This window comes from Acanthochromis polyacanthus, chromosome 17 (genome assembly GCF_021347895.1).
Source record: "Acanthochromis polyacanthus isolate Apoly-LR-REF ecotype Palm Island chromosome 17, KAUST_Apoly_ChrSc, whole genome shotgun sequence".
Taxonomy (NCBI): domain Eukaryota; kingdom Metazoa; phylum Chordata; class Actinopteri; family Pomacentridae; genus Acanthochromis; species Acanthochromis polyacanthus.
This window is the reverse complement of record NC_067129.1, coordinates 21,860,989-22,149,346: the sequence shown is the minus strand read 5'-3', so window position 1 is coordinate 22,149,346 and position 288,358 is coordinate 21,860,989. Positions and strand designations below refer to the sequence as shown.

Sequence of the window (288,358 nt, the reverse complement as noted above, 5' to 3'; positions counted from 1 at the left end):
TGCGCCTCACAATGAACAGTTCAGTACACAATGCTTTATTTATGTGTGCCATTAGAGGAATGAACTCGAGGTAGTTCACTTACTTGTGGGTCGGCCTCGCTGTGGAAACCTGGAAGTAACTCAGCAATGGGTGTGTTTTTATCCTTCTAAAAAAATGCTTTTGAACTAAACCGCACCACCTTTATACTTCCTTATATCTGACTGTATTATTCCTGTATCACGCAAGTAAAAGTCTGCTTTTTTCTTTTGAGTGCAGTGATTTTTAGATGACAAGCCAACTAAGAAATAAATCTGTTAACTGTAAGAAAATAATCTTCAAGCATGGTACTACTTGGTAACAGTTAATTTTTCTGTAGACACATTGCATGAGTAAGAGATGCACAGTTTCCTTCCATTGTTAAAAAACCCGCAGAGACTCCAAATTCCTGCCTCATAGCAGTGGTGACAGAGCTGCAACCATAAAAACAAACTAAAACAGCTAAGATTGGACGGCAACTTGTGTTCAGACAGCAGAAATTAATACAGCCGCCTCAGCCATTTGTATTTACTTTGATTACACTAAGCACAGAATTATTTTGAACCACACCCAGACTGTCAGATTTCATTGTGGGAAATTCTTCTTGTTGATTCATAGCAGAGATCCACGCAACAGAAAAGGGTTAGGATTTCTTTTTATAGATATATATTTTCCTGCATTGACTTATTATTTCAGTAAATATGTAAAAAATCTAAAGAGCTCTGATGGTTGCATTCTTTATAATTAATGAGGTAAATCACATTTTGTTGAAGTGAGGTCCTTCCCATAGTGTCTTCAGACAATCTCTCAGAAGGAATATGGCCTCCTATGAGTTAATGTCTTTAAACTGTCCTTTATCTTGCTCCATGCATGGCTCACATACTCTGTAAGCATCGTAATGACATTTAGTCCAATTAGCTCATGTTTTCTAGTTTCCTCACTGTAAATATATGAATTTTGCTTATCTCTAGTTAATTGAACTTAGAATATTTTGACAAAGAAAGTTCTTGAGCCATTTTGGCTTGAAGTGACTTAAAATTTTGCAAAAAAAAAAAAAATAGACATGGTGTAAGTTGCCTTTGTGTCTAAACTGAAACTAAACTCAGTCCCTGCATCTGTTAAACTTGCAGTTTATCTCCAGAGCAGCCTTATAGATGGTCTTTGTACTGACAAACTGGTCAAATTGGCTTCAACATTTGAGTTTGTAATTGTTCATTGTTCAATAAAGACAGAACTGTTTACATGTTAAAAAAAAAAGTACAATGAAAGCAAGTCTTTCTGCAATCCTGCTATATTTAACTAGTTTATACAACTTATTATCTCAGTTTATTGAGCTTGTTTTCTCAAGTTCAGTTAATTTAACTTAGCAAGTTTTACACTCATATAATGACTTTTGACCAATTAATCAACAAAGCGCAGGTAACTCACATTTATAATCTAGCAGGGAAAGCTGACTGAACTTAAAATGATTTCACATTCTGCATCATTTCATGTTTCTGGTATGTTTGGACAATTCCACAAGACTTCCAGCTGAGAGTTTCACACAGTAAACAGGGGAAAGATGCTCACCTTAATTTTTTTAATGTATGTATTTTGAATATCAGTATATTATGTACACAAGGAGTATGCTTAAATGAACAAATTTAGTGGGCGATTTAATCATAACAGACTACAACTTTGTTATAATGGAACTTAACGTAAACTCATATTTCAAAATGATTACTCCGCCAAGGAATGTGGCCAGAGTTATGTCATGATCGACATGCATTTGTGTGTCTGTCTGTCTGTTCAAAACATTATTCAAAAACAGTCGAAAGGATTTGGATGAAATTTTCAGCGAATGTCAGAAATGACACAAGGACCAAGTGTTTAGATTTTTGGCAGCGATGCGGCTTATAGTCTGGATCCATGGATTTGTTCAAGATTTCTGTATCATTGCCAGATAGCGGCATGGTGTCGCTAATTATGACAAGTGAACTGACAGCTGCTTGCTGATGATCACATGATTGCGATCCTACTACAAATCCAACACTGTCAACTTATTAGGACTCATTTGTTGGAAATCATATAAGAAACAATTGATTAAATTGTGGGGGTGTTTCCCAGTCCCATCAATTTGCGCTGCCCGCTACATATTTAGGTGATGCGATTCAGTATCCATACATAACGTACACATGCATGACACACACCTGTGCTCAGTGCAAAGTCATTCTGTTTGTGGGTACGTCTATATTAAATGGCCACATTCTATGTTGCCGTGATTTCCAATTATCAAAACTAATAACAAAACAAATGCTTCATTTCTAAAGAAAAAAAAATGCTGCATTTCTGACAATGCCATATGGGGAAAGAACAGCCTTGATGGAGAACTGCGCTCTCCGAGTGCTTTTCTAGTCTTCAAAATGTAGTGTGAATCGTACTTCAGCTGCAACATAAATGTTGGAAAACACATGAATAAATAATTTTAGATTTTTTTATGTGGTTAAATGGTTTCTTCTAATTTAATTAGCTAATCAACAGGAACGCTTAGCAAAGTATAGTGAAGAATTCAAGTTAACTGGCAGGATAGCAAGCTATTATCATAATGGTGTTAGCTTGACACAAGGTCAGGTAGTTAGTCTTCGAGGCGTATTTATTTATTTGTTATTTATTTATTTTGTACAGTCAAAAAATTGCGTACAGGGATCTGCTCTACTAATGCAAATAGGCGTACCTTTTAACAGTAGGTGCTGTCTCTCCCTTTTAGTCACTGCGTCTGTCCAGTTAGTTATAAAAACACCAAAAATACCGGTGGCCAGCCATGCTGCCTCCAAATTAAAACCATTATACTGTGAGGAAAAAATAAATAAATAAAATAAATGAATAAAAATTGACACCTGTTGGAAGTGGGATGTATTATTTCAAAACTATATATGTAAAATACTAAGTTTAATGAAATGTTTGAGTTCATATTGTAATTGTATTGTAACTGTAGAGTGCATTGAGTTCCTCTAGATGCTTTTGTTTTGAAAAGTCGTCCAGCAGCAGCTAAACGTCGCTGCTTGTCATTAGTTTGGCGTCAGACGCTGATCATTACGGACGGAGCGGCAGTTTTCAAGTAAAGGTTAGCTCCTAAATGAAAGAAAAATGCCTGGGTAGCTGAAAGCAGACATTTTTTTTAAATCAGCGTTTAGCTACGAAGTCAGTGAGCTTAATGAAAATATTTCTCGGAGCTCGTCTGGAAAGTTTCTCTGACTGTTCCCTTCACTAATGATGAAAGCTGCTGTCATGAGGATGTTTCTGTCGCTGTTCGCACTTATTCTATCAGGTAAGAACGCCCTGAACCATTCATGTGTTCAGTTTTGACTTACAAACAAACCATGATAGCATTAGGATTTAGTTTTTGAATTGAAATTTGCCACAAGACAACACAATTGCTATTGACTGCTTCTGTGATGTGCCTTAAAAGATATATTACTTATTATAGGACTTCCTCATTAAGTCTGATCTTTATGTATTCTTGATATCAATGCACCCACATTAAGAAATTTACTGCTCATTCCTTTTTTTTGTTTGTTTCTTTAAATTTAGCACAAATATGCATTAAATACATCAAAATAACTGCCTAAGATATGTATCTAATATATATATATAAGAAATACTGAAACTGGCAATGTCTGTTATGACTTTGAACATTAGATTTTTAAAGCTTTTAGATATCAAGGAGAGTTACTGGTGATATTAGGAACTGATGCTCATTTGCAGTACAAGGGAAAATCGTGGCGTCAAAGTTTAACTTTTGAACAGTTGTCCTTTATCATTGATGGGATACTATTCATGACATGCAGCCAGTCAGATATTGTTGTGAATGACACATTGCTCAAGAAATCAGAGCCAATGGTAAAATAATTTCTGAATTCATTGTTTTGTTTCTGGAATCAGTTAAAAATATGCCAACAATAATAGTAATAATAATAAAAGCAGAATATCGGCCTATTTCATATTTCCTGCCTTGTCTGACCAACAGTATAAAATCTGAAGATATTTACTTTTATAGACTGCATTATTTTACATCTGAGAGTCAGAAACTGGCAACTAATGGGGCATTTTACTCGAAAGGTGACAGAAACAGTTATCACATCTGCTGTTTATTCATTTTCTGTCCGTCACCTAATCAAACTGAACATTTCACACACCGACACCAAACCACACAAATCTCTTGGTTAAACACACCCGGGGTGCTCATCAGCATGTGGTTTGATCGTAAGATGTGTTATTTGTTTGGGGCTCACATTTTTGAACACACATTGTTGCGTAAACTTTATTGTGACAAATTGAAGATTCCGTGTGGATGGTGAGTTGCGTCATCGCCATGACCTTTCTCCTGAGAAAAAGCCTAAATGCTGAGGATTTTTCTTCTATGACTCACTGATGTTTGGGCTGCGCCCTCTCTTGGCTCTGAATTTGAAAGGACGCAATGACAATGGGTTAAACGGGCTATTGTTAGCTGTAATTTGAAGGCATTTCCGGCTACAGTGAATGAATGAACAGTTCAAAAAGTGCAACCATATTTGTTGATAGTACCTATCCATAAATACAGCCAGAGATATTTGGTTAGACATGATAATATTCAGTTCAGATGAAATAATACATTTCCCAGATCATCCTTAATGTTTGCAACTTGTACACATTTTCACTCTTTGTACTCTTTGTAAGGATACATCTATGCCAGTTTCTGGAGTCATGGAGTATTTGTTATTGATAATATGAATGAAACTGGAAGCATCATCTGTGATAAAAGCAGTTGCACAAAGTCTAATTACCCTGTAAGATACCTCGTTGACACAGTGTGATTGCTGCTTGACTTTCTTCCCTCTTCAAAAACAATCGCCAGCCTTTTGCAGTGGAGTAAATTGAGTGTCCTTTGTTCTGTTGCGGATATGCCGCTGATGGGGGACTTCCAGTCTACTTTTGTTGGAGCTGATGTCCCTGAGACCCTCTAGCTTCCTCTCCTGTCAGGAAACTGATCAATCTCCCCGTTTCCTTCAGTGTGGTCATCCAACTCCATGGGAAGTTCAAACAATGGCTTTCCACCGCAGCTGGACAGGAGCAAATAGACACTGTTTGTTGGTATCAAGGCTTAAATTTGTTTGCTTTGGGTGTTCTCTTGCTAGTCAAATAAACCCAGAGGTGGTGATGCATGGTGCTAACGGTTGCTGTTTTTGTTGTTGCTCTTCTATACAGACAAAAAAGAAATTTGTCATTGGATGTTCTTGTCCTATGCTGACATGGCTGAAATTCCTACAGTTCTTCACTTAAATTGTCTTCTTGTCAAACCTGTGCAGTTGTGTAACCCCGACACACAGACATGATGTCAGGAAACAAAATCTAAACAGAGGGACACTTTTTTTCATTTGTTCTTTTGAGTAGATGTTATTTCCACTGTATGTGCTTATGAAGAACATTTCTTGTGCTCCCAAATGTCCCCAGGATTCAGAGTCCGAGCGGAGGAGAAGCCGCCCCTCATCGTCCACCACCCCACTGATGTGGTGGTGAAAACTGGAAATCCTGCCGCCCTCTCCTGCCGGGCGGACGGCAACCCAAAGCCGGTAATTGAGTGGCTGTACAACGGTCAACCCCTACAGACAGACCAGTTCCAGCCCGTGGTTTTGGTCGATGGGAGCCTCTTCTTCCTGAGTGCGGGAGAAGGTAGGCGAAGTCAGTTCCATGAGGGCATCTACACGTGTGTGGCCACAAACAGCGCTGGCAAGGCCGTCAGCCGGAACGCATCGCTGTATATTGCAGGTGAGTCTGGGGCATGTGTGGCTTTACTACTGGAGGATGTTTCAGCAAACACCATATGAGACTTTAAAAATGAACTGGTGATATGAACATTCTGTCAAGCTGTCCCTGATTAGCCCCATCTTACTATCACTTGCAGGCTCCATATAAACATGATGTGTATGAAGTTAAGTATGTTTGATTTACCTTAATTATTGTCATGCCCACCTTACATAGATGATTATAGTCCCTTTAGGATTTGCAAACCTACAGCTGCAGACGCATAATTAGGGTCCGAGCACTGACGGTGCTGAGCACCGACGGTGCCGAAGGACCCTGTTGAAACCCTAGGGTTTCTTTTTCTTCTTCTTCACTCTTTTTCCGTCTTTTCAAACTCCACTTTGGCGGCCTAAACATTCCCCAAAATGTGTGAAACTTTGCATGCACATCAGGACTGGCGAACAATTTGATATTTTATGGGAGTTGTGCACATGTGTAGCAAAATGGCTTTAATATACAGCACATCAGGACACATGAAAAAGTCAATCACGGCTACACCCTAAAGCCAACAGGAAGTCGGCCATCTTGAATTTGCTCCAGATATTTCTAATTAATAACTCATCGGGGGTAAGTCCGAGAGATCTCAAAGTTGACCGGTATATGCAACAGACCTTCCTGATGAAAAATGATCAAAAAGCTCCGCAAAAATCTTAGGGAGTGGCCATGGCGACTCCGCAAAATATTGATCCTTCACCATGAAACAGGAAGTGTTGTCTAACTCACCTGAACATGCTTCAATCTGCCTGAAATTTTACATGTATGATCAGAGTCCCGCCCTGACGACATCCATGTAGTTATATACATTCACAGTCATAGCGCCACCTTGTGGTATCAGGAAATACACACTTTTTTACAGTTTGATGTACTATTCTTAGCAGGTTCATCAGATTTATCTCAAATTTGGTGACACAAGGTTGAACACATTGATGATGATTCCAGAGAAAATGGTGACTCGGAGTAAAAGGGCGTGTCTGTGGTGGTGCGGCGAATTGGTTGGCTGGAGTCTATCCCAGCTGATTTAGGGTGAAGGCAGGGGATAGCCTGGACAGGTCACCAGTCCGTCGCAGGGCTACATATACAGACAAACAATCACACTCACATTCACATCTATAGACAATTTAGAGTTACCAGTTAGCCTCAGGAAGCCACAGTTCGACCAATCAGGCAAGATCTAGGAGACAAATCAGAGCAGTCAATTAAAACAAACAGTAAAAACACTAGTAAGTTAAATGAATAATTAGCTATATTATCACCCATTTCAAACTAGAGAACTATGCAATTTGAAAATTAAAGAATACGATTGAGGGTTAAATTTAAAAATAAAAAATTTAGAATGAAAGAATTAGAGAGACGACATCACACCAAAGAACCAGGCAGCTAAAAGTAAAATAAAACAGGAGAGAACATCTCAAATAAACAGGACATAACACAGAACAGAACACTAAAATGAAATAAAGCTAAATGTAAACTTCACGTAAAAGCAAGTCTGTATGGAGGTAGTACACCAAGAACATGTTTATGCTCACATATATCACACATATTATTTGTATTTAATTGTGGTGATTGCTCTCATCTTCTGCAGAAAAAAGAAATAGATGTTTGTTTATTCTTTATGGTTTACTGCCTGTCTTTATTGCTGGTAATGAGTACCAGCAATAGTGGCAGGCCTAAAAAATCATACTGAAGTGTTATTGTTGACATTTTGTGAGGTCAGACAAAACAACTGACCTCACAAAATGTTTCCAACAGATTCATGAACTTGTTGCACATGTTTTCCTTACACGTGAATAATATTAATTGAAGACAGAGGGGTTCTGTGGCTGAATGTGAGTTCATGTGAGGTCTGCACAGTGTATTCATGGTTTCTTATCAGACAGGACTTTGAAATTCTGATCCTGCTTCACCCTTACTCTGTGTTGTTGCAGTGTTAAAGGAGGAATTCAATGTGGAGCCCAGTGATGTGAATGTGGCAGAGGGGGAGGTAGCTGTTTTAGGCTGCGAACCTCCAATCGGACGCCCGGAACCTAATGTTTACTGGAAGCTGGATGGCTTGCGCATCAACACCAGTGACCCCCACTACACTGTAAGCCCTCTGAATGCACCTCGCTGAGCAAATGTCATTTGCAAATCATCACATGAGTTTCCTTTAATTAAACTCAGGCTGTTGGTCCTTTAGGCCATGGAATGTAATGAAATGTTTCTTTGTCACTTCTAACATGAAAAAAGGAAGTTCCAATAAGAGGGATTTTATTTAGGCAGAAATGGATAGAAACCCTTTACAAAATATTCAACAAAATTACTGGGCACATAAAAGAGCACACTCAAGCCTGCCACAGTGTACATGATCCTATTCCCTCCGTCCCATCCCCTGTGAAGCTATGGTGCTAACAACCGATCCACTGCCTTTAACGACACTTCGCAGTGCAAATGGAAAATGACCCAAAATATACAATGAAAGTGATCAAAGAGTCTTATATGTCCTTATGTGTTCTCAAAGCTCTCACCAAGTCTTTTGCCTGACCTCCACGTGGGCATAGCTTTCACTTACTAAAGACAAAGCTGAGGGCAGAAAGGCCCATAAGCTAGCAGCAGCTTTAGGCACTGCAGCAAAGCCCTGGCAAACCATCTCAAAAGGAACTTTTTTTTTTGTTCTTACCAGGGGTTCCCAAATTCAGCCTTTAGTCAGACAGTCTTTCATTAAAAAGGATTTGCATCAGCTTGATAAAAGTAATCCTTGTATATACAGTTGAATTAATTTGGCCCGTTATTTTTGAGCCTGTAAAAATGTAAGAACTGTGTAAAAAATGACTACCTAATAAGCTTACTAAATGCAATATATTTGTTCAGCGCCTTGAATTGAAACTACCAAAACTGTGTCACAGTCAAGACATTCATGGACCCAAATGTGTATGATTTTGAATATGCTTCTAATTGAACTGTGGGTCCTGTGTGGTTCCTCGCTCTTGTCTGAATTGTACTCTTCTGCAGGAGCTGAGTGGGAAGCTTATCATCGCTTCTGCAGAGAAGAAGCACTCTGGTGTTTATGTGTGCGTGGCCAGCAACACTATGGGAGTGAGACAGAGCAGAGCGGCTCGGCTCTCTGTACTGGGTGAGGTAACATCCCGAAAACAACTTATCACTGTTTCAACAACACTAGCTTCCAATGCAGTGCTTTGTTATGAGCTTTATAAGACTAGGGGAGGGCTATCATTCTAGAAAATGCTGGTAAGGAGTTCAAATTAATCGTATATCCATAAAAACTTGATATTCACTGTTATTTTGTATTTAGAGTCAGCTTCTCTTGGCTACTGACATATATGTAAAAACTGCAGATATGTGCATTTAAATAACACACTTGGAGTTTATCATCAAAATCATATAGGCCATTATATGGCCAAACTGAATGCACGCAATCAGTTACTCATTTGACTGGTGAATATCTGTAAGATTTTAAGAAAAAGTCACCACTTGATAGACCCTAAACAATAATCTGTTACCATATGACCACTCACAAAACCCTTAATTCTCCATGTATTGTATTATTTGCATTGTTCTAAATCACAACCATTCATCCATCCATTATCTATACACCACTTAATCTTTATTAGCGGACTAAAGGCGAAGGCAGGGGATACCCTGGACAGGTCGCCAGTCCTTAGCAGGGCCGTATAGAGAGACAATCACTCTCAGATTCAAACCTACAGAAAATTTCAAGTTGCCAATTAACTTCAGCGTGTTTTTGGACTGCGGGAGGAAGCCAGAGAACCTGGAGAGCATGCAAACTCCATGCAGAAAGATCCCGGGAAGGCCAGGGTGTGAACCAGGGATCCTCAAGCTGCAAGGTGAAAGTGCTAACCACCAAGTCACTGTGCAGTCCCTATGTTTAACCAGCATTTTCCAAAGACTTTCGTTTGTTGGATTATGTTGATTTTGTCATTTTTTACGATAGAATAACATTACTTTTAAACTGACAACTGAATAAGAAAAATATGGTTTTATCTTGCTGACATGTTTTGACTGCATCTGCAGTCTTCTTCAAACCATCATCCGATGTGTGATGATGTGTCACCTGATAAAAAAGGACACGTCAGTATCTCTCAGTGTCACTGTAGACCTGTTCTTGGTCCTGCCTAACCTTAAGGTTGTCACCAAACTGTTCAGGAGTAAGCATCTTCCACTTTCATCTTTCAGTGTTGAACATCCTGAAGACATGGCTTGTTCTGAGTAGTGATACTGAGGTATCTCTGGCATATGTCACTTCATCTCCCATTCTTTTGGTCTTTGTCTTTACATTATCTCCACTTTGGGCCTTCAGTCTATCTAAAATACTGAGCTTTCTGTTCTCAACATGCAGCAGATTAACCTCCTTCTAATTAATTCTTTTTGTCTTTCAATGTCGATGTCAGTCACACCGCAAAGCTAGTATGATGATGTGCGATCTGCCTGGATACAAGAATATAGAGGTTTGTTTATGGTTTTGAGAAAATGGCCATGGAGTAACTGACCTTCCATTAGGTCTTGGCAGAATGAACTTAGCCGTTTGTGTGCCACACTTATAAGGATGCATATTGAACATTCTCTTGAAAAATAATTATTTTGAGCATAATTGTGGTATTTCATAAAATGTCAGTAGCTTTACCAGGTGTTTTTCCTCCCACAAGGCATTTATAGCCTCCCCCTAATAAGACATGATTCCTCTCTACAAGCAAAACAACTCCCAGGTATCATACAGCAGAGCAGCAAAGAGCACTGAGTTTCTCTTCTCCTCAACTGCAGCCAAGCCTACATTGGTGCTGAAGCCAGAAAATGTGTCCGTAAGATTGGGGGAGTCTGCTGAGTTCTACTGCCAAGCCGAAGGTGACCCTCCACCTGCTGTGGTCTGGAGCAGAGAGCAGGGGCCACTGCCCAACGGCAGGTACTTTATTTTGGCAAGATGTAGAAATAATCTTTTTTTTCTGTTCATAGAGTTGTCTCAATACCTGATCTTTGTTGATTAGTGGATTATGTATTTACTTTGTTATTGCTGTAACATGCATATTATGTTTGTATCACAGTGTGGGGGAGGAACTTTTTTAAAGTTTTTACTTTAGAATTCTCTGATTTGACATACCGTTCATGTGCAAAGAAGACTACATTATTCTCCAACTTTGGCTTTACAAAGCTTGTAGCACAACAGGAGTTTACTACAGATTCCATTGTGTGACATTTTTACAGATATTTTTCTCTCTAATCTCAGATGAGCACAGACAAGGTTGGAAAATAATGGCGCATTATAGGATATTATTAAGTTTATGGTGCCAGAGGGAGCAATCAGGCATCGGTATACAACTTCGCATCATCTCATGTGGAAACAGATGGAAACAAAATAGAGACTGTGGTAGAGTAAAGTTCTTGTATTGTTAGTTATATTTGCAATGACAAAAAAAGGCAATCAATTGAGTCTGTGTGAGAAAATTGTTGGGAAAATGTGGACACCATAGTTTGTCTATTTTTCAGCAATAGTTGGAGATGACATTTTAACACTCAGTTTTAATATCTGTAGGTAGCCTTATCCTCAAGGTGTGGAATGTTTGCTTTTGTTTAGCAGCAGCGCCCACTGCTACAAGTACTAACAAGCTAACGGTAGCCATCCAAATAAATGTCAAACATGTTTGATATTATGCGTAAAGCCATATTGAGTCAGCGGGCCGTTCAGGAGTTTTCAAACTAGATCTGTAAACTCCATACATTACCAAACTAGACGAGCCCTCAGTAGAGAGCAGAGCCACGCCCATGCATGATACTCTGTATCAATTTTGATCATCCTACGTATATCCCTTCCTACTTGATCTGCTGACCTCTAGCTCCACAACTGAGCAGGGGACCTTAGACTGATCTTCAGTGCCAAGTTTGATTATCCTGACTTCAGCACTTGCAGAGATATCTGACCGGACATACCCACCCCCCACATACATACATACATACATACATACTTACCCAGCCAGCCAGATACCGAAGCGAATGCTGACGTACGTCAGGCGTGGGTAATAATCTAGCCCAAGCATCAGTTCAGGCAAAGATGAAAGAACAGATTTCTGAGAAAGATAGGAACAATGGGGATACCGGTAAATGGGCTTGTAAGTGTGAGACCAGCCTAAGCGGGAAATATGTTTCTTTAGCACTTACTACTTTTTTAATATTTAGGGTTGTAACTTAAACCAGTTAAAATGCGAAATCGAATATTTTTTTAAATGAGAGATCAGAGGAATAATACATTTGAAATTAACAGTTTCATATATATGTGTGCACAGATATCTTGTCAACCCAGACCAGACTCTCCAGATCCACTATGTGACAGCCCAGGATGCTGGGAGGTACACCTGCACTGCCGTCAATGACATTGGGGTGATCACGTCCAGTGCACAGCTGGTAGTTGAAGGTGAGATTATGTCACAATACATTTTTACACATTGCAACAAATACATACACATACTACTTTTTTTTTTTTACTTTTTTTTTCCCCCAAAACTGCTCAAGTGACTATTTAATGTGTACTGTGCGTGCATCTTTTACAAGAAATGTTATGCATAAAGGACTAAAACATTCGTATTTCCAGATGCTGCCAGCGCTAAACAGAAAGACCTCCACAAAGAGCTGTCAGCCCTGCGAGTCATTTTGGAGAACATCACCATCGTGGCCCCTGGGTCTAACACATCCCTGGTACAATGGAAGGTATGGGACAGCTGTTTCAGAGCAGCTGGCGGAGTGCAGGAGTGGAGGTGTATGATCCATGTTGTGTATTGTCTCTGACCAGCTCCAGTCCCTCGCAGCCCAACCCCACTACCTCGATGGCTTTGAGGTTCTGTACCGTTCTCTACTACCGGCTACCTCAGACTGGACAGCACAGAAGGTGACACCAGCCCGCTTCCAAGCGCAGGTGGGCCCCTTAAAGAGAGGCTACAAGTACGAGTTTAAAGTTCGGCCCTATGGCGGCAGCTTGTATGGGAGGGAGAGCAACACTCAACACCTCAGAGTACCTGAAACAGGTTGGAAATAATCTTTAAATAATCTTTCTTTTTGATACAGAACTTACCTTGAATTACCTTGAATAATCAGTTCAACTATGTTAAAGATGTGATAATAGTCATCTCTGTTTGTACAGTGCCCAGTGCCTATCCGCTGGATGTGTCCGTAACAGTGAGCCATGGACAGAACAACACCGTCCATTTGAGCTGGAAGCCTCCTCCTCATGAAACCCACAATGGCATCATACAGGGGTACCAGGTAAATACAGTGGAATAACACGACAGACCCTGACACTCAGAAGTGAAGTATCACCTCTGGAGCAGAGTGGAAAAAACTGTAGGTTCTTCGAAGATGTTTGACCCTTCAGAGTAAACATTTTCCAGTTCTTTACAGTGTGTGATCAAAACGGACAAACTAAACGTTCTATGGGAGGTATGTTCTTAGCCCTCTCGCCATGCATTACAATCAAGGGATGTACAAACTGGAGGTTGTTATCCTACTGAATGAACGGGAAACGTACGCAGGCTATTTGCAGAGCAGATGCATCGCGGATGGCATCTTTTTATTGACTGCACCTACAGCACAGCTACAGTGTGAGGTTATGGCAAAACTAAACAGTAGGTTTTTGTTTTGAGAGTGTTGCGAGTATTGCTGAGTAAAACATTGTTGAGGAAACTCTGTAAGAAAAAGTTCCTGAGCAACTGACCACTAGTACTGCCAAATAATGCTGACATGGTGATCAAGGCTCTGAAGTCAAAGTCTTGTTTGTTACATATTAGTAGTTTCCTGTATACCAGTAGTTTAATTGTCTCAATTGGTCTGAGAAGTCGGAGAGTCCCAGTAGGTGGCCTGGCTAACGAGACTAGAGGCTGTATGACAAAATGGGGCAGAAACAGACAAACTGAAAACAGACCAGAGCCATCCACGTCAAACTGGAACAACCATCTCTAAACAGAGGAGGGGGTCTACGACACCAGTTCTCAAGCACCTGTAATGCAGTGATTAGGTCTCTCCCCAGAAAGTTTCACCATTGTGAAACATCTATGTCACTCCTGACACGGCTAATTCACATCCTTTGTTGTGTAAACTGGCACCTCCATCACCACAATTGCTGTCATTGGTGGACCTCCTGTTTTCAATCCATGCCTTGAGGTGAGTGAGTCCTGGTGGTTAATGGACCATTAGCCATGTGAGCTGGAGTGATTATAAATTCTGTAATTCCTTATTAATCAGTTGACTTGAATGACAGGTGAAACATCTTCAAGAACCTACAGGAGAAGTTTATTAATATTTATTCAGGGATCCGTGTCCTTATCTATCTTAAAGATGCAAACTGTTTCTCCAGGTGTGGTGTGTGGAGTCTGAGGAGCAGCAGTTCCAAAACTGGACCGTGGATAGCGGCCACCACAACCTTAATATCTCTACCCTCAAACCAGGGAAACGATATTGGATCACCATAGCAGCAGTCAATGGAGCTGGAGTAGGCATGCTGAGTGACCCTCATGGATTTGTCATCAGTGAGAAAAACAAGTATTTATTTCTGTGTTGGGATAGAGCGTGGATAAAATACAGTGTGGTCTAAGTGTGTGATAGAACACAAAAAAGCTGATTTATCTTTTTGTTAAACTTGAAATTTTTTTATTAAAATTTATCACAGCCTTCTAACTAAATTAATCTGCCTCTGGTTTGCTACTCAGAGTCACAGTTAGATGGGTTTCCTGAGTCAGACAGCCAAAGGCGGGAGCTGTCTTATGTCCTGGCCCTGTTTCAGAACCCAGTGTTGATCGGCAGCATTGGTGCTCTTCTGTGGTGTATTCTGATGGTTGCAGCTGTCTACCTCTTCAGACGCCACAGCAGGACAGGCCACCTGATACCAGGACATGGAAAGGCTAAAGGTGTGTATCATGACGGCTGTTCAAAAGGTGCTCTGTATTAAAATGTTAAAGTTGAATCTCAGTTACGTCTGCTGGACTTCAAGACAGTGTTTACGTTGTTTGGTTCAGTTCAATACAATTCATTTTTATCTACACTACCATTCAAAAGTTTGGGGTCATCCAAATAATTTCATGTTTTCCATGAAAACTCAAACTTTTATTCATGTTATAACATTAATAAAAGCACAAGGGTTTTCTAATATTTAATTAGCCCTTCAACATGATTAGTTATCACAATGTAGCATTAGAACACAGGAGTGATGGTTGCTGGAAATGTTCCTCTGTACCCCTATGGAGATATTCCATCAGCTGTTTCCAGCTAGAATAGTCAATTACCACATCCACAATGTCTAGAATGTATTTCTGATTAATTTAATGTTATCTTCTCTGCAAAAACTGATTTTCTTTTAAAAATAAGGGCATTTCCAAGTGACCCCAAACTTTTGAACTGTAGTGTATATAGCGTCAATTCACAACACATGTCACCTAAAGGTGCTCTTTATTGTAAGATAACCTTACAAAACCTACACTGAGACACCTGAAATTTGTGTTGGGTTCCCTTTGAGCAAGGACTTGGTAAAAATGGGAAGCTAAAACAACTCCTTTTGGAGTGGTGAGGCTAGTAACTGCATATCAGAGACATTTAGCTGCACATCCAGGGATACCTGCAGAGAGAACAAGACCCAAACGTTGGGAGAGAAAAGTCACGTAGTTGGTGGTATGGTTATGGCAATAGAACTAAAAGGTTGATTATATTACACAGATGTTTTTTTTCCCCTGTAGGTTTGCGCAGACTGGCCAGTGAAGATCTCATTATAAAACACAGGTAAAGTGGAAATAATATCTTTCCTTACATTAAACAGTTAAAATTTGCTGCCGTGTAGACTGAATTTCAAACAGGACATCCCTCACCAAACAAACTGCTCAAGGATTTCAGAGATTTGAAATGCCCTGACTTCAATAAATAGATTAAATAATTATTCTGCATGTGTTCATTTAGATTCTGAATCTAAGGATGGTCAGTTCCTCAAAGCTTTTCTGTTTTTAGGACCCACATGGACAAATCTAGTTCTAGTGACCAACAGCACAAGACTGGGCCTGACAGTCAGTTTATGAATGTTCTTTGTTGCATCACAGAAATCACCAAGCTATAGCTGGTAATGAACATTTGAAACTACTGGGCTTTGTGTCCTAAAACCAGTGATAAACCGATATTGGACAATAAAGATGCATTTCAAAGCATAATATAATGAAAGGATTGTTTTTATGTGACTGTACATTTCTCCCATTTCTGAATGAGTAACCACCAAACTTAAAGCTCGTGTCCGGAGTTTCCGTTTGTTTTCAATTTATGTATCATTGTTTAACAAAGCTTAAATGTGTTAGTCTAGTTCGATACTATAATATGTTAGTATGACGCGATATGAAAATTTATTCCTGAGCTCCGCCTTCCTCTCATAGACCCCCATGTTATTCCAAAAAGCGCCGGTCGCTGCCGACCAATCAAGTTCGAGCTTCAGCTTTGTCATGCTGTCAATCAACGGTTACGCGCACAGCAAGCAAGCCCATGCAGAGGTGGGCGAGCTCCGCACTACGCAACCGCACGCACATTTGTTTTGCTTGTGGAGGAGAGAGCATCAGGGCTCAGCAACTTCCAGAAAAGTTACCAATCCCACGGCTTGTCAGGCCAAGAGACTGCAGGACGTTTTTTGGCTCGGGGTGCTCGCGTCGCTCCCCGACCACGGCCTCCATAGCCCGCCTGACGGCTTTGTTTAGATGCCCGACCTCTGGAGGAAGATGTTGGGGCGTCTGGGACATACTCTTCATCAGAGGAGTCATGCAATTCTGAACTCTAGATATAAATAAACAATGTAACACATATACATGCGTAAATGCACTAAGTTTGATAAACGTCATCGAGAGGGATACACGAGTGTAATCACATATTGAAACTTTACTCGTTCGTCCTAGCAGATTCATGTTATTTTGGTATTAGGACAAGTTAGACTCAATACAGAATTCTAACGTAATTCCTTTATTATTTACTGAATGTAGAGGAGTGGAAACAGCAAAACAGGCGAGATGCTGCAGCACTCCGGGCACTTCTCTCAGGTACTGCGCGCGTGCACAAATAAAGGGGTGAAATCAGAGGGAGGGTGGGACCAACAGTGTTTTGGGACACGAGCTTTAAGGGGTCACAACGTCAACACTTCCCATACACACATGCTGATATGCATGCATGTTGCCATGATCACCAAATACTCTTACACAGCAAGTTCCAGAAATATTTTGACATTGTCACAATTTTCAACATTTGGGCTCTGCATACCACCACAATGGATATGAAATGAAACAATCAAGATGTGCATGAAGTGCAGACTTTCAGCTTTAATTTGAGGGTATTTACATCCAAATCACATGAACGGTGTACGAATTACAACACATTTTATGTGTACAGTCCACATTTTAAGGGACCAAACCACCACCACAAGATGTAAACCATTGTAAAACAAGATCAGATGAGAGTTTGCCAAAAAAAAAAAAAAAAAAAACATCTAATAGAGCCCGTGCAGTTGTGGAACAACATCCTATGGACAGATGAGACAAAGATCAACTTGTACCAGAATGATGGGAAGGGAAGAGTCTAAAGGGAAGGAATTGCTCAAGATCCTACACAAACCAGCTCATCAGTAAAGCATGGGGTTGGTAGTACACTCAAAAATATAAACGCAACACTTTTTGTTTTTGCTCCCATTTTTTTATGAGATGAACTCAAAGATCTAATACTTTTTCCACATACACAATATCATCATTTCTCTCAAATATTGTTCACAAATCTGTGATAGTGTGCACTTCTCCTTTGCTGAGATAATCCATCCCACCTCACAGGTGTGCCATAGACTGCCCACAATAAAAGGCCACTCTGAAAGGTGCAGTTTTATTACACAGCAAAATGCCACAGATGTGGCAAGATTTGAGGGAGCGTGCAATTAGCATGCTGACAGCAGGAATGTCAACCAGAGCTGTTGCTTGTGTATTGAATGTTCATGTCTCTACCATAAGCCGTCTCCAAAGGAGTTTCAGAGAATTTGGCAGTACATCCAACCAGCCTCACAACCACAGACCACGTGTAACCACACCAGCCCAGGACCTCCACATCCAGCATGTTCACAAACTGTCAGAAACCGTCTCAGGGAAGCTCATCTGCATGCTCATCGTCCTCATCGGGGTCTCGACCCGACTCCAGTTCGTCGTCGTAACCGACTTGAGTGGGTAAATGCTCACATTGGATGGCGTCTGGCACGTTGGCGAGGTGTTGTCTTCATGGATGAATTCCGGTTTACACTGTTCAGGGCAGATGGCAGACAGCGTGTGTGGCGTCCTGTGCAAATATCACCTCGTGTTGCAGCAGGATAATGCACGGCCCCATGTTGCAAGGATCTGTGCACAATTCTTGGAAGCTGAAAACGTCCCAGTTCTTGCATGGCCAGCATACTCACCGGACATGTCACCCATTGAGCATGTTTGGGATGCTCTGGATCGGCGTATACGACAGCGTGTACCAGTTCCTGGCAATATCCAGCAACTTCACACAGCCAATAAAACAAAACTGCACCTTTCAGAGTAGTCTTTTATTGTGGGCAGTCTAAGGCACACCTGTGCACTAATCATGGTGTCTAATCAGCATCTTGATATGGCACACCTGTGGGGTGGGATGGATTATCTCAGCACAGGAGAAGTGCTCACTATCACAGATTTAGACAGATTTGTGAATTACATTTGAGAGAAATGGTGATATTGTGTATGTGGAAAAAGTTTTAGATCTTTGAGTTCATCTCATAAAAAATGGGAGCAAAAACAAAAGTGTTGCGTTTATATTTTTGTTGAGGGTATGATGTCGTGGACGTGTATGGCTGCCAATGGAACTGGTTCTCTTATATTTATTGATGATGTGACTGCTGACAAAAGCAGCAGGATAAATTCTGAAGTGCTTACGGCAATATTATGTGCTCATATTCACCCAAATGGTGCAGAACTCATCGATGGTCCATCTGCTTTATGGTGCAGATAGACAATGCCCAGAAGCATACTGAGAAGACAACCAAAGAGTTATTTTTAAGGCAAAGAACTTGTTCATTGTGGTGGTGCACTGAGCTGAAATGCTAAAAATTGTGTCAGTGTCCAAATATTTATGGACATGACTGTATGAATACAGCACAATGTGGAGAGATGACAAAGATTGAGAGATTGCTTTCTTAATATTTGATGATCAGCAGATGGATTTAATACCAGTTAAATTTTTGTATCCATACAAAATCAGTCATTTAACGACACAAAATTTGACATGACAAACAAACAAGCAAGCCCTTACCTGCAGCTTTAACATCAGCACAAACAAACCAAGATAAACAGTTAATGTGAGCAGAGCTGATATGAATCACACTAAACAGGTTAGGTGTTAGAGCACCTTCAAACCTACTAACAGTATGTGAAACTGCACAATGATGGTAAGAAACTATAGCCACAGAGACAGATGTATCACCCCCACAGCACTGAGCCCCTCCTCTCTTCTTTGTAGTGGTTCGATGAGCATAATCGCTCATTGGAGGAGAAATAAATGTTCGTCATGTTCAACACTGCCTATAACAGCAAAACACAAATTATTGTTCACAAAATTCACATCTCAGATCACACTGATGAAGAAGAATGGATTGCATTTGAATCCAATCAACAGCATAGCCGGTGCAGAGTTTATAGGAGTGATATCAAGACACGACTGATCTACTTTTAGCTTAAGATATTTTGCAAATATCAAGCTTGAAGTTACTATGAATCTTCACATCAACGCAAACATGAGTATGTAAATCCCGGCCCCTATTCAATAGCATGCAAGGTTGTTAGTACTGATTACTTTTTGATAAAACCCATTCAACTATTTTTTTTTCACAGAAATTGATACAAAGGCATCATAAACATCTTAGTTTTGTTTACAAGTTTGAAATCATTTTGGATGCATCTCTTATAAATGCCATGTCCTGCCATCTTCTACAGAATGGCAGCTCCAGATTCACCGTGGATCTCTGGAACCTGGAGACCTGCTTTTAACCAGAAATACCAGGACTTATGGGCCCAGGGTCAGAGACACCCAGGGATCAGGAGCACCAGTGAGTATTGATTGCAAAATGACAGAGAAGAAGAGTAATGAAAGCAAAATTCCACCAAGTTCGTGGTGACGTCTATTTCACTTTGGATAAAATGGTCATCAAGTTGCCTTTAAATGTCTTGTTTTGTCCGCTATCCAAAAAATATTCAACTTACTCCATACAGAGGGAAAGAAGCTAGAAAATACTGTTAGTCAGATGCGTGGATAAATATGGTTTATTAGTTGTTGTTTTTTTTTTTTACAAACAAGCAGCTCATGGGCTGCTGTGTTTGAAACAAAAGGCAGGCCATCAAATAGTGAGAGATTCTGAAATTTACATACAAGGACTCAAAGTCAAGTTTTTTTTATATTTTCATTTGTTTATAAACATTCTTACTAAATTTAAACCAAATGAAAAATAGAAATACATTTAGTAAATGTCTCACACCTTTGAACCCCACTGTCTTTAATCAGTGCTCAGTGACATTCATGAACCCTGTCAAGCGAAAAACAGTAATTACCTTTCGCCAGTGAGCTCTGCTGCAGCTGCAGAGGATAAAGTTAAATCATCATCGTGAAAACGATAATAATACTACTTTATGACTACCCATCTTTAAATATTGCATGTTGCAGCTGTTTCATTGACTTTGCAATGTAATTTACAGCAGTGTTACGTCCCTGAGACCTTGGGGGATGAGGAGAGTAACAAATATGAGGAAAAAACAGGTAAAGAGGCAGGAAAATTGATTGTGTAACAAAAAAATTGTTTGTTTACAAAAAACAACAAAAGCAAAATTCAGCACAAAGCGAGCTTATTAAACACAAAGCCGCTCCAACATCAAAGCACCACACTCTTGGCTTTTAGTAGAACGCTACGACAGCAACTCAGCACGCTAGCAGCTGATTTGGTAACTCAGCTTTTAACATTCCTCGCCGATTGTTAAGGAGCCACAGGTGCACCTGGCCACTCCTACCTCCACAATAACACACCAAGAAATGTAACAAACAGTATTGCTGAGTTTACAACTGTTTGACAGTTTACCCCCAGTATAATACCTCAGAATTTTTGATAAATCCACTTGTACTACGAGTACTTATCGATACCAAATTCCTTTACCAAAGATTGTCAGAATTGTGCCCCTAGAATTTCTGTTTGTTATTCTCTTTGTTTCATTAGGCCTCCCAGTGTCATCCAAAAAGGACAGCACCTGCATGGAGTCAGCTGTCCCCATTGTGACTGACAGCTGTGGTGTTTATGGAACTTTTTATGTGGACCTCATGGGCAGCGGCCTCAAGACATTCAACAGTCCTGGACGTTGCCCTAAAAGGCCTCATGGTTTGCCCAGTCAGCAAGGAGCCGAGACTATCCAGATATTCACTCAGCCTGTTGCCAAGTCCTCACCTCACAGTGGCCGGGAAGCTCTGCCATGGAAACAGGCCATACGACCCCAGCCCAAGATGGGTGTGCTGAGGGAGTCATGGGAAAAGAACTGCAGCAAGCAAGGTGAATAGAGGTGGATAACTGGGAATGTGATGTGACTGTCTTTTCCTTCTTCATCATCACGTTTTTTCATCAACACTAGACCAATTCATTTGTTTTCCCCCTAGAGTTGCACGCAGTGAACAGTGTCCCCGTCCTGTCCACCAGGAACCAGGCTTATCCATCCAGTGTCTACAAACAGAGACTCAGTCACATACCGCCAGGCCGGCACGGTACTCAATTATCTCATTTCAGTCATTATTATCTTCACACCAACCCCTATCCCTCGCCCTCACTCGCCTCATACTTTGTAATAATCCCTGTATTTTAAATGCTGCTTATTTCTCAATGTATACACCAATCAGGCATAACATTACAATCACCTGCCTGATATTGTGTTGGTCCCCTTTATTCAGTTCAGTTCAGTTTAATTTTATTTGTACAACACCAGTTACAATTCAGATTGTCTCAAGATGTAGACTTTTCAGAGAACTATTGGGACATCCTGATAGTAAGGAATTGCAGTTGTCAAGCATGGAAGTAACAAATACATGGACTAGTTTTCTGCATCACTCTGAGACAGGATGTTGCTGATTTTTACAGTATTTCTCAGGTGAAAGAAGGAAGCCCAACATGCTTGTTTTATGTGTTAGTTACAGGGCATGTCCTGGTCATATATAACTCAGAGATTCAGATTCAGATACAGAATATTTACTGTCATTGTCACAGAACAACGAAATTGTGTTCGGAGCATCCATACAGCAGAGTTGATAAGGTGCAAAAACCTCACAGTAATAAATATCATTAATAGCCCAGTACAAAAGCCCCACAAAAATAATAAATACCATAAATAACCCAGTGCAACAAAAACATAGCCGTTGGGGAAGAAGGGTCATGGAGAAGGGGTGTGAATAGTGACATTCTGCAATTATGCAAACCAGTTCAGATTTATAATTGGTGGATATGGTTATTGCCGTAAGAGTGGGGGAGCAGAGAGGGGAGAGGGGCAGAGTTGAGTAGCCTCACAGCCTGTGGATACAGACTGTTGGCCAGTCTTGCAGTTCTGGCCTGTATAGACCTGTACCTTCTCCCTGAGGGCAGCAGATGGAAAAGATGGTGAGCGGGATGGTGCTGGTCCCTCATGATGTTACGCACCCTCCTCAAGCAGCGGGTGGAGTAGATGGTGCTGATCTCAGGGAGAGTAGTTCCAATGATTCTCCCAGCAGTATTCACCACCCGCTGGAGAGCCTGTTGGTCAGCCTTAGTGCAGCTGGAGAACCACACTAGGAACCCATACGTCAGTACGCTATTGATGGCACAGTTGTAAAAGTTCACCATCAGAGGTCTGGGGATGCAAGTGCTCCTCAGCTTCCTCAGGTAATAGAGGCATTGTTGTGCCTTGCCCACCACCAATAATCCAATCATATATATTTTGCTTGACCTTGTCTATCCAGGTGGGCATCCAGACTGTGGTAAAGCTGCTGGTTGTCCTCGTCTACTCCATTACTCTGCATCGCTGCACCTAGTAGACATGCTGCCTCCCCCACCACCGATGCCCACAGAGGACACCACAGACACACACAGCTACACCTCAGATGAAGGGTAAGACAAAGATGAAGAGCTCAGACATGGTGTCAGATCATAGAATCACTTTTATTTGTGCTGAACTGATTAACATAGTTACTCCCATGCATTTTGCATACAGAAAGCTGTAAACTATGTACAATTCTCAGCCCCTTTTGAGGTTGAAAATATTTTGCGGCCCTCCACCAGTGATTTTTGAATTGACCCACCAATATAACTGCTCAGGTAACACAATGAAATAAGCTTTATACTTTTTAACTCACTGTAGATTGAGGATTGTGTGGATTGGCTGAGTATGCATGAAGGTGGCTCAAACTAAACCCTGAGACGGGTTTAATCTGTATTTTTTTATTTTTATTTATTTATTTATTTTTTTTTGGGGGGGGGGGGGGGGGGGGGGTGAATGAATTACAGCATGGCTGAGTGCTGTGTTCTTGTTTTATTTGTGTAGCCTACTGAAATAAAGACCTTTTACTTGTCAAAGCCACTTTTTTTAAAATTCAGGAGACTTAGAAGTGCTGTTAGGTAGACTTTATCACCTTTGGACTGAGACATTTCATACAATAGTTTTACATTTTGAGAAATATACCTATTTTCAATACAACTCCTATGTTTGCACATTAAATTATTTTTTTACACACTTTTACATCTTGACAAAGGTAAGAGACTAAGAGATTAAGAACAACATGTATTGTTATAATTTATAAGATTTACAGTAGAGCTTTAACAATCAATGAATCTGTTACTTGTCAGTGATTCACATTTTTGAATAATATTTGAAGAAAAAAGTCTCAATTTTGCCATTAAAGCTTCTTAAAGCAAATATTTGCTAATTTTGTTAGTTCTGACAGTGAACTGATCACTTTTGGCTTGTGGACAAAACAAGACTATGTTTTTTGATGACATGATGTGTTTTGGAATAGGGATGGACATTTTATAGTATTTTTGGACATTTTATCAATTAATCAATTAATCTGGAAAAGAATCTACTGATTAGTCCACAGTTAAACTAACTTTTAACTGAACCCTTAGCTGACAGGGAAGATGATGCTTCTTCTTTGTGTGTCTTACGTATTTCCCTCAGCTCCAGTCGCTCCACAAAGCTAACAATGGACATGGGCTCTCTCCAGTCAATATGTCCTACATCAGGTCACAATAGGCAACCAGGAACAACCACCAACAGCTGCCCCTCCTACAGCCACCTGTCCACTGCATCGTACTCCATGTCAGTGGATAATAATGAACAGGGTGGCACACTGACGGCACAGGAGGCCACTGAGTACCTGGAGCTCAGTCCTAAACCAGAGAGATGCAGGTACAGACTGGTGTTGAATGGAGCTGACTTTTACAGTTTATTCCGTACGGATTACAGTTACACACGGATATGACTGATATTTAATTTATACTGTGCGCAGACTACATTATCACAGTCTGTAGTTAGCTGCCGTTCCTGTCTGTCCACAGTGTTCTTCCTGAGCAGCGTCCCTCCTTGCCCCACCACTTTACCCCCACCATGGGCTACCTCTGCGGTCCAGTCCGCTCCACTCAGTTGGAGGATGACACCGCCACCGACGAGCCTGAGCTCCCGCCGATTGGCTTGCGTCATGCCCGCCTCCAGAGCACACCTTCCTCCTGCTACAGCGATTGGGACAGCTCACTTTGGAACACCTGGAGCTCAGTCATGGACGGCAACCTAGCCAGCGCCCGCACCAGTCTCATCAGCTCCGTGGACAGCTGCTACACTAACGACAGCGCCAACTTTGCCCGTCTACTGGCTGTGGCAGCAGAGACCATGAGTGGAGCCTCTTTGTCAGGTAAGCAGAGGAGGAAATAATAATCAGATCTGATTATTTGGGATGGCAGCAAAATCTCTCAAACATATACTAGCAGTCAAAAGTTAGGACACACCATCTCGTTTAATGTTTTTTTACATTGTAGATTTTCAATGAAGGCATCAAAACTATTAATGAACAACACATGGATAAAATCAATCACTTTCATCTTGGACTAACCTGAAATGAGAACACTTTATCTCACTCTTTTCAAAGTAAATTTTGCTCTCATACCTGTCTGACCATGCAGCCACTGAGCAGCATCAGCCGCAGTCCTCGCTGTGAGGCATTCAGGGAATATCAGTAAATGCCCCTCAAAAAGCAAATGTTCAGCTTGTGAGGTGTTTCACCTTTAACCAGGTAGGACCAGGTGGGTGCGACGAACTGACAATGTCTGTCACACTTTATCATCAAAAAGACAATAACCAGGGGGAATTTAAAGATCATATTCAACATTACAAAAGTAACTGTACAAAAAAATTATCTTAAAAATCTACTACTGCCAAAGTTAGTCTGGAGTATCTGTATCGGTATCGATATCGGCCATACTGTCCCTGTATTTACTTGGTATCAGATCGATACCAAATCTTGCAGTATCGCACACCACTAAGTGTTAATCCGACTCAGCTGCCAGACCGTCAAGCTGAAAGCTCAGTCACGTGACAATGTTGTGGCCCACTAGTGACCCCCCACCGTCCGTGTGATTTTCAGATGCGTGCATTGCCATGTGGGACATCGGATGTAGTGGACACGCTACTTGTTTTTTGTTTTGTGAAGCATGAAATGTTCCCACACTTTTGAGGACTTCGGTCAAACTGTTATCTCAGTGCCGGTCGTGTTTCATTTGTTGAATTAACTCTTCCTTTGAAAATATTACCTCCACTCTGCCTCCAACTCGCTCTGCAGGTGGAGTTTTTTTTTTTTTACTTTATTTCAGTCAACTAGCATTGACAAAGCCCTGCAGGTGAAGTAGACGGCTCGGCGACATGACGTGTGATGCATGAATCGCGTGACACAACGAATCAATAATGAAATTCGTTGCCAATGCTTTTAATAATCGATTTAATCGATTCGTTGTTGCAGCCGTACTGGCAACTGTGTACCAAACTGACTTCTGCACAGCACAATTGATGGTCCCAACCCCATTAAGAAGGCAAGAAATTTCACAAATGAACCTTGACAAGGCAGACCTGTGAAGTGAAAACCATTTCAGGTGACTATCTCATGAAGCTTACTGAGAGAAGGCCAAAGGTTTGCATAGCTGTCATCAAAGCAAAGAGTGGCCATTTTGAATGATCTAAACTATATAACAGGTTTTGACTTATTTCATGCTTTTTTTTACTAAATAATTCCATATATGTTCATTCATAGTTTTAGCAAGAAGTGGTGAGAGAACAGCTTATCATGGAAGCTGCAAACAAGAGAGAGGCGTTTAAATCTTAGAATGTTTTGGTAAGAATGTGAGAGTTTAGGAGGCAGAGAAGGAATGATTTGATGAATTCACAACAGATACAGAGTATCTAATCATACAGTCATATATTGACCTTAGAAACACACAGTTCCATAAACAGCTGTAAATGTCATCTGAATTAGTGTATCTACATAGTACTTTTAAAAAAATAATACTGCATTATTTCATGTATCAATTGTTGCTGTTTACAACAGTTACAAATCTTTGGAACTTTGGCAACATATTTATTTATTTCTGAGTAGTACGTCAACCAACTAGCCACTAGGGGGCAGAAATGTTGTCCATCTTGACATACAGTCTGCGGTGTTGCTTGGAAGGAGCAGAACCATTAAAAATTCTAAGAGGCTAAGAGAGGATGACATAGTTACTTTTGTGGCACGTCTAAGAGCAGCTATAGACCAAGAAGGAGCAAAATATGATAAATAACCAGTTTACGGGACTTAACAGCAATCAATTTTTAGCAACAATTATATTTTCTAAGGATCAGAAACAACACCAAAGGGTGGCCGACTCTGGTCACACTGCCAACAGTACCCTAGCACCCTAAACCAACCGTAAAGCCCCTTATAGGCTACACACATTTCCATGTAACAAGAGTTACATCCAGTAACTATTATTTGTCTGGTAGATTTTTTTTTTTTTTTTTTTTTTTTTGCAGAACCATTTCTCTGTGGCAGTAGTTCCCATACAGATGTATAAAAATAAAACATTGAATCACATATGATCAACCAGTAAATGTTCACACTGATGTTGTGGAAATTGAGTGATTTTGTAATTTTCTCATTGAAAAGTGTATGGACTAGAGATGACCTGATCAAGTTTGTTTGTCCACAATCCGATCCGTGTCATTTCATATTTCTTATCTGCCAATACTGAGTCCCAGACCAGTACCATTTTCCTAGATATTACAGTTACACACTTCATGAATGAAGTATATTCAGGTTAAAAAGAGTAATCCATAGTATATGCTTGATGACTGAATGGCCCTAAAAAGCATTAAGAGAAGAAGACCTCCATGCTAGTAATTGTATTTTTTGTTAACTTCACAAAATGATAAAGTAACCAAATTTATCACAGTTCCACTTTTAGTAAATAAACTGAAATGTATCTTTATAATAGCTCCTATGACAATTTCATTTTGTGCTGCATGATAGAAGTAAAACGAGAACATTTGAAGTGAGTAACATTAAGCAGTAACACATATGGAGTATCACCAGATATATGCTTTAAGACAACTGTTTCCAGCCTTTTTGACTCATGAGCCCTAATTGTTGGTTTTATGTGTCTGCAAATAATGACAAGTTCAAATAATGTCTGTTTTTTCTCTTTCAATTACAATGATTTTGGTGGTAAAATTCTGTAGTAAATCACTGTCAACCATGTTCTGCTCCACTAGATTTGTCCTGCAGAGTTTGGGAACATACTGCTTTTACGTCTTGTGCTGTTTATTGAAACAACTAAAAGAAAGATGGTCATGCAGAGCCTCCTGTCCCATGTATTCCTGCCTGCCTCCATTAGATGGGGCCCTTCATCTGCTAATGATCCCAGCTGGTAACATGCAGCAGCTTTGTAGGCACACTGACACTACATGAGCTAGTTTTCAGAGTTCTTTCGATTCTGATGCCGAATCTCTGCAACAAAGACAACTGTTCTGTGCAGTTACCGCTCCTAGGTAGCTTGTGTGTGTGCATGTCTGCTCACTGAAGGGTGTGTGCACATTCATGTGTGAGTGGGTTTTCTGTTTGTGTCCACAGATGGTTGTGCATGTGTCTGTTGTTTCAAGAGACAAAGACATTCAGTCTAATACCTGGTGGCACCAGGCAATTACTTAGGACCTTTCAGCAAATTGAACCTCCAGATGAGTCATCCTGTCCCCCTTTGTCACCTCATCAGTCACTCTGTCTCCCCTCTTGCAGCACCATCCAGCTTTTTTCCATTTGCCAAACGGACACTGTTGGCTGTTTTCTGCCTGGGTTGTTTTTCACACATAAAGCAGTGCAAACAGTGCAAAAACCCCTAAGTGTTTTCTCTGCAGCTGATAATGTACTCCCACAATGGCTGACATTAAAATTTAATACTGTGAGTCCTAAGCCTTGGATGACTAACCTTCTTACCTGCAAATGGCAACCGGCTGACCCAGAGCCATGACCACTTTTTCTCTATAAGATCTGGACAGTTATGGAATCAGATCATGTGTTTATGTTAAGTGATGTGTTTTTCCCTCAGTACATGTACAAAACATTGTCCATTCATCCATCCATCCGTCATCTATACATCACTTAATCCTTTGTAGGGTCGCGAGGGGCTGGAGTCTATCCCAGAGACCAGCAGCTCTGCCCCTGATCCTGAGAAAATATAGTTGTTGCTAAAAATGCATTGCTTTTAAAGTCCAGTAAGCTGGTTATTTATCATATTTTGCTCCTTCTTGGTTTATAGCTGCTCATAGATGTGCCACAAAAGTATCTACGTCGTCCTCTCTTCGCATCTCAGAATTTTTTGTGGTCCAACTCCATCCAAGCAATACTAGACTGAAGATGGACAACATCTCTGCCCCCTAGTGGCTAGTTGGTTGAAATCCATCCATCCATTATCAATACACCACTTAATCTTCATTAGGGTCACGAGGTGGGGGGTTGGAGTCTATCCCAGCTGACTAAGGGTGACGGCAGGGGACACTCTAGACAGGTCACCAGTCTATCACAGGGTTACATGTACGAACAATCAAACTCACTTTCACACCTACGAACAATTTAGAATCACCATCTAACCTCAGGGAGAACATGCAAACTCCATGCAGAAAGATCCCAGGAAGGCGGGGTGGGAACCGGGGCTCTTTTAGCTGCAAGGTGGAAATGTTAACCACCAAGCCACTGTGCAGCCAAAAGCATGCTGAGGTTAACTGGTGATTCTAAATTGTCAGTAGGTGTGAATGTGAGTTTGATTGTTTATCTCTATGTATAGCCCTGTGATAGACTGGTGTCCTGTCCAGGGTGTTTCCTGCCCTCACCCTAAGTCAGCTGGGATAGACTCCAGCACCCCCGACCCTAATGAGGATTAAGCAGTCTATAGATAATGGATGGATAGAAGCCTTTTCAGCAGGAGAAAATTTAGCAAACTATTCAGCTTTACGTTTACAAGTACAGAAGCTCTGCCCACACTGAGGCTGAGCGTGTCTATCTGGAGACTGGAGGTTTGAAGGGTAGAAATGCTTTATAGTAATCCTGTTATAGCAGCAGGAAAAGGTTTGTTACAGACTGGTGCAAAATCCATTTTTACAACCGACGTTAACCGGCGCCTCTATCGTATCAACATGTCAGTCAGGCTTCGAATAAGTTTTAATAGCTCCGGACAGCTACATTTGCCGAGGCCTTTGAAATGTGCTGCTATCCTCGAATCCAGAAAGTGGCGAATGTTAAATGTGATTTGACACTGTTTGTTTTTATGCCGCAAACACATTAGAATAGTTTTATTTTCAGTGACAGCTGCTTCAAAGAAGCTTGTGAATTTGCTTTTACACCCCAGAGAATCAGAGTGAGAGGTGCTCCTCAGAAGTCTAGAAATGTTTGCTAATGCTTCTCCAAAGGCAACAAAGGTTTCTGTTTTAAACCACCATCCCCCAAAAAACCAACAAAGAAATAACTTGATATTGAAATGCTTCCCAACATGTCGTCCTCCGTCTCTGTGTTCAGACTTCTCTCCGCCGGCCTCCCCCCTCAGCGCCTTGTACCCGTCGTTCCGTGCAGAAGGCGACTCGTTCGGGGACCTGGAGCCCGTTCCTGCCTGGGACTGGAGCACGGCCTGGATGGAGGAGATGGAGGCCCAGTACAGAACGCACTACCCCGGCAGAAGCACCAAACCCTTTGACACTTAAGGGCTCTGCTAGGACAGTGTCTGAAACAATACAGCAGAGAGCTTCAAAAACACCGCCAGCAGAGAGGACAGACACAGTGATGAAACCGTTTCAATTTCTCTAAAGTGTGGGAAACATTTCTGACGTCTGAACAATTCAGGGTTTGAAGATTTTCCCATTATGACTAGATAAATATCTGGCTTTGTAATAGGATTAGAGCCAACTCCTTGATGTTTGGCACACCTCTGCAAGTAGACGCACGTCTGATGTTATTTGTAATAGTTTTCCCATTTTACCTCAGGGAAGTCTGGCTACTATTTTGCATCCTTGAAATGACTTCCATAGAGTTGCAAAAGTTTTTTTTTTTTCCTTCCGCATATCTATTCCTCTCATTAGAGAAGAGGATAATGAGATACTTCCCTCGGGATGTTCTCTCCGAGTGTGTTTTGAAAAGGCCAGAAAGACACAAAGACGAGATGTGAGACAGTGAAAAAGCAGTCATTAGAAGAAAACCAGAGCTCGAGATTTCCTCACAACACACGTCTGTTTTCTGTTTTCACGTATTTGTTGCTGGGTTTTTTTTCTTTCTTTTTAGGGCTGAAGTCCTTCCAAACAGTGCATCGTAATGTGGTTTTGTATCCATCAAATGTATATGTATGTATAACAAATGTTATTTAAAGAGTTGTAAACACATTCCAGATTATTTTCTGTCCTGTTTAGTGATTCATTTTACATGCTGAGAGTTCTTTTATATTATAAGAGTATTGATATCTTCATACACCATGTCCACTTTTTAAATGTCACACAAATTTGCAGTATATTGTAGTTGGCAATAGCAGAAGTAGAAAAGAAATTTGAAAGTGCTTAATTGTACTTCCTGAAGGTTTTATCTTCAATAACTGGAATTTTAGTTTGTGAAAGTCTGATGCTCTATGCGTAGCTTAGTCTTTGTATGCTTTTTTACTAATGACATAGAATTTAACATTTTGAAAGAATTTGAATTGTATTTTATACACTTTACATTACAGAGAGTTTTTATAGTTTGGAATAAAATCATTGTATCGATTGGAATCAAGTTTGACATTTTGTAAGGACTAGAGCTGTGAAATAAAAATCTCTGTTGTGTTACATTTGTAAACCTTTCAGCTACATTTGACTGCAGCTGAATTATTTCTCTTTATGACACAGAGAGTGAAAGAAACACAATCGCATGCCCTTAGGTAGTTCATTATAGTTCGAAATGTACGCCATACAAAGGCTGTGTTTGCTGTTTCTTAAAGAGATTTTGAATGTAAAGGAGTTGAAGTGCCAAGAATATGTCTATTCAGTACAGCTTTTCACCTACTGAAGACAAAACTGAGTGGAGGAAGCTGGAGAACCCAGAAAAAAAATCAACATATGCACAGGGAGAACATGCAAACTCCATGCAGAAAGATCCCAGGCTGAGGCCGGGACGCTGCAAGGCAAAAGTGCTAACCACCAATTCACTGAGCGGAGCAAGAATATACTACTGTTCAAAGTTTGGGGTCACTTAGAAATGTCATTTTTTTCCCAATGAAGATAACATTAAATGCATCAGAAATACAATCAAGACATTGTTAATGTGGAACATGACTATTCTATCTGGAAGCGGCTGATTTTTAGTGGAATATCTACACAGGAGTACAGAGATCCAGCAACCATCACTCCTGTGTTCTAATGCTACATTGTGTTGGCTAATGGTGGTGAAAGGCTAACTGATGATGAGAAAACCCTTGTGCAGTTATGTTAGCACATGAATTAAAGTGTGAACTTTCATGGAAAACATGAATTTGCATGAGTGACCCCAAACTCTTGAACAGTAATGTACATCTATTGATTGTATTTTTGGAACTCAGTTGAACACAGTTGCGGGACCAGGGTTGCCTTTTTGTCTCCTATCCTGTCTGTGATATTCATGGACAGGATCATTAAGCACAGAAAAGAGGAGGATGCCCAGTTTGGGTTGAGTCGCGTCAGAGTTTTTACAAATGATGCAGTTTACAGCTTCAGCCATATCAAGCAGCTGGGGTGACAGTCGGCACCTCCAAGTCTAACGCCATGATTCTCTACCAGAAACAGGTGGACTGCACCCTCTGGGTTGAGAGTGAGTTGCTGCCCCAAGAGATGGCTTGTAGAGATCTCAGAATCTTCATGAGTGATGGGAAAAGGGAGATTGACGGATGGATTGATGCAGCGTGAGCAGTACAAGTTGGTGTTCAGTTCATCGTGGGAGCCTCCGTTAAGTAACATCCACCTGAAGGAAGTACCTCGACATTGCAGACTGCCCCTTTGTGGCCTGTGGTTTTTAATTGACCCCTGCTATACTTAATGTCTGTGCAGAGCAGGAAGGTGATGTTTAGAACTCATCTGTTTGGCTTGATTAACCAAGGCAAACAATGCTGCATTACCTGATAATGGCTTCTAATTACAAACCTGCTGGAGAGAATAATTAAACCTTAATCTATGTTTGTGTTCAGACTGAAACAGGCCAAGTGTGATGTTTAAGTCTTTTGCACTCGCGTGTTGTTTGCCCTTGTTTGAAGCAGATTATGTGCCCACACTTCAGACTCGATGTTTCAGCCCGAGTTGTAAGGGTATTAAGGAGGAGAAGCTGTGATGTCAGGCACTGACTCCTCCACTAAATCTAATATGATTTCCTCAACCACTTTGTGTTCAGGGTGAGAGTTTGTCTTTTTTTTTTTTAAAGTAATCCGTGTCTTGTATCTGTGTTGCTCGGGTCAAATGTGACCGGGAATGATGTACAGAGCTAAGACGTGCTTTGCTGTCTGTCTCTTTTATGAGCTGCACAGGAGCGGCTGAACCAGGATCACTGTTTACGTGTGCGGTATTTAAAAGCAAAAATCAATCCGTGATAACTGGAGTTGACAAAAAAAGCAGACAAACAAACATGGGGAGGTGTAGAGGTCATTTGCGTTTTTCGTTTTGTAGAAGAGGAGACGATATAGACTCTTGGTGAAACTGTTTTACACGTTGCAACATAAATGCTTTTGATTTGCAGTTCTCATCACATAAAATGTAAACATGTAGCAGAACTGCAGGCCAAAGCAGGTTAAAAAAAAGTAGGCTTTCTAGCACAAAAATCAGGCTTTAAACTGTTAGATTGTGCCTATATACACTCATGGAAGCACTGGATTATTTGTGTGTGTGTGTGTGTGTGTGTGTGTGTGTGTGTGTGTGTGTGTGTGTGTGTGTGTGTGTGTACTGGACTGCCAAAGGGATTATCCTTCATCTGGCTCCTTCACTAAAGGCCATATGTTTTCTACATGAAGCCCCCAGCTCCACTGAGCAGCACAAGCACACACACACACACACACACACACACACACACACACACACACACACACACACACACACACACACACACACACACACACACACACACACACGGTAAGAATTCAAACACTGCTGTAAGTCTGCTTGTCTTACTGGTTCACACACACACAGAAACAGGCATGCTGCCGTTGGGATTTGTGCATCACAGATTTTGGTCCAAAATGCCAGCTTTCAATAGCATGTCAGCAAAGCAACGACCCATATTAGACACGGCCCGAAACCACACACACACGCACACACACATAGACACATACATATGTAGATTTACAACATGCCTCTCCAGTAGTCTGTTATTTAACTAAATGGGTGATCACTAATGATCACAAACATTGGCACAGTGTTATTAGCTGGACCTCTAGCTTTACTATACCTGCCTCCCCATCATTACGGGATATGAGCCTGATCATCAGACTAGACTGGTCTACGTTAAATCATTTAGCAGTTTTATGGGATTATGTTTAAATCCTCAGGACTGTCATAGTTCGAACTCCTGGCCATTCATTGTGATCCAATTATTGCACTGGTGCCTGTTTATGCAACACGATGGAGTTTTATTGATCTGTTGGGAAACGAGCTACAAAAGTAATAGGATGCCACAGGGATTCAAGGCAAATATAATATAAGAACACAAATAGTATCTAACATGAGGGGGAAATAGATACAGCGACAATATTAGCAAAGAAGTCAGCCGAATAAATGTTTTCTAAACCAGTGCAGAACTGTCTGCGCAGCCCATTCACAACGTATTGATTTGATAACTTGTTTGAAACAGTACATGCTTACACAGACAGCACCGCTCAGTGTTTGTGTGTCCAAAGTGAGGCCCGTGTTCAACAGTGTTTGCACGTCCGTGGTATAAACCTGCTCCGAGTGTCACACAGGCAGCAGCTCAGGTGGCAGCGGCGCTCGCTCTGATTGACAGCGGCGGTTAGCCGTGGTGTTGCATGCTAAATTGGTAATCATTCAATTAACAGGAAATCAATGGCAGCCATATGGGTGATGTGTTTCAGTATTGCCCTGTCACTCACACAGCCAGAGTCCCACACACACGCCCGTCTGTCTGATTTTGTGAGGACACTCATTGGCAAAACACATTCCCCAGCCTCACAGCTATAGGTCTCACTCCAACCCTGACCCTTACCCGGCATAAGGCTCAGTCCAGCATTGGAGGGCATTTGGGCTTCAAAATTTTTGAAAAATAAACCTTCTCTTTTAAATTTTATGCTAGATATTCATCAATAATAGGTAATAAACTGTCAAAGACTTGATTGGCTCAGTGTACACATCAATGGTTTAATTTTTACTCCATGTTTTTGTTGTTTGATAACCCTACTCTACACAGTAACAGGGTTGCTAATCCATGCTAACGTTAGCTTTTTCTCAGGAGTAGAAGCTAGATATTTAGCTAGTTGTTACGGCTGACCTAGAGGACAACCTTACTGATGGAAAACAAGCAAAAGAAAAAGTAAAAAGAATTAGTCTTATCCTGAGAATATGCTTTACAGGGTTGCATGAGGTTAAGTGAGGCATTCAATGAAGGCTGACAATGTTGAGAGGACATAGCTTTGCTCTTACCATTCTTTTGGAAAACTGTTGTCCAAAATTCCAGTGTATCATGCGATTCACTTTTTTGTTCTTCTTCTGCCAGCTAAAAGGGTTATGCTAACATGTTGTGGGACACACGTTCTATATGCATAATAATTATTATTTCAAATATTACGTTGATTAAAACATGTTCTCACAATTACAAGAGACATCAATAAAACAAATAATACCAAAAAAGGAGGTTTAGATTTCATTTTAACAGTTTTATTTGAGATGCAATTTGATCATCAGGGAGTGGGATGAGAAAAAATATCATTTTAGGGGGAACTCCAGACTTATCTGGCATTTAAAAAATATTTTTCAAACAGTCTTTTCTTCTAGATATATTTTTGTGCATGGATTTGAAGTTTGATGGGTGGGACATAAAATATCCTCCTATTCTGGAATGAGCCATAAACCTGTCTCTAACCTGAACCCCAAAACGAAGACTTTATGCTCAGAGAGCCTTCTGAAGATCTCATCTAAAGCTGACAAAATGCCCTTTCTGTCCAGAGAATGTTCTCCATTATCACACTACACACACGTCTCACATATTCATACATGTACAAACCAAAGTGCTGCTCAGAATTTACCACAGCACATTTGTTCATTATTTTCTTTCTCTCAGCTTATTCTTGTGCCATTTCTGACACGGTCTCTAAAACCAGTGTTCCAGTATTTCTTTATACAGTCCTTTATCTTTCTTCCTGCCTTTCTTTTTTCTTTTGATGTCTAAGTCTTCTTTTGATTTCTTGTTTACATTTTTTCCTTTTCTTTCTTTCTGTCTGTTTTTCGTGTTTCTTTCTTTCTTGCATTGTCACTCCGCCAAGGAACGCAGCAGAGACGATTGGCTTACGTTTGTCCATCTGTTCGCAACATTACCCAAAAACAGACTGACAGATTTGGATGAAAGTTTCAGGGACGGTCAGAAATGACACAAGGGCGAAGTGATTAGATTATGGCAGTGATGCAGCTTGTAGTCTGAATCCACGGATTTGTTAAAGATTTCTGTATGCGAGATAGCGGCACAGCATCACTGTAACTATGACTACAAGTGAACATTACATGATTGTGATGCTACTACAAATCCTCCGCTGCGGACTTTTCGAGACTTAACCGATGGAAATGATACAAGGAACAACTGATTAAACTATGGGGGTGTTTCTGAGCCCCATCAATTCTTCTAATATCAATGCTTCATTTTTAGGTTACGCAATTTGGTATCCATACCAAATTGTACACATGCATAACACAGCACAAGGTCATTTTTATTAAAGATTTCATCCTGCAGAAATCTGTTGGGAATGATACAACAACTGAGCAGCCTTGGCAGAGAACTGCATTCTCTTGAATGCTTTAGTTGTTTTTCTTTCTTTCTTTCTTTCTTTCTTTCTTTCTTTCTTTCTTTCTTTCTTTCTTTCTTTCTTTCTTTCTTTCTTTCTTTCTGTCTGTCTTTCTTTCTTTCTTTCTTTCTCCTTATTTAGTAGACGTGATATTACTCCTCTGTTATCTCAGTCGTATTGGGAGACACTGATGTAATATTTGTACTAGAAAGATCTGTCTGGTGTCTTTGGATTCTGCCTTTTCCCGACAGCTGCTGTATTAGTTTCGACTGACAGAGACTATTTTACTGCCCGATGAACAATTATATCATTAAATATACATGGGGTGAAATATTGATCATTTTGTAACATCACCTAAATGTTGACTTCTTTGTTACCCCACAAACCACACAGCCATTTACCTCCTACACTGAATGACCTCCATAATGGCTTCATTTGAGCTCTTCTATGCATGCATCCCATAAGCCAAAAAGTCACAAACATCCATCTCTTCTGTCACAAGGCAAATTAACATGGAAATTGGTGTGTTGCATTTTGAAATGAGGGAACGGGGCTTTAAACAACGCCATCCCCTTTCTTCTCGTCTCTCCTCTCTCCTCTCAGGCCGACAGCTCCTTTTCCTCCAGGCCCGGTGGGCGTTTCGGCCCTGACACCGGCCTAATGAATGAGCGAGGTGATTTATGGCTCAGGGAGAGAGGAGAGAAGGAAGGGATGGGAGGATGGAGGGAGGACAAGGGGGGCATGGAAAGGGTAAGGGGTGTTGGGTCATGCTGTAGAAGGTCACTAACGTAAATCTTCCCATCGTCTTATCTGCTGTCCCCTGCTCGTTTGTTTTGTCATTCCACAGGCTTATTGGTGGGAACAACCTGCAAACATGACATGCATTATAATCTGTGGAAGGACACATGAGGACATGTGACTTCATTAACAAGGCAGCAACTTCTAATGGGGAAAAAGGAATTTTTAAAACTTTGAGCTGCATAAACAGAGTAAGAAGAAAAGTTTTGACTTAGTGGAACATCTAATCTGTCTGAATCTTTATCTGATCATAACAGAAATCTTAATGATGTCCCAAACAACATGTTGTCTCTGACCCCTGAGATTACTGCTGTAACTGTCTCAGTCCATTCAGTGGTGCCTGATAAGTCATTTTAAATCATTTGAGAGAGTGAATTAGTACTTTTAAAAACAACATTCCATTTCTATTTTGCCCTAAAAATGTATTTAATGAACAGATAAGTCGTTGAATAGTAGTCATTTATTGCCGTGAATGCTTGGCTCATGCAGTTAATGAATGAACTGAAGACTTGTCAGGGGTTCCTGGATGATTTATGGGATGTTATATGAATACATGAAAATATATGAAACATAACACATGAAAGAAGAAAGAAGTATTACATGTGTAGATGTACGCATACAACAGTGTAAAAAGCATCATCTTACATCAAGAAGCAAAATATTTCTTTGTCAGAAAAAGCATGTCTTGTCGTACGGATCATTGGGAAAGTTTTCTCACGATTTCAAGTTTTTCACATTTTGCAGTTGCAGACCCATAGATTTATTTTCCTGCACTGAAGTCTGCACACAATGACAAAGCAATTGTGTGCTGCCCAGCAAACTGAGTAATCAGGGATGAAGGGCTGCAGTCAGACAGGTAATCAAGAACCCAGTGGTCACGGTGAATGAGATCCTTTGTGGAGATGGGACAACCCTGGAGAAAGACCACCATCGGTCCAGCAGCCGTTCTGGTAGAGTGACCAGACGGAAGCCTAACAGATACATGACGGCCCACTGGGAGTTTTCCAGAAGGCACCTGAATGACTCTAAGACTACAAGAAGCAAAAACTTCCGATCCGACAAAACCAAGATTGAACAGCTTCCCAACAGCTCCCTACGGCCTGTGTGGAGGAAACCAGGCACTGAGCATTACCTCATTACCACCATCCCTTAAGTCTCCCAGCATCCCATCGGCTCACTGCTGATTCTCAGCCGGTGCCTCATCCCTTCCAGGAAACCACTGCATTCTTTCTGAACAAAACCTGCCAGTGAAACTGACAAACATCTGTCAAACATGTATGACCTCACATTGACAACTTACACTGCAGTTACACAGTGGCTGAAACAGGAATGTCAAACATGTGGAATGCTTTGTAAAGCGTAAAAATTACAGAGAAGACATTTTTTAATTCTTATTTTTAATAATTTCTAGACCATGGCAAGTTGTTTTGATCATAAGGTAAAATACTATTTTGCTCACTGTTCTTTTGACATTTTGTGTCTCATTTTTGGAATATTTTGTCTTGTCTTTGTTGCTTTTGTCGTTTTTTTTGTCTTGCTTTTGTTGTTTGTCTCACGTTTTTGTCATTTTGTGTTTTGCTTGATTTGCTGTTTTTTGTTTCGTTTTCGTGGTTTTGTGGTGTTTGTCCATTTTTTATGGCTTTGTGTCTAGCTTTTGTAATTTGCTGTCTTGTTTGTGTCATTTGTGTATTTTTTGTCTTGTTTTTGTCCAATGTTTTGTCGCTTTGTTAGTTTTTTTTAAATCAAATCTTTTGTCTGTTCTTTGTTTTGTTTCATGTTGTTTGTGTCATTTATTGTCATTTTGTTTCTTGTTTTTGTCATTGTGTCTCATTTTTGTTATATTGCGTCTCATTTTTGTCATTTTGTGCATCATTTTTGTAATATTTTGCTTTGTTTTTCCTGTTTTTTGTCTTTTTTTGTCCGACTTCTGTTGTTTTGATCATAAAGCAAAATACTATATCATTTAATTCCAGATAACTGTGACTAAACATTTTGCGCCTTTTTGTAGATACACTGTGATCTGTAAGTTGTAATGTGTAAATGATCAACTGAGGCATAATGTTGTTGAAATTTCACAGATTTTTCTTAAAAAATTTCAAGTTGTTGACAGTGTTTTGTTAAAAGGTAGTTCATTAAATATGAGCATTTTCAGAATGCACTTTTTGACACTAAACAAAGGAAAAATTGGGCGTTGTGGTTATTTATAGATTGTTATGGTGTGATTTTACTGGTCTGGCCCACTTCAGATCAAATTCGGCTGAATGTAGCCCTTGAACTAAAATAAGTTTGACACCTCTACCCTAAAATGTTAAGGCGAAGCAGTCATGTCCTTTAGTTTTTTTTCTGGACTTTGAAAAGTAATTTGTTTGAATTTTGTCAGGTCTGCCTCTGCAGGCTCTGGCTAGGGCCCCTCCTTCCCCTTGTGTCTGTGTGTGTTTTCCTTTTTAGGAAGGTGTGACGTTGAGACGGAGCGGCAGGTGTGGGAAATTTTCCAGACAATCAGCAGAAGTGGGAGCACATGTCTCAGAGCTTATCAGTTTGCGTCTCCTGCACAATATAATCTGACTACTCCTCACTTCGATACCTGATCGTAAAGAAGCAACCAGTTAGTGCCAATGCAGACTTGCTTGCCTAAACTAGTTTTTGTGAATTCCAGTAACCTGTTCTCTTGGCCTAGACTGCTCCCTGTTATGTTCATCTGCTCCCCAATTCAGACCCATCAACATACCAGCCTCCCCTCATCCTCCGGAGAAGACGTCTGGCCCACATCAAACCTTTCCCTCCACCGTTCCTCCTCTGAGCCCCTTCTGTCCATGTCCCAGTTGCCAACAGGTAACCAGTCCGAGCAGGTTCAGTTTAGTGCTTTCTTGTAAATAGTTCTGATAGTAAGTTGTAGTTCTTGTTCTTCTGGTTTGTGGGATGGGTATTGTAGCCTTTCTTTCAGGAGCACTGGTTAGTAGGAAACAGCTATTATAGTACTTGTGTTTAGGGTTTTGCATGTTAGTTTCTTCTCTTGAAATCTCTTAATTATTGGCTAGCTGTTCTTCCCCCTCAGCTCCTAAACCCAGTATCTAGTTTTGAGTGAGCAATCTGCTCTATTGGCCTAAGTCCTTTAAACCTTATTGTAGATCTTCTCAGCTCTGAGTTTTTCTCTAGTTCTCCTGCCCAGGTATTACCTGCTGTGGGTCAGCAAAGTGAAAATCCTGTGTTGTTCAATCTTCCCGCCTCTAAAGGCATCACAGAGTCCAAATCTAAAGTTTGTCTAGTTGTTCCGGTTATTTCCGGGTTTTTGAGCCCCGTAGGAAACTGTAGTTCTGTAAGCTTGCTTATTGTAAATAAATGTTTTTCTGCTGTGTTCAGCCTGACTCCATCTCTTTCCTGCACCTGAGCCTTTGAGGAAAAACCTAACATTTATTGTTGAGCACATTTTCTTGCACGATGTTAATACTACTGTATCAATAAATGTAGACATTAAAGTACACATTTACAACAGCACTTGTCCTATTAACACAGAATTTGTTGCCAGTGGGCTGATGTGTAGTAGTGATGTGACAATCTGATCACCAGCCAAGGAGAGTCCACCAATGTCAAGCACCTTCTGCCATCAGGAAGCAGTATGTGGTGATAAAACACAAGTGACATACAATCCAAGAGAGTGGTCAAGCGCTGATTGTGTGCCCCTGGCTTTCGACTGACACAAACCACTTTCAAAATGAAGGTGTAGAGGAGAACTTGTTTTGTGACGGCTGCAGAATTTGCCAGACCTTTTCCAATCACTTTTGGGTCAGCATGCACCATAATAAAGACTATATGGAGGTGAGTCACCATAAATACTGTTACAATGTTTATGAAAAAAACCCTGATTGCTGCTCACTAACCACGTAGCTGATTTATGATCATTCTTTCAGTCAAACATGCCACAGGATGTAAATTCAAAAGTAGATTAGAAAACTGTAAAGCATCAGCTTGTGTCACCACATTTGTCCTACAACAAACCCAAATTAAATGCTTGACTCCAAACTGGGCAAGAATATTCTCAACTGGCAGTTTTTTTTTTTTGTTTGTTTTTTTGTGTGTGTGTGTGTGTCTTTCATGTTGTATGACAAAGTAAAAGGAAGTACAATGAGTTTGGAAACAATATCTGCACATTTGCAGCTGATAACAATTGGTAGCTGACGAAGCAGATTGTCATTAAGATACCACAGTATCTTACACGCAGCTGATAAACAAACACATTACCCTATCCAACACTCACGCAGCACTCCACTTTTATCTAACCCACTCATCAACAGCACGCACACAGTCACAGCTCGACTCAGCCTCCTTTCTGAGAGACATACAATGACACAGTGTCAACCAGGATGAACAGGGGACGTAGGGATGTTCCTTGACTGATGACTCCATATTCATGAGTGGAACCTAAATTTTTCTATTTGCTCAGGCTAAAATATTAGTATTTAAAATGCCTTAAAACACAGGTTCTACAGAACCAGGGTCTGGAAGGGTCGCCTTCTCTTTCGACTGGTTGGACTGAGATTAAAGGGGTGAGAAAAAAAGAGGGAGAAAGTAATGCAGAAGAGAATAATAAACGCTGGATAGGTTTGTCAAGACTAATGTAAAATATATATTTGCAAAAAATGTGTTGAAAGTATGCTGACAGGCAGTAAATTATCACAATCACTTTTATAAAGCATGCTTGTTATTATTACTCTGCAAAAGAACGTGGTAGAGTTATGTGACGATTGGTGTACGTTTGTCTGCTAGCAGCATTACTCCAAAACAGATTTGGATTAAATTTTCAGGGAAGGTCAGAAATGACACAAGGACCAAGTGATTAGATTTTAGTAGTGATGCAGCTTATAGTTTGGGTCCACACATTTGTTAAAGATTTCTGTATCACCACTGTAACTAAAACAAGTAAACACATCACCTGCCTGTTGGCGATCACATATCCGTGATCCTACAATTAATCGTTCGGTGTGGAACTTTTCCGTCAGAAATGATACAAGGAGCAGTTGATTAAATGGTGGGGGTGTTTCCGAGTCCCATCAATTCCTGCCGCCCACTACATATTTAGGTCTTGCAATTCAGTATCTATACATGACGTACACATACATAACACATGCCTGTGCTCAATGCAAGGTCATTTTGTTTGTGGGTACATCTATATTAAATGGATACATTCTATGGTGCCGTGATTTCTGCCACGAATTTTTTTTCAAGATTTCAGTCATCAGAAATGATACGATTAAGCAGCCCTGGTGGAATACTGCACTCTCTAAGTGCTTTTCAGTTATTCTGCTTGTTGTTGTTGTTATTTAAGAATGATATATCAATCTAAATTTTTTAAAACTTTAACCCAATCTAGGAGCTGATTCCAAAACAGAGGAGCCTGAGTCTACCTCATATTCTTCTTTTGCAAATTCCAAGAACCTCAAGTAAGTCTGAACTCTGAAATTGAAGCGCTCTATTGGGGTTTTCTGGTACTGTAAGATCCTGAAGATAGGATGGAGCTTAGGCATAAAAGGCTTTGCATATAAGGAGAAGGCATTAAAATTCCATTCTGGACTTTACAGGGAGCCAATGAAGAGAAGCTAATATGGGGAAATTATGACCTTTCATGCTGCAGCAATTTGGATCAACAGAAGGTTTTTCTTTGAGCCACTGGGGCACCCTGACAGAAAAGAATTACAATACATTACAGTGTAGATGTGGAAATATAAGTGTTCTGTTATTCTGGCTCGGAGAGTTTGACAGAGAAAGATCAAAAACAAGGACAAAGCTGTCAAATGAGAGACAGCAAAGGACTGAACTAATTATAATGTGGTTGTTGGTTGGTTATAGTTGCTTTAATTTATAGCTTTAATTTGCTTTTAAACGTTACTGTGGATCCCTGCGGCCGTCCCCTTCACACTGTCCCTCTGCTTCTTTACAGCTCAGAGACCGCAAGATGGATCCCATTGTGGAAGAGGCTGATAACAGAGGTGGTGAGTCACCGTAATCACGGAATCACAAGAGAGTGAGAGTGGTGAGAGGGGGAAAAAAATGCCATTATGGCAGGCAAGAAGATTTTTTATTCACTCATTTTTTATTTTTATCCACTGATGGATTGTCAAACTTATTTTGCGGTGACCATCATGAGTGACCAAGAGACCATAATAAGCGTAATTTTGTGTTGTCAGGCAGTAAATAAGCCCATTAGCGTAGAATACCAGCAGATTTATTTTACCTCATTTCATTTTTCATCACTCACCTGCTGCGTTTTGCCAGATATTCTTTTATTTCAGCATACAGTTGGTATGAATTACACTGAACATATAAAATAAATGCGCTAGTCTGATTACTATTCTTATTGTATACTACTCTAGTTCACTTATTCATTGTTCATTCAAACCATACCCTCATATGCAATAAATACAGTCAGTGTTCTAAATTGTTATGACCATGACCCTGAATGATGCACAAGGGCTCATGTAGTGTGTGCTCAGTTTGTGACATCTTTAGGTTATATATATATTTAGTGCTACTCCTTAAATGAAAAAGTTACTGTTTTTGCATTTGTTACAGTGTATCAATGAGTTTTGTAAGATAATGACATTCAGAATAAACTGATTCATATTTCAAATTTAATTCATACCAGGTATTCTATCCTTAAACACCTGCTTTTTTTCTACTGAGACTAATAACTCGTTTATCAAATACAATTTCAGTTGATAGTAAGGTGTGTGAGAAGACTTGTGTTGTGGTAAAATTCAGTAAACCTTTTAAAGTATGCATTAATATACCGTGAGAGAGATCCATCCATCCATTCTCTATACACCGCTTTACCCTCACTAGGGTCGCGGGGGGTGCTGGAGCCTATCCCAGCTGACTCGGGTGAGACACCCTGGACAGGTCACCAGTCTGTCGCAGGGCTACATATACAGACAAACAATCACACTCACACCTATGGACAATTTAGAGTGATCAATCAACCTCATCATATTTTTGGAGTGTGGGAGGAAGCCGGAGTGCCCTGAGAAAACCCACACATGCACAGGGAGAATATGGAAACTCCATGCACAAAGATCCCAGGCCCAGGCCAGGATTTGAACCGGGGATGTTCTTGCTGCAAGGCGAAAGTGCTAACCAGTACCCCACTGTGCAGCCATTGACTGCAGCCATAAAGCAGGAAGACACTGAGCTGCTCAGGTGTTCCTGATAACACCAAGCGCCACCTGGACAGCCAATAGGAACACAGCTTACTGAAAGTCCAGAGGGCTGGCTTAGTGAAGTAAATTAAGTTTAAAGTTGAAGCAGAAAGTTAACAAAGAAAGTTGAAAACCACCTTCTGATACCTGAAATCTCTGAGTTTTCACACATAGAACACCTGAACATGTAAAACTGGTTTCATAGTAGAACCTTCACTGTAAAAACATCATAGTATGGTGTGTTGCTCAAAAAACATTACAACCCAGCTGTCGATCGTCGCTGAAGAGCAACACAAAAACAGGACAAGCACTGGTTTCCAGGGGGTTAGAAGGCTATTTATTTGAAAGAGTAAGTTTACAATAACACGACATGTGAACAGAAAAATCACAAAGTCTGTTTTTAGTTCAGCTGAAAATATTAGTTTTTGTCTTTTTATTGACCAAACTTTTAGAATAATTAAAGCTCTCATGGACAGTTGTGCTCATGAGTTTACATACCCTGGCAGAATTTGTAAAATGTGCTCCATTCTTTAATGAAAACATGAATGATCAGAGCAAATACAACTGCATGACAATAAATAGCTTTGTCTGAACACCAGCCCTAAATGAAAGAAAAAAGTTTCCATTAAGAAACATATTTGCTAAAAAATAAAGGAAAATATTTCACAAATTTGGCCAGGGTATGTAAACTTATGAGCACAACTGTAGAAGTCCAACTTATACTGGATCCTTGTGGAGAGTTTAATCTTAGAGTTTGTAAAGCTGTTGAGTTTTTAGAGTCACGTGGATTGTTGACATTTAATAACCGAGTCCTGAAATAAAATTACAGTTGTGGATTTCTGTCATTTAGTCTGGACTAAACAAATAACAGCAGCAGAAATTTCAAACGCCATTATGAGGAGTCTGGATTGAGGTTTCTCACTTGATAATGATCAAAACATGAAATTTAGGTTGGTTTAACTGTGGGTTCAGTGCATCTGGCATCAAAACATTCTCCAGCTTTTCTGCAGACAAACACAACAAGTTTGGGGGGGGGGGGGGGGGGGGGGCGAGGGCACCAAAAAGTTGTAATTAAAAATGAAAGCTGCTCCAGACCTCTCACTTTTACAAAGTATTTTTCTTTTATTCTTTTTTTTTTTTTTTTTGCTCTTTAACCCAATAGGAAAGCTGTATATGACCTTTTCATTTTGGATTGCTGACATTCAAATTATGATGGACTTGTTTCCTTGTTTATGTGAATTACAGCATCATCAGCTGCAGCATCTGCCTGTTATGTAAGACTGGTAAGCTCAACGACAGAATCTTGAGGGCAGTTAAAGTCATTAGAGGAGATTTAATTTCCTACGACTTTGAACGTAGCATACGCATGCACACATACAACCTTTCCCTCACCCCCCTCTAACCTCCCCTCTCTTAACATTTACGAAGAAACGCCCCCCTCCAGAAGCTTGCGTAGCACTCGTGAAGTTGTCTTTTACGGCTGGGTCCCCCTGGATCTTTATCTGCCATTATGTAAAAAAAGATGAGCAAAACAAGTCGCCAGCTAACTACGAAGCTACCAAAGCAACACATACAGAAAACACGTAAGTCCAAGGCGTACGTAATCTATGTAACTAGGCCTGAGCCAGAAGATTTTTGATTGACAGGAAAGGGAGCAAACCAAACGCCTCGGTCCGAGCGCGTTGATTGGCTGATGTTTTTCAGGTCCTGCCATGTCCACAGTTTTTTTTTTTTTTTTTTTATTCTTTTAGAGACCATACATACAAGTCCACTAAAGGTCAGTATATTCATTTTATGTGAATCAGACAAATTAAACATACAAAAAAACCATCCTCCGTAATGCCTTTAAGTGACAAATATTCTGCAAGAACAGCACTGTATACAACCCTGTCAATTTCCACTTCTTAGAATGTTTATTGACAATTATCACACCTAAAATAAGAAATAATATTCTGTACTTTCAGCAACTAGTTCTCAGCTGTAAACCAGAAACCTCATCGGGTTCTGTATACTAATCAGTCTCAATCAAAATGAGTGCTACCCAATATACAGTAAACAACAACAATCTGTACCCCTGATCTGTGGTAAAATAATCTGAAATGTTCTGTGCAGTAATGTAAATTTTAAAATACAGTAAGTAGCACTCTATACATAGTAAACCTGAGAACAATTAACCAACCTGTTAGGTCAACATTCAAAGATTTAAGGTGTAATATTCCTTTAAACATGGTGGAGATTCCATTACGGTATGGGGTTCCATTTGTGGAAATGGCATGGACAAATTTGGCCAAACCTATGATATCATGAACAAGAAGGTCTACCTCAACATCTTGGTGCATCATGGAGTCCCTTCTGGATTGAACCTGATTGGTGGAGGGTTTATATACCAAGAAGACAATGACTTCAAGCATACTTCAAATCTGTGCAGAGACTACTGAAACAAGAGAAAGGAATCTGGAATCCTAGAACTGATGGAATGGCTGAGTTAAAATCCAGACTTAAATCCTGCTGAATAGAGCTGGGATTTATTGAATTCAAAAACAGATGGCAGATTCATCCAAAGCAAGCTACTGGGAACATCCAGAAACTATTTCGAACTCAATAGAATAGAATAGAATGCTTTTAGTTGTCATTATACACACACCAAGTACAAAAGTACAACAAACGAAATTGTGTGTGTACAATTCACGCAAAAACAATGAGACAACAAAGTTCATAAAAACAATGGCAGCAAGAAAGCAAGCTGTTATCAGGGCCAAAGGAGGTTATACGGAATATTAAGAATTTTGGTTAATTTATGAGAACAAGGACTATTTAGTTGTTCCAGTTTGTTTGCCTCATAAATAACAATAGTTTGAAACAAGTTTTTTTTTTTTTTTAACAATGCTGTTCAAAAGTTTGCAGTCACTTAGAAATGTCCTTATCTTTGAAAGCACATGAATTAAAGTGTGAGTTTTTGTGGAAAACATGAAATTGTCTGAGTGACCCCCAAACCTTTGAACGCTAGTGTAACATCCCATAAATCATCCAGGAACCCCTGACAAGTGTTCAGTTCATCCATTGACTGCATGAGCCAAGCATTCAGGGTAATAAATGACTACTCCTGAATGACTTATCTGTTCAGGCAAAATAGAAATGGAACGGTTTTTTAAAAGCACTAATTCACCCTCTCAAATGAGCTTTCTTATTTTTTCTGACATGAGGTCTAATCAATTTGTTGAGCACTGTATATTATGACTAATTCAGAAAGAGCTGCTTTGAGTCATATCAGAGAGACAAACCACTTTCACAGTCATTCTGACTGAAGGATTTATTTCCTGTACTATAAATGTAGAAGCAACAAGTTTCCACATCAGTAGCAACACCACAGAATACCACAGCCTTATCCATTCATTTATCCATTTGTATACCCTCATATCCTGAGCAGGCTGGTGGGCGCTCAGTCTGCAGCTCATATTGTGCAAGAAGCAGAGGTTTGGAGAAAAAGTGAATTGGTCGTGCCTGATTTTTCCAAAAAAAAATGTTTTTGTATTATTTATCAGACCCATCTGAAAAATGTAGGAGAGCTTTTTATGGGGGGTTTGAAATCCATTTACAAGCTATCTCACTGGATCCAGTGCTTTTAATATGTTGTGGTTTTGTCGTGCCGTTCTGTGAAATCAGGTCTGAACCTGATATATGCGAGTCCACCCATACGGTGACATTTATCTAAAATGAAAGCTCTCGCACCTTCTGGGGCTTGCTGGATTAAGTGTAACAGAGAACATTATTCAGTGTAACCTGTTCAGAAACCTATCTGAACAACCTCAAAAACCCTGAAAAAACATCCAGTTAGCACCAAGTTGCCCCTGAGGTTGTGTGTATTATTAGCGTATTTAGTGAATAATGTACTGCAAGTGTGTGTTTACTAATGTCAGACCACAGAAGATATGCCAGTCAAAGGCCAACACATTCAGTTCAGTTCATCCTGCTGCCACCTCCACCATCTCTGCCTGTGGACTGCTTCAGAGCCGTGCAGCTGCTTCTCGTCCCGCTCCTCTCAGTTGATCACAAGCACCGAAAAAAGAAACACACCCCCGGCCACGCATGTATAGCTGAGTGAGTGTGAGCCTGTGAGTTAGAGAGTTTGTGCATGCCGAGACACGGGCAGCATCTGCAGAGCACCGGAGGGTAATGCATGCCTTGTCTCAGGTGGACAGCAGGAGGGAGTGTGTGTTGCACTCTCAGAGCAGAGAGCTCGGCCAATTTCATGCTCCTTGGTGCGTACAGAAGTCACCCAGGTGCAATGCACTGTGAAGTTGGAGGAAGAATAAGGCATTAGGAGAAAGAGAAGCAAACAGAACTTCAGAAATAAGCCCCATTTTTTTTTATTTATATGTAGGTCCAGCTGGAAAGTGTGGTGAGGAAGTTGAAGGCTGCGAGAAGTTTGGATGCTATATGTTCTACAGCGGCTTTTAGAAGTTTGCACTCATGCACCAGAGTACATCATTTTCAGCCTTCGTCTTATAGATGAAAAATCCTGCCCAAGAAAATCTCTGGCCAGAACGCACTGCATAGGTTCAGCCAAGTCCCGTAAGAACGACAAGAGGAGGGATAAAAATGTAAAAGCATTACAGTTTCATGATTTTACCTTCTCATATCCCTGTAAGGCCTTCTCAGAATTTCAGTCATTCACATCCCAGGTCTGTCCATCATTTTTAGTAGGAACATTTTTGGTGCAGCATGCAATAGCTGCAGCTTTTTAAAAATCAATTTGGTTGTATTTTCATTTTGTAAATGCTGTACCTGTGTGTGCCGTCACCCCAAGTCAGCTGGGAAAGGCTGCAGCCCGCCGCGACTCTAATGAGGATTAAGCAGTGTATAGATAATGGATGGATGGATCTTTGTTACTGGCTGCACAGTGGAATGGTGGTTAGCACTCTTGCCTTGCACAGAGAAGATCCCCGGTTTGCATCCCGGCCTTCCTGGGATCTTTCTGCACAGACTTTGCATGTTCTCCCTGTGCACGCATGGATTTTGTCCAGGATTTTGTTCTGTGGGCTTCCTCCCACAGTCTGAAAACATCCATAGGCAGAAAGATCCCACAAAGACTGGGACACGAACTGAGGGTTTTCTAGCTGCAAGGCGAAAGCGCTACCCACTAAACCACACAGCCCTGTTTCAGAAGATGCCAAACCACAAAAAAAAAACAAAAAAAACAAAATGATCAGTGTTGAAGGCCTATTCTGCAGGTGGTCTAATAATTATTATCATAGCTGAAAGTAAATCAAGTATTCCTCTAGATTTTTTAAAACGTCAGCTAGTACGTTATTCTTTTAAAAAAATGCTAAGTTGTATGACTTCAGTGTAAGGTCAATGCGAGTGGGGCTAATGGGGACCATTAGCCTAGCCGCGCTAGACAACCCACGGCAGCGAATTTAATTCTCTGCCAGGGTGGGTCTAGTTACCCTCCATAAGGCTCGAGGTTGGATTCTCCTAAAACTTGCCGGATGAATCACCATGAAGTGTAGAGTCAGAAGGCGGGCGTAACTAAGTGACGACAGAGGCGCGACGATTCTGACAGAAACAACCGGAAACAACTAGCATAGCCGTGCTAGACAACCCACGGCAACGAATTTAATTCTCTGCCAGGGTCGACAACAAAAACAACAACAGTCGTTGAGCTCCATTAGCACCGACTCTGAATAATCTTTCTGTTAACATGTCTGTAATATACTTAAGCTTCACCCATTGACTGCATAAATAAGGCTTCACCGAACTACCGCATCCTCTGATTTCCGGCGCTCTAGGAGCCTATTTGTTGCGCTGATTGGTTGTATACCTACCCAATTGCTGCAGAGTGATTTGATAGACAACCTTTTAGGCCGCCTCCCTCCCTGTCGAGCATGCCTAGACCCTTGTGCCTTCAGAACATGGGTCTAGCAGGGCTAGGCTAGGGGACCATGGCAGATAATGAAGGTCTGCTGCTCCTAAAGAACGAGCCCAGGCATAGCTCAGCAAATGTCTTTTTATTGTACATTTACAAAACAACAAGAGTACAAAAAAGTCAGTCCACAGACATTTTTTTTGTTTGTTTTGGGAGTATATGCAAATTTTATCTCACATCTGCAGCAAACAGTCGCTCACACGGACAACGGGAGGGAGCAGAGTGGAACAGGAGGGGTTACAATCAAACTTTCATAAAGCCTGTCTGTCTGTCTGTCTGTCTGTCTGTCTGTCTGCTGGCACACAGGAACACTTTGCTGCAGAGAAGCCAGAGGAAACATAGAAAAGTATGACATTCTTAGCGGACTACATGTGTGCAGGGATCCCTGCGGGGGAAGCGCTCGGGACGGAGGCGTCTTCCGGGTGGGGGGAGGGGTACCCATTCGTTTTGGCTTTTCCAACCTTCCCTCTCAACCAGCAAACACACTTTGTGCTTCATATTTCTGTTGTTTTGCCATCACAACAAGAGTGCAACAGTAGTTAATGCTTTTCCAAAAAGTATACATTTCGACAAAAAGTTGGCACATTCAAGAAGACATGGTTTGTATAATAACAGACTTGGTTTTTTTTTTTCAACATTTGTGATTTTTTTTTTCTTCATTTTTATCCTTATAAATACAATATACGTCTCTTTCCCTGTATCCAGAGCCCACAAAAGAACAGTACAGACACAGGTATTTACAAATCAAGGGAGAGGAGTGAACTCGACAGCTCATAAATAATCAGTAAATCAGTAATACTAAAAAACAAAACAAAAAAAAAAACAGGATGTAAAGTCCGTTGTTCGTTCTTTCACAGCAATGACACTGCAATGAGTGTGGATTCCTGAAACACTTGTCCTTTTGTTCAGCTCATTGTGTCCACGGCGGAAGATGGGTGGGGGGGGTGATGGAGGCGTCGAAGCACTGACAGAATCACTGTTGTTCTTATCTCATTTCCTGAAGAAAGAGAAACGTCACATCAGTACTGCAAACAGATCTATCACAGACCGCTGCTTCATTGGGGTGCATTTAAAGGCCAAAGTCTGAGAGGCGGTTTTAAACTAGCTTAAAGGGGCTTTAGAGGAGCTGCGAAAGATTCATATTGGCTGCGGTTTGCTATCAGAACTGGTCAAATCTATCAATTTTTAAAAAAAAAAAAACAGCAATTGCATCCACATCATGATGATTGAGTCAGTTTTGTCAAGACTGCTACGCTGTCAGTGGGAAGATTTTCAGACTATTTCCTCTCAATTTGGGCCTCAATTTCCCAGTAATGACGGATCTTATAAAGTTTTATAGCTGCACTTTAGAGGAAGTGGACACAGGAAAACTCTTCGTGGCATTGGCTTTCCTTAATGTTCCACAGAACGCTCAAACAATGTCGAGCTGCATCTCTGTGAGTTGCGTATATCAAAAATACATGATTTACAAATTGTGAAAAACTTTACTTTAGATAGTTCTAGGATTTTTTGGGGAAGATTTTTACTCATTTTTTAAAAATATTTACAAGAATTTTCTTCCCAAATTTGTTGGATTTTTTTAAAATAAAATTTAAAAAAAAAATTATTTTCCGCATTGTAGATTGATACTGAAGACATCAAAGCTACAAAGGAATATATATAGAATTATGTTGCAAACAAAAAACTGTTAATCTTCAGTATTAATCTCCAATGTAGAAAATAATGAAAAGCATTGAATGAGAAGGTGTGTCCAAACCTTTAACTGGTAGTATACATGACAATAAAGTTCTTGAATTTTTAATTCTTGAATCTTGGAGCAATGTCTGTTTGTGCTAACCAATGTGCTCGTCATCAGGTTTGAATTTCATCCCTTCTGTGTTTGATCATACTGTATATTCAGTATAGATTAATGCCTAGTTTCACAAACAAAACCACAAACAGCTCATATTCATCGATTTATGAAATGAAAACAAAAAACAAATGAACCAATGCTTGGTGTGACTGCATGTCTCAGTGCTCTTTCACACAGTTTTTAAAGGTACTCAGCTGCTGTAAGAGATCCTGTCTGAACTCCTCTATGGAGTCAGCCTGTCTCAGTGTCTTACGCGAGTACATGATGTGTCTAAAGCTTTCTAGCTGAGTACCAGAAGCACAAAGAATAGAGGAGACAGCGGCATTTCAGTCATTATTACAGCCATCTATGAAAAGCTCATTGAAACAGCTTTTCTGTAGGCCGAGTAACAGAAGGCACATCTTTTCTGAGTGTCGCCTTCCAGGTTGAAGAAAGTCCAAAAAACCGGATTTCACACATATATATGATTTGTCACAGGCCATATTAACTGTATGTCTGTGTACTTTTAATAGACATGCTGCAATATACATGACTGTTCAAAAGTTTGGGGTCATTTCGAAATGTCCTTATTTTTGGAAGAAAAAGAAGTAAAAAATGAAGATAACAGGAAATGAATCAGAAATATATTCTAGATTTTGTCAATGTGGTAAATGACTATTCAATCTGGAAACAGCTGATTTTTAATGGAATATTGACATAGGGTACAGAGGAACATTTGCAGCAACCATCACTCCTGTGTTCTAATGCTACATTGTGTTCGCTAATGGTGCCAAAAGGATAATTGATGATTAGAAACCCCTTGAGCAATTATGTTAGCACATGGATAAAAATGAGATTTTCAGTGGAAAACATGAAAATGTCTGGGTGACCCCAAACTTTTGAGTGGTAGTGTACAATCTTGGAAGCTAAATGACTGAGGAGACTGATGCTCACATGGGTCAGCTCCATTGTGTAACTCGTGAACAGATGTTTAACATTTGACGTGTCAAAGGAAGCTTTATTAAGGATGTTTTATTAGCTCTCTGTACGTCAATGTGCTTGGTAAGAGACATTCTTCCACCTAAAGTTTTAAATTATAAGTTGCACCGAAAACAAGGATTTTATGATGTTTGAATGTAAAAGTCTGAATGGCTTCGAGGCAGAAAAAATATTTTTTCACCAAACTGGCAAGGACAGCATGTTCTGTGAAATCTGAAAAGGCTTCGGTGTTCTTGATTGCACAAGAGTCTTGTGTTTCACTGGTTATTATGTCAAGGAACACAGTGGAGTAATGTGATGGTCAGCGTCTGTCTGTCTGTCTGTCTGTACGTACGTACACAACATCACTCAAAAACGGACTAATGGATTTGGACGACATTTTCAGGGAGCGTCAGAAATCCCACAAGGACCGACTGATTATATTTTGGCAGTGATGTGACTGGATCGAGAGATTTGTTGAAGATTTCTGTATACTTGCAAGATAGCGGCACACCGTCACTGTAGCTATGACTACGAGTGAACACTACATCTGCTGCCTGCTGACGATCACATGATTGCGATTCGATTTCTGATCATCAACAACTAATAAAAAAATGCTGCATTTCTAAAAAAAAATGCTGCATTTCTGACAATGCCACATGGAGGAATGAACAGCCTTGGTGGAGTACTGCCCTGATTGAGTGCTTTTCTTGTTTTGAGTATGACACTAAGTTTAAAACACGCCTGTCCAGTATCAGTAATACAGCTGTCTGTTTAGTTCCAGCCTCAGAGCTGATAACCGGCGTGAGGACAGCCCCCTGCTTGGCTCAAAGGCGAGACAAACAGGCAGGAACACCACATGAGGAAGAGGTAACCTAATCCAGGCTTCCTGTGGAAACACCCCAAACTTTATTGCAAAGGAGGTTCACGCTTTCATGTCCCCAGGAAGGTGTGAAAAGGCCAGTGAAGGTCAGTTTAGGGCACTCGGGTGAGGCATTTCTTACCGCTCCACAGGGGGGTGACCTGAGGTAGCTTCAAATACAAGGCAGCTGAGTGTGTGCGTGTGTTTTGCGTGCGCCGAGCCAGTGAAAAGAGCAATTGTGTGTGTCACTTTTACAAGCTGCTTTGCTACATTCCCATGTCAGATGTGTGTTGAGAAGTGACCCGTGACAGGGCCATCCTTTCTCTGTGTCCTCACACAGGCAGCTTTATGGTGACGCCTCAGGTTACAGCCATGCACTGAACAACTACAGCACAAAGAGAATGAAAGCTGCTACAGCACCCATTTCTCATAAACCCATGCCAACTTTAGATGATAAGACACCAAAGACTTAGTCACATTCGCGTGAAAAGCACGTGACAAACTAGTAAAAATGTTGTCAGTGAAGGACTAACTCGCAACTGCGTATTTTTTGTTGACTTGAGTAAATCCTAAACAAATTATAAATATATAAATAATAATATATAATATATAAATATATTGTGAAATAAAAAAAAAATCAACACTTGAAATTCACAATGGGATTAAAAATAAAATGCTACTACTTTTTATTTTCTTTAATAATGAACTGATTGTCCGTAGAAGTGAATAAAAATGTAACGGCATTCACAATTTTGTGTCAACCCTGGGTAAAGTTACTCTATAAGAAAGCACACTCTTGGATGGAGCTTTGCACTGAGGCACATTTAGCCACTGATTCAAACACATGGCGGGAATTCAAATGGAAAGTAATCACTAGATTCTTGAGAACACCAGTAATAACAGCTAAAATGAACACAGAAAGTCTTAGCTCATGCTGGAGAGGCTGTGGGACACACAACCCAAATCACACCCACGTGTTCTGGTTAGGTCCCAAATTGTCCATTTTTTGGAAAGGTGTTCTTGACGCTCTCAGGCAGGTTTTTCAACAAGATATGCTACAAGACCTGGCAGCTGCTGTACTCGGGGTAATACCTATGCCAGGATGAGAGGGCCAAGAAATACGTTCGCAACACTTTACTCACAGCAGCTCTGATGTGTTTAACTATTAGATGGATGAAACCTGATCCCACTACATGTAACATCTGGATCCAAACGGTGTGGGACATAAATTATCTACACTCAGACTCCAAAAATCTATGTTCACTGAAAGATGGAGTCCTGCCTTGTTCGTATTGATTCAATGACACTCTTATCTCATACCCGAGAGCGGACAATCTGGAGTGGAATGTCTTTATTTCTGTGTTGTTCCTTCTTTTTCTTTCCCTGCTCCTCTGTACCATTTTGTCTTGTATAATTTGATGCTGTTCTGTCTGGCAAGTGGAAAAAAAAAAGAAGAAAAAAGCAGAAACTTGTACTATACATACTACCATTCAAAGGTTTGGACACCTTCTGATTCAATTTTATTCTCTACATTGTATATTCATACTGAAGACATCAAAACTATAAAAGAATACATATGCAATTATGTTGTGAACAAATAAGTGTTAACATTCAGTATTAATGTACAATGTTCAAAAAATAATACAAGCATTGAATGAGAAGGTGTGTCCAAACTTTTGACTGGTAGCATATACTGTATGAATTTCAAGAAATGTGAATAAAGAAAAAAAAAGAAAAAGAAAGCACACTGTCTCCACCAAGGTTTTCTGCTTTTCTCCTCTACACTGATTACAAATTGGATTTAGTTATGATTCGGACTTGGCTTCCATTATTTTGGACTAAGCTCTTGTTGGCTACTGCCTACCTACCTTAATGTCAAACATAGTTTGAAAGTGTTGCCTCGCGAGCACAAACTCCCTGCAGAGCTTTCCATTCAGCTGGCACAGCTTGCTCTGCCATAAAAGACAGCGGCTCGTCACGAGGGAGCCTGCAGGGGGTGCATTTAAAGGAGCGCTCCCACAGTGAAGTGTGCCCTCAGAAGTGCACTCCAGAGAAAGGAGGTGGGCGTGTGCGCTTAACATTGTTCCTTACTGTAAAGCTTTTAAGCAGACGGTAACGCTCGATCTGTATGTATGAGCCTGAGAGCATGAGGGTCTGTATGTGGGGAAAACGTAAAAGCTCTTCATGTGCCAACACGTATAAGAAAATGTGTTTTATGGTGCAGAAGTAATGCTGTGTGGATAAAGCCAAGCCATGTGAACCTCTTCAATTTCAAGAACTAGCTTTATTCCCATACTTATGAATATCTAAAAGCATTAATTATTAATACCATTTGAGGTAAAAGGAACATTCTTTTTCTCAAACAAAGCTGCACTAAAAGGAGAGAAGCGTTCGCTGTGCTGTGTTCTACCTCGTTGTGTTTCCTGGCTGAGTTGAGCCCCCGGGAGCCTGTGGAGCCTCTGGATGAGGAGCTTCCTGTGGTCGAGCAGTTACTGGACATCTGACTCCTGGAAAGGTAACCGGCCTTACTGCTGTACGGCATCATGTCCTCATCTGGTGAGGAAAGGACGAAGGAGAGGAGACAGAGTTAACAGTGAAGGCCTTTAAAACTTGTTGTTTAAAAGGCAGCACAGTGTCTTGGTGGGAAAAAAGGCGTTCTTTTTAAAGCTGTTTGAGGGAACTGCTTTAAAATGTCTAAATGAACAAGTATTTGTTAGGTCTGACGTCCCATATTGTTATGACTGCACTGCTACACTGTTCTAAAGGTAAACTGCCTTTGCCTCCCACTTTCAGTAGTAGGACAACTGCGTCAAAGTAAAAAAAAAAATCAAAGCTGTTACTCAAGACATCTACATCATTTTGACAAGACATTCTTGTATTATTGACATCCTTCCCTGAACTACAAATATGATCAGAAATAATACTACTAACATGAATGGTGCAATTCATGTATTTTTTCGGCGGAACAATGAAACTTGGGAAGTCTGAAATGTTCTTTCTACATCACTATTAGTTATAATCAACTCAAATCACACAAAATGAGTGGTATGGATGAAGGGTCGTGTGAGTTCAACTGACAGCTTTCAGGTGCTTTTCATGAAATCAAAAAGGATCAGGTTATTGATGATATCAATATAGTATGTCACAAAAACTGGTCAGATAGTTGCTAAAGGATGGATGCAAACTAGAAGGCAATGCAACACATTTCCAACTCACAACAGAAAGACAAAATAATGCTCTTGGCCCTGTGACATGTTCAGTAAATTCATATTTCTATTCTGGAGTCAGGTCTGGTCACTAGCTGTCACTGCTTTCTAGGACAAAATCCATGATTTTGCCCCACAGGGAGGAAGCGTGTTCCAGGATTTCAGGATTTCAGATCCATGCTTTGTGTGGCTAACAAGTTGTGATGTGTGTGCTTTCTATAGAATCCAGTTACAAAGTCACTCATGAGGAATGGCATGTTCTATCCAGTCCCATTTTACTCCACTGTGTAACACTGGAAGAGAAAATACTGCAGTGCAGTAGCACGGCATTTTTCTGCACTATGCGGGAAAGGCGTCAACTGACTGGTTACAGCAGCATCCATGTTTTACTCCATTTCAGCAAAATCCATCCATCCATTATCTATACACCGCTCAATCCTCAATAGGGTCACAGGTGGGGTGGAGCCTATCCCAGCTGACTTAGTGTGAAAGTAGGCGACACTCTAGACAGGTCACCAGTCTAAACTGCAGACACAAATAGACATACACACGTGGACAAAATTGTTGGTACCCCTCAGTTAAAGAAGGAAAAACCCACAATTCTCACTGAAATCACTTGAAACTCACAAAAGTAACAATAAATAAAAATTTATTGAAAATTAAATAATCAAAATCAGCCATCACTTTTGAATTGTTGATTAACATAATTATTTAAAAAAACAAACTAATGAAATAGGGCTGGACAAAAATGATGGTACCCATAACTTAATATTTTGTTGCACAACCTTTTGAGGCAATCACTGCAATTAAACGATTTCTGTATTTGTCAATGAGCGTTCTGCAGCTGTCAACAGGTATTTTGGCCCACTCCTCATGAGCAAACAGCTCCAGTTGTCTCAGGTTTGATGGGTGTCTTCTCCAAATGGCATGTTTCAGCTCCTTCCACATATGTTCAATGGGATTCCGATCTGGGCTCATAGAAGGCCACTTTAGAATAGTCCAACGCTTTTCTCTCAGCCATTCTTGGGTGTTTTTGGCTGTGTGTTTTGGATGGTTGTCCTGTTGGAAGACCCATGACCTGCGACTGAGACCAAGCTTTCTGACACTAGGCAGCACATTTCTCTCCAGAATGCCTTGATAGTCTTCAGATTTCATCGTACCTTGCACACTTTCAAGACACCCTGTGCCAGATGCAGCAAAGCAGCCCCAAAACATTACTGAGCCTCCTCCATGTTTCACCGTAGGGACAGTGTTCTTTTCTTCGTATGCTTGCTTTTTGAGTCTATGAACATAGAGTTGATGTGCCTTACCAAAAAGCTCCAGTTTGGTCTCATCTGTCCAAAGGACATTCTCCCAGAAGCTTTGTGGCTTGTCAACATGCATTTTTGCAAATTCCAGTCTGGCTTTTATATGAGTTTTTTTCAGCAGTGGTGTCCTCCTTGGTCGTCTCCCATGAAGTCCACTTTGGCTCAAACAACGACGAATGGTGCGATCTGACACTGATGTACCTTGGCCTTGGAGTTCACCTTTAATTTCTTTGGAGGTTGCTCTGGGCTCTTTGGATACAATTCCAATGATCCGTCTCTTCAATTTGTCATCAATTTTCCTCTTGCGGCCACGTCCAGGGAGGTTGGCTACTGTCCCGTGGGTCTTGAACTTCTGAATAATATGAGCCACTGTTGTCACAGGAACTTCAAGCTGTTTAGAGATGGTCTTATAGCCTTTACCTTTAAGATGTTTGTCTATAATTTTTTTCGGATGTCCTGGGACAATTCTCTCCTTCGCTTTCTGTTGTCCATGTTCAGTGTGGTACACACCTTTTCACCAAACAGCAGGGTGACTACTTGTCTCCCTTTAAATAGGCAGACTGACTGATTATGAGTTTGGAAACACCTGTGATGTCAATTAAATGACACACCTGAGTTAATCATGTCACTCTGGTCAAATAGTTTTCAATCTTTCATAGAGGTACCATCATTTTTGTCCAGGCCTGTTTCATTAGTTTGTTTTTTTAAATAATTATGTTAATCAACAATTCAAAAGTAATGGCTGATTTTGATTATTTAATTTTCAATAAATTTTTATTTATTGTTACTTTTGTGAGTTTCAAGTGATTTTAGTGAGAATTGTGGGTTTTTCCTTCTTTAACTGAGGGGTACCAACAATTTTGTCCACGTGTGTATAAACATAACAGAGTCATAGTCTATCACAGGGCTACATATACAGACAAACAATCACACTCACATTCACACCTACGGACAACTTAGAATCACCAGTTAACCTCAGCATGTTTTTGGACTGTGGGAGGAAGCTGGCGAACCCGAGAAAACCCACTCACGGACAGAGAGAACATGCAAACTCCTTGCAGAAAGATCCTGGGAAGGCCGGGACGCAAGGCGAAAGTGCTAACCAATCCACTGTGCAGCCCATTTCAGCAAAATACACAAATGTTATCTGTTCATCCTGATTTCTTAAAGCATACACAGTCTCTATCCTAAATTTGATTCTTCTTTCTTAAACTACATTATGACTGAAACCCAACTCTCTGCAGAGAAGCTGTGTCTTACTGTCAGCATGTCTCTGTCCCGAGCCTTTCCGCTGGTGGCTATTACTGCTGTATTCGCTCCTCTCCAAGGAGGACACGCCGCCGTTCGCCACACTGCTGGCCTCAGTGCACCCCTGGGGGCCCTGCAGTCTGTCCTCATCTGGGGGCGGTTCCGGAGGTGGGGGCAGATCTGAACCGACAGAGGTGAAGGAAAAAAACATGCACTGAGAACGCTGGGAATGCAAAGACGGAAATTTTGAATTTCATTTTCAGCAGATGCCTTAAACCTCATTCTGTCAGCTTTTTGTGAAACAATAGCTTTAGTCTCTTTCTGGCCGAGCATAGTGCCTGAGAGACAAATTAAAGTGCTGCTTTTCTTTACAGAAAGTGTATTTCAATAAACACTGGCATTGTAATTGTTAAAATTAGTGTTCTGATTGTGTGACTCACATGCTGCCAATGGTCTCAAGATTATGGATTTACAGTGTACTGCCGTTTTAGATTATCATCATCTCCAATCTGTGAGATGCTTATCTGGTAAACATATGGTGTGTACAGAGTCTGTAAGCTAAGATTACAACTCAAATCCATAATGAGGAACACCAGCCTTTGTACCAGGGCTGCATTTAATCACAGATGGTGTTGCATCTATCTGTGTGCAAACGCTGGATTCCTGTCATGTGTCTTCATTCACTAACTGACAGAGAACAGGAGCTGAATATTCAGCGACTGGGAACACATGAAACATAATTGCCACCTGACAGTGTCGTTGTCGTGAGCATGCAAATGGATACCATTATTTCTAAGAATAAACTGTTCCCTGTTAGTTCAAGAACACTCGCTGAATTTCAGGAAATGCCTGTTGTGGAAAGCACATATTTGAGTGAACACATCTGAATCCACTCACCTCCTTGTATATCTCTTCTGTACGCTGAGCTCTTGGAAACCTTTTTTTTCACTCTTGACTTTTGGTTGGGAGGAGTGCATGTATCTGCAGGTGATGAGCGACTGTGCACTGTGTTAGAAAAAGGGAAAACAATCAGAGAGTGTATTATGGAATATTTCAGTTCCAAACAGTGAATCAGCCCAGTTGTGGGGCAGATGCATTTCTGTCTGTTCAGCTTTCATGAGCTTGTTTGCTATTCTGCATTTCTGTGTGTGTGTGTGTGTGTGTGTGTGTGTGTGTGTGTGTGTGTGTGTGTGTGTGTGTGTGTGTGTGTGTTAGGCTTGCATGCATGAGCACACCAGTCATTTTACCGGGTGTAGTCGCGCTGACGTTGTCTTCATTCAGAGCTGGCCCCTGGCTGTGGAGGCAGCGATGGGCAGGACTTTGGCACTGCAGCGTGCCAACCTCTGATGAGCCGTGATGCTGTTGGCCAGAGAGGTTGGGGTTGGACTGGGTGAGCGACGGGCTCGGCGCCTGGGGAACTGGCACTGGACCGCAGGGTAACCTTCTGCTATGGGAAGTAAGGGCAACATGTTACCGGAGAGAACAAATGGAGCCAGAAGCTAAATCTCTGGTTCAGAGTGAGGCCCATTGTACAGGAAAATGCCGAGATTGCATGAATTATTTAAATCTTCTGACTGTTGGCTTTTCCTGTAATGATATGAATTCTAACTGCATCTTTTATTGTTATTTAAATGGATCATTAAGATGGGTGTCAAAATTAATTACTTGTTAAACATTGGCACTAGTGGATCAGTATAAACACAGAATCACTAAATGTCATAAGTTTGCCTGAACAAAAAGACGTCATTGTGAGGAAAGTGGAAGTTTTTGACAGACGGCAGAAACAATAATAATAAATAAATCCTATTACCTCCTGCACTGCCTGTAGACACCAAAGTCCTATCACACTTGAACCTGTTTTATAGCACTTAAAGCACTCCAGGTTGTTTTATCCTGACTAGATCCTTGCTTGTGTTCTACTCTCAGATCACTTTGGATAAAAGCGTCGGCTAAATAAAATTGTGCAATTGTAGAATTTTGCAGCTGCAGTGCCAACATTATTGAGGTTAGATGTCTTTAAAGTATGTGCTCACAGCAGACAACAGCAGCCCCCATAAGGTCGTGGTGCTGTGTCGCCAGATCAAGTAGTTTAATGGCAAGCTACTTTTCTGTGGGTTGTTAAAAACAGGGCTGTTGCACCACTGTGGCGTTTTCACACAGAATACAACAACAGCACTGCTGTGCTCTTACACTCATTCCAGCGGCTTGTGCTGAAAAGGGCTTGTAGGGCTGCACTTCAAAAGTTTTTAAGCTGTAAGAAAGGTGTGCTAAATTTCAACATCAATCCATCCATTATCTTTACAGCACATAATCCTCATCAGGGTCGCGGTGGGGCCGGAGCCTATCCTAGCTGACCAAAGCTGGGTTAGGCTTTCCGCACGAATGTAACGCAAGGAATCTGCACAAGAGAATGCCTCTGGCTTTTATACTCCGCACGGCGTTGGCTCCCAAACTGCAGGGGGCAGCGTATACTACCGCAGTACTAAACTAGAGTAGAAAAAATTTGCCATCGTTTACACCACTTACAACGTGGCATTTTACTGAACAGCTGCATTTCAGCAGTTACTTTTAATTTCATACTATGAACTGTTCATAACCTGATCATCACGGTGATCTCTTGGTGATGAATCGTATAAATGTCTGTATTTCTGAACTTCTGTTGCTAAGAGCTCCTGTTCTTCTGTCATGTTTTCTGCAAGTCTCCATCTGCATTGTTAGAAAAATTTGGAGGTATGCGATGCAAACTTTTTCTGCTTGATAAGGACTGCACGAGGGGGTGTGGCTGCTAAAATGACATAATTCGCGCTGATCCCGTGGATGCATCAAGCATAAAAACAAGCTTTAGGGCGAAGGCAGGGTTAACCTGGACAGGTAATCAGTCTATCACAGGGCTACACAGAGATACAAAGAACCACACTCACATTAACATCTACAGACAATTTAGAATTACCAATTTACCTCAGAATGTTTTTGGACTGGAGAACCCAAGAAAACTCATGCATGCACAAGGAAAACATGCAAACTCCATGCCGAAAGATTCCAGGAAGGCTGGGACATGAACCAGGGATCTTCTAGCTGTAAGGCCAAAGTGCTAACCACCAAGCCACAGTTCAGTCCCTTATTGTAACAATTTGTGTCAAAATTCAGAGTCAGAACTCTCAGTTTAAGATTCACTGTGTCCGAGCTTCAGAACCTGAGCTTGGAATTTTCTTTCGTATCAAAATAATTCAGTGATAGTTATCAGCACAGCCTATTTAAACAAATCATTCTACTGAAATTTAGGCTGTAGTTGTACCAGATAGACCAAAAACTAATGATGTTGCTGTAAGAGCACTAAAGGAAAAAAAATGTGTAATGTGAAATGAACAGTAAAGCAATGGCTGGTAAAACTGCCTAGACAGACACAGGGATCATAAATGAAATGTAATGTGCCATTATGTGACCATATATGAACACATCCATTCTGTACCAAACCCGTTCACATACCGCGACAGCTGCTGGCTGTCTAGCTGGTTGAGGCGGGGGAGGTCGTGTGGTGCTCTGGGCTCCTCATGGGGCGATGGGGTGAGGGTGGCTGTAGACTGGTGGCTGTAGGAGGTGGCTGGAGAAGAGGCATTGTTCCTTTGAGGGGGAGAGGGTCCGTCTTCACAGCCCTCCATCAGGTAGGTCCTCTCTGGGAGTGGTGGACACCACTCCTCATCCGAACTACAGGGACAGTGAAGAGTATTGTAGTGTATATGACAGTAGCTGGATCTTATCTTCAGGTGGTCTTTAAAGATATTGTCTTGGAGCTGCCTGTTTATTTACTGGTGCCTTCAAATCCGTCTAGCTATGAGACTAGTTAAAGATTAATGGTGCTCTTTCAGGCTTGATTCAAGTTGAGGGCCTTGCCGTTGGCAAAACTGCAGGAGGCTAAGCCTCTATTTGGGTGGGATGGCTGAATGTGAAGCTGAACGTTAGCTTTAGTCTGAGGTTGCAGAGAGCGAGTGGTAAAGAGGAACACAGCTAATTGTGTTTAGAGGATGGAGAAAACAGCTAAATCACTAAAGCTATTGACCAAGGCTGAGATAATTGAGTTGTTAAAGCCAGAGGCATAAGAACCACGTTGGGCTCGATACTGAATGTGCCTGCTGAGGTGACGCTAAGTCTGAGTGATGATGCAGCCGTGCTGTACTAATTTATAGAGATGCATGTCTGACAAATAGGAGGTGTGGGAGTCAGACTGACCCGATGTCCATGTCCTCGTGCTCTGGGAGATGGTCATCCTGCTCACATTGATCCAACTCTCCAATGGGTGGAGGTGGGGGCAAAGCCTCCATCCAGGTTAGAGATGGGGTTTTGACTGCCTTCCCCATCGCCTTCTGCTTGGGTTTACCTGCAAAACAAAACGGACAGAAAGACGGGGACTTACTAGAAGGGAATTGATTGGACTCAGAAACACGCACACAGTTTAATCAATTGTTCTTTGTATCATTTCCGACGGATAAGTCCCGATAGGTCGGCAACGGTCAATATGTAGTAGGATCGCAATCATGTGATCGAAGAAAAGTATCATACAAATCATCATCAGAAAAGATGTGTATTCAAAATGACATATTCGCTAATATTTGTGCAGTCCTCACCACTGCAGCGTTCCGGCTGTGCATACTGAGCTCCAGAGGGTCCTGGCTGAGTAATCCAGTGCCCATCATCCTGCTGCTCGCCACTGAGGGCCGGCGGCTGCGTTTGATTGGTGTAAGGCATTATGGAAGTGGAGGCGTAGGGGGTGGTGGAGGTGTGCTGGGCGTAGGTGAAGCTGTGCAGGTCCTCGCTGGTGGCATCGATGGTGCTGTAGATGGGACCTTCGGTGGAGCCTCCCATGCTGTACTTCTCCGTCTGATTCAGGTAGTTGGAGATGCCGGCTTCTACGCACAGATAAAGCTGTATTTAGCAGTTTTCTCGCACATCAGCACAACAATTCAAAAAGAGACATCCTCACCGTTGTAGTATCTCTCAGCTGTGTCGTGATTGGTGGTGCAGCAGTTGACGGCCTCTTTACCGCTGTGGACCAGGTTGGTGGTGGGCCAAGAGTCTGCCAACCATGGGTAGTTGCCCATGTTGCCTCCCAGCACCCCAGGCCTACAGAGATTCAGGGATTAATTTAAGGCATGGCGGGACACAATACAACAGTGGTGACTGTCCAAATGGAAATGCAGACTAGCAGAGAAAAGGTTGTATGTGCACAGGGAGAAACATCTGAAACATATGGCAGATATGATGTGAATATAAAAAAGGTTAGGACAGAAGATAGATCCATAACAGAATATAAATGTAAGATATAAATCAATTACCTTCCATTGAGTCCAGATCCCTCTCCATGAGGGAAACCAACTGCAGAACACAGAGAAAAAGGGAGAGTGAAGAGGAACTGACTTATGCATGTTACATTTTTTTTCCTCTTTGTGCTCAATCTTGACTCTGCTTATATTATATTGAGTAGATGTTCTCATCTTTCTAAAAGTGCTTTCTATTCTCTGCACTGGGAAAGGTCCACAAAGGCAATGTGTAAGTATGTTCAAGCAGTGCAAATGGTATAGCAGAGAAAAAAACAACAGAATCTACATCTACAGTATGTTTTTTCTAGTCAGGTCTCTGACAGCAGACACTGCTGCCATAAAGAGACTCACTACAAACTACAGAAGGACTTTATGTACAGTAGGTGGTCTCAAAAATCACTTAGAGGCACTAAGGAGCATGCATGCCAAACTTCAATTCAATTCAGTTATTTTTACCCTCATGGTGCCTTACCATCCTGTCCTAAGGGTCAAAAATGACCCGCCTCCACTGAGCCTCTAAAATAAAGCAGCTTAATTGAATTTTCAACCCAAAATCTACTTTACATGAAGAAACAACCTGTCTTGCATCACACACTTTGTGAATATCTAGGTTTGTCCCTCTTCAGAGGGCAGAAAGACTGTGTTGAACCAGTGGACACCATTCGTTTTTATTACATCTTACATATTATGACTGTTTGCTTTACTAAAGTAGAGGTTTATTATCACTATTGTTGCTGCTAAAGGTACTGCATAGGTGTAAACAATATCTGTTTGGCAAGATATAGTACTTGTATATCCTAAGAAAGAACCAGAAATGTGCAGAAAGTAGCTTGAAATGCATTTTTTGAATGGAATCAACAGTGTAAATGAAAGTTGATGATTTTCTGAGATCAATCAGTGGCATACATAATTTCAATTTCTCATTTTGTGTCTGTGTGTGTGTGTGTGTACGCATGTTTTAGTCCACTGTGACTGTGATTTTAACTGCCTTGTCAAAAATGACCCAAAGTCAATCTTTGTACCCTGGTGATTTAGAGCTCTGATGAAAATATAAACAAAGACAATGTTTCACTTTTTTTTCTAATGGTGGACTCACCAGAATTTCAACTAGAAAAAGATCATTTAGGGTTTTTTCTCTGTTGTTAAACATAGTGGCTGGGTCATTTTCGACCCTACGACAACACAAGGGTTAATGGTATATTTAAATTCGAAATGCCTTTGGGGGCAATCTGAACCCCTCTTCCACAGGTACTTTCCATGACCTCTTTCATAAGTGCAAAGTACCATCCCAGACAGCAGACCCAAAGAGCCTCGGGTCAGCAATAATGCATAATTCCACAGCTTAACCACTGTTCCTGACCTGCTGGCGTGTAGGCAAAGGAGGCGGTGTAGTGGCTCAGCTCCTTCCTCTTCTTGCGGCGGCAGTAGATCCAGACACTGAAGCCCATGAGGATGACCCAGCAGGCTCCGCCGATGCCTGCGATGAACGCCGGCTGCTTGACCACGTCGGTGATCTGCTCGGCCAGACTCACGCTGCTCTCCTCGCCGGTGTCACCGGTGCTGCCGCCTCCTCCGCCTGGCACTGAGGGCAGCTCAGCTGGCAGCTCTGAAGCAAGAAAATAGGTGGGAGGAGAGCAGAGAAAGGCAGCATTTAATTCAGTGTATTGTTTAAATACTTTTAAAGCCAAACAGCAAACACTAAAGCTTAACCCTGCTCATAATACTACCTTTACACTTCATAAATGAAACTGACAGCGGCTGGAGATAGAATCAAAGGCTTTTCAGAGCTAGTATGGTGAAATATTTATCTTTACTTTTGGTAGAATATTAAAATTTGTTAATAAATGCACGATACAATTCAAATTTGTATATCTCTGGACTTGTGGGAAGTATTAGATAAATTTAAAAAATGGCTAGTGGTGACACTAGATAAGAACTTCGGTGATCATATCTTTGGAATTTATTATGTGGAAAAGACATAAATACATCAAACTTAAAATATCAGCCTGTTGATGGTGCAGGAGATTAAGTCAGAATCACTAAAGTCAGTAGGATTCATCCTATAGGAACTATAAATGTCTTACACCTAGTGAGGCAAAGTCAAGTGATCAAAAGCATCAGTAAGATTCATCTTGTGGGAACTATAACGGTCGTAGACATGGTGTTATGGGAGTAGAGGAAAAGTAATGGAATTTAGAAAGTCAGTGGGGTTCCTCCTGCGGGGGATCTGTGCAAAATCCCATGGCAATCCATTTAATAACTGTTGCTGCTTTGGTCTAGAAGTAGCTCAGCAACTTAGAAAAGCTAAGTCCCCCTGAAGTTTCTTGTAGAACCGTATTTATCTACATTTTCATCTTGGCCCGCTCTCCATCTGTTTCAGTCTGTGTGGACTCACTGATGAGGACAGATACAGGCTGACTGCGGGTCCCGATGCCGGCACTGGTCACAGCCGCCACCTCCACCTGGTAGAGCACACCGGGCATCAGGCCATTCAGCAGCGTGGATAACGTGTTTCCATCCACTGTCTTGTTAATGTAGTAGCGCGTCTGGTTGTCTCCGCCGCTGCCCACGCACCAAACCTGTACGGATACACAATTTGTTACACAGCTGCTTCATGTTTTGGTCAAACTTTGAGACTTTTTCATTTCCATTCACTGATTAAATAGTTAACTACGGGCTGCAATTTTATTTCACACTGTTCATGTACAGTTGTTGATTTTTACTCCGCCAAGGAACGCAACGGAGTCATGTGATGATCGGTGTGCATTTGTCTTTCTGTCTGTCTGTCTGTAAACAACATTACTCAAAAACGGACAGACAGATTTGGATTAAATTTTCAGGGAAGGTCAGAAATTACACAAGTCTCTCTGTCTTTCCGTACAAATCTCCCTCTTTGTCCTGGAACTGTGGCCGCAAACAAAATGAGATTGAGCAATGACAGGTCTGTGATGCCCTTAGATGTCCGGGGCTGCACACGCGTCACACTGAGTGGATCAGCGTGTGTCTACCCTTCGTCGAGAGGCGTGGGTAACCCGCTGAACCCCACTCGTGATAGGGATTTGGGATTGCAATTATTTCCCACGAACGAGGAATTCCCAGTAAGCGTGGGTCATAAGCTCGCGTTGATTAAGTCCCTGCCCTTTGGACACACCGCCCGTTGTTAGTTCCTCTAGATAGTCAAGTTTGAAAAAAAAAAAAAAAATCTCTCTCATAAAGTAAGGTATCCAAAAACTACTGTTTTCATACTGGTGCTAGTATTGAAACTTAGCATTCTCATCAGCACTACTACTGAAATATTTCCAACAATACCCAGCCCTGCTAATCCAGGTGATTAGAATCACCCAGACCACTCAGGTCATCTGGATCAGGTCTAGTAGTTCCTAGAGTAAAAACCAAACACGGAGAAGCTGCATTCAGCTTCTATGCCCCATATATATGGAACAAACTCCCAGAAAACTGTAGATCAGCTGAAACTCTCAGCACATTTAAATCCATTCTGAAGACGTACCTGTTCTCAGCTGCTTTTTATTAAAGTATTTTAAGTTATTTTAAATCTTATTTTATGTAAGTTATTTTAAACAGCCCTTGTTTTCTGACTCTTGTTTTTGATCTTTTTACTGTTCTGTTTTTCTTTTAATAATTGCCCTTGTTTTCTGACTTCTGCTTTTGATCTTTTTACTGTTCTGACCTTTTTTTTAATGATTTCATAAATGTTTTCTTTTGTTTTTCTTTGAATAATTGTCATCTTCTGTCTTAATGTCTTTGTAAAGCACTTTTGCCTTGCCATGTCTTTTGTAAAGCACATTTGCCTTGCCTTGCGTTGCCTAGATTTAGGCAGTGATGTGGCTTATAGTCTGGATCCACAGATTTGTGAAAGATTTCTGTATCATTGCGGGATAGTGGCACAGGATCACTGCAACCATGACTACAAGTGACCACCATGTCAGCTGCTGCTGATGATCACATGATTGCGATCCTCTACAAATCAACCACTGCGGACCACAAATTTTTAAGATTTCATGTGTCGGAAATCATATAACGACTGAGAGCCTTGGAGGAGTACTGCGCTCTCTGAGTGCTTTTCTTGTTTATGTTTTGTTATCATTTATTTATATTAAAGCTGAACTGATTAATCAATTGACTGATGAGAATAAAGTCAACCAGCAACTCCTTTTATAATCTTCATCCATCCTCTATACACCGCTTTATCCTCACTAGGGTCGCGGGGGGTGCTGGAGCCTATCCCAGCTGACTCGGGCGAAGGCAGGGGACACCCTGGACAGGTCACCAGTCTGTCACAGGGCTACATATACAGACAAACAATCACACTCACAATAATCAATTAACCTCAGCATATTTTTGGACTGTGGGAGGAAGCCGGAGTGCCCGGAGAAAACCCACGCATGCACAGGGAGAACATGCAAACTCCATGCAGAAAGATCCAGGCCCACCCCGGGATTCGAACCAGGGATCTTCTTGCTGCAAGGCAAAAGTGCTAACCACTACATCACTGTGCAGCCCTTTTATAATCTTTCAAGTCATTTTTTTTAGGAAAACATAAATGATTTCAGAAGTTCAGCTCTTCATTTTACAGAATTTCTTGCTCTTCTAAGTCTCATCTGATGAAACTTCAACTCTGTGTTTTGTAATAAAAGAAACAGTGAAACATTTAGGATGGCGGTGTTCACTATTTTTCAACAATTTATAGATCAAGACATTGTCCTTTGAAGCTAATAATCATAATCAATCAATCATAATCAATCCTAAGCTTATAGTCTGGATCCATGGATTTGTTAAAGATTTCTGTATCATTGTGAGACAGCACCACGGTGTCACTGTAACTATGACAACAAGTGAACAGTACATCAGCTGCCTGCTGATGATCTGTCAGAAATGATACATGAAACAATTCATTCAATTGTGGGGGTGTTTCTGAGTCCCATCAATTTCTGCCTCTTGCTAAATATTCAGGTCACACGATTTGGCATCCATACATAACATACACATTCATAACATGTAGATACAGAACAATTCTCCAAAACCCTTCTACATCTTTTTATTGTAGACCCTCCAGAAAAACTTGATTATGCGATCGCATGAATTCCCACATTAATCACCAAAATGCCGCTGATTATGCGGGGGTCAATTATTTCCCAAAAGGCCGCATAATTCCCGCAAAACAGCGCATAATTCCCGCAAGAATCTCACATTTCCACGAAAAAAAAGTGAAATATGCGGGTACCGCTTGATTTCACAATTTCCGCATAAAATGAGAAAACTATGCCCAATATAAATGGAGCTGTGAGTGAGTTTTTATGTGACACCCGGCCTGACGTCATCAGTTTGCACATTCACACATACACTAGAAGCACGAGCTGATGCGGAGCGCGGCACTCAGAGACGAAAAACGAGGATGGCAAATGCTCAAAGATCACATTTACCTACGAATATTTCAGCCAGAGACCGGGCAAAACAGTACCCAGATTTACTGCATGAAAGTGGGGGGAAACTTTTTTGCAGCCCATGCAACATCGTTCTGGACCACCGAAGAAAATCAATCGCGTTGCAGGTAGTTTGCTCTACCTCAAAGTATAACTAAGCAGAAAGAATGTTATATTTCTGAGAAATTTGTGATTGAGGAATGTTTAAGTCGTGCTTAAGCTGATAATAAATGAAACATTGGCAGCACTTACTGTGATGTGTCTTGCATGTAGTATCTTTATATTGGTCTTTTTCATTCAGTGGTAGCCTAGTAACAGGATGTAGGAGAAGAATCACCTTTTTTTTCCCAGTTCTTAAATATTTCGCATCTGTTTGCATATTTCACAACTATTCGCATACCTTGCAGCTTTCCGCAATTTCCCTGCATAAAATGGCATAAAAACCCCGCATATTTATTCGCATAATCAAGGATTTTTGCCCGCGTTTTTCTGGAGGGTCTATTATTGTGATGAGTGTCAGTTTTTCCATTTTTAAACAGGCTTAGTATTTTGTGCAATGAGTGCAACTTTGGTTTGAAAGCAGGCTCCTTAAATATCATATGTGTTCACAAGAACTTTGCTCTGTTTGTACAGGTGTGCAGAACTTGCTGTGTCATGTATGAAACACGTGACTTGGCTCGGCCGAGGTCTGTTTACCCGATACTCCTGTATGATGCCGTTTTGCATGTCGCTGGGCGGAGGCTCCCAGGAGACGCTGATGCTGGAGCTGTTGCTTAGCTTCACTGTTGCCACTGTAACAGCTCTGGGCGGGGCACTGGGGACTGTGAGAGGTGGGTTTTAGTCTGAGGCTTTCATCGTCATTTCATCATTATGTTGAGCATATTAGCAAAGCAATTGTTAACAAGTAAAGAAAAAGCAAAGTTGTTCAATACAAGAAGAGAAAATATTCTTCAAAATTTAAAAAAAACATCAAAGTGGATGGAGCAAGATGTGAAATTAAGGTTTATCGAGGGCTATGCAAGTTAATAATGTTTCTTTTTTCTTTTTTTGAACCAGACTAAACTACTCAAGCAGGTCGATTCAAAGTCCATAAATGCTGATGGCAAAAAATGTCTGCTCCCTTGTTTTTAATCTGGAGTCTGGATCAACCAATATAAACCCCAGGCAGTAAAAACTGTGTGTGGAGGCTGAATTTAATGAAAATAGCCATCAATATAAATGAAGCTAAATTGCAGCGGATATAAAATTAACCCCACAATGAGATAACATGACTGAGATTCATGTGGTGTCACACAGGCTAATGAAGGTCCTGTAGAGTCAAAGAGAACGTAGCCCAGTTTATTAAAAGCACTTGCAGACATGTTTCACAAGTCTCCAGACTTATTACCTTCTTCTGGGGTTCGAACCAGCAATGTTCGGCTGTCCTTCCCCTGGAATTCATCAAAATAGGGACGGATCTTTATCTCGTACTCAGTTCCTTTGAGCAGGCTGGTGAGGACGGTGCTCCGCTCTGAGGGGGAGTTGATGTCCTGAAGGAGCCAGGTCGTCCCGCTGGGTCGGTAGAAGAGACGGTAACCCTGAACGTACTGAGACTGACGGTCGACCTAAAAACATTTGTTTGGAATCAGGGGAAAAAAGGAGTCAAGGTGAGAGAAAAGACATGGAGATGAAGTAAAAGCATAAACACTACCGTTCAAAAGTTTGGGCTCACTTTGAAAAGTCCTTATTTATGAAAGAAGAGCATTTTTTTCAATGAAGATAAAATTAAAATGATCACAAATACAGTCTAGACATTGTTAATGTGGTAAATGACTGTTCTAGCTGGAAACAAATGATTTTTAATGGAATATCTCCATAGGGATACAGAGGAACATTTCCAGAAACCATCACTCCTGTGTTCTAATGCTACATTGTGTTAGCTAATGGTGTTGAAAGGTTAATCAGTGATTAGAAAACTCTCGTTCAGTTATGTTAGCACATGAATAAAACTGTGACTTTTCATGGAAAACATGAAATTGCCTGAGTGACCCCAAACTTTTGAACAGTAGTGTATTTGTCCCTTCTTTGAGCCTAACTGAACCCTTAAACGCTTCTTCAATTTCTGAGCCACTCACCGTCCACGATACTCGAATTGAAGCCGGTGTCAGCGAGACGGGGTCTTGAAGCTGGACCGCCACTTCCCCCAGCTCCCTCTGCACTTGCCTGTGGTCCACTCCCTGACCTGTAGGACTCACATCTGAGGAGAAACAGATATTCACTTACCCCCTAGTGTAATACTGTCAGTGCATGAACACACATGGCTGAGGTGTTTGCAGGTATGGATCAAGTTGTGTTTGGCGTGTTGAGAGTCGTGTCATACTGACCTTGTGTTCTGACCGGCTCAGAGATGGGGCTCGGGTCACTCAGGCCGTAGGCGTTGACAGCTCGGACGATGAACAAGTAGATGGTGTTGGGGAGAAGGCCGGTGATTGTGTGCGTCTCCATCTTGACCATGTCAGCCACAGTCTGCCACGTGCTCCCCGCTGATTGGCTGTAGAGGGACAGAAGAAGAAAAGAGATGAACCTAATGAATGTTATTAAATTAATAGGTTCCTAATGCTGATGTGCTACTGTCTAAGCAGCATTTTACGGTTGTAGGTTATTAAGGTGGAGATTATTTAGAAATTGGTACATCATTGTGACACGGATGGTTAATCAGCAACTTCATTCATCTGTTGATTACTTTCTCGTTTTATTGTTTAGTTTACAAAACTCCAAATATTCCTATCATATTTTATTTGCTGTCATACAAGATTAAGGTTTTGGTCATTTAAATAATTGAACTGTCACACAGAATAAAGAACTAAACCACAAATCAAAATGGTTTAAGATGAGTAAGCAGCAGTGCAATTATATTTAGACCAAAGCCAGAAGACAAATCCGTGCATAATATTTATTTATTTAGATAATGTGCATTTCAGCGGGATTCCTCAGAGTAATTCTAGACAATAAGCTGAATTGTAAATCACACACTGATGACTTCATCTAAAACAGCAAAAACAAAGGGCTGATTAGTAAAACGAGATACACGCATATTTTCAGTGCGAGATTATTTATACTTGACTCCACCACATAGTTTAATAGGGTTATGTTTAGGGTTAGGTTACCGGTTCAGGTTAGGTTTATGGTTAGTACCAAATTTAGATTTTAATTTTTGTAGGATAAAAGAACAAAACAGAATCCCCCTTTTCAAGCTCTGCCACTCTCAAACAGAATGCCCTCTATTCTGTCTATACTGAAATGGCTCCTATTTCAAGTTATTTATATTTACCTCTGTTCAGGAAAAATAAACTAGGAAGAGTCATCTGCTTCATCTACATTTCAAGGAAAAATAAATGACCAATAGGGGTCCAAAAATGTGGGTTTGACTCTCTGTAATCTTGTAAACTCACCCTCAGATGTTTTTGAAAAACAAAGAAATGCATCACTGTCTTTTCTTAGCACCTGTATATTCTGAATAATATGGTAGATTCTGGTTTGCGTCACTGAGCATATGAATGCTAAATATAGATTGAATCCAATTCTCCTCTAGTGGAGCCATGACACTCTGCCTGCTCGCCTCTTGCTGTATGGATATTACACTCTGTATCACCTTTTAATTCCATTAAAAATCAGCTGTTTCCATTTAGAATAGTCATTTACCACATTAACAATGTCTAAACTGTATTTCACGTTAATTTAATGATATCTTCATTCAAAAAAACTGCGTTTCTAAGTGACCCCAAACTTTTGAACTCCAGTGTAATGTGAGTGTGGGCACCACTTTCCTACTGCAGTCAGGATCGCTTTGCAATGCTGATTTGATGTGCCGCTACACAATTAACCAATGCAAAGGAAGATCTCCAGGCAATAGCGGGATCTATTTTTGGCTCCCTCTAATATTTCTTATCTGGTAAACAATAGCAGATGTGAGCAAAGTTATTCGGTTCAGAGAAGTTTGCAGTCACTAGAACATTTTCCAAATGGTACAATTTGCCATCCTGATGAATAATGTAATGGGGCTTATAAGAAGGCACAGCTGCCAACAGGAAATGAGGGCATGTTCTTGGCCTTGTGGCACTCCCCCAGATGCATCATCCCAACGCCACGTTGCCTCTTCCTCGTGTCTCTTCCCTTTACTTTGTGAATGTATTGTCACCTTGGCAGAGCAGCAGTCACAAAGGTCTCCCCAACCATTTGTTTGACACTTTTAGATTTTCCCCAAGGGTACTGTGGGGGTTTACGGCAAAGCGGCTTCGGTACTGAACTGCAACAATTAGACCAAAGAGGGAAAACGTCTCATGAATACTCATGTCGCCTGTGTTATGTGAGCAGTCTGCCCTGTGCACTCGATTCAAGGTAACTTTGTGGAAGAGATGCTCAGGAGTTCACACTGTCACACACTGGGCTGAAAGAGAGAATGAATGCAGTCTCGCCGAGAGAATGAAAAGTCTGCCTTTGCAAATTAAATAAACACTATTACACAATGCATATGTACACACACACACACACACACACACACACACACACACACACACACACACACACACACACACACCGTAAAAGCCCCAACCCTCGCTCTTCCCTGTGCTCCTATAAACAAACCTTAGCACCTCAGGCAAGGAAATGTTATTGCAAACATCCCAGTGGTCCCCTCCAGCTGCTTTATAAAGAATCAGTTTGCGTTATTCAGAGACGTTCAGCTGCTGCCATGGGCCACGGTGGATGTCTGGATCTGATTAAGCTCTGCTGGTGTTCTTCTCTTTATCGAATTGGAAGGACACATTTCCTCATAACATGGCCTATCTTTATCTAGAGGCCTCCTTCCATCCGGCGAGTCACGTATCCTGATCAGCTGAATCTGTTAAGGCCCTAATCAATCCAAGGTGGACTTCTGCTCAGGTGAAGGTCTCTGCTTAGGAGAATTCAAGTTCAGACGAGAACCTGAGGACCAGAGCGCACAACAGCATCCTCTGATGTTTTGTCAGCATGTTTAAGGGCCAACAAAGACAAGTTGTGACATTCTATTCTGTAGTTTTTCTGCAGATGTTTTCAAGGCCTTATACTCATAATTAAAAAAAGTGGTTGGCCTTACTTTAATCCTTAGATGCATCATTGGTTAAAAAATGACCCATCGGGGTTGTTTTCTTGCAATATCTTTGTAATGAAAAGTTTTTATCATTTCATATTCCAGCTATTCCTCAAAAAACATGTTTTTGATATCATTCCATTTACATTTTTAAGTTATCATTCATACTTTTAAGGAAATTGAAATATTTGTATTACTACCCCAAGCTCTTTGTCACTGATAATATCATACAAGAAGTGATGAAATGCAGAGGCTTGGAGGGACAGAGAGGAGCAACAGCTGGAAGAAAAGAGTGGAAAAATGTCAACAAAATGGATGTTGACATTCTTCTGTTGCTGTTCTGTGTAATATTCTTCTCTTCCAATTATCAAAACGTTCACAATGTGCTATAAAGTGGAAAATAAGCAAATTTCAAATATTAAATCATTCTTATATGGACAAAACTATAATACAAACAATATTACAAATAATTATTCTTAACCAAAATGACAAAAATGGCATGATTCTTATACAGGCCGTTTTTGACCCACTAACTAAAGAGGTTAGGGTCCAATCACTTGTGCATCTAAGGGCTAAAGAGTAAGCAAAATAATTTTATTATTAACTGCCTCAGTGAACGAGGTTCAGAGTTCCAAAATAAAAATGTCTTTAGTCCTGACAAAACCAATGCTTCTGCAGTAAAACTGTCAAACTTTAAACACAAGAGGTGTACAGCTTTCACTGCTCGATAAAGAGGGGGAATGGCTTGTGACAAACGATGATGAAACATCATACAGAGGAGTGAATGGCCTCTGACTAAAATGTCTCATTTGTCCTTGATGGCTGTGCAGGTGTAAAAACAAGGGAGGACAAATGTTCCTTTGATGTACAGCAGCTCAGACTTTTGTGAAACTCACCTGAAGGCCTCGATGATGTAGGAGGTGACGGCGGCTCCTCCCTCGTGGGCGTTGGGTTGCCAGGTCAGAGAGACGCTGTTCTTGGACACATCTGTGACTATGGGTTTGTGGGGCGGACCCGGCAACTGGAAGGGCTCGGTGGCCGGAGCTACCGACGAATCTGCGCTGTCTGGATGATGAGGGGAAAACACAGGACAGAGAGAGGGTGAGGTGGGGAGGTGGAGGAGAGAAGCCTCCTTTTGATTGTAACATCTGCCTGTAGCGTTACTGTTTCATTATGTCCTCTGTGTAAAACCGCTAATGTTGACTGAGCATTTGCATCACGGTCGCTGCAGGCGGAGCTCCTCACTTCCAACAGACTTCACAATTTTGCTATTAGATCTTAACTAACCATTTAGATGCTAATAGTCAAATAACAAACTTAGGTGTCATCAGAGTCGCTTGTTAAGTCGTTACTCCTTCATTTAATGCCACTAATGAAGTCTCTACTGCTTGAAATATTTTATGTGCTAATGCCTGATAGGTAGTAGAGCAAAAGAAGGGGCACAGGCTCTACAAAGCAGTTAAATCGATGGTGTGCTGTGAGCTGCAGTTGACGACATCTCACAATTATGAGGGCATTAGCATATTTCGGGGGACTTTCTTCTTCCTTTTAGCGCTTTCTCATCGACACCATGCATACAGATGCAGACATTTACATTTGCAGTCTGCTCGGTAGCAGTATTAGGAACAGCAGTGGTTAACTGTTTGAATTACACTCAGCTACTTGTTTCATTTCAGCAATTAAATCAGCAAAATCATAGAATGACTCTATAAAAAAATCATTAAAGGTCTTTGATAGAAAACCAATGTCATATCATGTTTGTAATATATAGGGGGTCCTCGGTTTACGACATCCTTGACCTATGGTGCTTTGTCGTTACGACGGAACTGGTTACATTGAACTAGCTGGCAAGCAGAGTGAATGAACACAGTGTCACGTGGCACTATAAGAGGAAGACGACTTTGCTTTCATTCGCCGGTTGTACGCCACATTGGATTGTGCTACATTTGCTAAAACGTAGGAGTGTGAGTTCCACTTTAAGAGGAAAATCGACATACGTCGCACCATAGGAACGGAATTCTGACATAAGTCGAGGACCCTCTGTACAACTTCTTGAGCTTTGAGAATTTTTAAAATTTCAAATTTGTTTGTTTGATTTACAAGGTGTTGCATGGACTCGCCCCACCCCCCACGTCTGACTTTCTTAAAAGAAGGGCTCACAGCGGTCTCAGGGCCTCCTTGAAAGGGGACTGTGAGGTGCCACACAGAAAAACAGTTTTTGGACAAAATGCTCCTTCTCTGAAGGCCAGTAAGATCTTGAACAGACTTCCACTCTACATAACAGTGTCCGACATTACCAACCTTCAAAATCCACCTCAACAGTGGTTGTGACCATTGACCTTTAATTTGTGTAGTTTTTGGAATATGCTTCCATTGTGACCTACTGTCCTATGTTTCACTGTTATATTTTTTATTAAACGAAGAATTTAACAAATAAAGTCACAAGGAACACTACTTTGGCACTTTGACCCTTTGAAGAAAATTCCACATTGTACAGTCACACTCTTTAATAACTGATCATTTCATTGCTGTTAATTAAACAGCACAGTTACTCAAATTGATAACTTTGCAGAAAGTGCAGTGCAGCAATAACCAGGATTACTGTTTTTATACAGCTTCATAGACATGATCTTTTTTAATTATATACCACATCTCTGTGTTTTTATATGCTGCTGCTTCATGGAGCTTTCATTTGCATGCATTTAAATCACGCAGAGACAATTTACCTTTGACTGTAAGCACTCCACTCCAACTCGTCTCTCCACTGGAGCTAGAAGCCAGGCAGGTGTAAACTCCAGAGTCCGTTTCCTGGCAACAGTAAAAATGTGTATCATTATTTTAGCGTGCGTGTGTCTGCGAGCGCATGATACTATGTTAATGCATCCATTACCAGTGATTGAGACTAAATGTCATATCTCTCCAACCAGAATGTTTGTGCTCAGAATACTGAGCAGCAGGAAGTTGGCAGGGATGAAAATCTGGCAGAGCAGAATGCTGTTATTAACGCAGACCCAACCAGGTGATTCCACCTCCACTCCACTTTCACATCAGAGTAAGATTTGCTTTTTAGCAGCTTGTAGCTCCCATTAATGCCAATATGGTGGTTTTTTTGTTTGAAAAAACAACAAAAAAAAGGCATCTGAAACACTGTGTCTGATTATGGCAGCATGATTGCTTTGTGGAAGGTGTGAAAGCCACAAATCACATCACGTAAGTATCGAAGATAAAAACCAAGCACGTACTGCTGACAGTAGGGGCAGAGTTACTGGTGCGTGGAGAGATATAATAACATAAAGATGGAAATGTTAGTCCTGTGATGGGTGAACTTTGAAAGCACATGGGGCCACATTGGACATGCAGGTAGATTTCATTAGCATGGCTCCGATCTGAAGTGACATCATGCATGCAAATTAGCTCGCTATATCCCCTCCTTACACATCAGTAACTTGAAAATGCTATTTTCATCTCATAATTTTAATAAACTCAGTATGTTTATCTGGCTCTGTTCATCAATATTCTTTTATTCTTTTGTAGTATTATTAAAAAAGAAGCTGCTTCTCTTAGGATTCAATTACTGCTACTGATTTGAACTTAATTTGCATTTTCATTACACATACCTTAACATAATGTCCGCTTAATTAGCTACTTCTGCTTCGGAGATTTTGTCAATTGTAGTTATTTTAAATTTTCCCATAAACGTTATATTCTCAGCGGAGCTATTTGAAGTCGAAGCTAAAGTCAAGCTGGTGGCTTTTATGTTCTTCGTCTGATTCCTACACAGCAGAGGAGGGGAGTTAAAGGAAGGATCAAAGGACAGAATTTTAATGACCAGCTAGAGGTCTAGAAATTTCTGAGGCACCAGTCTTTCTACTCAACAGCTACTTAGCATTCTGGACAGGGTATGAGCAGATGTAATTAAGAGGTGTGTGATAAATGTGCCTGGGTCTAAGTGTGTGTGTGTGCACATGTGAATGCTGGCTATTAAATTTTTGGGGAGGCAAGCCAAAAGCTAGACGGGCTGTGAAATTGCTTACAACAGAGGGAGATGTTGGGGGTCTGTACGCTGGGGAATCTTTCAATGTGACACCGACGTAGCAGCAATCCACAGCCGCAGTGCCTCTGATCAGGTTTCTATAGCTTTAGCTTCATCGCTCCAGGTCATTCATTTGCTCTTTTTTGTGCTTTCTTTCTTGAATACATATATCTTTAATTCAAGGCGTAAAACCCAGACTAAAAACACTAAAATGAAAATTCTGTAACTAAATGGATATTTAGAGGAAATTCCATCAATGAATGATAAGAAAAAAGTTGGTAAATGACTATATTGGTTCCATGAAATACTATTTTGTATCACATTTCCTACATGCAAAGATTAAAATAGTATTTCTTTGCATCTTTCATGCAAAATCACGCAGGTATGTAGGAAATGTGACACAAATTGATGATTGCAACAGGGTAACCAATGGAAGGAATGACACGCAATGGTGTATAGACATGCACACAATGTAGCTAGTGAATTAAACTGTCGCACGAATGCCATATAAACTAATGAAAGGTCAAATATATTGTCAAATGAAAAACATACACCAGTTTTTGCTCTCTGATAAGCTTTCAAATGTACACTACTGTTCAAATGTTTGTGGTCACTCAGGCAATTTCATGTTTTCCATGAAAACTCACACTTTCATTCATGTAGTAGCATAATTGCACAAGGGTGTTCTAATCATCATTTAGCCTTTAAACATGATTAGCTAACACAATGTAGCATTAGAACACAGGAGTGATGGTTGCTGTAAATGTTCCTCTGTACCCCTATGGAGATATTCCATTAAAAATCAGCTGTTTCCAGCTAGAATAGTCGTTTCCCACATAAACAATGTCTAGACTGTATTTCTTTATAAAAATGATATCTTCATTGAAAGAAACTGTTTTTCTTTCAAAAATAAAGACATTTTAAGTGACCCCAAACTTCTGAACAGTAGTATACTCTAACCAGACTTTCTTAAATGTCACTAGGGCTTCAAGTTTTAGTGCATAAGCATTAAGGGCAACGCAAAGACATTCAAAACTAAAGACACTGCAAATAGGAACTATGAAATTCATTCAACAACTATTCTAAGGTCTTGGAAACGCATAGGTGAGAAATTAGCTTAAACAAAACCATGATTACAATATACACTACCGTTCAAAAGTTTGTTGCCACCCAGACAATTTCATGTTTTCCATGAAAACTCACACTTTTATTCATGTGCTAACATGATAGCACAAAGGTTTTCTAATTGTCTAATAGCCTTTCAACACCATTAGCTAACACAATGTAGCATTAGAACACGGGAGTGATGGTTGCTGGAAATGCTCCTCTGTACCCCTGTGGAGATATTCTATTAAAAATCAGCCATTTCCAGCTAGAATAGTCATTTACCACATTGACAATGTCTAGACTGTACTTCTGATTAAATTAATGATATCTTTATTGAAAAAAAATAGATTTTCTTTCAAAAATAAGAACATTTCCAAGTGACCAAAACTTTTGAATGATATAGTAAATGTTGCATGGTAGGGTTCAACTACCATAGCTGAACTTACAGTTAATAATGACAGAATAGAGACTGACACTTAATGCACACACTAAACATCATGTTAACTACATCTGTGAGGGCTGCTGCCTCTGTAAACAGTTCTCCTGTTCCTGTGTGTGTGAATGTATGTACGTGCATGGGTGGCTGCACACGTGTGCGGGAGTGTTATGGGGAATTAGTTTTTCAGGTGTTTGCTCCAAGATGTTTCATTCTTCTGTAGTCCATCAATTTATATGCAGACCAACAAATCAACCGCAAACACAATCAGCCTTCTCTTATTCACTTATTCTGTGAACATAGTCCATATTACTCCCATTGAAGACCTTATCCATTATGCAGAGGATGTGCACAGCAGAACCTATCGTGACTAATACCTCGCTGATGGTTGTGCACGTGGTCGGCCATTCTCCTCTCCTGCATCTGCGGGCCGGCTCATCAGTAACCCTGACAGAGGAATTACTCAGGCCTAAGTGGCTTGTCAAAGCGTCCTGCAGGACAAGGGACAGGTGACTGTCCTTCCCATACAACATCCCTCACTGCTCCTCCCCTCTTTCTATAGGCCCTGACCTTGAGTTGACCTGTGGGTTGGCTGATGGTGCGTTTGTCTGACGGTGGGGGGAATCGGGTCCCCAGATGGTGGTGTTTGATCGGTGGATGGGGACTCTGCACAGAGGGCGGGTGGGGTAAACAGCCGGGACACCTGACTATTAATCAAGGCCGGCAGCTTTGGGCGCTGCGCGAAACAGATTGCTGAAAAATGGATGAGGCAAGAGGAAGAGAGGAAAAGAGGAGGGAGGGAGGCACAGGAGAGGAGCTTCGAACTAAAAGGAACGTGTGAATATTTATTTATATATTACAGTTTGTCACACCTTTGTCGGTTGGGATGTTTCTGCACCGCAAGTCCCAGAAATCATGACTGATGTTGGTGCCTTATTTCCCTTTAGTTTTCCTTTTTCTTTGCCCTCCAAATGCTAACTACTCCATTAACATGAATATGAACCTTCTGCACAATAGCACACAGAAGGTTTGTAATGATGTCAGAACTTTTTTTTGGGAGGACACAGAAGGGAAATCTGATTACTCACTACAACATGTGTACACTGGGATTTAAAGTCAACATGTGAACTCGATTTCCTGCTTTAACCTGATCACCCGCGGTAATCTGTTCAGTGGTGTCCATGTAGTCCTACTCACACTCCTCAGGCTTTGCTGGGTTCCTCTGTTTCCCTTCCTTTTTTAACCTTGCAATAGCTGCCCCCACCCCTTACCCTATATCAACCATTTAGCAACACCACACACACATACACTTTCCGTCTGTCCAGGACATCTTGGCACCAGAGTGAGGGATGGCAGTAGTCTGTGTCTGGCAGAGATCCCAGGGTAATGGCATCTCCTCATTGCCAGGGTACAAGGAACAAACAGACCATCTGTCCTACTCTGGGGGCCCACATGAAATCGACTTATTTATACTGATTATTTCAGGGTTAAATGTGTTTTATGAATGCTGATTTCATTGTTTTCCTGTCTGCGGACACTGTGTTTTGTACTTATTGTGTCTCATGCTCTCTTCTGATTCAGACCTTGTATCAAATTATGACAGAGCTCACCTAAATGGATATTTAAAGAATTTACAAAACTATCACCTGTATCATTGATGCCTCTTGTCAAATCGGACAGTGTTCAACAACAATACATTTCTGAGAAACTATCACAAGCTAGTGTACCTTTTCAGTAGTAATCATTTTTGTCAGATACTGTAAGTAATATCACAGTACACATTGTACATGGAGAAAGGAAATGTCGGTTTCATTACAAGTTATTTCCATTGCTCTGTCACTAGGTGAAAAGCTGGGATGTCTTACAATCAATGAAAGTAGTCCAAAGGGACAAAAACACATGTGGACGGTAGTTTATCCAAATTATCTCAAGCCCTTGATTTGAAAGAAGAACTGAATGTAAGTGTGCTGAAATATCCATAATGATCCTTTCATAAGTCAAACTGTGACAGCTGTTGACAGCTTGAATAGTAGCTAAAGGGCCCTTGGGAATTATACGTGCATTATGTAGACCTGGAAAAGGATTACGACCATGTCACTTGTAGTATTTTGAGGGAGGTGTTGCAGGAATATGAAGCATGTCAGGGATTGTCACTGGTTCTGTTCTTGATCTTCATGGACCGGAAAAAGGGAGAGCTGAGGGTTAGAATGTGTCTGTTCACCTCAGAATTGTATGTTTTGCTTTTTGCAGATGATGTGTTCCTGTTGGATTCATCAAGCTGAATCACAAACTGAATTCATTTTGCAGTGGAACTGCTGCTCCTTTGCACTTAAAGAAGTCATCTGAGGTAGTCTAGACATAGAAACGCAATGGGATCCCAAAGAAGAGATGCAGGAAGTAGCCTGAGTCAGGAAACCTGGGCTACTATCTCTACAACTTGATTCCAGATAGCAGCTGAAAATGAGCATGAATAGTAACTTAACCATTTGCTTAGTCTCATCCAAATCAATTCCGTCAACTGCCTGTCTGATGCTGAAGTTTCTTGCCATATTAAGCCACTCAGCCGTGTCTCCACCAACTCTAATCTCTGCAATTATCTTAGTGTTCAAGATCAAGACTAACAATGGCCAAAAGTGAATTAAAAACAATCAAACATCCACACAAGTAGCCAATAACATTAAAGATGACTACATTATATTTGCTAAAACTAGTTCCTGGGTCCTGATGGTGAACAGTATGGGAACCTTGCCTGCTAAATATCAGCATGTTATTGAGACCATGCCATTTGGCTCAAAGTTACTTTTGCATAGCCTGACCATTTGTAAGTGCTGACACAATACTGTGTACAATGTTCTAGTTCCACCTCATTATCGTTCCACTACAGGGGTAAAAAATGTTCTAGTGTTCTTTTAAACTAATACCGGTCCTCTTTTCCAGAATAGGATGTTCACTATGCAATAATATTGGGGCAATTGCTCTAGTGGAACATTTATATACAGGGAGACATGCAGTGCTATTAAAATGGACAGTTTACCTAAAAAAAATGAGCAAGGCTGGTTTATTACATGATCCAAACTGTCAGCAAAACTTAAAATTGTCAGCATGTAGCCTGCTGCTTAGAGGCGGCTGTTGTTTTCTTTAGTGAAGGTGACTTAAATGGTAACACACAGACAGCGGAAGGGAAGGAGAAAACCATGTAAAATGTGCAACCAGCGGCAGTGGTGGCTTGACGATTTAGGCTCTGGGTTATTTATCAGAAGGTCGTGGGGTCCCACCGCCACAAAGCCTTAAAACAGGGCCTTTAAGACTACCTGCTCCAGGGGCGCCTTGTCATGGCTGACCCTGTTCTCTGACCCCAGCTGGGATATGTGAAAAGAGAATTTCACAGTGCTGTGATTTGTGAAAATAAAGACTCCTTAGTATATCCCAAATCTACATGTGGTGAGTCAGACTTGCTTAAAGTACCAGAGCTGCTCGCATGGCTGTAGACTTGTTGTTTTTGGCTGTCGCTACAGCTGGAACGCAATAAGGATGATGTTTTTAATAAGCCTGTGAGCCTTGGTTCTGTGCTGTAGTGGTGGACTTCAGACGCAAATTTCTGACATCACTGAGGTATATGGAACAACATTTCAAATGAAACAAACAATTTCTACTAGTCATTTTGTGATTTCATCTCTGAAATCCAAGGCCATAAATACTATTTGTTTTCATGTTTCAGATCAAAGTGAACCAAAGCCTACAGAGAACATCAACATAGTGTTTGACAGTTTCAAATAGGTCCCAAAGCCTGAGCATTTCCAAGTTAGCACTCTCAGCTGTCAAGTCACTCCCTTTTATTCCCACATGACATGAATGCAGCATAAAATGTACTTTAGGCTTCTGACTCCCAGCTATTTCTGCTTCTATCCTCTCCTCTCCCCTCGCTCAGCCTCCCGCTCCTTCATCTCCATCTCTCTTTCATTCATCCAGTCCTCACTTACACTGATGTATTGAGGATTTAATTACAAGTCTCAGCGATCGTTAATCATTGAGAACCCACAATCAATTAATGCACGAGCCTCCTCGAGTCTCGTCGAGGCTGCGGTGACCTCAGGTGCTGCTTCATACCCAGGAGGGAATTCTGGGCAGAATGGATTTCATTAGCATGAAGTAAGACGGCGCTAACGACTGCTAATGGCCTCGCATGCTCATTATCATGGTGATCACACCTCACCATTTCCCACCTCTCCTCCTCTGATAAAACCTCATCATTTGAGTCAACCATAAAAATGTCCTCTGTATAGGTGTTTCATACTTTATTGATAATTAAAACTGTTGTTTTATCATGCTGAATAAGTTTATCTTGTGCAAACTGCAGTACACTTGATGTGCAAACAGTGATAGTGCGTACATTTTGGTGGGGATAGAAAGGTGTGGTGAGGTTAGGCTAAGACGCTTGTCATTATTTAAGTTCCAAACCCACATTTCTGTTTCAGTGCAAGTCTTTAATTCTAATACCTGGAGATTGGTGATTTGGAAGGTGCCGTTCGCCATCAAGCTGATTCGACCATCGTTTCCTAAGATCCTCTGGCCGTCTTTCTCCCACTGGATGTTGGGGATAGGGTTACCCATGATGTGGCAGTGTAACTGAGCAGTGGAACCAGGAGCTAATGTGTGATTTGCTGGTCCCTGGCGGATGATGGGAGGGACCCGGTCAGAGGGTGCTGTAGGGGCAGAGAACAAGAAAATGACAATGGGGTTTGAAATTTTTTTTAAAAATCATAACTAAACTCATCGCTGTACTTAATTACTTCAGTTATAGTGTGTACTTTATAGTGTGTATGTACACAGCACTTGATTAAATGATATCAAACGTGTAAACTCTGTAAGCTGTCAAAAGCCCTGAAAGCATAAAAAGAGTGAAATGTGACCCTTTTCTAGCTGTTTCTCATACAAGCTTTCTACATGAAAAAAACTAAGAGAAAAAATACATACAGTACCATTCAAAAGTTCGGGGTCACTTAGAAATGTCCTTATTTTTGAAAGAAAAGCAATATTTCTTTATTAGATAACGTTAAATTAATCACAAATACAGTCTAGACACTACTGATGCGGTAAATGACTATTCTAGCTGGAAACGGATGATTTTTAATGAAATATCTCCATAGGGGTACAGAGGAACATTTCCAGCAACCATCACTCCTGTGTTCTAATGCTACATTGTGTTAGTTAATGATGTTGAAAGGATAGTTCATGATCAGAAAACTCTTGTGCAGTTATGTTAGCACATGAATAAACGTGTGAGTTTTCATGGAAAACATGAAATTGTCTGAGTGACCCTAAACTGTTGAATTGTACTGTATATATAGTGCATATATTGCTATAACAGAGCAAATGGCTGAGCTTCACCTGACAGAGCTTCCAACTTGCAAAAAGGCGACTTGTACAACCAAACACATTCATTGTGCCTGAGTACAAGACTTGATCTGGACTGTTTCATGCACGGTCGGATTAAAGTACTGCTGGTATTGCCTTTAAAGACTTTTCATAAGCATGCCAAGTCTGTTAGGCTGCTGCCATTTTGTGTTTAAGATGCAAATCAGTGATTCTAATCAGATGTTACATGGTTATGTTTGTTGGGATTTACAGTCTGGTATTTAAACTGCTGCCTGCAGTAGATTAGTGAACAGAAAGTTCACCAAAGTTTTGATGGAAACAATAAAAGAGACAACTTTAGCTTTTGTTGTGTCCAACTAATTTTTGGGGAAGACCACATTTGGCCCACAGGCTGGTATTTGCCGGCCACTGGCTTACGCCAAACTGACACTATCCTTGCCAGTACTCTCCAGCATCACTATCCATCAGAACAACAAAATACTATGAAGATTTAAAGGAACAGTTCCAACCTTTTGGGAAGCATGATTATGCACTTTCTTGCTGAGAGGTAAATGAGAGGACTGATAATATTGGTAATTTGCTAGGTAGTGTCTACAGATACGGACCCGTACCCATAGCCTGTGGCCTATGGATACGGCACTTTCCATTTGCCAGACAGATACGGACCCGTACGCGAGTCTCGAGAGTCCAGAAGCTGCTAACCACTGCACACTGTTGAAAGGTAAGCAAAGGTTAGGGTTAGGTTTAGGGTCCGTACCTGTAGTACCGATGCTACGGGTCTGTACCGCTAGCGTCTACCGGGACTCACGTGACCAGATCTCGCGTATCTGATTGGCAAATGGAAAGTGCCGTATCCGTAGTCCACAGGCTACGGGTACGGGTCCGTACCTCTAGCAACAACCAATTTGTTAATGTGAAGTTACAGCCTTCACAGACTCACGGTCTGGAATCTGTGCTGGTTGCCTGGCAACGTCGCAGTGACAAGAGATTTCAAAAAATGTGCCTGGCACTTTCTGCATCACCATGCACTTAAGTAATCACTGCCATTCATATTATGAACAACTCAATTATAGCAGACATTCTGCACATGAGCAAAAAGCTGATTATGATCATCAACATGGCAAAAAGCAGACTGCATTTCATCTATCACTTCTTTTAGGCCAAAGGCGGCAGCTAATGCTGTCAGTTGCATGTGAATTTTCATTAAAGAGAAGAAAATGCAAACCTTATCAACAGTATCCATCTTTGTGTACTGCACAAGCATGTTATCCAGCAATATATCAATGTAAGCAATGTCTTTTTCCTTTTCAATGGTGTTTGCATGTAGACATGTTATATGGTTTTTGCCGTTACCGGTAATCAGGTCAGTCAATACAGTCACTGTCACCCTGGAACTCAGAATTACTGACACAGACACACTAAAGTCAAGTGTTTGATCTTTGGCTTACAGATTTTCATGCTTGCCTGTGAAACACAGCAAGTCCTTCCAATGTGAAGAGTAAAATGTCACTATAAGAGAACATCTACTCCCAAAGGCTCTCGGGCCCACCTCTCCCTGGTCCTGCTCCAGTTCAACATGCAAATCAATGACACAGATTTTTCTCAGGCATGAGCGTGTGGATAGAGTTACCTCCTGTCAGAGTGATGGACCACTTGGCATGATGTTGAGTGAAGGCTGATTGAAAATATTTTATTTATTGCACTTCAAAGTATTTTGGTACAACCAGCAAGCTTTGGAATATTAAGTTGGGGCTGATCACGGGTCTTTAAACAACGTCGATTGTATTTTCTTTTTGCTTAAAAAAAATTGAAAATTGCATAACTTTGTGAAATCCTCACTACAAAGCGATATCCATTCCACTTATCATGTACAGTCGATGCTAAATTTAGGAGTGAGATATTAATGACTTTAAACTGCAAATAATATCCATCCATCCATTATCTATACACCACTTAATCCTTATAGGAGTCGTGGGGGGGCTGGAGTCTATCCCAGCTGACTTGGGGCGAGGGCAGGGTCACCAGTTTTTCACAGGGCAACATATACAAACAGTCACACTCGCATTCACACCTACGGACAATTTAGAATCACCATTTTACCTTGAGCATGTTTTTGGACAGTGGGAGGAAACCAGAGTACCCAGAAAAAAATGGAAAGAACACACAAACTCCATGCAGATTGATTCTGGGAAGACAAGGACGCAAACTGGGGACGTTCTAGCTGCAAGGTGAAAGTGCTAACCACAAAGCCACTGTGCAGCCCTTGCAAATAACATACACACGTGGACAAAATTGTTGGTACCCCTCAGTTAAAGAAGGAAAAACCCACAATTCTCACTGAAATCACTTGAAACTCACAAAAGTAACAATAAATAAAAATTTATTGAAAATTAAATAATCAAAATCAGCCATCACTTTTGAATTGTTGATTAACATAATTATTTTAAAAAACAAACTAATGAAACAGGCCCGGACAAAAATGATGGTACCCATAACTTAATATTTTGTTGCACAACCTTTTGAGGCAATCACTGCAATTAAACGATTTCTGTATTTGTCAATGAGCGTTCTGCAGCTGTCAACAGGTATTTTGGCCCACTCCTCATGAGCAAACAGCTCCAGTTGTCTCAGGTTTGATGGGTGTCTTCTCCAAATGGCATGTTTCAGCTCCTTCCACATATGTTCAATGGGATTCAGATCTGGGCTCATAGAAGGCCACTTTAGAATAGTCCAACGCTTTTCTCTCAGCCATTCTTGGGTGTTTTTGGCTGTGTGTTTTGGATCGTTGTCCTGTTGGAAGACCCATGACCTGCGACTGAGACCAAGCTTTCTGACACTAGGCAGCACATTTCTCTCCAGAATGCCTTGATAGTCTTCAGATTTCATCGTACCTTGCACACTTTCAAGACACCCTGTGCCAGATGCAGCAAAGCAGCCCCAAAACATTACTGAGCCTCCTCCATGTTTCACCGTAGGGACGGTGTTCTTTTCTTCGTATGCTTGGTTTTTGAGTCTATGAACATAGAGTTGATGTGCCTTACCAAAAAGCTCCAGTTTGGTCTCATCTGTCCAAAGGACATTCTCCCAGAAGCTTTGTGGCTTGTCAACATGCATTTTTGCAAATTCCAGTCTCGCTTTTTTATGAGTTTTTTTCAGCAGTGGTGTCCTCCTTGGTCGTCTCCCATGAAGTCCACTTTGGCTCAAACAACGACGGATGGTGCGATCTGACACTGATGTACCTTGGCCTTGGAGTTCACCTTTAATTTCTTTGGAGGTTGCTCTGGGCTCTTTGGATACAATTCCAACGATCCGTCTCTTCAATTTGTCATCAATTTTCCTCTTGCGGCCACGTCCAGGGAGGTTGGCTACTGTCCCGTGGGTCTTGAACTTCTGAATAATATCAGCCACTGTTGTCACAGGAACTTCAAGCTGTTTAGAGATGGTCTTATAGCCTTTACCTTTAAGATGTTTGTCTATAATTTTTTTTCGGATGTCCTGGGACAATTCTCTCCTTCGCTTTCTGTTGTCCATGTTCAGTGTGGTACACACCTTTTCACCAAACAGCAGGGTGACTACTTGTCTCCCTTTAAATAGGCAGACTGACTGATTATGAGTTTGGAAACACCTGTGATGTCAATTAAATGACACACCTGAGTTAATCATGTCACTCTGGTCAAATAGTTTTCAATCTTTTATAGAGGTACCATCATTTTTGTCCGGGCCTGTTTCATTAGTTTGTTTTTTTAAATAATTATGTTAATCAACAATTCAAAAGTAATGGCTGTTTTTGATTATTTAATTTTCAATAAATTTTTATTTATTGTTACTTTTGTGAGTTTCAAGTGATTTCAGTGAGAATTGTGGGTTTTTCTTTCTTTAACTGAGGGGTACCAACAATTTTGTCCACGTGTGTATTATCTGATTTTTCTGTTAAGTAACTGCACCAATTATATTTAAATAATAATAATACTAAACTACTACTAAATACTAAACTTTATTTAAATAGCACTTTTCAAAACTTAATTCCAAAATGAAAAAGAACAGAACAAGATAACATACTATCCAAAGTCAACAGAAACACACAAAAAAACGTGTAAAAAATATATTACATAAGACTTCAACTGATTCTTCCCCAAAGGCCAAGCTATTTCATTTCCAAGCCAGTCGACGATGAAGAGCATTTCGTGTCAGCAGATTGAAGTATCTCTTTCAAAAATCCACTTGGATCATGTCTACTTGACAGGTTTAGGAACTTAAGTGGGAGGTTAACTCGTCTAATTCCTCAATGGGGTCGTACTAAGTGTCTCATCCAGGATACAACAACATGATACAGCATTCTAGTATCAGACGGATGCTGACAGATATAAGATAAAAGATAAAACACTGAGGGTGATTTTCAAACTGTGTGAAGGTTAACTGCAACACAAAATTATGAGATCTTTTACTGTCTTAGGAAATATGAGAGTAAATGTTCCAAAAAACAGGTTTTGTATTCGACAAAAAAGTTGACACCAACCGTTTTTACACATGTAAACACATCGCTATTTGATGTGTAGCTATGCCTACAACTTCCAAACTCCAAATAAATGTCCTTAAGAGTTGGCATGTTTTCACTTGACCCTCGTTAGCTCACAACCTCCCTGGCATCTTGTTGCAGCCAAACAGTCATCTGCAAGAAACTCGTGGACATACCGTATATGGCTGTGCTCCACGTCTACATGTCTGTAAGTTCAATCTGAAATGTAAACACCGCTGTAGAAGTGCTGCCAGCTTGCAGAACTATGCTCAGCTTGGACAAGAAATAAATTCCTGTCCATTCATAAACGGCAGTGGAAAGACCTGAGGACTGTTTGTAACTGAAAGTCATTGGTTTTCTTTTTGTTTCTGTGTTGGCGACCGGTGCTCGCAAAGCCGTCGACACACAATGACTGGGAAAAAAACAGAACATACCACTCACCCTGCCATTTAACATTGGCCCACAGGCATGGCACGCAAACCACATTTTGTATTCCGTCAAAAGCTGTGATATCATCAGCAAACTGAAGCTAAACTGAAAATGTGAAAAGTCAACACAGGAGTTAGTGTAGATGAAGCTGAACAAAATCCCTGTTTATTCCTGGACTGGTGGGGGGATGGGTGGAGGGGAGCATATGTTGCAGCAGGGATATTTGCATAGAACTATCACCAGTTGTCCCTTTTGATTACATCAGATAAGACCTCCTGCTGTTTGCTCATTTGGGAGGAAGGATATTTTAATTTAAGATGGATTTGAAGGGCTTTCAATTTTCTGTTCGTGCACATATGGGGTTGATTGTGAGAAATGATTAATGAAATGCAAAGCTGAAAATGCAAAGTTTGGAGGACATTTGAAACACACATAGTAGTGATTTCAGGACTTTTCTTTCTCTTCATTTAATTTGGATTCATTTGCTCTCCATAAATCTTGCAGCTGACCTTGCTTTTTATCTTGTGGAATCAGGTTACGCTGATTCTCCGTGTTCCCACTCACCACTCTCCACCTCCAGCAGGGCTTTAGTCAGGATGCTGCCGGCCACGCTGATGGCCTGACAGATGTAATAGCCGGAGTCTTCGACCTGGACATCAGTGATGGTCAGCTCACCGCTCAGAGACACAGAGAAACGACCGGCCTGCGACGGCTCCTGGATGGGGAACAATAAGATCTGGAAAAGAGAAAACAGCAGTCAGAGTAGTCACTTCTTCATCATTTACTCATCATATACATTCATGTAAAATCATTAGCTCATTTTATAATTGCTTTTAATGATAAAAGAACGCAAGCACTTGCTATTTATTTACATTAAGTAGCAAACATTTGTTAGAATTAGTCGAACAAAAGCACAGCTGAGCCAATACAGGGTCAAAAGAAAAAGTCATTGTCAGATTTTCAACTTTTTGGTGTTCCAAGAACTGATCAAGCATCCTGTCAGAGTTAAAAACAAACAAACAAACAAAACATTTTATTCCATGTGTCCCATTCAAGAGTTTGGCAAAAAATGTGTACAAGAAACGAAAAAATCTGCACTCTTCAGGACAACCAAGAAGCTGGGAGTGACTGAGCTGTGATCAACAGTCATGTGACAAAAAATGAGGGAGTATTGGGCTCAACTGCAGGCTGTGTTTAGACAAAACAGAGACTAGATAAATATGGAAACCTAATTAGAGAGACTGAAAGCAAAATAAAGCACTTCCTGAATAAAACTAATGCAGCATGGTTCAAAGACAGCATACAGAGGGGCAAGTTGTCAGTGAGTTGTTGGAAGATACATTCAGCATGGTTAAACATCTGGAGTTAAAAAATACAGTCATGAAGAAAAGTTTAAATACTTGTAAGGGCCGTTTTATCACGGCAGTAGTGAGTTTCTAATGATTTGATTTTCTGTAATGGAAAGATTAAAGCATATGCACCCATTCATTAATTAATGACTAAATGTGCTGAGTCAAAAATATAGATACAGCAACTTGAACAAGAAAAGCACTCAGAGAGCGCAGTACTCTGCAAAGGCTGCTCAGTCGTATCATTTCCAACAGATGAAATCTTTAATAATAAATGACCTTGCACTGAGCACAGGCGTGTTATGCATATGTACGTTATGCACTGATACCAAATCACATGACCTGTATATGGAGCAGGTGGTGGGAATTGATGGGACTCGGAAACACCCCCGCAATTTAATCAATTGTTCCTTGTATCATTTCCAAAGGATAAGTCCCAATAAGTCCGCAACGGTTGATTTGTCGTAGGATCGCAATCATGTGATCATCAGCAGACAGCTGACGTAGTGTTCACTTGGTGTGACAGTTACAGTGACACCGTATTGCTATCTCACAATGATACAGAAATCTTTAACAAATTGTAGATCCAGACTATAAGCCACATCACTGCCAAAATCTAATCACTTGGTTCTTGTGTCATTTCTGAAAAATTCATCCAAATCCATTAGTCCGTTTCTGAGGATCACATGAAAAAAATCCCTGTTCAGACAACAATATCTGAATGCAGTGTAAAGACAATAACAAAGACAGCAGTGCCCGACCATGGCGAGACATATCCACTAAGTCGTGGCATTCAAATGGCTGATTCAGCTTTGAAAGAATATTGAATCTGTTTGTGTTCTCAAATTAAGAAACTCACAAGAAATAAACACACAAAATGGAATGAAACCAAACCAAACACTTAAAAAAGTGAGCAATGGGGGGTAAACCACTGAGCAGGCATAAACTTTTTATTAGAGAACACCGCAACAAAATATTGTTTCCTAGAACTAATTTCCAGTACTGGTCCTCGGTGGGCACTCAGTACTGAAAAAAAGATCAAGAGTCCATGTGGTGCAGTGTGGCTGTAACTTCATATACCTCCATTATGCAGGTCCTCAGATGTTCAGTTTCAACCAGTAAGTCAAAAGCCCATGAGTGCAACCTGATAAGAAGCCACCGCTTGTGAGAACTTCAGTAGTATTAACTTTTATCAGTGGAACATACCTTTTTACACATGTGGCCTACATAGCAACTAGAGCCCAGAGGAGCTCTGTTAGTTTTCACTAAATAATACAATACCAACAGAGAATTTTTATCACCGATCGTCCCTGCTTTTATTTTTCATGTGCCACTGGGTAAAACCAGCACATTTCACCGAATATCCAACCACCATTCCCAGCATCCTACCCACATACTTCCTCTCCTCCATGCTTTCTCCTCTTTATCTCTCCTCCTCACTTGTTCTCCCTCTCCCACACACATTCTCCAGGCCTCCTCCAATCTCGCTCTCCCCGCCTCTAATCTGTACCTGGGAGCCATGCTACAGGCACCCACGCACTCTCATCAGGCCTTTCAGCGCATTCCAACAGGCTGCAATGCTTATCATAGGCTGGCCTTTTCTCTCTCTCTCTTTAACACACACACACACACACACACACACACACACACACACACACACACACACACACACACACACACACACACACACACACACACACACACACACACACTACTGAAGACATGCAGGCCTGTGCAGACTCACACTTTGGAGAAACATACCCTGTGTGGATGATGGAAAATCATGTTTGTATGGAAGTGTGTGTGTGTGTGTGTGTGTGTGTGTGTGTGTGTGTGTGTGTGTGTGTGTGTGTGTGTGTGTGTGTGTGTGTGTGTGTGTGTGTGTGTGTGTGTGTGTGTGTGTGTGTGTGTGATAAAAAAGGATGACATTCAAGAACATGACAGTGAGAAGAGATGTGGGATGACTTGAAAGCATATGTTTTATATAGCGGCATGCAAAGACACCAGCTTAAATTAGCAGACTAACAATATATGAAGCTATCTTTAGAACATTTTTTGTTTGACTGTCAGTGTTTGATCAACAAAAGTAGCTCATACCACAAAGTAGCAAAAATATAGTTAAGTGACACGTTGTAATTGTATTATTATATTAAACTTTGTTCCCTTTTTTTTTTTTTACACTGCATTATGTTACAGAATTGATTTGCTGCATTTCCTGTTTTCATTAGCTTGGCCCTCACCAGTGATCCCGTTGTGATAATTTAGTTATGTCACTAAAATGAATGAGAGGGTTGTTTTTCTTAAATATTGCTCTAGTGCTAGCACTGCCTCTGCCTTCATGTATTACAGTGGAAGCTGATTTGACCTGCACTTGTCCCATTCAAACTGTAGTTAAACCTTCCGGACGGATTAATCTTTAGCTTTAAAGATTTGAAATAATGTCAAGTTTTTATGCACTGCATTTCTGCACAACACACCCTGGGCTTGGAATTACTTCCAATTTATTTTTAAAAAAACTGCCTTTACACCCGGTAGTGGTGTGGAGCTCACTTTCTGTTTGGTTTCAGCAACACCCATTTACTTTGTAACCCCCTCACTTTTGTATTTTTTTCTAAACAAGCCTCCTCCAAAATAAATCACGAATGAAACTCTGGAGCTCCGCATTGTTTCACTTTCTTTTGTTATGGTCCGGCTACCCGGGTTGTAACAAGTGGGGGCTCGTCCAGGATTTGAATCCGGGACCTCTCGGACTCCAAATGAGAATCATACCTCAAGACTCTATGAAAGCGTTTCAAAATATACATAGTACCAAGATCATTGCAATACGTTTACAAACTGAAAACCTTGGGAAAAATATGTATTACTGGGCTGATTGAGTGTCGTCTAATGTAAACCTGAACAAATAAATACATCCTTTTTGTTTCAAGTTGGTTTCCATTACAGACATTTTGAAAAAATTCCATGAATCTTATAAATTTTTCATAAATTCAATGGTCAGGGTTATGCCATTGAATCGTAGAGCATTATACTGACTGTAGTGTCGATAATTTATTCTATTTCCATGAGGATAAAGTAAACAACAAAAATACTGTTTACAGCATTTATGTAATGAGGAGTCCTTGCAGGGCACACACTGTACTAGCTACACTACTGTTCAAAAATTTGGGGTCACTTCGAAATGTTCTTATTTTGAAAGGAAATCAGTTTTATTCAATGAAGATACCATCACATAAATCACAAATGCAGTCTAGACATTGTTTATGTGGTAAATGATTGTTCTAGGTGGAAACAGTTGATTTTTAATAGAATATCTATATAGGGGTACAGAGGAACATTTCCAGCAACCATCACTTCTGTGTTCTAATGCTACATCGTGTTAGCTAATGGTTTTGAAAGGCTAATTGATGATTGGAAAACCCTTGAGCAATTATTTTAACACATGAATAAAAGTGTTGGTTTTCATGGAAAACATGAAATTGCCTGGCTGACCTCAAACTTTTGAATGGTACTGTAGGTATATCTAAAAACTTGTCAACTTCCTGTAAACAGGAAGCATAGCAGTCATAACGGCATACACGTGTGGGTTTTATTAATGTTAGGACATGGTTGTGTGATTTTAATCCAACCAATTTGCTAAACTGAGTGTGAGATAAACTGTGTGTCAACTGTTGGATGCAATGTGACACCTAATTTGGTCCAAGCTCCACGGAAGGCCACAGGATGAAAAATTTAAAATAAAGTTGTACTATACTGCAGGTATTGCCTGGGTTTTGATGCATGATTCATGGTTGACTAACTTTCCATGCAAAGGTATCCATATGATATATATAGTATATTCCTGTAAGGTGGCCTATATGTAAAATTGCCTAATTCACTAGCAGAAGCCCTGTCAACCATTAGCCAACCCTACCACTTAAGCACCGTGCTCCAATCTCTCAACTGTCAGATGCAAATTGACCATGAGACCCTGGGGGACGCCTCAGTGGGCAGAGTCATTTGAAACAGAATGTGTTTCAGTGTCCACTTTAATACATCTTACAGGACGTTTCTCACCTGACTGCCTTCTTTTTGCCAGAAAACGGCCGGCGGAGGATTTCCTTTCGTGCCGCAGAGGAAGGTTACTGTACGACCCGGAGCTGTGATCTGGTCCCGGGGTCGAACCACGATCTGAGGGGGCACTGCAACACAGAGAATTGAAAAAACATGGCGATGAGGGCCAGACTGAAAGGAAGTGTTAATGAACCATTCCTTGTGTACATCAGCGAGCCCTGAGCTCAATGCAGTGAGAATGTGCCAGTAGTGAGGTTGAGACCATTAAGGTGTGAAAAGCAATCAGTGATGACAACAACTCATGACTGGCAACTGTCTCAAGCTCTCCCTCTCTTTATCTCTCAGACACACTCACACACAAATACACGCCCCACACACACACACTTAGGCACAAAAACACATGATACATACACTACCAGTCAACAGTTTGGACACACCTTCTCATTCAGTGTTTATCATTTATTTGTATTGCTTTCTACATTGTAGATTAATAATGAAGATGAAAACTTATTTTGTTTACAACATAAATCCAATGTAGCATTAGAACACAGGAGTGATGGTTGCTAGAAATGTTCCTCTGTAGCCCTATGTAGATATTCCATTAAAAATCAGCCGTTTCCAGCTAGAATAGTCATTTATCAGATTAACAATGCCTAGATTACATTTCTGATTAATTTTAATGTTATTTTCATTGAATAAAATGCTTTTCTTTCAAAAATAAGTTCATTTGTAAGTGATTCCAAACTTTTGAATGGTAGTATGCACATTGTTCACTGAGAAGAGTGAAAGTCAGCAGCCTTTTGGCAGCTGATACCTGCTGATAAAATAGTCAAGCTGTTATTCGTTTGTTTCATTTTAACCTTGAGTTAAATGTCTAAATGTTCCGTTTGTCCAAATAGTAAATTGCGGCTGTGAACCCACTACTCCTGATTGAACAAAAGGGTTTAGTGTCAAAACAGCAAGTACTAATACACCGTGTCAAGGCAGGAGGGCAATAAAACAGTTCAAATACACAGTGACATTAATGGTATTATTTTTGGCACCAATGACAATGGGATTTCAGTTAATGCACAAGACCTTTCAAATTGATGGTTTGAGGTTGTTCAGACAAATAAAATAATCCCTCGATTTAACAGACCATATTTTGAAGCAAAAAAACTGAGGTAATAACTGACACACAATGGAAGACAGCAGGTCGGTGGGAAACTTCGTTGTACACAAAAGACTAATGGGGAGACAAAAACTTCTTTATAAATTCTTCCCACCTGGTTCAAAAGAGATGCAACACAGACAAAAGTAAAGGAACAAATACAGTTAAAAAATATGGAAACCTCTCCACAGCCTGTGCAGCGTTTGTTTATTCCTCTCATTTTTAGGATTTTAGACACTGCACTTCAACCAGGAGGGAGTAGGGACTAAATTCAGCTGCTCCAGGGTAGTTGAAGGTGGTAGAATTTCACAGGGGTTCAGGAAACATGGGGGGAAATTTGCACTGACTTGACAAATAGAATTCCAGCAGCTATTTCAGATTGTTCTTATGCTCGAGGAACATTTCTTGTAATTTCTTTTAATTAAAAGCAAGATTGTTGGCTCCCTGAAACTTAAAACACTGCATGAGCATGTGAATATAAAAAACAATTTACTGACATTGCTTTAAGCTTAAATACAAAGACAAAAAATATATAAATAAATAAATAAATATAGTAGAAAAGCACTTAGAGAGCGCAGTACTCTGCCAAGGCTGTTCATTCCCCCCTTATGGCATTATCAGAAATGCAGCATTTTTTTTTTACAAATGCAGCATTCGTTTAGTCATTAGTTACTGTTGATCAGAAATCATGGCGACATTGAATGTTGCCATTTAATATAGATGTACCCACAAAGACAATGACGTTGCATCGAGCACAGGCGTGTGTTATACATGTGCACGTTATGTATGGACACCGAATCACGTCACCTAAATATGTAGTGGGCGGCGGAAATTGATGGGACTCAGAAACACCCCCACAATTTAATCAACTGTTCCTCGAATCATTTCCAAAGGATAAGTCCGCAGCGGTCGATATGTAGTAGGATCGCAATCATGTGATCATCAGCAGGCTGCTGACGTAGTGCTCACGTGTTGTCATGGTTAGAGTAACTCTGTGCTGCTATCCCGCAATGATATAGCCTAGCCGCGCAAGACCCATGTTCTGAAGATGCAAGGGTCTAGGGCCGCTCGACAGGGAGGGAGGCAGGCTAAAAGGTTGTCTATCAAATCACTCTGCAGCAATTGGGTAGGTATACAACCAATCAGTGCAACGAATAGGCTGACGTAGTTCCGAGAGCGCCAGCGGATTGTGGCTAAGTCCCGTTAGCTTCCCAACCAGCGGAGCCAACTGGTGTATTAAGGATTTGCCATATCCCGTCGGCATAAGTCCAAATACGTCTTTGAAACACTTCAGTGCCGTCCTTTGTTTATCTTTCAAGTTGAATTTTAGCTTCAAATCTTTAAGGGCTGTGGCCAAAGCCGAGTTGAAAGATAACTGTTTATTGTGTGTCGGTTGTTTCTGTCAGAATCATCACGCCTCTGTCGTCACTTCGTTACGCCCGCGTTCTGACTCTACACTTCATGGTGATTCGTCCGGTCAGTTTTAGGAGCATCCAGCCTCGAGCCTTATGGAGGGTAACTAGACCCACCCTGGCAGAGAATTAAATTCGTTGCCGTGGGTTGTCTAGCGCAGCTAGGCTAGCAATGATACAGAAATCTTTAACAAATCCATGGATCCAGAATATAAGCTACATCACGCCAAAATCAAATCATTTGGTCCTCGTGTCATTTCTGACCTTCCCTGAAAATTTCACCCAAATCTGTTTGTCCGTTTGTCAGTAATGTTGCGAACAGACAGACAGACAGAAAGACAGACTGATAAATGTATGCCGATGGTCACATAATTATGCCACGTTCCTTGGCAAAATAATAAATGAAATAGAAACAAGTCAGCAATAAACACGCAGCTATTCTAGTTTGATGACAAGCATCATGTGACAAGATTATCTCCTTTCCCTCGTCTGTGGATCTGCTATGCATCCATCCATATGTTATATTTATCAGTCACGCTGACTTAGGCTGAGTTAAGTGTCTGTAGCTGCAATACCTAAAACTATTTGGCCAAACGTGGTTATTTGTCTCCACCAAGAAGGAACCACAACATAGCTCCTGTGTGACCTTGATTTGCTGAGCCTTGATAGATGAATCCTGCAATAGATGCTTATTGGCTAAGCTATAGCCCTCGGTGATCTATCTCGTGCTGGTGAAGAGCCTTTCAAAAAGGCCAGCTCAGAATCCACAGGAGCCTAAATTCAGGTTTGTGGGTCACCTTTCTGATCTCGAGCATCAGGCTAATCAGATGTCTTTGAACAGAGATGGAGGGCAGGAGGGGAAAGGGGCTCCAAATAAATGGCAAGGTGCCTCAGTTTCTCTCCGCTGCCACATGCTACTGTGTGTGTGTGGTGTGTGCGGGTGTGTGTGTTCACGCAGAAACACACATGCACACCTCTTTGATTTCTATTGATTGTGTAGTGAAGTGACAGACCTTCCTGCACAGAGGGGGGTGTGAATGCATAATGACGCCCACCCCCAGTCCTAATTGATTTCTCATCTTTCCACCTGATCTTAAGCTTCTCTTTTATTCTCACTTTCCATTAGCATGGAAAGAAACACAGAGAAGGAGAAAGTTGGTGAGGAGCAGAGCCTTCCCACCGAACAGAAAGCACAGTAAGAAAAAAAAAAACCTTTCACGGTCACAATGAAAGCGATGCGAGAGACTGAATGACTGAGTTTTTGTGTGAACACTGATTTGCAACCCGAATAAAAACACTAAAAATCTCGTAAACATACCACATGCTGTCGTCACTGTATACATGAAATGTGTTTTCTTCAAATCTGAAAGTGTATCTGTGAGTGAACATACAAACCAACAAAAATCCAGCCATGACAGACTATATCACTGTGACTCAAATGCTGCCTCTTTAAGCCTGGAGTCTTTTGCTTTTAGATTCTCTGCAGCTAAGTTCAAACGCAGTTTTTACTTGAACGTGTCAGCCCAAATCAAAACACACGAAACACTAGCAGACATGGGTTACCTCAGATGAGGTCAGTTTCTCTACATTTTTTGCTGAGCGGGTCAGAGTTTGACTGAGTGCTTAAATGAGGAGAAAGCAGCTTGGAAATAAAGATAAACAGGGAAAAGTTGAAGGGATGTGTCAGAAAAACAAGCCGGCACCAGAAGCATATGATTGTGAAGTGCTGAATAATTTTTCCAGAACTTTACCACTGACTCTCCTGCTCCACATAATCACACACTTTAGATGTGTGTTCAGGCTTAATTTAATGATTGGTACATACATACTGTTTCCATCACGGGCCCCATGGCACAGCAGGAGGGAACACGTGTCAAACCACAGGATAAATCACAGCTAACGGGGGTCTTGGCTGAGCTTCTCCAGGTCATGTCTTGGGATCAAACATGCAGCCCCCGCTAACCCTAAAGGTCATTTCACAAACACGGATCCCCGTATTTTGTGTGTGAACACGGCCAAGCGATATGGAACCCCCTGCCTTCACTTCCCAGCTTCCCCCAAGGAGAGACTTCCTGTCAAGGCTGATGCAAGGCCTGAAATATTAAAGAAATGCAGTGTAATACTCACTTCTTATGTAATGCATTTCCAGACCTGTGCACATATACATGTAATGAACGCGCAGGAGAAACTACGCCATATAGCGCGCTGTTTGACAGAAACTTGCAAACACCTGAACATTTTCCCCTCGTGCCTGACACAACGGCGTAACTTTGACCCAAATTCGGTGACAGCTAGGAATATTCAGGCTATTAAAATGCCGCTTTTGGTGCGCTACACAGCCCTGTCTGGAGAATAACAATGTTTGATTTGAGGAGGCAAGTCGGCACATTGCCTGAGGCTGTAATAAATAATTAGCAATAATGGGTGCACTCGGCGCGACACCGAGCCTTAGATTTAGGGCAGGGAGAAGCATTAGCATCCTCACATGGGATGGAAACAGGGATATGGATTGTAACAGAGCAGCTGAAATATACATGACAAAAATGCGCAAACAATGCCTGCATGTCACTTATACAGTAATCCAGTTTTCAGACCTGCTGGCTTTCTGATATGACAGGCTTTTCTGTTTGAAGTGTTCTGAAAATGATAGAAACTGACTCTGCTTATCAAACATTGTGGCACCTTCATTTTCCAATTTTATGAAATATACAGCCTGGTCTGTAAAAATGACGACACATAAACTGATAACAGCAGGAGGCAGTGTCAGGGAGGTAAATTGGGGAACGTCTAAATAAAGAATGAAACACTTGAGATAGCGTCTCAAAGGAGCCCGGAGACTTCTTTTATATGCTGGATATTGCCAGAGCTGGAGAACACATAACAAGGCTAACATGCCAAGTGGGAGGAAAAAAAACAGACAAGGGCTGCAAGTTAAATTTCCACAGCTTTTACGATAAGAACTGTCAGACTCAAGGAGGGAAGTCTGGTCTGAGTGTGAAGTGCTCAGTCTGTGAATATTTGGGTGTGTTTTTTGTGTGATGAGCACCAAATGTTCTCTTAAAAATGAAAAAAAAACACTGTAAATTGTAGGTATTTGACCCATACTTACTTTGTCGAACTGCATAATGAACCCAAACATAAAATAAGAAAAGCATTCAGGAAGCGCAGTACTTCAGCAAGGCTTTTCAGTCGTTGTATGATTTCTGACGGATGAAAGCGTAAAAAAATTGTGGCAAAAATCACAGCAACATAGAATGTGCCCATTTAATATAGATGTACCCACAAACAAAATGACCTTGCACTGAGCACGGGCGTGTGTCATGCATGAGTACGTTATGTACAGATACTGAATCGTATGACCTAAATACACACGTGGACAAAATTGTTGGTACCCCTCAGTTAAAGAAGGAAAAACCCACAATTCTCACTGAAATCACTTGAAACTCACAAAAGTAACAATAAATAAAAATTTATTGAAAATTAAATAATCAAAATCAGCCATCACTTTTGAATTGTTGATTAACATAATTATTTAAAAAAACAAACTAATGAAATAGGGCTGGACAAAAATGATGGTACCGATAACTTAATATTTTGTTGCACAACCTTTTGAGGCAATCACTGCAATTAAACGATTTCTGTATTTGTCAATGAGCGTTCTGCAGCTGTCAACAGGTATTTTGGCCCACTCCTCATGAGCAAACAGCTCCAGTTGTCTCAGGTTTGATGGGTGTCTTCTCCAAATGGCATGTTTCAGCTCCTTCCACATATGTTCAATGGGATTCAGATCTGGGCTCATAGAAGGCCACTTTAGAATAGTCCAACGCTTTTCTCTCAGCCATTCTTGGGTGTTTTTGGCTGTGTGTTTTGGATCGTTGTCCTGTTGGAAGACCCATGACCTGCGACTGAGACCAAGCTTTCTGACACTAGGCAGCACATTTCTCTCCAGAATGCCTTGATAGTCTTCAGATTTCATCGTACCTTGCACACTTTCAAGACACCCTGTGCCAGATGCAGCAAAGCAGCCCCAAAACATTACTGAGCCTCCTCCATGTTTCACCGTAGGGACAGTGTTCTTTTCTTCGTATGCTTGGTTTTTGAGTCTATGAACATAGAGTTGATGTGCCTTACCAAAAAGCTCCAGTTTGGTCTCATCTGTCCAAAGGACATTCTCCCAGAAGCTTTGTGGCTTGTCAACATGCATTTTTGCAAATTCCAGTCTCGCTTTTATATGAGTTTTTTTCAGCAGTGGTGTCCTCCTTGGTCGTCTCCCATGAAGTCCACTTTGGCTCAAACAACGACGAATGGTGCGATCTGACACTGATGTACCTTGGCCTTGGAGTTCACCTTTAATTTCTTTGGAGGTTGCTCTGGGCTCTTTGGATACAATTCCAACGATCCGTCTCTTCAATTTGTCATCAATTTTCCTCTTGCGGCCACGTCCAGGGAGGTTGGCTACTGTCCCGTGGGTCTTGAACTTCTGAATAATATGAGCCACTGTTGTCACAGGAACTTCAAGCTGTTTAGAGATGGTCTTATAGCCTTTACCTTTAAGATGTTTGTCTATAATTTTTTTTCGGATGTCCTGGGACAATTCTGTCCTTCGCTTTCTGTTGTCCATGTTCAGTGTGGTACACACCTTTTCACCAAACAGCAGGGTGACTACTTGTCTCCCTTTAAATAGGCAGACTGACTGATTATGAGTTTGGAAACACCTGTGATGTCAATTAAATGACACACCTGAGTTAATCATGTCACTCTGGTCAAATAGTTTTCAATCTTTTATAGAGGTACCATCATTTTTGTCCAGGCCTGTTTCATTAGTTTGTTTTTTTAAATAATTATGTTAATCAACAATTCAAAAGTAATGGCTGTTTTTGATTATTTAATTTTCAATAAATTTTTATTTATTGTTACTTTTGTGAGTTTCAAGTGATTTCAGTGAGAATTGTGGGTTTTTCCTTCTTTAACTGAGGGGTACCAACAATTTTGTCCACGTGTGTATGTAGTGGGCAGTGAGAACTGACAAGACTTGGAAACATCCCCACAATTTAATCGACTGTTCTTTGTGTCATTTCCAATGGGAAAGTCTGGATAAGTCTGCAGCGGTCGATTTGTAGTAGGATTGCAATCATGTGATCATCAGCAGGCAGCTGACATAGTGTTCACTTGTCATAGTTACAGTTATGCCGTGCCGCTAAAATTTCATCCAAATCCGTTGGTCTGTTTTTGAGTAATGTTGCTGACAGACAAACAGACGGACAAACGTACGCCGATTGTCACATAACTCCACTGTGTTCCTTGGTGGAGTATTAGACACTGACTTTATAACTTTGCTGCCTTCATTGCCCTTGTGTCATGAAAACAGTGTTTACTTAGCATTATTCTTCTTTTATTCAATGTCACAAGACCAGTGTGAATTTGGGATTTAACACATTAGACACTATAGGGAGTGCTTGTTTACTGCAGCATGCGAGAAGAAGGAGGACTGATTTCCAGTCATATTTAAAGTATTACCTACAAAATTTCTCTTTACAGTCTTGCCCTCTATTTCTAATTGAGCTCCAGGGTTAGGTTTTAGCTTTTTAATCACCACTTCCTCCTTCTAATAATTGTAAGGCACATTATACATAGAAGGGCTGCACAGTGGCTTGGTGGTTAGCACTTTCGCCTTGCAGCTAGCAGATCCCTGGTTCGTGTCCTCACCTTCCCGGGATCTTTCTGCATGGAGTTTGCATGTTCTCCCTGTGCATGAGTGGATTTTCTTTTTCCCACAATCCAAAAACATGCAGAGGTTAAGTGGTAACTCTGAAGTATGAAGGCAAGTGTGACTCTTAACCTCAGATGTTTTTATCTGACAGCGTGGCTACATTCATTCACATAGTTATATACACGTAACACTAGTGGCCTCATGAGGCATCCAAGAATCAGGAATTATCTTCCACAAGTTGCTGTGCCTGATGCTCATTTTCCATCCTCTCATCCTGCGCTTGTTGCATTGGGCCATTTTTAAGCTTGTAGTCTGATTCAGACCCACTATCTCAAAACTTTAAATTCCACACTTCAGAAATGAAATCCAGTGCCAAGGCTTAGTGGCAGTGCAGGTAGTACAGATGAGTGACAATCAAACGTTTCTGTCCTGATGACAATGGTCTCTTCCAGGATGACAATGACACCGTTTATAGGACATGAAGGGTCACTGACTAGTTTGATGAAAATGATGTGAATCATATACGATGGCCTTCGCAGTCATCTGATCTTAACCACATTCAATACATATGGAAGATTTTGGACTGAGATGTTAGAACAGTGGTCTCCGGCTACATTTTCAGAATATCAAATGAGGGAACATCTATAAAAATGTTGGTACTCAACTTAATCTAGGGTTTTGCAGAATATAGCAGACATCAAACTTCCTCGAACAAAATTTACTTAGCGGCGCTGTAAATCCTGAGGTCCAATATAAGGGATCTTGTATCGTGTCAGGGTTGTTGATCCTGGCTTTAACCGGGTTTAGGCAGGAAACATCATCGACAGAAGATCCTCATAAACAAACTGACGCATTCAGCCGTTCTGACTGTCTCGGCTGCTCACCCCATACTGTGCTCCCACTCAGACAGATCAGAGTGTGCGATTTGTTCCACTGCTGTTGCATCAACGCGGCACGCTGCTCAATCACATAGCAAAGGCAGACAAAGTGCTTACAACCAAAGCATCTTACCTCCCCTACTCCTCCACCTGCACACTTGACGTATGATTTGTACCAACATACTGAAGCTATCGCACACGGGGGAGCACAAACACACACACACACACATCCTCCCAGCAGGAGATCCTCGGAGGCCTAGATGTGACAGGCAGCTGTCACAGTCCCACGCTGATGCAGACAGGGTGTTTCACACACATACGCTCGAGTAAACACTGCTGCTTCATCCTCTCATATACAGTAACACCCCTCTCTCTCTCACACACATATTTTTTTCCCTGAGACTGTTTCCATTCTGAAATGATGATTGAGGAGGTGGTTATATCCTGGGCGTAATCTATTATAGCTTTGCTATAGTTCATCTGCGCTTTTATTTAATTTGGAGCTAGACCTCTGCGCCCGTGACTCCTGCTTATTTATCCAACATCAATATGTGAACTGTTGGCTGGCAAAGCTTTACACAGAACTAGAATAAGTGATAGAAGCAGCACTTTCATCTTTTCTTTTATAATGTAAAAGCACCCTCAGGCCATTCCTGCACGGTATATGACAGAAATTTAATTGCATAGAATTCAGACGGAAGGTCATCTTGCCTCCTCTCTGAACATACATATGTAATTCACCTCATTAGTTATCAAAATTTGTGGTCAAAGTGGAAACTATTTTCTTTTCAGCACCATTTCTTTTCTTTTTTTTTTCTCCTTTCCTTATCACAGATTCCTCATTCCTCACATCTAGCTGCACATTTACAGATGGGAATAACTCAAGGCAGCCTTAAGACATACTCCACATTTCAGAATACACATCAAATTCCATCTGCTTTATTACCGCCAGGCTGGTACTTTTCATTTAATACAGCAAAGACAAATAAACAAATGTTTAGTTTTTGCTTTCTTGCTCATTGGTTCCAGACGCCTGTACCATGAAGCGGGTTGAAAATCCAAATCTTTCTGTAATCTGGCTTCACTAAGCCTCACAACCAAAGTCACACAAAGCTGGTTATCAACTCATGAAGTCAACTAGGGCTTCTGAATCTAGCAATGAGCGTGTTCACATAGCGGGGCAGTGTTGGCACCAGACGATCAGTCATAAACACGGACAGGTCTACAGCCACATAATTCTGACAACAAGAACAAACTGTAATCCTAAACCAATATGAGGAATTTAAAAATATAATCCAGCTTAAGAGCAACTCAGCTGCTGCAGCCAAAGCAGAAAGGAAAGATGTAAAAAAATTGCTGAGTTTGTAAGTTACATTTGCTTACTGACTTCACTGCCCCATCATTAAAGCAGGAGTTGACCTATTGTAAAGAAAATGATTCAGAATTTTTCTTTTAGATGTAGGCTTCTTATTCATGAAGAAAGATTCAGTTTAAATATCATCACACATCACAATATAGTATACTGAAATTAGTGATGTAATCATTTTATGCTACTCGCAAAAAAGACAAAGAAAAAATAATTAACAAAAATTAAATATTTTCATGATAAAGTGGAGGAAAAATTCAGTGATTTCATATTCAATCTCATTTTTCTGGTGTGTAAAACAATGTTAGCCCTGCTCCTGTGATAAAGTGTTTTGGGGGAGCAAGTAAAGAGCAAATATGGAAACATAATTCAAACCGATAAGTAGGCTTACTGCAAATCTTATCAGGTCAACAAGTACAAGGCTTTAGCGCTTAAATCAGTTTCTGTTTTAGGATTATATTGCTGTGCACAAGCCTATAGAATAATGTAATATGTTTGAAACTGCTTGCAGCTCTAAAACCTCTTACCCTGCCCTGCATGCTGCGCTTCACTGGATCTTTTACCAATGGTGATGCCATTTTCCAAGCGAATCGATCTGTCATTAGAGGGAGCTTCTATGCGTGATCAATCGTTATTTTGAACATAATTATGCAGGACATGTTATATTGATGATGCACTCTGAATCGCTGTCATGGTCATGAAAACCCAGAGATAAAACCTGGAGCTACCTTGCTAAACTGAAATCCTGCTAGGTAGCAGAGGCCTCTGGAGGCAACCTGAAAGTGGGTTCGGTCAACTGTGGAATTAAAGGACTGACAGGAATCAAGGCTGAAGCGACACGTACCACGTGTGTGTGCTTGCAAACGTCACACTGCCTGTAATGTGTTTCACAGTGTCCTTTACTCCTCTTTTCATTTAGTTAGTCTCATATCTTTAATTACAAATAGAAACATTAAAAAAAGACACTGTATAATTTCTAGGGAATGTGAAGGAGAACTGTCTAAAATTCCCCTGGCAGCATATTACAAAAAAATTAATTACAGCACTTCATATATATATTTATTAGTAACATTGTAGAAACGTAACTCCACTTGCAGTGTGTCTATTGCTGTGAGTGTGGATTCCATCTAGAAATGGGACGAGGTTTTGACATTTGGCTTTAAGCAAGTGCAAAGATGAGATTTTGGGATTGTGACATCAGTGAGGCCCCTAAAAAGCCCCCCGCTGTGGGTGGACTGGCGTGCCCCAGTTTAATCGCCGGCCCTTTCTTCAGCTCTCTCCAGGATTTCCTGATCATTATCAAGCATGCTTGGGCCAGGCCCTGAAAACACACAATTATTTCCTTTGCCTTATTGGGTTTACAAGACAATGAAGTGAAAAAAAATCAGCGTTTACATTGGAATGGAACCCTGGAAGGACTGAAAATGCTGTAATGTGCATGCCAGGCGGGTAGTCGGTGACATAACTTCGTAGAGTCACACCCCACATGGCCGCTAATCGTTCCTCCACATACCAGAAGAAGTACTGCTGCCAATGTAGAAGTGGGCTGATTATCTGTCGTATATATCAAATGCATCTTCGCTGATTGCAGCAGTGGTGCAATAAATGCGTATTTTGCTGAGATTTGCAAAGATTCAATAAATTCACTAGTCTCAGCAGCACAAGCCCAACACAGTAGTCCGCCACTGTTCCTGTTGTCTTCCAGTTTGCGCATGGCAACTAGAACATATAAATAAATAAAATAAATGTGCATGTTGAATTCATGCATGATGTCAGTGTTCTCACTGAAAACTACTCGTTGACACGTTGACGGCGGCTGTTAGATTTGACAAAAATTCCACCATATTCAAAAGTTTCCGCTTTAGGTCATCTAAAACACTGTTTCTGCGTAAACAAGAGGCTGCAACGCAACAAAACCTCTGCGTTTCAGCCTAAAACCATCGCCATGTAAACTGGCCCTTGGAGTCAGAAGCCTTCTAGGTGATGTGAAATTTGGGTTTGACGAGGAGTCTTTCCTTTATTCATTTCAATGGTTGGGGACTTCACACACTCCTAATCAAGTTATTCAAGATTGCCCATTTATCTGCTAAGGATTTCTTGTTTCATAGTGAGTGGACAAGAAAAAGTCCTTTTATTAAGTGCTAAGTGTTAAAATGGCATTTTCTTCATACCAGCAGAGGACTATGTACAGCATGAAAAAAAACTCTGGTCACCTAACTAGAGCATCAGACAGAATCTCTTCTGGTGAATTTTGGTTGTTAAAAGCAACAAAACAGATCTAAGATTTTATACTGCAGACATCAACCACTTTAAATAGATTAACTTTGTGTGAACTCATGAGGGACTGGCCTATCCATAAACTCCTATCTGCTTTACTCTTTGCTTCAGAGAGCTGTTTCTCTAATGGCTGTACGTCTGTTGATGCCCTCTGCCAACGTGTGTCATAGCTTAAAAGGGTTATTTCATCCCTCTCGATTGGCCCTGCCTACGCACATATGAAGTGACTGAAACGAAATGGTATAATGATGTCAAACTTTAAAGCATTAAGCCACTCTCGGAAATAGAAATCTACGGTGAAGAGTTGAAACATCCTACGTCCCAGTTTCAACTCTTTTTTGTTGTGTTGCCAAAGCCATTCCTGAAGCCCATCGTTCACACTCCCTACTATCCATTCCGTTGTCGTGACATTAGAAACTGCAAAACTCTGACAGCCAATTCTTCAGACACCTGTGAAAAATTGCAGCTCCTTTGCTCAATTACATGTTTTTGTTCCATGAATGCCAATAAAAAGTTCCGTACACTGTGATACATCACACTGGTGAAACTATACGCCCATTTCCACAGTAAAGGACTACCTTTGCCTCTGTGAACACGAAGAGAAGCTGCCTTTTCATCCTCAGATTTTCCCATTTGATCACCCTACACCAATACACATGCCAGCTGTACCAAAGAAGAAACACTTTAAAATGGCTATTTATCACCCCACAGAGGCAATGGTTTCCAGAGAGAAAATTGAATTGTCAGAGCATGTGTGATTAAACTCTATGTGACCGCAGCATTTGTTGTCTTCGTTTAATTCATTTTACAAAAAGTGAGAGTTTGTGCACTAAATGAAAGATTCCTGGGATTAGTAGAAGCTTTTTCTTCTCAGTAATGGAAGTCCCACCTTTAGATGAGCTAAAACATGAGAGCAGTTGTAAAAAAATCAAAAGCCTAACCACATGTTTCGCAAGGTACTTAAATACTAATTGACTATCCTCTATTCCTAATTGGCAGAAAATCAACAGTGGCAATGGGGGATATGCCTCCTACATCTTAAAGCCCGTGTCTGTAAAACTCTCTCATCTCCCACACACACACATACACACACACAAGCATGCAAAGATGGGATGAAATAGAATACTTACAGGATGGGCCGACTGTGATGGAGTGATGCAGAAATGGATGAAAAAGAAAAAGAGGACAAGAAAGATGAATGAGATGATGAGCTGTCGAATGAGATGAACTGGATGAAATATTTGAAACTCTGCAGCACAACAACCATTTAGCAATGTACCAAATTAAAAATGAAGTGGTTGAACTGACTGTGAATGGACTGAAGTGAAAACGGCAGTTGTTTCAAGGAACGGTTCAAAGAGAAAGCCAGGTTGGTTGGGTACACAGCAGCAAGGAGGAGGAATGACAGAGTGAACGTGAACATACAGGTGAGGATAAAAGGCTAGATCCTGATTGATCTGTGGTTTTGCACAATATCTGGTCATGTTCCTTTGAATGTGTGTGTGTGTGTGTGTGTGTGTGTGTGTGTGTGTGTGTGTGTGTGTGTGTGTGTGTGTGTGTGTGTGTGTGTGTGTGTGTGTGTGTGTGTGTGTGTGTGTGTGTGTGTGTGTGTGTGTGTGTGTGTACATATCCCTGACAATGCAGCTGCGGGGACCAACCCACAATCAATTTCCATTTGCCTAACAGCTGCTGCTGGGAATGACTTCTTCAGTCTAGTACAAAATTTTATTAGTTAAGTGCATGACGTGCATTTCTGCTTAAGTGTGTGTTTTCTCCTCCACAAAGAAATACCTTGTGTCTGTTTGTCAGTACATTTCCATACATGAAGTACACTACCGTTCAAAGGTTTGGTGTCACCCAGGTAATTTCATTTTTTCCATGACAACTCACACTTTTATTCATGTGCTAGCATAATTGCACAAGGGTTTTCTAATCATCAAGTAGCCTTTCAACACCATTAGCTAACACCATTAGAATACAGGAGTGACGGTTGCTGGAAATGTTCCTCTGTACCCCTATGTAGATATTTCGTTAAAAATCAGCCGTTGAATAGTCATTTCCGCTTCCGGGTTGCTGTTCATGTGGCTGATCGGTCGGCTTGTAGAGCAGTTTTTATAGCGTTGTCCTGTTTTATTTGCGTCTTTTGTCAAGTCAGAGTAGACAGTACATAGTGTCGAATGTGGGTTTTTTTAACTTTTCAAGAACTTGAAAAACTTTTTTATAGCTCTGCGAACACCATGAGAGCACACTTTTGTAGCTGCAGTACACCCACTAGTGCTAGCTAGTAGTCATTTTTCTGCTAACGCTATGACCACGGATTCTTCTTTGAATTTCCCCAGCATATTCTCCTCTGCACTAGTATGTTACAAAGTTGTGTTTTTTTCTTTTCTTTTCATTCTGTTTCTTATTCGTAATATCTTCCTATAATACTTCTACATTTGTATATATATGTTTATCGCTGTCTTTTTTATTTATGTTAGTTATTAATTTCTTTGTTTTCTACTCAATTTCATACATTACTGTTGCACTGCCTGCTCTACATGGGGACAAATAGAGTTTTCTGAATCTGAATTTACTACATTAATAATGTCTAGACTGTATTTCTGATACATTTAATGTTATCTTCATTGAAAAAAAGACTTTCTTTCAAAAGTAAGGACATTTGTAAGTGACCCCAAACTTTTTCCTGGCTGTGTATATGAGCACAGGTAGGTTGACATGACAGGAGTGTCAGTACAGACCAGAGACCCCCTCACAGAAATGACTGTTACAGACTAAAACTCCAAATATTCCCTTTAATCATCACAAATGACAGACTTCGTATTCGAGCGTCTCTCTACAAGGGACTGACTTTATTCTAATGCAATTTCAATGCTTTTTGATCTTGGTTCTCTCTCTAGAGGGACGGCGAGTCAGGGGCTTGAAAGGAACTTAAAATTCATTTTTCCCTTTATCTCTCTTTTAGTTTCAGTTAACAGCATGTTGTCAGAAGCACGATGTGGTCCGTTTTAACCAGCCACAGTGTCCATCTGGCTTTCCAGTCTTTTATTTGTCTGATTTTTTATGGGCAGCATAAACATTTTGTGTTTTGGTGATTATACTCAAATATGATTTGCAAGTTCTGCTCGTCTAACAACCAAAATGAAATCATCAAAAGAAAGACAATGAAATGAGACAGCATGCTGGTAGGTGAGATGTGGGCATTTCGTGACACATCATAGCAAAACCGCCCATCTGTGCAAATAATTTACTCATGTATTTGGTGTTAAAATCTAATTTGCTGAACAAGTCAATGATTCTACGAGTGCAGAACTGCCTCCATCAACAATTGTTAAAAGAAAACATTTAAAAGCTGACTTTGTGTTGATAAAAAAAAAGTGGGGCAATATTGACTTCTTTATATACATACTGGAAAATAGTGAAAAACCTAGTGACATCTTCCAGCTGACTCAGGGTGAAGGCAGGAGACACCCTGGACAGGTCACCAGTCTGTCACAGGGTTGCATATACAGACAAACAATCACACTGTCATTCATGCCTACAGAAAATTTGGAGATACCAATTAACCTAAGCATATTTTTGGACGGTGGGAGGAAGCCTGAGTACCTGGAGGTAACCCATGCATGCACAGGGAGAACAGGCAAACTCCATGCAGAAAGATCCCAGGAAGACCGGGACGCGAACCGGGGATCTGCAAGCCCAAAGTGCTAACCACTACACCACTGTTCAGCCCTTGTGTGAACCAGTTTTCTTAAATTTAAGTTTGAAATGAAATGAAATATACCCAATTCACATTTTTTGTGTTTGTGTGTGTGTGTGTGTGAGCAATGTGTGAAGTAGTGAAGACGGAAACATACCGTGAACTTGCAGGGTACCCGACGCCTCTGCTTTGCCCACACTGTTCTCTGACACGCAGGTGTAAGTGCCCTCATCCTCAGCTCGCACCTGGGTCAGACGCAGACTGTTGTCACTGCGGATCTCAAATCTGGAAAAACGGAAGATTTAGCAAAAAATATTGGTTAAGTATGTTCTGAAAACTCCAGATGGCTGTGAATTTCAATGTCTTACTGAATATGATGTTATGTGGGTCAGTAAATGTGCGAGTGCCACCAACAGACCGAGAACAAGGCTGTTGTTCTTCTGATCTGAAAAGTTGAAGCAACACAGCTGGCAATATCATGTTTATGTCTATATTTCAGCAGATGTTCAGGTATTTTAATATACAAAGATGCTCAAAAACTACAGTCTGAGCAACATTAGATCTAACTATAGTCTAAGCTGCTTAACGAGCAGCTAATGTGTTTAGTATAGTGGGGCATAGATGCACATAGAGACAAAAAGAACCCATGTGCAGACCTAAATCCTGCTGGCAAATAGGGAACATTGTGCCTAAATTCCTTGAAGGGATCATTAAATTTTAATTCAATTAAATCATCCAGACAAGAGTGCGAGAGTGAGACTGTCACAGTAACACAGTCACAGCGTCACGGTGCAAACACCACATGATACAGAAACAGTGGCATTAGGCAGCTGTTAAACACTGGTGAACAAATAAGCTGCTTATCATTTATATGACTGTCTTTTCACGTTGCGAACGCAAGCTGCTGTGCCATATGAGTCATAAATTTTGACTGTATTCGTAATATTTATTTTATCTGTAGAGTTCTGAAATTTTGGAATGCCATGCATTGTAAGCGGTAATGTATTGTTCGGCATACATCCAAGTGTGATAACATCTTATCTTCAAAGAAACCGCTTATTTTGAAATGTTGTTTGTGAAAGTCAAAGCAGGAATTATTCCACTCACAGAAAGTCGTCTTTTCAATCAATCCCTGCATTAATTTCTTTGGAAGAACATGAAGAATATTTATCTAGAATAGAATAGAATAGAATAGAATAGAATAGAAAGGCAGGTGTGCAGAGTGCAGTACTAGTAAAACAAGAAAATCACTCAGAGAGCGCAGTACTCTGCCAAGGCTGTTCATCCCCCCAGATGGCATTGTCAGAAATGCAGTGTTTGTTTATTAGTTATTGATGATCAGAAATCACGGCAACATAGAATGTGGCCATTTAATATAGATGTACTCCCAAACAAAATGACCTTGCACTGAGCACAGGCGTGTGTTATGCATGTGTACGTTATGTACGAATACCGAATCAAGTGACCTAAATATTTTGCGGGCAGCGGGAACTGATGGGACTCGGAAACACCCCCACCATTTAATCAATTGTTCCTTGTATCATTTCCAATGGATAAATGCCAATAAGTCTGCAGCGGTCGATTTGCAGTAGGATCGCAATCACATGATCGTATGCAGGCAGCTGACGGACCGTTTACTTGTAGTCATAGTTACAGTGATGCTGTGTTGTTATCTGGCAATGATACAGAAATCTTTAACAAATCCATGGATCCAGACTATAAGCCGCATCACTGCCAAAATTTAATCACTTGGTCCTTGTGTCATTTCTGACCTTCCCTGAAAATTTCATTCAAATCTGTTAGTCCATTTTTGAGTAATGTTACTACCAAACAGACCAAGAGACAGACAAAACAACCAACGGCGATGGTCACATAACTCTGCCGCGTTCCTTGGCAGAGTAATTAAAGCTGCACTCCTTGTTACCATGGCACCCACTATTTATTGTTGATGCAGTGATATCAGATGATCCTGATGCACAATGCAGTATTAGTAGTCCCTACTTGAGTGCGGTTTCTGTCATACCTGCCCCGAGGCAACTCCCCCTCCTCTCTCCGCCAGCGGACAGTCGGAGTTGGGTCTCCATGGACCTCACAGAAGAAATCCACCGTATCATCTGCCAACACCACCTGGTTCACCGGCTGTTTGGTGAACATTGGCCTCTCTGAAATACCACAGACAGAGAATGGAGGGAGACGATTAAAACTGCTTGTCGTGCTAGTTCCTAATTGCAGTTTGACTTTTTACATTTGTCAGCAATTTATAACACTGCCTTTTGTGTAATGGGAAAGTGGCCACATTTGGGATGGCTTGGCCAAAATAGAAACATCTTTTGATGTCGCCTTTTTTATTTGCTTAAACTCTGAAACTGCTGATCTCCTGGATTTTTCACCACAGCAGTCTCTACAATTTTTAACAGTGTGAAAAATTAAAAGCATCTAATAAGCAGCAGTGCTGTGGTCGGGTGCAGATGAGAGAGGTAAAAGGAGAATGGACAGACTGGTTGGAGGTGATGGAAAGGCTCTGATATCCACTCTGTGTGGCAAGCAGAAATACTGATCAAAATTAACAACACAAAAGGCTTTTATGGTTTCAAATATACCCTATCAAATGGTTTTTATAAATCTAAAAACATAAAGATTAAAAAAAAAATACACAAACTGACAAAAACAGAAAAGCGACTGAGGCTTTAGAATAAAAACAAGAGCAGGACGAAAGCAGAAAAGGAGCAGGAGGTGAACGGTTGGGAGGGTTAAGCATGGTGTGGAAAAGTGTGTGGGAAAGTGGATGTCCACTGCATTGCACCACAGCTCATTTTGACTCATAGTATTTGATCCAAGCCTCAGCTAAGCCCGAGGTTTCTTATCAAAAAAAAAATCCACAATCAAAGCACTCTGAGACCTATGCAAGAACTGATAACTCTACATCTATGGACTCATTGTTATAAGTAGTACGTATCTAAAATGACACAACATTTATTGCAGTCCTGTGTCGTAGCATTTTTGATTTCAATGAAAAATAAAGACTTTTCTTCACAACACTAGACAGTTTTAGGCCAAATTAAAGGTTAAACAAAATAACTTTATTCATATAGCACCCTTAGGAACAGTGTTCACAAAGTGCTTTGACAATTAAAACAAGCAACACAAGCAAGACAAAAGGAGACAAGGCAGAGCAGTCAATTAAAATAAATAGTAAAATGGTAACAGGTTAAATGAATAGTTAGCTAGATTAGCACACATATCAAACAAGGGAATCACGCAATCAGATGGAGGATTAAAAGTTAGAAATTAAAAATCAAAAAAATTAGAGAGTTTAAGAATTAGAGATGAGATCACACCAAGGAATTAGGTAACTTAAATTAAAATAAAACAAGCAAGAAAATACAAACTAGAACACTAAAACTAATTAAAGCTGAAAGCAACCTTCACATAAAAGCAAGTCTATAAAAGTTAAAAAAAAAATAAACACTAAGTTACTCCGGTAAGAGAATCAATACACCAGAGACACACATAGAGACAGGAATGTGTTGTAAGCTGTTATTATGATCATAATGGCCTTTTTTTATTGTTACAGGCTGAAAAATCCCCTAGTTGGGGCAATTAAAAGTTGTAGAGGAGATGGATGTCTGTACTACCTTGCTTGGTCTGCTGCTGCCACACCCAGTCCATGACATGGGACAGAAAATGGATGGATAGAAACATCAGTGCAGATGTGCACTGGCCACTATGTTGCCAGTTTTGTAGATGATACTAATATAAAATATAACAGAAAGTAAGTGTTGGGCCATGTATTTTAAAGAACCACAAAGTGCTAAATTAGATGTCACATATTGGATTTTAGGTTTACTGTTGGACTAACAATGCTCAGAAGGAGCAACATCTGGGTGGTGGTAGTGAGGAGGAGGTGAAGGGGTCGAGGGGTCTGAAAAGAAAATACCAATTTTCTATCTGCTTCCTGCTATCAATGCACACTTTGAGAATGCTTCTGCTGCTGCTCCTCTGAGAGCAAAGCAGAGAATCAGAGAGAGGAGAAGAAATAGAGAGGTCAAGGGAGCAAAACAAGTGGAGGCTGGGAAGAAAAGACCCATTTTCTGCTGCAGCATCAGCCACGGAAAGACAGTTCAACTAGAAGGTAAATAAATCCTGAGAGAGGCAGAAAGCAGAGGGCATGTTCATTATTTCCTGAAGCTTACGATGAAAATCCTAATAATTTCTTGTCAAATCTAATCTGCAGCGATATTAAGTGGCCTTTTCTAAATGACACGGTCTAATAAATGAGCCATTAGGTTTAATTTAGACTACTTACAATATTATTTGAACATCTTTTATCATGCTTTTCTGTGCAACCTCAACAACAAATGACTGTGCCTTCAGAGATTTATGATGCCAAATCAGATTAGAGTAATTCCCATATGTTTCCTTTTCCATACAGTATCTGCTAATTGAGCATACTTACATAAAATACAACAAAAAGAACTCACCAAACACTACCAGTTCAGCAGGATCACTGTCTTTCTCTCCAACCATGTTGGTTCCAACACACACGTACATGCCAGCATCACTTTTTCTGGTGTTTGAAATCATCAACTTGCCTCCGCGGATCTGGAATTGAAGGGTACAGAGGGAGGAAGATGGGAAGAGAAGAAGGAAGACGGCCACACAAGGAAACAGATGAAAAGGTAAGTGGACGAGAAGGAGAAGTGGAGTTGGAGGAGGGGAAAGAAAGAAGACAAATGGAAAGAGGTTGGAAACAGGATATTGAGGCATGGTAGTCAAGAGAGAAGCTCCTCCATCATTTTCAGTGTGTGTCATGACAGATGGCTCCCCTGCTAGTTCTTACATTATTTGACAATGGCTCTAGCTCCAGGCCAATCACCATAGAAACATCTTCCACGGCTCAGTTTGTAATAAGAAGCTGCATTAAAAGATACAAGTGTGCCCACATGTCTACAACATGAGTACCCACTTGTAGACAATGTGCAAGTTTGGTTTTATTATAATTTGAAGTTTGTGTGCCACGCTTGAAGGATTTGATGAAACAAAAATGAGTGTAGTTTAACAGTTATGTTGCTTTTCAATTTTCATCAGTGATGAAACTAAGGCATTATCAGGGACTTTTCTTCTCAAATCAAAGCTCAGTGCCTTAGATCATTAGTAATACAAATTAGTCTGATAGAAAGCGTACCTTTAAAATTCTGAAAAGTAGCTACTGTGACCCAAAAACTACAATACACAAACGTAATTTTTGGAAATGACTGCACTCCGCAAAACTGCATATTCATTTGTGCATTTCTGAACCACCAGTCGACTTACAGTGATCCTTTCATCTCGATCATTGACCCGGATGTTGTTTCTCTTCCATGAGATGGTCGGCTCAGGATGGCCTCTGGGAGGGATACACTCCATGACAGCGGGCTCCCCTGCTGCCACCACCACATCACTGGGCGTCTGACGAAAGTCATCTCTCAGAACTGGGGGAAACAGTGAAAGTGCAGACTCATGGTTAGAATGAGTGCAAACCTCTTTGCTAATGACACTATCTTTTATTTGAATTAGCATACACATTGGGTATGGTTACATGGAGTTTTTTATTCGGAATTAACTCATTCGGAATTAAAGCTTTGTGCTTCGGGTTTACATGGAAATATTAATTCCAAATTAAAGTTTACATGGACCACACGTTTTTTCCCCTTCCTTAATTCCGCTGAAACGCTTGGGCGTTGGAAAGGATTCTGACTGGACAGGGAGTGGACGTGACGTATCCCTGTTTACTGGAAGAAAACAAACTCCATTTGCCGTGGCATTTCTTTTCCCCAACAACACGGAGGAACAACTAATAAGCACGCTTTTCGCTTTGCTTTTTATCGTCGTTTCGACAAAGGTCGCAGAACGTGTCTGTCGCTACGTCATCGCTACGTGAGGAGCCAAGCATGCTCATGACCAAAATTAACTAAAGCGCAATTAACTGTATACATGAATCGAACGTACACAGGAATTAGTTTATTCGGAATGAACATCGAAATAAACCAGGTAGTTTATTCAGTAATAAGTTTATTCGGAATTAACTTTATATTTCGGAATTAAGTGTTTACAAGGACATTGTAATGCAGAATTAACTTTTATTCTGAATTAAAGAGGAATAAAGGTCCCATGTAAACGTAGTGATTGTTCTGCTAAAATTCTGCTAAAAATATTTTCCCTCATCTGACAAAGGATTTATGGTCTTGCAGGAATGCCGGACTAAATGATTCAAATACTTGGAGAAACTTGAAAACTTAATAACAGGTTGTCCCATGACTGCTCCTAGTGATATCTGTATTGAAGAGGATTATGAAAATGGTAGCAAGTTGACAGTCGAAGATGAGGAGAAAGTCCTGTAAAATGTGCAGTCAGACTAATGCATGCATGGCGTCTGTTATCTTTCTATTGACATTTGGCCTTCAAAAGACACAACATGGATGTCAAAAGGGTGGAAATAAAAATTAAGATTGTTTCTCACCGTGTGCCTAGACTGAATAACACAAAGCATGACAAGACGTTGCTATTGATGCCGTATGACTGTGGATTTGACATGGTGTGCATGTATCCCCGAGGTCTTCATTGACTTGATGTCATGTGTGCGGCATCACAGCTCATCAATAATAAAGGCTGTTGTAGCTCACACACACAAAGTAGATGAATTATTCAGTTTGACCCACACACACACACACACACACACACACACACACACATTCACACACGCCTTTGGCAAACGCATATGCATAAATACACACAAGAAAAAAAGAAATCACCATTCTAACAAGTACATCAGATAAATCAACCGCAGTCCATCCAACTGCAGGAAGCAACTTTGAATAGAGAGTTCAGAAAATAACTCCCTGCTATTTGCCTTCCATGAATTTATTCACAAACATTAGAGAAATGTCTTCAGGTCACAGCGCCTCCTTTCAAATTCGTCCCTCTGTAGTCAACATCTTGTGGCTGTTACCTGAAGGCATCGGGCTATTTCTTTCTCATTTTAGCCTCTAGAGCTTTGCGACCTCTCCGATTACAGATGTGGAGGATGTTTTTTTCAGTCTGAGACGATGTACTGACAACACTGGTCCACCAGGACGAGGTCAAAGCCGTGAAGGCCTGCAGGCTGGAAGTCTGGCCTCAGCCACCCCAGGGATTTACAAATGCGATAAAACAATGAAATGGTTTCTTTGTCATTCCTATCTGGCACCACCAAACAGCCACTGATCTACAAAAATAAATCCACCCACAATTCTTTGCCCTGTCACAAAATCTGAGAGGCATTTATTATAAAACAAAAAGTCCAGCTGCAACATTTTAAAAATACCATTCTGTGGGATTACATTTCGAACCCTCAAATATTCCACAGAGTTCTCTTTGAAGCTATGGTTAGATGTGAGATTTGAACATCAAGGAGCTGGCGGATGATTAATTGATGCAAGAGGACTGCATGCCTGATTTGCATATATTATGGAGCTCTTACTGATGACATCAATAAGTCATATCAATATAATATCATTCCACTCATGTCTTGACACAAGTCTTTCCTGAGTGTGCAAAGATCTGCGTGGATCTTGAGACCGTCGTAAAAGATAAGAGGAGAGTAATCTGTAACTTCACCTTAAAAAGTGCAAGTCATGGCACAGACTGGCATTCTAATTCACACTGACAGCTCTTCACAGACGTCTGAACATTGCAAATAGAAAGCTGTCAATACATCACCTTTCTGTAAAAATATTAACCTCTTATGTCAGTTTGACATATCTGGGAAAAAACAGAGCTGTCTTGCAGAATTTGACAAACTACTAAAATGCTTACCATACAATTCTTCATCTTGTGATTTAATCAGGCACATTTTGAATTACTGTTCACCTTTCAGGCTAAAATGACATACACTACCGTTCAGAAGTTTGGGGTGACTTATAAGTGTATTTATTTTTGAAAGAAAAGCATTTTTTTCGACGAACATGACATTTAATTAATGAGGAATACAGTCATGACATTGTTAATGTGGTAAATGACTATTTAAGCTGGAAGCGGCTGATTTTTAATGGAATATCTACATAGGGGTACAGAGGAACATTTCCAGCAACCATCACTCCTGTGTTCTAATGCTACATTGTGTTAGCTGATGGTGTTGAAAGGCTATTTGATCATTAGAAAACCCTTGTGTAAACATGTTAGCACATGAATAAAAGTGTGAGTTTCACATAAAACATGAAATTGTCTGGTGGCCCCAAACTTTTGAACAGCAGTGTACGGGAACAGCAGCAACATTTACATATTCAAAATCAGAGAATCACAAAAATTATATTTAATTGTGACATTTCCAGTGGTCACCTCTGATTACATGAGCTAAAATCTAAATTTTATTTAAACAACTCATCATTTATTTTTCATAAAAGGTTTTCTGTGATAGTCAGGAGATGAGGAATAATTTGTTTCTTAGGTTTAGAGAAAAATGGTGTGCTGATATTTGGTGTAAACCAAAATTACAAACTTATTGTCGTATAAAGGACAGATACAGTGTGGAACTTGATGTGAAGTATAATTTAAGCAAAAGACAGAGATCCCTGTGTGCACAGTTATGCTCAGGAACATTACCATTAGCTTTGGAGACTGGGAGATTCAATGTTACTCCAGAGAGGGACAGACTTTGTTTGCAATTTGTGTAATTTAGGTGAAGTCGAGAATGAGGTTCATTCTATGTTTTACTGTCTTGTATACCAGGATATAAAGGGGGGTACTTTTCAATAAGAAAAGTCAATCATATTCTGGATGAGGGGTGGAAGTCACCTTATTATGCAAGTGCCCTTTTTACTTTTGTTCAGCAGCTTTTTTTTTTAACCACAAATGATCACAGAATATAAAGGTAAGTTATAGTGAGAAGGGTATGGTCCAGTCCAGAGGCTATCCATTATTATTTAATTTGACTTAAATAAAACTCATCTCCACTAACTGATCTTTGAGAAAACAGTCCAAAAAGACCAAGATAGTCGCTATACCAAAGAACATCATTGAACTGGTGGTGGAACAGATGGACATGGTGTAGCCACTCATATTGATTATGGTACAGATGGTATCTCCACTGACACTATGTAAGTGAGTATTAATCAAAACAGTCTGCACTTCTTCCTCTGTAACTAACAGCACAACTGGTTTTGATTTCTACACAGTACTCTACATTAACTAATAGCACATCTCCTGAACATGAATGTTCTATTTCTCTTTCCAGTCCCATTTAGCCCTGAGGGAAAAAAAGACCAATATCCCTGCAACTCCCAGGACAACCTGATTGATCTGGTATGTACTCATTTCCTTTTGAAATGTGTCTTCAGCGGTTTAAAGAAGTGTTTACATTCACACTGAGACTTAATTGAATAAACGATAGTTTTCAAAGCTGTTAGAATTACTCGAATACTCACTGGCTTGGTATGTGAAGCCTCAAGGACTAAATTAGCAAACCAAGGGGAATATATGGCTTGTTATGTGAAAATGTATTTCATGTACACTACCAGTCAAAACTTTGGGCATGCTTCTTATTCAATGTTTTTTTTCTTCATTTTTACAACTTTCTACATTGTAGATAAATACTGCAGAGATCAAAAGAATGAAGCAAGATCTAAGGAATTTTGCAGCAAAAAACTATTGTGAAATAATTTTAAATATGCTTTATATTTTCGATTCCTCAAACTAGCCACCCTTTGCTTTGACGACAGCTTTGCAAACCCTTGGTATTCTCTCAATGAGCTTCATGAGGTAGTCACCTGAATCAGTTTTCACCTCACTGGTATGCTTTGTCAAGGTAAATGAGTGGAATTTCTTGCCTTCTCAATGAGGTTGGGACCATCAGTTGTGTTGCGCAGAAGTCAGATTGGCACACAGCTGACAGTCCTATTTGACAACTGATGGAATCCATATTATGGTAAGAACCAATCAGCTAAGTAAAGAGAAACGACAGTCCATCATTACTTTAAGAACTGAAGGTCAGTCAGTACGGAAAAATCATTAAATGAGAAGGTGTGTCCAAACTTCTGACTGGTGGTGTATATCTCTGGACATGAGTGAGTATGGACATGAAGGTGTGCAAATGTGTGCTGTCCACATTAGTATGAAACAACAGCAACGCCGCTGTAATGTCACAGGCCAGCTGGAGAGAGCCACTGCCTCATCTGATGAATGACACACCTCCCCTCATGACAGTGCTGACAGGCAAAGAAAGCCCCAGGATATTACCACTATCACCACCATCCGTACATCAGTCCGTCCATCCATATGATCGTATTTACACTCAGACGTCTGAGGACATTGCCTTATCTGAGATACCTTGGTTTGTGTGGTAAACTCGGGGTATCTCGGTGTCAGGCTGTACGCTGAGAAGGCTCATTTCTCTTCTTGTCAAGATAGCGTGGCGTCCTCTTTGAGTGTGGGTGTGTCTGTGAGGGGATAAATCAACCTGTTTTGTTTGTAATCAAGGTCATGGGAGACGGGTACACCAGTGTTTAAGGAGAGAAGAGGATATTTTTCATTTCCTCATTTGTTGACAGAGCCTGTTCTTGCCTTTGCCCTGATAAAATACATGTCTGCTCAATTCATTGTCGGATCCTGACCCACTGCGTTACACTGTCGTCTTTATCTGTGTCTCTTAGAAAGATGAAATTGCCGTTTATGGCTTTAGTCAACCCATATCCCGATGGTCAATTACTTTCCCACAGAGCATTTGGGGCACTCAGAATCCCTTTGGCCCCTCCAACCCTGCATTGATATGCCAAATCACACCCCTGACCTAATCTGTACCTGCTGCTGACATTTCTCCCAATAACTATTCACGGCAAATTACAAAAACCTGACTAAATTGTTCAGGAGCCTGTCTCGTCACGCAATGCGAGGAAGGAAATGGGACAGCTGACTGCACCCCAGGTCTGAATTAGCATGCTGCAGGGTTAAAGGACTGCCGCAATGACCTGTCACACACCATTCTCAAATCATGGCTCCAGGGGCCCCTGATCTTTCCCATTCTACCTCTGCGCACTCACCAAATCTGAGCGAAAAGAGGGTCTCCAGAAGTTTATTAGGCACTGGCAATTACCCATGAGGCCCTTGGGGGCCCATATTAAGTGGATGCACTTTGACCTTTTCTTTAAACCCCTTCAACAAAGCCAGAGTAATCCCCACCACTGGGCCTGAACGGTGCGCTTTAATCAGAGCACACACACACACACACAGTAACACACACACACAGTAACAGATAAGGAGTACGAATGTATATGTTTGAAATATAGACATCTGATTAGACCTGAAACCATGAAAACTGGCAGGGAAGCATGTATGCTTCACTTGCTGGATGAAATGAAATATATTCCACATGAAGTAGAGATGTTGCTAAACCATTTTTTGCAGCATCGATATCTTCCGATAGTTGTCATCAAAGTGGTAACACTATGGAACTGACAGCACAACTGAATCTATTCATTGGAGCTCCAATATTTGTTGTCTATTTAAATTATTGCAATAGTCAAAACTAAATCATTTGGTTATTTGTTTCTGCAATGATTGTTTGCTATTCAATATAAGGCCATTTTTAAGCAGAAATGTCATGCACTATCTGGCTCAAGCTTCTCAGGTGTGAGATTTAGATGTTTTTGCATATATAATAATATATATTTTGCATACACTATCATCCGGAAGTTTGGAGTCACTTAGAAATATCCTTATTTTTGAAAGAAAAGCCTTTTTTTCAATGAAGATAACATTAAATTATTCGGAAACACAGTCTAGACATTGGTAATGTGGTACATGGCTATTGTAGCAGGAAACATTTTTAATGGAATATGTACATAGGGGTACAGAGGCCCATGTCCAGCAACCATCACACTTGTCTTCATTGTGTTAGCTAATCGAATTGACAGGCTAGTCCCAAAAAACTGAGTCTTCATGGAAAACATGAAATTGCCTGGGTGACCCAAAACTTGAACGACAGTGGATATAATAATAAATTGAATTTCTTTGCCTTTTGGACTGTTTATTGTAGATTATTTTGAGCTGTGAGAAATGTTAAATGGACAGCCTGCCTGAACCAGAAAATAATCAATTCTTTCTCTTCAGTTGCTTCAATTTCACAACACATATGTTGCTATTGTAGTATTAATGTATATGTATGTTATACGTATATCATCACCTACTCCTACACACAACCACATCTGTCACATTGATGTCAGTTTACATCTTCACACAACAACAAACACAGAAATAAACGAGACCCATTTTCATGTAGCATTTATCACCTGATCTACACCAGATTTGCAAATTAAGCAGCATCATTACAAAAATTAAACCATCAGAGAAGCTAATGTGTGCCATGCCAAAAAAAAAAAACAACACGTGACTTTATGGAAGTAATATTTATCTGGGACTACTAGACTTCTGTGATTTAGCACATGTGCAAAGTATCGGGACCCCGCTGTATATCAGGGCATCATTTGAGCATTTAATTGGACATAAAAAACACCTTTGGGGCGAGCTCTGGCTCACTTTTAATTAAATGGCTTTATCGCTGTCGTTAATGTTCCAAGGAGTGCGTGCATGTGACAGCACCCCCCAAAATAAATATTCAGATGGCAGAAAGAGAATGACGGATAGTCCCTCGGCTGGCAGAGCAAAGAGAGGAGGGGGAGGTGGGGGGAATCGAGAAAAGCGTCCTAAGGTTCAAGCTCTGTTGTGAGGGATTGAGCTGGTCATCTGTCAATCCGTCAGCTTACATCCTGTCCCGACATAAAGCAATCTGCTCTGGCGTGATCACACGCAAAGACACACTGATGTTTTTGCTCTTTTGCCCAAGTACAAACACCCTTCTTATCCCTTTATCAAGCCTGCTTAGACACACACAGACACGTCTTCTCTGTTCTCTCTATAGGTGTAGCCTGCTCCCCAAGGCAATATCTGTCCGGGCCCTTTGGCCCAACAGGGGCCCCCCATCAGAAGCCACCTTCCATCAGCCACTCTCATTATCCAGAGTGGACCCCCTCCGATCCCTATCAACCATTACACTGTGATGAAACGGCCCACACAGGATATTGGGGTGTGTACATGTGTGTGTGTGTTCAGTGGTGATGGGAGGGTCTGCAGAGGATACAGGGGAGGTGGGGGTCTTACAGTTGGAGACAGATGTCCGTTCTGCCACTAAGTATCCACCTCCTCCCCATCCCACCCAGTACAAACACAGACACTTGTGCAGATACGCAGCACAGCAGCTGTAGCAGCAAATACGGCTAAAACACTGTCTGCATCCAATATGACCAGCTCAGTGCAATATGCAGACTGACTGAAGGTTGGAACTCCCTGCAGTGCAACAGCAAACACACACATATACACATACGGTACTCAAGATGCCCTTTCCATTTCTTTATCAACATTTTCTGACAGCTGACCTGAAGCATCATCCCCCCTTTCCTACAAAACGACTTGGTTCAAAGTGTAATTCCAATTTTTTCATTGTTCTGTCATTTGGTTCTTTGCCCTGAGAGTATTTTATGACATAACATTGTTTGGCTTTCTGGAAAAACTCATATACCCAACAGCAAAATTGAGCTGGCGCTAAAGCCAAATGAATGGGAATCACAGCGAGAGGGCATTTCAATTACTCCTTACGCCGGTCCAGAGGGGTCACCTTCTCGGCTCAAGCGCTGCTGCCTGCACTATCAAGCAAACACTCGCGCACACATAAGCTGTTCATCAATGTCTGATGCATTTCCCTCCTCAAATTTACTCCCTCCATTTTCTTTTGTCCTTTAACACGCTGACTGCCGTTTAGGCCGCTGTTGTTGCTGCTCAGTCCCATCAGCTGAGAGCATTTAGCGGCTACAGCAGCTGCCCCATCTCCACCCACCCAATCCCCAGCACCTTCACTCAGAGCCCACCCTCCATACCAGACTTGGGCTGACGGTTGAAAAGCAGCTGGTCCTAATAGCCATGCTGACAAGAGCATGAAAAATGATTTCTGTGCTAAACTGGCAAAAGTTAGACCTTAAAGGTTGAGATGAACCTTTTTGAGTTTTCTCCTCCTGAGTGGTTTAGTAAAGAGATCAGGCATTAAAATGAAAACAATTCACACAATCTGCCTGATGGAGCATTGAAGTGGTTTCCAAATTGATCCTGGCCACGAGTTGACAGAAAATCTCTGCAGTGCAAATTAACATCATGCGAAAGCCCTGGCATTTCTCAAAGCAAACCTCTAGAAAAACCAATTATTAGCTACTGGGCTCAGATAACACAGAAATGAAACCCACAAGTCAGCGTGATGCATTACAAGCAGATTATACGTCTATTATTAGCATCTATAAACCTTTTCTTACAACATAATCATCAGGCGATCCGAAGAAAATTACATTCAATTCAATATTCATGTCATGCTCTGATTCTGTTTATGATGCTTTAAAACGTGTGATCACTGCCGCTACATGCAAAATACGGCCCAAAATTGAATTAAGCGATAAAATGTGGGAAACCACCCGTCACCCTCCCACCTCCCAGCGCTACGGAGGAAAAAATAAATGAGGTTATCTGTCAAGGTGCAATGTTTCACGGCTTTTTAAGCGCTCATAAATGCCCAAGCCTGGCCCCTCAACAGTGTCTTGTCACACTCAGACGTGTTGAAAAGGGGGTGCAGTGAGGATGGATGAGGAGCGGTGAGTTTGGTGGTGGTGGGGGGATACTTGGCAGCAGTGAAGTCTGCAGCCAATATGACTGTGGGCCCCACATGCATCAGTGGGACAGCACAGGAGGCTCTCATTATCGCACAGAGACAATACAGGGAAAACCGGGTGCTCACGGGGAGGGGTCCTGCGTTTTTGTGTGTGTGTGTGTGTGTGTGTGTGTGTGTGTGTGTGTGTGTGTGTGTGTGTGTGTGTGTGTGTGTGTGTGTGTGTGTTGCATGTGTGTGAAATATAATGAAGCACGTGGCCCATAAGCATGCCCGAGCTGAGAGGGTAAGGATGACCAGGCCAATATGGGGAAGCCCTGTTAGCACAGTGCTGCAGTCATGTGACGGCAAGCTTATGTGTCTAAGCTGATTAATAGCGTACATGGAGGTGCACTGGACACAGTGAATGTGGTAAAAAATTGTACAAGGCATCTAAAAATGACTAGGAGCAAGGGAGCCGTGCAGTGATCTAGGATTGTGTATGCTACAAATGAGATGCCACTGTGCTGCCTCCAAGCAGACAGACAAGTAAACCCCTTGATTATACTTCCTCACAGACACACAGACAGACAGCTGCGGCCACCCACCGACACATAGCTGTTGTTATACTACTTGTCCAACCCGCAGAAGTCTGCTTGGAAGACTCCATTGTATACATACACTTCCATTTAAAAGTTTGGGGTCACCCAAGCAAGTTCATGTTTTCCGTGAAAGTCACACATTTATTTACGTGCTACCATAATTACACAAGGGCTTTCTAGTCATCAATTAGCCTTTCATTTCATTTCTTTCTTTCTTTCTTTCAAGTTTATTTGAAAAAGGACAGCGTGCAGTTACATTAAAAAGATCACTGCACCAGATTTAGCATCATGCTAATTTCCATCTGTAGTCCTTGGTCCATAAAAAACAAACATTCCTTATTTAAAATTCATTTAAAATCATCCGTTTCCAGCTAGAATAGCCATAAATCACATTAACAATGTCTGGACTATTTTTCTGTTCCATTTAATATTATGTTCATTGGGGAAAAATGTTTTTCTTCAACCCTTTAAGCTTCAGTCAATTCCAGCCGTTTTCAGTACAAAAAATCGCTAATATTCTATTTTTAAATAAAAAAAATGACGAAAAATACGGGGAATATTGGACGCACATCGCGAGGTGCATTTCCTTGAAAACGACCGATTCGTGGATTTTATACCGACTTCAGGACGTGTTTTGGACAAAATAGTTTACTGGCTTGTGTCATCTGGATGTCCAAGGTTGGATTATGGCCGTTTTTTGTGGAATCTTTTTTTCTGTGTGTAATAATGAACCCGGAAATGTGAGTCGCGCTGTGTGCGTTGAAGCCGTGTATAGAGAACGGATGGATGAATATTTGTTTTTGTCGGACAAATGTGTTTTTCTCACCCGCTGTGGTAATCGCATCTGAAAGTGGTTTATACCGGCGGATTCATGAGAATCTAAGCTTTCCATCGGCGTATAGTGTTTGTATAATCGTGTTTGCAGCCGTCGGGCATTCTTGAAATTCCTATGCAAATTACCGCCGGCGGTACACCGACGACGCACTGAAGCGTAAAGGGTTAATAAATAAGGACATTTCTAAGTGACCCCAAACTTTTGAATTGCAGTGTACACAGTAGGATATCTATATATTCCCCAAATCCAAACTACAGCCAAGAATGTGTACCATTGCCTTTGTTATAGAGCATAATTTAGAACTTGTGAAACTGCGTGATGCAAAATCCGCACATCCTTACGTACTATCCACTGTAGAAAGCACAACAATGATCTCACTGAACTGCTCCATTAAACATTAAACGCAAACTCTCTGCTGCTACCTACATGTCACCCAAGTGAACGCTATCGCTGCACAGAGAGCTGATACTGGATGACTGAAAGTCACCAGATTAAATTCACTGTCAGTGTTATTGAATGTCCTATCTCAATAGTCCTGAACAGTTCTCCGTGTTCAGGCAGGTCTCTGCTATCGAACAACAGAAAGCCATGCGAGTGTGGGCTTCCACTGCTATCCGACATGCAGTTCAGACAGAGCATAAACACAGCTTTAAGCACCTTTCCACCAGCCTGACCACTACACTCTAAATCTGGCAACATACTGAGAGTTTACACTTGTGGGTTTGCTGCAGCATAGTAAAGGTAGTTCAGTGTAAAGGGTCTGTAGCTGACATAGCAGTCCTCAAAAATGTAAATTATAGCAGATGCCACATGACAGCTGTACAAACTATGATTGGTCACTTCGGGCTGCTTGTATTCCAGCAAATCTAAAGAGTAGATTTACTGCCTTCACTGCTTGAATTTCAGCTCTAGATGTACATTAAAAAAACAATGCCTAGGTATACTGTGATATACCCAAGATTTTCTCAAGGTAGAAATATTTCTTCTGGTCAAAATTTTGGAGTCACTTCGAAATGTCCATAGTTTTGACAGAAAAGCAGTTTTATTCAATGAAGATAACATTAAATTAGTCAGAAATACAGTCTAGATATTGTTACTGTGGTAAATGACTATTGTAGCTGGAAACAGCTGATTTTTAATGGAATATCTCCATAGGGGTACAGAGGAACATTTCTACCAACCATCACTCCTGTGTTCTAATGCTACATTGTGTTAGCTAATTGTGTTGAAAGGCGAACTGATGATTAGAAAACCCTTGTGCAATTATGTTAACAAAAGTGTGACTTTTCATGGACAACATGAAATTGTCTCGGTGACCCCAAACGTTTGAACAGTAGTGTATATTGTATATTAAGTGGTGACTGTAGGTTCAACAGGTGGTCAAGTCAAGCCAAAGATGAAGTAATACATGCTATTTAAAGATGAAATGTTAACAGTGCTTTTAAAACGACAGATGATAAATGAGGAGAACATGACTGCTGAAGCCTCACACTGTATATGGTGCATGCATGTGTGTGTCTAGAGAGCTATTAAAGGCCTTGGCTAAGCTTCCATCTCTCCTGCTGAATCTTCACTCTCCCTCCCTTCCTCACCCATCACACTTCAACGCACACTCGTGCACACACTCACACAGAGCAGAACAAGCCTGAGGCTTGCCAGGCTCATTTGATTGAAATAGCCATATTTCGAGTCAAGAGGGGGGCCATATTAAAATACTACTTGGCAGGCAAAATCTTCTTACGTCGAAGCCCCCGTGCACTCCTGCCCAAGCCAACCCTGACCCCATCCCATTATCCTGGAAGTACAGAAAAAGCCCCAAGTTGGTGCACAGACACAAATAAAGTCAGTCTACTGTAAACACAAACATTGGTGTACAGTCACACACGCACATGAAAACCCACACACACAAACTTGCTCTCATTTGAGTGTAAATCCCTCCAGCATGGGGAGTGTTCACCTATGTGTGGCTCAGCAGCAGGTTTTTATCCCAATTCTGAGCTGGTGCTGCTGCTCTAGCTGTGCTCACCCACCCAGCAACCTTGAGGTTAATCCACCGCAACCCTCCCCTAGCATGCCATGTTGGTCCTGTGCGTATGTGTGTGTGTGTTTCGGAGTTTTTCTGCCAATTTTTCATCTATGCGTTTGATCGGTGGAATACACACAACTCCCCCAACCTCTGGCAACTTGCAGACCAAACACAGCAGCTTATGGACTCCGTGATTCTCTGGGAATTGAACTAGTAGTTTGGCTTCCCATCTTCCCATTCCTCAGACTTTCCTTCAAAAAAGAAAAGTGAAAGGATTCCACAGGGTGGACGAGCGACAAGAGAGGCATCTTTCAAAGAGAGAAGCCTGGTTGTGCCACAAGCATCCACCCTGCTGAAGTATCCTTGGGCAAGACAATGATTTGTTCTGCACTCCAGGGTGCTGTTGGATAACCGACCCTGACTTGTGACCTTTCACCTGTAACGAGGAGCAAAGAAAAAAACAATTTTCGAGCATGGATCAATAATATCACATTATCAAAAAGCTGTAGCTGAGATTTATTTCTTCTTCTCTTCAGTGTTTTAACGGGAATTATTGATATATAGCGTAGGTGCATGACCTCTGTAGAGAAAAGACATGCTGGATGGCGTATAGTCAAGGTGAATGGCTGTTTAACGATCAGTCCATGTCAAATCTGTCAACCTAATGAAGCTGCGTATCTATTGGTTTGAGGATTCGTTCCAAAAATGTATATTTGATGAAGAGAGAACACAGCTCAAGATTAAAATGATTGTCACAAATTCTGATGCAGAGGTTATGGATTTGCCCTCCTGAGTCTTCTTGAAAATTGAAACTGGCATATATTCTGTAGGGAGCATGGAGATGCATCCTGAAGCACCACAACACTTTGTTACGGAAGCAAATGTATGCTTCACTCATGGCCACTACGATGTAAATGACAGAGATAGAAACACGCCATGTCTCATCAAATTACCTTAGATATTCATGAAATATTCAAACCTGTTTGACAATACTTAATTCAGCTTGAGTGGCTCCCCACTCCTCATGAAGCCGAATAAATTATCAGGTGAAGCCCTTCCTGCCTGATTGACAGGCTCACAAAATATAAATATATATATATATATATATATATATATATATAATGAAAAAAACAGCTAATGCCCTTTTGACAAATCCGTCAGCAAAAAACACACAGACATTTTGGAGTGGATTTAAAAGGACATTTTTTGCTTCAGTTGGAAATGCGCCATGCTTTTAGAAACCGAAGAAAACAGGAGATGAAACAGCATTTTGATGGGAGCCATTTGGCAAAAACAAGCCAGAGGAGAGATTCAGAGAAAAAAAAAATCTGGACTGCATGCTATAAAAAGAGGAGGAGGGGGAGGAGGAAGAGGAGGAGGAGGAGGAGGAGGAGGAGGGCATTTTCAAACATGCATTTAATGTGACTGCAATTCAAGCAATATGTAAACCAATATGTTATATGACATATAAGGTGCGGAGGCCGGTTTGTGTGCATTGGCAAGAGAGGGTGGTGCACCATTTAAAGAAAGAACCTCCCCTACAAGGAGAGCAAATGGTGTGAAAGGTGCTGTATGTTTGATAACCTTTGTATTCTATGTGATGTATGATGTATGGAATATGTATTACTTATTTCTTTTTTTTTTTTGAGGCACTTCAGCACAAGTCCAAGACAAATTTCCCTATAGGGACAATAAAATATATCCTATCCTAGGTTGGACAAGAAGTAATGCAGAGGTACTGTATGCATGGCATTGCTAAGCAGAGCTGTAACAACAACCCTCCTCCCTTCCTCTGCCCACCCTCCACCAATAACACCCACCCCGGGACCCTGAGGGTCTCCCACAACAATACCATTACAGAGGTGGTCGAAGCTCCTGTGTGTGGTCAGCTAATAAAGCAATTGTCTGGCCCTGAAAAGAGGATTACTTTAATCTAGTAATGGCTGACGTCGTGCAGCCTATAGTGGGGTAAGAGGGTCACTGATAACTGCTGAGAAGTCTTTTGTAAGGCAACAGGAGCCCCCCCGTCACCCCTCCAGCTCGCCTGCCCCGTGCTGCCCTCAGCTGACCCTCCAGCCGAATCGAGGCTACTGTAGTGCACCCATCTGGAAAACCAGAAACACTGTTTAACTCGACCTCAAGAAGAACAGGGGAGACGGTGGCGCCTGTAAACAATGGGCGTCCCCACCCAGCACCCATTAATTATTGACCACTGCAGTTGGATAGTGGCAACGAGCACCTTCAAGAATTCCACTCAACAATAAAGCAATTCAAGTGAAATTTTATCGGGGCGATTTACGTTGTTCGGACCAACAATAGCAGTGTGTTTAAAAAAAACACACAGCCTCCTCGCTGACCACGGCAATGCCAACCGAAGCCCTTTTCAGACATGGGATACGTAACATTGTTGCTTCATCAGTCAGTCCAAGTGACGCCATTTTTGTCACTAAGGCATAAAGTCACTTTTACATTGATGTTCCTCATGGCTTCATCATTTACACTACCAGTCCAATGTTTGGACACACCTTCTCATTCAATGTTTTTTCTTTATTTTTATTACTTTGTACTCAGACTGGACCCGAACATCCGATTAGCCACGCAGTGTTCTAGTAGCAGACACATCTCTACATCAACTGTTCAGAGGAGACTGCACCAATCAGGCCTTTATGGAGAAATAGCTGCGAAGAAAACCACTAGTAAGGAAAAGCAACAAGAAGAAGAGTTTTGTTTGGGCCAAGAAACACAAGGAATGGACATTAGGCCAGTGGAAATCTGAGCTTTGGTCTGATATTTCCAAATTTGAGATCTTTGGTTCCACTCGCTGTGTCTTTGTGCGACGCACAAAAGCTGAACGGATGGAGGAGGTGTGATGGGGGTGCTTTGCTGGTGACACTGTTGGGGATTTATTCAAAACTGAAGGCACACTGAACCAGCATGGCTACCACAGCATCCTACAGCAACATGCCATCCCATCCGATTTGCATTTAGTTGGACCATCATTTAGTTTTCACCAGGACAATGACCCCAAACAAATCTATTTGACCAACAAAGAGAGTGATGGAGTACTGCTTAGGTCAGATGGCCTGGCCTGCATAGTCACCTGACTTAAACCCAATTCAGATGGTTTGGAATGAGATGGACCACAGAGTGAAGGCAAAAGGACCAACAAGTGCTCAGCATCTCTGGGAACTCCTTCAAGACTGTTGGAAAACCATTTCAGGTGCCTACCTCACTGCCTCACTATTTTGAAGAATCTAAAATATAAAACACGCTTTGACTTATTTCACACTTTTTTGTGTACTACATAATTTCATATGTGTTCAATCATAGTTTTGACGCCTTCAGTGAGAATCTACAACGTAAATAGTCATGAAAATAAAGAAAATCATTACATGAGAAGGTGTGTCCAAACTGGTAGTGTACATCGTAAACACTAAAATGATGGAGTCACCGCACACCACTTTATTTGCTGTACATTCAAGATTATTTGTAATACTCCTGTTGGAAGTACATTTCTGTTGTGCTGGAACTTCTGTCCATGTGTGATAATAATCTAACTACTACTTTACTCACAATAACAAATGATGTAAATACAGCTGATAAACTGTGACTCTGTGCGACAGTTCACCTGTCAGAGGGGGAGAAAAGTACATAGTGTGACTTGCTGTTTGAATCCTAATTGTTTCTATCTCCATGCTGGGGATCATTTATAAATACACATCATTAATTAAGTCGCTGCTGTTGTTCCATGCGCTTAAATGCATGCCACTCTCTCTCTCTTTGGAGATGCTCATATGGATCCTGCTGCTGTCTGGGGCTTCAGTTTATTCAGAGCAAAAACAAACAAAGCAACAAATTAAATTTCAGCTTCTGCTAATGTTTCCTCTTACAAAGAAAAAGAAAGAAAGATGGGTTTACATTCATTATTGGTGGGTAAGTCCAACCTAGTAAGATTGCTGTCAAACTGACTGCATTCAGACATGAAGCTGACATGCTGAGTTGCCATCAGATCAACAAAAAGGACTACATGGCTGAAAGGGTGTCAATATACGAGGCTGTCAAAAAAGAAAATGCTGCAGTATAATGCAAAGTATACAAAAGGGCACATTCTGGGAGAAAAACATCACTGCACAGTGCTGTCAGGAAGACACACATATCACTGTTGTTATTGCATATTATAATGTAATATCTTATTATAATATTATATTTGTAATATTAGGTAGGTGGTCATAATGTTGTGTCTGATCACTGTATATTTTTCATATATCACTCACACTAGACTTCCTTGATTGTACTTTGCATTGCTTTTGACACAGCACCAAGTTACATGGTGTGATGTTGACTTCCCAGTCAGCACTCATAAATATTTGTTGTTGAACCTTTGAGAAAAACACATCCCGACGTGGTTGCTGGAAAATAAATGGCTGAAAGCAAAGAATGGAAGGAGAGAAGGAGAGTCCTGACAGTTGCTTCTGAGTTTGCGAGCACTCTCCCACACTGTCAAACTATCTTGTAGGTCCTGTCAGTTTTCTCTGCAGTGTTGCTTGTACACACACACACGCACACACAGCCCTGTCATTTTCTGCATATGTGCGGTCTCACTGATAGGTCGCCGGCACTGTCCACTTTTCCTGCCTCACAGTGGAGCCTGAGAGGTGGAGAAGGTGAATTGTCAGTCTGACATCAGCATCTTTCTGCTGGTGGTGAGCCAGTCTGCCTGTGTCAGCTGACCCCCTGTCAGCTGTCTCTGCCCACTAAAACACCTTATGGCCAAAGCCAGACCGATGCGGCAGTTCTCCTTGTCGAAAATACACAAATGTGTTCACATGGCTGGAGCAGATGGTCAGGCCTTGTATCCTGCCTTGCGCCCAGCACACTTTTTGCCCTGTTAGTGTGCCATGCCTGATCATACCCCAGCACTGAACAGAGAGGGGGTGGCAGTGGTGTGACTAAGGGAGGAAAGAGCAACAGTTCCAATTTTCCACCCTGTCAACAAACTCTAAAAACAGATGGATTTTGGAGTAGAAATCCATTTAGCTCCACTTGAATGACTTAAGCCCCTGTTCTGTGACCTTTTCTAGTGCAAAGGTGGGAGCACGTCTTAAGGAGAAATGAATCTTGCGCAAATACACACAAGTAGAAATCAATAAGCATTCTCCACAGCTGTTCGCTCTCGTATTTACCATTTGCAGACGGGTCAAATATGGCTAAATCCCCCTGAAATACCTCTTTTACCACAAAGAGCTGTTGACCAGTATTACTTCAGCCACACTAAATACCCGAAAGTGAATGCTTCTGTCAATGAAAAGTTTCAGAGGTTAATTTAAAGTAAGAAACTAACACTTCTTCAGCTATAGCTGTGAGGCGACAGAAAGGTGAGACCAAGAAAACTGTGACAGAAAATGTAAACCAGTGAGGCAAAAAATTGTGACTTTAACTCCAACCACACGAGGCAGAGCTTATTCACACAAATCTCTGGATTGCTGGGATTTCTCTCTATACAATTACTTTGTATGGTCTTCACCTAACTATGTGATCTGCCTCGAGATGACTTATGTTGTGAATCTGAACCATGTAAATAAAATGAAACTGAAGTGAACTGAAGTGAGCACATTCAACAAAGCTGGCCCTAAGGCTTAAGAAATCTATACTGTAAAACATTGTCTTATTGCATGAGGAGATGGTCTGGATAAGACAGCAGCAAACAGTCCTCAGCACACAAGAAAGAACATGAGCACCTTATTTATATGCAGAGAGAGAAGCATGCTAATTAGCATAATGCTAATTTAACATTCAATCCCAGTGATCTGACAGAAACTTGTAGTTATTGAAAACTTACATACAAATATCTCACCAGGCCATCAGAAGTTGCTGCATTAAGAGTTGAAAACATTGCTTTAAATTTGTTTTTGATAGAAACAATATACTTCATTAACCTTAACTTAAACTTAAATTTAGCTTGAGGGCAGCGCGAATGAGAAAATGTCCAATTCCTGGACTGAGCTGTTCACTTCTTGGAATGAGCTGTCGTGCAAGCAGAAAGAACTGCCAAGTAGCAAGGATGACTCATCCAACAGCAACAATAAATTGTGCAGCAATTAAAATGAGCTGGCACAAAGTCGAACGGGTTACACAATGCTAAAAATGAGTTTCGCATCAGTTGGAATTGAAATAACTTAACTGAGTTTTCCTCAACTACCACGATAATTTGGCAAGTAGTGAATAGAAAAGCACTCGGAGAGCGCAGTAGTCTGCCAAGCTTGTTCATTCAACCATACGGAATTATGTCAGAAATACAGCATTTGTTTATTAGCTGTTGATGATCTGAAATCCTGGCAACAAAGAATGTAGCAATTTAATATAGATGTACCCACAAACAAAATGGCGTTGCACTGAGCACAGACGTGTGTTTTGCATGTGTGCACATTATGTACGGATACCAAATTGTACATAACTAAATACATAGCACTCGACGGGAATTGACGAGACTCTGAGTTTAATCAATTGTTCCTTGTAACATTTATGATGGATAAGTCCCAATAAGACCGCAGAGGTGTAGTAGGATCGCAATCATGTGATTAGCAGGCAGCTGATGTAGCGTTCACTTGTTGTTGTCATAGTTACAGAAACAACGTGCTGCTACCTCGCAATGACACAGAAATATTTAACAAATCAGTGGATCTAGACTATAAGCTGCATCACTGCCAAAATCTAATCACTTGGTCCTTGTGTCATTTCTGACCTTCCCTGAAAATCTTATCCATATCCGTTAGTCTGTTTTTGAGTAATGTTGCGAACAGTCAGACAGACGGACAAACGTACCCTAAACATTAGATAACTCCACTGCGTTCCTTGGCGGAGTAACTCTACTGGATCGTCTACAAACTAGGTGACGTTCGGTAGTGATATACACACGTGGACAAAATTGTTGGTACCCCTCAGTTAAAGAAGGAAAAACCCACAATTCTCACTGAAATCACTTGAAACTCACAAAAGTAACAATAAATAAAAATGTATTGAAAATTAAATAATCAAAATCAGCCATCACTTTTGAATTGTTGATTAACATAATTATTTAAAAAAACAAACTAATGAAATAGGGCTGGACAAAAATGATGGTACCCATAACTTAATATTTTGTTGCACAACCTTTTGAGGCAATCACTGCAATTAAACGATTTCTGTATTTGTCAATGAGCGTTCTGCAGCTGTCAACAGGTATTTTGGCCCACTCCTCATGAGCAAACAGCTCCAGTTGTCTCAGGTTTGATGGGTGTCTTCTCCAAATGGCATGTTTCAGCTCCTTCCACATATGTTCAATGGGATTCAGATCTGGGCTCATAGAAGGCCACTTTAGAATAGTCCAACGCTTTTCTCTCAGCCATTCTTGGGTGTTTTTGGCTGTGTGTTTTGGATCGTTGTCCTGTTGGAAGACCCATGACCTGCGACTGAGACCAAGCTTTCTGACACGAGGCAGCACATTTCTCTCCAGAATGCCTTGATAGTCTTCAGATTTCATCGTACCTTGCACACTTTCAAGACACCCTGTGTCAGATGCAGCAAAGCAGCCCCAAAACATTACTGAGCCTCCTCCATGTTTCACCGTAGGGACAGTGTTCTTTTCTTCGTATGCTTGGTTTTTGAGTCTATGAACATAGAGTTGATGTGCCTTACCAAAAAGCTCCAGTTTGGTCTCATCTGTCCAAAGGACATTCTCCCAGAAGCTTTGTGGCTTGTCAACATGCATTTTTGCAAATTCCAGTCTTGCTTTTTTATGAGTTTTTTTCAGCAGTGGTGTCCTCCTTGGTCGTCTCCCATGAAGTCCACTTTGGCTCAAACAACGACGAATGGTGCGATCTGACACTGATGTACCTTGGCCTTGGAGTTCACCTTTAATTTCTTTGGAGGTTGCTCTGGGCTCTTTGGATACAATTCGAACGATCCGTCTCTTCAATTTGTCATCAATTTTCCTCTTGCGGCCACGTCCAGGGAGGTTGGCTACTGTCCCGTGGGTCTTGAACTTCTGAATAATATGAGCCACTGTTGTCACAGGAACTTCAAGCTGTTTAGAGATGGTCTTATAGCCTTTACCTTTAAGATGTTTGTCTATAATTTTTTTTCGGATGTCCTGGGACAATTCTCTCCTTCGCTTTCTGTTGTCCATGTTCAGTGTGGTACACACCTTTTCACCAAACAGCAGGGTGACTACTTGTCTCCCTTTAAATAGGCAGACTGACTGATTATGAGTTTGGAAACACCTGTGATGTCAATTAAATGACACACCTGAGTTAATCATGTCACTCTGGTCAAATAGTTTTCAATCTTTTATAGAGGTACCATCATTTTTGTCCAGGCCTGTTTCATTAGTTTGTTTTTTTAAATAATTATGTTAATCAACAATTCAAAAGTAATGGCTGTTTTTGATTATTTAATTTTCAATAAATTTTTATTTATTATTACTTTTGTGAGTTTCAAGTGATTTCAGTGAGAATTGTGGGTTTTTCCTTCTTTAACTGAGGGGTACCAACAATTTTGTCCACGTGTGTAGTAGTGAAAAAATGTCCTGTTACTATAGTTAAATGTCCTACAGCTACACCACACTAAGGTGTCCTTTAAACAAGAAGAGTTCATAAATTACCAAATCTGTTGTTCAATAAACAGAATGACTTTCCCTCCACTCACTCCTTCAGTAACTACAATGGTCTGTTCAACATTTTGAACAAAAATCATGTTGATTGCTAAAAAGGCTCCATTTGGTGGTTTAACATTCGGTGATTTTCCTGTACGATAAAAAGACTAGCAACCAGATGTGTCTCCCTCAGCTGCTTCAGTGTCTTCTCTTCTTATCTGCTCTGTAATAACGCTCTGATTGCATTCGATTGATTTGTTTGAACCAGGTATTGATTCTGTTGGCCTCTCATGCTCGCTGTCTGTCATGACGGATGCCTGAAACTCCCCAGTTGTATCCTCCTTCATGCTCTTTGTGATGAATTGACGGATTCGCTTCAAGCCACCCCCTCTGCATGTTTGTGCTGGTCTTACCAAACTGTCTGCCATCTTTCATCATTGCTGCATCTGGTATTTGAGTCACATTCGGGCTATTTCACTGTCGCATCTGATCATAGCTGTCTTTCCTTTTTTTCTGTTCTACTTTCTCTACTGAATCAGTACTGACTGTGTTTAATCACAATGCCCCCTCATGCCCCCTACGGACCCATTCAGACCGACATTAGCAGCACATTAAAAAACACAGTCTCCTCATTAGTTTGAATGAGGCTGTTGCAGCGGTGCAGCAGGGGTGCTGCTGCTGCAGAGGGCTCTGGCTCAGAAAAGCTTTGCAGTTTTGGATAGAGGTTTATTCTCGTGTAGCTTTTCCGCCTATTGTAAGTTCAAGCAACACACTTTGAGAGACAGTCAACTACATGCAAGTAGAACTTACAGGAATCCCCTGTGGCATGTAATTTGACATACAGTACACAGAGACCGAGGAGGAAATTATCACTGCCGGAATACCTTTCCACTTTAACAGGAGTATAAACAGCTTGTGTCTGATAAGCTTCCAACTGGACGTCCTGGTTTGTATCTCTTTCTCTTAATCCGTACCCCAAAAGCAGCGCACCCACGCCACACACACACACACACACACACACACCCATCTGGAGTTCTGCCAGAGGGCTATTGTTGCCCTCAATGAGCTCAAACACGAGGTCATTTGCATAAGGCCATGACTAAAGACTCTCAATTAATTACATTCTTAATTAAAACCGCTCCAAAATAAAATACGCATACTCATAAAATACATTCAGACTTTAAGTTTTAATGTCCTGAAAAATGAAACGACTAAATTGTTATTTGGCTCTTTTCCGTATTTGTATGTAGGCCAGCACCTGAAGAGAAGAGTTCAGGTTAAGGTTAGGGTTACAGTATAGCACAACACAGCACAAAACACAGCCTCAGAAAGGCCTCTGGGCTAAATCACCATATTTTCTATTGGCGTGTACACAGGTGTAGAGGACTGACTACCATATTCATCAAATTATTCTAAAATATTGTAACATATTTGAGAAGATGGAAATGAGCAGTCAGTAATCCACCGTTCACTCATAGGTTTATTGCGCACCATGCAGAGAGTAGAAATGAGCCCAACTGCTCGAGAGCAATGAAAAATTGCCACAGGAAGTATAAAACTAAATACAATCCTTGACTTAGCCCAACATGCATTATCGTCATAATTAGTCATAATCACCAGCTTCTTCCTTCATGTTCAAAAGCTGCATGCCATGTTTACATTAAAACCTCACATACTCTCTGTCCAGCCAACCCAGTGTCATGAACATTCACATCAACATCAACATCTCACATCATGTCTTCTGAACTGGCGAGATGACACAGTGAGGTTTACAAAACAATCTTATCTATGCTTTCTTGGACTGTTCACACATGGATCTACCTCACATTTCTGATTTTCAACCATCAGAATATTTATTGTTGTTTTATTTAGCTTATGTATATGGGTCATTCTAGAATTGGAGGACATTTTACATCCGACCCATCCAATTTCAAATAATCCATGTACAAAAAACTAAAACATGCAGTTGTGTAAATTTACTTGTCCTGAGACCAAATCTAAAAAAAAATAGGAGAAAAGAATATTTTAAAAATAACAAATAAATCTGGAGTTCCACCTAAAATACCATTTTTCTTTTGTCCTACCCCCCAGTGGCCAAATTTAAAAAAAATTTTGAACATCATTAAACAGCTTTTTTTTTTCATATTTTCACAACAATGTTAGCCTTCATTGAATATTTCACTCTACCTCATGCAACCCTGTTATGTATATTATCAGGATAAGATTAATTCTTTTTTACTTGTTTCTTACTGTTTTCCATCATTAAGTTTGTCCTTTTGGTCAGCAGTAACAGCTAGCTAAATATCTAGCTTCTACTCCTGAGAAAAAGCTAACATGGATTAGCAACCATGTTACTGTGATTAGAGCAGGGTTAGCAAACAACAAATAAAACATGGAATAAAAATTTTACTAGTTATGTGTAAGCGAATCAATCAAGCCTTTGATAGTTTATTACCTATTATTGATTAATATGTAGCAGAAAAGCTATAAAAGATAAGGTTTATTTTCTAAAATATTAAAGCCCAAATGTCCTCCAATTCTGGAAAGACCCAAATATATATTTTCACATGTATGTTTAACACATTGTTCAATTGTAGTCTGAAACGGTTATGTACTTGATTACATTACTGCAGCACATATGGTATGTGAGTATATAAATAGAAATATATATTTGCACATGTAGAACAGGAGGAGAAACCAAGGAAACAAGCCAGCTAGCAGTCATTTAGCAGAGGGTGTATGGCAGTGCAGCGCCTGTGATCAGCAGCATAGAGAGATAATGGGGCGAGATTGGACACAACAGTTGGAGCAAGTGGCCTTTATTGTTCTCTTTAGCTGCCATGGCCCCTGTCCTGCGCTGTCGTTAAAGAGGGGGAGGAGGTTAATGCTCTTCCTCGCACCACCTGTTGTCAACGCCTCTCTCCCCCTCAAGAACTACCCCTCACCCTAACCCCTCATCCTTCTGCTATTGTCCCTCTGATCCTGTATGACACACACACACAAACACACACACACATGCTGGTTACTGGTCGTCTTCGCCTTTAGTATGGTCTAATTAATTCATGGCTATCCTCTGGAGGAGGGTTTGGCTAGCAGGTCTGGCTCAATGACCGGCAGACGGACGGATCATACAGAGGGGGTTAAGCCAGAGGCCCATGGCCTCACTCCGGCCATCTGATCCCCCTTTCGAAGACCAGAATGACCACCAGCTCGGTCGTCCACAGGGATGGGACCTGCAATCCCATTAGTGAAGCATGAACAGACCTCCGAGCTCACACAGATACACACAAGCAGACACAAACAGAAGAGCTTGTTATCATCAAGTAATGGAGACAGTCACTGCTGTAGTTCAGTAGGAGAGCTGTTGGTGTTACTCCATCATTCATGTGGAGCGGTGAATACAAACATAAAACGATTCAAGAACGATGGCACACATTCCCTGATACCCACGTTCTATCTCAAATGGTGAAAAGCAAATTTGTACAGAAAGCACCTAGGTAGGGGATCACTGTAAAATAAGATCTGACATTGGGTGCTTTGGCAAATGGACCTGAATGGACAAAATGCCTCAGACAGCTGGTGGAAAACATCACCATGTTGCTGTGGATGCACAGGAAGATGCTTGGGGGCTTGAATGTGAAAATCACACCAGTGGGATGTGTACTCATGCTCTACTCACAGTATACAGTCCAAAAATAATCTGTTGTTTTCTCTTTTTTTTTAAAAAAAAAAGAGACATTCATGGTCTTAGCACTTCCACTTCTGATGTCCAAACACTGTGGTTCAAACACTATTTACAACTAATATGTAAACCTAACCTACTTCTTTCATCTGTTAGTGCTAATAAAGTTGGCAAATATAAATAATGTGAGGACTGTCCTTTGATGCCATCTACAATGAACTGATTAGAGGACAGTTAAGAGATAAAATAGTGAAGTGTTGAAAACATTTTATGAGATTTCAGCTTCAATTTTAGACCTCACTGTAGGTTAACAACCTTTTGTTCTTCCAGACATACTCTCTTCTCTGTCTGAAGACAAACAGATAGAATTAGAATAGCTTAACAGATAATATCAGCTCATTCAAATTGGGCTAACAGCTAAAGAGGCTAATTCACAACAGGTTAACTGGTGTTTAAAACAGCTTAAAGCTGTTAGCCTCAGTCGTTATTCTGTTAATTCCAATATAAACTTCATATGCTTCAATCAGCTTTGTTTAATCTTTCATCACATGAGGAGACATTATTGCTCCCATAATGGAGTCTGTATTCCATGTCATGGCGTTAAGGATGCACTGACTCTGTTTGAAGACAACTTTTTTCAAAAACCCATTGTCTGTCTGCTGGTTAGAGCATCACTGACTTCATTCATACTGCAGCAATTGAGGTGTAAACAGAGACTGATAGCAGGTCAGTGGCTGCACAGGCTGCATGGATGCACAGACCAGTGTGAGCACGCTCCAGTGTGTGTGATGACAGCATGCCCTGCAGAGCTCCTATCACGACCCATATGGCTGCAGATCACTGGGGTTAATAACAGGGACAGAGGGCAGACAGCAGAGAGTGGAGGGTGTAGAGGGACGAGTGGGAGTCATGTGGGGGGGGTCATTTTATCCCCTTTATCAGAGCCGCCCAACCCAAACTTCTGTCCTTGCAGAACTCTTTTCCCCATTTCGAAATCCATGCACCCTGAAATCCATTTTTCTGCACCAGCGTCGCAGTGTTCAAAACTTACATGACAGGTGTGTGTGTGTGTGTGTGTGTGTGTGTGTGTGTGTGTGTGTGTGTGTGTGTGTGTGTGTGTGTGTGTGTGTGTGTGTGTGTGTGTGTGTGTGTGTGTGTGTGTGTGTGTGTGTGTGTAAGGGAGACAGAGATAGAAAGAGAAAGGAGGATCCAGCTGGTGACAGTGGTCTTCAGCTGTTTCTCTCACACTGGTGTCTAGGATTACTACGGGTGAGAAAGTTGGTCCAGACTATGGCTATAAAGAATTAGGCATGTGTACACACACACACACACACACACACACACACACTGGAAATCCACACAAAGGCAGAGGAAGACAAGGGTTTCATTACATCTTCACCTGTTCATTCTCTAAGTTCCACATGGCAGCTGCCATCCTGAACCTTGGAGGCTTGACCTCTAAAGAACCTTTCAAATCGGGGTCCGAGCTGGTTTTGGGGGCAGAAAATCGCTTAGAGTTTCCCCCAGTCAGTTTGATTTGAGTCTTTGACTCCACCCCCACCACCTTCAAAAAAGCACTTCATCTCCTCCCCTGTTGCCGTGAATATTCATGAGCCATAAAGCCAGGCAGTAGAGACGTAGCAGGCATAATAAAAACGTCAGAGGTGTAAAACACTCAAAGAAAAAGCTGCCAGGAGCTTGGGCAAGTCACTCTGAATGTCAAATCCCCACCCAGGGGTGTCTGGCCTGTTCGGTCTATTGTGCTTGACTGATTTTCATGCATCTGACATGAATTGGCCTCTGCTCCTGCCACGCAATGTTATAGGCCACATTTTCAGGATCAAAGAATCTCTTTTAATGCATGAAATCGGATACATTCAGGACACTAGACACACATTTTGCAGGGAAACATGTTGAAAAGAGATATTAACCTGATCTTAATGCGGGTAATGTAACAAATAGGTTGAAAAGAGCAAAGGAAAGGAGGCTGTTGCTGAAAGACAGCAACACTTAAAGCACAAATAGAAAATTACATATAACAGTCATGAAACTGTACATCAGTTTGTGTTTGTCTCCTGGTATTATCACTCCCCTTCCAGCCTACAACTATTTAACAGCTCCCAAAATGAATGTGATGCAATTTTCTACCTGCTTGAATTTAATCTTTAGTGCCATTGTAAAGGCAAAACATCATTTTAAAAGCGTAGAACTACTTCAACTCGCTAACTACATCACATTGGAAGCTAAGCTACACGAGCCGGTGCTTGAACAGATCAACTCACACTTCCTGCATCACACAATCATTCATCAAATATGTCATTAATAATGAGTGGAAAGCATTACTGGGGTAACAAGGCAGAACGCTCCACAATGAGTTATTGAGTGCCTAATTGTTAGTGTATGGATGCTTGCAAAGGGAGAATGGTCTGCACACAGTTCAGCAATAATAATTAAGAATCATTCTACACACCCTGAAAGACTTCCATCAATAACAGCTTGACCTTTCGACAACTCCTATGAATAGATATTATTGTTTGTAACTGAGTGTAAAGAGATGCATCATGTCCAACTAAACATTGTGCATTGTAGCTCCCATAACTAGCTGTGTTCCAAATTTCTTTCAAAACCATTTCAGAGTCTTGGAATGATGCTGAACAATCAAGACACATATTCCTATGAGGGAACTGTGCCATTTGTAGCCCCAATAGAGGTGCAAGTCTGGGGATAGTTGGTCTATTGTTCACCTTGCCAGTGCAAAAAATGGTCTCATCAGCCATTAAACATAATGCCACAAACTGCGGTGTCGACATTCATGACCTCCAGAGGATGGTTACCAATCTTGCTACCACTTTGGTTGTCAATGTAACACTGCCAACAGGTTCATATGCCCCATTAGGCAACACTTGTGAATGTTGTTTTATGCCGCTGACAATAATAGCAGTTCCACTGGGAGGTGTGTGAATTCTGAGTGTGAGTGCAAGAGGTGTGTGGAACACTGTGTTAAACACTGGAAACTGAATCTAAGCTGGCTGCAGCAGATGTTCTCTGTCAGTGAAGAATCTCCAAACATTTTCCGTGAAGTGCTTAAGCTTGAACGGGGTGTTTCATCTTCAAAAGGTAGATTCTGGGAGAAGTATCACTTTACATCTATAAGCCACAACTTTTAAACCACAGCTAAGATGAAGGACTGCTGCTTCAATAGCTCTTCCCTCTGCGGCTGCAAACTCTCAAGTCACGCAAGCTCGAAAATTCTGCCCGTTCATCCACACTGCAGCTCAGTGGTCTTCACCACCCCGCGTGCCTCTCAGCCGACAGCAGATGGCGTGTGAGGGGTTAAACCTGCTGAACCTTCTACCCGCCCCACTGTGTTGGCTTCTACTCTGATACCAAATATACCCACCAATACACAATGCAGCTCCCTCTCAGTTTGCCCCCAGTGCTTCCAAGTCACAGGACAGGGAGGAAAGCGACACCATGCCACAAAGCGCCATCTTGCACCTTCTCTGATGCCATGCTGAGCCCCCTGGCAACTCAGGGCAGGCTTATGTGCCTCTGGCCTCATCTCCGTCCCCGTTGGTTGGTACCCCTGCAGTGGGGGCTGGAAGGAGCTGGCGTTGGCTTGGTTTTGGAACCGGCCACTGTTTGTTCTATATAACCTCTCTCCCCGTCTCTCTCTCTCTCTCTCTGGAGGCAGCACTCCAAAAGTGTGCTTGTATGCTGGCAGATGCACATGCAAGACGATACGAGTAAGAAACTGTTTTTTTCCGCTCCCATGGATTAGGGATTCTTATCTATGATAGCAACTGTCGTGTGTTACGTTGTGTCCGTGTGCATGTGTCTGTTTGCAGACAGCCGCAGAGAATGTCACCTCCCATCGACTCGCAGCACTAAGAGAGAAAGCCGGACATACAGAAATTAATCAGCTAGTGTCCTTGCAGACTGAAATCACACTGGTGCTGAAGTCAAACTCTTCAGACTGCAAACATGACCTCATGGAGTCTTGTTGGAGACGGTCGATGCAAGCCTACAAATGAGCTTAGACTCTGGGCACCTTTAACAGCTGCCAGATACATCTCAAGGGTGCTGGCAAAAATAATATTATTAATGTGTCCTTGGTTTTGCTTAAGCACTATTCTAATGTCATGAATTAAGAAAAGCACAGACAGCTTCTTTGGAAATCAAAAGGAGAGCGCAGTATAAAGAAACTGTAGAGAAAAACATTAGGGATTATTCATGAGGAGTGAGAAATTTCTGGCATCTGTCGCTGCTCCATTCCTTTGCTCTTTTTCATAAGCACCCCTGTGAAAAGTGATTCACAACACTTCCACCTTATTCTATCTGCCTGCTTTCCACATTCAGCTTATACCTCAAATACCCTGCAGCTCCTGATGTTGATACTGAAACGGAGCAAGACGAAGGTGAAAGGTAATTCTTCATGCTGCTTGAGGAACGCTTTTAGGTAAGGTGACGGACACACTGCACAGATCCCAGCTGTTTATAGAGGACGGAGAATGATTCATGGGCTGTTTTTCTGTGGAGGCAGTCAGGGGGAATTCAGCCTGATTATTAACTTTAGGGTTGGGGCCTTTCAGGAAAATATGAGCCAACAAGGTGTTCAACAAGGGTCTAGAGTTCCTCCGATTTTTAGTGGAAATGGAGTTCGTTTTCTCCCTTCAGCTGGTTTGTGTTAGCGCAATGAGAAATTCCAAGGTGGGTGATATTAGGAGAGGCCAGAGTGAAAGGATTAGAAGAAATCTTTAAATCTCTCGTAGTGTTTCTGCAACAGCTGCTGGCAGCATGCTGTCAAGACTCACTTTTGCCTGAATTAGTAGATATACAAAGATAACATTAGCAAAATCTAATTTTGAATCGCCTGGTTATCAATTCTAATATAATGAACAGCTGCATTATTTCTACAATATAATGCATCTGTGGACACAGCAACAAACGAGCCAATAGCCAGATTTGTATTCATAAAAACTGTCAAGATTTCTTTATATTATCTGCCGCTGCTGTCAAAACAAAGTTAAACAGATATCTTCCAAAACTAAATAGTCGACTCCACCAGCCAAGATTTAATTGGCCCTGTCCACATTTCACTGTGGAGCCACTGCTCACAAGCCACCCTGGTGTACTTTAAGAAACTAACATCTGCTAGTGAGAAGCTGCCAAATAACAGTGGCCTTTCGTCCCCTCCCTGCAAGACAGTTTTTCAGCTTTCCTGTCCAGTGGCGACAACTGTTATCTTTGTTGCTGGAGCTAGCTGTCATCCATCTACATTAAAAGGACCGGTCGCAAAGACCTGGTCACAGCACGACAGCAGCCGGGCTCTATGGAGCGGGAGAAGATAGGACGTAGTATCGGCGGCTGGAGAGGGGGGGGGGCCTCAAGGCGAAAGCTGCCAGGAGATCTGACACCAAGGTCAGGGGTGGCGTCTTAAGTTAACTCAGCCGAGTGAAAGCGATGATAAGAAACCAGAGAGTCCTTTGAAGCCGTCTCTGCACTCCTCTGCTTTTATACTGCAGCTAACAATATTACCCATGAACTCTATCTCTGATTTAATTCCTTTCTGATTACTGAAACTACATGACATTTGAGACCCATGTGGACAAGCATCAGACTATCTCTTCTACTTTCTCTTGCGTATGCACAGACATGTATATCAATGCACACTGTGTCCCTTTGGTTCTCTTAGTGGGTGATTCGCTTTACAGCCCTGCATTTCTGAGAACCTGAAGCCTTGAGAGAGTGAAACACCCTCATCTAATGTATTTCAGTCTACTTAAATTCATTTTTAAAGGGCAAAATTATGAGCACTATTGACTGGTTACCATGTGACCTGTCCTTTTTATTCATTTAATCACCCTCCATGAAAAATCTGGCCCTGTGATAGACCAGTCCTGTGATACACTGTCCAGTGTGTCCCTGCCTTCACCCTAAATCAGCTGGGATAGGCACCAGCCCCCCTTGCAACCCTAATGAGGATTAAGCGGTGTATAGATAATTGATGGATGGAAGACCCCACAGCATTCACCTTCTGTCTTTCTCACAGTCACACCCACACACACCTGAGCCACTGAGCCTAAACAGGAACAAAATCTACACTTACTTGCCACTTCCAGCGATGCATTGCGACTGACTGCCTCGCCCAGATAGTTGCGCGCCACACAAACATAGACGCCTTCATCAGGTTTGCTTCGCCTCCCGTGCACAATTCGCAGGAAGAAGAGGGAGCCGCTGGGTAATAGCATCCGGTGGGATCGGGGGTCTTCTCGATCGGTCTCGACCCGCTCACCATCTTTGTACCATTCCACCATCGGAGTCGGCCGTCCCTCGGCTTTACAGTTGAGGGTGGCTGGCTCACCTTTGGACACGATCAAATCAGACGGATGTTCTACAATCCGAGGAGCAGCATCCTCTAACCGGGGTCGGGATCCTGGAGGAAGACACAACACCGCAGGGAGGAGAAAGGTTAGGGTCCGGTTCATATGTGGGCAGCCTTTTGTGATATTATTATAATGGTTCTCACATAACTTTAAAATGAAAGGACAGAGTATGAGTTGAATGTGAGTGGAATAGCAGCAGTAAGACTGAAACTCAAGGTATAAATGCATTTTTAAAAGAAAAAAAACATTTAGTAATTACAGTCCGCACAGTATCTGCTCAGTAACTCGCACCAAATGATTATTTCAAGCACCTTGAAATATAAACCTTCAACTGGACCATGGCAGTATGAGACACTGAGCTCATTGAGACTCTGGATGTGAAGTAAAGAATGTGGTTTCACTTGTGAGTACAAGGTAGGGACTATAATAAACACAGGCTAAAAATCCCCGGCCTTTTCACTTTCTGGCCAGCGCACACAAAAGTGGGCAAGTGGGTGGCTCGACTTATAAAAACACACTCAGTTGCCCTATTTCCAGACCACTTGAGCTGGGTCTGTAAAAAGCAGCAGCAAACCACATAATTTTATCACTGACAACACGGCTATGTGAAATGAGCATGTGATGTAATTGCTCAAAAGCAACATTCAAAGCATAAATCAAGAGGATGTGTGAAATTACATGCTCTAAATTCTGCATCGATGAAACTAAAACCAAATTCTTCAGCAGTGGAGGGAAAGCATGAGAGAAGAAAACGCGCTAATCAGAAATCCATGGGAGAGTAGGTTGACTGCACACAAAAATATTCATTTGTCTATCGTACATAAGCAATCTTCATCTTCAGGAGAAAATACTGAAGTCTGTAACGACACGATTTGCATAGTTCTCTAGGGTGCAAGTTTTTAATAAACTGCTAACCATTATAAATGCATTGTGTTTTCAGTCAGTGTTCTGCAGAATCTCGAGCTCCGTCTGACTGAAAGACAGAAGCAGATGGAGATGGAGGTGGGGTAATTCCCAAAGGTTTTTTGTTTTTTTTTTTGCTTTGCATTGGAATTGCTTTTTTTCTCCCCCTCCGTCTATGTTTCCTTTTCCTGCTCCAATTTGAATGACAGCATGTTGGCGGTACAATTATGTATGAAAAGCAATAACAAAAAGTCAAACACAGTGAGGCACAAGTGAAATTTCCCCCTGGAGAGCAAATGACAGAAAGACAACAGGAGGTGCATCTTTCCAGTGTTATTCCGTTTTGTTCCAGTGATGATTGTTGTTGCATTCATAAGTGTCTTTTTGATTTGTCTTGCCTTCCCACTCAGCTAGTAAGCCGTGCTGGTTTTAAACTAAAACCATTTTCACTGTCACAGTATTGCAATTTTGAGCAATCCCATATACTGCAGTATTACACAACTTTGTGTTTTCAGAACATCCACAGCAGGAGACTGGCATGAGGAGTTGTTAATATAACAGGAAAACAGAAAACACAAATTGCTGAAAGGTTGTTTAGTGCTCAGGGGTACTGCAGCCCCTGCATTACACTGAGCTCTGCACTGGGGGAGTTTATTACTCTGCCAAGGAACATAGCAGAGTTATGTGACAAACAGTGCACGTTTGTCTGTCTGTTAGCAACATCACTAAAAGACGGACCAACGGACTCAGATGAAATTTTCATGGAAGGTCAGAAATGACACAAAGACCAAGTAATTAGATTTTGGCAGTGATGCGGCTTACAGTCTGGATTCATGGATTTGATAAAGATTTCTGTTTCATTGCGAGATAGCAGCATGCCGTCACTGTAACTATGACTCCAAGTGAACACTACGTCAGCTGCCTGCTAACGATCACATGATTGCGATCCTACTACAAAATCAACCACACATTTTTTAACGATTTCTTTCTACAGAAATAATACAAGGAATAAGCAGCCTTGGCAGAGGACTGCGTTCTCTGAGTGCTTTTCTTGTTTCCTTCAAGTAATGCTGTTCTTTTGGAATGCCTCACTGCTCAATGAAAGTTTAAGCAGGCTATGCTTAAATCGCTATGAAACACGACAATAGCTTTCATGCAGAGACCAAGTAGCTTTGGTTCTGGTTTGTAACCAAAGAGAGATGAAAAGCAAAAAACGAAACAACATCAAAAAAAAAACAGGACTAGTGTACAGGTAGACAAAGAAATAGGAGTCTGCAGTCTGGATAAATCTCCAACCTCCCATCCTCTCCTACGAAGAGAGAGCTGATGATGTGTCTGCAGCACAGGTACACCGACAGTGCGACGCAGGCCCAACATAAGAAAGAAGGTTGCAGGGGTTGATCCCACAGGTGCATGAATAAGAAGGAGTTCAAAGTACAAGCTTTCCTGATACAATCTGATAAGAAAAGCAGTCAAAATTCCTGCCCTCAGAATGACAAATCCTCCATAAGGTTGTGGGGGATTAAGAACTCCACTTAAGTGCTTCTCGGTGATGGGGATATAGAGTAGCGTCAAATGGCCCTGCTCTCAGTGCAATTACATTCCCAAGGATGGAGAAATAGGAAGCTCTGAATAGGAGGAAACAGTACAGAGGCTTTGAAGTTGCTTCTAGTTAGAATCAAATATCAATTGGGCTTCTGTTTAACATCCATTTTAAAGGACTCAGAGCACACCACAATTTCTGGATACACATTTTAGGGTTATATTTCACCACTAGCAACACCACTGCACTGCAGTTTCCTCTATTTTTTTCCCTATTTGCCCACTTGAACTGAAAACTACAATAAAGTGTTGGGTATAGACTGTATAAGTTCATCAAGAATCATAACAGGACAAGCTAACAGCTCAGTTGTTTCATATATGCTTAATTCAAAACTACAAATGATCTGACCAAAAATGAGGTTGAAATTTAAGTTTCAAATCAACAATTTTCTGGCAACATTTCTAAATATTACTTTTACTACTACAGCTGAGTCAGGTTTCGTGCAGACTTCCACACAAACTACAAGACTGTGAATAAGCAGGAAGACAACAGGCAGGTGCTTCAAACAAATTGTGCGAAGAGGCTGCACGAGGAGATTTTTTTACCATCTGCATTTTCAGAATTCATCATTGAGAGAATTGTAGTAGAAGTAGTTTCTGGCAGACTTGGGAGGTGCTTTACTTTGTGCATGATGGTGTGCAATCACATTAGGAACTTCTGAACTCTCCAAAAATCCTGTGCTGCCCACTGTGCTCTGCACACCTCAGGAATAATCACACTGACACGGTGCCACAGTCCAATCTGTAACTAACTCCTCTGTCATGTAAAAAGTGCAAAGTCACAGCCTTTCAGAAACATCCACAGGAGCCTCGTGTCTATTTCTGTGTTCAATTTGAGGGGCAATGTGACCGTCCATGTAGCAGATCGTAGAGGGCTGTATGTGTGTCTGCTGTCCACTTTCAAGGTCTGCACTGGTCATGTGGAAACTGTGAATTGGCCTTAAGGAGAGTGACTCGCCGCTGATGTGTTTGTGACTTTATACACAAATGTGCTTTTGCATAACAAAGGGTCAGAGCCTAATTAAAATTCAAAAAGCAATCAACTGTGAGCTACGTTCAACTACAGCCACAACAAACAGTTTACATTACTGATTAATGTGGTGGATTCTTTTGCTATTGATTTGTTTGCTTTTTATTACTTGATTACTACCTGTCTAGAAAGTGTAAAAAAAATAATTAAATAAACAGTGAATAGATGTATCAACACTATTCAAATCTTCAAATCTTCTCTTTATTACTCTGAAAGTATAGTTATAGGATAATAAAAATATCGCTCCGAAAAGGAACGCGGTGGAGTGATGTGACAATCGGCGTACGTTTGTCTGTCTGTTAGCCGCATTACTCAAAAACGGACAAACGGCTGTGGATGAAATTTTGAGGGAATGAGAAATGACAAGGACCAAGTGATTAGATTTTGGCAGCGATGCGGCTTATAGTCTGGATCCACAGATTTGATAAAGATTTCTGTGTCATTGTGAGACAGCGGCACGGCGTCACTGTAACTATGACAAGTGCTATGACACTACGTCAGCTGCCTGCTGACGATCACATGATTGTGATCCCACTACAAATGGACCGTAGCGGACTTATCGTGACTTATCGGTCGAACATCATACAAGGAACAGTTTATTAAATTGTGGGGGTGTTTCCAACTCCCATCAATTCCCGCTGCCTGCGACATATTTAGGTTACATGATTTGCTTTCTCTACATAACGTACACATGCATAACACACACCTGTGCTCTGCTCAAGGTCATTTTGTTTGTGGGTCCACTTGTAAATGGCCACACTGTATAGTGCCATGATAACCGCCACAAATTTTAGAAAGATTTCAGCCATCAGTAATGGTGCAACGACTGAGCAGCCTTGGTGGAGTACTGCGCTCTCTAAATGCTTTTCTTGTTACATATGCAATGACTTTTTCAATCTACTTGACAGGTAGGTTGTACCAAGAATCACAGAAAACTTGCCACAGTCCTTCTTTGGATTTAGTCTGTCTCTGTCCCTTGTGTAATCCCAGACTGACCTCACAATGCTGCGTTTAAGGCTCAGCAGGGGTCTGGGCTCCTTGTTCTTCTTGTGGCTTGAGATACTTTTTAAATTTGGGACTGATCAGATGGGACTGACATTTGCATGCCACATTACATCAGATGTATTTTCAACTTTCATTTAAGCACTTCCAGTGAAGCACCTTTCAAAAATCAAAACAATAAACAGCACATACTAAACCTGCATGAATCATATAAAGAATACTGTAAGTGCCAGGGACTTCTACCCTAATCTATATTTCAATGGGATTCTGCAGTGTAGCACTCCAAGATAAAACCTTCAATGTGACATATTTCTAAAAATGAATGAACAAAAGTAATGTTTTACAAGGCTGGTCTTCTGTGGAATATAGTTGTCATTTTGCTAAGTGTCTCTCTTCCCTCAAGGTCCCTGAGCTGTAGCTGGAGACTATTCCGCTACCAGCTTTGAGGTAGCATATGTATCATGGCTGAACTGAGCCTGTCTGGTTGGGGGTATTTGGAGGGGTGATGGGGGGTGTCTGTGGCGAGAGCTCAGCAGGACAGAGCCTTTAAGAGCTGACTCATAAATTTTACAGTACAAGCCGCTTGGAACAAGCCATGTGGAAATGTAAAGCAAAGGCTTTTAAAGAGGACGAGACCACCACGTGGGACTGAGCTAAATATCATCAAGAGAACTTAGAAGCAACCACTGAACACCAACATTTAAGATCTTACAACTGTCATTCATGGAAATGTGGCTTTGATGAAATGATCTCTCAGCCACTGTCTGCAAAAAACAGAGACCCCCTGTTACATCAGTTCAAAAAACTGAGTTAGTACATCTAAGATGATTCAAAAGTACGAATCATGATGAGGAGGAAGTATGTAAGAAGTATAACAGACATTTTTCTGGACATTTACTGTGATATAGAGCTTTGCACAGGCTTCTTTTGGGCAGCTGTATAGGTACAATGATACAGATCAGCGTGATAGACTGACTATGTGGTCAAACATCTCAAAGACATTTGAATTTCTAAGGAGAACACTATTCCCCAGCTACCGAGCTCAGAGTGCAGATGTGTGTAACAGATAAGGTCGAGGCTGGAAAAGATGAACTCAAATCAGGTTAAATGGACAGCTGGAGCCTGGAGTGTCTGACTGGTTGTCTCGAGAAGGGTTTCTAACAGGAATATCTGGACCCTCTAAGGACCTATTAACTCCTGCCCATGGTGTACTAAGACAGGATGGCAGCAGTTTTCAAAGATACATGTGAGCTAATGAAGCCACAGGGATGCTGTAGGAGCCCAGTCTGTGAGAGTCTGTTTGACAAGCTATATTGCTATATTGTTTCCTGCATAAGAGACGAGATGAACTGCTGTCTAAACTGTCATGGCGAAAGAGAGCGCTTGACGGATATATGTGAGATGTGCTCTGTAGCTGAAATTGCTTTAATTGGTCGTCTTTAGAGATGCAGTCCGCAATTTTTCACAATGCAATTGCGCAGATTAGTGAGAAATTAAAAAGAAAAGCTTCATATATGGATCTAGACATAAAAGGAGTGCACTGCTCTCAAGAAAGCATATGAAACTGTTTGTGAAGCTTTACAGTCAATTTAACACCTCAGAGAGCTGTCACTGTGGAAGAAATGTTCAGTGCATGTTTCACTTATGAAAAAAGTAGGTGAGAAACGATTCTGCTAGCATGTATGAATCACTTCTAAAGCACAGAATTATTAACAACTGAGATAACTGTAGATTAACTTCTGAGATATGTGGTGATAACTTAACTTTATTTGGTAAGTTCTAGGAACTTTTCCAGGAACCAAAGCCCAGGAAATTTCCCAAGGGTACAAATCCAGCACTGTGAAAGTGCAATAGTCTCAGGTTCCCTCTCTGCAAAAATCAGACAGCAAAGCCTGCACATAAGCAATGGTCCATCAGTTACAAAATCCCGAGCTGCTCTCTCCTAATACTGCCAGCCACAAACTCTAAGTAAAACAACAAAGCGGCAGGTTTTTAAAAATGCTGGATGTATAATAGGGATGTAAAAACTGCTAGTATACATGAACAGGCATCAGCAATGTAAGCTCCCATCAAGTTCCCAAGCCCTTAGAACATTCTGCCTTCATGTGCAGCAGGGGCTTCTATCTCTTGTATCGCTCTGGAACTTTATTTAGAGCCTTGTTCCTGTGATGGAAACCCAGGTACGGGAACTGAGTTCCTTAAAATGTTCCTGTTCCCTGTTGAAAGTTACTCCTGTGAAAATTACCGCAATAAAACCACTTATAAGTATTTTTGTTATTGACAATTTAAAGACTGGAAGCTGATGCAAATATCTGCCATGTTTGGTTGGTAAGTCAACACTTACTGATCTCAAAGCAGCCCTCTACGTAAACAGAAGTATGTCTTTTCATACCAAAGCATAGCGTCAGGTTCCTCATATGGACGCATTCACAGCAATGGCAAACATTATTTAATAAAAAAACAGCATCCTTTTGATTTTCTCTTGAAGTAATTACAAGGCTGCTTATTTCAGGAAAGTAAAGCAAAGCACTGTTTATTTTAATTAACTTCACTCAGCGTGAACTTTCCCTTCCTACCCGAAGAGTCCGAATTGACAGACTAAATATCAAAACGGTTCATGCAGAGCACTCTGTATTTAGAATATATTTAAACATCAGGACAAATGCATACACAGAAAGAATTACTGTCAAACAACTTCAAAGTCGTTTTAACTGGAGAAAGAGGAGGAGGAGAGAATAAAAAGCCTGAGAGGATGACAGGGAAATAGTGCGTACGGCAAAGGCGCACAAAAACGAAGGAGAAAAATTGGAACAAAACAGCCACGGGGAGCACAAACTCCTGCTGCAATGTCCTTTCTATAATGGAGGATGGCGAAGTGCTGAGGCAGAACTTTTTCTCATCTAGAACAAGAACAAGTGGCTCGGTGCGTCCTGCTAATATAAAACAAGTAGAGAACCACTGCCAGACTTCCCAGCCCCCATCCTGCCAACTCCCAAGCCTTATTTCACCACCAACAGAAGTGGGCTTTTATCCCTAAGCAGATTTACTCCCTCTGAAGAGGCAAAAACATCAGATCACACCCAGTAACTCCCACATATCCATTCAGTACACTTGACTTGCATTGAAAAGCTACAAGAATGGAGTTGGTGATATATTTGCATGTGTGCATCAGACTGCTGACAGTTTTCAAGACATAAAGCAGAAGGCTATCAATTCTTGAGATTAAGATCAATTTAAAAATATCTCCTCAGTCCTAAAATAGAGACACATTCAAAGAAATCGACTTTTTTTTTTAGTTTTGATACTAAATTTGACCTGCATTTAAAATGGTTTTGACAAAAAAGGTGCTGACATAGAAGCATCATCTCACACTAAAATAAATCCACTCCAATTATCCAGAAATAATCCCCTGCTAAGAAGTCAAAAGGTCAAACAAAGTGACTGTCAGCTTGTGTGGAGCAAGTGATTACAGATGTGCTCACGATTCCGCTGTTAGAGACGAAAGGCCTTCACAGGTCATCATAAAAAAAAAAATCTAAATGAAAGCTAAAAGAAAGCAGTTTAAGAAAAAGTTGTACGGTAGCCGAGGGATGTTGTCATGTGTAGATCTTCTGATTTGGAAAAGGCAGAGCTCCAAAAAGTTCGCTTCAACGTAATTTTACTCGACAAGCTATTTGCTTTAGGTGACAGGCTGTAAAATCCCTTTTCTGCACCTAGACAGCTCTGGATGTAAATATACACTTACCTCTGCATCTTTCTCAGGCTGCATTTCACAGGCTCAGACTGTATTTCTCAAACACAGATGCTATAATGATCAGAAGATGGTCTGACTCACGCAGTAAATCCAGGAAGGGTGCTCATTTTGCATGCTGGGGTAGAGGAAGAATTCTGATCCTTTACTTGCACCACACTGTAAAAATACTCCACTACAAGTCAATGGTAACTAACCAACAGTATGTAGGTATTGGTCAGGAAAGTAAGATACTATTATGTGATAATGAACTTGATTCTTACTCTGCCAAGGAATGCAGTGGAGTAATGTGACGACCGACCTACGTTTGTCCGTCCGTTTGGCTGTCTGTTCGCAACGTTACTCAAGAACGGATTAACCGATTTGGATGAAATTTTCAGGGAAGGCCAGCAGAAATGACACAAGGCCCAACTGATTAGATTTTGGCAGTGATGTGGCTTATAGTCTGGATCCACAATTTCCGTATCATTCTTAAATGACCGGCATCACTGCAACTGTGACTACAAGCGAACACTATGTCAGCTGCGATAACATGATTGTGATCCTACTGCAAGTCGACCGCTGCCGACTTATCGGGACTTACCTGTCGGAAATTATACAAGGAATGAGCAGCCTTGGTGGAGTAGTGTGCTCACTGAGTGCTTTTCTAGTCATCACTGCAATAGTGTTCAAGCAGATACTGTAGTTAACTGAAGTTTCTATTATTTTGAATCTATATCTATATCTGTAAAGGACTGCAACTACTGATTAACACTCAATCTGTTAAATAATTTCATTATCTAAATGGTGGTTTGGTTAAGAACAAATTCGAAATGACACACACAATGTCAAAATATTCCAAACCTCAAACTTACTAACAACAAATGAAAACAAGAAAAGGACTCAGAGAACACAGTACTCCCCGAGGCTGCAAAGTCATTGTATCATTTCTGACAGAAGAGATCTTTAATAAAAAATTACCTTGCACTGAGCACAGGCGTGTGTAATTCATGTGTATGTTATGTACGGATACCGAATCATGTGACCTAAATATATAGTGGTCAGCGGGAATTGATGGGACTCAGAAACATCCCCACAATTTAATCAGTTGCTCCTTGTATGATTTCCAACGGATAAGTCCCGATAAGTCGGCAGTGGACAATTTGTAGTAGGATCACAATCCTGTGATCGTCAGCGGGCAGCTGACGTAGTGTTCACTTGTTGTCATGGTTACAGTGATGCTGTGCCGCAATCTGACAATGACACAGAAATCTTTAACAAATCCATGGATCCAGACTATAAGCCACATCACTGCCAAAATTGAATCACTTGGTCCTTGTGTCATTTTTGACCTTCCCTGAAAATTTCATCCAAATCTGTTAGCCCATTTTTGAGTGATGTTGCAAAAAGACGGAAAAACGTAAAATGTACACTGACTGTTACATAGCTATTCCAGGTATTCAAAAGAAAGGTTTCTGTATGAAAAACAACTAATAGTTACATCTCTACTTCACATGGTTTAGATGTAAACTGATGGAGATCTGCTAGCAATAACTGTCAAATAAAAGTAGAAGTAGTGAAAAGTATGAAATGGAATATAAAAAAGAACCTCAAAACTGTAAGCACAACTATGAGTCAATGTACTTATCTACATTCCAGAACTGTGTGTGTGTCATCACACAAAAATCAAAATATTTGGCTCACTTTGGCCCTGCAGGGAATAGGACATAAAACATGGATGGCACTTCAGCCCCATCAAGTCTTCCAGCACAGACAGGGTGAGAAATGCCTTTCATTTCGATGTGAAGGACTTGAAAATAAATCAGAATGCTGCAATACATCAAAAGCTGCACTTCTTATCACTCTGTGGTGAGTTGTGGCAAAGAAGGAAGATTAAACCATGCTCTGGCTTAGCAACTCAAATTAAGACTAAGCTGAGCTAACCCTCACACTGCACTCCAGATAACCATCCTCTCCTCCGCAGTGTACTTTTGAAAGACATAGCTGTTAATTCCAGAACAACAGCAATAAAAGTACCTGCCACTGGTGAACAGGGGGAGCTTCATAATCTTTAAAGAAGGAACAGAGGAGTGAGGGGGGGTAGGGCGGATGATGGCGATCAAAGACAATTCAACAACTTTGCTATTCCTATTCCTCCCTCATATGCAATTCTTTTTAGCAGCTTGGCTTTCCTCTAACAGAATTTGTTGTTTTACAGCTCTGTTGCCTCCTCCTCCGCCTCTCGATTTTCGCCAAAGCCAAAAGAATTGATTTGCAAATGTGCATTCAAAGGTAAATTGGCATTGGTGAGGGAGGCAGGCTGGAGTGCTTTCTCTGCTGCCTCCTACTCTTTGACCCTGTGGGGACAACAAAATGAGGCACTTGCATTAGAATACAAAGTGCTGGCCATAAAGAGACAACCTCTTTAATTGAGTCTGTGTTGATGCTAAACTTCTAAATGGGTAGGGTCAACTTTGGGAAAAGGAAATTGGGTGTTTTTATCGCGTCTCTCTCTGGGCCATGAAGCAGCTCGGTGTGTGGGGGGCTAAAGCTGCTTCTTTTCTGCTCCTTTCTTCGGGAAGCGCGGATCATGCAAATTGGGAGAAAAAAGATCCAAACTCCCACGGCAGCTCCAAAAAAAAATTGCCCTTTCCACTAACAACTCTGTTTCATGCTCCCTCTGAGTATGGCCTCTTCCTCTGGCGAAACAGCTGAAATGAGGTTTGGCGAGATGTTCGGGCAAGTTGACAAGGCAGAAGCAGCTTGCTGTAGATAGTCAGCAAACAGTAGTGTGTTCCTGGTCCAACAGGAACAGACAGTTGAGCCTAACAGACCATGTTTACACAAAAAAAATTTCCTTATGGTAAAACACGGCTGAGAGGCTTGGGAGCTGATTAAGCTTTGATTTAGTTCCAACACCAGACAAAAAGCCTGAGAGGGCAGCGGAACGTCTCTTTCACATGGAGATTCAGACTGTTTCCTTTGACTTTGAAATGCACTTTCTTCAAGATTCCGCAGCCCACTCTACAAAACAAGAAGCATCAACATCGATAAAGCGAAGGTTTAAACTGAACTATTCTCATATTTAAACAGTCAAAGAGCTTTGAATGCAAATAAGAGGGGCAACAGAAATTCTGAGAACTTAAATACAACTAGTCCACCATCCTTCAAGTTATCACAGATCCTGCCAAGAGTTGTCAGTTTCAGTTCCAGCCGCCCGCCGGTAACGAGCATCGATTTTCTCCGCTGATTCCACCAAGGGGCGGTTTTGGATAGGCTTTGAAAGAACAAGAGAACAGCAACTGTATTTGGCGACTCGACTCTCACTGTTCTATGTGATGAGAGCAAGAAGAGACAAGAAGAAACAGAGGGGAAAACACCCGAGGAAGGAGGAAAGAATAGATACTGGCTGCAGGGATTCTTCATAAGAGAGTGAAGTTAAACATAGAAAAACATTTAGTTTGTCTTGAATAAGGCTGGATTATTTATGATGGCTAATTACTGGTTCACTGGCATTCAGCAACAGAGGTGCTGTGTATTTGCTCCCTCACTCATGTCCGGGTAGGAATCCTTGAGGGGCTCCAGCACAGTGCAGAGCTGGCCACGGGTGGCCAGACACAGCTGTGGGGAAATGCCATTGGTTTTCGGTCCCACAGCGGCATCTTAAGATTAGCCCTTATTAGATCTGCGTCCACTTATGCACACAGAGGCCAACTCCTATCTGCTCTATCTGTGCGACCGCATAGATCACATACGCCACGTCGAGGGAGGAGAGGGTCAAGACGGGGGCTTTCTGAGTCCGCAACTCAAAGGAAAACAATGATAGTGTGTAAAAATAAACTGTGGGGGCTGTTTTTCCTTCTACTGCTTATTAGAGTTGACATCTAAGCTCATTTTCCATTCATAAGTCAAACTTTAAAAAAATCTACATGTGCAGATCTACAATTTAGGTTTCAGGGTTCAACAATGAACGATGACGGGGGGTTTAAGCTTAACGACATGCTGCTCAGCCCTGTTCTTTCAGTGCGATTGTATTTAAAGCTTTAGCCATCATTTTTCATAATCATACACTGATTGTTTTGTATGAGACCAGATTATGATACCATAATGCAGGGGTGTCACACATAACGCCCGCAGGCCAAAACTAGTCTGCCAGAGGGTCTGATCTTGCCCATAAATATTACAAAGGTGAAAATGAATACTTCCTATGAAAATAATTAAAGACATTGAACATTGAGCAATAAAATATGAGTCAGCAGCTTCAGTATAACCGAGTTTGGTTTGATGGAACCCTGTTGTTGATGGACTGCATTTTTTTATGTATAAATTTCATACATTTACAATGCAGGGGGATAGCTTAACTTTTTCCTTAATAGTTCCCACTTTACTTTGTGTGGTGTGTCAGTTTAGATGGTCAGGATTACTACACAGATGTGGAAATGAATGTAAATTTACAATGATTTCTAGATCTTGACAAGTTGCATACTATTATATTGCTAAATTCCAGATACCTAAGACTAAATGTTTTGTGCCTTTGTTGATCTGAGAGTTGTAATACATAAATAATAACTGAGCTAATATTGTTAAAATGTCACATATTTTTCTGATGAAATTTCAGGTTGCTCATAATGTTCTGTAAAACGCTAGTTCATTAAATGTGAACATTTTCAGAATGTACCTCTTTGCACTAAAGCAATGGAAAAAATTGGAGTTGATGTTATTACACTGGGTCCTCGACTTAGGCTCCTACGGTGTGACTTCACGTGATTTTCGCTGTATGTCAGAATTCACATATGTACCGTTTTGTTGGATCTAATTTCACTTTCATGGAGATGGCTTTCCTTATCTTTGAAACGCTGTCCTCTGAAAAGTCTGACTTACGCTTGGAAGCCATAATGAATGGCAAAACGTTTCCAAAAAAACATAACAGAAATGAAAGAAAGCAAATGTAGCACAATCCAATGTGACCTACAATCGGCAAATGTAAACAAAGCTGTCTTTTCCTCTGCTTCCCTCTCATATGTCGGAATGATGGAACAAGACTTTCTTAGTAAATTTATGGCAGATGGCGACACAACCACAAAACACCTTAGGTTGAGCGCGTCGTAAACCAAGGACCAGGTGTATATAATAACATATAATAACATATAATGTGTTATTATGTTATGATTTTACAGGTCTGGCCCACTTGAGATCAAATTGGGCTGAATGTGGCCCCTAAACTAAAATGAGTGAGACACCCCTGCCATATTGGGAATGAACTTGAATCTATATGTACCGTAACACTAAAAAAGTGTAACTGCAGTAATCTTTACTCATGATGATAATATTTGCATGAAAGTAGATAAATGCACCCTTCACATACTGTTAGAGATTAAAAAACACCGGTTTTGACATGTAATTAAGCAGAAAAGTGGAGAAAGTGATGTCGAGGAAGTTCAAGCAGAGCAAGCGACGGATTCACATCTAGCAGCCGCCACTTCTCTAAATGCTTTTAATTTCTGAGGTGAGTTGCACTTAACAAGATAACAAGAAGAGGAGTCACTCTAATTGCCTCGTCAAGCAAGTAATGTTTCTTTATTACGTCCAGGCAAAGCTGTCAATCATCAAGCAGAGATGCTAGAGAGAACAAACAGCCACAGAGACACTAGCTGCTGCTATCCTCAAGTCACTTTTTGTGTATCAACACTCCCATCACAAAATAACAGGTACCCAGCGACTGTCACTTTTCCAAAAAAGCTGTCCCTGTCAGTTCTAAAGCTGGCTATTAAATCATTGACAGTGGCTGTCAAAGTCCCTCCGGTGTAGCATCACCTTGATACACCAGTGCTGAAAATGATCCATTATCAGTTGGCTCTTTCCCATGCCGAGCTTTCAAGTGTCAGACTCTCACAAATATATCCAACCCACCCAACAAAGTCACGGTGGTGACAGCTGCAGCTATACCCGTGGGCTTTTCCTTTTGACTCCGCTGCTGAGTTTTGCTGCTTCTTCAAACTACACTCCGGAAAAGTTCTCGGACAATAAAAAACTGGGAAACATGAAGATTTGATGGACTGTCTCACCAGTCAAACTGAGTGATTATTAGACGTGTGGTCAGACACAGAAGAGACAAAAAGATGGGACTCCTGGGGTTGTGGAAAAACAATGCAAAAATACTGCTGGCAAATCAGAAGGATTTTTTCATTTTTGTACAGTTACTTGTTCGGCTCTGTAAATAAGCATTTCTACTGATGTAACTAGGACAGTACAGAATTTTTAAAGCTGCTTATGCTGATTCAATTTTTTCTTTTGTGCGACAACATATCTAAACTAGAAAAGCACTCAGTGTGCAGACCTCCGCCAAGGATAGAGAGGAAAACAATGCAGTAAAGGATCATGAGCTGAAATCGAACCTGTGTCTCTGACACAGTTCTGTTTACGAATCACCTTCTTAACCAGTTGAGCTATCTGGACACCTTCCTCTAATTTGTTGGACGACATACTAACCTATGATGTTTTTTGTCATATTTTGGACCACATACTTAAACATACTAAAAAATTCAAAGTGATCCAGAATCCAGGATCCTTTCCGGATTGCCACCAAAATTAAACCGGCTCTTCCTCTTACCATAGTCTACATCCCCTCAAAATTTCATCTGAATCTGCCCAGGCGTTTTTGAGTTATCTTGCTAACAGACGGACGGACGGACGGACGGACGGACGGACGGACGGACGGACGGACGGACGGACGGACGGACGGACGGACGGACGCCGGGTGTCACATAACCTCCTTGGCAGAGGTAATAAGTAACCTTTCCAAATGAAACAAGAAATAGAAAAATACAAGAAAAGTACTCAGAGAGCACAGGACTCCACCAAGGCTACTCAGCTGTTTGATCACGTCCGACAGATAAGTCCAAGTACGTCTGCAGTGGTCAATTTACAGTAGGATCGCAATCATGTGATCGTCAACAGGCAGCTGATGTAGTGTTCACTTGTAGTCATAGTTACAGTGACACCGTTCCACTATCTCGCAATGATACAGAAGTCTTAAACAAATCCGTGGATCCAGGCTATAGCTACATCACTGCCAAAATCTAATCAGGTGGTCCTTGTGTCATTTCTGACCTTTCCTGAAAATTTCATCCAAATCCGTACATCCATTTTTGAGTAATGTTGCGAACAGACAGACAGACAAACAAACAGACGGACAAACAGACAAACACACGCACATTGTTACACAATTTCGCCTCATTGGCAGAGTAATAACAGAAAAGCTGCAGGTAAAACCATCCTGCGGTAGCTGTGCAGTTGATTTATAAATGTTTTGTGAGACACTAATGGTGCATAGATTGTGTTTGTACTGTACAACAACACTTGTGTGGAAACCCATCTGGCTAAACATCTGGAATTTATTATAGGGGGATTTAATATTTAACAACTGTGGTGAATCACACACTCTTGCAAACCTCTGTCCATGTCTGTTAGTCCTATGGATGGCGCTTTTCCCCAATTATGCTGCAGAATGCTTTACATTTTGCACACACAATCATAACTGCTTCCCCCATAGGTTTGTTGCTCAGCCTCCTGGTGCGATATTATCTATATCATGACACACACATTCTCCAATTACACCCCATCTCTCTTTTATACACAAACAGACACCAAAGGCCTCTTTGAAGGCGCTGTAGACATTACGGATGTGTCCCATTTTTGTGGGCAGAAAGGATCCAGGACGGGGAGACGCCTCTCCTGAGATGAAGTTGTCAGATTGTTGCAGTCAGCATTTGACAGGGACGTTTTTGAGTCATTTTAATCCCTCATCCAATGACAGCCAGGAAATGTTCTTTTTCCACTGGGAGACCAAAGCAAAATTGATTCTGTTCATGCAACGCAAAACAACACCTACAGCACCTGTATTATCCAATTACCAGCTGGATTATGCCACATGATTATGCCGATTTGCAGGGCAATGCTGTCTTGTGCTCCTTGACTGAGACAGCACTACAGTCAGACAGCAGTGGCCCATAGTTCACCTCACTCCCTGTATATTTCAGTATTATGAGCAGCAATGGGGAGGTCAGCACTCCTAAAACCACTGGAACTAATATCGGGGCTATCCATCTGTCTGCAGCCCGAGGTGGGAAGCTCAGGCGGTATTGTGTCAGGCCCCTCAGGCGGTCGCTCTTGAGCCCTTCAAGGAGACGGCAGAGATGACTTGTCCTGTCAGCACCTGTTGCTAAAAAGAATTCCCGCTCAGTTTACGGCCCTTTACTTTGATCCCCGACGGAGAAGTCTAAGAGCCTCATCGTTTGATTATTTTGGCCCTCTTTGGTAGGAATGTGCAAGATGGATATACACTACCGTTCAAAAGTTTGGGGTCACCCAGGCAATTTCATATTTTCCATGAAAGCACATGAATAAAAGTGTGAGTTAACATAATAGCGCAAGGGTTTTCTAATCATCAAATAGTCTTTCACCACCATTAACTAACACAATGTAGCATTAGAACACAAGAGTGACGGTTGATGGAAATGTTCCTCTGAACCTCTATGTAGATATTCCATTAAAAATCTGCCATTTCCAGCTGCAGTAGTCATTTACCACAGTTACCGGGCTTTGCAAAAGTTCTGTTACATTTGTTGAGACATTCACGAAAATGAACACAACGATTTTTTGGTGCAATAAGATAAAACTTTTGGGTGGCCACATTTCTGATTAATATTATCATTAACACATATATTGAAATATTTGGGGGGGGGAAAATTCTCTTATTGCACCAAAAAATCTTTGTGTTCATTTTGCAAGTGTAACAGAACTTTTGCAAGTTCTAGCACTGTCTACACTGTGTTTCTGATTGATTTAATGTTGTCTTCACTGAAAAAAATGCTTTTCTTTCAAAAATAAGGACATTTTAAGTGGCCCCAAACTTTTGAATGGTAGTGTATACTCCAACCAGACTTTCTTTAATGTCTTTAGGGCTTTAGGTTTGAGCGCATAAGGAGGAGAGGTAACACAAAGACATTCAAAACTAAAAGGTAATGCAAATTTATCAGGAGTACAAAATTCATTCAACAGGTTTTCTAAGGTCTTAGGAACACGTAGGTTCCAAAGTTTGAGGTCACCTGGGCAATTTCATATTTTCCGTGAAAATGCACACTTCTATTCATATGCTAAAATAATTGCACAAGGGTTTTCTAATCATCAGTTAGTCTTTCAACACCATTAGCTAACACAATGTAGCATCAGAACACAGGAGTGATGGTTGCTGGAAATGTTCCTCTGTACTCCATGTAGATATTCCATTAAAAATCATCCGTTTCCAGCTAGAATAGTCATTTACCACATTAACAATGTCTAGACTGCATTTCTCATTCATTTAATGTTATCTTCATTCAAAAAAAGGACATTTCTAAGTGACCCCAAACTTTTGAACAGTATTAAGTACTGCCATTAAGACAAGAGGAGCAGATGGGAGTCATGAAAACACCCTAAAGTTACATTTTACAAAGGAAAAAGACAATGTACACACGTGGACAAAATTGTTGGTACCCCTCAGTTAAAGAAGGAAAAACCCACAATTCTCACTGAAATCACTTGAAACTCACAAAAGTAACAATAAATAAAAATTTATTGAAAATTAAATAATCAAAATCAGCCATCACTTTTGAATTGTTGATTAACATAATTATTTAAAAAAACAAACTAATGAAATAGGGCTGGACAAAAATGATGGTACCCATAACTTAATATTTTGTTGCACAACCTTTTGAGGCAATCACTGCAATTAAACGATTTCTGTATTTGTCAATGAGCGTTCTGCAGCTGTCAACAGGTATTTTGGCCCACTCCTCATGAGCAAACAGCTCCAGTTGTCTCAGGTTTGATGGGTGTCTTCTCCAAATGGCATGTTTCAGCTCCTTCCACATATGTTCAATGGGATTCAGATCTGGGCTCATAGAAGGCCACTTTAGAATAGTCCAACGCTTTTCTCTCAGCCATTCTTGGGTGTTTTTGGCTGTGTGTTTTGGATCGTTGTCCTGTTGGAAGACCCATGACCTGCGACTGAGACCAAGCTTTCTGACACTAGGCAGCACATTTCTCTCCAGAATGCCTTGATAGTCTTCAGATTTCATCGTACCTTGCACACTTTCAAGACACCCTGTGCCAGATGCAGCAAAGCAGCCCCAAAACATTACTGAGCCTCCTCCATGTTTCACCGTAGGGACAGTGTTCTTTTCTTCGTATGCTTGGTTTTTGAGTCTATGAACATAGAGTTGATGTGCCTTACCAAAAAGCTCCAGTTTGGTCTCATCTGTCCAAAGGACATTCTCCCAGAAGCTTTGTGGCTTGTCAACATGCATTTTTGCAAATTCCAGTCTGGCTTTTTTATGACTTTTTTCAGCAGTGGTGTCCTCCTTGGTCGTCTCCCATGAAGTCCACTTTGGCTCAAACAACCACGAATGGTGCGATCTGACACTGATGTACCTTGGCCTTGGAGTTCACCTTTAATTTCTTTGGAGGTTGCTCTGGGCTCTTTGGATACAATTCCAACGATCCGTCTCTTCAATTTGTCATCAATTTTCCTCTTGCGGCCACGTCCAGGGAGGTTGGCTACTGTCCCGTGGGTCTTGAACTTCTGAATAATATGAGCCACTGTTGTCACAGGAACTTCAAGCTGTTTAGAGATGGTCTTATAGCCTTTACCTTTAAGATGTTTGTCTATCATTTTTTTTCCGATGTCCTGGGACAATTCTCTCCTTCGCTTTCTGTTGTCCATGTTCAGTGTGGTACACACCTTTTCACCAAACAGCAGGGTGACTACTTGTCTCCCTTTAAATAGGCAGACTGACTGATTATGAGTTTGGAAACACCTGTGATGTCAATTAAATGACACACCTGAGTTAATCATGTCACTCTGGTCAAATAGTTTTCAATCTTTTATAGAGGTACCATCATTTTTGTCCAGGCCTGTTTCATTAGTTTGTTTTTTTAAATAATTATGTTAATCAACAATTCAAAAGTAATGGCTGTTTTTGATTATTTAATTTTCAATAAATTTTTATTTATTGTTACTTTTGTGAGTTTCAAGTGATTTCAGTGAGAATTGTGGGTTTTTCCTTCTTTAACTGAGGGGTACCAACAATTTTGTCCACGTGTGTATGTTTGTTTTATTTTTTTCCACTCACTACAGTAGAATGCACAAATAACTTGTTAATAATGCATCATGAGGCCTCGTCAGTCTGTTGTGTAATGAATATTTGAGAATGTGAAATTCTATTGTCATGGGTATACATAATGAGTGGCTGTTCAGTTAGAGGCACACAAGAAACTCAGCTCAATTCCCAGTTTGTTTGCTTTTTTGATGACTTATTTCTAACTTCTAAATTTAGCAGGCCTGAAAAAAAGGCGGAAATAGGCAACTAAGCTTCAAACAGCAATTTCAGCGCGTGATTAACGCTGCTGATTCTGAGATGACAGGAAGAGGATGTTTAGTTACTTGCCCTGACATTTGAGTGTTGTTTTCCAGTCGGTGTAAATTAAGATTCTCTTTTACCTTGAATGCTTTTCAGGAGGTATGCCGTGGCTCATTTCAATGTATCATACCAAAGCTATTGACAGCCTAATTGATCTGTAAGGGACAGATGGGCACGCAGGTGGGGGAGGAGGAAGGTAGTCTCAGTGTGTGAGTGCCCGTTTGTTCTCAAAATGACTACAAAGGTTTCTATGTGGCTTTTTTTCCTCTCTGCAATAAAAAGCAGACATGTTGTCAATATGCCAATAGCAAAGCTTCTGAGCTTCTATATGTTGCTGTGCTGTTATGAGACACCCTCACTGACTAGAAGACTGAGATAAATAACAAGCAATGTGGATAATTAGCGCAGGCTTCTATAATTACCACCGCAATACAATGGAGGTGTCTCTTTCTAGGAACACTGACTGTATTCAAAACCGCCTAACGTAGTATATAGTATGTACTACATAGTGCGCACTGCATTTTAGAGGAATATGCAGCATGGAACTGTTAAATCCTGCTATTTTTCAGTGCGCAAGTTAGTCGTGTTCTGGTTTTGGAAAGTGCAATGTCATCCTTGTTTCAATAAAACCTGGTGCCTTTAATGAAATCTACTGACTGATGTTTTTTTTCCATTTTCTATTTCAATGACGAACTGTTTCGGCCACATTGTGAGTATTTTATCATTTCAATAAAATACAACAAAAACGACCCAATATGTTCTGCGTCTTTTAACACATACAATAACAACAGTGGCGATGATAATAGATGTAATTAAATTAGTAAAACAAAAACATGAAATTATACATTGGCCTGTTATTATTGTTAAATTACCGTATATAGTTCAAGGCAGCCAAAAACTCCTCTGCTGACAAAAGTCTGTCAAGTACGGTAATGTTTGCAGAGTTGTGAGGAAGCTCTACAAGCTGCTGTTGGGAACTTCCAGCCCAGTGAGGTAGACTGCTTTTTTTTGCACAATACATACCTACTACTAGCACAGCAGACGGCTTCAAACACAGCCACTGTCTGTTCCATAAAACTCACTGTCAACAGTTTTCAGAAAAAAAAGTGCTTTCTAACACATGGAATGGCTCTATACTATAATACTACAATCTGAGCAGCAGCTATAACTCCAGTCAATCTGTCCTTGACCTGTCCATTAAAGCTCTACCAACCTCCTCCACGCTCGGTCACTGGAAATGACAACACGTCTGAAATGCCTCATGCGCAAACCCAGACCACCAGTAACGGAAGAAAAGGCTTTAAACGATCGCACGTCTTGGTAATTGTGCCATTCCAGCCACATTACACCCCACAGCACTTCCCTCCCTAAAGGAAATGGAGTTGTGTGCTCAGACTGTAATTACAGTGTGGGTATCGGGGTTTGGTGCGGGCTATTTGATCTGGTGACTTGTCTGTTTGGGGACATTCGCGAGACAACAAGGCGGCTGCTTTCAACTCCTGCCTGGAAGTCACTTCAATAAAGCGCATGGCAAACACATGGCCCGTTGCCTGTGTTGACTGATGGGACCAGAGATGACTGGCAGACTCCAGTGTCACCTTACTGACCAAACAGTCTGAAGACAGAACCCTGAAATGTGACTCCGTGGGCCAGTCAGATGTGAAAAGGAAAGGGAAGCTGAGCAGGATGACTGCTCCTATCACATGCTATGAAGCTAAATCTATCACGTTTATGTCCCCAACGAATCTGTGCTGATTTCTTCTCCCTTTAATCTGTGCAGCTCTGCGTAACGGTGTCAGAATGTGACAGAAACAAGCATTTAAATGTAAATTTCAATGATGAAGATGAAAGTCTGGGCTAAAAACAGTACAGGTCTTTTTTTAAATCCCTGTGTGTTTTGCTAAAGTGAAAATAAGTAGCTTTAATCCAGCCTTTGTAGTCCCAGAGGAGCATCTGGAGTCAGTGAAGGAACACTTTCACAGATGCTGAGTTCATATGCTCCTGGTTCATAGCCAGTGTTTACAGGCTTGTAAAAGGGAGTCTGAGCAGCAGGGCTGGGCCCAAAGACACCACACTGTCACAAACTATATCATCCCACTTGTGTCTCAAAAAAAAATGCTTCTGTACATCACAGTCGGAGGTGTTTCTGTGTTGAGCACAAAGGGGGAGGTATGCTGAAGAGCCTGTAGCTAACTGGTAGTAATTTAACAGCTGTACACGTGTGACTGATGGAGGATCTGAGGATCCAGACTGCAGTCTCATTTAAGCAGGTCTTCATCATCCTAGAGGTATCTCAGTCTGCCAGAAAGAGTCAGACATAAGTGATGGTATATTCTCTTCATGAAGCTGAAAATTAAAAGCAGTGTGTGCCTATCTTTGAATATAGAGTCCTTTTTTAAAAAAAAAGCAATTAAACAGCAAAACACAATACAACTGCTTTGAGCATACACTATTGTTCAAAAGTTTGGGGTCACCCAGACAATTTCATGTTTTCCATGAAAACTCACACTTTTATTCACGTGCTAACATAATTGCACAATGGCTTTCTGATCATCAATGAGCCTTTCAACACCATTAGCTAACACAATGTAGCATTAGAACACAGGAGTGATGGTTGCTGGGAATGTTCCTCTGATTCACTTATTGTTATCTTCACTAAAAGCTAAGATTTTCCTTCAAAAACAAGGACGTTTCTAAGTGACTCCAAACTTTTGAACACTAGTGTATATATATCTAAGGATTCGAGGCATGCTAAACCCAAAGAAACCAAGCTGTGCACTACAGAATAGCTGTTTATCTACCAAAACTTCTTGTATTGTGTGTCTGTCTCTGCTCAGTGCCACACAACTACAGCAGATCTGCACAACACAACACAAGAGCGAGACCAGATGGAAGCAGAAGAGCAGTGTAACATCTAACATGCAGCATCTGGGGAAGGCTTTTATCCAAAACTCATCATAGGACCGAGAAATCATGCATTTTTCAGCACAAGGGGAATCAAACTCCCGACCCTCCTGCACAGTTCACTGCATCAGCAAACAGAAACTGTTCTTGTTTCACAGTTGCTTGGTGCCCATGATATGTCTTCACCTAATGGGCCTAATAATAGAGATAAATGAGCACAACAAAGTGGGATTTCTGTGGGGAGCAGATGCTGGTGTGAACCCGGCGTCCCTTGGGCAAGACACACAGTAAAGCTGCATATGGGCTACTCTAATGTGGACTGGTTTAAGTGGCCTTTTAAATGACATCATCCAGAGAGGATTACTCACTTGTGTACAAATGGGTTCCTGAAGGATCCGCTGATTGATAGCTATATGTTAAAGCGTAACTTTTGCACGCATAAAATCACAAGTGCTTCTCTTTTTTTATTTATCCTGAGAGACCTCCATCAGAGTCTAGTTCTGGGGACCATATAGGCTCCATCTGGGCAAAGCCACAACCAGCCAATTTAAACTTACCATATGCCAAAGTTCTGAGTGCAAATAAAACCAGCAGGGGAACCAGAGTCGGACGGTACTCCATCATACACTCGGATTGTTCATAAGGCTGCTCACAGTCTTCACAGCATGCAGTTTGTCTGTCCAGCAGCACTCATATATCCAGACAGAAGGAGCTTCAGTCTATGGGATGAAATCTCTGCAGCCGGCAGCCAACTCCACAGGCAGCATCTCAGCAGCTGGACAATTCACCCACAAGTTCTAACATCCCTCACAGGAACTTTTTTTTTCTTTCCTTCACCCACCCACCACCGGCTCCAAAAGTCCAATCCCACGGAGAGTCCGTAAAACGTGAGGCGCAGGTGATGAGCGGAGCGGCGGCTGTGAGAGGCGAGCAGCACCCGGTTACTGACTCCCGTCCTCTCCCGCCTCTACACCGAGGAGAAATATTCAGAAGCAAGTCCTCTCGCAGCGAAACAGTCCCAAAGTACTGGAAGTCATAGCTACAGGGGGGAGAAGTTGACTTTGTTAAACTTCCAGCTCCGTCTGTTCCTCCCGTAGCTGCGGTCCTTCTCTCCGCTCCGCTCCGCCACTAGGACTGGATGACTCCCACATCCTCTCCCACAACAACACGGTCCCGGAGCCAAAACACGGCACGGTCAAGGCAGCCATGCTAAGATGCAGGGTTTCTGGTTATCCTTTCAAAATAAGACCAGGCTAAAACAACGTATCGCGAGGCCTGTTTGTAAATAAGCAACACGTTTCAAAATTCATGCTTGTGACAGTTGCAGACACAGCTGTATTTTCATTTATTAGTACATCATATTTCCATGAGAGATTGTGGTCAGGCAAAGAGTACAAATTCTGAAAATGTATTCTAGCTAAGCAGGATTCAATAAGCAGCATTTCACTTTTCACATCCCCATAGGCCAATGTGATTTTAAAGAAATCCTGTTTGCTATAAATTTCCTGATTTAATGTACATTGCAATTTACATTTGTTGAATGATTAACTACATTCCTCTATTAGTGCAACATCATCATTTGTGTATGCATTGTGAATCATTTTTATTATATTTCCACTTTTTGTAATTGTGTTCAGCTTTTTTTCTGTTGTGACAAATGTTCTGTTTTATGTTGAAGACACACTCACTAAGCTTCCGGTTATTTTTTGCTTGATTCTGTCTAACTTGACCATCCTAGCGCCTGTCTCTTAAAGGGCCACTGCACTCAATAATAACGCACATGATGTGGGAGTCACTAAAGGACCCTCCCCCGAAACCTGTAATGCTTCTCCAATGTTTTCTAAATAAATAAATATGTTTACAACAGCACCAAGTTTTTTGGGTGATTTATTTAAATACATTATATTTATTTCAGGTTTCAGGTCATTACAATTGTTCTTTAGGTTCGACCATATCCACACACTGTAAGTACATTTACTGTAATTATTCATAATTATTCAACGATTGTTTTCAACTGTAATTTTAATCAAATAGACATCAATATAAACAATAACAGCTATAACAATAAAACCATTGACAACAATGACATTGATTGTCTTCTTGCAATGGCACCTGTCAAGGTAGGGTTATAATAGGCAGTGGCTGAAAAGCCATGAAAAATGTGCAAAATGGAGATTAGAGAGACTTTGTTCAGGATCAAATAACAATTGACATGCCAAAATAAATACACACACCAAACATGGTCCAAGGAAGCACAAAAACGTAAACCAGACATTGATGTGCGTGGGGAGTGAGTGCTGGTCCCTGGGCTCAAATCCCAAAGAAAAGATACTGTAGCACACAATTCTGAAAACCTTAATGCTACATGTTATGACAGAAGGGCGTCAGGACACATGGAACATCACAGCTTAGTGGGTGAGCTCAGTGGGGCTGCGTAGCTGCAGACAGAAAGCTAAATGTGAGCAGCAGACCTGGACCAATGAGCAATGGAAGAAGGTGGCCTGGTCTGATGAATTGTGTTTCCTTTTACATTATGTGAATGGCCAGGTGTCTGTGCACTATTTAAGTGGGGAAGAGATGGCATCAGGATGCACTGTGGGGAAACTTCCAATTGGTGGAAGCAGTGTGATGCTCAGGGCAATGTTCTGCTGCACTTTGGCTCCTGCACTCATGGATGGTATTTTGACATATAGCACTTGCATAAATATTGTTGGAGACCATGTACACCACCTCATGGCAGCTGCATTCCTAAACGGAAGTGGCCTCTCTCACCTGGATCATGCTCCCAGCCACACTGCAACAATGGTGCAGTAAGGAAGGGAGAAACATGACATGGAATATAAAGAGTTTATGGTGTAGATATGGCCTCCAAATTCTCCATATGTGCTTGGAAAACAATTCCTAATATCAAAAGAAACCCCTGCTAATGAATTGGTGGCTGATAACACATTGCCACTTCAGAGGCCTGTGGAGTCCAAGTTTCAATACAACTGAGCTGTTTTCATACCACCAGGGAGACCAAGGAGATTCTAATGTTGCAGTGATTATTTTATGTTGGACGTGATTTTATTTCTTGGTTTAAGTTTAGTCATAAACACTGCCCGTCCAAAAGAAAAGTCGCCACCTGGATTGAACTAAACAAATAGGTATGAGCCTTCCATTGGATATTTACTGCAGTGATGAAGATGTTTCAGCTGACAACTTGTTTAACCCTAGCTGATGCAGTGAGGAGTTTCTCATTTCTTAAACAACCATCTCGGAACATGTCCTGTGGTCATGGAAAGGATGTTAATCTGTGTCAGAAGGGTCAAAATATTGGCCTGTATCCAGCAAAGAAACAACTAGGAGATTTCTGAAACTACTAAAATCAGGTTCAGAACCATCCAACACTTTATTAAAACCTGGTAGGATAGAGGTGAAGCATCATATTTGAAGAAGAAATGTGATCGGAACAAAGTCTTGGATGATCATGATCAGAGATCACTTAAACGTTTGGTGAAATCATATCATAGGAAATCAACAGTAGAAATCACGGCTATGTTTAATGGTGAAAGTAAGAGCATTTCCACATGTACAATGTGAAGGGAACTCAAGGGACTGGAACTAAACAGCCGTGTAGCTCTAAGAAAACCACTGACCAGTGAGGCTAAATGGGGAAAAAGGGCTTCAATTTACTATGGAGCATAAAGATTGGAATCTGGATCAATGGAAGGTCATGTGATCTGATGAGTCCAGATTTACCCTGTTCCAATGTGATGGGCGCATCAGGGTAAGAAGAGAGGTGGAAGCAGTGTTGCACTCACCATTCCTAGTGTCTACTATGCAAGCCTGTGAAGGCAGTGCTATGATCTGTGGCTGATGCATTTGGTCAGGTCCAGGTTCAGCAACGTTATGCACCCAAAGAATGAGGTCAGCTGATTGCCTGAATATATTGAATGACCAGGTCTTCCCATCAATGGAGTTATTTTTCCCTCAAGGCATGGGCATATTCCGAGATTACAATGTTAGGATTCATTGGGCTCACATCGTGAAAGAGTGATTCAGGGAGCATGGTGTGCTGGAGAAGACTTGGAGCAGTCCAACTCTCATCATCAATACAAGATCTTGGCAGAAAATTAATCCAATTCTGGACAGAAATAAATACTGTGACATTGCAAAAGCTTATCCAAATAATGTACATGATCCTTTTTTGAATAAACTCATTCATAATAATTAATGCCATGGTGAATGAGTGTCATACTCAAAGCTAAAGGCAATCCAACAAAATATTAGAATGTGTGGCTTTTTATTTGGACAGGCGGTGAATTTACACCACCCTTATGGTAATTTGAACAGTTTTCCAACTCTAACTGGTAACGTTTTTCCCAAAGCATAAACGGTGAGACAAACTATTACCATCATCAAAGTCTGTTAAAGCGCTTTGTATCCTTGAACCATTTGGAGTGGTGATGTTAATATATTGCTGTAATGATTCCATTTGAATCCATTTAGAAACAACCCCTTTTTTCATTGAAGTCACAATATTCAGTGTGGTGCAAATGCCAACATTTATCTCTAAGCTGTTATCTTACCAGAGAGGCATAAATTATGTTGGCAGTAGTGTGAGTCCAAATGCAAATTTGTCTTACATGTGAAAGACCTTTGATCGTACCGACTCTGGTGCTATGTATACAAATCAGGCAATGGAAATGACTCAGGCTCGAGAGATACAAACAAACCCCGCACACCACTGCAAAATGTCACTATTTATCTGAGCACAGACTTCGCCTGCACTTGATGGAAAGCGAAAAGCAATATTACATGTGCCAGGAGATACGGCAAACTGCAGCCAATGAGACTTGACATAGCAAGAGCCTCAATTCTGCAATGAAGCAATAAGGAATGATTGGGTGGAGTGCTGTTGAGCTGAATAAATATTAGGGGTCAGACGGACCTAGTAAACACACAGCTCTTGACATTTATAGAAATGCATCGGATGGTGGTATGCATCAAGCAGTGCATACTAAGCTCCAACACATTCTGTCTCGCACTGTTCTCAGCACTGAGCGAAAGAGAAGTAATTTCATATCACTACAGTAACAGAGGCTGTTGTGGAGGGCTGGAAATAAATTCCCTCTTTTTGGTTCACAGGAGTACTAAGAACCACGCAGCACTTAAACATCCCTAATATTTCTTTCATGTTTTATGCATGTACATGTTTAATTTAATTGCAGAAACTGATTAATTGAGCATTGCTCTGTGATTGAATAAAACATGATGAGGCCCTCCACTAAACGCATTTCCGTTCTTCTGTGACTGATGCTGCTACTTTGGTGCCTTCGTCAAACATTTGGCGTGGCTGTCAGTGGAATCAAGCACTCCATGAATTTAGACTAATTATCCACATTAGGCAGTGAATTACAACGACAGCTCATCACTGTGGATTGGTGCTGTGCAGCACACTTGCAGCTGAGCCATAGATCATAGAATTATGCCCTCTCCACACACACAAAGGCTTGTTTTATGATGCAGTTTTTGCAATTCATTTAAAGTATTGTAAAGGCCTTCAGAGTCAGCTTTCGGGAAATGCCAGCTTGAAAAGAAAAATTCCTGGAAGCACAGGACAAGACAACCTCTAAGGAGTTTAATTAACGGGAAAGGTCTGGGCGGTCAGAGTTTTTATTTCTCTCGCTCTGGACTCGTCTGGTATATTTCAATGTTTAAACAAAGTCTATGAAATGTACTAAAAATAAATCAAGCTTAGCTATTCCATATCTGAAAAGTAAGGAGATTACATTTTTGTCAAAATAATGACTGGAATACTGGTGACTGAAAGCTTTACCCGCTGATAGATACAATGAAACCTTCAACAATGTAGATCTGTTACTTACCGCAGATCTACTGGGGCAGTTAAAATTCATAATGAAACAAGCCAAGCTCAAGATATATGCCTCAACATTTTCTGCGAAAACTCATGTTCTTTTCATAATGCATCGGGCAACTGAGTCTGTTCTCATAAATAAACTAATGACTTTAAGTGAATTGAGACTATGATGCATGCCTGACCTCTGGATTGTTTATTTCTCTTTGCTGAGGCTGTGCTGCCACGACAAGCAATTTCATTATTCCACACTGTTTAGAGTTGATTAAATGCCTTCATAAAAAGAAATAGAAAATATCAAGTGCCCACTTTTTTTCTCCACAGAAATCAAACTTCAATTGTGAAGGAGACCAAATGAGCAACTCGGAACGCCATTTGGACTTATTACACACATCTCACTTTGCATTTCAGCTCCAAAACAATAAAAGAAGGAAAGCGAGTGAAAGCAAAAGCGTTATTAATTTCAGATGAGACTGTCCTCATTTTGCATAGCTGCATCGTCATTTTCTCTTTTCTAATGCTCCTCATGCAGACGTCCCGGTACGATTGCTCCGTCACGTCTCACGCTTAACAGCATAGAAGATTTGTGTTTTCAAAACATGCCGTGGTTACAGCAGCTCCCAAATTCATTTTTGAAAATATATAGATGTGTCTCACCTTTTCACCTCTGAGGATGGAATGATACGTGACCTTGGAGGTGTTCATTTGATAGAAACGCACGTGATTAAGTTGTTCTTTCTTGGAGGGTTAAAAATAGCCTCTTTTATTGTTGTTATGTCTTTTAAGTGACACGTCATAGACTGAGCAACAAGGTGCTGCAGCTTGTGCAACCACTGGCCAAGAAACGTGCAGAGCAAAATAACATCGTCAATATTTTTTAAATGCAGAACTGACTGAAATGATATTAGCTTAATAAGGGTCATTCCATAATTGGAGGACATTTGGATTTCAAAATTTGTGAAGAACAATCCTTCTCTTTTACAATATTCTGCCGCATATTCATCAATAATAGGTAATAAAATATCAAAGGCTTGATTGGCTCAGCTTGCACATCAATGGCACCATTTTTATTCCATATTTAATTTATGCTTGCTAACCCTACTCTAATCACAGTAACAGGGTTGCTTATTCATGCTAATGTTAGCTTTTTCTCCAGAGTAGAAGCTAGATATTTAGCTGGCTGTTACTGCTGACCAAGAGGACAAACTTACTGTTGGAAGCACAGGACAATACAACTGTGCGGACGTGGCCATATAGAACAAATAAAGAAAAAAGTCAAAAGAATTTGTCTTATCCTGATAATATGCATAACAGGTTGGCATGAGGTAGAGGGAGACATTCAATCAAGGCTGACAATGTCATGAAAATATGAAAAATGAAAGAGAGGACATAGCTTTGCTCTGCTCATTCCTTTAAAAAAAATGTTCGATGATGTAAATTCCAGTGTATCCTGTGTGATCCACTGTTTTCTTCTTCTTCTACCAGCTATAAAGGTTTTGCTAACAGGGTTGCTGTGGGACACACGTTCTATACATAACAATTATTATCTAAAATATTGTGCCGATTTAAAAAAAAATATTCCCACAATTACAAGAGACATTAATGAAAAACATTCATTCTAAGTAAATGTACACAACAACTGCATGTTTTGGTATTTTGCACATGAATTATTTGAAATTTGATTTGTGGGACACAAAATGTCCTCCAACTCTGGAATGACCCACATGCCAGCCCGTTTTATAAAATACAGCCTCAAATCTCACAAAACAATCTTGTGCACTGAAGCAACTCACACAAGATTATCTGTCCTTAAAACACCATATAAAATGATGTACTGTTCTGCCTACAAACAAATGACCGACATCCTTTACCAGAAACATTTCCTTCCTGCCTATAAATCCCCATTACCATGTATCAACAACAGCGATGGCAGCTCTGATGTTGTTGGGAGTATGCAAGAGGTAATTTTGCATGCTTACAGTTAGAGCTGATAAAGTTAAGGGGGACGACAGTCTCACAGATTTGTGCTCCCGCCACTGTTGATGTCAAAGATTAGTCTTTGCGAAGTCACTTGTTAAGGGCACACAATAAAATGTGCAAATGCTTCATATATTTGCTTTAGTGGCACCAACCTTGAGCTATAATTTACACCTTAGACACTGTTTAGTACCTTTACAATCCCCACGTGGATGACTGTGATAGAGCGTTCATCAAGTTGTTACAGCCACAGCGACGCCATTGCCACAGCTTGAAGCAGCAAAAAAAAATAATTATTAAGATAGAATCAACAGCATACTGTGCAGTAAGCACCCTGTACAGTTTAAGAATTATATGTGGCCTAATGGATGTGTCCCCATATCTGATGATGCAGCAGAGCATGGATAATAACTCATTAAGACTATTGCTTGTAATCTTGGTAGGCTGGCCTAATCTCTGTGAAATACATGAGCACTGTTTGCATGAGATGCCACTGAATTCATATCACCTGTATCTCTAGCTACACGTTTCTCTCCATACATTATTAGTAATGAGACCCCATACATCTGCACCTTTTCTGACCCATCCGTGGTAATGGGAGAACGGGCCCTTTAAGAGGCTCCTGTGAATGGATCCTATTATAGATTAATTGATTAAGAGGGTGGCGCTCTGAGATGACAATATATCTCTTTATTGATCTGCCTTTCAATGAGATTGGCTGTTACCCAACCTCCCTGAGGGATGGAGGGGAAAAATGAGGAAGAAAATAAGAGGGGGAGGCAGTACAGCAGTGCAGCTATTAAGGTGGCAACTAATTTCCTGTTTCTTTGGCCGGTTTCTCACAGCTTGGATTCAGTCCGCAGTATGAGCAAAAGGAAATGTGAGCGAGAGATCCAGTGGACTGCAATTCAGACTGGAGCTCTCTTTCACGTTTCTCATTACTTTTCTCCCCGTTGCCTTCACACCTTCTCTCATCTCATCTCATTATATAAGAATCCACCTCTCTGGCTCCCTCCCATCTTCTCAGAGACCTCTTTGTCTTTCCCATTTCTCCATAATGAGAGGCCCCCTATTAATTTTGGGGCTGTGAAGCGAGACGTGCCCCGAGTCTCCCCCTCTCCAACGCTCTCTGCAAATCTACGAATTGATATGGGTGTATGAAGACAGATCGGGCAGGGGCGTCCCCGTCTGTTTGCCACCACACATAATGATGAGAAGGGCAGATTGGAGTGTCAAAGGCGACATTAAGCTCTTGTCTATCTACTGGGGTTTTAAAATTCAACTGGTTTCATAAACTGATTGTATTTTGTAATGAGTGGGGATTAGGTTTGGCAGAAACACCAAAGGCTATATGGATGTCTGTGTGAAGACTGGCACTTGAGTGGGTTGCCAATAACTGAAACGGGTTATGACAGAGGACTAAAGTAGCTGATAAAAATAGTTCTACCCAATGTTTCACTGCACTTTTGCAATTCATAACTTGACTGAAGATGATAAGGGCATGAATGAGTCCTGAATGTTTTTGTTGGCACTGAGCCTTAGGAGCTTCAGTGCACCTTGGATTACATTACAGCAGTGGCATGACTCCATGCTCTCCATTAATTGATCTTTGGGAATGGCTTTGGGAACCGAGATGGCTGCAGTAACACAGATGGCATGTGCTTTACATACTTTTCATTTCTGAGCTACTGATTCCTCTGGACACCAGCGGTACTTTGACAGACATGCTGCCTCTCCCGAGGCACCAGCACTCATCAGGAGAGAAATCCTTCCACTAGAAGTCTGTAATCATGTATCTTTGCTGACCTCTAAACCAATGTGCTGTACTTACACATATATCCAAGCAAATTCTGATGCAAATAGAGACTGTCCTTGCAAGAAAAACACTATAAATCAGTTCAAGAAAGGCTCTAAAACATTTTTTTTACACAACAAAGATCCAGACATCCGCATAACGTATTCAATAATAATAATATAAGCACAGTGTTCCTGGAGGAAGTCGGAGTGGATGGATGGGTCAACAAAATGTCATTGTTTGACACAGGGGACCACTGTTCACCTCCCATTTACTTTATGTTACAATATTATGGTATGAATTCTATTTTCAAATTCACAGTGCTATCAACCACAAGAAGAACAATGAGTCCTGCAACAGATGGTTTGGCCCCCTCAGAATCCTGATCTCAGTATCATGGAGCCAGTTTGGGATTACATGAAGAGACAGAAGACACTGATCCACAAATAGACTGTGGCAAGTTCAAGCTCAAAGAATCTTTGAACCATGTGACAATTAGTTCCAGGGCAAAAACTGGTAAAAGGACTCCTATCCACACTGGATACCCAAATGTGTTTTTCATCTCTTTGTGATGGTTATGCATTTTTTTCCCAGCTTTTTGCATCTCACAGGGGTTCCTTTGGATGCCTTTACAGGTGTTTTGTCACTCCTTTTGGTTGCTTTGCTTCATTTGCATCTTGGTATTCATTTTGCTTTTATTGAGTTGCATCTTTTTTTGGCTATTTTGACTTGCTGACTTACATGTCCTCTGTTATGCGAGGTGTGGGCCTCTTTGTGGTAATATCGAGGCTGTTTGTACTTACTTTGAGCGCCTTTAAGACTATTTGATGAAGATTTTTGTTGTTATTTTTCTTTTGGGTGACTGCACTTCGCACAAAGTTAAGTGGACATTAGAACTCTTATTTCAACCAAATATGTAATTAAAGCCACTTCAGACAATTTTTAATTAAATGTACACACTTATTTTTCTACATATGTTTTCACCATACGGTAAATTTGAGTTTAACAAAAAATAAAAAGAGAGGAAATTGCAATATTGTATTATTAGACTTAAAGGCATTAGAGGAGATTTAATTTCCTACGACTTTGAACGTAGCATGCGCATGCGCACATACAACCTCTCCCTCACCCCCCTCTAACCTCCCCCCTCTTAACATTTACGAAGAAACGCCCCCCTCCAGAAACTTGCATAGCACTCGTGAAGTTGTCTTTTACGGCTGGGTCCCCCTGGATCTTTATCTGCCATTATGTAAAAAAAGATGAGCAAAACAAGTCGCCAGCTAACTACGAAGCTATACCAAAGCAACACATACAGAAAACACGTAAGTCCAAGGCGTACGTAATCTACGTAACTAGGCCTGAGCCGGAAGATTTTTGATTGACAGGAAAGGGAGCAAAGCAAACACCTCGGTCCGAGCGCATTGATTGGCTGATGTTTTTCAGGTCCTGCCATGTCCACAGTTATTTTTTTATTCTTTTAGAGACCATACATACAAGTCCACTAAAGGTCAGTATATTCATTTTATGTGAATCAGACAAATTAAACAAAAAAAACATCCTCCATAATGCCTTTAAGAGCAATATAATCTAACTTTAAAGGGTGTGTCTGCTCACACTGTGATGTGCTTTTAGCTGCTATTTGACTCTAAACTAGAAGCAACTTCAAAGCCTCCAAAGCCTTTCCTCCTATTTAAAGCTTTCATTTCCTCCATTCTCCAACTGTGAATGCAGTTGCTTTGAGAGCAGGGCCATCAGAACTCTGTATCTCACAATATTGGCTCATTCAGTTTTTTCTCTTGCCTCCACTGCACAAAAACACCACCCTGTTTCCTACTTAACAGCGAGTACTAATTTTATTGAAATTGTTAAATTAAACTATTCTTTTCATGCCAAGACCCTATCAAAACTTACCCAATGTGCATGTTTGATTCATTTTTTGTAAACTGTGATTTGGACTGGTGTTGCAAGGCACTGATACTGAAAGCAGAGTCAGATTAGTAAATGCTTCTGGATGTCATTTAAGAAGGCAATGACAAGAGTTATTTTATTTTTAAAAATCTGTATTGCTTGTTGAAAATCTGTCTGAAGCAAAAGGAATTTTTTTTTTTATCGGTGCTGCACTTCTACATGAGAAGTAGGAATGGCTCATCTGGCTATATTCACAGACCACGTCATTTTAAAATGGCATTTTAAAGACAGTGACAATTTCCATTCTAGCTAGTGTTTCAGCGATGTTTCAAAAATAATATCTCAGCATGCTAACGCATTTTAACAGTCTTCAAATTCCAGAATAGTGTTCATGCTAAATGTGAAGTTGTACATTTTATAATTTAGTGTGGTTGTGGCCAGAAACTGCAACTTGCATCTCAGCAAATGAACAGCCCTGGAGGAGTACAACGCTCTCTGAGTGCTTTCTAGTTTATGATTGGAAATGGCAGCTTTCAAAATCCTGAATGAGAACGTGGACAGCACAGATAACAACAAATATCATAGCATGCTGAATTTCTGTTTTGGAAAATGATATTTCAATCGCAAGCCATTTATATACACAGTTTATTATATAGAGTATGCCTCTGTTAACAGCTCTATTGTGCTGGAAATGCTTAAAAGTGCAAACTGATGTCAAAACATACCAAAGGTAACACAGCCAGCAAGATGTTTTGCTGTCCACAAACAACTGCATAGTAGCTCCATAGTAACATAATGGAACGGAACAAAACTGTGCCACAATTGTTGTTCATCGGTGAGCAATATAATCTTAAGAAAGCTAGTATTTATTGCATGGTTGTAGTATTGGATTGCATGATATTGTGCAGAATGTCAGGTTATTGTGTCCACTCCCTGTAGTTTTTGTCAGGAGATATGCACCTTGTTTGAAGCAGCCTTTCTTCTCAGGCTCCAAGTGGTGTCAGGACAGAGGGTCAGAGCGCACAGCCGGCTGCCACACCGTGCTGCTCTGTAATTTAGCCTCCTCTGCTTCCCCACCCCACAGAGTTCCCATCCGTTCGTTTCCTCTGAGATTAAATGACTATTCCAATTCTCCCAGTCTGCACCAGGTCTCTTAAAAAGGGGGAGCAGTGGTGGAGGTAGAATAGCAGCAGCAATTACAGCCCTCCCTCCAACACACACAGAGCTGCCGAAGAGACTGAAAAGCTCCTCCGGCTCCATTCTGGCTCTGACCTGGCATCAACATCCAGCCCTGGCCTTTCTTACCAGCTATTACGGCGTGTGACGGGAGCCATTCAAGCCCAGCAGTTAGTTGTCTATGCATGGGATGTCACTGGCAAGAACAAGAGAAGAGCATTGAACCATTGACATGCATGGATTTCCATCTGTCAATTTTAGTGATTTCATTTCCTGTTGAGTTTATTCAGGTACATCTCTGTCATGTAAGCCTGATTCTTAACAAACGAAATGTGAGGCCTGTCTACCAACCAAGGGATCTGAAAAAAGTTTACTGACATTCACAGGATGTGACGAGGAAGCAGCATGAAAGAATTCAAGAGGATCTGAGACTGAAATAAGAAAGGATACTGGATCCTGATGTAATTCCCCATTTCATACCGTTGTTTCATCATATCCTCTTCCAGGGAGCAATTATCACACACATATTCAGATCAGACAGCATTTCTCACATTGATTGCAAACTGAAAATGCCAGAAGCTTTGTCTCCTGCATTGAATTTGACCCCCATCTCATTGGACTCCTGCTGAGAGGTAAGCTAATATTCTGTTATTGCTTTAGCTGTGTTTGATGCAAAATAGCCCATTATATTTCCAAGACAGAGCTGCTGTGTCTGGCAAATTGGAACGGAAACGTAATTACACGATGGATATACACAGCTAGCTCATTTGTAAGTATTGAAAATTGATCTGATAAAACACTTACAGCAGATATGTTCTCATTTTAATGGGAGATGGCAATATACAGTGCATCACTGACTGCATACAATATCGCTGTCGTTTGCTGAAAGGGTATGTCTTTGCATTGTACCAGTATCAGGTGTGTCGAGGATATTTTCCTTGTATGCCTGAGAGTTGGAAGAAGGAATCTAAACCTCTGAGGAATCCAAGACTTAATGTGAGCAATCAGATCCACTTCAACATTCGTGCAGTGTGGAGCGTACAACCGTTGTTCTCTCAAGGACTTTCAGAGTTACAGCTCTCCAGAGCAAGTGAACATCAGCTGCTAAATGTCAGTACAAAACTGATTTACATGGCATATCAGGTGTCCTGTATACAGTGTGCTTTCAAGTACATAGGACCTTTCCTAAACACCACAGTACAAACTCAGCTAGTTTTCATCCTACTACCTCTCAATCAATCCATTTATTCATTAGCTATATCCACCATATCCTGTCAAGGGCCACGGGACGGTGGAGCCTGAGCCCAACAGGCTTACGGTGAAGGCAGGGGACACTCTGGACAGGTCAGCTGTCCATCACAGGGCTAACAGATAAACAACCATGCATACTCACATCTATAGCAAATTTAGAATCACTAGTTAACCTGCCATGTATGGCTTTGTATTGTCAGAGGAAGTCGAATCGTCTGCAAAAAACCCACACAGGCACAGGGAGAACACATGAGATCCACACAGAAGGGCCCCACCCGATCAGCAGGTTTGAATGCAGAGCTGTCTTGCTGTGAGGTGGTACCAGCAGCATGTCAGCTTACTTCTATTTAAAGGCCAGTTCACATGTTTTTCATGTTTTCCACGTGGGCATGTCCATGTGAAGTAAACTGCATCACTAAACCCTCTGCAGACATTCAAAGAATCTAATGAGGATAAAGCAGTGTAAAGGTAATCTATCTATCTATCTATCTATCTATCTATCTATCTATATATATATATCTATCTATATATATATATATATATATATATATATATATATATACAATAAGCAAGGTTTTTCAATTTTCAAGGTTTTTCAATTCAAATAAATTTGAGTTGACTGAATCGATGAGCTATGGGCTGTATATGCCATATTTTTATATAAAATATGGCATATACAGCCCATAGCTCATCGATTCAGTCAACTCAGATTTATTTGAATTGAAAAACCTTGCTTATTGTGTCAAGTATTGCTATTTGAAAAAAAAATGCAATTAATCATGATTGATCAGTTAATTACAAAGCCTGTAATTAATTACATTAACTTTTTAAATCACATCCACCACTAATATATAAAATGCTCTTGGGGTCACTTAGAAATGTCCTATTTTTGAAAGAAAAACTGTATTTTTCAATGAAGATAACATTCAGTTAATCAGAAATAAAGTCTAGGCATTGTAAATGTAGCAAATGATTATTCTAGCTGGAAACAGCTGATTTTCAACAGAATATCTCCATAGGGGTGCAGAGGAACATTTCCAGTAACCATCACTCCTGTGTTCTAATGCTACATTGTGTTAGTTAATGGTGTTGAAAGGATAATTGATGATTAGAAAACTCTTGTGCAATTATGTTAGCACATGAATAAAAGTGTAACTTTTCATGGAAAACATGAAATTGTCTGGGTGACCCCAAACTTTTGAACGGTAGTGTATATAGCTGCCTTTGGACATACACACACATACACTGTCCTCTCCCTTTCATCACTGCCTCAGTCCAGCCTCTTTCCTTTCCATCAGCAATTTTTTTTCTTCATTGTGCTGCAGCAATTTGAGCTTCTGTGTAAAGTCAGTGATGCATGGTCTTGAGCTGCTTTTTCACTTGTTGCAAGTTGCTGCTAATTAGATCAGCCAGCCTACATTTACAAGCATGTGGAGACTTCCTAATGAAATATGTGATACACATGTACAGTGATTCTAGGAGCTTCAGAAACTGGACTTCTCTTTTACGTTCTTCAAGATGTTTCACCTCTCATCCAATAGGCATCTTCAGTTCAAACCGAACGTTGGGGAGCCACAGATATATATTATCTTTCTGAACCCAGTGGTTAATGGCTCGACCCAAAACTTACCTTGCCTTGACATGTTAATAATTTTGATTGTAGTGAAACTTTCCGGGCAGATATTTTCATACTGCATTGTATAAACACATGTAATTAATTCATCCAAAAACAATCTTGTCCGACATGACAGATTTGCTGTGATAATGTTTTTAATGTGGTTTGTGCTTCAAGGTACAAAAACAGATGTAGCTTGAACCTTTCACTCACACTGTTAAACAATATGAAGAAGTGAGGATATGATATGGTCTCTGTGTTCTGTTGCTAATTTGTTGGTGCCAGTATTAAGTAGTAATTCACTAAGAATGTCACATCATCTTAATATGCCTACTACCTTGTGGTTGTGCAGACTGAATTAAAATGTGTGCCGGGAGGCTTAGGTGTTTTATTGTCTTCATAAACTTGCTCTGGACTTCTGGTGTATATATCTAGTATTTTTGAGTATATGAGTATCAAAACTTTACCAACTAATATGCTTTTTTTTAAAAGTAGTGCGCATTATTTACACCAAGAAACCCTGGGGAAAATATCCACAGGCTCACAGGCTAACAAGCACTGCTTGAACTGGGACTCCGGTACATGAATGAATCTGGTGAGCCTTGAATCTCCCAAAGAGTCTCTTCTTGAGCTACATTTGGGCAAATGAACAGAGAGCTGCAAGTCTGTACCAGACCTGGTGTCAGCATCAGGAGCTCAAGGAAAGTTGAGAACATGGATCTGTAGAACTGTACAGTCTCTCTCAGGGAATCCGTACAGCTAAAGTAATTCAGTAAATCATGACCTGAACTGATTAAACCAAGTTAAGGCCCATTATATAGTACTTATGAATTTGTAACACCAATTGAAATGATACGGCTGGCTGTATGTTTGGTATAAACGCTGAACCTTGAAGTGGGAGGTTGTCTTCTGGAGATATGAAACTTGTTAAAGCACCAGTAGAACAGATTCGTTTGTTCATTTCTGGCCCTGACTAACTGAAATATTATGGGGCTGTCAGACAGGGCACAGCTGATTTGGTGGATAGCTGAACGGTGTTAAACAGTCCTAACGTACAGACTTCACAGAGAAGCAGGAGCAAGAGCTGTCCCTGGTGTATTATCTTGTGATTAGTACATATTTTTAGATGGCTCTGTATTGTGTCCTGCCTGCACAAAGAGGCACCTAGCACTGGTACACTGGTAGTGGAAGTGGGAAGGAAGAAAGAGGGGAAAGTGGCACAGAACAAAGACAGCACAAAGGGGCGGCATTTATAACAGTCATTTCATCCAAAAGCACAAATACCTCGGGGTGTTAATGTAGAATATATCTTGGGAACTGACAGAAGAACATTTGGCGGTGGTGTAGTATCCTGGATGCCTTTGTGCCATATATTTGTCACACACAAGAGGTCCACCTATACAATGACACAAAAGCCATTGGAAATAATGACCGTCATCCATACAGAGGTGGAGCTATCAAGTTGTTAAAGCAGTGTTTTGACTGACTGCATAACACCAGCGCTTGAATGGAGCCACTGTCACTACAACCATTCATGCATAAAAACGCAAAGAAAGGGCTTCCCTATAATTTTACAATATATAGAACACAATACTTTGGCTATATAGTATTTATTTGTGACAAAGCTGTTAGACACATCCTAAATGTTAATAAGATGTCATTTTATTTGGACCATTTTACTTTATTTACTGCATATAAACTGAAGAAATTAAAGCTTTACTTTGAGCTTTTATAGCTTTAAAAGCTCTATTTTCTTGTATTTAAAGAGTTCTTTCAGAACAGAAAAACAATATGAATGTCATGGTTTGATGTGGAAACTGTGTGAAAACGGTGAACAGAAACAATCAATTACAGCTGCATTGGGTAATTTGTGTGGTTTGATTTGTTTTTGTCTTTACTAACTGGGATTAAGAGAGATAATGTTGTTATCTAATTAGCTGAAATCAAACCCGTGAAACCTTGAGCTCCGTGGACTTTCACACAGCAAAGGCATAAAATAAAGATCAGCGCTGTAAATCTACCAATGCGAGCTGCTTTCTCATCAGCTTCATAGAGGCTCCTCTCCAGCTCCAGTCTGAAAAAGCCCTAAAGGTCCCTCAAGGAGCTTTCTCCTTTTACACGGCACTAGATTCCAATGCCTCTCAGCGCTTTCCTTCACAACACCCTCCCCTGTCTGATGAGCAAATGTAAAGAGTCCAGTGAAAAGTGGCACTGGCTTTACTCCTCAACCCTCTTCGTGGACTGTCAGGGTTAAGCCTTGCTACCTCAAGGGGAAAATGTGAGACAAAGGGTGAGAGTCGAGTCTGAACACTTGTCGGGGTCAGAGAGAGGGGTGAGAAACATTCCACAAGGCTTTGTTACCTCTGAGAGAGAAGAGAGACATCTGTGCCCAGAGGGACAGTGATCGATGTCAGCTAGAGCAAGGTAGCATTGAATAAACCTACCTTGACAGTTTGCGTAAATGGGCGAGAATACAGGTGACATACAGTACGTAAAAGGTAAGTAGACTTTTTCTTTTTCATAGCATGCCTGAGACAAGGGATTGTTGTGAGTGGTGAGTAGAGGCGAATGATACAATTCTATGAATAAATGCAGACGTAATGAAGAAGAAGTTCATGACTATATTAGTCTGCTGTCACAGCGCCATGACTGTGCAGCCACTCAGTGTCAGGTTTAGGGCAAAACAACCTTTTGTTTTTTGTTTTTTAATATTGCAGGGTGGCTAGCACCGTCATCTCGCAGCTAGAAGACCGCAAGTTTATATCCCGACCTGAGCAAGGGATCTTTCTATGTGTAGTTTGCATGTTCTCCCTGTGCATGGGTTTTCTCCAGGTACTCCAGCTTCTACCCAGAGTCCAAAAACATGCTGAGGTTAATTGGTGATTTTAAATTGTCCATAGATGTGAATGTGACTATGATTGTTTGTCTATGTAGCCCTGTGATAGACTGGTCACCTATCCAGGTTGTCCTCTCCTTTCTTTGCCCTAAGTCAGCTGGGTAAGGCTCTTTACTTTTCCCCACCCCCGCGGATCTAATGAGGATTAAGCGGTGTATAGATAATGGATGGATGGATAATTGTAGGGTTTCTAAGATCATCAGAGGTTTAGCTGCTTTTTCTTTTCTTTTTTTGACATTTATGAATTTGATCATTTGAAAGCAGAGCTGAGAATTACAATTTGACCTCTGAATATTAGAAATGTCAAGATACACTACTGTTTGAAAATTTAGAGGCATCCAGACAATTTCATGTTCTGCATGAAATCTCACAGTTCACACAGGAGTGATGGTTGCTGGAAATGTTCCTCTGTATCCCTATGTAGATATTCCATTAGAAATCAGCCGTTTCCAGCTAGAATAGTCATTTACCACATTAACAATGTCTAGACTGTATTTCTGATTAATTTAATGTTATCTTTATTGAAAAAAATGCTTTTCTTTAAAAAAAAGTACATTTTAAGTGAGCCCAAACTTTTGAACGGTAGCGTATGTCCATTTAAAATCCTAACAGAGGCTACGACTGATGAAGTCATTTCATGTACTTCCCTCATCTGCTTTAACCTTGTTACTACAAACACACAAGTTGTTTTCCAGGACAAATGCCCAACTTAGCAAACTAGAACATCTTGCAAGCATACATGCTAAAGGAAAACATTGACCTTCAGCTGCTGTGAATACAAGTGGAGAAATGTAAAGAGATGATGCAAGTAAAAGCTAAAAGATATAGTCTAAAAAATCTTTAGCTTGTCCAATATCAGAACCGTTTCCAATTATGCACATATTTTTTCCGCATTGAAATTGAATAATCATGATTAATATCTAAGTACTACACTAACACTGGAAAGCATATACGGGGTGCTTGAAAAACCACCAATGGATTCAAGAGTTAAAGGTTAAATAAATTTAACGCAGTAATTAAGGTCGTGATATATGGTTTTACTTTTTTTTTTTTGCTTTTTAAAGATGAATGAGGTTGGTATAGCAGTGAGAGCACAGAGAGTTATGCAGAGGCACACAGATACAAAGGTGTAGCTATTCAGCCATCTCATACACACACACACACACACACACACACGCTGTCTTATCCCTTTCATCACTGCCTCACTTCAGCCTCTTCCCTCTCCATCAGCAATTCTTTTTTTCCATCATTGTCAGAGATGGCTTTATCCCCGTGAATGCAAGGACATTGCTTGGCTGTAGGCTAGGCAGCATTACACTAGAAAAAAAAAGCCCTCTGCAGATGATTTCGACTTTCTTCCGCCCTGATGGGGTAGAAATCAAATCCCTTGTTCACTGAAAATTATTGCTGGATTACCTTTGTCTCTGTGCAACAGTGCTGTCTGAACTAAAGCCACCCAACCCGGATTTATGAGTTGCACGAGTGATGCAGAAAGCACAAAAACAACTACACACGTATTCCTGTTTGCTGTTTTCATTATATATGTCCAACTGAGAGCACGTTAACTCCCGCCAAAGCCCCCACCCCCCGTCATCCCATGTCTCATCATCATCTCTTCCTGCCTTTGTCTCCCACGTTCCCTAATGATGACAGGAATGGCCAGGCTCCCAGAGAGCCAGGTTCCCACTTTAATGTCTCCTTGCCTTACTCCCTTGCTCTCGGCTCAGGTTTCTCCCCACCCCTGCCTTCTGATTTACAACATCCCCGTTGGCCGACGGGGAGGAGAGACCGAGGGAAAAGGGGGGATTCATTGTTCTCTTTCTCTCTCACTGTCTCTCTTTATTTATGACACCTCCAGCATGACCGGGGACGTGCGGTGACCCCAGGGAGAACGTTCAGCCACTGGTGACGGTCCTTTCCAAAGGCAGACCTCTCCGAGTGTTGTGGCTTTCTGGCTGATCCCAAGACAATAGCTCCCCCCCTGCCCATCACTCTGAGGGAGTCAGCTGGGTTGAAGTTTGGGTGAATGAGGGCTATCACGGGATCACACGCAAGGATGGACCACGAAGGGTGAATAATGGTTATGTTCGGGAGTGAAGGGGGGGTAGGAGGTTTAACGCATTAAGTGTAACAATGAGCGTTGTCGGCATCATCTGACATCATCCCTTGGGGAAGTGTGTCTCGTGTTTTGTTTTGTTGTCCAGCGTTGTTGATGGAAAACGGCAAGTCTGACGCTTCCAAAGCAGACAATCTGATGGACAGAGAACGGACAACTGACATTTTACCACCATCTGCTTACCCCATGTTCTATAGCTAGCAAGAAAGCCACTGTAGGCAGGTAATACTGATATTATGTTCTGTTAATTTAATGCTGCAGCCTCCATTCCAGTAATTATCACTTCAATTTGCCAAGGCTACTGCCAGAAAAACACAGTTTCTCTGTACTGTTCTCACTGCTTGTTTTAGCGACTCTCTTGCCGTCAGCTCTGCGTGGACCTGTAATACTTTCAGCGACAATGGAAAATAAAGCTGGCAAAACTGTGAACGTGTTCCGCAAAACCATTATATTCCTTTTCCAGTGAAGTCTTTGCTCTCCTTGTAAGTAAACTAACAATATTTGTGGGATGTGTTTTTCCTCTTTGTACCTCCATTATTCATTTCACTTTTAACAAGCCAGTTTTCCAAAGCTTTGGTCTAGTAAAAACTTTGTGTTAGAGTTTTCAGCCACACTCTGGTGCAGACCAAAGAAAACATATCAAGACCACCTGAATAGTTTGGTCGGGATTCCCCTTCAAGAACGTTTCATTTGTTCATTTGTGGTGGGAAAGCAAAGCAGGCTAATGTCCAGCCCGGTATGATGAAAAGGTGTATTACCAGAATGTAGTTTTAGCATCTGCTGTTCATTGCACATCATGCAGTTGCAACGGATGAGCTCCAACCCATCTGCACCTTATCCTTCACCTTACCTTAACCATGGAGCACGCTATTTTTCAAAATAAATGTGCCAGAAGTGGTGTACTGTTTAGAAGCCTTTTTTGACAGTAGCTATGTGAATGTGAGAGTGAGCGTAAATTAATTTGCTCTGATTGTAGTCCCCCTATCTGAAACTGAATACTGTACAATGATTTTTCAGCCATTATAAGACATATACACTACCAGTCAGAAGCATGGACACACCTTCTCATTCATTGGTTTTTATTTATTTGTATTATTGTCTTCATTGTACATTAATACTAAAGATTAACACTTTATATTTATGATATAATTCCATATGTATTCTTTTACAGTTTTGATGTCTTCAGTATTATTCTACAATCACAAAAAACAAAATAAAAACCACTGAATGAGAAGGTGTGTCCAAACTTCTGACTGGTAGTGTATGTACCATCATGAGTGCAGGGATTTTCAATGACAAATGAAAAAGTAAAAAGCCGTTATAACACAGTTGGGTGTGCTGGGGTTTCATCCTGATCATTTTTCAGCAAAATAAAAAGCTAAATGTGGTAGTATAGTATTACAGTATATGTGTCTTAAGCTGCAGCTAACAAGTGGCTCCATGAGGAATTGTTGTCACTCACCATAATTTGGTTTTCCACCCTGGCCAATGTAGAGTTGATGATGGACAAGGACATTGCTAAAATGGTCCAATCGATGAGTAACTATGTTTCCTCCTTTGGGTTTACTTCTATTAAGTCATTGTCAACACAAAATTGGTGAAAAACACCAATGTGAAAGTGACCTAATGAATTTCTCCTTTGAAAAGTCAACATCAGAGTTTTGAAGATGTCCGCTACTTTAGACGGTAAGTAGCCTGGATCACCAGATTTAATTGCAATTCATTCATCACTCTAACATCATGTACATGTGAGTCAAATTAGTTTATTTTGCGATGATTAATTATGATAATCAAACTGGCAAAAATCAATCTGAACTCTACTTTTGCACATGGAGTTTTCCTGCAAACTGTTACTCCATTACAATTACCATATAGACAAATGTTGTAGACCCATTTTGGAACACTTACTTGTCGTTCAAGTCTGCTTTCATTGTTTGGTTATTTAAAGAACTAAGACACTTGTCATGTGCAACTGTCCTCAAATAGGAAGAGCCACCAGGCACAGCAGGACTGACTCAGCAACTCGTGTCAGGACATGAGTCTACAAAGAGCTAATGCAGGTAATGGGCTATTTGCAGTTGTTAAACAGACTGTGTGTAATGGATTGGAGCTGTAAGTGGCTAGCACACCTGTTTGACTGAGCTTTAGAGCAGGTGGACAGGCCAAAGAGCAAAGGCCTGAGTCTGGAGGAAGCACTTCATGGACGTGTTTGTGTGGAGCATAGGAAGAGGCTGAGAACAGCCTTGTCAATAAATGCAGCAACTGATATGAATCAACCTTACAGCTGTTCGTGCAACTGTTGTTTCACATTATTTACATTCCATTACCTCTTCCTCAGTCCTGTGGCTACGGTCCTGACATCTCCAGTCTGTGTTCCAGAGGGCAGGCAGGGTTCACCACTGCAGCAGATGGTCATTCACCAGGTTTCCACAAAAAATCATGTGAATATCTTAAGCCTAAATTAAAGTTTTTTAAAGTTGCTTCATTGACTGTCATGAATTAAAATGGGTCAGCATGTCATTTGGAGTCATTCACTGTGCAAAGCCACCCAGGCCCAGAGGTCTGACCTTCCCTATACAAAAGGCTCAAGTTTCAAAATTTGCATACAGGATCCTAGAAATTGGATTTCTAAGGAAACAGAAATACACAGAGGAAACCATTGAAGAAACAAAATGAATGCAGAGGATTCATACATATATAGTAGCTTGGAAAATCCAAACTGAATCTCCATGTAATCTCCTATCTCCATGTTAGGAGATACAGGAGAATCAGTTTGGCATTGGGTGAATTGAATCGCGTTTCCCTCCCGGGAAAGTTTGGTACGACCAATCATAGCACGGGAGGCGGGAGTTAATGCTGCGTCATCTTCAGCGCCTGGATTACCCATAAAACACCTGCGCACCTCCCGTAATCAAACACAAACATTAACAAAGTTATTCCTAACATCGCTAATCGTTCGGAAGGAATCTTTTGTTGCGTAGCCTTTTCAAAAATAAGTCCTGTACTTGAGAGTACCCCATGTATTCGCAGATTTTTGTGACAAAAACAGCAGTAATCATTCACCGCGACGCTTTCTCGGCTGCATGCCATTGTTGTTTGGACTACATGGACTTCAAGGTCAATTTGTTTGTGCGTCACATCCGTGTTACACTGATTGGTTCTTTCTCGTTCAAGCTGTATTCGTTAGCCCCTCCTTTTTGAAATTGTCTCCTATCATCACAGTGCCAGACTGCCTTTATTTGTATTTATATTAATACATAAATAAAGTCAGTCTGGAGTGTCTGTAGTGTCTACAGATACGGACCCGTATCCGTAGCCCACAGGCTACGGGTACGGCACTTTCCATTTGCCAGACAGATACGGACCCATACGCGAGTCTCGCGAGTCAAGAAGCTGCTAACCACTGCAAACTGTTGACAGGTAAGCAAAGGTTAAGGTTAGGGTTAGTGTTAGGGTCAGGTTTAGGGTCCGTACCTGTAGTACCGATGCTACGGGTCTGTACCGCTAGCGTCTACCGGGAGTCACGTGACCAGATCTCGCGTATCTGATTGGCAAATGGCAAGTGCCGTATCCGTAGTCCACAGGCTACGGGTACGGGTCCGTACCTCTAGCAACAACCAACATATATAGTGAAATAAGAATTTTGATGAGAAATTTCCAATTAAACCCTGCCGACTTCTGATGCAGACACTCCAACTGTTTAATAATAAGCAAGTTTTTCAGCATAATGATTACAAGATAAGTGCAATTTAGGAAATCTGTTTGCAAAAATTTTTTAGTCTTACTCCAAAACAGTTTTCCACTGTCACGAATCACATATTTCATTGTCACCATTAAAGGCATGCGTAAGCTAAATCAACAGCACACTGAACTTACTAAACCTTGCTAAAGAGCTTTCAGTTGTGTCCATTTAAAGTGATTTATGAGTCAGTGTGGAAAGTAAAACCCATAAGTGGCTTAAAAGAGCATAAAACAGGAATGTAAAGACTTGCGCACACTGTCAGAAACGAATGGAGGAAAAGTTCTCAGCATGCATCACCACTCAGTAGAGTCGGTGTCAACAGCAGAATGTACATCTGCATGCAGGTGGATGATAAACAGAGATAAAGGTGGATAAGCATGAAGACATAAAGCGTAGCAAGAAGAGGTTTTGAATGCGAGTGTGCATCGACTGCAATTCCCGTTCTTAGCATTTCCACTTCACGCTGTGGCAGGATGGAATAAAAATGGAAGGGGCGAACTGTGAACAAGCCATGAGAGCATTAGTTGCACGGAGGCCAAGTTGTGTGGGCGCAAAGAAGTGCAAATGAACCTTCAGCGTGTATTTGCTTCATCGGATGGTCTCTGCTGAGATGAGATGCATCTTGAGAGTTGTTTTTCTACTGTAGTGTTAAAGAGAAATGCAGCAGTGGGAGTTTAAAAGCTGACCTGGTGCAGGTCAAACATGGACTGGTGGGAAATTATTCCATAAATATTGCTGTGTGTATTTTTTGATTGCAGTAACTCACCACCATGTCTGCAGCATTTGTCTTCCAAATGATGCTTCCAAGGCATTTCTGAAATGTGTTGTCATGCAGAGGATTTCATTTTTAGAATTCTCACATCAAGAAAAACATTGATTTACACTGAATTGTAACTTTGACTTTAACTTGATGCCTATTAGGGACAAGACAGGGGTGGAAGGTGAGGAGATGTTGTGGTTTGGGTGGAGAGACAGCAGTTGGATGTAACCTGTGAATGGAGTTTTGAGAAAAGAGTTGGACCTGGATTTGCCGGGTGAAAGAGCTCTCTGACCTGCTCATGCTCAACCTTCAGGTAAACTTAGTCTGTGTATTTTACAGAACCAGCTCCCCAATGACTGTCACATTCATTTTCATACTCCCACCAACACTGGTTATTCACACTTAAGAACACACATTGAAGAACACTGTAAAATCTTCCAAACATTTTACACACACACATGACAATTCCAGAAATGGTCGTACGCATATAAACATATCGTGTGTTGTGCAAAATCTGAATGTTAAGCACACAAGAGGGGGGAAAAAAAAGACCAAATTTCAACTCAAAAAATAAATATATAAAACTAAAAATAGCAAACACAGATGTCACAAACCAGTGTGAGTGTGAAACCTTGTGTCATGTCTAAAGATGCACAGTCTCTTTCACAGCAACTCATTGATTTTTGTCAGAGCCACCGTTCATGTGAAACACTTGCTGTCAATCACCAGCTCAGCGAAACAAAGCCCACACTCAAAACTGCTAGGCTGTGAAAGTAACCATGAGGGTGTTACCAGATTCTTTAAGCTTATGTAAAGGCTTTCGTTACTGCACCAAGGAAGGAGACGATCAGTGTTGGTTTGTCCGTCCATCTGTCTGTCTGTTTGCGACATTACTCAAAAACAAACAAATGGATTTGGTTGAAATTTTATTGGGAATTAGGATTAGGTTTTGAAAGTGATGCAGCTTATATTCTGGATCCACGGATTTGTTCAAGATTTCTATATCATTGCGAAGTAGCGGCACAGCGTCACTGTAACCATGACAACAAGTGAACACTACATCAGCTGCCTGCTGACGATCACATGACTGCGATTCTACTACAAATCAACCGCTGTGGACTGATCAGGACTTATCTGTTGAAAATGATACAAGGAACAACTGATTAAATTGTGGGGTGTTTCCGAGTCCCATCAGTTCCCGCCGCTCCCTACGTATTTAGGTCTATATGTATATAGACCTATATAGACCTATATGTAACCATGCACAGTCACACTGTCACTGGCTGGTTCGAAACCCCTCAACTCTGTGTTGTATAATTTCTTATATAAAGAAGTCGGAAGGCTGAGACGTCTTCCTTGTGCCATTTATTCTATTAAAATAAGAAAACCTCTGGCCAGTGGGCTCAGGCGTCTCCTGCACAGCACGCTAAAAAGGGAGTTCATTAGGCTAATTCTCGCTAGGTAGCTCGCTGACGGAGTATCTCAACCTCCTCAAATACATATTTAAACAAATGAAAACATTAAATATACCAACACACTCCAATCAACATCCGGATAGATGATAGAGTACATATATTCATGAAATAAACAAAAGGACATCAACAAAACAACTATTTAGCTCTTGCTATGCTCCACAGCCTACCTCGTGCACGCCTCTCAGGAACTGACAGCGTAGCTCGAATGCCAGTTACACACTACAGCTCCAGAGAGGGCGCTATTGAGCCAACAACAATAAATGAAAACCAAATTACAGCAAGAGGAATTATTTATCATATATGCTCTGTTAAATGTATATATTTGGTAAATGTACATAACATACACATTCATAACACATGCCTGTGCTCAGCACGGCGTTTGTGGGTACATCTATATTAAATGGCCACGTTCCATGTTGCTGTGATTTCTGATCATCAATAACTAATAAACAAATGCTGCATTTCTAAAATTAAAAAAAAAAAAGTTGCATTTCTGACAATGCCAGATGGGGGAATGAACAGCCTTGGCGGAGTACTGCGCTCTCTGAGTGCTTTTCTAGTTTTATTTTACTCTTCTAAGCAGTTTCTCGAGTAGTGATTTGTTTTTTTCAGGCAGAAACGGATTGCATGAAAAATGTATCTGTTTTTGTTCATCACATTTAGACTGCTCTATCCTCTGTAGGGTCTCAGGCGGTACTGGAGCCTGTCCCACCTGAGCATTACACTTTGGTAGGATTTTTTTTAAGTATTCTGTACAATGCATATAGTTTATGCATGCCTTTAAGAGAGACGAGTGAAACGAGCTGCCTGTCTCACCTGACTCACATCCGCAGACTCCTGATGCAATCATAACAGGCAGTGCAGCTCCTGTTGGTGACTGTCAGAGCTGAGTGTGACAACGCAAAGCATCCCCTGCTCATGGCGGGCATCATTAGCTTTGTACAGCATCATCAGTTTCTGTCTTTTTGTTTTCATCTGAACTGACCCATGTGATTGTGATGGTCAGCTCATTAATTCACAGAATCTCAAGCCAGAGAAAACATCCCAGCTATGAAATTGGCCAATTATCTGCCAGTGTTTTCTTTCTGGACAGGCAAAGCAGTGCTGGCCTGCCAACAGCTCATTAGGAAATGACTGGCTGTGTCTCCTGAGCTGTCCTCCATTTTGATATCCAAAACCAGCCTGGGTGAACAAACTGAAACCACTGTGTTGAGTATGGTATCTCAGATGGCAAATGATGATTTAATACCTCTGTTAAGTGACCACTGATAAAGTCTGTGGAATCCAATGCTTGTGAATAAGCTTAAACAAAGATTCCAACCTGGGCAGTGGCATCCACCAGAGGATCAAAAGATAAAAATAAGTGGCCACAAAGAGTGTCGTCAGTTTAACAGACCGATGAAGCCAGCAATGTTCCATGTTTCGTGCCTGAAAGGGGCTGTTTGGTGCCAGACCAAACAGCCCCAGAGCAAAATACTTCCATCACCACGCTTGATGATATGCTTGATGTTCTTTGTGCTAAAGGCCTCATCTTGTCTCCTCCAAACATATTGCTGATCATTGTGGCCAAACAGCTCAATGTTTGTTTCATGTGGCCACAGATCTTTCCTCCAGAAGGTCTTTTCTTTGTCCATTTGATCAGCAGAAACCTACAGTCAAGCTTTAAGGTGCTGTTTTTAGAGAAAGGGCTTCCTTCTTGCATGCCAGCCTCTCAGCCCATAGTGATGTAAACACACCTGACCGTGGACAGTTACACCAGTGTTCCAGCTGCTTCTAACTTATAGCAGACTTGTTTTTGGTGATTCTTGGTTGACTCTTAACTGTTCTGACCAACTGTCCCTCAGCCACAGGTGACAGTTTGTGTTTTTCTCCTGATTGTGGCAGCAACACAACTCTACCATACTTACAAACAGTTGTTTGCACAAATGATTTTGGGATCTGTAGAATCTTTGAAATGGCTCCAAGAGTCCAAGATCTTTGCTGAGCTCCTCAGACCTTCTCACCATAATGTTTGTACTCGAGTCTGACAAGTGTATAAAATGGGCCCTACGATAAACACAACTTTTTACATCACCCAGACTGATCATTCATGTTGGCATATGTATGTTGTTAATGCAGGAGATGTTGTCATTTTTCCTGAAGATCTGTAACAAATCTATGAAAGAACCAAAATGCATAATTGGTTCTTTTTATGTGACAAAGATGTATGTGTTTCAGTGATTTCATCACAGAAAATTCAGAACTATAGAAGTTGTTGAAAACTTGCAGCTGCCTTGATATACATGGTCTTTAAAAGTGTACTAAAGCTTTTATTCACAGCTGTAGATGTGCACAGACATGAAACTAGCAGATATGTAAGTTTTTCAACAATTGGCCAGTTTGTTTGTTGCGTCTACAAAATAGTCAGAAATCACAATTTTCTAAAGTCTAACATATTGTCTGACCAAGTATTTAAACCATCTGTTTTCTGTTTCCAATGTTATAAAACTAAGAAAAACAGCAAGTCGTCATTCTTATGTTTGTGACTAATGGAAGACTTAATCAATTATGAGTGTTACATTTTTTAATCGATTTACTGATTAAATATTACACCCCTAATGTCTTAAGTCCAGTAAGCTAATCTTCATTCCTGGAGAAAATAATTCAGAGGAGAAAACAATTCATAAGCGTTGAGTTATTTCAGTTAGTCAGGATATTGCTTTCATGCCACTGCCTTAAGAGGCTTTGTAATATTAATTTCCCCTGTGTTCCAAGACACAGCAAGAATGCAGAATGAGCCAAGGGTTCCGTTGAATTGTCTAAATTACCTGAGATGCTGGTATTTATTCATTCATTGGTATTGATTCAGAGCACGTGTGTCGCTAAGGTAAGGCCTTGTGTATGACCCCTTCTTTAATAGAGACATTGCCCCTTGCAATCATCAAGGCAATGAAATGAACAAAAGATTCACCACACAGTATGCAAATAAAAAGAGCTGCAAAAAAGTGACCAGGTTGATGTGTGACAGTCAGCTGGTCCCCCTGAACTGTCACTACATGCATCTAATCCACTTGCAACACACTGCAATGCTGTAAACTCCATTATTTACAGCCTCCTCCATGTAGCCTGCAGTACTGACAGAGTCCCGTGCTCGAGCCAACAGGAGCAGCCGCTGACTGAGCCTCACCACTCTCAGCCCAATTAAATGAAGCTTATAAATAACATAAACAATGGTGTGCTCCCTTTAGGCATTGTAGTAATCAGTCTAAAGACACCAGAGCACAGAGGTAACAGTACACACACACACACACACACATACAGAGAAAGGTAGAGTACACAAGTGGTTCACGTGAAGGCAACAATAGCAAAGAAAAAAGAAAACATTTGCTGTTATCTTTGCTGGCACGTGCGCTCAAATGTAATGATAATCACATTACATGTGGCACCACTAATGTCTGAGCACGTGTTGTGCTGTCATATCTGGTCCCCCAAAACAAATTCATCAATAAATTACGAAATAAAGTGACAGTGTAAAACTGCAACATGCCCGCGTGATATTATAGAGTGTAGTTTTAAAATTTCATGTCAAATATCTAAATACATATCCCACCCTGATCACTAATGGGGGCTAAATTTATTCCACTCTAGAATAGCTAATTAGACGTTTGGGACTTCAGATCTCTGGAGTCTTTCAACACTGGCTAGTTTTTGCAGCTTTGTTTGACTGCCTCCCCAAAGCCGTGCAAAGCTAATGCTTACTCACAGCCAAGCCCAAACACATTGAATATTGAATCCTTGTATTTTCAGAAAGCTCCCTGGATAAATTGGCTGAGGCTTATGCATACAGATTGCAGCTACTTTAATTGGCTGTTGTTTTCCTGCAAGATTATGAGGGATTTCTATGAAAACAGACGACAAGAGCCACGCATAACGCACGCATACACTCATTCTTTGACAACAGCAAAAGGAATGTGCCTGTGGCCACAGTGCTGAGTGTAATTGTCAAATTCGGAGTCCCAGATGGGCCTCCGTGGCCCTGGGCCCTCTGCCCTCACATCAGTGGCACGTAAACACGCTCGCATCATTCACTCCTGACTCATTAGACACAGCCACCCTTTTATGATTTTTCTTGGCTGCTTAATTCCCCACGCTGCTCACTTTAACTCTGTGTATGACTGCGATTAAATTTTAATATACTGCCTCTGCTGTGACCTTGAGGCAGAATCTGTCCCTCGTCAGCTTTAAAAAGGGAAATTAGCAGGAATGTATTGTTAATTATGGATATAGTGAGAGTGGCAGGCTTTGTTTTGGAACACAAGAATTCATTTGAAGCTATATAAGGACCATTCTTACCTACCTACTGAAAGAACATAAAATATTTATATTTAGATAAGTATATTTGTTGAATTCTGCTGTCGTGTGGGTGTGAATTCCTCTGAGCCAGCATAAAGCTCGTTGGTAAGTTCAGTCCTGCAAACAAACAATGGATGGATTATTCTTATGGCTTTATAACTGCATCATCGCTGCTTCTCCCTCCACTGCTGCCCCTATAAAGTTCAATAGGCATAATTCTCAATAAACGCTAACATTACAATTTGCTGCAGTCTCAGCAAAAGTTTGTAGAACAGACATTCAACCTATGTGCAAACAGCGGTGTAACAGTTTAAATAGTGAATATGTTTTTTCCCTGTCTGCTGTGGCACAGAGAGATCTCGTATGTCTAAAAAATGAAGCTGTGCTAAGAGTTGGAAGCAGATTATATGTCAAGAACGAAGGTTTGTGTGTGCACGCATACAATATCTGTTTGCAAAGCAGATGTGCATCCTACTTTGTATGCGTGCACACAGACACACACATGTCGTCATTCTGAGCTGGTGCCTATTGTGCTCCCATGAGTAGGGTCTATTGATCAGAGAGGAATCTCCCTAATTAGGCCTGAACTGGCTCAGAAGGAGAAAGAGTGAAGCGAGGGGGAAGGAAACACCGGGACCGGAAAAAAAAAAAAAAAATCAAACCAAAGAGGAAGAGAATGTGAAGAGGCAGTTTGACTTGTTGCTCTACAATAGATTAGGACATGACAGAGCAGACGAGTAAACAACAAAGGGATGTGCGCTCGTGAGGAGATGGGGGGAGGGAGGAAAGGGAATGACAATGAAGAGCACATGAGAGGAAAAAAGGTGTGAACAATCTGAGGAAGAACGCAACGCAGAGGGCAAAGCAGAGAAGTAAAATGGAAGTGCGGCTCTGAATTTACCACATGATCACGTCTCAGAGTTCAGTGTTTTAAATTCAGGAATGGAAAAAAACAAAGGCTCGGGGTGATTTGATTCCAATCACCCTCCGAGCATTTTAGTACTCCAGGGATTCAATTAAAAGATGCAATTATCTTTTTCACAACATCACCACCCCCCTTTGTTTTCCTCCTGGAACTGTATCTCACCACTACTTTCACAAGAACCATTGTAGCTGCAGGTTTGATACTCTGTGATGTTCCACTGCTGACATTAACATATACAACCAGTCAAAAGTTTGGCCACACCTTCTCATTTAATGGTTTTTCTTTATTTTCATGACTATTTACATTGTAGATTCTCCCTGAAGGTGGGAGCCATGCATGTAGAGACCATCTGTTCACCTTTTCTGCGTCACACAAAGACACGGCGGGTAGAACCAAAGATCTCAAATTTGGACTCATCAGACCAAAGCACAGATTTCCACTCCTTAGTAGTGGTTTCTTAGCACCTATTTCACCATAATAGAATGATTTGCACAGTCTCCTCAGAACAGTTGATGTAGAAATGTGTCTGCTACTAGAACTGTGTGGCATTTATCTGGGCTCTAATTTGACGTGCTGTTAACTTGCCATTTCTGTGGCTGATGACTCAGATGATCTTATCCTCACCAGCAGAGGTGACTCTTGGTCTTGCTTCACTGGGACGGTCCTCATGAGTCAATTTTGTCGCTTGATGGTTTTTGCGACTGCACTTGGGAATACATTCAAAGTTTTTACAATTTTCCAGACTGACTGACCTTCAGTTCTTAAAGTAATGATGGACTGTTGTTTCTCTTTACTTAGCTGATTGGTTCTTGCCATAATATGGATTCTAACAGTTGTCAAATAGGGCTGTCAACTGTGTACCAACCTGACTTCTGCATAACACACCTGATGGTCTCAACCCCATTAAGAAGGCAAGAAATTCTGCAAATGAACCTTGACAAGACACCCCTGTGAAGTGAAGACCATTTCAGGCGACTACCTCATGAAGTTCATTGAGAGAATGCCAAGAGCATGCAAAGCTGTAATCAAAGCAAAAGGTGGCTATTTTGATGAATCTGTAACAAAAAATATATTTACAGTTATTTCACAATTGTTTGTTTGCTACATAATTCCACGTATCTTGGTTCATCATTGTGATGTCTTCAGTGTGAATCTAAAATGTAGAAAGTAGTAAAAAAAACATTGAATGAGAAGGTGTGTCCAAACTTTTGACTGGTGGTGTATAAAACGCAAACACTTCACCAAGAGTGTGTTTCTTTCTGTATGGGAACCTGTGGTTCATAAAGATGAGCAAAACTCAATAACAATCCACAAAAACACCCAGTCGTCGTCTACAGACTGACACATTCCGCCTTGCATTGATTAAGCATTTTGCAATTTTATTTATTTGTTTTTTTAGGTACACTTTCAGTCCCTTGAATGTCTTCAAATCATTCAGTGATTACTGTTATTTAACTGTCAATCTGTTTCATGATGTTTTTGATATAATTTTTTATATTTTGTATGGCTGCTACCTTGGCCAGGTCTCCTTTATAAAAGAGATCTCTAATCCTAATGGGACTATAAAGGTAAATTCACAAAGGTAAATAATAATAATAATACAACATTTTTTTGTATCATTAAACAATAAATCTATTTGTGTGAATGATTTGTTCACGGCAACCAGATTCTAACTTTGCTGAAAGAGTTTTTCTTAATGTTAGCTCCTATTGATGGTGGCAGCACTAGTTGTTCTATTTAGATATACACACAAGATGTTTGATTTACACTAAAGCTCTGATGTCTTAATTATGTAAACAGATAGGACCACAAGTCACCAGAAAATGTCTGTAACTAAATCACTCTCAATATTAAAACCTCCCTGCTATCAGTGATGCCCCAGTGCTATGAAGCCTTGAGCTGCTGCACTGACAATAAATCAGAAAAAGGACAGTATTCGTGAAAAACCAGGTGACCTGGTGGTTGAGGAGTTATCTTTCAATCCTGTATTCAGCCTTTGTGTCAGCACACATCTGCCCTGCTCAACTGACCTTGAGCGAGGTGGTGAATCCTAACAAGCTCCTGTTCCGTGGGTCACTACAGTATCTGGGCTGTGTTCATTTCTTTTCTTTGTGTGTGTTTAGCAAATTTGGAAAGATTAATGATGCTAAATGTGAAACATAGTGAAATCTTTTTAAAATTGTATCAGGATTTTATGCAGTCAAATTGATACAAGTTTAAAAGGGCAGTTTTTGCAATTTTTACACCGTCAAGGAACACGGCAATCAGATTATGTGACGATCAGCGTCTGTCTGTCTGTCTGTCTGTCAGCAACATTACTCAAAAACAGACAAATAGATTTGGATGAAATTTTCACGGAAAGTCAGAAAGTACACAAGGACCAACTGATTAGATTTTGGCAGTGATGCAGGTTATTGTCTGGATCCAAAGATTTGTTAAAGATTTCTGTATCAGTGCGAGATAGCATCATGGCATCACTGTAGCTACAAGTGATGGCTGCGATCCTATTACAAATCAACCGCTGTGGAATAAAAGGGACTTATCTGTTGGAAATCATACAACAACTGATCAGCCTTGGCGGAGCACTGCACTCTCTGAGTGCTTTTCTTGTCTTTTCATGAAGCTGCTTGGCAGCCGCTGAATTAAAATTGAGTGGTGCAGCTTGATTTGGACCTTCTCTCCTCAAAGTCCTTGTGGCCTCAAACTCAAATCCCCTGCCTGGATTGTTCCTAATCAAGGTTCTTCTATATCTATCGTTGCTCACATGAATTCCTACCTCTGAGTCAGTTCTGTCTTTTGATCTCATCAGGCAACACTTCAGTCACACTCTGCTCCTGCTGTCATATATAACAGTGCTGTCTTTGTCTTTCCTAATTTTGTCACCAAACAAATTCATTCCCTTTCAGTTGTTCAAAATATTATGAGGAAAGAAAAACTGATAATGAACAAGATCTAACTAAATAAATGTTTGGCAAAAAAGCGTTCCAGTATAATTAGGAGCTGATTGTTGTGGCAGGACTGAGAGAAGGAGAATGTCATGCTTGTTCCAAGGAGGCGGCACCGACACTGAGCTAACCACACAGCCCATTTTGACTGTACGCTTCAACAAAATCTAATAAAGCTACGCAAAAAACACTCTGCTGCGACATCAGAGAGCTGTCTCAGAAAGCTCTTCCCCTCACCGCCTCCGCTCGTTTTGGTCTAAAATTGCATGGGCATATTGCCTGAAATGGTTTGGAATGTTGAAGGCTGGTGCGGTAAAAATGTGTTAATTGCGTGGGAGTCAGAGTAAGCTTTTGAGTATCATTCGTCTGGAAATGTGGAAAACTGAAGAGCTCGGTGGCACAAAAGGCCGCAGTTGTGATTGTATACTTGAAAAAGCCTCATCGCTGTCACCTCGTCTGATATTCAGAGCTTTGTTTTTGCGACTGTTTGGCTTCAAATGACTCAATTCGACTAAATTAACTCAGTCTGTGCTTCAATTCATGCATGCACAAACATATTGTAGCAATGCTGAAAGAGCGACAGTAAATAGCGGGGCACTCAAAGCCTCATCTTTACGGATGCCATTGCTGGAAGTCATTGATTATTTTATTAAGTCAAAACAATGTTTCTTCATGTGCCAAATGTAATGCAGCCCAAACAGTGTGATGCTTTTTCAACACGGAGATCTCTCTTTCAGCTTTTGATCTAAATAAAAAGTGCGGTCGATGACAGCTTTCAAAGTCTCAACTTGTGAATCATTAAAGCTGATGAGCAAAGGTACATTGTCCCATTTCAGATTCTCATTTTTCAAACAGATAGGTGCATGTCGTTTCTTTATTCACCAGCCATTAGTGGATAAACACTCTGAGACGAGGGCATCCTCATTTGAAGGAGCAGACTAGTGTTTTTCTCATCTAGTACGTTCATCTGTCTCCTCACATCAGCCCCTGCTGTTTACAGCCCGTCTCCATGTTGGTGGGTGTTATTATTTCTGATGTTTAAAGTTCAGCTCTAATATACACACCCGCTTAAGACGTACTTCTGAAGGCCAGTCGAGACTGATGAGTCAAATAAAGCTAGTTCAGAATGTGAAAGAGAGGTCGCTGCAGTCTCAAAGATGTCTGACTGAATGTGTCAAATAAAGAGCATGTAACATGTGTCAAGTATTGTTTATAACAGTATTGTTTATAAATCTCATTATACAATAATGCAGCGTAAAGCAGCAATGGTCAGCTCAAAGCTACAGAGCCTGCATTTTTTATTTTGAAGCCTCCAACAGGTCAATTTGTATTTGTTCCATTTGTCCAGTCGCTAACTGTCATATTTAAAATTCCGTCAACGGATTTCAGTGGAATTAAGTAGAAAATTAGGCAGCAGGCAATTAGAGCCAAATGGTTAGAATCTGGTTTGGATCTAGATTCAGGTGTGGATCCAAAATTCTTTCAAATAAATTCTAGCAACATGAGATTTGGGCATTTTGAAACTTTTCCCCTAAATATTACTGAAAGAGAAGTCCCCCAAAAATCATTCAGCTGACAGTGAACTAAAGTCGCTTTATAATAAGGTCATGGAGGAAATCAGACGGCATGAAAGCATGACAGAAAGCTTTCAGTAGTTAGGTTTCAGCAACAAAGGCACGTTAAAGTTAGGAAAGAAGATGGTTTAGGCTGCAAGCTGTGTCTTTTTTTTGTATTAAGGCAGAACGTCATCTTCCTCTAACCTTAGCCTGAGGGTTACCAGTGTGTAAACAACACCAAAACAAAGGCGGAGAAAGCTGCCGTCACTGCAAGTGGATGTGGAACTTGAATGCGAATATTTTTGGTGTAGACAGACTTTTCTAGTGGCACTTTAGTTGCAATTGCTGTTGCATTTTAGGTTTAAAATGGCATTTCTAAGACGCATAGTGGCACCACAATATCTACAGTGTAGATAATATAGAAAGCAACAAAGTTATGTGCTTTTATCTTCTTCAGGTACTGACTTGCTCAACATTTGCTTTGATAGCTTTAATGTAGGATTACTGTAATAATGTATACAGTACTGGTCAAAAGTTTGGGGCCACTTCGAAATATCCTTATTTTTGTAAGAAAATCAGTTTTTTCTCAATGAAAAGAACATCAAATTAATCAAAAATACAGTCCAGACATTGTTAATGTAGTAAATGAGTATTTTAGCTGGAAATGGCAGATTTTTAATGGAATATCTCCATAGGGTACAGAGGAACATTTCCAGCAACCATCACTCCTGTGTTCTAATGCTACATTGTGTTAGCTAATGGTGTTCAAAGGCTAATTGATGACTAGAAAACCCTTGTGCAATTATGTTAGCACATAATTAAAAGTGTGAGTTTTCATGGAAAACATGAAATTGTCTGGGTGATGCCAAACTTTTGAACGGTAGCATACATACTGTGAATATGTATGCATCTAATTTTTAAAAATGAGATTACATTCAGTCTTAGTTTTGCAGATACCGGCCAAGCTGACTGCTCTACTCCTGACTGAGCTCTTTTACCTCTCACCAGTGACAGGTCAGGAATCTGGATTTGGAGAGTCTATGTCTGTGTGCAGAAGACTTGTTCAGAAATCTATCTGCAGTCATTTGGTGCTACGGCTGTTGCAGATTTCAATGAAGCATTTCATGTGGTCGGCCTCCACCCAACTTGTAGGCTTTGAGCCTGTCATCTGGAACAGACACCAAACATCAAGGCGGTACATGTTCTACATTCCCATAATAATCCATTCCACGTGAGACAACTGACTGAAAAGCTAAATTAAGCTGCAATAAATCTTCTGCATGGATGCACGTTTTGTCTGCGCAGAAATTGGGAACCTGCTCTTTTATGAACAGAGCAGATTTTAGACACATTCTTAGCAAAGTTATGTTTCTTTCAAAGTGCTTTCTAGTCTTCAGATTGAAATATAATAATAAAAAAACAACAAGTGGTTGATCTACATACAAGATTATTATCTGCAAAATCCAATTAACTGTAACATTTTAAATAGGGAAGAAACAATGTGCATTCAAAGCACGTTTCAACCTTTTTGTTCTTTGTCTGGAATGAGTGTTACATAAATTTTATTTTGCCATCCAGTTTGGTTCAGCCTTGAATTTCTGGCAAAACTGTAGCAACCCTCTTTGTGTTTGGCTGCTTGTTAGCTGATCCTGTCTATGGGGGTATTATTGTGGCACTGATTTGCAAAGGAGTGTGCAGAGATGTATGATTGTATCTCACTCTGTCTCTCTCTCTCTCTCTCTGTGTGTGTGTGTGTGTGTGTGTGTGTGTGTGTGTGTGTGTGTGTGTGTGTGTGTGTGTGTGTGTGTGTGTGTGTGTGTGTGTGTGTGTGTGTGTGGCGTGTGTGTGTGCGTGTGTGCGTGTGTGCACTCAGATTTGTGAATGTGTTCCCACATCTGTAAAAGTGTACTCTAATCTGTGAGGCTGACTGCAGCCAAAAAAAAACCCTGTACTATAGACAGTCTGCTCCACACAACTGAAGATCTAAAAAATGCAAAAAGGTAAAGACATATCTGAGGTGGAAATGAAAAATGAGCTGTTTTTCTTCATATTCAAACTAAATACATTTGTTCCATGCATATAAATAGGAATTTTTTTATGAGTTTCTAGCTGGAAATGGCTGATTTTTAATGGATATCTACATAGAGGTACAGAGGAAATTTCCAGCAACCATCACTCCTGTGTTCTAATGCTACATTGTGTTAGCTAATGGTGTTGAAAGGCTAATTGATGATTAGAAAACCTTTGTGCAATGATGTTAGCACATGAATAAAAGTGTGAGTTTTCATTTTATGGAAAACATAAAATTGTCTGGGTGACCCCAACATTTGAACGGTAGTGTATTTCCAGACTTTGGGGCCACATTTACTAATGGAGGTGAAAGATTTTCGCTGCATTTTAGGAAGAAACCATTCATCTTCTTTGGTCTCTCTTTTTTTCTTTTAGGTGGGGGTCTATCAGCCAGGGAGTGAGCCACAGTGAATCCTCACAAGTTGCACCTGCTCACCTTTTTGTTAAAAAAGAATGTTTGGCCTCACAAAAAATATTAACTCAACAGTTTAAGTCAATTTTTCTGAGTCATGAATGAAATTATCCTGAACTGAAAATCGACATTGAATTATGGAACTGAACTTTTCCTCTACAGAGTAAGGTATTTTAAATACCAGTCCCAAGAACATGATTTGAAATGCTGAAGTCAAGGTGCAGAAAAATGAAGTTATCAAACCAAATTTTTTAATTTACCTTTAATTGACTACAGTTGTTATCAAGTCATGCAAAAGATTTCAATATTAAGTTAGGGCAATTACTAACGTTACTATGGCATACCAACCCATCAAATGTTCACAACTTAAATAGTTGGTCTAAATTTGTAAATCACATTCTTTATCTTGCAATTATGCTTATGATTAAATGGTAGGAGTAAGTCCCTGAATTCTGTTTTAGCGTGGACTTTTCGTCAATGTAACAGAGTCATTCCAGAAGTGGTGGACATTTGGGCTTCAAATTTTTTAAAAATATAAACCTTCTCTTTTACCATTTTCTGCTGCATATCCATCAATAATATGTAATAAACTATCAAAGGCTTGATTGGCTCAGCTTACCAACAGTGGTACAATTTTTATTCCATGTTTTAGTTGTTGTTTGCTAAAATAGTGTCTACAGATACGGACCCGTACCTGTAGCCTGTGGGCTACGGATACGGCACTTTCCCTTTGCCAGACAGATACGACCGTACGCGAGTCTCGGGAGTCAAGAAGCTGCTAACCACTGCAAACTGTTGAAAGGTAAGCAAAGGTAAAGGTTAAGGTTAGGGTTAGTGTTAGGGTTAGGTTTTAGGGTCCGTACCTGTAGTACCGATGCTACGGGTCCGTACTGCTAGCGTCTACCGGGAGTCACGTGACCAGATCTCACGTATCTGATTGGCAAATGGCAAGTGCCGTATCCGTAGTCCACAGGCTACGGGTACGGGTCCGTACCTCTAGCAACAACCGTTTGCTAACCCGACTCTAATCACAGTAACAGGGTTGCTAATCCATGCTAATATTAGCTTTTTCTCAGGAGTAGAAGCTAGATATGTAGCTAGCTGTTACTGCTGACCAATAGGACAACTTAGTGATGTAAAAAAAAAAGAAAGAAAGAAAAATGTAAAAATAATTTGCCTGATAATATTCAGGTTGCTTGAGGTAGAGGGAAACATTCAATCAAGGCTGACAATGTTCTGAAAATATGAAAATAGAAGAGAGGACATAGCTTTGCTCTACTCATTCTTTTAGAACACTGATTGATGATGTCAATTCCAGTGTTCCATGTGATTAACTGTTTTCCTCTTCTTCTACCAGCTATAAAAGGTTATGCTAACGGTTGTGTGGGACACACGTTCCATGCATGATAACTGTCATTAAAAAAATATTATATTGATTCAATTTTTTCCAGACAATTACAAGAGACATCAGTGAAAAAATAAACCAAAAAAAGGAGATTTAAATGTAATTTTAACTGTTTTATTTGAGATTTAATTTGTCATCAGGGGGTGGGACGAGAGAAAAAAATTGCCATTGTAGGTGGAACTCCAGACTTATTTGATATTTTAACAAATATTTCCAAACCTTCTTTTGTCCTAGTCATCCAACATCATCCAATTGTGGAATGACCCAACACTTAAACTTTCACTTATCAGTCATCGCGTGCATCTCATCGACAGTGCGGTTTTTGCTTGTCAATCTGAGTGCAAATTGTTATTTTTTCATTTTGGGTATGCCTTTACTTATTTGTGTGCATTTTTACAGATTTGCGTACACATTAGAGTTCCTTCTACACATATGCACAAATGTAATTGCACAGATACTCGTGTACACTCACACATCTTCATACCTATTTGCAAATCATATTGTCGGAATAATACCTGCACACGTTAACTTCCTACTGTTGGCTTCATACTCCCATCCTGTGTGTGCTCAGCCTCTGTGTTTTACTGCTGCACACACCACAGCAAGCAGTGCAGACCATGTTCCCGCCGCTATAATCAGCTGCTGGCTTTGGGTTATCTTTCTGTGCACACAGGTAGTGAAGATGAAAGGAACTGTGGGAGAGGAATGAAAGGGAATGGTTGTAGTTAGAGACAAATGCAAATGCCAGCATCGTTACAAAAACATGGAGACGCATGAAGAACAGCGGTTTGTGTACAGAGACACCGCTGTGCTGCTTTGAACCCGATGATACACAGCTGTACTGTATGTGAATGTGTGTTTCTGTGTTTGTGTGTGTGTATACAGCAGACAAAAATAGGGAGACCTCAAGAACTGTCTTCCCTCCAGTCTTCATGCAACATTGATTGCTTCTATTGATTGTGTCTGTCCTTCAACACGGAGGAGACGACTCACATAAAACACCTAAACACAGAACGCCTCCCTCTCACAGACACACACAAAGAGTGGCACAACTCATAACACAACAGGCGTGTATGACAGCCATGTCACAGGCACGCAAGAGCAAAAAAAAAATGAATGTAGAGCTCTCCTCCGTCTTACAAGCAAATCTCTCCCCCCTTCTTGCTCTATGTCCGTTCCTTTCCCTCCCTCTACCACTGCAGGTAACAATGTATACCGAGGTCAAGCAACAAAGAGTCATGGCTTCCTTGGTTTAATTTGTGTGAGGACAAGGTGGAAATCTTCTTCAGTTTCAATTGCCTCAGCCGTCAGGCTGTTTTCCAACAATGAAAAGCGAGCAGATGACCTTGTAAGGCCAGCGAGCAAGAGAGAAGGCATTAATATTTCATTCTTATAGGGCCTGTTCTTCGCCTCTTCTCTGTCTGTCTATTCTGAAGGGGGATGGATTGTGACCGAGGCCTGCAGCAGACCTCAGGCTGCAGAGACCTGACCAAGCCGTCTTCTGTACATCTTTTTTACTATTTTGGCACAAAAAAAAAGGATCCAGGGGCATATATTCTTTTTGTATCTGCACAGTAAGTGTTCTTACAGTCACAGAATTTATATCTCCATTATTACATTTTCCATCTTAGATATTAGGCCATAAAACGATGTGTAAACGCATATATGATAGTGCCTTTATATGCAAATACTTGTTGATAAAGGCAAACTATTATGTGAATCTACAGAGAAGTACAGGCATCTGTCTTTTCATGCATGTCAGCACACGCAACGAGCACGATACACCACAAAGCTGCCATTATGTTAGACCACACTCTGATGTACACAGGCTGCCGTTTGTGTCATTCATTACCAAAAACGGGTTGTAATTGTATTTAATTGAATTTTAGCCAATGAAAACCCAAGCTCTGCCAATGACTTCCCACAGAGATGTCCTCGGGGAGCCACTGGAGAAATGTACCTTAACATGCTACAGGCATGTCAAAAAAAATGACCTTTGGGAAAGAATTAGATTTAGTGGCAAACCAGTTAGAAATGGCATATCCAGATGTAGCCAGCTTAATTTGATTTCGTCCGCCTTAATTGGATTTCATCTGCTGTGCGGCAACAGCCATTAAACTAGAAGGCTGGACTTCACAGCGCTGCGCGTGGCTCACCATAAACAGCTCTGGGATGATATTAAACCAGTATGAGCGAGGAATGTTAATGAAGAGAACAGTTGTAACACAAGGCCTGTGGATGCGCTTGCCAATTATAAAGCATCATGACAAGTGTGTTGAAGGTTTCATTTGAATTGTAATTTCTTCATTTAGACAGTGAAGGACAGAATGCAACAGAACTCTAAGTGGTGGACTTCTTTTTCTCCATTCATCTCTTATCTTCCCATCTTCTGCATCATAATGCGTGGGCTTGTATCCTTGTAATACATACTTGTTAACATTTTAGTTCTCACACAGCAATCAGAATCAAAATGTCAGAAATACATGTATGGGTCAAATGGTCCATGTTGCTAATTAAAGCCTGAGATATGTTGTGTTCTGTGGTTGAGGATGGAAATTTAGATTGAATGACTGCATGATCTACAAACTGATCACTGATCACTGCTCATATTTTTCTTACATACCAGAAATTAGGGGCTCCACTGCAGCACCTTCAGCAAAAAGGGGGAAGTTTTCATTCTAAATCAGGTTGGTATGAAGCAAACATCACAAAAAAAATCTCAAGTTCAGTGATTCAAACAATTATATTTTAATTGTCTATAAATATATTCAACAGTAATATAATTTGATTATGTGAAATGGAAAACCAAAGGATTGCTATACAAGTTTTCTACACAGATTTATCACACATGTACATTAATGTCTTATAAAGATTGCAGCTGATCCTCCTCCACACTGTCCATGATAAAACACCATTCTAATGGTGTAATACCTGAAATGATCGGAACAATCCATAAAGCAATCCACAGTCTTCATGATGTGCAGAAATGCTAAACCTGATGCTTAGACAAATCCAGTAGCTGTGCTTGCTCTAGGGAAAATTTGTCTCTAGCCACTGTGGCTAAAGTGCTAGAACTTTGTTTAGCCACTTTTAGCCACACTTTTTCAGTATCTGTACTGCGGCGCGCGAAATTTAGAAAAAATTGAGTCCTTTTCCTGCATTCTGGTGCATTTTGAGGCCAAAATTATGTTCAATATTGCTTCAGTTTATTTCAACATTTTAATTAAAGTTACTCACACACAATTTGCATCTGGACTATTTTATTTCTAAGTAATAAGAAATATGCACAACAATTCTTGTAAAAAAATCAATAAATCAATCATGTCACTGTAACATAAAATACATACTCATTCAATACTTGTTAAGACTAGAAAGTACTGAATCTTACTTTCCTGACAAGATTCATGAAAAAAGCTAATGAGATTCATCTAAACAAAATATTATTTTGGCCATAGAATGGTTGAAGGCACGTCCTCCTATCCAGATATGTGCAGGATCAGGAGTCTAAGACTATTTAAACAATATTTCATGATAATCTTCCTCTCGTGTCGTACAGTTGTCTAGCATTCACCATTTGTTGTATATATGATTTTTTTTTTTATTCAGTATCTTTCTATTTAAATGATTTTTCAACTCTTCATTGCCCTCTCCTTGTCCTCCTAGTTGTACACCTTCCTGGGGTTAGTCCAAATCCTTTTTTCTGATTGGCTGAGATGAGACACGTGACAGTGTGCATCTATTAATGATCGGAAGCATTCGGGTCGTTCCGGTTATACTCGGTAGCGCTACGAAAAAGTTGTAAGTTAACCCTTTTTTACATTTATTAGATAGATAGATAGATAGATAGATAGATAGATAGATAGATAGATAGATAGATAGATAGATAGATAGATAGATAGATAGATACTTTATTTATCCCCATAGGGAAATTGTTGTATCCAGCAGCTCATATAAAACACCTAAAACAACACATAAAACATCGTCACATGTAAAACAGAAAACAGAAAAACATGAAAAGGGCAACCGAGTTGAAAAGTGGAGGAGCTATGCGGAGTTATGTATTCTGATGGCTGGAGGGATGAAGGATCGCCTCAAGCGCTCCGTCCTGCAGCGCATTGAAAACAGAAGGTCGCTGCGGCTGCTCTTTGTCCAGAGACAGAACTGTACAAAAAATGGGTGGGATTTGTCAGGATGCTCTGCACCTTGCTTCTCATTCGTCTCTCAACTACTGTCCCCACATCGTCCACACCTCTACCGACCACTGAACCAGCTCTCTTAAAGGGGAACTTCGTTTTTTTTCAACCTGGGGTCTGTTTTCATATGTCATTTCATACATGTGAGTGATGGAGAAATGAATTTTGACATAGCTCCAGTATTTAGCCAAGCAGTCAGCTTAGCAGCTCAGCTAGCGAAAAGAATGGGGCAAGAGGCCCCCTGCGTCAAAGTCAGCCCTAATGTGCTTTTTTTCCCCACACTGACCGGCTCGGATAGTCTCAACGAGTGTCCCACAACATACCAGAGATGGGAAGTGAACGTAAACCTCCACATTACCTGGCGATCACTCTTTGTTGTGGTCTGTATCCAAAGCTCAGGATGCTGGAACGCAAATCTCGTTCCGAAATTGCGCGATAGCTCGCGCCAAACACCGGTTTCATACATCACTCACATGTATGAAATGACATATGAAAACAGACCCCAGGTTGAAAAAAACGAAGTTCCCTTTAATAAGCTTAAAATTAGGCAAAATTAGCTTCGCCACCGTGGCTACACATTTCTAAAAATGGCTTTGCCATCCTGAGGAAGGCTTCGCCTATGGCGAAGTGCAAGCACAGAGTAGGTAGTTTTTGGAACAAACAGTGCTTTTGCTATATACCTTTGTGATATGATCCCAACCCTGCAACTCAGCAAGAAAATAGTGTCTGAGAGGACAGAGGTATAAAAGCAAGCTACAAAGACAGTAACTGTGGAAAATAGTGACAATGCTTGTCTTACACAAAGTGCTGAAGCTTCTGATTAGCTTCAGCTGAGCTAGTTTGCATTTTTACAAAGAATGGAGTCCAACTCTCTGAATGTAGACTGCAGGTGCATAAGCCAGACATTTCTGGAGAGTTTCTTCACCTCTTACTGACTATGTGTTACCATTTTCAAAATCACCTTCATGATGTGAAATGACAACAACAGCCTCAGCAACCTATAGTGGAGGCTGCAATTTCAGGCTTTGTCCAAGGTTTGAATCATGCAATAAAGCAGCCCTGCTATTTTAGTTTTCTGATGAATTGTCCAATTTAGCTCAAGTGCTCCATCTTCCTGCATGCAAATATTCCACCAAAACCATGTCAATGTCAGTATTTTTGAATGAAGAACTTCCTGTTCTTAGCTTAGCCCGGAATGGTTGTGGTTGCTTTAAAGAAATACAGACATTCCAGAGCTTTTTACTTTTCTCCTATAGTTGAATGATAGTGTGGTGCAGTCAGATCATAGTGGGAGAAAAAAAGGCACATTTTGAATACATATATATATATGTACAGTCAAGCGCAAAATTATTCATACCCGTAGCAATTTTGGACATGCCACTTTTGTTCAAATGTAAATAACAGCTGAGAAATCATTGTTTCCACAATGATGCTCTTGTACATTGTCGAATTCCAACTTCCAAAATACTTGCTGGTGAAATAAAAGTAATTTAAGTCTATGCTGCTAACTGCTTTTCTATACTCAAAATAAAAAAACATACTACCTGTCGCTCCCACTTCCCTCTCTCTCTCCTCTCTCTCTCTCTCTCTCTCTCTCATAGCAGCTAGTGATCTCACAGTGGAGCCCAACTTACACCATTCTTCACTTCAAGGCCCAGCAGGTAGCTTTTCATTTGCTTCCTCTTGACCGTGACTAAAAACCAGTGGTCAGCTGCCTGTGGAGTCCCTCTCCAATCATTACCATGTTAATAACTGCAAAATAGTCTTTTGTAGCAGGAACAGGGGAGCACCAGACAGCAGGACATGCAGGGATGAGGGCAAGAGAGGTCTTCTTTAAACCCACAGCAAAAGGTAAAATAAAAATTGGACGGCAAAAACGGAGGCGGGAAAATACATGTGCGGAGTGATCTGTGAGGCTGACCCAGAGAGCGCGGCTGTTTTTAATTCCAGATGATTTCCTCCAAGTATGACGCCAGTCAGGCCAGCGATGCACTGATGGAGATAGCAACCCCTGCTAGCCTCATTAGCCCTCACCAGCTGCTTTGGTGACATTTTGCACTTCATCCAAACCCCCAGTGTCCCTCCGAACAACCGTAGCTGCAAGACCACTTCAAACACACGAACAGTAATTTAGACCAATCTTAGACCCTTCTGAAGCTATAATGGAGGCCTCCTTCCAGCACAGACATCAATGAAATTGTTATGCGTGTGCCTGTGTGTAGACCTACATTTGTTTTCTTTACTTTTTTACCTCCCACACATTCTCACACCATCACCTCCACCACAAGCCAATATGGCCACTGTGAACAAAGAGATGGTCTTCCATTAATGTAATTGGGCAATTTAGCTGCTGCTGCAGCAGCTGAGGGCGGCTTTATACAAGTGGCTTTTCATGAATAACAAATTAGCCGTTACCTGGTGACTACAGGTCCAACAAGTGGCTCCATCTATTGTGGACAAAAATAGCACTTATCAACAGTTTCATTTGAATAGAAATTTGCTATTTAACTTTTCTAATATGGGCACCCTATGGATGAGTAGTTAGCTATGCGTACCATAATAACATTTACATTGTCTAGTTGATGTCGGCTGATAATGTGAAGTATAATTTCATCTTCGATTGTCTGAAATTCATTTGTCTTCATGTGCCGTACACCTGCTCTGTTGCTTAGTGCATTTGTCCAACATCTGCAAATTATTAATAACAGAAAATGGGTTTGGTCATTACATTACATCCATCAATTTGCAGTAGGGTACATGGAAACTCATTGTTCTTCTCTGTGCTGCCAATTTGTGTGTTCTGTATATAATGGTGATTATGTTATTGCCAAGTCTTTGCAAAAAAAAACAAAAAACAACATAGATAGGAAAAGGATAGCTATATGAAAAGCTATCCTCACACAATATAAAAATGCAAAGATATAAATAAATAAACTTAAATATATTACATAGTTGGCCCTAACAAATCTCAACAGTCAATAACTAAAAGGTTACAACGTTTGAACACATTTTCTTTTGCCTCTGTCTGCTGCTTGTGTACTTTGTGTATGTGTGTGTGACCTGGGTGTGTACTACAGCATACTGCAGGGGCCAGATGATGAGCTGCCATCAAAAGAGAATGACCTTTCCCCACCTTTCCTTTGGCCATCATGTGCGAAAGGCATTAACCCTTCAGGTTCCTTCAAACAAGCCACAATCAAAGCATGCAGAGCGCCCTGTGTCTGTATTTATGGCTGTGACACAGTGGTTCGTTTCAATTCAATGCAGCTCTGATAAGCAACTTGTGATAGCTAGGCAGCAGCCATTCCCCACCATTTTTCTCTAAGAAGACCATCAGGCTGGCAGATAACAGAAATAACAGAATGGGACCTCTAACTGCCTTGACTCACACAAAAGAATTACAGAAAAATGCGGAGAATGTGTGAAATGATTGTGCTCTTAAAATGAAGACCAGAACAAAGAGGTTTTTTTCAGTGACATTTAAAATTCAGTTCTACCCACTGACTTTCTTTATACTATTCCACATGAGCAGCACATCATTACCTATTACTTTTTTACAAAGCTGGTCCTCTCTCTTCTGCTGTGATTGATATTCTGCCACTTGCTATATTTTCTTTTTTTATTATGAGCTCAACTTCTTGGAAAGATGAACAAAAACAACCTCCAACCAGTAACATAAATACACTAATTACAGTGGTGGATGAAATATGCAAAAAGACATTCACAACAACTTTCACAACAAGTCCTGAATTCAGAATTTTACTTAAATTCTTCGAAGCTTTGAAACAGTGTTCGTCTTTAGTCGAATGTTCTCCCACCATTGATATTTTCATGACAGATCTCAAGAAATATGCATTTTAAATGACTTATGGTTTCTGTTAATAGTCTGAGATATTTTGGTACTTAAATTGGATTTTAGAAATCGATCTTACAAGCTGCTATCCTTTTTGGTTGTTTTAGTGTTTTACTTTTTTCTACTATTTATTTACCTACTTAGCCTCCCTACAGCTAAAGCAACTGTTCTCCACTGCACCAGTCCTCACCCTGACTAAGAAGAACAAACTGTGGTTGAGGTGGATGCCTCTGATTTTGGAGTCAAAGCAGTCAAGATCCCCAGGTGGCCAGCTGCCACACTTGCACCTTCTTCTCTTGTTGGCCCTGGCAAAGATAAATTGCAGCTTTTGAGACCAAGAAATAAGCAGTTTTTTTTTGGCCCTCCTAGCTATAGGGCTCACTCACCCATTTGTGGTTCAGACTGAACATAAAATACCTGTCTTACACAGCATACAGCTCACAGGATGAACTCTCGCTGGTTCGGTGGGGTTTGTTCCTGGGTAGGCTCAACTGGCCCCTGACCATTATGCCCAATGCCCCTCTTGCCAGTTTGTGTCCCTTGATGAAGGAATATCTGTGGAAACCATTCTGTCCCCTTCCTGTGTGATCAGAGCAGCCAGGTGAAAGATGGAGCAGGTGGTCCAAAAGGCCAGCAGAACCAACCTCCTCCAGTGAAACTCTCCCCTAGAATGTCTCTTGTCTTGGCACCTGTTCCTGACCCTCTTTGCTTCCAGTGGCGGCATTCATCCAATGGTTGGTTGCGGTCATCCCTGGATTTCAAAAGAACACTTGATATATCTCGTTGACAACATCCTAGTTCACGACTATCTCTCAAGGAGTTTGTCTCTGCCTGCTTCGTCTGTAAACACAAACAAAGATCTTTTGCACCAAGCCCCTTCCATGCCTTTTTGACTTGCTACCTAGACCTCACCTGCACTTGGTCCCACATTGCAGTGGATTTCATCACCAGTCATCCTCTCTGTAAAGGTAATAATACCATACTCACTAGCTGTATACTGTGTGCCCATAGCTAAACATTCCTCTTTCATAGAGACTGCTAACTGCATTCCGCAGGACATTGTTACGAATGTGTAATGTAGGCCAAGATCAAAACCACCAATAGACTGCTGAAGACTGGAAGAAGGTATTACAGACTAAGGATGGTTCTTCAGTGTGTGACATCAACTGTCAAACATGGAGGAGGAAGTGTGATGGCCTGAGGCTGTTTTGCTGGATCCAGGGTTGGTCTCTTGTACAAAGAGATACTCTGAACCAAAGCAGCTACCACAGCATTCTGCAGCGCCATGCAGTACCCTCTAGTATGTTCCAGTTGGTGAAGGATTCATCCTTCAGCAAGATAATGACCCAAAACAAAAGTCCAAGCTATGCCAGAACTACCTTAGGAAAAAAGAACAAGATGGGAAGCTTGAAAACATGGAGCAATGACAGTCAGTGTTGGTTTGTCTGTTCTGCTTGTTTGTTAGCAACATTAGCAGGACAATAATTTCCTGTTAGCCAACATTACTCAATCAACCAGGCACCCCCCACCAGCAGACCCCGGATGCTGCAGCCAGTGAGGAGGACCCCCCTGAGGAAGACTGAGTTAAAAAAAAACTTTAACACATAAAATAAAGGGATTGGTACGATAAGATTAATAAAAACTGAACAGAATTAAAGTAATAAAAGTACATAAGATAATGGATAGTATGGATTGGATGACATTTTCAGAGAAGGTGCAGAAATGACACAAGGACCAAAGGCGACCTTAATTTGGGCAGTGATGTGGCTTATAGTTCGGATCCATGGATTTGTTTGAAGACTGTTATGTACATTGCGAGAATGGATTGGGCACGGTGTCAGCTGCCTGCTGAAAATCACATGATTGTGATCCCTACTACAAATTCAGCCGCCTAGCAAACTTATCAGGAACTTCCATCCATCCAATTCTCTATACGCGGCTTTCACTCCCTCACTAGGGTCGTGGGGGTGCTGGAGCCTATCCCAGCCGACTCGGGCGAATGCAGGGGACACCCTGGACAGGTCGCCAGTCTGTCGCAGGGCTACATATACAGACAGACAATCACTCACATTCACACCTTCGGGCAATTTAGAGTAACCAATTCACCTCAGCATATTTTTGGACTGTGGGAGGAAGCTGGAGTACCCGGAGAAAACCCACGCATGCACAGGGAGAACATGCAAACTCCATGCAGAAAGATCCCAGGCCCACCCCGGGATTTGAACCAGGGATCTTCTTGCTGCAAGGCGAAAGTGCTAACCACTATACTGCTGTGCAGCCCTTATCAGAACTTACCCATTGGAAATGATACAAGGAACAATTGATTAAATTGTGGGGTGTTTCAGAGTCCTATAAATTCCTGCTGCCTACCTTCGATATCCGTGCATCACGTGCACATGCATAACACGCGCCTGTGCTCAGTGCAAAGTCATTTTGTTTGTGGGTACATATATATTAAATGGCCACATTCTATGTTGCTATGATTCTGATCTTCAATAACTTACAAACATATGCTGCATTTCTGACAATGCCATAATGGAGGAATGAACAGCCTTGGCAGAGTACTGCACTCTCTGAGTGCTTTTCTAGTTTATGTTTGTGGTAGGTTTAAGATTTCTATTCTGCAAAATAACTAACTGTTAAATAAATACAGTAGATTTGAAACTGAACAGAAGAAAAAAGTCTAATGGGGTAAAAAAAATCGAAAGCCTAAGGTTAAATGGAAGAACCTTAGAACTTTATTAAAGTACACTGCTTGAGTAAATCCATCCATCCATCCATCCATTCTCTATACACCGCTTTATCCTCATTAGGGTCGCGGGGGGTGCTGGAGCCTATGCTTGAGTAAATGAATATAGATATTGTCCATTACGGACTTAGAGTGGAGACTTCTCTGTCACGGTCTCACGGGGATTCGTGAAACTGTCACGTCAGTTTTTGTTTCGGTTTCGTGCACACCAACACAATGTCGTCATGTTTTTCGTGCCGCTCACCACGAGCGAAACCCGCTGTGGTAATCACATCTGAAAGTGGTTTATACCGGCGGATTCATGACGATCTAAGCTGTCCATCGGCGTTTGCGGCCCCCGCTGCGGCCGCCACTGCGGCCGCCAGACATTCTTTAAATTCCTATGCAAATTCGGCGGATTCATGACGATCTAAGCTGTCCATCGGCGTTTGCGGCTGTGGCTGGATATCTGGCGGCCGCAATGGCGGCCGCGGCGGCGGCCGCAAACGCCGATGGACAGCTTAAATCGTCACGAATCTGCCGAATTTGCATAGGAATTTAAAGAATGTCCGGCGGCTGAAGCGGCGGCCGCAACAGCGGCCGCAAACGCCGATGGACAGCTTAGATCGTCATGAATCCGCGGTATAAACCACTTTCAGATGTGATTACCACAGCGGTTTCGCTCGTGGTGAGCGGCACGAAAACATGACGACATTGTGTTGGTGCGCACGAAACCGAAACAAAAACTGACGTGACAGTTTCACGAATCCCCGTGAGACCGGGCTGGTCAATCACATATGAACACAAAATCAGTCCTGGCTCAGGTGGCTTGATCCACAACAGTAATAGCCAGATACACCATCATTAGCAATTTATTAAATGAAACATAAACTCCCGACAGGATCAACTCTGTCTGTCACTGTATTGTCATGATCTAATCTCCATTTCACTGCTGCTCCCCTCTTCTAAACACATAAATTAAGATTGTTTGTCCACCTGTAGCTGTCTTGTTGATTTATAATTCATTTATTTCACTTCAACATTGACATAAAACTTGATTAGTTAAACGGACTGAGATAGAAAGAGTAACATGATGGGCAGAGAAAGAATAGGAAAGACCTTGATTAATGGCCTCAAAGTGGAGTCAATCTCTGTGATCAGTCTTTATGCAGAAGGTGAGGATTGGAAAAACAAGGAAAATGATGCCAGTCAGCATCGAGGAACCGCATTTCCCATTCACTCAGTTAAATGTCACTTGGTATTGCTGTGTAAAAGCTTATGTGAGTCTGTACTTCTTCCACTGGGACGCTTCTGTATCTGATTTATGAATGCAGTAAATTTAAACAGGCAGGAAGCCAGAGGTGGGATGAAGTCATTGTTTTGCAAGTCACGATTCAGAGTCCTGCCACCAAAGTCCAATGTCAAACCAAGAAAGTTTAAAGTACAAAAGTCTGAAATACCGTGACAGTGTAGAAGACGCAGTTGCATGAAAATATATCGAACTAATCTTGGATACTAAGGTCACATGATAGCTAACACTGACTATTGAAAGGGCTTGGTTTGGTTTCAGATTTGGGCTTGATGGAGGGTGACAGGTATATATATATAAATAACATCAAAGGTTGCTGAATGCTACTTGACAGTGATAATGACACATTATGAGGTGGTCAGTGGGAAATGCTCTGTGCATACAATATTACCAATAAACTAACTCTATTTAAATCACACTTTCACAGATAGAGATTTCAACTATTATGTTTGCATCAAAGAGCACCAAGTAACTCAAACTTTAAAGTAATTAACTGTTTCTGCTGAAAACTGTGAGGATGGACCCCAGGTTTGGGTGCATCCTGATGTGTTAGCAAAGTAGCTTACACCTTATTGTAAACTCAACATGACACACTTTGTAATTGGACTTCATGCTAATCAATTCATATTAATAATAAACTGATGAAAAGTACACGTCTCATCTGACCTGCCTGTTCAAACTACAGCGTGACACTTTCCACATTCTGTATCTTTATCTAATCTCACCACATCTCTTGATCCCAAAGACAACTTCCCCCTTTGCACACACACCAATACTCTTTTTTAACATATTATAAAGCAGTAAAACCGCCTAGAACATAGGCCATAATAATGTGCAGATTAAATTATTTCAAACTCTGCACAGGTTATTCAAATATTGAGTAAATCCTTCACCATAGCTCAGAAATTACACAAAATTGCCTAAAATGATCAACCTCAGTGTCCACTGCCAAAACTGTGAACAGTATGCTGAAAAAGTCCACTTTAGAGAGCTATTTATTTTTCAAATATCAGAAACAAGATGTAATTTTACCCAAGGCAAGGTGAGCTAAAATGTACTGAGAACTTTTCATTTGTGTCCAATGGATCTTCAAGGAACCAATGCTTAATTTATGGAACAAATTGCTTTTCAGTACACCAAACTGACATGATCTCACCACAACGGCCAGTTTCTCACCTGATCTGTGAAAAACACAGACTCGGTGGGACGCGAATTGACTTGTTAAGATTGATATGTGTTTTAGTGTGGCCCAGTGGAAGTACAATTCATTTCCTGGCATGAATGGAAATGAAAGTGAAGTGACCCCTGCCCAACCATAACGGGGGCCCAGACAGCGATGAAGAAAAGACACGTCTGACTAAAAGAGTGGCTCAGAGTGGGGAGGGTGGGGGCTGGAGTGTGACCCCTGTTTGCACTGGCCAATGTTGTATATGGGGCCTTGTCAGATGAGGCCTATGATTTTATTTAAAGAAGTCAAAGCGTGGTGCTGTATGGCTGTGGATCCTGGCCAGATGGACCAACACATGGCCCGAGCATTGTCATTCAGATGCAGCGTGTGCTCTGTCGCTTTTAATAAAGCACAAGTGCATTAATTCAAAAGCTTTAAAGGGGCAGTATGGAAATTTGTATCATCTGTTACTATGTGATTTGGGATTTGAACATGTGCTTGCTGAACTTTATGCCATGTTTTTAAAGAAGAGTGTGTCAAGCATCTTTATCGTATCTGGCGTCTTAGACAAAGTGATGAAGTCTGTTCCTGTTATGAATTTTACAATCTTTTTTTCAGAAAACTGCATTCATACACTATTTTGTGTCACCCAGTACAAACTGGAAATCATTTAATGGACTGTGTTTCTTGAAAGAAGGGACACAAATAAATCCACTAGAAAGCTGCATAAAGTTGAGGTTGGCTGCAGTTTCAGCTGATAATCATTTGTTTATTAGCAACAACTTTTACTGTCACATTTGCTTTTACATACTGTCATTTGAGGCGTTATTATAAATATTATAAAACTGCAGCTAATGCTACTTTGACCCAGGTCATCTAAAGACATGAGTGCTTATACAGAACCATACAAACAAGACTGTCTGCGATGAACGGAGACAGTACTGTTGGGAAACAAGCGTGTCTGTGTCTACCAGGCACCTTGATTTTCCTTCAAAGTCCTTCTTTAGAAATCTGCTTTTCTTTCAAAATCCATTGCTTGCTTCAGGACTCAGCTGTATATCTCTGTGTTTCGGTGTGCTACAACCTCGTGGCTCTATTCTGAGCACGCAATCCTTTCTGTCCGCTGAACTTTGTTTCTGTAGCAAACCATAAGAAATCAGGCTGAAAGACCAGCACACTGTAGACTGTAGGTGAAAGCAGGAGGGCTGCTATTGTTGGCAAGCATTATTTAATACTTCACCCTTGTTAAATACGGAACTGTGGCTTTATGAAAACATGAAGGAAAACAGCAATTTGCCTGACTATCATTTCCACTGAATCTGAGTTAAATTGCCCACTGGCCATGTGCACACACACACTAACACACACAGCTTGCTATAAGCAGCTGGACCAAGTGCTGGGACCTTTATCCCTGTGATCTCCCACTGAACTTGGTTCACTGTAGCAAATATAAAAGCTGGCAAAGCAGCTGGTAGTTGTTCCAAACCAAGAACCACAATGAGCATTTAAACGACATGGGATTTAGAGCTATAGCTGCACATTTGATGTGTGTCCATGATACAAGAGAAATTGCACATAGTCCTTGGCTAATGTTCTGAATGGCCATTCAGCTTTCATTAAATTGTAAATGGAGGTTAAATGTGGCTTTAAATTTTCAGTTTTTATCTCAGAACGTACATTACATCTACAGTTGTGTAGCTTAATAAAAAAGCAGCTTTTGACTTAACTCTTATATTCAATAATGCAAGGCATTTTTTAATGACAGCAGCAGTTTAAATGAGTCTCTGCAGACAGATTACAAATGAAAACAGCTCATCCATGGTGGATGATTCCTGGAATCATGTTCAAGTTGCATTCATGTTCAACATTTAAATATTTTTTAGCTTTATGAGCACTGATGATGCTACTGTCAGTGTGAGCAGAGGTTGAAACAATCTGATATCTTTGGAAGCGTCCCTGTGACTTTCATCTTGGAGTTTGCAGACCTGATAGCATCTGCCTCTCTTCTCTGAACTCTGAGCTTTAAAACAGTGTTTCATGCCATCAGGAGATGATGTACTTCGATCTTCTATTCTTTCCTTTTCTTTTTTGTCGTTTCATGTTTTGTTTTTGTTTTGTTTTTTTACTATTCACCTCACTGACAAAATATGCACGTTGTCTTTGTAGATATTTGAAAATGGATTGGAATTCTGATCTCTGTTTGATGCCTGTGCTGTTTTTGGGATTGGTAAGCCAACAGCACATGACAGACCTAAAGGGTAGTACATCCCCCTCCCCCCCCCCCCCCCCTCCCTCCCACCATGTTTAAACATCTTCAACAATTGCAAAGAAGCTTGATTTATGAGAAGTCTGAGTTGGGTACACACATAATAACCCGGTCTTGACCTCCCTGGGGCTCAAAGCACAAGTTTGGCAATAGGCCCTCCTACCTGATCCAGAGGTTATATAAACCATTTGTCAAAGCCCCACAGTTACACCTGACACCTCCCTGTGGTCCCCCTACAATCCTCCATTCTTTCAAACAGTTTGCTCAGTTTAACAATAAGTCACTTTTTCTGTTAACCCATAATAAAGTCATGAAAGAACCAAACTTCATGAATGTTTTTTGTGACAGAGAAGTATCTGTTCCAATCACTCTATCAGAGAAAAATCAGTTGTAGAAGTTGTAGAAATAACTGGAAACTCAAGAGAGCCATGACATTATGTTCTTTACAAGTGTATGTAAACTTTTGACCTCGACTGTATCTGGGCTCTAATCTGAGGTGCTGTTAACTTGCCATTTCTGAGGCTGGTGACTTCTGATGAACTTATCCTCACCAGCAGGGTTGACTCTTGGTCTTTCTTTCCTGGGGCGATCCTCATGTGAGCCAGTTTTGTCGTAGCGCTTGATGGTTCTTGCGACTGCGCTTGAGGATACATTCAAAGTTTTTGCAATTTTCCAGACTGACTGACCTTCAGTTCTTAAAGTAATGATGGACTGTCATTTGTCTTTACTTAGCTCATTGGTTCTTGCCATAATGTGGATTCTAACAGTTGTCAAATAGGGCTGTGAGCTGTGTACCAACCTGACTCCTGCACAACACAACTGATGATCCCAACCCCTTTAAGAAGGCAAGAAATTCTACAAATGAAGCTTGACAAGGCACACCTGTGACGTGAGAACCATTTTAAGTGACCAGCTCATGAAGCTCATGGAGAGAATGCCAAGGGTGGCTGTTTTGAAGGATCTAAAATATAAAAGATGTATTGACTTAATTCACACATTTTTGTTCGCTACATAATTCCATATGTGTTCATTCATAGTTTTGATGCAGTCAGTGAGAATCTACAATGTAAACAGTCATGAAAATAAAGAAAAAACACTCAATGAGAAGGTGTGTCCAAACTTTTGACTGGTAATGTATAAATACTTTATGTTCATATTGGGCGATTACATAGGGTGAAAAAGAAGCAAAATAATTGCACTCCGGTCATCAGTTTTATTTGTGACAGGCACAAGAAAGCAATGAGTATTAATGGTAGCATAAATGTGTAATTGGATTGGTTCATACTGTATTAATAAGAGCTATAAGAACATGAGCATCTATAAATCGTACCAGGTTAAACCAAGGTCTATGTCCACATGGCTTGCAGATACAGAAGGAGAAAATGGATTTCAAGAGTGCAGTCACAAATCCTGCTGTAGACTGTGGTGCAAGCATCATATGGGTGTAAATCCAGCTGATGAGCGTTCTCCCTGACCTCAGCAACAACGCGCTACCCTACAATCACCCTCCTGTGAATGAGGCCACTGCCATCCTATCTCATTTCATCTCTGACTCGCTCTCCTTCTCCTTCACCTTCCATCTCTGTGTGCAATCGCACTTTACAAGAGCAACTCCTGCATTCAGGTGCTCTCAGAAGAGCTGTGTCGGCACTACCTGTGGCTGGGGAATTTCCAAAGTTATTATCAAGGCTGGACCCGGCCGGTTGAAGAGCGGCAGACTAGGAGGGACGAGGAGAAAAGCGAAGACAGTATATTTGGGAGTGGAGGAAGGATATGAGCTGAAATGGTGCAGTGCATATGCAGCGAGATTTTTTCTTTAACACAGAAAATTACATTAAAGGCTTTTAAAGGATCGTTCCAATGTGATGTGAGCATTGCTTTTTCTTTTATTTACATTTTTAAAGAATGCCTTATTAATGGCATCCAGGAACTGAAATGAAACGAAGAGTTGACATATTTCTGCAGGTAGAAGAGGACTAAGACTCTTTTTGTCAAACCCCGACCAAAGCAGAGTGCTTCTACACATGATTGAATTACTAACGTTCAACATAAAGACATCAGCAGCGGTGTAGCACAAAGTTCCGGGTCTTCTACATGGGCAGCCTCTGTGGGCTCCACCCAGCTCTGTTGAGAACCCTGAAACAAAACATAACTGTTAAATATGGTTTGCTTGTAATATTGTGCTCAAATAGCATCATTTTCTGGATGGTTATTGCATATAAAGTGCTTAACAAGTTTACTAGACCACTACCCAGTGTAAGGTGTTTGCATTGCTGATTCCAAAAGTATTTTTTTAGGTTTCTGTAAGGTTTAATTTGCCAGTATGTCCAAGCTCTTCAATCAAAATGATATTTTAAATGCTAAAATAGAATTATTGCTGTTATCCATGAATATTTTAATTTAGTGTTCGACAAGAAAGCAGAAAAAAACAGTAAAGCACTTTAATGTTTTTTAAATGAGATGCCAAATTACAGTTATTTGCTTGCATTCCTGAATAGAAAAAAATTTTTTTTTAGTGGTGGTATGTTGTTCTTGATCAATGTCTGACTTGTCAGAGAATTCCAGTGTGCTTGTTCACATTTGGATATAAAACGTGAATTCAGTGTGAAATTCGTCACTCCTGTTCAACATGGTGAAGGGCGGGGAACTCACTGAGAGAGACAGAGTCTGAATTCAAGCACTTCATGATGCTGGATGGTCTTTGAGACATAAAGTGTTCTCACAGTGTGGTCAAGCATGTCGTGGACTCGATTGCAGAAACTCGTGCTTACAAAATGTGCTCAGGAATAGACTGAGAATGAAATCTAATTGAAGCAGATGTCAGGCACTTCAAGATCTGAAGTAACAGAGACAGAATGAAGACCACTGCTGATCTTCAGACAGAGATTAATGCTTCTAGATAAGAATCTGAGAAAGTCTCCAGAATGACCATAAGCAGATGACAACATTTATTGGGGCCTGCAAACATCAAAAATACCAAAAATTTACCAGGAACTCTGGACATACGAATTCAGTCAGCATCGGTCAGCTTTGGTGTTCCCTTAAAATAATGATGGGTTGAAATCTTGTAGTGGAACATTGGCAAGCAGGAAGACAAGCTTTGTGATTGAACTGATAATCCACCAAAAACTAGCAGAGCTGCCTGACGACATGATCCAAATCATCTGCAGAACTTTTAGTGTTGTGTTATCGTGAAGGAGGGAGAATACTGACTGAAATGATCAGCAAATGACTGCTCAAAGCTAAACATGCTGTCCTTTATTATGGGACACTCTGGTTTTTATAAATGGGTTTTTTTCAACAAAGATTATTTCAAGGTCAAATCTTGTTTGTATAAAGAAAAATTTAATCTGACAAGAAGGCACCAGTAACAGAAAGCTAGTCAGCAGTTCCCTTAACATGTTGTCTTTCTCCGTCCTTCTCTGTCATTCTTTCTTTTCTACGTTAATGCCCTGATTTCTCTTTGTATCTATCTCAGAGCACATTGATGCTCCAGCCCCAGCAGTCACTTGGCTCATTTAGCTGTGATTCTTTAGTGTATTGGTGGATTACACCAATATGTGTTTTTGTTTTTTAAAGGCCTCACAGAGAATCCATTATTTTTTTTCCTTTGGTTGCAAAGTTTATTTTGTCAACCTTTTTTATCCAGCTAATTAAATGCAGTTAAGCCACTGCAAATGTTACACTGCGTTCTCATCTAATGTATAATTGTTTGGCAGGAAAACAATAAATTAAAATGTGTGCATGTTTTGATCAAAAACGTATTTGTGACAAAGGTAATCTGGCAGAAAATACCCTTTTCCTCTAAATATAATTAGCAATGCAGCTTATTTGTACGAGAATGCAATTTTTGAGATTGGGTTGGGCACTGATTACTTAGAAAAGAAAAAAATGAGGGGAAAAAAAAAGCAAGCTTTTAATTTCAAGCTTTGGAGAGATCTCCCTCTATTGGTGTCCTGGGTATTCAGTCCTACTTTAGCCTACACCTGGAGACCCAACTGTTAAGGTGTAAATGTGAGCTGTGTCAGTTTTCGTTGATTTTTGTTTTGCTGACATCTCTATAATATCTCCAAAGGTGAAGCATAGTGGGAAACAAGAGCTACACAGAACGAAAGAATTTACAGAAAGGAAGGAAAGCAAGGAGCAACAGAAACAAAAAAGAGACAGAAATTATTGAGGAGTTGCTGTAAAGGAAAGATATACAAACAATAAAGTACGTGAGGAAGCGGTTTTTCCGTGCAGTGCCAGAGGTGAACAGAGAAAAAAACAACTTTAGTGAAAGCAGCCTGTTTTCAAAGTCTGCGTTCTCCTCTCTGTACAGTCGCTGATCGATACCAATGGCTTCTCAATTTTGCCGTGCAATGAGTTCTCAATAAAACCGGTGAACGGGCGTTACGCCCCCTCCCTCCTGTTACTGAATCCAATTCCACAGACAACTCCAGCCTTGTCCGTAATGGATTCTCTATTTCATAGGCTTTGGCTTGTGTTCCTATGGTGCTTGGTTAATATTTCAGCCTGCTGTCTCTCTGCCCTGCACAGCCCACTTTGTTGTATTGATTTATTTGTGCATCCCCCTACATACCACCTCTGTGGTGGGAAGACGATCTATTATGGAATTTAATACCTTTCATAGAGCTCATTGTATCCTTTTTTCTTCTCTTTTGCTCGAAAATGATGGTGGGATGCAATGTGTTCCTTAGTTGAATAGGAGTGGTCGGAAAAGTTGATGTCATTTATTCTAGACCTAACTAACAAACAAAAATCTATGGTCAGAAGGTAGGTTAATGGCGAAAACTTTCAATGTGAATGTGAATTCCCAGTCTGCCAGGTCATGGTCATCCTCCGAGCTTCAGTAGAATACAAGTGAACTGAAGAAGCATCTCAGATTACAGATGAAATGTCTTCAAGAAGTAAAAAGAGAAGTTTGGTTGCCTTCTTCTAAAGCTCGTATGGTGAACTAAACTTTTTTTTCTGACATATATAGTTAAAGACTACACTTGTAGGAGTTAGATGAGCAGTATGGGCATACAATGTCTGAAACAAAGCACTTCTGTTTCCTGCTTGACATGAGGAAGCAGCGCCTGAGAACAATCCAGGATGCAGAGATGTGGAGAAGGAAGCCTGAACCCAGGACATACAGCTGCTATCCTTCCTGTATCCTGCATCCTACGCTTAACACCTGCTCAGTTCATTAGAACAACCATTTTCCTCTGTCTTGTGCACACACACTTAAATGCAGGGATTCTTCAAGCAGTACAAACCCTTGAGACTGAAGATGTAGGAATTTAAATTTACGCTGAACGCAAATCAGTTAATAAACAGTGTCTTAATAAACAATAAGATACCATGCTGTAAGATCATGAACACCCATGCAAATGCTGTTGCAGCAAAAAGCTAGGAAATGCTTAGAGACTGATAAATTGCAGGAAAAATTTAGAGAATATAATGTAAAAAGCATAACTAGAAAAGCACTCAGAGAGCGCAGTACTTCACCAAGGCTGTTCATTCCCCCATTTGGCATTGTCAGAAATGCAGCATTATTTTTGAGAAACTCTCGGGACCTATTTATGGCAGTGGGTATTGATGGGACTCAGAAACACTCCCACAATTTAATCAGTTGTTCCTTATATCATTTCCACTGGATAAATCTTGATAAGTCTGCAGCGGTGGATTTGTAGTAGGATCGCAATCATGTGATCGTCAACAAGTAGCTGATGTAGTGTTCACTTGTGGTCATAGTTACAGTGACACCGTGCTGCTATCTCACAATGACACACAAGTCTTAAACAAATTCGTGAATCCAGACTATTAGCCGCATCATTGCCAAAATCTAATCAGATGGTCCTTGTATCATTTCTGACCTTCCCTGAAAATCTCATCGAAATCAGTTAGTCTGTTTTTGACTAATGTTGTTAACAGACAGACAGTCAAACCAGTGCCAGTCATCACATAACTGTCACATTTCTCAGTGAAGCAACAAATGGAAATGCTTCTATACAGGTGCAAGTGACGTCATATCATGCATTATTAAATCTGATAAAAATTAAAATATTAAAAATCCCAATTTCAGGATGAAAATGAGACTGAATAAGTATTTTCTAAAAACCTGATGAACAGTTGAAGTAAAACACTGCTGCTTGTCTCTTCTTCAGAAATCTACAAAGCTTCAATCAGTCACGTTACATCTGCTTATTAGACAGACAGCAGCACCAAAACAGGTTTGACAAACCTTACAAACAGGCTGACATTGACAAAGGGGTGACCTGTAACTATAATCTCAGCTGTGGATGTGGACAGTTATTACTACTGTGAATCAACTGTTGCTCTCGTAAAAATAAGGGTCACGTCAATGCAGGCTGCTGACTTCTTCATCAGCCTTAAATCTACCAACATTTTAGCTGCTAGTTAAGCTGCATTTGACTAAACCAGTGAGTGATTCAGCTTCTGATCATGCAGGATGAGGAGGCAGAGGTTGCTGCTACAGTGAAAAGAATGCTAGAGAGACAGAGCAGGCAGATGTATTGATATGTGCTAGAGCTGACAATGGACAGGGACACAGTGTGTCTGAACTCTGTTAGGTCAGTACAAACTGTTACTCTTCTACCTTGTTGTGATCTTGTGATAGACAAGAACACATCTGTGGCTGCAGAGTACAAAAAAACAATACTTAAAATTAACACTTCATGCCAAATATGAGATTAGCATTTCAATGATGATAACTACACTAAAGAAAACACACACAAACAGTAATTTAATGACAAAAACACCACTAATGCTAATACATACCCCACTTTGGACAAGTTAACAAGAGAAAAACTTTGACAGTTGATTCGTACAAAAAACATAGACACTACTTTGTAACAATGTGTTAAAAAAGGTAACATGGTGAGATGAGGGATCCTGTGTAGAACAGGGAGAGATGAGAAAAGGCCTGAAGGCTTGACCAGCAGGGGGTTTTTGTCCATTTTTATTTCCACTGACAGAATAACATCACTTCAAATCAGTCCAAAATTATTCTGAGTGATCAGTTTTATCCTATGGCAAAATATCTCAGCTACTACTGGAGCGGTCGCTTCTATGAGAGTAATAGCCACTGGGTGAGTCTGAAAATGATGTGAATCCTTTGTTAAGGTCTTCACAGTTACCAGACCTCAGCTAAACACCCGTGGGAGACTCTGGAGTGACGTATTAGACAGCGCTCTACACCAACATCATCAAAATGTCAAATTCGAGTTCATATTTTGGATGAATCCTCTTGCAGAGCTTGACACACTTGCAGAATCTACACTCAACAAAAATATAAATGCAACACTTTTGTTTTTGCTCCCATCTTTTATGAGATGAACTCAAAGATGTAAAACTTTTTCCACATACACAATATCACCATTTCTCTCAAATATTGTTCACAAATCTGTCTAAATCTGTGATAGTGAGCACTTCTCCTTTGCTGAGATAATCCATCCCACCTCACAGGTGTGCCATATCAAGATGCTGATTAGACACCATGATTAGTGCACAGGTGTGCCTTAGACTGCCCACAATAAAAGGACACTCTGAAATGTGCTGTTTCATCACACAGCAAAATGCCACAGATGTGGCAAGATTTGAGGGAGCGTGCAATTGGCATGCTGACAGCAGGAATGTCAACCAGAGCTGTTGCTCGTGTATTGAATGTTCATTTCTCTACTATAGGCCGTCTCCAAAGACGTTTCAGAGAATTTGGCAGTACATCCAACCAGCCTCACAATCGCAGACCACGTGTAACCACACCAGCCCAGGACCTCCACATCCATCATGTTCACCTCCAAGATGGTCTGAGACCAGCCACTCGGACATCTGCATCATCTGCATGCTCGTCGTCCTCATCAGGGTCTCCACCTGAGTCCAGTTTGTCATCGTAACCGAGTGGGTAAATGCTAACATTGGATGGCGTCTGGCACGTTGGAGAGGTGTTCTCTTCACGGATGAATCCCGGTTTGCACTGTTCAGGGCAGACAGCGTGTGTGGCATCATGTGGGTGAGCGGTTTTCTGATGTCAATGTTGCGGATGGAGTGGCCCATGGTGGCGGTGGGGTTATGGTATGGGCAGGCGTCTGTTATGCACGAAGAACACAGGTGCATTTTGTTGATGACATTCTGAATGCACAGAGATACCGTGATGAGATCCTGAGGCCCATTGCTGTGCCATACATCCAAGAACATCACCTCATGTTGCAGCAGGATAATGCATGGCCCCGTGTTGCAAGGATCTGTACACAATTCTTGGAAGCTGAAAACGTCCCAGTTCTTGCATGGCCAGCATACTCACCGGACATGTCACCCATTAAGCATGTTTGGGATGCTCTGGATCGGCGTATATGACAGCGTGTACCAGTTCCCGCCAATATCCAGCAACTCCGCACAGCCATTGAAGAGGAGTGGACACCCCCAATAAAACAAAACTGGACCCTACAGAGTGTCCTTTTATTGTGGGCAGTCTAAGGCACACCTGTGCACTAATCATGGTGTCTAATCAGCATCTTGATATGGCACACCTGTGAGGTGGATGGATTATCTCAGCAAAGGAGAAGTGCTCACTATCACAGATTTAGACAGATTTGTGAACAATATTTGAGAGAAATGGTGATATTGTGTGTGTGGAAAAAAGTTTTAGATCTTTGAGTTCATCTCATAAAAAATGGGAGTAAAAACAAAAGTGTTGCGTTTACATTTTTGTTGAGTGTATGTTAAGGGGAAGTGAAGCTGTGAAGCAGGAGGTCCGTGGTGGCATAACGCCTAACCAACACCTCCTTTAATTTGGACAGTCTACTAAATGTTGCATCATCAATTCTGATGAGTGAGATTATTTTTCTCGAGCAAAATAAGGACGGCAGGAGAGCTGGGTGGCACCACTCTATCACACAGTCATCACTTCCCCTCCCATTTGTGGTCCTGTAAGAATTGACTGCAGTTCTGTGTTTAATCCAGTGACCGGCAGATTTTGGAACTGACAGCCTGGAATAATCTAATTATCCAAAAGGAAACTCCAATTTGTGGCAATTATTGCAAAAACACTAATTGAGTTACAGAGAAAACAGGCTATCAGGACAACCTGTCTGAGGAGACAATGATAAACACATTTTCAATTAGGACAACTTCAATTGTAAAATGATAGAGCCTGTGATGATTCCCCTCATCTCCACATTATGGTTGATGATGGCTGCGCTTGATAATTGCGTTCTGCAAATTGTAGTCCTCGTAAATTAACTTACAATAGATTGTTTAACTGCATGTTGTATGGATTTTGGAGTCAAACTAGAAGTAATCATATTATGGTTAAATGGATTTCTGATTGCGCAAATTCAAGCAAACAAGAAATGTCTTCCAAATTGTGTAAATGTGGAATAATTATTGTACAATAAGCTCTGTTGATACCCACCTCCACACATTTACTACGTGCTGAACTTCCAGCTGACCAGTTCCATTTCAGTCACTTCTTCTTCATACCTGCTGCTCAGAATGAACAGGTCTAATCCCCGACTGAAACTCTTTGTTAAACTGGCAGCCATTCCTGAGTCATTACGGCTCACAGCTTAGCGTGGGACTGTTTCATGATAAAAATTTAACATGAGGAAGGCAGTAATTACACACAGTGGTAGACTTCCTATTGAGTTCTATTTTAAAAGTGAAAAGAAAGACATGCAAGGGGAAAAAAGAGAAAAGTCTGACACAAAAACACAGCTCTCCATTCCATTGCTTTAAATGTGACTCTCACTGCATGTCGAACCTCTAAAGGGAATATTTTTCGGGTAATGTTTAATTGAATGTTTTCAGTTCAGTTTCATGCAGTCATTTTGATACAAGCAGCGCTGTGCTGTGATTTATGCTTGCTTTATTGATTATGTGACATTTTAAATACAATCTTTAAAGTGTCAAAGCCAGCCTGAAATTCACAGCTGTCGCAGCTAACAAAGACGCTGTCAATAAAAAGACTTCCAACGATACGGGTTTCTGAAGGATTATTTCCTGACAGAGTCCTCTGATTCCTCCTGCTCAGACACCAGCGATGTAACCAAACCAAATCCCAGCCCCGTGTTTCTAGTCTCTAAAAAGTAACTGATCCGACTTATTCCCACCACTTAAGTAAATGCATGGCTGCATGAAAAAAACTCACATTTGATGATTTATGTAAATCTTTGAGGTTGTAGATATTGCTTGGACAGATTGTGTTGACTTAAAGCTGCTGTCCGGAGTTTGAATCGCAGCGTCTCCCAAAACGCTGTTGGTCCCACCCTCCCTCCCTCTGATTTCGCCCCTTTATTTGTGCACGCACGCAGTACATGAGAGAAGTGCCCGGAGTGCTGCAGCATCTTGCTTGTTTTGCTGTTTTTCACTCCTCTACATTTAGTACATTTAGTAAATAATAAAGGAATTACGTTAGAATGCTGTATTGAGTCTAACTTGTCCTAATACCAAAATAACATGAATGTGTTAGGACGAACGAGTAAAGTTTCAATATGTGATTACACTTGTGTATCCCTCTCGATGACGTTGTTTATCAAACTTAGTGCATTTACGCGTGTATATGTGTTACATTGTGTATTTATTTATATCTAGAGTTCAGAATTGCATGACTCCTCTGATGAAGAGTATGTCCCAGACGCCCCAACATCTTCCTCCAGAGGTCGGGCATCTAAACGAAGCCGTCAGGCGGGCTATGGAGGCCGTGGTCGGGGAGCGACACGAGCACACCGAGCCAAAAAACATCCTGCAGTCTCTTGGCCTGACAAGCCGTGGGATTGGTAACTTTTCTGGAAGTTGCTGAGCCCTGATGCTCTCTCCTCCACAAGCAAAACAAATGTGCGCGCGGTTGCGTAGTGTGTAGCTCGCCCACCTCTGCATGGGCTTGCTTGCTGTGCACGTAACCGTTGATTGACAGCATGACAAAGCTGAAGCTCGAACTTGATTGGTCGGCAGCGACCGGCGCTTTTTGGAATAACATGGGGGTCTATGAGACGAAGGCGGAGCTCAGGAATAAATTTTCATATCGCGTTATACTAACTTTATATTATAGTATCGAACTAGACTAACACATTTAAGCTTTGTTAAAAAATTATACATAAATTGAAAACAAATGGAAACTCCGGACAGCAGCTTTAATGATCAGCTTTAGATTGCGGGTAATTTGAACTCAGATTTCTGCTTGAGTTGATTTAAAACTAAATTCAAGTTGAAGTAATTTAATGAAATTCATCTGATCACTACTTTTTGACACCTTGACATCAGGGTTTCAAGCCGCCTCCCTACCTTCTTAATAATAGAATTACTTATTATTTTTGTCAACTTTAAAACATGTGTTCATACTTATAGTGATTAAATATAGATTGCTTATCAGTTCTTTTTAAATGACTTTTTAAATACAACTTGGAATAACTTGTTTTTGTGCGTACACTGTAAAACGAAAAAAAAGAAGTTACGTATACGGAAAACAGTCACAGCTGTGGTTGCCAGAATGCTACCAGAAACTCATAATACAACATTTTCTTCTTTTATAGTAAATAAATGTACTGATATTGTTGATTTTATGGTAAAAAAATAAAAAATAAAAATCAGCTTACTGTAAAAAAAATGTTTTAACCTTTAAAAAAGTTTTACATAAAAATTCACATTAAAATACCATTTAAAATAAAGTTTGTGTGACCTTTCATAAATAATACGGCATTTTGCCATTATCGGCACAACAATTAGTGGATGTAACATTTCATATATATATATTTTTAGCATTATGTATACACAAAAATCACCATGTTACTTGTTTAAAATATTACAGCATGTTTCTGTTATCAGTGCGTACATTTAACTGGGAATAATTGTAATTTTTTGAAAGCTTAACGCAAAAATTATGGCATTGAATGTTATACATATTATGACATTTTATCATTAAAAAATTGTGCAAGAGTAGTAAAATGTACTTTTTCTCGAGAAAAAAAATCATATTTTTTTAGCCCAATTAACTTAAATACAGTGGTTCGGAGTTATATAAACTGGATCAATCTGTTTTAGAGTTTACAGACTTTCACTGTCATGATTTGACCGTTTTTCACTGTAAAATTGACTAAATTTTTACAGTGTCATCAACTTAAAACCTTGGGTTTGCAAAGTTGTAATTACTAAATTCTTTGAATTCCGATGTACAGCTTATTCTCCACACTCAGTGCAGTTTGTTGTTTGAATTCAAGTCTGCTAAAAGTTGTCAAACACACTGATGTAAACTGTTGCGATATTTTTTCTTGTTGTTGAGCCCAACCATCATTTTTTAGATTGTTTGTAGAGTGTTGTTGTTTACAGAGAAAACCGAATGCTGGCCAAAGTTTTCCTCTGCAGAGAGGAAAATGAGTCGTGAAATGCTGACCGTGCTGAGGCACCATGAGGAGTGTCAGTGAGAGGAATGAATGGCAAACGTTACACAACACCTGCAGTGTATTATCATTCAATATGAGCCCCTGCTCCAATGCCTCACACTCAGAATCCACGTCCTAACTCTAACAAAGCAGCACCTGAGAAGCAGTTTGCATTTCCAGTTGATCTCCCTAACTAGTCTACTGTTGTGAGTACTTTGGCAGAAGCACAAATGCACACAGCATGTCCACAACACAGCAGACATAAATCACAGCCCATTGGCAGCAGCATATATCAGAACTATATTGCCTGGGCATCGATCGCCTTTCAGACAAGACTGTGATGAGGATTGTGGAAGGGGGAAAAATGAATTTCAGCCTTTGGCGTCTCGTCTCGATATCCCCAACTAGCCAAGTGGTGAGGGGGGAAATTCTTCCCATTCTCTGCCCATGTCTTCTTTAATCCATCAGAGGCTGACTGCCTCCAAACACAGAGAGACGGGTTCCTTTTTGCACCACAGGACTAAAAAGCTGCAGTGTGCCTTTTGGCTGGAGTGACTGTGGTATTAAAAATGTGCTCTGAGTTACATACTGTGTTACTGTGCTGTGCTTCATTAATGCTTCATTCATGGAGACAGGGTTGATGGAAATGATGGCGGCTACATGTTTGAATTCTCTAAAGATTCAAAGCAGTGTCTCTGTACGAACACTAGAGTGCAATAATTTAATATCCTGGTGAACTGACTTAGGTACAAATTCTGTCTGTGCTTCAACTGACAAATATTATAATTAAAACAGGAGGAGATATGGGGTTCGACTGTGAGATAAAAGGCGTTTTGGCTCCAGTGGCTCTTTTCATGTGCTAAGCAAAGAAGCCATTGTGATTTGGGAGGCTCGCATTTAAAATACTCACATTGATTCAAAGCAGTGTCCTGCTAAAAGAAGAAAATAAGAGCACCGCAGTCGGAGTCTAAAGACTCTCTCAGGATTTGCATTCACGTTTTGGCGCTTGGGAGCAGAACCAGAGGGACACTCGGATGGCCAGAAAGCACAAAAAATCCATTTACTCAATCACACATGTAAGGTTTGCGTACACGCATGCACACCTCCATGAAACACGTGCACATATGCTCTCGTGCTTAAGCCCACACAGTCACACAAAAACAGTGGATTTAAGATCAATACCACGGGAGAATCAATTGGCGGTGGGGGCGGGGAAGGCAAAATCACTCATGGAAAAGATATATTTAGAAAGGTAAAAGACCTGTGAGTGGTGCAGACAGAGCAGGAGGGAAATTAAAGGGATAAAGGGAAGAGGGGCGATTCTGTGTAGTTAATTGATTAAGTGAGGGTTGAGGAGGGCGGTGTTGCTGGAACGCACCCAGTCTCCTCAAGGTGCTCACTGAAGCCAGATGCTGCTCACCTATAGCAAATTACCCGCACAACTGATCTGTATGTCCCACATTACCAAGACAAACCATATGTGGTATCTCACGAGCCAACAAGCTGCCTCTTCTCTCTTGTCTTCTGTGTTTGCCATCACTGGGACCCTTCAGGAGAAAGCTCCAAAGAAAGACGCTTCATGCAAACATCTGCAAGGAGACAGAACATGTGTACATGCGGAGATGTGATTGAAGCTGCATCAATTAGAACATGCAGCTGCTTATTTTCTCACCTGTTTCCATAGCACTGTTTGCGAAGATGTGCTCCCTTGCTGTGAATCTTGATTCATTTGAGTTTTGAGTGGTGTCTCTGCTGACATGTGAACATATGGCGCTTTTATGCCCTCTGTTGTTGAGCTTTTTGTTTTAGTTTTGAGCTTCTTTAGAACACAGCGACAACTCTTTCATGGTAAGCTAGGCGCTACCATTTTTTAAAAGCCCTCCACCAACACATAGTGGATGGATGAATGGAATATCTACAAGCAGTTCACAGAGAGGTAAAGTGCAGATGGCAAATGTTTCTCTCTACCACACAACTTGAACCGAGTGTATCTTGAAGTCAAAATGTCTACCATCCTTTACAGAGTACTTTTTGGTTAAATTTGAAACTGCCTGTTTGAAACTACCTTTTTAATTGCATACACACTCAATAAATAAACAGCTTTATAAGTCAGAGAGACTGACTAAAGCATATTCAGAATAAACTGGGAGGAATGCACTCAAGGCTAAAAGGAAATTTCTTTCTCCATTCAAAGTGCTGATAATATCTGTCTTGCCTTTCACTTAATTTAAACTTTGCATGAAACATAATTGGAGCCAGGGTTGAGAGCGCATGTATATACATTTATACTTTCAGATTTCCATAAGGAAAGGACACATATATCCATAAGAGATGGCGAAAGGGCGTGTCAGCTTGCCAGGGAGGGTGATGGATGAAGGTATGTCTGAGGGCAAGACAGGCTGAGAGGGAGGGGGCTTCAGATTAGTGACGCCCCCTCACCTGTCACAGTTACCCAACAAAGCCTCCCCAATCACATGAAATTAATGAGGAAACCACCATTTGATATGCAGTGAGAGGGAGACGCAGAGAGTGAATGCACAGCACTGTGAAGCTGCTGTTGTACAGACACAGATCAGAACAGACCTCAGACATAGAAATGTGATGCGGGCTCAAATACCCCTTTCCACCCCCCAAGTCCAATACTGTCCATATTCTTTAGACACTGAGTGTCTACTGTGGGATCTGACACCTGAGGACACCAGTACAGACCTCTGTCTCCACCTGGTGGTCAACAGCGAGCACAACACTTTTCTTGACATCATCAAAGCTCCAATAAAGGTGCATACTGGATGTGTGGTTTGGGGAGATGCAGAATGCTCTAAGGCGGCTTTCACATTATTTTTGACATGAAGTTTTTTTGGAAAGTATATAACATTTTCATATGAGTATGATTTCTAAATGTTATTTTTGATGCAGTCTGATCCTTTACAGCAGGGGTGTCAAAGTCATTTGAGTTCAGAGGCCACATTCAGCCCAATTTGATCTCAACTGGACCAGACCAGTAATATCAGAGCATAATAACCTATAAATAACCACAACTCCACATGGTTCCCTCTGTTTTAGTGAAATAGAGTACGAGCACATTCTGAAAATGTTCACATTTAATGAGCTATTTTCATTCGAAACATCACGAACAACCTGAAATATCATAAAAAAAATAAGTGCAATTTCAACAGTAGTATGCCTCAGTTTATCATTTGTGCATTACATATTCTAGATCACAGAGTATCTACAAAGGCACAAAACATTTAGCCTCAGATATCCAGAACTGAACAATATAGTGTTTTACTTTATGATCAAGATCTAGAAATCATTTTGAATGTACAGTTTTTTAAATTTACAATTAGCAATTATTATCTTCTCTGTCATTTTTCTACTTTGTAAAGTTGTAAATCCTTTGTAAATCCTGCCAGCCGGATTGGATGTTCTGGTGGGTCGCCTTATGTTTGACCTATTCAGTGAACACCACACGGTGTCATGTTGCTGACACCTGGTGTTTGATGATGATATTACAAGGGCAGGACGGCTGGGCTGGGTGTTATTCCCAAGGGAATTCTCAGGGAACCTTTTCCCCTCTGCTTCCTCTGTATGAGTGAGCTCATCAGCCGTTAGCTCCTCAGAAGACATAATGAACATGTTTAAGCGAAAAATACTGAAACAGTTAGTCGAGGATTAAACAGCTAAGAAGCTTTCCAGACAGGCAAAAACAAATTAGAGCAGAGTGACTTACAAAGGTACCAAAGAAATTTCATGGTGCCTCATGTGTTTGTGCCAGTCTGATGAGACTGAGCTGCACTCATCAGGCCACTAGAGGGAACCAGATGTCACACAAGTCACAAAAACATACACAATGACTGTCCATGTTTGTAACATGTCAGCGTCAAATGTGATTTTTACTTTACGCCTTGTTTGGAGACTTTCTAACCTCATCACAAAAGATCTGACCTCTCAGGGTTTTACAGTGTATTAAAGCATGTAACGTTTAAGGGGAGGTTACAATGTCAGAATGAGACTGAATCAGATTATGCACCTCAAACTCTGTATTCTCTAATACATCAAAATGTTCAAAAAAAATTAACACAACTATAAAAGGATGTGTTTTCTTTAGGAAAGAAGGGACTGTCAGCATGTCAGAGACTCTGTGATCCACTGGAGGTCACCCTTGCTCTTGCAACCATGGTTCCCGTAATGCTGCTAAAATCCCACAGTTGTCTGATTCTGGCTGTAGCACTCAAGCAGAGTGACTGTAAATATCAAGAAAGGCTGTCTACTGCGTGCACTACACTACAGACCGATAATTGTCCTACAAAATGCCACACAAATGATCCACTTTCGACAGGGCTGTCTCTCAAAATCAGTCCCCAGTGTTTGATGAGGTCTGTCAGAATTTCCCCTGACATTTGCTTTCATGTGTGGGGCTTTATACTTTTGTTTTATTTTTTAATACTCTTTCAAGAACTCTATTAAATGCAAAGCTCCAGTGAGCTGAAAGACAGAGGGGAGGGGAGAGTGGAGGGCATGAAAGGGCACAGAGAGAGATGGGGAGGCTCAGCATGCCCTCCCCACCGCTCTCCCTCGCTCACCAGGTAGAGAGGTGGCTGCTAATAGGTGGAGCAAATGCAGCAGCACACATCCTAATTGTGCGTCCTCCTGAGAATCAGCACTGCGGCTCGCTGCCCCTATCCTCACACTACATATATTTTTTCATCTTTACTGTTTTCTCTTTTTTTGGGGGGGGATTTCTCATGTCATCAAAATCTGCTCCAAAAGGCCTTCATGGAAAGCAAAGCCACAGCAGCAACAAATATGTATCTTGTTAGACAGGAATGCTTTATGTTCAAAATAATAATATTTTTTTAGGTTTATTAAAAAAAGGTTTTTCTTTTCTTCTGATCTTCTTTAATCCTTAGATACATGAGAGATTGGACTCTACACTCTTCTCTTAGTGGATCAAAAATGACCCGTATAAGAGTCAGTGTGTTTTTCAAAGCTTACTGAACTTGGTACATTCAGTGAAGAGGCTGCCTGATTACTACTGTGTTTAAAATGAATATAATTTTTGTTGTGCTTCTTTTCCACTGCGCTGAATAAAATCAGTTGCAATTCAGAATCTTTAGACTATGTTTGACAGCATGAGTGTCACTAACTCAAAATTCAGATTCACAGTTTGGATAATGTAAAAGTGAAAATGCTCCTTTTTGTTAGTCTTATAGGTGTGGAGCTGTTTCTGACTGAGCTATTATGAACAAACTGTTCTGAAAGAGAAATACATTGTATTTCACTACAGTCATATCTGTCAACTTCAGTTTCTGAGCAGAAACAGAACAAATACATTAGTTTCTACAGTGAAAACACATCAGAGTTGCAGTGGACACATGATTTTCATGCCCTGAAATGAAAGTTTCCTGTACACTACCGTTCAAAAGTTTGGGGTCACCCAGACAATTTCATGCTTTCCATGAAAACTCACACTTTTATTCATGTGCTAACATAATTTCACAAGGGTTTTCTGATTACTAATTAGCTTTTCAACACGACTAGCTAACACAATGTAGCATTAGAACAGAGGAATGATGGTTACTGGAAATGTTCCTCTGTATCGCTATGTAAATATTCTATTAAAGATCAGCCGTTTCCAGCTTTAATAGTTATTTACCACATTAACAATGTCTGGACAGTATTTCTGATTAATTTAATGTGATATTTACTTTTAGTAAAAAATGCTTTTCTTTCAAAAATAAGGATATTTCTAATTATCCCCAAGTTTTTGTACATTTAAAACTACAGTATGAAATAAAGCAATTGTACAAAAAAATTAACAAGATATATGTTGTAGTTATTTAAATAAAGGTCTGTTGTTGTCTAGTTAGTTGTCGAAGATTTTTTTTTAACTTTCTAAATAAAACTGTAACTTCCTTCTATTATCTACACACCACTTAATCCTCATTAGGGTCGTGAGTGGCTGAAGTCTATCCCAGCTGTATTGGGGTGAAGGGAGGGGACACCCTGGACAGGTCTTCCAAGTCTACACATAAAGATCACATTCACAAAGTGTGGAAAGATCACATTCTAAAGTGTGGACACTTTAGAATCACTAATTAACGTCAGCATGCTTTTGGACTGTGAGAGGAAGCCGGAGAATGCAGAGAAAACCCATGCATGCACAGGAAGAACATGCAAACTCCATGTGAAAAGATCCCACTGCTGGGCCAGGACGTGAACCGGGCCAGCAGTATGACAGTACTTCTAGCTGTAAGATGACAGTGCTAACAACCAAGCCACTGTGCAGCCCCATGACTATAACATTTATGGATCAAAACATTTGTTTTATTCTTTTGTGTTTTGCTCATTTTACAATTCTGTTTCATGTTAGTTTTGAATTCATTATCCAAACACCTTGGCAGCCTCACATGAGCATCACTTTATGCATCCTGTAATGCGATGCAGTTTTATCCCTTGCCCCCTTACTAGCTCATAGCCCTGTTCTGTCGCACCAATCTTTTTCTGTAGGTTTCTACACCTGTTTTCAGAGGGCCTCATCATTGTTTTATGTACTGAATTGAAATCCAGCTTTAAAAAAGGCTCTGTTTGTCATGCAGTAAAGCAGACATCTGCAAATAATTAACGCTGCAATCAAAACGCTGTACTTTCATGCCAGTGATTGACTCGACGCAGGCATCCCTGAATTTTTACTCTCATTAAATATTTAAAATTTTCACAGAATTCTGGCGAAGTTCTATCCCTTTGTTCCTCATGAAACAAAGCGAGAGTCCGAGCATCAGCGTGTTAATCAGAGGTGACGTCACAACACTGACTCACATCACACGCTGACAGCTTTTCTCTCCCAACTAGCCTTTACGAAGCAGCCTGCTTCCTTTGTGTGGAGGTGAATGCAGCTGCGGCACAAGGTCAGATGATGCGATACCAGCTATGACATCACCGCTGTCAAGACTTTAAGGATAAAGTACAGCACTGATGATGTCAGCCTGGCTCAGAGCAGCTGCTGTACTTACTCTGCTCCTCTCACCTGCCTTACTTGAATATAAGATCATACAGTGATGCTCTGCACTGTCTCTCTCCAAAATGTCTTAAAAATCACCCAAGCATATTTTGAACTTTACAGCAGTTTACAAATCATGAATCAGCTACATCTGCTTTTCTTCTTTGTAAAAACCTGAGCTAAATGCATCATCCTTAGATTCATTTGAATAGAGTGAGTAACCCTTACCTGTAAGTCCTTGGGTTAGTCGTTGGTATTGATGTATAGTATGACTGGCCTCATATTGTAGTGGTTATGCTACTCCTTTTGCCATGTACAGTAGTTTGTCAAAAGACTATTGTCTTTTATAAATTTACTCTCTTTAACCCTCTAAACCCTAAAACCTGCTGCCAGATTTAAAAGGGCAGGAAAAAAGTACACAATGTGAGAAAATTTTAAAACAGAAAGAATCATCAGAGTCCTTGAACTGAGAGCCCTTATGTCCATTAAAAACAAAATAACAAGTACCAAACTAGAAAATGAAAGAGAGAAACAATACTACTAAACCTAAAAGAGTCAACCTGCTGCTGAGTCCACATAGGACTATTTAAAGGTGGACTACAGCTGAGTTGGAGGATATATGAGTTCGATTTTTAACACAAGAAAAGCAGAGAACACACTACTCTATGATTTCTGACAGATGAACGCTTTCAAAAATTCAAGGTCCACAGTGCTTATTTGTAGTCGGATCGCAATCATGTGATCATCAGATGGCAACTGACGTAGTGCTCACTTGTTGTCATGGTTACAGTGATGTCATGCTGCTATCTTGCAATGATACAGAAATCTTTAACAAATCCGTGGATCCAGACTATAAGCCACTTCACTGTGAAAATCAAATTAGTCGGTCTTTGTGTCATTTCTGACCTTCCCTGAAAATTTCATCCAAATCTGTTAGTTCGTTTTTGAGTAATGTTGCTAACAGACAGACAGACAGACAGACCAACGATTTTCAATTTATGCAAATTAATCAAAGTCATTTACTTTTGATGTTTTGTTGTTCAGATTTCTGGCAAGATATTTGTGTTTTTTCTATAGGAGTGCAGGACATTACATGCAAAATAAGTGCAACAACCATCCAGATTTTTCTTGGAATTCCGCTGATTTAAAGGCAATCTTCCATGTCTCATTTTTTAAGAAGCCAAGACTACATCTAAGTGCAAGTGATGGCAAGAGTTAGAGCCTGTCCACATTTGCTAGTGAATGTGAAGTTGGAAAATGTAACTACTCAAAATAACTGCAACTGTGACTTGCTACAGAACTAACAGACACACACCCATACAGGCACACACACTAACACACTCCAGCCAAGAGGCCAGCTGTTGAGCAACAGAGCTCACTTAACAGAAAGATCCTGTGGCATCGATTTGTATAAATAACTTATGAGCCTAACAGGACCAGTGGGAAGGAGAGATGTAAACAGAATGACTCGCCCGTTAACTCTCTCTGGATGTGTGTCTGTGCGGGTGAAATTCGTGAGAAGGTTTTCAGCCCGCTGTTAAGAGTTTTCAGAAGTGCTACATGAGAAGCCTAATCAGAAAATGTGTGTTCATGCTTTTTTTACGTGAAGTAACACAGTGTAAGTCATTTTTCTTAACAACATGGAGAAATTTATAGTTCAGATCAAGTATGAATAACTATGCAACATTATTGGAACTACTGCTGCTGCTGCTGAAACTACTATTACTACTACTACTACCATTAGGACAGCTACTACTACCACTACTACTATCTCCTCCTACTACTGGTAAGAATAATTATTAGTAGTAACAATAGTGCTTTTCTTGTTAAAAGCACTCAGAGAATGATTATCTCCTTTACTATCTCATGGCATCGTAGCTATCTGCTGCTCCTTTGCTCATCGTAGGGGCAAGCTGTCAGCACTTTGGAAAAGCACGAAAACACCAGGTTACTGGTGAACTCCAAACATTTAGCTCTCTAACCCCACCAGTGGTATTCTGCGCTAATTATTTTCCAAAAGTGAATGTCATGCTTACACCGCACTTGATCACACCGGCTTCTTTTACTGCTTCAAACAGAAGAGCAAATGCACCTTCATATGTGCAGCCATATTACGCTGCAGCTCCCATTTTAACACACGCAGAAGGACGACAGATTTGGAATGTAATAACAGAGTGAAGTTCAGGTCACACAAAAACTATACAACCAATTAAAATCATAAAGACACAACTTGTAGCAAAGCTCCCTTTAAGATTTCAGAATTGTGCTTCTGTTTAAATGCGTTGCTTCTCTCAGGGATACATATCTGACTTCACAAGACTGGCAACAGCAATGGAGATAATACATCTGTCAAATATAATACTTTAAAATCATTATGTCTAGTGTGGGATTGTTAACTGGAGTTCCATGGGATGTCTTTTCATCCATTTTGTTGCATACTAATCCACTATAACATCCACTTGGGTTTTACAGGTCTAATCGCAGTCCTCCGCCAAGGCTGCTCAGTCGTATCACTTCTGAAGGCAGAAATCTTTTAAAAATCCGTGGCAGAAACCAGGGTACTATAGAATGTGGTCATTTAATATAGATGTACTCACAAACAAAATGACCTTGAGCTGAGCACAGGCGTGGGTTATGCATAATGTACGGATACCGAATCGTGTGACCTAAATATGTAGCGGACAGCAGGAATTGATGGAACTCGGAAACACCCCCACAATTTAGTCAAGTGTTCCTTGTATCATTTCTGATGGATAAGTCCATTTGTAGTAGCACTGCAATCATGTGATCATCTGCAGCTGACATAGTGTCCACTTGTACTCATAGTTACAGTGATGCCATGCCACTATCTCGCAATGATACAGAAATGTTAACAAATCTGTGGATCCAGACTATGAGCCGCATCACTGCCAAAATTTAATCGCTGGGTCCTTGTGTCATTTCTGACCTTCCCTGGAAATTTCATCCAAATCCGTCTGTCTGTTTTTGAGAGATGTTGCAAACAGACAGACAAATGTCGATCGTCACATAACTCTGCCATGTTCCTCGGTGGTCTAATAATGTAAATCTTTGTATCTATTCGTTTCAAATGCTTCCAACCTACCACAAACATGTTCACCAACCAGTTGCACACTTCAACATTAAGCAACTTTCCAAAATAGCTGGGCTACGTAGCTGTTTCTCACTCTGTCATTATACACCAGCCTTTAAGCTGGTATCCAAGTAATGGCAGATAATTAGCATACATATTCACATTCAGTATGCGGTGATAGCCTTGTATGTGCAGGGATTATAAACCTGTGCATGGGGGATATATATGAGAGAGCCAGTGTGTAAAATGACTTTAATTAGGTGTCTGCATGTATAGTAGGAGGTGGTGAGTCACAAGCCAATCTGACCTTATAAACCTATTTCATATAATAAGATACAATTTAGCTCTCTATCTAAAATACCATGCTATGAGCTGTTTTATAAATGAATGAATAAAGGACCGAACTACATATTCAGTTTCCTGGAGGGAATTCAACTCACAGTGATTAAAGAAATAACGAAATGGAGAAAGAGTGCAGTGCAACATGTAGTTACGCAAAAGCACTGCACTATTTGGAGAAAATAGTCTCATATTTCTGATGGTTTCAAGCCCTCACACTGTCTGGGTTTGTGGACATTTTTGTTGGACAACAACCAATTTACACTTTATATTACTGTGTAGAGCAACTTAGTGAACTAAAATAGCCACACACACAGATAAACACACTTGCCATTACAGTCTTGCCTCTGTATCATGTGAAAAAAATTAAAGCAGCGTGGACAAGACAGCTCTGAAAGAGGTGTCAGTGGCCCCCGCTGTGGGCAGCAGCAAGAGCCTGATTAGTGCTAATGAAGACCTGCAGGAAGTGTTCATGCATGTGAGGGGGTGTACATAGATTAGAGCTGTGGCCGTGTGCATGTTAAGCTGCTGTAATGAGCCTAATTGCATATGAATTGTGCGAGCGAACAGTGAGCTGTGGGGTTCTTGAGCTCCGCGAGCAACCTGTAAGAGTCGCAGCTTCTTTAACTTTCATAGGTGCCTCCTTGAACTCGCTTTCATTATGGAAACTCCCCACAGCCGGCACAGAGGAGCTGATGCTCATCTCTGACCCCTAACCTCATGCTTTGTATCTCTTCTCCACCTGTAAATGGATGTCCACTATTCCAAATCATTCCCCGCCGCCCACCTAGTCTGTTTCCATGGCGACTTGCCCTTAACCTCCTGCCAGCCTTTCCCCATGGCGTCGACCCCCTCCGCTCCTTTCCCCGGTCTGTGTTGCTCTCAGCCAGGGAAATCAGCCTAATAAATAGCTTTATGGTAATCAGGCTGGTGAACGGCAAGTAGAGCTGCCAATCTTAATACACTTATTAAAGTGCCTGAAAATGTCAGTCTCCCTTGTTGCCCTGTGGCCCTCATCCACACTCTTCACTGCTCTCTCTCTGTACTAGTCCGTCTCTGCCCCTTCTGTTCTTCTGTCATGATCTTTCATACTGACTCTGCTCACCTCAGTCTGTGAGGATTCTTTAGCTTTAGCGGTGTGTCATGTCGTACAATCAGTGCTGTTTATGTTGGGGTCACTGTTTAAATTCATTCCCATGGTCTGGCCTAGAATCAATATCCATGAGGGTATACAGATGTGCGCCCCCTGTCAAAAGTTTTGAGACACTTTCCTATTCAAATAAATTAGAACCTGTCTCAAAACTTTTGACAGGGGGTGTACACAGTTCTGTACAAAGCCTTTAGACATCAAAGCAGACTGAGGATGCTTTCAGAAACTAGAAATGAGCTCAGAGGGAGCAGTACTCCACCAAGGCTGTTTATTCCCCGATATACCATTGTCAGAATTGCAGCATTTGTTTATTAGTTATTGATAATCAGAAATCACAGCAAAATAGAATGTGGTCATTTAATATAGATGTGCCCACAAACAAAATGACTTTGCGCTGAGCACAGGCGTGTGTGATGCATGTGTACGTTATGTGCGGATACCAAATCACGTGCCGTAAATATGTAGTGGGTGGCGGGGATTGATGGAACTTGTACTCAACCCCACAATTTAATCAGTTGTTACTTGTATGACATGACGGATAAGTCCCAAGTAGTTGGCAGTGGTGGATTTGTAGTAGAATCACAATCATGTTGTCATCAGTAGGCAGCTGATGTAGTGTTCACTTGTAGTCATAGTTACAGTGATGCCGTGCCGCTATCTTGCAATGAAACACAAATATTGAACAAATCCGTGGATCCAGACTATAAGCCGCATCACTACAAAAATCTAATCAATTGATCTTTGTGACAGTTCTGACCTTCTCTGAAAATTTAATCCAAATCTGTTAGTCCGTTTTTGAGTAATCTTGCTAACAGACAGACAGACAGACAGACTTACCATCGCCAACCGTCACATAATTTCGCTGCGTTCCTGGGCAGAGTAATAATACCATTAAGAGTTTCTATTTGTCAGTAACCTTCCTATAGTGCAGTAAAGAGAAAGAAAAACTTAACCTGATCAGTATTTGAGTATTTGCGGCGAGAATCCTTTACCTTCAACATAGCTCCGGTTTTATTCTGTACATTCAGACACAGTTCACGTGGCAGATCATTTGTGTAGCACCTTGGAGAATTTGCCACAGGTTTCTCTGTGGATTTAGGCTTTTCTGTCTCTTCATGTAATCCAGACTGACTCCATGAGCTCTACAGGGGCCGAACCATCTGTTGCAGGAGTCCTTGTTCTTGTTGTGACTGACGACAGTCCTTGATGACTCTGGCTGCATGTTTAGACTTAATTTCCTGCAGATTGACTATGGGACCAGTCAGATACCTCCCTTATTGCACTATGTGATGGATATGAATCTCAACATATGAAGCACCTAAAACTTTGCACTGTACAGCGTCTTTGGTAAATACCACTCCAGTCTTCTTCCTGCATGACTACTACAATGAATTTGACTCTAAAATAGCCTACAGGAACGATTTTAGAATGCATAAGACTCCTGGTGGTATTGAGCAATGAATTTATTTGAGTTTTATGTCATGGTCAAGTTAAATAAGGTAAACACCTGACTGCCACAACATGACCAAGTCAGGCTCCTTCTATGTTACATCTTGCCAGCAGTGACCTGGCCTTTGCACTTTGGGTTCCATGACATTATGTACTGCACATTCCAAACTGTCAGAAATAAAGCATATGCAAAATACTTCTTATGTTTTCATGACTATTTTTTTCTGTGGAACTTAGTTTTAAAAAAGAACAACACAAATAAAGTTGATTATGATTATTATTCCACATTTATTATAATGTGGCATTTTGGTGACATTCTGCAAAAGTTTGCAAGTTGATGAATGGATTATGCCTCTACTAATGGCAATTCTCATCATTTTTCTCAGATTTATAGGAGCGCAACCCTTTATTGTGTCAAATGCATTCACAAAAATGTATGTTTTTTTTAGTTTTCCAATATTGTACTTGCAGCATAGGTAAAATGTCAACAAAAAGAGAGAAAGAAAATGAGAAAAAAAACAAGGAACATAACTTTGGGAGTTGAACAAAGAATAAACAGTGTAGGATAAAAACATTAGCGGTTAGACAGCTGCAGTTTCAAGACTTATTTTTTGTGGCATAAAATTCAAAGCTTCCGAGTATTAAAATGAAATATCTCCACTGACAGCTTCATACGTTGCTGTCTTTGTTGAAGCTGCTCCACATTTGAGCCCCTTCAACCCCCAGAAAGTCTCCTTTAGCGGCGCGCTGCTTGGTTTCTTTTTAAAATCCTTGGCTCTTGCCTCAGCAAAGTGTAATCTTTCTGTTTGAAATTGGAGTCATCGTGGCTTCCGCTCCTTCAGAGAATTGGCTACGTGGTAACAATCCACAATGCAACCTGACAGTGCAGCTGCTCCCCTCTCCGCTCCTCAATGCTTCATCTACACTTACATGATCTGTTTCACATGGTGGGTGTGTTTACTGACCCCCTTTGTACAAACACTACAGTCACTGGTCAGGAAAATCCAGCATCCTCAGTCACTCTCTTCTTTTATCCTTCCTTCTGCCTTTTCACCTTTGACACTCTCTGAGGCTCTCTCAGACGTTTCTTCCACCCTCAGCCATCCATCATCCAAAATAGTCTGTGACACTTGGAGTCATTTTTGTCAAGCTTCTCATCACCTCTCCTGTCTGTCACTTAGACTTTTTTTACTGGTAGAACTCTTTCCATTGGCACTTCAGAACGGGGTCACTGAGCCAGCAGCAGCTCTGGCAGCAGCAGCAGCAGTTTGGTAATGAATACATAATCAGCGAGTTGGATCTGCAGAGCTGAAAGAATGGGCAAAGTTTTTTTTTTAGAAATGGGCTCAGTTCAAAGACCTATCGCATAATGAATACACCTCAAGCATCAGTGCTTACAAAATAGTTTGAAACTGATTTGAATTTTAGTTTTTTTGGAACACTCATAAACAAATGTAATCTAGCAGAAAATATGTTTCTCTCAAAACACCATTTAGAGTGCAGACTTTAATGGTTAATTCAGTTCATTACAAACATATTGCACTTGACATTTTTGACAGTTATGCTTCAAAAGTAAATAGCTCTGCTCTTAACATTAGACTGTTGAATGCTTTCATTTTTTCTTTCTTAAATGTACAAAAATGTTTTTTAGTTTGTTGTGATTTTGTGCATTTTTTTGGTCCTCTCTATACAATAAATGTACCCATTCAAGAACTGTGTACACCTTTACAACCCTGATGATGGACTAATATAACCCAGCAATCTGCATAATAATGACATTTTAATAAAAAATGTATTTGGCTGATATTAATAGCAAAAATATTAAGGGTCCATTTACCCAAATTACAAAACTGCATGCAATATGTTGTTACTGACTTATTGACTAGCCATGGAGATGCTTTTATATAGATATCAGTCAGTCAGAGTTCTGTCTACATACTTAGACAATGGACTTGAAGGAAATTTCCTTTGTGGTAATAAAACAATATATGTAAACCTGCTAATTACAGTAAATATCTGGTAATGATGATACCATTATTATCATATATAAATACACTACGGCATGGGGCGGCATGGCTCAGTGGGTAGAGTGGCCGTCTTGCAACCGAAGGGTTGCCGGTTCAATCCTCGCCCCGTCGTGTTCGAGGTGTCCCTGAGCAAGACACCTAACCCCGAATTGCTCCTGATGGGGTCGTGGTTAGCGCCTTGCATGGCAGCTTCCGCCATCAGTGTGTGAATGTGTGTGTGAATGGGTGAATGTGATGTATCATGTAAAGCGCTTTGGGTACCTTGCAGGTATAGTAAAGCGCTATATAAATACAGACCATTTACCATTACTACCATTCAAAAGTCTGGGTCACTTAGAAATATCCTTATTTTTGAAAGAAAAGCCGTTGTTATGAATGAAGATAAAATTAAATGAATCAGAAATACACATTGTTAATGTGGTGACTATTCCAGTTGGAAACGGCTGATTTATAATGAAATATCTGCATAGGGGTTGTTACGGCCACAGGTATCTGTGTGCCGTCTGGCTTCTGGGTGTTTATCTGTTGGGCCTTTGTGTGGGAAAATTGCATGTGTGGGTTCAGCTGTGGCTGTTTCCAGAGTCTCTCCAGGAACCCCACCAGTGAGCCATTCCAACGACGACTCAGGAGTTGACGACCTGCACTGCAACTTTGTTCTCCCCGCCTCCTGACCGTCATGATTGGGCCACCCTCCAGCTCCTCCCCTCCTAATCAGTCGGACCAGCCATCACCACACCTGTAGAGTGTATATATCTGCCACCTTGTTCTTGGTCTGGGTGGCTGGTATTTGTGACCAGTCTGCCCTGATGCCTCTCAGTGTGTGATCTTTTGTTTGTGTTTTGATGAGTTTTGGTCTGTAGGTACGTGTGGTTGGGTTGGTGAGTACCACAGACCACTTTGGTCTGGAGACACTCGTGGTGAGTGCTACAGACACTGTGGGCTTAGTGAAGAAGCAATTCGAGTTTTGAGTCTTTGCTACCTGTGTGGTCAATATGTGTGAATGTGAGGCACCAGTTTTGTTTAGTTTGTTTTTGCACACTTTGTATTAGTTTCTGTTACTGGTGGTGGGTGTTGCTGATGTACTTATGTTTGGCTAGGGAGTTCAGTTGCTTTGTTTTGGGTTTGGATAAGTTTGGGAAACTCTGTTTAGCCTTCTTTTGGTTTTATTCTGTTCTTTGATTTAGCAACACTCACCAGTTTTGTGTTCTGTATTGTCACTCTTATGTTCCGTTCACCACTAAGCAATAAATTCCTTCACCTCAACCAATAACATCTGGTTTTTTGTTGCATCCAGCCAACCCCTAGAGGTTGGATCGTAACAGGGGTACAGACGAACATTCCCAGCAACCATCACTCCTGTGTTCTAACGCTGCATTGTGTTAGCTAATAGTGTTGAAAGACTAAATGATGATTAGAAAACCCTTGTGCAACAAAGTTGGCACATGAATAAGTTTGGAAAACATGAAATTGCCTGGGTGACCCCAAACTTTTGAAGGGTAGTGTATAAATATATATGCAGAGGATATAAACAAATCTAAAAGTAATGCACCCTTTTATTCAGGATGCTCTTCAAAATACTCACCATGTGTTTGTTTAGTAGAAACCTTTGAATGTCATAAAAATAACACGTTTTTCATAATAGTTTTTGCCTGTATTGAGTATGCTTGACAGGTTTTTTTTTTTTACTCTTATTATACAGTCACCACAGTAGAAAAAAAAGAATGTAACATATATTACCCTAAAGCTAATAGAAGCAACACTGTGAATGGATGACTGCTGGTTTGGGTCACCTGACTATTTGGGAGTAGCAGGGTGGGGAAGGCACCATCTGCTTCTGGTCATACTGGCAGCTCCGGTGTGAATGTGTTTATATGTGGTTATATAAAGAGGGCAAGACTGAAAAAGAACAACTGCTCATAAACTCAGGTGCTGCTGATTCCGTTCAAACATTATTTCAGACATTTTTCCAATTAAACTAAGTAGGATCATTGCAGTGGTTGCTTATTTGGAACTTATTATTGTTGGTTAGCTTTGCTTCTTCTACGAAGTCAGCTTATCGTTAGTCTTTCGATAGGAATAAAGACAAAGCAATTCAGAGTTGCACACCAATTTGCTTGCTGCTGTTGTCATTTTATGTTTGTTTCACGCAGTTAAATTCAATAAAATGGCATTTGCTTTACACTTCAATTACAGCCAAAGCTTCGCATTAAACTTGCTAAATGTGACTCCAGCCTACACAAGCAACATTATCATAAATGTCAAAATTAGAATATTCTCCAAACATTATTCTGAGCACCTAATTACATTTATATGACGGCAATTAAAAGTTTACTTCAGTCACTCGGCGGTAGTCATTTGGAGACAGATGGAGGAAGAGAGATGGACAAAGAAGAGAAGTGCATATTTTCTCAAGTCAATTCAATTCCAGGCCTTTGTTTGCTTTGAGCGTGTGTGTGTGCGTGTGTGTGTGTGTGCGCGCGAATGTGCACGTGAAGGGATGTCAGCGCAGGTCACAGACTGACTGTATTGATTAATTAGTGTTTACTCAGTAATTGCCCAGTGATCGTTACAGCTACAGCCCATGGGTAGTATTCTCTTGACACACACACGCCCACAAAGACACACACACTTACAGCCTCCGCTAATGAATCAGTATTGGCATGTGGCATGACGGATACATAAGCATAAATGGAGATCATGCATCAAATAATAATGAACAAATCATACCGCAGATGAGTTATTGCTCAGGCATACCAAATATAATTTCTGGATTCATTTAGCCTGTCTATTTATAGATTCTTTCAACAGCACGACGACTGTTAAAATAGCAGCCACTCTTCTGGTTTTAATTCGTTTAGGCTCCATTTATTCAGGCGACACTCATGGAAATCAAGGATCTCATTTTCCAAGGGAGATGCAGGCAAGACAAGAGCGTACAATCACTAGACGCAAAGAAGAAACCAGTGGTGATACCATCTGTTCTGACATTACACAGAGGCAAAACTCTTAGAACTCAGAGGGCTGAATTTTAAATCCACGGTTGACCTCAAACTGCAGGGATGCACGAAAATGTAAACCAACAGTAGAAGGAATAATTAAGTGTCAATAAATCTCTAAAAAATGAGAGAACTCAAATGGCACAAACTAAAGCAGAGGCTTAAAATCAAGCTTCTTGGTTTTTAAACACATTAACTGTTAACGTGATGGAATTATACACAACATCTGTGCATGTCCACCTCGAATCATTACACTGAAAACATCCAAAACGACAGAAGGAAAACGTATTATGGTATGTGACACAAAGCCGCCGCAACTGCACTCTTCACACTGTTTTTAAATCTTAGTATTCATAGGCATGCGTGACCAATTGTGTTGACACTGCAGGGTTGTCATTGCGTGTTTCCTTCCCACCAATGGATTCAGAAGATAATTGGCAACAGGATTGTGACGTGAATGGGTTCTGGAGACAGCTATATGTGTTATTGTGCGTGTGACGGGGAGTGACAAACACAGAGGGGCAGATTTGTCATGCTTTTGCTGATGGCTTTTGTGATTTCATCCTGTGCATTTTGTTAGCGAGCACTGTATATTGATATAGGCATGATTAGTGCCACTCTTTTTGCCTTTATTATATATAGGATATAAGACAGAGAGACAGGAAGCATGGGTAGAAGAGTGGGGGGGTGCAGTAAATGGCCATGGGCTGGATTCGAACCCATGACCGCTGCGTCGTGGACTAAATCTGCTTTTTATGGCTCACTCGCTCAGACAGCGGAGGTATTGCCATTCTTGTGGGTGGGAGAACACAAAACTAAGACTTCTACTCAGCTATTACTTTGACTCCACCATACAGTACGTTAAAATCAATTTACGTTTTGAAAAATGCACTTCACACTTACACTTGGATGCCGTGTTTCAAGCGGCTGTTTAACCCCATTTGTCTAATATGGGCAAAAACTAATTACTTGGGAGGGAAAAAGTGCTGCTCATACAAATTTTTCTATTAATTCATAATCATGATGCAACATCTGACTTCAGACAAGCAATGTTGGATGTGACGTGCATTTCATATCAAGTGGATCAGTGGTCTTACTTTAAGCTCAACTTCGATCCAAACTGCATCCGTTTAAGGTGATGAGATTCTGCGGAGAGGACAGTACTGACACCCACTCATAATTAATCACCCACATTGGAATAAGAATGGTGCGGGCAGATGTGCCGAACAAAAGGACCGTGTCATCACGCTCAATAAACCCAGGAAGCTAAGTTAAGACGTTGTGGGGGTTAGGATGTGTTTGTAGGTGGGTTAAGGGTTGCGCCCTCTCTTGCTGACCTCTGAGCCATCAGCACACTTAACCCCTCATTTTGATTGACCTGGTTCTGCTCCCAGATGAATGGTGCAGCCAGCCTCTTTAATACACTGAAGAGGGAGTTGTTGAGAGTGGAAAGTGTGACCACTTTATGGAGGCACTGACTGAGGCAAAAGTGTTTTTATTCATCCCGTTTGCAGTGTGAAAGCCAGCTCAGTGTGATTGAGTTATTTGATTGATATAATTATAACATTAAAACATTATAATAATTTCAATGCTTGTCTGTCAGTTTGTACATTTTATGCCACTTTGCTGTTCTAAGTGAATATCTCAACAACTACAAGATGTTTTACATAAAAGAGCCATACAGCTAATCAGTCCAAAAAATATATAAAAATCCAACAAATCCATTGTTCCTTCAGTTAAAATGGTTTACATTCCACAACACAGTATTCTGCTAATTTTGTACAAAGTTCATTAAGAAACTTTACCAGTCAATGTCCAGAACTTATTTGTAAAAAGAGCAAGTAAGTACAACTTAAAAGGAACAGAGATCTTCATAAAAGCAAAATTTAGGACCAAATTAATGGAACGTTGCATTACTGTGAAAGGAGTCAGTTTACGGAACAATCCAAACAAGGAATCAAAAGAATTTAAATCACATGCAAGTTTGAAAAGCGTAATTTAAAACCAGCATATCATTAAAATGCAAAGAAATTAAATGGGAGTATCATAGGGTTTGTTTTGAGAGAAAACTCAGATATGAGTGAGAGGGGCTGAGCAGGCCTCTCAGACTTTTTAGTCATATTTATTTGTTTTTAACGCTCATTGTAATCTGATTTGTAATAAAGGGGTGGATTACATAAATGTATTCTTCTTTCTGCTCCCTTTCATTCAGAAATGTGGGAAAATAATTGTTTTTTGTTTTCTTTTGTCAATGAATGAAATTAAAAGTAACTGAGATGAACTGATAATTAACTGAATGCAGGCAACCATGTTCCCTTCAGGATGAACTGCAATAACTCTGATGATCTCTAAACCTTCTGTGTAGCACAATCATCAGGTCAAAATTTGAATTTCTCAAACAGTCACAAACCAGTCACAAAGTAAAAAGTTTGTGACCTGCCTCTGTTCCACTAGATGCAGTAGCTCAAGGAGATCTCCCTTTCAGCATTTCTTTCTATGGTCTGTTGGAAACCACATAGCCTTAACACTTCAAAATGTGTGCAATAAAAAAACTACAGTTTGCAAAAAAAACTCGAACCATCTTTAGCATGGGTTGGCAGTTGTAACCTGTTTTTATCCACATGCAGAAAACCAACGCTCACTTTCATTTTTTAATTTTTTTTGTAACCCCTGAAACTGCAACCGAATGACATCCAGCCTCTTGTGTTTAACTGTGACGTCTATGCGGCCAAATGCTGATGGGAAATGGCGAATCAGAACTATAGATATGAACAAAATAAGATAAATACTCTATTTAACAGAGAAATACTCTATTTCAGGGTTATGTTTGATAGTTCAGTTACCACACTCTCCAAATGCTGGAGTGTCCTTGAGCAAGACCAGCACCTGATTGATTACTGATATAACAATGGCTTATATTTTTCTGTTTTTTTTTTTTTTGTAGAGAACACAGAACATACATTAAAAAAAAGTTTGGGGTCACTTAGAAATGTCCTTATTTTTCAAAGAAAGGCAGTTTTAATCAATGAAGATAACATTAAATGAATCGGAAATACACATTGTTAATGTGTTAAATGACTATTCTAGCTGGAAACAGCTGATTTTTAATGGAATATCTCCATAGAGGAAAAGAGGAACATTTCCGGCAACCATCACTCCTGTGTTCTAATGCTACATTGTGTTAGCTAATGGTGTTGAAAGGATAATTGACGATTAGAAAACCCTTGTGCAGTTATGTCAGCACTTGAAAAAAACTGTGAATTTTCATGGAATACATAAAATTGTGTGGGTGACCCCAAACTTGTGTGCGTTTATATTTTAGTGAGCACATTTGCATGGTGTTCAAAGAGAAGGAAAGAAAATGAAAGAATCGCTGATATGGCATATGACAGAGTCTTGATTTTCCAGTATTTCTAATCAACTAAATATTAAGACAAAGAAAACTGGTCAGCTTTTCTATAATCTAAGGAGAAAAGGACACAATTTCCATTCATTCCAACAACTCACCCACCAAATATCCACCGCAGGAGCCAAACTGCATTATCATAATCTCATCTCTGAGGCTTATCACAACTCTTTCTCCCACAAACACTCGGGAAATTCAACGAGCCACACTGACAATTATAAATCCAATCATCTCTCCTGAGCCATGCTTTTTTCTTTTTCTTTTTTTTATTGCAAATGCATGACATTAAATCCCATATTGCACCTTATGAGTAAATCTAAGCACTGCCTTATATCTTCATCACCATCCAATCTGCCTGCGCTCACCACCTGGAGTAATCCTCGCCGTAATGGAGGAAGTTGTCCAAGCTGCTATTAGCACACGCCGAACTCTCTCTGGCTTGCAAAGTAGCATCTCGTGCCCCTCCTTCTCTCCTTTTTCCCCTTCAGTGTTCATCTCCGCCACAGATGCTGTCTAATTTCCATTCCCGCTCGGTTATGTACATAATTCTGCATATTATCTCAGACACGGGGGGCCAAGCACGGGAAGCACAGCAAGAAGAGTCTGTCCGATCAGGTCTAAAAATGTGGAACAAAAGCAGAATAAAAATCATGATAAATGCAGATTTTGTTTTGTTAAGTTTCCAGTAGCAGATCCAAATTTGTCCAACTTAAATGAACTGTTCTCAAAAAAAATTGATGTGAATCTTGCATTTGGATAGAAACGGCTCGATTGGGCCATTTGTGTTCGTAGATGGGGGGCAGTGTTTCAACAGACGGGCCCCTGCTGCAGCTACAGATTGGGGCTTTAAAGTGAAATTGTGGATGATAAGCTTATCAGGAATGCAGCAAGCCAGTGCTCGATAGAAACAGCGATAAGGAGGCTGAAGCTGAAAATACGTGGAGATGATCTGACGGTAATTGGGCACCTAGCTGGACTGCTGAGCCATCACAGAGCCACAAAGCACCACCTGATGTGATTCATCCCGGACTGGAAAAGACTGGGGAGGTTTCTTAATGGGAAAGACGGGGGAGGACAGATGGAGGGATAAGGTGAAGGAGCACAGAATGGACAGCGAGGACGACTCAGATTCTTCATTAACAAGGAACTGTCACACATACGCGTGGATTCAGGCACAGAGAAGTGTGGAAGGCACTGAGCTATTTTCATTTGGTTCTGTATTCACACGGTACCGTGGTCATGTTTATGCAGCAGCCCTGCCGATAAAACAAGGTGAATTGAAACAAAATTGAAGTGGGGCAGATAGTGGCAGTGGACAAATATAGAGTGAGATAGCGGAGACAGAGGAGAAGAATCTTAAAAAGTGATGACTAAGAATGATGTCATCTTGGTTTGAACAAATTTCACATCACCCACCTTCACTTCTGCACCTATTTTCCTCTGCTTTGAATTTGGTGTTTGCTGTTGGGTGCAAAAACCATCAAGCCACTGACTGAAACCTATTTCCTGTCTTTCTTCAGTCATTTAACTCATCCTTTTTATGAACAGAAAAATGTTTCACAGATTAAAGGATGTCTAATTTGATGACAACCCTGTCCTCTGTTGCATGTGTCAATCAAAACACACACAATGCTGCACCATTTTTTATTTAGAATACTAATAAGCAGCCTCTTGAAATATTCCATGTTTGGCAATCTTGCAAAAATGGATCCACCCTGCTCATGGGTCATTCCAGAATTGGAGGACATTTGGTCTTCAATTTTTTTGAAAAATAAACTTTCTCTTTTACAGTTGTCTCCATATTCATCAGTAATAGGCAATAAACTATCAAAGGCTTGATTGGCTCAGCTTACACAACAATGTTACCATTTTTACTCCATGTTTCATTTGTTGTTTGCTAACCCTACTCTAATCACAGCAACAGGGCTGCTAATCCATGCTAATGTTAGCTTTTTCTCAGGAGTAGAAGCTCGATATTTAGCTTCCAAGAGGACAAACTTACTGATACAAAAAAGTAAAAAGAATTCGTCTAATCCTGAAAATGTACATCAGGGTTGCATGAGGTAGAATGAGACATTCAATCAAGGCTGACACTGTTATGAAAATGTGAAAAATAGAAGAGAGGACATAGCTTTGCTCAACCCATTCTTTTGGAAAACTTCTTGATGAAGTTAATTCCAGTGTTTCATGTAATTCACAGTTTTCTTCTTCTTCTACCAGCTAAAAAGGTTACGCTAACAGGGTTGTTGTGCTACACATGTTCCATGCCTAATAATTATTATTTAAATATTATGTTGATTTAAAGAAATATTCCTACAAGATAGACATGAATGAAAAAAAATAATACCAAAAAAGGAAGTCTAGGTTCCATTTTAACTGAATGGTGATTCAATTTGGTCATCAGGGACCAGGAACAAGAGAACAACTGCATTTTAGGGCAACCCCAGATTTATTTGGTATTTTAAATTATATTTTCAAACATTCTTTTCTCCTAGATTTTTCAGATTTTGGTCTCAGGACAAGTAAACCTACAAATAACTGCATGTTTTAGTATTTTCTGCATGGATTGTTTGAAATTTGATGGGTGGGATGTAAAATGTCCTCCTATTCTGGAATGACCCTCATGCTAAAAGGACCAGTAGGGTCAAAAATAGTTAAATTATAAGCGGCACCATCTCTCAGTAATTCCTTTAAAGATTAATTGACGTTCCCCCTCAGTTGGCATCATCAAAGAGATCCTGATATCCCAGAAAAAAACAGAGTGTTCCTCTGATTGTGGTAGTGTGTGCATTTTGTGAAAGTACATGTTTAAACAGGCACCACCGGCATCCAAAGTTGAGCTAGTTTTGCGCTTACAAAATAAATTGTTTTAGCTTCACTGTTACACAAATCATAATTAGAAATGACTTTTTTTCTCTCCCCATCGGCAATTTGTGAATTAAAGTACTGAACTTTAGCTTTTCAATAGCGGTGCCACATGACTCACAAAGCATTTGTAACCACATTTCATTTGTCTGAGTATTCTTGACCATGCTGTGTTGGTAGTTTACAGACTTGTGCTGTGGAGCTCTTTTCATTCATGTCAGGAGTGATAGAGATGCAGAGTGTGTTAATTCATTTCCTTTTCCTCTATCAACACCACATACCAATTGTGCATTGTCAGGACTTTATCTGTCCTGAAAAGCATCTCATTTGAATAGATGGCAGTACTACAAGTTTCTGTGCAATATACTCTCTGTAAAACTTTGAGAGTGCATTGCCAGGTTTGTGTGAAAAGTCCGGACCCTTTCCCTACTAGAATAGTGTGTTTGTTTTGGCTCGGTGCCATCGCTATGTGGGGTCCAAATCCCTCCACCTGCTCTCCACTGTCGTTTGTCTGGCCAGCCAGTGCTGAGCCCTCCCTGGCCATCACACATTCTCTTTCTAGCCCACTACAAAGCCCCAGCCGCCGCCACACCGCCAGCATCAGCACGAGCTCACAGAGAAAGGTCACATTTAATGATCCAGGCGTCGCGCTGGAGCTGGAACCAGCCTTGACAGTGTGGGGTCCAGAGGTGAAACTGTCTGTGTCTGCATTCCTGGTGACTTTGAATTAGCGTGCATCTAGGTGAATCCACGTCTTAAGTCTGTGCGATGCGAGTTACTGAGAGAGGCCACGGCAAAGGTCGGCTAGTGGTTGGCTTTTGACGAAGACGGTGTCAAGCTCAGGTGAATACTAGGGGAGACAACTGGTGGTTCCCAGAGCTTGGCTCACGCTATGAATAAAGATGCTCGGCCTCCCAAATGCTCCCTAGAAATCCATTAATAATGCATGTCTACTAGCCAGCCATTCCCAGAGAATAAATGAGGAATACAGAATCAAAGATGTGAATCTTGTGGGAAGCAATGCAAACTGTTAGCATTTTTCTCTGCCTCTTGTTTTCGTCTTTTGTGCTGTAGGTCTAGAGCCCTCTGCAGGCACCGGCTGGATTCACACAGAGCCGCACTGACAGCATCATTAGCACCAAACGGCATCCACACTTAACATCCACCACAGGGTTCCCTGGTGAAGGAAGTGTAACCCTCCTCTCAGAGCCCCCAGTAGGCATCAGGGTACCATGCTGGTTGTCTTCCTTTTGTTGCTCCAAAAGCCTGCTTGCGGTGTGCAAATTGGTCAGGCTTGATTGTATGAAATGCTGATGTGCACTGATAAAGATTCTGGAGGCAGCTCTGCTTCTGCACAAATAAACAGTCGTGGATGTTGTGGGGGGAACATACATTTAAGGGATTTGCATACTGAAATATTTAGGAGTAATTGGCTTGGAAATACACGCACACATATACACACAAATGTAGTGGGAGTCGGTGCCAGATTTATGTTGAGTAGAGCAAAGGGGAATCTACTTGACCTCTATGAAGGGACAAATGGCCACATTAGTGCCCATAAATTGCTATATCCACACTCGCATACAATTACACAGTGCAGCAGACATCTCCGTCCTAACTGAATAAAATGCTATATTCATGTGTATACAAATATACAACACACAATTAAAACAATGCTTTCAGACATATACACTACCATTCAAAAGTTTGGAGTCACTGAGAAATGTCCTTATTTTTGAAAGACAAGGAGTTTTGTTTTTCAAAGAAGACAAGAATAAATGAATCAAAAATACAGTCTAGACATTGTTAATGTGGTTTGAATAGAATATCTATATGGGGTACAGATGTCCATTTCCAGCAATGCTCACTCCTGTGTTCTAATTGTAGATTGTGTTAGCTAATGGTGTTGAAAGGGTAGTTGATGATTTGTGCAATTGTGTTAGCACATGAATAGAAATGTGTGTTTTCATGGAAAACATGAACTTTTCTGGGTGATCCCAAACTTTTGAACATGTGCTTGTGATATGATAAAATTAAAGCTTTCCAGCCAAAGAACACTTGATCTGAAGTTTAATGATTGCACATGCAATTTTAATGAGGTATTTTATATCTACGGAAAAAGAGGAACTGACTACTACAACACACTTGTTTAAAAAAAATAATTTAACAGTCAAACATCTTCCTTAGAGCTTTCTTTCTAGCACCTGTTCCCTAAAGAGCACCCGTCTCAACAGCTATTGACCCGAGCAGAGGGTCTGCAGTCTCTTATGGATTATGAATGTATCTCCTGCGGTCGGTAACCGAATTCAGAGCGCAAATGAGAAGCTGCACGAGCAGGAAGGTAGAGAAGCTAATTAGACTCTCACCTGCACTGCGGCTATATTCAAATTGCAAATATTCAAGTTGGAAGAATTTCCAAGTTCCTTTTCTTCAATATTTTTTCTTCCTGGGAAAAATACATGAAGCAAAGAAAGCATGAATTTACTGAGCCATCAGTGTACGTAAAGATATTTTGGGGCACTCAACCCATAGACTGAATCACAAAACACAAAGCAGACTTCATAAAGCACAATGACATGTCTTCCAATTTGAAAATGGTAGAAAACATCTACATGTTATTTTCATTCCCCAAGATTCAACCTCAAGGTAACCCTTCGATGCGTGAGTGATTGGACCCTACACTCTTCCATGAGTGGGTGAAAAATGACCCGCATAAAAATCGTGTTTTATCACTGTTATAGAAAATAAAAGTTGTTTTGTTAAGGAGGAGGCGCTACTTAGTGCTTTGAGTTTTAACAAATTTTGCACAGAAATGACTCATTTGTACCATCGAGGTGCTTCATTTTTGCACACTTGATTTTAATGCAAGCTCAGGAATTAATAAATCACATTTAACCCTTTGATGCATGAGTGATTGGACTCTACACTCTTCCATAAATGGGTCAAAAATCACCTGTGTAAGAATCTATATGTTTATCTACCATTTTTTTTGTCATTTTGGTTAAGAATAACAGTTTGTATTAATTGTTTGTAGTATATTTTTGTCTACACAAGGATGATTTCATGTTAGAAATATGCTTATTTTTCATTTTATAACAGCTTTTGATAACTGAAAAGGAAAAAATATCACACAGAACAGCAATAGAAGAATGTCAACATCCATTCTGTTGACTTTTTCCACTCTGTTTCTCCCGCTGTTGCTGCGCTCCGTCCCTCCAAGCTTGTGCCCTGCATCACCTCTCGTATGTAATAGTAATACAAATATTACAATTTCTTTAAAAGTAGAAAAGGCAACTGAAAAATTTTAATGAAATAATTCTGAAAACATGTTTTTTGAGAAATAGCTGGAAAATTAAATAAAAAAACTTTTAATTACAAAGGCATTGCAAGAAAATGACCTCGCTGGGTCATTTTTGACCCACTTATGCACCTAAGGGTTAATCGACTGTAAAAAGTGACTTTCGTTAATTCGATAGTGGTCAGCCTCTGTGCGTCTGGCTTGGGTGCTGTAATCCCCGAAGAAACAGTCAATAGAGAAAACAGAAAAGGCGTGATAAGGGAGGAGAAAGAGAGTAAATGAACTGATAGATAAAATTTGCCATGCCCAGGAGTCCACCATAGCGCTGTGTTTGAGTGAATTGTCCATTATTTCCTAAATTGGTTATCGGACAGCATTGATTTTCCCATTGAGCCTCCCTCTGAGCTGCAGGTCGACCCACACAAGCTGCCCGCCCACTGCCTTGCTATCGAGCTCCCCGCCTGGATACCCGTGGTTTTGACCACCGGCCCCCAGAAAACACCCCCTGCCCGCCCCCTAGTGATGAATCAGCACATGATAACCAGCGAAACATATCTCTATTATGCTTTAACAAAATCTATATGTTGAAATCTGGATGAAGACGACTTTCACTCGAGTCAAACAGCTGGATTTTTGTTAGGACACAGTGATATTGATTTCTGATGCAGTTGGAAATTCAGATATCAGAGTTTACCTATCACTTTCATTCTCCCAGTGTAGTCAATCTATATCCTTTACACCAGTATACAATTGAAAAGGCTTTTCTTTAACTTTATGTCATTGATCACTGATTAGTGGAACTATTACGCCTACAACCATTCTTCAATTAGGAAGCCTGAATGTATCGATAACACTTAAAGATTGTAGAGGAGGAGACTGAGTTTCTGGAAGCTCTCGGGAAAGATCCCAAAGAATATGAGACCAGATGTGCATGAGGCACGTCCGTCCATCAGCCCCTCCGTCTACGTTGCTCTGCCACACATAGATTCCCCTCAATAGATTCATTGTTCCTCCTCGCCTCTCATGCTTACTTTCCCTATAGATCTTAGGAGCGAACCACGCACTCAATCTACACTCCATTAGAGCTTGCAGATGAAAAGAGAGAAAGAAACAGAAGTGTGAGGGCAGTGAAAGAGAAGCTATAAACTCAGCATTATTGATGCTGCTTGAAGCTGGTGACTGGGACAGCGGGGAGAGAGAGGGGCGGGGGAGCTCAGAAGTAAATCCACCTTTCACGCCCATGTCCACTCATCAAAAGGCAAACGTCACTCCCCTCTGTGACCAAATACACCCACATAAGGCAGCACAAAGAGGGCACCCTCTTGCTGGCTCTTTACTATCAGTCGATGGACACATGCTGGGAGGCAGCTGGACGCTTTGGAAACCAGCTCAGAATTGAAATATGAAAGAGAGAAAGAAATTGTTCCCTCTAAACCAAATGACATATGATGAATATGTTACATACACCTGACCGCGGTGTGTGTGTGTGTGTGTGTGTGTGTGTGTGTGTGTGTGTGTGTGTGTGTGTGTGTGTGTGTGTGTGTGTGTGTGAGGGCAGCTTTCATTGGTATGCACTGACATGAAGACAAGGCAGGACGCTCATTATAGCAGGCATCAAGGTGATCTGTTGACTTAACTCTACCCTATATACATGCACAAACACACACACACACACACACACACACACACACACACACACACACACACACTTATTTATATGTAAGAACATATGCTGTAACGCTCAGCATGGGGACATCTCATTACAACATGTTAACAAACCCGTGCAGACACACAATAAAAACTAAATTACTTCCACAAGCATTAAAAAAGAACAGGCTTCTGTGAATTCCACCTGGAGCAAAAAAAAACAAAACAGCAGAACACAACCAAGTGCTGCAAGACTGAGCTTCATCACTGACAGAGAGGTGGAGAGAAGGCCAGTGGCAAAAGTTAAGGAGATGTGACAGCTCCGGCCCATCGTTCCTGACAGCAGACAGCTTCATTTAACAGAGTGAGCGGGCTGCAATGCTGATGCTTCGGCAAAATACGCTGGGTTTTTGGGTAATGCTGTCTCTCTGTCACATTTCACTTCCAAAACACTCTGACAAGCGTGTGATCCCAGTCTGATGCCATCATCCTTTCTTATTTTCCTTTTTTTTTCAAAACTTTTTTTTCTAAAAGGAATCTTCAGAAGGATTTAGAATGAGGCATGTATTGCTTCAGTGTGAACTCAAGGACACAAATCGAGGCTGTAAATGGACATACAGATGTGATTATGACATGTATCTGATGACTACATCATCCTCAGTTTGAAACACTTAAAGATCAGTCCAGCTGGGAACCTTTCTCCCATAGTCAGCTTTGATAATAATGAACACTGTACGACGATTAGCTTTCCTCATAAATCAGTGGACTCTCATCACGCATCTGATTTGAGAGCAGCAGCCCCTGAACTTAGATGAATAATCTGTCATAACATCCATTTATCTCCTCTTACTTCACATGAGATTAAACTCCTTTCCGCTTTCCCTTCTCAGCACTCTCCCTGCCTCAGTTACACATTAGCATAACAAAAAACACCCCCTAGTATGTGTGTTTTCAAGAAAAGCCATGTGTCCTCGTGCTGACAGGAAAAGAGAGCGATGACAAACTGGAAGTGGAGTTGAAGCCAGAAGGACGCAAAAGCAAATTCCTTTCACTTACCGTTGAAGCTGGTGAAGTTTCCCCAGTCGAGCAGGGAGCTGTTGAAGGAGGGCAGGGAGACGTTGAAGAACAGATCGGTGCCGTTGGAAGGGTTTCGGATTGTGTCGGTGAACAGGTTCATCTGCAGCAGGGTCTTGATCAGGTAGCGCAGCATCTTGCCGCACGGAGGGACCTGCGCTCCCCCTTTACTGTAGTTCTCACTGTCTCTAACACTCTATTTGTCCTTTTAAAAGTGCAAGTCTGTCCCCTGCTGAATCTCCTTTGCCTCCTTGCTCAGTGTTAAGAGGAGTCAACGAAGCATTTTTGCAGAAAAACAACTGCAAAATCTTGATGAAAAAGTCGATGAGAAGAAATCAAGCTCGGTAGATTAATTGGTTGTAGATGTCAGACTGAGTTGGGGGGCCCCTCGCTGTGATTCCCTCCCAGCATCGGATTGTTCCTTCCTCCTTGTTTCTTTTGTTCTGGGATCAAATAACTTCACATGCTGTCTGCCACCACACACAAAAAAACAGCCTTTCGCCGGTGTAAAAGAATCCAGCAATGTGATGATGACCCCTCTGGATTCTCTCCTCTCTCCAACCCCTCCCTCTAACTCCTCCTGTGTCCCTCCCTCCCTCTCCCGCTCTCCTCCTCTCTCGTCTCTCTCTCTCTGTGATGGGGTCCCGGGGGTCCAGAGGAGAGAGAGAGAGCAGGTGCTGTTGGCAATAAATGTTTAATTATTAGATTAATAATCATCCCAGGAGGCTGTGAATCGGGGCGGCGGGGGCGAATAGACTTACTGTCACTGTCTCCACCATAAACTATACAAAGGTCGCCTCATATGCATAAAGGCACACATACAGTATGTGTTAGACAAACAAACATGGGACTCATCAAACTCATGCTGTGTGGTTTGTTTCTCGCTGTCACACATTCTGAAAATTACAATGCATGGCGCATTTTTCTGAAAAAAGGGATTCAGATACTCAGTTGAAAAAGGTCCCTTTAGAAGAACTGACTGAGTAAAGTTTGGTGTAACTTCATAATGTTGCAAACTGCAAAAACTATTTGATATTTTAGGCTAGTGAATGCATAGTAATTACTCTGCTAAGGAGCGAGTTATGTGACGATTGCCGTACGTTTGTCTGTTTGTCTGTCTGTGTGCAACATTACGGAAAAATGGATCAACGGATTTCGATGAAATTTTCAGGGAAGGTCAGAAATTACACAACTTTAGACTTTGGCTACGATGCAGCTCATAGTCTGGATCCATGGATTTGTTAAAGATTTCTGTAGCTTTGCAAGATAACTCTTACTACAAGTGAACGCCACATCAGCTGCCTGCCGACGCTCACATGATTGCAAATCCTACTACAAATCCACAGCTGCGGACTTATCGGGACTTGTGCATCGGAAATCATACAAGGACTGAGCAGCCTTGGCAGAGTGCTCAGTCCTTGTGCTTTTCTTGTTTTCTTTTGAATTGATGTTGAGGTCTGACAGTGTAATTGTACTGATTGAAAAACACTCACAAATAGTTGCTTTTTTAAACAATAATATTCATTTCACATGCTGACATGGAAAATCACGGAAACACATAACAACACACTGAAAAATAATAGATCCAAAACAACAGCCGCATTAAGTATTAATCAGGTAAAGCTTGTGTTGGTTCATTTTAAGTTTATTTTCCAAAACAACTCTGGGTCCTTAGCTTCATTGCACGGCCTCGCTGTGATGTAATGTGTTTCAGATATTTTGGCAACCATCCTTATGTTTGGGAGATTGCATAAGTGTGTCCATGCTCGTGTGGGTGCATACGGATAAAGACATTTACCCACATGCCTTCAATCATGCTCAAGCATGCTATAGCCCTGATGCATAGTCTACATATCATCGTTGACACGCATGTGCGATCATAGCAGCACGGTCGCATGTGGCTCCCGGACGCCCTGCTGACAGCCTCAGCGTGACTCCCATTAACGATGCCGGTCCCCCATCAGGGCCCTGTCCTCCTGCTCCATCAGTGTAACAATGGGAGCTATCCCGACAAAGCTGCCGTGACGACCCCCGTCCCGTGCCCTATTCCTGGGGTCTTTTCCGGTCCCTCCTCATTTTAGGGGATTTTCCATTCATGAGAAACCTGTGCCAGCTTCATCCATACAGATCGTTAATGGGCGTACAATATGGGCATGGTATGGAAGGAGGACAAGTTGCAATAGAGATCGATAGCCACTGACAAGCTGGATTGTGTGTTGCCTCGGTAGTCTATTCCAGGCATTTTACATGGATGTGCTTTAAATGGGACAGCAATACATGTCTCATGCATAGGGAGGTCCAAAAGTCTGAGACCACATGGGCACAGAAGTTTGGATGTGTAACTTGAGTAAGAAATATTTTGAAACTCTCTCTCTAGGTCACCAATAAACCTAATCCAGATTATTTGCAGTCATCATGTTAAAGTAGACTGCAGTCCCTGAATTATATCTGTCCATTGAAAAGGTGTTGACATGATTTATTTGATCAATCAGACAGACGCTTATTCAAGTAAATCAAACTTTCAATCTGTTAGAAACATTGGCCTTGACAAACTGGCACTGTGATAGTGGAATTCAAGGCAAAGTAAAGGTCTAAGAAGCCAGATTATATACACAACTGCTCAAAAATCATTTACAAATGTCCTTATTTTTGAAAAATAAGCAGTTTTTTTCAATGAAGATAACATTAAATTAATCAGATATACAGTCTTGACATTGTTAATGTGGTAAATGACTATTCTAGCTGGAAATGTCTGATTTTTAATGGAATATCTCCATAGGGGTACAGAGGAACATTTCCAACAACCATCACTCCTGTGTTCTAATGCTACACTGTGTTAGCTAGTCATACTAAAAGGGTAATTGATGATTAGAAAACCCTTGTGCAATTATGTTAACACATGAATAAAAGTTTGAGTTTCAATGGAAAACATGAAATTGTCTGGATGACCCTAAACTTTTGAACGGTAGTGTATCGGATCAAAGAAGGACTTTCTCAGCGTCAAATCATGGATGAAATGAAAGTTTGAAAGAAAACAGTGAACCTCTAAAACAGTTTTTTGGGATCAGTTGTATCCAAAGCAGAATCAGGCAGATCAAAAGTGAGCACACCATCAGAAGATCAACACATCAAGCTTCGTTCAATATAAAATGTATGTTCACTCGCGGTCTCAGACATTTGGACACTCTGCTGAAGGAGAACAGTTTCTGTCTCTGTTTCAAGCAGCATGAGTCAGAGTCTCTGACACACATGCATACACACACGCTCACACACAGTAATTCCTCATCAATCTCCTCAAGAGCAGACTTTCCACCTCCACAGCCAGGGGAGGGATTAACCGTCTAAGAGAGAAAGCACCTTGTTCCACGCTCTCCCCATGTAGAGGCGGCTTCATCATGTGAGAAGAGTTTGTGTGCATTACAGGGAATACACAAGTAGATATAGACAGACAACCTAATTCTTTGCACTTCCTTTTGTTTTAAGTTTTTTTTTAAAACAAACCAAGACCTGTGCCACAGAAATGCATTATTGGGGTTGACTTTTAATTAACCATGCCAACAGAGTCTTTCTGCTTTTTATAGGGCAGTGTAGATAAATATTCAGGCAAATGTTCTATTGAGTCCAACCAAGGACCAAGCATGTCATGCTTGCCCCCTTTTTAGTGATATAAATATTCCCTCTCCTGACAACAGTATGTTTGGGAAAACACAGAAGATAGCAAATCATAACTTGCACGCAGTGATGATGTTGTTGCAATTATCTTCAAAACCAAATTGGCTTTTTTATTTATTTATTTAGTTTATTCTTGTCATAAACTAGCCATAACGAGGCAGCAATGAAGTGCCACTACACAGATATGTGTATGATTACATGCTCCCTGGCTTCTCTTCTCAGCCTCTCGTAATTCTCAGTAATGACTCTCCTTGGCCTTATAATCTGCAATCGTGACTGTCATGTTTTTGTTGAATATCATCATTTCTGCAGTGCAACCTGAAAAGTTATGTTTTTGTTTCTTTAAGTTATTTTTGGCCTTTATTATATAGGACAGTGGGGAGAAAGAGGAAACATGGGTAGAAGAGTGAGGGAATGACATGCAGTAAACGGCCATGGGCTGGATTCAAACTATAGCCCCTGATTATGGTTCACCAACGCAACCAGCTGAGCTATCTGGGCACCCAAAAACTTCAGTTTTAAGTACATAAATGCATTTTTGTAAATGACTTACAGCTTATTTTTTTTCTGATGCAATAGTCTTTGAGAATGTCTGTTACTCCATGTGCACAGGTGCAAGAAACTACCCAAATTTATTAGAGATTTGAAAATACTGGACTACTCCAGTCCTGTAGGTTTTGGTAATACAGAAGATGATACAGCACTGATGTCGCTATAGGAAGTAAGATGCTGGTGGCACTGAAATTGCAGTTTGAATGCAGGATCATGTGCTGTTGATCAGGTTTTATCCACTCTCTTTTGGGGTTGGATCACAGTTGCAGCAGGCAAAGCAGGGCATTCAAAATGTCTCTCTTCCCAGGATCCTTGGTGATCCCAAGGGTTCCCAGGCCAGATGAGATATTTATTCTCTCCAGTGGGTTCTGGGTCTACCCAAGGGTCTCCTACTAGTTAGACTTGCTTAGAAAACCTCCAAAGGAAGACACTCAGGAGACATTCCAATCAGATACAAACCACCTCAGCCACCTTCTCTCAACAAGAAGGTGCAGTAACTCCACCCTGAGATGTACTAGCTCTTCGCCCCAGTGATTGGGTGAGAAGCTCTCAGCTGAGAACACACCTTTCCTAAAAACTTGTTTTGGTGTCTGTGATCTAATTCTTTCACTCTCTACCCAGAGCTCATAACCATAGATGAGGTTTGGAAAGTAGATCAACTATTAAATTTAGAGCTTTGCCTTCTGGCTCAGCTCTCTTTTCACCATGATGATCTGGTATGTTTATGTTTTACTGATCTGCAAATGGGGTGAGGATGTCAATGCCGGAAAAGTGATGAACAGAAGCTTCAAAGCGAATTCAAAACACTTAAATGCTGGACTCAAAGTAAGCCAAACAGGCTATTGTGATGACTGACCATAAATGACCAAGATGGAATGGTTGAAATAAAATTCAGCAACGCTCAACCAATCAGAAATGGTCAGTGACACAACCCTATGCTCAGAGTAACTAAACCTTCAGACAGTACTACCGATCAAGCACTTTTTTGAGGTCAAAAGATTTTCCCCAAATTTTAAGCGCTGGTCCTTGCAACAGAAACATTCCTGCAATTGTTTCTGGTCCTTGGGGAACATTCCTGCATGTAAGACCCTCTCCATCTGCTGTCGCTATAGTGGTAAAAATCTTTATTTGAAACTGAAAAATAATTTGTTTTACATTGTGACTATATGGTGAATTTATGTTTTATGGAATTGTTATATTATTTGTTATTACTTTAATTTGTTTCTTTGTCCATCTATTAGGTAAAAACACATACAAAACTTGAGGACAGATCATATTATCCAGTAATGTGTACTGTCTGCAATTTGCAGTTATTTTCATTTTAAATGCATCTGACAACAAGAAAAGTACTCAGAGAGCGCAGTACTCCGCCGAGGCTGCTTAGTCGTATCATTTCCGACAGATGAAATCTTGAAAACATTTGTGGCAGAATGGAAATCATGGCAACATAGAATGTGGTCATTTAATACAGATGTACCCACAAACAAAATGACCTTGCACTGAGCACAGGCGTGTGTTATGCATGTTTATGTTATGTACGGACACTGAATCATGTGACTTAAATATGTAGCGAGTCACTTGGTCCTTGTGTCATTTCTGACCTTCCCTGAAAATTTCATTCACATCTGTTGGTCCATTTCTGAATAATGTTGCTAGCAGACAGACAGACAGACAGACAGACAAATGTCCGCCAATTGTCACAGAACTCGGTTGCATTCCTGGCCGAGCAACTATTATTTTGTATTTAATAATCCATTCACTGTAAAGAGCCTGGCAATTTTTTAACCCAAAGCTCCTCAGAAGATTAGTCCAGCTTACAACATTAACAACTGCCTCTGCAATTTTTCTTCAAAACAGCTTCAATAGCCACAGAGTTGAGGTGTGACAGAAACAGTAATAGTATTTAAAATAGCTATTAATATTAATAGTATTAGTTGGTAAAATTACACTTGTTTAGTTTGAATTTCAGTTAATTTGAGCAGAATTCTTTTTTAACCTAGTGTGACCATACTGCAGAATAGTGGGTATCAGCATGGTGACCTTTTGCTTTGTTCAGAGGACCTCTGTTTGAAGCATGAAACCAAATTTCATGCAGATCCATCAAATGGAGGGGTGAATGGTGGCACACTGTTTGGCCTTTTCATGGTAATGCAGACATGGATGTAAATGGGTCATTAATGTGAACATTCTGTTAGATCGAGGTCTTTGTCTCGCCGTGACGCTCTTTACAAGCCTTTTAACATTCCCACACAGACTAACAACGGATTTAAATCTCCCATATCATGTGAATCCTTTAATCAATACTTGTAGTTAGCTTCTGACCAACATTTACACTCAACAAAAATGTAAACGCAACACTTTTGTTTTTGCTCCCATTTTTTATGAGATGAACTCAAAGATCTCAAACTTTTTCCACATACACAATATCACCATTTCTCTCAAATATTGTTCACAAATCTGTCTAAATCTGTGATAGTGAGCACTTCTCCTTTGCTGAGATAATCCATCCCACCTCACAGGTGTGCCATATCAAGATGCTGATTAGACACCATGATTAGTGCACAGGTGTGCCTGAGACTGCCCACAATAAAAGGCCACTCTGAAAAGTGCAGTTTTGTTTTATTGGGGGGTAAACAACCTGGGCTACTCTGCGCTCTCTGAATGCTTTTCTAGTTTGTTATGTTGATGGACTTAATCCCACGGAAAATACAGTATACTGTTTCACTATGTGCATTCATCTTTTTTGGGTGAGTTTGTATTGTATGGAGTCTGAGAGCATGCAGTGCCAGTATGCTGCACAGCCAAATGTTACATGATTTGGATGCAGTATTGCAGGTCAAACCTTCTGATCTAAAAGAGCAAAAATGTTATGGCTCTCCTTTGAGTCAACACATAACATCCCATTGGAAAACATGTACATGATAAAAGTCATTCTAACAGGAGGTTGAAAAGTTCATAGAAAAGTCTTTCTAATTGGTCAGAACAACCTTTCTGAGAACACCATCACAGCCGCACTCCTGTTACCCACTTTCCTTTCTCACAGTGCTTCTGATGATTAGTCAGTCTATATTAAAGATGAAGCACAGCTCACATCTATTGACACAACCTTGTGTGCTGAAATAAATTGAAACGGAGTCAGAGTATCTTCTCTTTTTTGTGTTAGCTGACTTAATGGAACGAGATTACATGTTCAGAGAACCACGATGACTTACAGAGATTTTATTTAGTTTACAACAATGAAAAAAAACAAAGAGCGCCACACGTTTAACCCCTTAGTCCCTGAGCCCTGTTTGTGAGGCACCTACTCTTAGTCCCTACAGCCCCCGCCGGCGGGGGCTGTAGGGACTGAGGGTACATTCACACCTATAAATATAGCGCTACTTTGAAACTGCTTCACATACAGACCTGAACCTTTGTCCAGTTTGAGTGGTAACCTTTTTTTCTCAGGCTCCACAACATAACTGCTAATAAAGGGAGACAAATTGACTCTAAACTTACTTATCGCAGTGGGGCATTATTATTCCAGGGAGCTGCTTAAAATTTCTGAAACTGCATCTTTAATGAAGGAGCTGAATCATATCATGCTAAAGCAATGACCATTTTAGAATCATTAAACTTGAATTACAACCAGCTCCCTGGCCCATGCATGTTTCATGAATCTCACTGTATTTTTTTTTTTTTTTGCACATTTCTTTAAAAACATTTTCTTTCAAAAATTATGAGCACATTTGTGTGAAAACAGCTTTGCAGCTTTGCAAGTTTTCCTGGGAAGCTTTACCTAAAGCACTGTGCGGTGAAAGGTTGTACATTTAATGTCTAATGAAAACTGTGGCCTCATTGCAGGAGCTCACTGTCATGTCACCTGCTTTGCCTGTCAGAGCAATGACGGGATGTAAGTCTTTTTCCCTCGGATGAGTGTCAGCAGAGGTGAATTGTGGTTTAGTGTCTGATGTGTCCTGAGCAGCGAGACGCGATTGCTGCCAGCACCTGCAGCCAGACGGGCATCAGAGAGGTAGCAATGTGCTGCTAGACGCCACACGGCACCAGGGTGGAACATCTGTGCCCGGGTCTGGTAGTGTGTACTTCTGGGGTCTGCTGCTGCAGTTTGCCCCCTTGGGAACTTCTGAGCTGGGCCACAGACAGCCAGATGCACCCCCAACCCCTCTCTCCCAGCTGCATAGAGGAGGGTAAACCTCAGGCAAGCAGCCAGATCCAGCATCTCAACCGGGCTGCAGGTGTACGGGCCTCCCCCTCAGTCACAACTGTCCCCAGAAAAGGAGATGGCAGCAATTGTGCTTTTTGTTGGCAATAAATATCATGTGTCACTGACCTGGACTGGCAAGCAGTTGGCAGGGGCCATCATTAGAGCTGGGTGTTGGCTACTGCCCATATGCCAAAGTGCCATAATTGGTGTCCCTGTCCTATACATTTAGCTGGCAGGCCAGAAGGAGAGGCCCCCAGAGCAAAATGGCCGCTGTCTCCCTCTGGGGCGCGGTGTCCAATCACGCCTTTCACAAACTGGCTCTCCAGGAAACCCTGCAGCTTATTTCCTCATTTCCTCCAATTGCCTCATAACTTCAAAGCCAACTTCAAAGCGTGTGGACTGCCCGCTATCACAGCTGAAACCTCGACAACCAAGCCCCATTAAGAGCAGCGGAAATCTTTGTGTGCCATCTATGTCTATTTCTGCTCATTGACAGTTGTAGAGCAGCCAGTATAACTGGGAGGGAAAGAGTCAACATGCTTTAGTCAGAGGATTATCTGATCTCCAGAGGCCTAAGTTACATGCAGGGCCACGAGGGGAGAAAGTTAAACAAAGCACTGGCTGCACCGCACTCCCTGAATAGCTAAACCCTGAGCAAACTCTGGGTAATTGCACAACAAAAGCACAATTAGTCACAACCCCATGGATATTAAGTGGGAAAAGATGGACCTGTCCTTTATCTTATCACATATTTGCATCTCATGAATTCCTCTCTGCACACCTTTCCATACAAATTTTTATTCTATTCTTCTTCTCATGCTATTTTCTTTTCAGATGAATGCAGATGAATGCAAAATACTCATTTAAATATGCATTAGTGGTGTAACCAGCCCCTCCTCCCTAAATTGAAGGCAGTAATTTTGGTAAATCCCAGACCATGTCTGCTCCCTCGGGTTAGACTCCTCCAGTGCTGCATTCAGGCCGCTGCTTTTTTCAAGTGCTTCTCGGAGACTGACCCTTCGCACCTCGCTGTGGCGATACTTTGATGTGACTTGCCTGGAAAAAGACCTTGCACCGTTTAGCGAGATTGGTTCACGTTCTCACAATCAGTGCGTGTGGACCTTCGAACAACTGGAGTTCATTCCAATCAGCATTGGAGAGAGAAAATATTGCGGCGCAAGAGTGAAGAGGTCTGCGTCATATTGATTGGAGCTGAAAAAGATGAGCTATTTGTCAGCCTCAGAATCTGAAGGAGGAGAAAACTTTTGAGCTTGATTGCTTTCCCACAGTGCTGTGTGCAGCGGACAGCCAGCTTCAAAGAAGCCTTGCATTCCAGGAGAAAATCAATGGCAAGCACCAGTCCCAGCTCAATAAGAGCTTCAACCAGGACTCACCTGGAGAGATTTAACCGTCTTTGCAGTCATTCTCCGTGTTATCTGATGAATCAGACATTTATCTATCAAATGCCATAAAAAATAGTGAGTAAAACAAAAAAAAAACAATTAAAAGTAACAAAAAAGTTGTGATGTTCGCTCATACTTTATTATCCTCATTATTCAATCTCTTCCTTGATATAATATGCAGTATATATGCAACTTTGGCCTTGTTAAATGCAGACATTAAAAGCAATCAAAGTGTTTCCATGTATGTGCTGTCTTACTGATGATCAATCTTGTCAGTCAGACGGAATGAAGCCAAAATGAATCTGACATTGCAGGCAAATGATATTAGATACATATAGCTCTCTGTGATTTGATAGTTTCAGTCTGTTCTTCCCTAAAGGGCATTTTAGCAACTTAAACAAACATGAGCAGAATAGAAATTGAAAATCTATGTATTTTGCATGCATACCTACTGGGGTGTGTCTTGCCTAAAATGCCCTTAAGGCTGCTAAAACAACTGCATCACGCACCAGCGACCACCACCCGCCTCTCCTCTAAGTGCCAGTGCAAAACAGCCAGCTGGGCCCCGTCTCTCCCTGTCTGTGAGGCTGATGAGCCAGGCACTGTAACAGGTAGGCTCCCCAGGTGCTGGGCCCTCCTCCCAGCTCGCTAAGCTATTGCACCCCAGCTCGACAAAGCTGAGCTTAATTAGCCAAGGAGGTGGACCACTCCTGGCCAATAATGAGTCACGGTGAAAGCAATGTCAGAGCATGGAGGGGTGTGGAACTGGGGGTCCAAACATCTTTTTTTTTTGACAGTGAGTTATAGATTTAAACCATCTGGCCATGCAGGAGGGGTGGGGAGAGGAAAATGATATGCCTGACAGAGGACTATAACAAAGATGTGGCAAGAGAAAGGGGCGTGTCTGAGATCACAAGCTGAATTATAGCAAGCGTGACTGGGCTATTGTGTGGCGTGATGGGTTGGTTATTCACAGCTGGGGCAGTCCAAATTGTTCTTTTATATTCTTTTATTCTGCTTTATTGAGGCCAGAGGGGCTTGGGGAATGATTAACAGACAGCACAACAAGACAGACCCATTGTCAAGCTTTCCCTCTCAATTTAGTCCTTTCCATTTATTTCCACCGCTGCCAGGATGCAAATACATCGGCCGTAACGTCAATGACTAGCTCCTCGAAAATTAGTTGGAATACCACCGAGGCTGCAGCATGTGAACCAAACCAAGAAGTCTGTTTTGATTTCAGTTATCATCGAAAGCATCATATTGTGGAGTATCTGTACTCCACAAAATGGAAAGCCAAAAATCTTAAAAGTTCCTCTTCAAGAAAGCAACTTTCAAACCAACCCAGTTCAGCAACTTAGAGGTTTACAATCTAGCCTTCTTTATGTCTACAGCTACCTAAGATAGTACTTGAACATTTGCCCATACAGCATAGAACAACTTGGATGATGAATATGGAGTCCATCAAATCACTCAGCATGCTCTTTGCTTAACCCCTCCTCTTGCTTCTCTGTTATGCTTCTTGCATCTGGTGTCCATTTTGCAGCACACCTCTTCTGGCCCTCGGGGGTAAGTAGCAGGAGAAGCCAGGACCAGCTCAACAAAACCTCTCAAAGGGCACCAGTCCCTCCTGCCACTCCATAAACTAAACTAGATGGAGTTTTCATGGCAATTAGGATGGAGAGATGAGTGGCTCCTTTCCAGGCACCCACTGGCCTTCCTCTGCCACTGGTACCAACGCTGTCACATCTTTCACGCTGAAACCATTAGCACGGCTGGCCCGCTGGCAACGACTAATTGTCGGCCTCGCAGGAAATGACAGTGGCTCTAATGGTGATGCTGTCATTTAGAGATCAGAGACAGTGGCTTTACAATGACCGGAGGTGTTATGGCCAGACATACTGTGCTTTTACTGAGGGAGTCTCACATTCCGTCACTGGACGTTAGAGCCACTAAACTTGCTAAAAACTTTGATCTTGACTTAACTAGTTTAAATGACCCAGTTCTGGGCCCATTTCTGAGTGTGAGTGGATTTTCCGTTGACCTGCAATAGGAAGAGCTTTTATAAGCATGTGTGTTTGGATATTTGTGTGTATGTAAGTGCTCATCTGGATGTTTTGACATGAAATTGAATTGTGGAATTTGGAATGGACAAAATGAGGTCAAGAAGTTTACTCAAGAAGTCAAATAAATCCAATAATATACAGGCAGCTTAGCAGCTCAGCTAGCAGCTCGGCTAGTGAAAAGTATGGGGCAGCTGGCCCCCCCGCGTCAAAAACCTCCACATTACCTGGCGATGGCTCTTTGTTGTGGTCTGTATCCAAATCTCAGGACGGTAGAAAGCAAATCTCGTTCTGAAATCGCGCGAGAGCTCGCGCCAAAACCGGTGTTTTGGTAATGTCCAGGTAATGTGGAGGTTTTTGTTCACTTCTCATCTCTAGTATGTTGTGGGACACTCATTGAGACTATCTGAGCCGGTCAGTGTGGGGCAAAAGCACGTTAGGGCGGACTTTGACGCGGGGGGGCCAGCTGCCCCATACTTTTCGCTAGTCGAGCTGCTAGCTGAGCTGCTAACCTGCCTGCCTGGCTAAATACGGGAGCTATGTCGAAAATTCATTTCTCCATCACTCACATGTATGAAATTACATATGAAAACAGACCCCAGGTTGAAAAAAACCAAAGTTCCCCTTTAAGTTCATAAAGGAGACCAACTCACACTTTCACAAATACAGCAGAAAAATAAAATGTCTTTTAGACATTCGAAAGCTATTTTAATAGTTTGTCAAGCCAAGTCACTGTTATTAAAACAACAGCCATTGAGCCAATGTGCTTTCCAGGAGTGAAATATAATTGGAATTGTGGTCATATTTGGGCCTCTGATAGATAAATTGCTGATTAAAAGTGTAGAATAACTTCATTACATTTTGAGTGTATTTTTGAAGTGCAACGGCACGTCCTGTACTGCTCACAGTATATTTATTGGGACGTGATTAAGCAGTCTTTAAAGCTCTAAAGAATGGCAGCGTCACCAATTTTCAACTCTGCCAATTTTACACATGAAAGTATGTATGCAAAAAAACACGTCTTGTGGTTCCATATAGAGCTATATGAAAACTGATGACATCACTCAAGTAATCAGAAATACATGTTTAGAGAGAAGACTACAGGATTCAAAACTGAAAATATCAGAAGGTGTGGTGTTACAAAGAACTGAGCTGACCAGACCTCAGTAGTCCACTCCTCCAGTTTCTGTCTAAAGCTCGCCAAAATGTCCTACCCTGCAGTTGCATTGTGGGTGTTGTAGGCCCAGATTTTGATGGAAGAACACATCGCATTCAGAAATAGTAATAAAGCTAATAGTATTAAGGTGTGCAATGTTAACTCACTGTAGTACTCCATTCATCTATACACTGCTTAATTCTTATTAAGGTCTTGGGGATGGAGTCTATCCCAACTGACTTATGTTGAAGGCAGGGGACACCTTAAACAGGTCACCGGTCTATCACAAGGCTACATATAGAGACAACCAATCACACTCGCATTTACACCTATGGGCAATTTAGAACTACCAATTACCTCGGGATGCTTTTGGACTGTGAAAGGAAGCAGGAGTGTATGGAGAAAACCTATAAATGCTTGCAAACGTCATGCAGAAACGTCCTGGGAAGGACAGGATGTGAACCGGGGATCTTCTAGCCGCAAGGCAAAAGTGCTAACCATGAGCAGACCAATGTAGTTCTATTTAAAAGAAAATATAGACTAAAAAATTCGATCACATTCAATTCACATCAGATTATCTAAATCAGAAAACCTATGATTCCTTGCGCCTTCACAGACTTTCTGGTTCTTTTGTTGTCCCTTTTGTTCATATCCCTTTGCACATTTAGAGTTGTCCAAACAACACAATACAATGTTTGTACATTCCTGGGAAAATAATTTGCACATTCCTACACAATCTGCACAGCTGTCCGATTTTAAATAATATGGTTACTTTGTTCATTACTTTATTACTTTGTAACATAATCTACATAGATCTGTTTGCCTTGTAACTGTTTTTATCTTCTATGGTTTTTAAATTGGCAGCGTTAACTGTTACGCACTAAAACACCAATTAAAATTATATATGTATAAGAAGCTGACAAAAACAGATCCTTATTCTGATATTTAAGGAGCACACTCCAGGCATTCGGTTCTCCTATTAAAATTTTTAAAAAATTCAAACACAGAAATGTCTTTGGAGAGCTTTCCCCTAGTGACCCCCTGCAAACACCATTTGTGCACAAGCCCAACTCTCTCCGGCACCATGCACAGCACATCATCATCATCTAATTAAGTCATTCAGTGCTTCATTGAAATAACTGCAAGAGTCTTGTTAAGATTTGATGCGCGATCAGCTCACAAGCCACACCGGAGTCTGAAGTACAAAACGTAGAAAAATGCGTGAAGTGTAAACAGAATGTTGTTATTCATGGCAAAGTATGTGTTTTTTATCAGGTCCTGACTGTTACCTTTTCTATTCTTGCCTGTCTTTTATTGAAGGGATGTGATGAACGTCTATTTAATACCACCAAACTTATCTTATTCATCAAATCACTGCGGATCCAACAGAAACCATTTTGTTATGGAATCACACCACAGCGCCCATAAATGGTGATGACTGCATGATTACTCAGAACTCACACTCCACACATACCTTTAAACTTGGCCATTGTTTTGATTTCAGCTACACACCTATGAAGTTCTGTGCACAGTAGTGACTAAATATGTCAACAGTCAGACAGATGGACAGATGGACAGACAGACATATTAATTACTGGAGAAAGTCCTCAAAACCACCTTTGTGGTTCTTTCTGCTTTAATAGCTGTGTCCAGGACCATGTTTTGCCATGATGACACACACACACACACACACACACAAACGTGCACTCACAAGGTTAAAACAATACCGGCGATGATGACTGGTTAAAAATAAATAAATAGAAAAAATCACATATTGATTCAGGATGACTCATCAGCCACACATTTAAATTACAGATTTTGTTTTCCTGGAAATGAACAGCTTATTTATATTGTCCCCTGCTGTTATTATGACATACTATTTGAGCAACTGGACAGGATCTCAAGGCAGATATCAGCTTAATACCCACCACCAAACCAACAGCTCCCACTGTTCATGCACCGAATACAGCACACATTATCACTCTTAATTATTATGGACATTATGGATGAACAGTTCCAGCTAATATTTGTGGAACTGGATGAGTACGCTCCTTAAATGTTTATATTTTCTTTATCAGAAGAGAAGATGTAATTGAACTGGATGATAAAAGCTCAAATTTGAATGGTGACATTCATGACTGAGGTCAGTTTTAAATATAGAATTTTTCTTGTTAAAATCAAAAGGCACTGTGATAGAAATCCTGTTTGTACTTCATGCATGACATATTATTTATAGGCTGGAGTTTTTACATTCCAAGTTAACTGTGCCAGAGGTTAAAAATCCTCCTCAGACTCACTTCTCTTTATCTACACTTCCTATATTTAACGTGTGAAATTGGTAAAGTATAATGGTTTTTTAACTAAAATTCACATAATCAGTGTACTTTATTACAATCATATGGAAGTGCCCTTAGCAATTACATGAGAAAAGATCTTGTCAGCCATATAACAATAAGTATGTTATCTCTTTAAAGTCTTAATTCAAGGCAGCATCTCTTGTTCAGTCATCCATTGAAAGCTCATGTGTTTGTCTACCCAAAGCCGTGAGTGATTACCGTTCATTGGAAGGGGCAGCCCTTTAATTAGTCCGGGGGCCTCTGGGGTGCCATTACCACAGGGGAATCTTGCCCCTCTTTATTAGCCCATTTTAATATTGACTAAGGGAGAGTTACACAGGGTGAGGCAATTTGGTTTCCTCAGACGGGACACCAGCTCCTGTGCATATGCATGTGGGCCGTGGAGTAGTTGCAGGGGTGCGGGGGACATGTGACAGGGCTGATGGACGACCCGGGTCGGGCATCATCTGGGGTTCCTCACATCCTAACAAAAGAGGTCTCAAGTTCCATAGGACTTAATAAAGAGGACGTGACAATGCAGAAAGGGAAAATTAGAGACAGAACATCATCTGAAAGAATTCCTGTCCATCATTTGGATAAGAAAGAAATATACACTACTATTCAAAAGTTTGTGTCACCTAGAAATGTTCTCATTTTTGAAAGAAAAGCGTTTTTTTTTTCAGTAAAGAAAACATTAAATAAATCAGAAAATAAGCCTAGACATTGTTAATGTGGAGAATAACTATTCTTGCAGGAAATGGCTGATTTTTAATGGAATATCCACATAGTGGTACAGAGGAACATTTCCAGCAACCATCACTCCTGTGTTCTAATGCTACATTGTGTTAGCTAATGGTGTCGAAAGGCTAATTGATGATTAGAAAACCCTTGCCCAGTTATGTTAACACGTGAATAAAAGTGTGAGTTTTCATGGAAAACATGAAATTGCTCGGGGGACCCCAAACGTTCGAATGAAGAAGATTTATTCTGGATTTCATAGACATTCAATGTGCTGCCCAAGGTCCAACGGCTGCCAGCAGAGGGGTTGAAATCATAATCCGGAATGGAGGCTCTGGGCCTGCAGCATGCAGCCTCAATATACATATAAAACAAAATTCCTCCATGGCCTTATATCGAAAAAATTACAAACAAATGATGGCATGAGTCTAAACTGTAAGAGTGATGGTCCTTTTTTGCAGAAATGAAGTCATTCCTGTCAAAGTCACCCCTTTGTCTTTTATTAAAGCTACAGAAGGAAGCCTCCATCAAATTGCAGACACTAATTCCTACCATGGACAGAGCTCATATCTTCCATTTTCACCCCTACACCTCTCTCAAAGCTATTTTAATTCAAAGGAAGACTGGAAAAGGAACACATTTAGCATATTTCTCTTTCTTTCCTTTTCTCTCTCTCTATGAGGTTCCTACCGTTCCCCGACTCAGCTGCTTAATTCAAATGATGTCAAATCAAGAGGCGCATCACAGGGGCTGAGTAATTACCAGGCCTGATGCATGTGTTTTAGCCATCTTGTTTGGGAATTGAGAGATTAAGGAATGAAGAGACATATGTTGTCGAGCACCGACCTTGGAAGGAGCTGAG

The 288,358-nt window shown here is 40.9% G+C and overlaps 2 protein-coding genes across 4 annotated transcripts; one reads left to right on the top strand and one right to left on the bottom strand.

The window, feature by feature from the left end:
- The first annotated feature begins 3,074 nt into the window (after window positions 1-3,074).
- Window positions 3,075-31,284, top strand: robo4 (roundabout, axon guidance receptor, homolog 4 (Drosophila)). Its single transcript, XM_022195786.2, has 19 exons — window positions 3,075-3,323; window positions 5,486-5,800; window positions 7,762-7,919; window positions 8,825-8,945; window positions 10,613-10,751; window positions 12,127-12,254; window positions 12,432-12,547; window positions 12,630-12,861; window positions 12,978-13,099; window positions 14,187-14,358; window positions 14,539-14,736; window positions 15,559-15,601; window positions 19,828-19,940; window positions 21,096-21,422; window positions 21,527-21,631; window positions 22,853-23,000; window positions 24,067-24,297; window positions 24,447-24,796; window positions 29,975-31,284. Exons 1-19 carry the CDS (start codon window positions 3,266-3,268, stop codon window positions 30,154-30,156), a joined length of 3,258 nt encoding a protein of 1,085 aa, XP_022051478.1. The 5' UTR covers window positions 3,075-3,265; the 3' UTR covers window positions 30,157-31,284.
- A 19,134-nt stretch (window positions 31,285-50,418) lies between these two features.
- robo3 (roundabout, axon guidance receptor, homolog 3 (Drosophila)) lies at window positions 50,419-271,870 on the bottom strand. Of its 3 annotated transcripts, none has more exons than XM_051937149.1 (27): window positions 271,355-271,870; window positions 150,011-150,337; window positions 118,749-118,906; window positions 117,917-118,037; window positions 115,459-115,597; window positions 113,593-113,720; window positions 96,946-97,070; window positions 92,108-92,279; window positions 85,720-85,925; window positions 78,373-78,454; window positions 76,543-76,711; window positions 72,903-73,069; window positions 72,654-72,775; window positions 71,927-72,143; window positions 71,236-71,360; window positions 67,494-67,677; window positions 66,459-66,704; window positions 65,114-65,153; window positions 64,762-64,901; window positions 64,406-64,687; window positions 64,011-64,158; window positions 63,270-63,488; window positions 61,031-61,230; window positions 60,681-60,788; window positions 59,796-59,963; window positions 56,433-56,575; window positions 50,419-51,348 (listed from the first exon to the last, which is right to left on the bottom strand). In XM_051937149.1, exons 1-27 carry the CDS (start codon window positions 271,506-271,508, stop codon window positions 51,337-51,339), a joined length of 4,302 nt encoding a protein of 1,433 aa, XP_051793109.1. In that variant the 5' UTR covers window positions 271,509-271,870; the 3' UTR covers window positions 50,419-51,336. The 3 variants fall into 3 exon arrangements, with proteins under 3 accessions (XP_051793109.1, XP_051793110.1, XP_022051474.2); XM_051937150.1 differs by having other exon boundaries at window positions 61,031-61,227; XM_022195782.2 differs by lacking the exon at window positions 271,355-271,870 and adding an exon at window positions 173,475-174,094.
- Window positions 271,871-288,358: the final 16,488 nt, after the last annotated feature.

Bases quoted from the DNA above. Each gene is read 5' to 3' on its own strand.
- robo4 (XM_022195786.2), top strand. From the start codon at position 3,266: ATGATGAAAGCTGCTGTCATGAGGATGTTTCTGTCGCTGTTCGCACTT. The intron at 12,255-12,431 runs GTGAGATTATGT...TCGTATTTCCAG, and splicing joins TGCACAGCTGGTAGTTGAAG to ATGCTGCCAGCGCTAAACAG. The intron at 24,797-29,974 runs GTAAGCAGAGGA...CTCTGTGTTCAG, and splicing joins GAGTGGAGCCTCTTTGTCAG to ACTTCTCTCCGCCGGCCTCC.
- robo3 (XM_051937149.1), bottom strand. From the start codon at position 271,508: ATGCTGCGCTACCTGATCAAGACCCTGCTGCAGATGAACCTGTTCACC. The intron at 97,071-113,592 runs GTATGTTTCCGT...TCTGTGTTGCAG, and splicing joins GGGTACCCTGCAAGTTCACG to TGCCCCCTCAGATCGTGGTT. The intron at 66,705-67,493 runs GTGAGTCCACAC...TTCTTGCTTCAG, and splicing joins GCCTGTATCTGTCCTCATCA to AGCTGCCAGCTGAGCTGCCC.